Genomic DNA, 253127 nt, shown 5'->3' with positions numbered 1-253127 from the left:
TGACAGGGTCATAAAAATCCCGTCATAATCAATTTTTACTGGTCACTTTAAATGATAATAATGACATATTCAGTTGCATTGTTCATATTGCAGTGGAATATGAACAGTTCACCTGTGGCCTAAACGCACAGTCTCACACCTTCCTCCTGGTCCACATGGACTTAAATCGCGTGCCTGCTTGCGCGTAGTTGCGCGTGGTAGGAAATCCCGCAACATGCGCTCCTTCTGCACCAGTGGATCAGCTGCACCGGTCACAGACGCGCTCCAAAGCCTCCTGTCCATAGCTCTTTAACACGCTGTCAGCACTACAAGGATAGCGAGATGCATTGAGTACGGTGTCCAGGTCAGAAATGATGCTCAGATTCTCCGATGGGAATCTTTATTCTGTCGCACAACATTTTTCTATCCGCCCTCCTCAGCCAGGAGAACACCCGCTCCCACTGAACTCGCCTTACCTCCTTACTGCCGCTTCCTCGCTCCGCTGAGGCCAAGGCCTGAGTTTGTCCTTCATCTGCATCTGCATCTATCCCTCTTTTTTCACCTCTTTTATCAACATAGTTTTTGGGCTTTTTAAAGAAACTTCTGACACTCAACTGCCGTGACATTTTTCTTCTTTTCTACTTTCAACTTACTGTAACATGCTCTTCACCACCAAGTGGTCAGGGGTGTGAATTGCAATCTGTCAAAATGACGGATGGCTCTCAGATTTTTCCGTCACCGTTTTAAAAAAACGGTCAATGACGGAAAATATTCGGTTAACGCGACCCCTGATCCACGTACAGAAGGAGATCGTGCAGGGGAGGTGGTAAGGTAAGAGCTAGGAAAGAAGATGCTCTTGGAAGAGCTGTGTCTTCAAGAGCTTCTTCTAGACAGACCGGGGCCCTCCCCCTGTTCTGCCAGTGCTCGGTAGATCATTCCACCAGCGGGGAACGACACATGAAAAGAGTCTGGATTGTCTTGTGCGAGGTGTTAGCACCGCCAGACGACAATCCTTTAATGAACGGAGTAGTCGAGGGGTAACGTAAGCCTTTAGGAGAGCATTTAAGTTGGTGGGAGAAGACCCATGAAGCACTTTGTAGGCTAGCAGCAGTGATTTGAATTTGATGCGGGCGGCTAAGGGTAGCCAGTGGAGCTCAATGAACAGAGGGGTGACATGATAGATAGATAGATAGATAGATAGATACTTTATTCATCTCACAGAGAAATTCACAAGTGCCCTTTTAGGCTGATTGAAGACCAGGCGTGCTGCCATCTACAGTGGTTTGACAGCACAGGTCGGGGAGGCCTGTTAGCAGAGCGTTGCAGTAGTCGAGGCATATGACCAAAGCCTGTACTAGGAGCTGTGTAGCCTGTTGGGTTAGTTACAGCCTGATCTCTCTTATATTGAATGGTGCAAAGCGACATGACCAGGTGACAGAGGCAACATGATCTGTAAAGGTCAGCTGGTCATCAATCATGAAACCAAGTTTCTTGCTATTTAAAGAGCAATCCGCCAGGCACAAGTGCACCTGGCTTTTTAAGGGAATGACAAGCTCTGACTGGTTTACTGACGTTACACCCAAAACACACCTACAGATAATTAAGACACTGAACAATGAGTACAACCCCTTTGCTCCTCGCAAAATTGAAAATAGGAAATTCCCTAATGTGTCAATTATCTTTCAGGCCAAATACAATTATACTGTGGGCAGGATGTGCAACACAAACATTCTCAGCTGTCTCCTGTTCATTTCAAGTGATTATTGTAAATAAACACTCTGGTAATACACACACACACGTATAGTTTTATTTATGATGAAAGTTAGGTGTAAACATAATCACATTTCCTTTGTTAAACAAGTAAACAAACCATCCTACTCAATGTCGGTACAGCAGCCTTGATAAGTTGTCTTCAACAGTTAATGCTTGTTGAATAATCAATAGGTATTTGGTTTTATTTTGTAGTTGGAGATTTGCTTTCTCTGTTCTAAAACCCAAAGTCATTAACTGGTTTACTTGTTTACTTCAAGTTCAGTATCACCACAGAGTGCGATTTTAAAGTGCAAATGAATACTAGGACACTTTTGTGATTGTACTGCCCTCTAATGTTAAAACAAAACAAGTATTATTAATGCAATTTAAAGTGTTATATTTGTATCTTAATAATATTAGTAAAGCACCTGCTAAACCGAGGTGGTGGGAGGGGGACCCCCAAATCAAATTCAGCTTAGGGCCCCAAAAAGGCTTGGGCCGTCCTGGCTAAGAACCTCATTCAATTTGACTGAAGCCGTACAATGTGGGACACAACAGTGAGCACATTATTTCTTCTCCTGTTTCTGATGACATCTCCTGAACACTTTTCTGACCCTCTATAATGCATTTTTAATCTATTTAAAATATGACAGCATGAAGCATCTTCTACCAAAACAAACACCAGTGGTGCAGCTATGACCATAAAATGAAAGAAATGAACCTACTTCTCATTTTTACGTTGATTAATGGTCTCGTGCTAGTTTCAGGTTTCCTTCAATAGAACATGATGTTGACTTTGTAAATGATGTTCCTGTGAAGAGGAAAATAGATATAATAGACACTAGGGCTGTTACTTTTTCCATAAGCCATGCACACGAACATTATGTGACGTTATTGAAATACATTAGCGTCTGCTCAGGAGGACATTTTTGCTTCATTGTCACTGCAAAACATCATTACTGTTGTCTTCTACTGACGATGGTCACAACAAGCACGGAAACAGGCCAAACTAACAGTGCACTCTACTGGACAACTTGGTACAGGGCTGGCCCTCCACATCTCAGCCATTCACTCACCAACTGCACAGAAAATTACTTTTTAAAATTCAAAAAAGATGTATTATTCATTAATAATATTATTATTTTATACCTCTGTGACCTTTGAGCGTAGGGGCGCCCCCTAGTGGTAGTAGGGCACTAAGCAGCGGCTTATTTTGCTGGCCCTGTCTTGGCAATGACTTTAGACACCAGTCTCTTATGAGCTGTATATTTTGAACTCCAATGTGGTTTTACAGATAAAGTTCAAACTTTCCCACCCCAGTTTGAACTGATATGTGTATTTTGGATAAAAAATGACAGCCCTAGTGGTCAACTATGTGATCGTCAGCTGGAGCCTGGTTGCAGGTAAAAATTTCCTTTAGCAAAATATTAAAAAACGACAAGGTGCTGCCAAAATCTCAAAGATTTCAATGGGAGTTCAGATTCCGATGGGTGATGTCACGACTGGTTGCCACTTGGTTGCAATCTGCTATTGTCTCATTATTGGATGTCACCAATTCTCAGGACAGACCTCCTCCGCTGCGGTAAATATGGTGAAATACGATCAGTTCAGTTTTCTTGTACCTAATATAACCAACAGTCAAAGATTTGACATAAAGCAGAAATGATAAAAAACAAAAAGACAGTTGGTATCTTTGTATGACATTAAAGCAACCTGAGCAAAAAAGGTTTGTTCTCCAGCCACCATTTTACAGTGACTTTCCACTTTAATAAAATAGAGTGAACTTTTTTTTGTCAATTTCAAGCCCTTAAGACATTTAAAATCTTTACACTGGAGCTTTAGTGCTCGGAGAGCTGAAAACAACACAATGAAGTAAAAGAAAACAAACAAATAAATGCCATTTAAACAGATAATAGTACAGTTAGTCAAAGACATCATTTAAAAGGTGACCCAAGCCTGTTCCCCAATGTTTTATACATTAAATGAACTGAATAACCATCAACAAGATCATTTCATCCTTAATGGTGACTGCACACATATAGTATATCAATATAAATAAAGAATTAACAATGACCTCTCATTAATTGAAACATTTATTAAGAGATTTTTTTTTTTATCACGTTTATGAGGTTCTTCTAAGTCCAGGGTCAAAGGTGACGAGACCGAGCCTTCGGAAGGAACAGGAATCCACCTTTTTACACAGAAGGGAGAGAAAAGATTCATTCATTCTGTTCAAAAGTCTTAATGTTCCATTTCATTTAAACAACAGGTAAATACTCACAGGGTCTGCTCTTCAGCCGTCTACTGTCATGCCTCTGACCTCATCCTTTCCCCTCATCTATGACATGGACAAACATGTCAGAGAGAATTAGCCACATGTTCCAGTCATTTATTCCATGTTCCACATTCAGTGATACACCACTGTGATCTTCTCTAACATGAACTCTAATTTCTATGAGACCTTTTTGAGTGAAAAGGGTTTACCTGTGACATCGGTCTTGCATTATATGATAAATTCATATCATTAAAAAAATAAATACCAGTTTTCACCAACCCAACACTACTTGTCAATGAGTGGTGAAGAGTTCAGAGTACAGTGTGTGCTCAGTCACCTCATCCAGCTCCTTTTTTGTGTTCTCCTCTTTTTGTCGTATGTCTTCCATCGTCAGATTGACCCAGTCGTCGATCGTGCAGAACAGCTGTTTGTGGAATTTGTCAAACAAATTCCTCTCCGCCTAAACAGAATGAATGAGTGAAAACAGAAAGCTGCTTTGAAGAACATTTTGAGAGCATACTGCATATTGACCCTTAGAAAGCAACAGGTATCGAACCTTCATTTTCTAATATCTGTAAATATCACCTTCATAATCATATTTTCGACCGTCTTCTGTATCATAGGTGCCCTGGCCTCAAGAGTGACGAGCTTGTAAGCGCACATGTGTGGACATTCAGTGTCTTGGGCGAGTTTTTCCTGCGAAGGCACAGATGAATCAAATGTGTTTAAAACACAGTCTTCAGGGATTTAAATGCATCAGTTTAATTTCTTTTTAATTTCGTTGAGTGAGCCACAGTGAGGAGCAGTAGATAAGAGCTGCAGTACCTTCCAGCCTGGTGTCAAAGGTCCTCGCTTCGTTTTCTCTGACGTGAAGTTGGCTGGATTAAACTCTGTTTTCAGGCCCTAAGAAATGAAAACAACCAGAATGATTATGAGCCAGTGGGCCCCTGGGCACAGACTGGAAAAGTCACATTCTCCCAATTAAGGCCTACCATTAACTAATGGATGGTAGTGCAGAGGCGTACGCTTAGGGCCCCCTGAGCCCCTGGGCCCGGTGGTTGTTCCATGCCAATTGTGGTTAAGCAATTCCAATAAATAATTGCTAATGAAAATAAAAGACGACATGTGCTGCACTCTTTTAAATCTTACCTGTGGAGTTTCTCCGATGTCAATATTGGCAATCACAACTGAATCCCATGTTGTTTGGTCTAGTCCGTGTACCTGCAGAGAGGCAACAACAAAAGCAAGGGTCAGGTGCTCTGTATGAAAATATGATGCTCAAGTCAACAAGTCCATGATCACTTCAGTTATGAGGCTTCAGCATCTGGGAAACCGGACAATTCTGCACAAGTTCTTCAAGTATTTCAAGTTAAAAGGTCCAACATCAGTCCTTCAAAGATTTCATGGCTTGTTTTGTGATGCTGTAATCCAACAATGCTTGAAATGGCCACACCAGATTTAATATATTTGTATGTATTAAAACATATTTTTGAAAGTCAATGATGGCTTTACAGAATCTCAATCTTTCCCGTCTATCCAATATTATCTATGCGATATAAAATAAACACACCCCCGGCCCCTGATCCGAATGGAGTGATTTACTGAGCCATGTGCAGTTTAACTGTTAATTAATGCTAAACATTAATGCTGTCTGATGGCACATGCAGTCTGTCACTCTCTACAAGGTTATTCCTCGTAGATATTGCTATGGTCTGATTCTGCAGGTGAGAGCTACTCAAATGCAGCAGGGTGACATTGTTTCTGAGGTTCTTCACTCCCGTCACCGGGGTGATGTGTCGCCTTCATCTCGTGACACTGTAACGTGTAAGTGTTACAGGTGACTTAAACCATGCTGTAAATTCCGTACACTCGTTTCCTTTTTGCCTTTTAGATTAAAACACAGCTGTTCATGCATGTCAGTCCATATTTAATTTATTTGAATTTTCAGTGCTGCACTCCGAGCACTGACCCTGGTTTATACAGCTGAACAGTATTTCCTCCAAGTACCACCAGAGGAAGCTCACGTACCACTGGTGGTACACGTGCCACAGTTTGAGAATCATGGTTGTAGTGAACATTCTGGGTGTACGCATGTTATTGATAAATAGAAATGATGGTGAAACTGATGTCGTCAACCCAAAATGGTTTGTAGCCTTCATAACAATATTAATGCTGATTAACATTTTTTTCATGGTTAAAATCTTATTTTAATGTTAATAATAATAATGTACTCTTTCACTCCGCTCCTCCTGTGTACTGACACCTGCGTCAGTACACAGACTCTCAGTGTAAGTGTAAGTGAGTAGTTTTACTCACATTCTCCTCCTCCCCCATATCAGCCTTGTGCCATGTCTCGATCGTCATGCTGAATTTGTTTCCCAAATAGGCGTTCTGTGAATAGGACACATACAGTCCATTCATGTCTTTTACCTCAATCATTTTGAACTTTTCACATTATAAAATTCAGCTATTTACACTTACATTCTTATACATCACAGTGTGCAACGTAATTGCTGCATGAACATGGAAACATTAGTGAAAAGAAGAAAAAACGTTTGTATATACACATTATTTTACCTATACATACAGAAATAAACATAGACCAAAGGAAACTTGGAGCAAGAGTGCTTCTCCAAGTTAAAAGAGTGGTTACAGTATGTGTAATACTTCTAACATACACAAAGTACTTAATAAAGTAATTAATAGGTAATTAAGTAAAATACATTTTTCTTTACTTACTGTAATTACTGCAGCAGAGGAGGAAAAGATGGATGGTGATGTGGAGAGGAAGAGGATGGATCAGAAAAAGGAGAGACAAGGTTTCAGATAATACACAGACTCTTGTTGACAGAGTCCTGAGTAACAGCACGTCTTTACTGGACAATGAGACTGACAGAGGATGAGTTGCTCTAACATACACGCAGTGGTGAATTATTTACTATTAACAACCAAAATGTGTGTCTGTATAGTGACTCACCAGTCCGACAGTAAGGATATGCGTTCCAGGCCTTCTCGTGAACCTCTAGAGAACCTTTAGGGGCCAGTTTCTGAATTAGGGATGGCACTTTGCTGCAGAGACACAAACAATTCCTGTAACTACAAAGCCACTTTGAAAATGCAATCAAATCTAAAATCTCTAATCTGTTTATTAACTCGAACCTTTATTGAACCGACAAAGTTCATTTTGCTGACAAACGTGAAGACGTTTGGAAAATGATGCTTGAAAAACACTCAAGTCAATACAAATCTAGATTAATCAATATAACATGTGGGTTACCTGAAGCGTCAGTTTTAGGACCAAAAATGTTTATTATGCATATGAATGACATTTGCAGAGTATTAGATAAATTAAAATGAGTGTTAGTTGCAGATGACACCAATATTTTCTGTTCCGGTGTGGAATTGTTTTTCCAGAGGTTTTTGGACGTGGTCACAGAGGAAATAAATACGTTAAAAAAGTGGTTTGACATGAATAAATTGTCCTTAAATTTAAACAAAATTATAAAACTAAAACTAAGTATTGATAATTTAAACATAGAAAGAGTAAATTCAATTAAATTCCTTGGTGTGACCACAGACCACAGACCACAGAATCTGTTGAACACACACACATTAAATGTGAGTGTTTGAGGGAAGTTGGCACAGAGCACAGAGCATTGCCGTCCTGGGGAAAACACGGCATATTCTCAATCAAAAAGCACTTTATACATGATATTGTTCATTACTGGTAGTTACTGTGTAGAGGTGTGGGGAAACATGTAAGATGTAAAATGCAAGCTCTAACATTTCCAGATCTGATTCAGTTTAAAACAGCACAGATAATGTTCAAAGCAAGAAACAATTGACTTCCACATAAAATAAAGATGTTGTTTTCAGAGAGAGAAGGGGGAAACTAAATTTAAATCAGCTTCTTAATTGATTGCATTGATTGAGCAAATAATCGACAGATTAAAGGGGACATTTTATACCCTATTTCTCCAAGTTAAAATAGTTCCCTGGTGTCCTAATGAACATGTCTGTGTCCTTTTTACTGCACTCACTCGCTCAGCTCCTGTTCCCTCCGCTCCATTCCTCTCCCCCTCCCTCCACTAGTTCTCTGACAATATCAACATAGCAGCGTGCGCGGAAAACAGCGAGAGTGGCGTCACAGGAAGAGACGTTCTACACAAGGATCGAGCCGAACACTGTCCAACTGTAAATCAGTTAAAAAAAGACTTAACACTCCTAAAAACGTGGGTTCATCTCCGACAATTACCAGGGAAATGTCCAAAATCTCAATATTTAAGCATCACACTGCTGCTGTATGTGACTGTATCAGACTGAGTCTGTGCTCCGGTCATGGAGGACGTACTGAACAAATATTTTTAATTAGGACGTGTCAGAATGGTTAGTTATGAGCTCTATTTGACCTTTTCTTAACAATGTGTGTGTTTGTACGTCGGTGAAATACGGTCGCTGACTAAATACGGCGACCGCTGGCCACAGTCTGATGCGAAGTGGTGCGAACACACAAACACACGTTTGCTGACTTTATCCGGCACATTAGCTTCATATATAAAATCCTCTGAGGCTGGAAGTTTGTGTAAAACACTGTGCTCCACTGTGCAGCCACCAACAGCACACTTGTCCCTCCACGTTGACATAATACCGCTCTTCCTCCCTCGCCTGCACTCTCGCATTTTATAGGGACAAGGTGGAGCTAAGGTGGAGCTAAGGTGGAGCTAAGGTGGAGCTAAGGTGGAGCTAAGAAGGAGCTCTCCAAGTAAACTTTCTGGTGGGGTGGTAACATTTGCGGTGAAATGCGCATGCTGCCGTCATAATGCGCAGGATATTCAACATTGTGTGTTTTATCGCCTATACTTACACTAAGGGGGACCACGAAAAAAGGACTGAGTATTCTTTTACCACACTTGGCGACTGGTAGGGCCTCCAGAGTCCCAAATCTAAGTATTGAAATGGTTAAAAAGTTGATTTTGCATAATATGTCCCCTTATAATATAATATGAAAATAAGTTAGTTGCAGCCATTCAGTGTTCACACGATGAAAATGTATGTCCATTTTTATAGCCACACCCTGTGAGAATCTTAGCTCCCAGTCCCTGTGTGAACAACAAAGGTGTGTAAACTGTGAGGCACAAGTTCTAGCAGACATTGCAAAGCAGACGCCGTCGTTAAAAAGGTGAGCAAATTAAATAAAACCTTCAAAATAAATACAATTGTAGTAATACAGTGTAAAATATGCAATGTATTGTGTAGTGAGTATGTCACAGTGCTGAGCAGCCAACCTATTCAGGTAGTAGATCTTGTGAGTGTACTGTCCCTTCTGGCCATCTTTCTCATACGGCTCGTTGATCAACACCTCAACACCGTCTCCTCCGCCAGTCTCATCCTTACTGGCCTCAGCTACTGTATACAGCTGACCCACCTGGTACTGCAGAGAGGAGAGACACGTACATTTAATACAGTAAAGAACGGATCCATTGTTTTTCAATAAATCATAAGGTTTTACAAACATTTTACAAAAATTCAGACTCTGAAATCTGGTATCAGTTTGCATTCATTAGCAAGAAGTGACACCTTTTTAATTCTCATTACAAAAAAAAAACTAAAGGCCTAACACACAAAAAAACAAATACTAAAAGACACACAGCAGAGTTGGGAGACCCACTCAAAGAGCCTTTGTGAGAATCCCTCTGTCTTTACTTCACTTTACATTTCAAATATCACACGTTAACCATTTAGTTTTATCCCGGACACAGACATCAGCATCACAGAGACAAAAATAGCTCTTCTTGTTGCTCCTCCAATCCCTGTCAGCCCTGAGTGAGGCACACGAGCACAGGAACACAGTGAAATGTAGTGACTCACATGACTGGTGCCGTCAACCCTGCTAACACACTCCTACTTAGCACACACACACACACACACACACACACACACACACACAGAGTATGACTAAAATACTCAAACATAGGACGACAAATGTCTAAGCTCTTAAAGGAGAACCTGATACTTTGATATATTCATTTGTATTTCAGATTCTAACTTTTTGAGTTTATTTGGGTGCTGTATAAATATAGTAAATAAAGTGTGATTGTATGATTGTTGGCAGAGACTGGATATACCACCCATACGTACATGTACAAGTGCATAATCGCTTTAAATAAAAATGTCATGTGCACATAACGCCCATGTATTTATAAGGAGGGTGCCATCTTGCACTGCCAGTGGCCTGAAAGGACAAAAGACCGGTTTTGAAGCAAAAAAGAAAAGAAAAAAGAATGACATCTTTTCTGGAATGTAAAGACGAGCGTTCCCTGATATACTTTGAGGTTTGAGTGATTGATGTGTGTTACACTCTGCAGTCTCAGGTCATAGTCTGTGTGGGCGCTGGTGCATCTCCTCACATGACCTCAAACAGTGTCCATGGTTGGACAGGACAGTGTTGTTGCTACAGGGAGCACGTGTCATTGGCTCATTATGGTCTGCGTGGATTCAAACTGTAGGGGGAGTGGCATTTCTCCACAAAAGGTTTGTATGGGCCATCACACAAATGCCAAAATGTATGTTTCATGGACATGTGGATGCAGCAAGCACCACCTCCCCTTTCGTTACAAATTCTGGTCTGCTGCCCTCTGAGGTTCATGTGTGCCGTGTTCCCATCATGCTACAGTTTGGTTTGGTACACTTGCACTATACTAAATCAGGATCCTAACCTGTTCTGTCAGCTGAAGATGTTCAGCCCTGCTCATGCCAGAAAATGTGGCTCGTCATGAAAAACCAGTCTTCTCATTGTCACAGGCAGAAAGACGTAATAACCTAAGAGCTCAGAGGGGTTGGGAGACTGACTTTCATCTGAAAACAGGAAAACAGGCTGGACCTGAGTTGAGATGGTCATAAATACACAAAAACAGGTTGCAGTGACGTTTGTCAGCCGTTTGTCCGTAGAGACAAAATAGTTACTGATGGAAACAAGGTGTGGACTGAACATAAATGATAATGTCACCTTTTATTATTGTGGTTAAAGATAGACACAAGTCACAGGTGAATAACCGTAAAGCATGGCTCAACAGTTCCAGAACATTATCTTCATATGTGCGGGCATGTTGAAACCCGTCTGAGGCCATTGTGTCCACCAGCTTCTCCACACAGGCCTGCACACGACCTACACACTCTGCATTTCCTACGCGGCTGGGTGATACGTCTCAAAAAACTGTTCATGTGGAAGTTTTCAAATCAGAGGATTTTTGAGTGAAAGTTGAAGAAACCAGTTGTTTGTGGTTTTAATCTTCAAGACAAACACTTCTGCTGAAACGGGTAAAACATTCAAAGCATTTAAAAGCATAATATTTGTCTGTCAGTCTTAAGGCCCTGCTATACTTCCTTGCACAGTGCACGCGGACCCAATGCACATCAGAATAAGTACCGCAAAATGACAACCCCCAACCCGTCCATACATACAATAATGAGCATGACGCGATTTGTGCCAACACACAACACGCGTGAAGCCCAGATTTTGGAACCGCAGATAGCAAATAGCGTGTTGGGTGGACAGTGGATGCATGAACTGACGTTGGTCTACCTAGCAGACGCGACTGCACATGAGAATAGTACAAAAATGATCTCACCGCAAATATGACATGAACGGCAAAAATGTGCATTTGGTGTAACTGCACCATTAGGACAGTAATTGACGCTGATTTGGTTCAATGTCACACTGTCCTGACTTACATGAACTGAACAGTGCCTCCCTTAATATTATCAGTAACACCTAATGTGTCACAATGGCTGCGGTGCAAAAGGGCCCACTAGACCTGTTTTAACAATCTGAGACGACCTGTTGGAGAACAGGTCGTCTCAGATTGTCTTGTTTGCACTAGTTTGCACTAGCCCTGTTTGCACTAGTACTTTCACCATACTATGACAACATATGCTGGTTTAACAGCAGTTTTACACACCGAGCACATTTCTATTCCACTCGCATACAATCAAGCCCCGGTAGTTGTGAAACTCAGCTTGCATTTGCACCGCAGGTCTTAAAGCTTGAAGGGTGGGACTGGCTACTGAACTGTAAATGTTAAGCTGTAATGGACGTAAAAGAGGGGGATTTGGTAAATTGGACACTTTAAATGGACCATAGGTGTGAGAGTGTGAGTGGATGGTTGTTTATGTAACCCTGTGATGGACTGGCGATCTGTCCAGGGAGTACCCTGCCTGTACCATCACCCTATGTCAGCTGTGACCCTCATGTGGAGGATAAAGTGGTAGAAAGTGGATGGATGGATGGACGTAAACAAGGCATTTTGTTGAAATTCTGAAAATTGCCCCCAAATGCTTAAAAGTCCTCAGCCTCAGCCAAGTCCACTGGTTTGATGTCTCATCCTCCAGTGCACTGCTCAAAACAGAGTCATAACTATCCACGAGGATAGTGTCCATGTGTGTTTACGTCATTTGCCACCCACAAATTTAAAGGATGTATGAGTTGCATTGACAGAGGAATATCTGATTCTTATTGGATTTATTTCCACACACCAATGAGTCTTGAGACAGATCTGATGATATCTGAATCCATGTGCTTACAGCTTCATGGTCATATCTGACCAACACAAATAAAATGGATAAGAGGAAAAGCCACTTCATCAAACCAAGATTATGCTTCATTCCTGACCACTGCCAATAAGCAAATGGCAAGTACTTAAGACAAGGCTTAAGTACGGGCTCAGTAAGAGAGAAACCACTGATCACTCTACCAAAAAGCATTGTTGGTGTTTATTTGAACATATAACACAACCTTCTAATCCAGGTAAAGAACACTTTACATGGTCAAGGGTTAGGGTTAGAGTTAAATGTTGAAAACGTTTATATAAACAAAAAACCCTCCTTACCTCATCCACTGAAATGGGCAGGACAATTCGGCTGGAAGAATGAGAAAAAAAATTGGTGTTAGAGCACAGGAAATACACTAAATACACTTAAACCCAAATTAAGAACTTATATTCAAATCAGTCATAATTATTGGGTTGACTCTGATGTAAATTTGTCACGAACACCACTGTCTTTAGTCGCTCAGTTAAGGAGTTAACAGGAGTTAAAGGAGTCCACAGGATCAGGAACAAATGTGTTCTTCTCTGGTTGGACTGTATGTTTATATAATGCTGTCTAGTAAGCCCAGTTAGGGTAGTTATGGCATATTCTTTATGAATGATAAAAAGAATCAATACATCTATTCATTTTAGATCAAATAAGTGCTTCTACAATGTCTGTTTTCTACACCAATGACAATTTAAACGTTATATCTTGTCTAATTTGCAAGTATTACAATGACAAGTCCCAATTTATTTATTTTTTGTGTCCATGAAAAAAATACATATAAAACCTTCTTCTGACATGGCTATTTGAAGCAGGGATCTGTGTGATGACCGAGGGACAAGATAAACAACACTGCAGTTTATATGCGCCGCTAATTGGAAATTGGTTGTCACGTCCACCATGAGAATCCACTTTTAAGCCTCTGGATTTAGGTTTTGCAGCAATCAGTCACACTGGTGTGCTGAACTTTACCACTTACTTTCCTCTAAGTAATAATAATAATAATAATACATCAAATTTATATAGCGCTTTTTCGAGACACTCAAAGATGCTGTACAAACACAAGTGGATGCATCATTTACAAAAACGGACATCACGTTCAATCGAAAAGACCTTAAACAAACATTTATGACCATTAACATGCTTGGTAAATATTTACTGACATTATAACTAGTCGAGTCACCCCCTGGTGGAGCTTTCACTATATTTCCTGGTTGGCGTCATCAAGCAAACCAGAAGACTACATCCACCTTTTTATATATGGTCTATGGGCACTGCCAGCAAATAGGTCTTCCTGTCTCCTGCAGGTAAGGAAAAAGTAATTCTTTTTGCTTTGTTAACCACTCATTCTTCAATACCAAAGTCCACAGAGAAAACAAGCAGTTTTACAGCACACCGTAAGTTGTTCAAATGTGTTATTTTGTTATTTCTGTGATTGAAATCCTTCCTTTGGGTTTACCTAAGTGACACACACAAACCAAAAAAAGGGGCACTAGTAGTTTGGCAGCTACCAGGCCGTCTTCATGACGACATAAGGTGGCAAATATACTCTTAAGATATACTAGATATAATTAGGTGGGCCTTTTTTTAAGTGGCTAAAATCAGTTTTTCTTTGTGTTCCAGCTGACGGCCATTTTTCAGTGCATATCTTTAGCTGGTTTGTGGTGCAAGGGTCATGTATAACTCAGTCAGCATGATGTGTCAGTATCTCATACAACCACAATTCAAAACACCTGAACTATCACTTTAAAAGACAAATGTGTGGTGTTGATGTGGTCATATCACTGTTAAGAAAAAGCAGAAATTATAAATGTTATAAACTATGCTTTAAAATATGTAGTTTAACATTTATACTTTGCTATTTGTTGATGGGACAACTGACTGATGTTAATTGAATGTACATTTATAGAATTAATGCTGTTTGATCACAAGGTAATTATTACTAATTGGGTAATTAGACTTAAATGACAGACAAATGAAGGGTGATAATTGATACTCGCACAAACTCAAAGAACACATCTTATAAACTACTTGTCTTGTACTTGAACGCCCTTCAAAATGCTTACTTTAAAGCTGTCTGAGGTTTTTTGCACCAATTTGAAAAACCCCTACAGAGCTGCACACGACGTTACATAGCGGTTTTAGGGGACGCTCAAATCTTGCAGTAAAACTGGAGAGAAAGCATGGACTGAAACAGGAGTTGCCTCTGTAAATCATTTATATGTGACACCAGTAATCTCACAAAACAAACTACTAATTTGTCTCAGCCTTCAGCGCCTGCAGATGCAGCCATAAAGAGATAAGAATATCTGTTCATTCATTTCCCTTTTCAAAGTGACACGATGTAAGATTTGCTCTCTGAAGGATCTGCAGGGTATAAGCTGCGTGATAACACGTGTGTTTGTTGACAAGCCAACAATACAATGGACAAACAACCATGTGTTCAGACCAGGTACACTAGCTGATGTTTAACCATCTTATACAAATATGGCGACATTGTTTCATTTTTACAGACATTAGAAACAAAAACTAGAACTTTTTGCATAGCTGTGATGTATACCGACGCAGACCTGACATTCACCCTGTTGTATGTTGATATACCATCAATAATAATGGTATATAGACTGTGTTGTGGTGTAGAACAGTTATGTTTTCAGCACATTTTTACACTGGGAAGTGAGACAGTTAGTTCCCTAACGTTAATTAATGTCCCACTATTACAGGAACTTAGAAGTGAGGAGGGGGAGAGGAGAACAGGAAATGCAATCAAGCCTCTGTGAGAGAACAAGGCAGACTGGAACTAGCATGGGTGTGTGCCCTTCATAGGTACAGGAAAGTACAGATTTTTGCTCTTTTTACAATCACCATATTAATATTGTGATTTGTAAATAAACTACAGTTTATGGACAAAAGTATCTGGCTACGGAAGTAGGAAAATTGTTGGCCGAAACCAAAAAACATTGTTTTTTTAATCTAATTTTTCTGTTATGGCTGAGAGTATGTGTGTACTTACCTCACTAAAGTCAAGGCATTGCAATAATATAGAGATTAATATTCATAAAAAATATTTAGGAAGATCTCATTGAACATATTAGACTGGTGCAGAAAGACAAGCCTTTTGTTTTTCTGCTTTTTTCTGTGCACTTCTCCGTCTCCTACCAGGCAGCCTGGTTCATTTCTCTAATCGCTGCTTAATCCCCACATCCAAGTCATGATCTTTATGACGAGGATCGAGTACAGTCACAATGAAGTGCACAGGATCCGAGTAGATCTTAGTAAAACGCGTTAACAGACTGCACTTTTCATTGTTTTCACTCCGTGGTCCGTCTCAACCTCTTTGTGTAGAAGACTCTTTAGTGGAATAACTGTCACAGATGCATCAGATGAGCTGATCTCTTTAGTTAACTGCTCAAAAAAACAAAATGTCACTGGTGAGAAGTGAATGTCACAGTGAGTTCAGAAGTTTTGCTTTTGCGCAAAGAGACTTTCCAGCATTTAATAGGTGCTGTTCCATCTTGTTGGAACCATTTTATTAGTGTTCCAAACTGATCTTGGACAGACTCTAAGCGTGAATAGACAGACACGTGCTGGCCACAGCTTTTGCATGAGTCATCACAACATCCTGTTTCGGCAGTGTTGTTTCGCTGTTAAAAGTCTTTTGGCTGAAAACCGAAAACACTTTTTTTGGTGATGTTTTTCAGTGGCCGAATTTTCGGTGCATCTCTACTGATAAGTATTGAATTCAGGTGTTGCAATCAGACTTCTCCAGTGAAGGACAATCTTAAAGCCTCAGCATATCGAAACATCTTGGACAATGCTATGCTTAAAACTTTGTGGCAACAGTTTGAAGAAGGTCCTTTTCTGTTCCAACATGACTGTGCCCCAGTGCACAAAGTGAAATTGATTGACGAGTTTGGTGTGGAAGAACTTGACTGGCCTTGAGTGGCCTCTGCAACTACAGATTATTTTCATAATCGATTAATCTGTGGATTATTTTCTCGATTATAAATGTTGATTGTGTTCGTCAAACCTGGAAAAGATGATGTTCTAAAATGTCTTTTTTTGTCCACAAACCAAAATGATTCACTTTTAATGATTTCTTTGTTATCCAGAGCAAAGAAATTAAGAAAATACTCACATTTAAGAAGCTTAAAAGATGGAAAATCTTGTTTTAATCATGAAAAAAGCTTCAAACCGATTCATCGATTAATAATCGATTCATCGATTAATTGTTTCAGCTCTACTGTATATGTATTTGAATATGTCATTAGTGTAATGGTAAGGCGTCCGAAAACCTTTGTCCATATAGTGTAATTTGGTAAGATAATCAAGACATTAAATATTGTCCTAAGGCTACTTGGCAGTATTCACATTCAAAAATTCATATTTGCTTCAAAAAATAATATAATAATAAGAGTGAGACACTGTGGCAAGACTTCAACATAACATGGATACTGGATACTTTGCCAACTGTCGTGTTCAATATCGGAAGGCTCCTCTTCCACTCTGATCTGTTCTAATGAAATATTCAGGCCCTGCTGGGCTGGCAACAGGTGACAATTAACCAGCTATTGTACAAGCTCACGCAAGACACGATACACAAAGAAGACACTAGTCATAGTCTCATGTGAACATTTCTCATCCCAAATGTTCCGACCTAATGATTGTGATTCATGATGTTATTGCAATAATGGTAAGAATCTGCTTTAAAGTCTTAAAATCTATCTATCTATCTATCTATCTATCTATCTATCTATCTATCGATATTGATATTGATTTTAATTCTGGCTACTTGGGAGCATATCATCATCATTTTCTACCACTCTATCCTCCACACGAGGGTCGCTGACATAGGGCGATAGGCAGGGTACACCCTGGACAGACTTCCAGTCCATCACAGGGCCACATATAGAGACAACCATCCACTCTCACACCTATTGTCAATTTAGAATGTCCAATTCACCTAACCCCTAGATTGCATGTTTTTGGACTGTGGGAGGAAGCCTGGAGAACCCAGAGAGAACCCATGCACACAGGGAGAACATGGAAACTCCATTTTCAATAACTTAGATAATTAAATGAATTTATGTATAATAAGAACTGGCTATGGCAATGCCCCTCTTCATTTTTCCCTGTGGCCACATGTGGTACAGCAACAAAAGGTTTTGAAGCCGTCCAAAAGTGTTTTGTTTTTTTACCATAGACCCTAACAGTGAAATAGATGTCTATAACTGTTGACAGGAGAACTTCAGACATGTACATAGGGTATTATCTTGTCTTTGTATTCTATATTTTTATATATCATGGTGGTTTTATCTTTATCTAAGTCTGAGTGACATCACGGCTGTGTGCCAGCACAGGGAGTCTTGGTAGCGACACTACTCGCTAGGACTATCAGGTAATATTGTACTTCTGTCTTATTTGTTTCACATTAAGTGAATACTCACAGCACTGTTACATTGTTAGCAGTGAACATGCTGCTATGCTATTTGTGTGTGAGCCAAACTTCATGTAGTGCTGTCATAGAACTGGAGGTGTTGTCACTCCCAATTTTGACTCCTTTCATCTGTACTTTGTTTATTTTGTCCGTTGCAACAAACATGGTGCCTGAACTTGGTATTTTGCACTGCCCTCTAGAGGAAGTATCACATAAACATATGTATATTTGTAGGGTAGTGACAGAGATAATATTTAGGACAGACCTGCAGCGTGTGAATGGGTATGAAGCATGAGTGATAAGAAATGCGCTGTATGAAAGTGTGAATGAATGTGTGAATGGCATGACTGTAGTGGAAAGCAGCTTTGAGTGGTCATCAAGACTCGAAAAGTGATTTATAAATACAAACCATTGACCACAAATGGGTCTTTACAGGGTTTCGACATGTGTCGAAGAAATCAGGTTTGCATTTCCATCCACTTTTTATAATACTGTACATCCATGACCTATGTCAATGAACGCATTGAACCTATGACCATGCAGTGGCAGCAGGTGACTCCTACTGTCTCAACCTCTTACTTCAGAAACAATGAAACATCATTAACATAATCTAAAAACGAATGTATCTCATTATATGTGGGCATGTTTGCCTGCAACCACAGACAAAAGTAAGTTGTATAAGAAGTATAAGGAGTTCTAAGAGCAACAATGTCAAAACACATAGTCAGAGGCTGAACATAAAACAAATGCAGTATTAATTACTTTTATCTGTTATGGAGTAAATCACTTTACTAATATAAAAATGGCAAACTTGGCCGTTTCTGACGTAAATTAATAAAAAAGACACCGTTTCAGAGAGTTGTGTTACTTACAATTCGGTTATCAGCATGTTGTCTGTGTCTAAGTCCAAACAGAAGAATACAACACAGTCGAAAGAGCAGAGGAATGTGTTATTAATCACGGTTGTTGTCAGGTACAGCGAAAACACTCACACTGCCTGACGCTGCTGTGGCTCCGGCTTTCCTTCCTGGAAGATACCAGTGTGACCGTGATGGGGCGTGGCCTCGAAAAAGGAGGAGGAGACTTCACCACCTGTAGCTTTAGTTAACTTCATGCTGCGTTCAGGTGCAATTAGTGAACCAGTATCAAGTTTTTCAGCTTTTGAAGATCACCGTAGCGCGACTGACAGTACCAGAGGCGTTTTAAGCAAGTTTGGGGCCCAAGGAAAAAGGGTCCTCAGGGTCACTCTTCATTAATGACATGTTATGATTTAGTGCTTTACATTTATTTTATTTGATCACACTATTAAAAAAAAAATCCAGGATGTTCACACACTAACTGTTGTTAGCATTTTATTTGAAGAGGTTTATCAAGAGTTCCATTGAAGAAAAGTCAAGCTCAACCTCTTCTATAACTCTAGCTGCTACCACTGCTGTGCAATAAATAGTCTTACCACAATATTCCTAACAGGTAATCAAAAGACATGCAGTTAAGTCTAGACATTTTCCTTGAAATTGCCTAAATGCTAATTGTTTTTGCAAAAGTCAGCTTGTTCTTATCTGGAATGTTCCTCTGCCAGCTCTAGGGAGCTTTATTAGATGTTTATACACCTCTGGATATTAACCAACCATTTTACATCAGTTACACTTCAACCATAATAATAGGTGATAGCTGTATATTGTGCAGCAGCTATATCTGTAGAGTGAACTTTACCACATGGTCCCAAAAACATGTGACTGTACGGGGTATCAATCTATTGGGACATTATAGTCATATGGTCGTGATGGCTCTTGTAAAGCTATGGCGTGTCAGTGATTACAGCTGAATGAGCATCAGCTGGTGCACAAAGACAGCACAAGGCTCCTTGAGTTCAGAGAGGGTGGAACAGCCTACGCCCGTGTACGTAAACCATTGCAGGGTGAAACTACCAGCTCTGGTTCAACCAGTTTATGTGAGATGTGTTTCCACCGAGGCAGTTCCTCTGTGGTAACGACAAAACTGAGGCAACTTGTGTAACTGATGTGGTCTCACAGGATTCCTTATAAAACTGTGTCTCAAATCAAAGTCTGCAGCCTCATGACCATTATTGAACAGTATACATAAAACATGGTTAAACATAGTTATCCATTGTCTGGACTACTTGTGACTTTTCTTTGTAAGTTTTATTTTCCACCCCCTTCAAAAAGAACCTTTCTCTAAATCTCTAATTACACTTTTAAGTGTGGTGCTATGATGTCAACCACTGCACAGAGGCCTGAAAAACAGGAAAAACAAAATGTAACGTCAAATAAATGATATATTGTGGAACAAATTTGTTGTATGAATCAGTCTGAAGCTAAGGCAGCTGGTCACTTTGCAACTGAGGCCACAGATAAGGATAATGTCAAGATAATGTCAAGACTTCACTTGAAATTGGTAGATAATAATAATAATAATGATAATAATAATAATGCATTTGCTTGACGAGATATAGCAGGTTTCAACTGCATATTTCAACAAGTTAAACATCTTCACTTGTGTTGAAACAATTTGTATCTAAGACTAAATCTTAGGGGGGACAGAGCCTTTTCAGTTGCAGCTCCAAAGCTCTGGAACGCTCTGCCGCCACATGTTCGGCTGTCCCCCACACTGCCTGTTTTTAAATCAAACCTCAAAACGCACTTTTATTCCTTGGCTTTTGGCTCGGGATGAGAGTTGCCTATTTTAATCCATCTTTCTTTTCCTATTGGTCTTAACACTTTAATTATTTTAATGTCCTGTTGGTTTTAAGTTGGTCTTAGTGTTTTCTTAAGTTGTTTTATGTCTAACTGTACAGCACTTTGGTCAACTTTGTTGTTTTTAAATGTGCTTTATAAATACATTTGGATTGGATTGTGTTGTGTGGGTTTTTAAGGCACATTCATTTAACTTTAATTTCTAAGTTGAGCAACCTAGAAATGTGTTACCTACCATGCCATCTGCAGCCTACATGGCATATGGAGACCACCGCCTCCCACTGCAGCTGACTGGAAATTACATTATTGACAAATGGGACAGCGTAAACTATAAGGTTCTGAGGTGTTTCCACCTTCATCCAATCCTCCCATTTCTGCCTAGAAGGCAGTTAACCAACCTTTGTTGGCCGCATTTGGAGGAGCCTGTGAATTTAAAAAATATATTTATTTTTTGGTACCTTATGAATTCCCATAGGCATATTCCTCTCTGCATTTAACCCATCCTCTACTTCCTAGAATTAGGAGCAGTGGGCAGCCACTGAGCAGCAGGATGTTGGTACCTTGCTCAGGGCTATACCCAAGTATTTTGACCTGGTTGGAATAAAAACTGGCAACCCTCCAGTTACAAACCCAGTTACCTCTCCACTTGGCCATACCACATGTTGTCCCTCCAGATACACTGTAGGAGTGGGAGAGAGTGAAAGGGAAAGTCTGACCCCTGCTGCTCTGTAAAAGTACTGTCTTTGCTGTTACAGGACCACAGATGAGTGGAGGAGGCAAATCTATACAAATGATTGTGTTTATTTGCTTCATATATTGATCTGTCATATTTTTTTTCTTTTTCAGGTGAGACAACATGACTTGAAATGTCAGTGGCAATGGCTATACTAAGGTACAGTAAGACAAAACAGAACCAAATATACAATATAAGACCATGAAGATAACATTCTCATAAACATGAGTGAAAAACAAATAGAATGAAAGAAACTAAACCAAAAGTGGTACATGGGGAAAAAAATACAAAACGTATACAGTTCATGCCAGGAGGGAAAAAAGGCATCAGTGTTCAGGTAAAATTCCCATTTCCTGTCATCACACAAAACCATAAAACTGCAAATCGCAAGCAAACGCTGACACTAGGATTCATCTTCAGAGGATGAACATTTCAACAATACATCAATCAGTAAGTCAAGCTATTGTAACGCAGAGTCTCAACCCAAGGAGGACGGGGTTTAAACGTGGAACGTGATGGCATTGATGACGGTTCACCCACATTAGAATACACTGGATCACACTATATCTCTACTCTACCTGTCTACTATTAGCATGTCATCAGACACTAACGTAAGTTTAAAGTTTCAGGACACATCCCAGACACGCCCATGTGGAGTTAAATTAGTGCCATGACTGCTACGGTGTTGCTAGTTGAGATGCTCTTCCTGCACTTGAGAAAGAAATCATTCATAAGAAATCTGTTGTCATAGGAATCTGGAAAAGGTTGAAAAAGAAGGCTACACTTCATCCCACACCCTCTCCTCAAAGCTCCGCCTTCAAAACACACAACACACACTGCCTAAAGCAGAGTGGAGCAGAGAGTACATTTACACCAGTGAATTAATTAGTTTTGTCCGAACAAAGCAGTTGTTTTTTTTTCCCATTGTTGCAAAGCTACAGACATTGAATCTTCTTTTCTTTTTCTTTCCAGGCGTCATTATTGATGACTGTCAGGACATGGAGAGCATTTCAACAAAGAAACCAATTACAGACTATCGAGACAGTAATCATGTTCACATAATGCAGCCCTCAACCTTCGTTTGGGGCAAATCAGTTCACCTCTTTCTGCGCTCTCCTGCTGACAAATAAACACACATAACACATAAGAAATCATAAAATTACAGAAGAATCTGATGAATTCCTGCTTAATATCTGAGAGTGTTAAATGAACGTTGTTGTGCTGGCATTGTGTGAAGATTCATTGCTTTCTTCCACATGATTTCAGTGACCAAAGCACCTGACAACGATCAGTGTGACATGCATGGATGAATTTACTCTATTACAAATGTAAATCTTAAATCTGCACTAATTTGACTTCATGTGCTTCTCTCTGACGCTTAAGTAATCGGACTCATGTAGAGTTTAGTGGGGTCGATGTGTGTCTGCAGTTGGGATGGGGTGTGTCCATGTTCATCGAACTGAGAGACAAGACTCTGCCGACCCACAGTCCACGCACATAAAAGCAATATAATGTGAAGCAATAGGTTTTTCTGAGTATAAAAAAATAACAGCATCTTTCTGTTGGCATGTTCTGAATAAGTCAACATCTGTAGCTCTAAGTATACATTCTTTTCATCATGCACCACTAGTTAGCAGTCATGCACCTTGTGTGCGTTTACATTGGAGCACAGGCCATTCAGAAATACACTGAGGTCCATTTTAGAGATCTAAAGTGCATCATGTGCCATTCGTTTCAAGTCATTCACCTCGGCCTCTGACGGCAGCAGAGGCTTGTCTCTCAGCTCTGTCTGATGGATGGGTGAAAGAAATGGATGGAGGGAGAGATGGACTGTGTGACATCCTGCCTGAATCTACTCCTTCCAGCTTCTGCACATGTAAAGAGGCACTCTAATAAAGGTCATGGCTGTCTTTGGGCTGTCATGCGCCTCTGTGCCAAGGCCTCTACAAAGACAAAGACTATTTAGTGTCTGTGTTGTCTCATCATGCTCTGGTTCTCTCAGAAGCTGAAGGATTGTGTCGTTGTCAGTCTCAGACCATCAAAACCAATGTCCCTTTATGTGAATTCAAGTCTCCCAGAGATGCTGCTGCTGTGGTTGCACCTATGGTGCAGACTTACCACAGACTCTGTAAGAAACAAAGAACTAAATAGTAAAGAACTAAATAAACTGATTGGTTCAATGGAAATCCACTGCAAGAGCAGATCCTCCTGAATAAATTGATGGCAAGTGGTTGCCTTATGCTAAAAACAACATAAACTGACTCTTAAAGGTCCAGTGTGTAACATTTAGGAAAGGTTATTGGTGGAAATGAAATATTGCAGCCCAGAAATACGTTTGTATAAGTGAATAATTGTGAATAATAAGAAGGTTTGGTTTTTCATAGCCATAAAACAGGCTGTTTTTATACATCAGGTAAGGGCCTTGCTTCACGGAGGCTGCAGTCTTTTGACACCATGTTTCTACTGCAACTCCAACGGACAGACGAGCCAAAATGTGCGTTTCATGTTTTTAAGCAGAAGAACGGCTCCGCCCACATAAACCCGATGCATGAAACAAAAAAGAAGAAAGAGGAGTGGAGAGAGTTTTTGTCCCTTCTGGTCTATGAAGGCCACCGTAGTTCCCTGACATACTTGAGAAAAGGTCGGAGGAGGAGTCTCACCATTAGATGTCATTCATTGTTACACACTGGACCCTAAAAGTGAAATACACACAACACATCTGTATAATTCATTGTAGCACCTTTTGTGATTTAGTGATACAGATCATAAAATGTACGCATATTAGCCTGTCTGTCCGTGTGTGTGTGTGTGTGTGTGAGATTGTGTTAGCGCGTTGCCCAGCACCTCACAGAAGCTCTTATTGCTACAAATCAAAACTCCAAACTTGTGTAGCGAGCAGAACAACGCAAGCTCCGCCTCTGTACGCTACGCCAACCTTTAAAAACACACGACATCTAACGTCTTCATTCGCTCCACACACTCTAAAACGACTTCCTCCTCCACATGTTCAGATCACATACAGGGAGGAAAAAAATCATATCACAATAAATACGATTGAAAAACAAAAACATACATTTTCCAAACATACATAAGGAATTCATGACTGAGAAAAGAAAAAGTAGGCCAACACGGCAATGGATGTGTTTTCCTGCACTGGTGACTGAGTGAAATAGTAACAAAGGTTCATCACTGACGTCATGCAGTGTAGTTTATCAAACTTTGTTTTTACTCATGCTTCTTTCTGCCTAATGTGCTATTAGTCTGAACTGCTACCAATACTGCTGTCTGTGAATTCTGTTAATGCCCTTGGTCATGAGGGGAGGTGGAGACACCGTGTGGGCATGGTGTGTGTGTGTGCACTTTTTCTCTCTATTAGGATAAAAGCTGCAGTCGGAAGGATTTCTAGTTAAATAGTTGAGTGTTAACCCACAGAGTTTTATTATTAAATACTCATGTTTGAGGATCACAGCTCTCTGTCTGCAGCTGCTCTCATCAGATGAGCTCTGTCATACACTCTTTCCTATTTTTGGAGTTTCTTTGCAGGGTAGGAAGTTGTTGTTGCCACTAAAGTAACAATAATTCCATCAATAAATATATATATGGTATAAAGTCCAGAGGAGGAGCTGGAGGAGCCATTCTCTCTCTCAGATCACTTGATTTACATTTTGCAGAAAGGTTATTATGACATTGTTTTTCAATCACTTCAACATAAATCCTGCCAACTGCACTTTTAAGTCCTTACACATAAAAAAGCACCGAGCAGCTCCATGAATGTCCGGCTTGTGCTGTTTAAAAAAGATCCATGATCGGCCAGAAAGCAAAGGTCGCCTTGGTATCCTGCACATTTTCACCAGCTTTTGCAGTGTCATTAAGTTGGGGCGTTGTAAAAGCTTAAACACTGTCACTGAGAATTTATCGCAAAGGGTTCCTCTCTTCCCCCATGAGTGAATGGCAGAGGCTAGTGGAGTCAATCATGAAAATGGAACAGAACAGAAAATTCAAAAAGTCAAGAGTGACAAAGAAGAGTAATTTTGGCAGAACTTAAAAAAAAGGTCCAAAGATGTTTCTTCCGCTTCTTCTTTCTACCATGAGTCTGTTTTCTCCTTATGTCTGAGATGGAGGGAGGGGTGAGGACACACACACACACACACACACACACACACACACATCTCAGGGCTGGGGGCGATGTGCATGTGCTGTCTGTATGTGTACAGTATGTTTGTGTCAGGTTTCCCACAGTGTATAATCAACAGACGTGGGAGGGTGGAAGTGTGTCACAGTGGTGTGCAGTCATGTTTGGCAAAATGACAGTGTGATGGAGAGTGTGTGTAAGTGTGTTTGTTTGTGTGTGCAGCTGGACACTGAGTGTCACCCGGGCAGTGACCGCCACCTCCCTTTCTTCTTTTCTCTTTTTTGGTTTTTAGGAACTCGCCAATTTTCTTTCTCTCCCAGTCTAGACACAGGCCTCGGACTTGTCGCCGTTGTTGATCTTGACGTAGATCTTGGGGTCGTCGTCGCGCTCGTCTCTGAGGCGCCGGAGGTGACGGCTGTGGCACAGCAGATAGAAAGGCAGGCAGAATCCAAGCATGCTCAGCACCAACAAGCCCACGTTCACCTGAAGAGAAAGTACGCATGACGGGGTGAGCATTTGGCCGAAGCTCTCAGTTCAAACATTCAAAGGAGCTGTCACATTTGGGACATCTTACCCAGAGAGGGTCTCCTTCCAGAGGCCCCACCATGGACATGAAGAGAGGCTGCTGGAGCAGGGCGAACAGAGCACTGATCAGAGACTGCATTCCAGTGAGGCTGCCAAACTGAGAAGACGGGTACCTGCAGGGGATAAACAACACATCTCAAACAGTGCTTGAATAATAAATAAAAAAGTATATAATAATATTAGACCCATGTTTTATCAATGTCCTTGTCTATTTATGTATATTATCATTATTATTATTATTATTATTATTATTATTATTATTACTATTATTATTATTATTATTATTGTTGTTATTATTAATATGTTGACTGATTTATCTCCCTGTTAAACAGTCTTTACAACTGAAAGAGCAGAAAGTGTACACAGCCTCATATAAGTACCTCATATAACCACAATTAAGAAAAACCCTATATTATCCCTTTAATGTTTATGGTTTTGCTCCACTGTCATATATATTCCATCCAGTCCATGGTATATTCTATTGTGCTCTGCTTTTACACAGTGTGTGGACTGTGTGCATGTTGATGCAGTTAATCTTACACAGCAGCATAGAGGCCTCCAACTGCAGAGTGGATGAAGCCTCTGACGATCGTGTGCAAGACAAACGACAGAATCTGGAGAGGAAAGAAGAACAGACAGTCACACTTTCCATTAAGCACGAGCTCCCCTCACAGAAAGGACTGCCATCTTTGATAAATGACACTCTGAATGGGTAAATAACATGCTATGACCAAATCTGTCCAGTAGATGTCACTGAAGTATTAAGCAACACGTGAATGTTTCCTGTTAGAACCTTAATAACACCACATTGATACTGTGAGTGTGTGTGTGTGTTCCAGAGGAACTGGTAACTGTTTATGGTTAAGGCGTTCTAAATTAAGTCAATACAGTTTCCTAAGAAAAATAGCTGCACAAAAATGTGTGTGTGTGTGTGTGTGTGTGTACCTGCAGTGGCAGGTTGGGGACAATGCAGGTCATTCCAAAGCCAACAAGGAGCAGGTTGGTGAAAATGAAGGCTCTGGTGGCGTTGACGATCTTCTGGATCTGTTTGTCAGGACGACGAGGCTGACCAGGCTCCCTAAAGCACCGGAGCAGAATAAAAATGAAAATCTGTATACATACACACATTTTATTTTATTTATATTTGTATGTTTAGGTGTGCAGCCTCACCTCTTGGCACTCTTGTCATTCTCATCCTCGCAATCTTTGAGTTTCCAATCCATGACGTAGCCGATCACGGGAGAGGTGACCAGACATAAAAGCTGGAGTACGCCAAAGATGGACGTGTAAACGCTCACTGGGGAACAGACGACAGGAAAAGATGATTGTTGTCATGTGTTCATGCTCCGTTTTCAGCTGTTTCACATGATTTTAATGGAACAAAGAGTTTAGAGGAAAATACAAAAACAAAAAACAGAAAACAAAAAAACAATCCACACATTTCACTCAACCTTCATGCTCTCACAAGACAAGGGAGACACAAAAGCAATATGAAGGTGATTAGATCTCTGTAATTTAGGCCTGAAATCTCTTACCAATTTGCATCACCTCCACTGCAGCAGGAGGAAGCCAGCATGACAGAAGAGGAGGAGGAGGAGGAGCAAAAGAGAAGAAAGGTAAGAAGGAAAGATGGAGCTGCGGTTAACAACAAGAACTTTGAGCAGAGAGCAGCAGAGAGAGGGTTGTTATCTGCGCCACAGAGCAGAGAGAAAAGCAACAAACAGTGTTGAGAGGAAGGAATCGGTCATTGCAGCACAGACTCCACAGAATCCACACATGATTCCATGGCACAACCTGTCAGTTAAAGCTGCGGTGTGTAACATTTGGATGTTACTATTCTGCCTGTTTAAATGATGTCACATTATTTATGTTCAATACTATCAGATCTGACTGAGGGAGCACTTGTGTGTATACAGCAGCAGTGCAGGGATGGGCGGAACAAGTTGTGTTTGTCATATGGAAGTGTTGAAAGCCTTTTTTTAAGCAGTACTATCACTTCTCAAACTTTTCATGGGCACTTCTTTGTGTGTCAGTCAGACTTCAACCTGTTTGCAGCCATCCTGCTTTACTAGTGCAATGTTGGCTCCATTTGTCTTATGTCCATTTGACATAAAATAATTCACTTCCTGAGAAACACAGAGTCACATGGAGCTGAGCTCAGTCCTAATCAGCATTGTGAACTCTGAAAGAAAATAAAGATTTAAAAGTTACGCACTATAGTTCTAAACCCATGGCAACACACACCTTTGCTAAGGTCTCCATCCGTTAAGGACTCCAGGATCGTGTTCATGGCTCCCATGTAGAAGATGAGACGCAGCTGGGTCACACACATGGTGATGAGGCTCAGCATGAAGATGGGACTGAGGATGCTCTTCATGAACGACTGGGCTGCAGAGGAGGTGGGAGAAAGGTCATCAGACAGAAATCCATCATCCATGGTGTGCTATTATACACAGCCATTTATACACATTATCTATTCAATTATAAGTACACATATTTGAGCTTGAGCTTTTTCATAGGCTGTATAGAACAAATGGAAGCAGCAGTTTGACAAGTGAAGTAGGATGGAAGTAGAATTTAGCCACCAGGGGGCGACTCCACTGGTTGCAAAAATAACTCTACAGGAAAATGAGCTTCTCCTTCTCACTTGATTTATAACATCAGTATACATTTGCCCGAGGAAACTTTCCGGTGTTCTTCACATGCATTTTGTCAACTTTGTAAATGATGTTTCCATTTAGAGGGAAACAGCACGTTTGATTGACAGCTAGCACGAGTATAGGTGCCTGGTTCCAGATAAGGTCTATGAATTTCTGGTCTTGCAAATGAATACGTCTCATTAAATCACACATAGCACGTGCCCTATGACCATTTTATATACTGTATAGTCTTTAGCAGAAATGTATCCAAAAGTTTCCCAAAACACTAAGAAATGTGCTCATTCCATGTGACTCCAGCACTCCGTTAAATCTTTCTTGTGTGGGAATTAGAGATGACTGGATTACTGCAGACCAATGTTTCAATATTTCCAAAGTAAGAAGTGTTTTTCTTATTCTGTATAGTAGGCATCTCTCATATTAGGACATTAAATACAACCTGCTAGTAGGAGATTGTCTTTTCCCTCTCAGTTTCTAAAATGGAAAACTCCAGCAACATGCACCAGAGTGCTGTTAGGGTTGGAAGGGGGGCAGATTGACATCTAAATATTCCCACTTGCCCTTGGGTGTCAAGGAAACATGTCTCCATAGTCAGATGGTGATCCAAGGAAAGGTGAATTCTAGGAAAAGTTGATCATTAATCAAAGTTGGGGATACAAATGGAACATGGACACATTTGTCCATGAGGTCACGCACTGGATAAACCAGTTAATGGTGGAGACACATACAGAGCAGATGGGTTTATTACCCAGAACAACAGGTATTCACCCGAGGCTTGATGCGAGGTATTGCTCCGTAAAGAGGTCGTGCTACTGAGGCATTCGCTTCATTATGAGCATGTGCCTCTCTATGATGAAGTAACCATGCTGAAGGCTCACAGTGAAAATGTCAACATGTGTGTAATATTTACAATGAGCTCCATCTTAGCTCAGTGTGACATACGTGCTTTAATATGACGACTGCACCGGTCACATGACTGAAATAAGTAACCTGGTGTCATGGACGAGATATTAAAGGGACATTTTTTTGAATGTGGTTGAATGCGGAACTGAACCATTGTCGCCCTGACTGTGTGAACACGAACAACACGCTGTAGAATCACTTTGTTTGCCACCGTCTCACCATTAGACACACTTTTGTGATTGGAAATTGAAGTTTGTGTTACTTTGTGGACCATTTTGTTTAAAGGTGAGATAATACAGTCAACACGTTCTAGATATCAAAGACTTAATAAGCAGGCATGGATTTTATTCCACGGTTTGTTAAGTGTGTCCTTGTTGACAGCACAGGTGTCAAAAGACTGAAAAACTCTTTTATTTGGACATGAAAATATAAATGATCAATTAGAAAAAAAATGACCGTCCTCAGTTCTGGATCAAATTCTAGTTTTCATACCAAACTCGTTCATTGTTGCTATGCTGAGTGTCAGCAGGTTTATGTGTGTGTCGTCTTGTATATGTTACCTCTTAAGGACTGTTTCTGGCATAAACACTGACCTTGTCAGGACCAGTAGGAGACCAAAACCTGGTCCTAATGACTGAGGAACTGGTTTAGTTAAGGGCTAGGATTTGAATTGTTATTAGGTTAAGGTTAGGCATTAACTGGTTATGGTTAAGGTTAGGGATTTGTTTTGGCTGTCCAAATTAATGCAAGTCAATGCAGAATCTTAGAAAAACCTCTCTGTGTGTGTGTGTGCGTGTGTGTGTGTGTCAACACGGTTATGGTTGGTTTCACAACAGCTGGACATGTTCCATCTGTCAGGAGCCTTAAAGAGGCCCGTATTACGCACACATACAGTGCAGGACAAGGTCAGTGTTTATGCCAGAAAGGTTCCTTAAGAGGTAGGAAATACAAGTACACACACACACACACACACACGGGCGCACACACGCGCACACACACACAAATGTACTTGGACTCACTTGATACTACCCAACATAAAGCTCCCTGCCAGCATACCACACACCAGCTGAGCAGCTTTTCTAAAAATGGGGTCCAAATGGATTCCACGGTCCATTTGGTACTAAAGAAACCAAGAATTGGGCAACCAGAACCCCCGCCGCTGCCAGACCTCATACCCCACCTTTGCACAGTGGGGGCCAGTGACCCCTGCGTGAGAGCCAGGAAGGCCTGAAGAGGCCTGCAGGTGTCGGGGCTAACAGAAGTTAAGTTATGAGTATGAATGTAGGACAGATGCAAATGGGCATATTGGAGACACTGTTATGGTGACAGTGCAAATATGTACAGATGTACGTCAGGACACTGAGGTCTTCAGCAGCTTTTTAAAAAGTCCTTGTGTCCCTGTTCTCCCCCCCCCCCGGCCTGTGGGGAGGAGTCTGTCTGTCATGAACTCCTTTTAGACTAATTTGGCATACAGAGCAGGTCTCCAGTTCATTCACAAGACAGACTTGAGCAGATTGGCTTTTGAGATGCTTGGATGAATATTCATAAGTTGGACAGAGGGACATTACCTATAGTGGTATAGTGCTTTTGGACAGGGCTAAATAACCACTGTGTTCACTATCAGGGAGCTTTTCTCTCACACACACCACCGTGACATTGTTCAGACTTACTTTGCTCTTGGGACTTGCACTTCACCTCCAGGTCGGCAGTGGACAGGCACAGCTTGTTGGCATCCTGTGTGGCCAGGTCTGTGTCCGCCTGGTTTGGTTGCTTGATGGCATTCCCAACACTGAGGCGGCGCCCCACCGTGGTCACCTGCCGATAAAACTGCTTCCCTGTGATCTTGTGGTCAAAGCCCAGCCAGCTGAACTTGATCTTCACCCTGAAGAAGAGTCAACAGTGAAAACAGCACAATCACAATCAAATATCAGCAAAATCCAATACAAAAGGAAAACGACAGCAGACGAAGAGGAAAAGAAACGGTGCAGGTGAATGAGACTAAAGCTACCTGATCATCTGGTTTATGGTCTTTCCTGTCTTTAGGGCCTACTCAGCTTCTGCTACAATACTCTGGATTTACTGGGTATGTGTGTGAGCAAGGATGTCTACCGTGTACAAGCATCTCAGTGGAGAATGCAGGCTGTCTGGACTCAGAATCCACTTACAACTAAACACAGAGTTTAACTAACAACATTACAAAGGCAGCCTAAGAAGGATAGCTGGAGGCTACAGAAATGTTATCCGCCTCTGTGTGTATGGCAGATTGAATGCACGTCTATTTATCTTACGTGAAATCCATGTCCTCTGGGCCAGGAAAGGGCTCCAGGGGCCAGTTGATGAAACAATTGAAGAAGACGAGGCAGGCACAGCCGGCCCAAACCAGCAGAATGGAGATGAAGGGGGCACCAAGATCATAGATCACCTACAGGTGGGAGAAAGGAAACCAAACAAACACCCTCATCATCATCATGGACCGGGTGAGACTACTTGTGACGGTCTTAGAGGGTAAATCAAAAATCAGTGAAGAACTGCGACCCCACCTTAATGCCAGGGAAGGTTACAGCAGAGGAAGCATAGGATCCGATCATCAAGGCGATGAAGGTCGACCTCAGGTCTCCAAACATGTTGGGAAGCTATGAAACGCACAAGGGACAGAAAACACATATTAGTTAGAACTAAAACATGATACACGGCGTCTAATCAATGTTTATCTTGAGAGAAAAAAAGCACTGAGGGTATTTAGTGAAAGATGAAGATCAACTATCACCTGTGAGGTAAAACTACATTACTGTACATTGTGCAATAATTTGTCATCTTTAAAAGAGTTTGTGTTAAGGGTTTAGTTTGATTTTGTGTGTTCTAACATTTACTATTAATCATTAATGCTTCATGACGTCAGTTGTCATCTTTTTCTCAATCCAGTTGCACAAATGCAGACAAATACCTCGAGTGTTCTGCGTTATTGGCTGCTGATAAATCATGTTGTCACCACAAAGTAAACGTGGTGCTGTTTGTAACAGGGTGTTTCTACTGCTGTTTTTGTTCCAGGGTTTTAAGCAGCAGTGCGGTGACAGAAGAACGTCTGACACAGTGACGTTAAACCACCAACTCAAAACTAAGAGAACACACTGTGCAGGAACAGGAAGTGAAAACGTGCACACTGAAACACACTGAAACACACCGAGTGTGGGAGAAACATATGAATTAGAAATGTATGATAATCTGTCAGGGTGATGGTTATGGTCAAAATAGTTCTAAGATGGAGAGGAAGAGGAAGTCAGCCAGGAAGTATGGGATAGGGGCGTTACAAATATTATTGGGTCATAGGCTGCTGAAGTGTTGTGAGACTTTCCTCTCATTGTCCCAATGTGTCTGCCAACCCGTCCATCCAGCCACGATGTTCACAACAGGGTGCAGCTTGTTAGTCAGACGGCTGAACCCTCTCACCCCCCAAACAGTCACGAGGGTAATTGGACCAAAGGTGAACCACTAGAATCCCAACATCTTTGTCATGACGTCCAAAGAAAAAAGGGCCTCTAAATCTGTCGACTTCTCGTTCTCGCCCCGGCTGCAGTGAACCGCAAGAATCTAGTGTGACAAACTCAGCAGAAACGATGTAGTCGTGACAAATAAAGGCCGACTCATAATATCTATGCCATGTCAACAGGTTCATTCCCCCACTGCTGCTTTTTCACTTCCTCATTTTTGGTCTTCACAGATGTTTGTTGTAAGAGCTCTGCGAGTATTTAGGAAATGTGTGAATAACCTTTAGAGTCAGGGACTGTAAGGGAACTAGTATAAGAGAAAGGGATCTTTCTTTTTTTGGGTAAGAATAATAAGTATTTATGTCTGATACAACTGAACAGCTGTTTACTCCAGAGCCTGGGGCCCTCAGTTAAGAGTGGGCCCCTGAAAACAACAGTGCCTTCAGCTGCTTTGAGACCCAGATAATCTCCCTCTGTGTTTTTCAACATGAACAACTGAAAATCAAAAACAGATTTCATCTACAGCTATAGCCAACACCCCCACTTTTAAACAATTGCTCAGTTCAAATGTTATTTGATTTCAGTTGAATTGATCTCTGTCGTTCACGTCCATGTCGCATCTCCCACTAATACACTTTGTCCTGTTTATTTGCTCCAGGAACGAGTTCATTTAGAAGACACACTGTTGCTGCTGGCAAAAACAAATCTGCATGGCAGACAACAACAACATCACATGAGTGAACAAAAAAACAAAAAATAGAAAACCAGAGGATACGAGTGTAATTGCAGTTTACTGATTCACAAACAGCCAAAAAACACCTCATCAACACCTCTTTGTCAAAGACAAACAGCCAACATTAGTTATGGTGTTGTCAGGATGATGTGTGGGCGAGCATGTCGAGGGGAGGAGCTGCTGTCAGGCTTGATGAGTGACGGATAACAGTGTTTTTGTTGCTGAAGTCAATAACACATCAGTCAGACAGACAGACAGACAGACAGGTTTGTGACCGTTAAACACCCTGACGACGAGCAACTGGCTGCACAGCAAGTGTACACAGGCACGAGTAACAAAGTATTACATACAGTATGAATATTTAGATTATAGGCAGATGTTGAAAATAAAATAATAATAATGAAAATATTGAAAATAATTGTTAATAAGTGAACAATCACCTGATAGCGTGAACTATTATTTTCTCCATTTTACTCCATAATGATCCTTTTATGTCGTCAGCTGTCACCATGTCAGCTCCATGAAGCTAAACATCTTTTGAGTTTTGATGCTAACTGAAGACCACATAGGTTCTGCTACACGTGCTTTTCCATATTACACTTCCAACACTACTCGGCTCCATTCAGCTTGACTCTACTCTTTCCATTCGTGATAGAACCCAGTATTTGAACATTTACCAAATGGGTTCAGTGTTTAAGATAAAAAGACAAGAGACAAAAACCCTTGAGTCTGAGGACAAGGCTTTTGTTTGACTAGTATCCAGGTGAGTCAGCTCATCTTGTGACCCACGTCTTTATAAGGAACATATTTGCTTAGTGGTAATATTTCAGGACAGCCCCATGCAAGCTTTATCCTGTTTTAACCTTTGTCTCTTCACTGGGGAAACGTTCTAAATGCAGTGTGTAAGTGTATTCAACACAATAAGACAAGAGTCATACAAACGACCTCCATGAACTCACACTTATCTCAAACGGCTTCAGCTGCTTGCTCAGTTTAAAGATTTCCACTGTGATGACAAATATTATTTTGCCTGCCTTGCTCTTTGTCACAAATGTCGTAAGTCACTTAAGAAAAGACCGTCTGCTGAGTGTGTGTTTTTTTTTGTTTTTTTTAAAAAAGGCAAAGGAAAGGCAGAGTGAAAGATGACGAAGAAGCTGAGCCTGAGGCCGGGCTGGTGAAGGGAGAAGACAGAGGAAACTGGACAGAGAGAGAAATGAAACAAGGAAGAGCGTTTGCTGCAGCAAGTGGAAATTTCAACAGCAGCAGCAGCGGCGGCAGCGGCGGCAGCAGCAGCAGCAGCAGCAGCAGCGGCTGCAGCAGCAGCAGCAGCAGCAGCAGCAGCATAAGAACCAGCTCTGACCGGTGCTGTCCTGACGCACACAGTGGACTCTCGAGGATGTAAGATTAGCAAACACCAGCTAACAAACTCCAGACCGCAGACCTCGGTCCACATGGCGTCACTACTGCTCACACTTATTGTTACAGTTACAGCTCTAAGACTTCAGTCTCATATGTTTGAGACAGAAACCAGTGGACCTTTAAAGGTGCAATACGGGACATTCTACATGAAACAAGTATTATCTATATGAATACATAGTCAAGTCCTAATGTCTGTCAGTTGAAGACGAGTAACATCAGAAACTCCAGACCCTCCCTGCATTCTAATGAAGTTGTTTTTCTGTTCAGGACGTCCTGTAATGATGATGCAAGTAGACTCTCCACATTTACTTTCAAAGGAAGTCTGTTCTTTGGCTGAAAGCGCTTCAAGAAGAGCGATAAGACCTGGTTAATATTGGTCTGACATTTTCACAAAGGACTCCACATTGAGCTAAAGCCCTCTCTTCTCCTACTGGACTTGTAGGAGATCTCTTACAATCTCTTACTGCCATTGTTTTGGTCCAGCTTTGGACCCTGAAAAACAAGAAACATGAGTCTCTGCACCAGAATGAGATTTCTCTGAACAAGTGTTGTAACCCCTCTGTGGCTGGAAGTGTTTTATAAACTAGATCCAGCCAGTACCAGGACCAGCCTGCTGCCAGATCCACGTTAAGGTTCATCCATGTGAGCCCAGTGACATCAGCAAGTGTTGCTGTGTCTGGCCAGTGCCCATCTCGTGTTACTCAGCAACTCTTGACCTTTGGCATTCAGTCGTCAACCCCCCCCGACCATCCAGTCTTTGCTCCCTTCATTTCATGCAGTAAACAGAACATGCACTGTCCTTGCTCTTATCGCCCCCTGCCATCTCCTGCGTGGTAAAAATAGCCTGATCACACTGCCTTGTTGCTCTCATCCCCTCTCCGAGAGTATAGTATAGCTGTGTGTGCACCATGGTCTCCATCTGACAAGAAATGACTCCTTGTTTCTCCTTTAACACATTCATCAAGGGACAAATGACCACAACACTCGAAACTGCCGACACACACACCACTCGGTGACAGCTTCAGTTAGATGATGCATTACGAGACTGTCCAGTGACATCGAGAAGAGGGCAAATCAACATTTTAAAGTAGATTATGGTCGTGATGAGGAAACCAAACCCAGGAAGCAGAGGGGGCTTCTGCACATGCAGCCAACAAGACAAAGAACAGCGGGAGGAGCTCCGTGTGTGTCTGTGGCTGTGGATATATGTTCTGTACATGAGCATATATGTAGAGGACGAGGGTCTGACGTCATATTAACAGGGTTTATTTACATTCTGTCACATAAAGGTGTCTATAAAAACACAATGGGAGGAAATGAAGAGCAGGAAACGGAGAATCAACCACTTTCCCCTCCTCATTTTCTCTCCCTGTTTTCAATCACCAGAGCAGTAAGTGCTGAGCGTGCGTTCACAGGAGAGAAGGAGGAAGTCAAGCAAAGAGATGAAACAAAAGGGGGGAAAGGAGAAGAAAGAGGGGCCAAACAGTGCACTTAATGCAAGAAAAGAGTGGGCAGACGAAATAAAGCTTAATGGTGGAAGAAGAATTACAACACAACTGAACAAGAATCTTGGACGTGAGAACATTTTCAAAAACTCTTCAAGTCCAGTTGCCCCTGAATTGGGTCTTAAAAACACACACACACACACACACACACACACAAACAAATGTACCATGTGACTTGGGTGGGTCAAGTTGACCTGAGGAGTTTCAGTGATACCTGAGTTGCTGCATCAGAATTTCCCTCCTCTGAGATAAAGCAAGAGTTTTCTCAAAATACTTGTTTTTTCCTTTGTGACAACCCTTGACCCAGAGTGTCAGGAAAGGGCCAGGCAGAGGAAAAGTCTGAGGATGTCATCCACACACACACACACACACACACACATGCTCGCCCTCTCTCTGGCGGCATAAATGAAACATTTGTGGAGTCCTGCAGGGCGCAGTAACTGAGCTTCCTGTGGGTTTGAGGTGCCCCACAGCTAAAACAACACACAGTCAAAACACAGCCACACGCTGACGAGCTGTACATGAGCGGTACAGTGGCCCTGCAGCAGCATGTGTGCACATGATACAGTTTCGGCGGATGTGTGCAGGTCCAGTCTCGCCACCGAGCGAGAGCAGCTGACACCAGAGACGACAAAAACAACCTGACTAAAGACAAGGGAAACAGGTTTGGGAGGGTGGGGTGTGTGTGTGTGTGTGTGTGTGTGTGTGTTTCTCAGTAAGGGTCTCAGTAGGGCACCTGAAGAGGAAACTGCAACGCATGGGTGGGGATACACAGCCAAACACAAACACATTAGATTCCCTGTTTGTCTCCTCAGTGACTGTCTCTCCTCTCACTGTGTTTGTGATACAGTAACACACGTCAGAAACTAAGATACACACACACACTGTCTTGTGTAGGGGGAGGCGCAGACACACACTTTCACCCGCAATATACTCGAGTATGAATTGATCTTTTTTTACTGGCTTATCTGCTAAAGAGAGCACAAGTTAGTGAACATCTGTAGTAAATACTGTAAATCCAGCAGTTCCTATACCAACAACTGAGTCAGTATGTATAAGACTTTTGCCCAGGACTGTAAACATGCCAGATTGAAGCAGAAATGCTAATTTACTAAAAAAAAAACCTTTACACGCGTATGAAAGAGGCAACAGAAGAAAAAATTAACTAAATTAAATTAACTGAGCTTTCTGTCCACAGCTGTCGAGGTGCGGCTGTTAAATACTAATCAGGAAGTAAAGTTTCTGCCCTACTACAATAAAATGCAGTTTATACTTAATAATACTTATCATAATAATACATTTTATTTATTTATATGGTGCAGAAGAAGTCAGAAGTTTGTTTCCCGAGCTCTGAAAAGTGTTTGGTCATGAGTAAGGCAGGAGTATCCACGGCCCAATTTCTGCATTTCTAATGAAAACAAAGTAGTGAGGATGAAGCCTTAAATGTCTCATAAGCACAACAATAACAACCCGTCTATGTCTATGTGTATATATAGAGTATATATACAGTGATGCTGTCTGAACTACACATCTGCAGACACACACTGTGGTAATCCATGTGTGCTTGTGAGAATGAAATATTAATGAGGAGAGGTCTTTTTGGAAGAGCAGGATTAAATAATGAATGAATGATACAGATGTTCTCTCTCTCTCTGTCACGTGTCCTCCGCTCTTGTGATGCAGCACTTCATCTGACAGGCGAAGTCATCCTGACACTAGCTTTCACCCTCTCTGCCTCCCTTTGTCCAACTCTCTCTCGCTCCCTGTTGTCTAATCTGCTCAGACACTTTGTCGTTTCCTCTCCTCCAGCCCTTCACGTCCCCTGCCTTTCACCCATTTCCCCCTCACACCACATTTCTGCTCGTCTGCCGACTGTGATTTTATGTCACTTTAAAAACCAACTGCATGGATTTGGTTTTGTGGGAATACAACAAAAACAATATGTGATCAAATATGAACAATAACCATTTTAAACATGAAAATATAATCCTTGGTTGTTTAACAACAGTTGTAATGCAACATAATAGATAGCAACTGTTTAACAATAGTCGGTATCCATTATGTTGCATTACTGCCTTCTTCCAGAAATAGACTTTGATGTGCTCAAGGACGTTTACTGCCACGATATGTAACATTATAGACTCTATTTAAATCAGATTGTTTACCATGTCCATGGGAAGTACACATCTATAAGATCTACAGTTTCTGTAAGCTACGTGTTCAAGATGTCCTGTACATGACCATCAATGTATTAATGACATGAGTCTCACTTGAATGTTGCAATGAGCACCACGATTAATGAGCAGAAAGTAGGTCACAGCGTCCAGCTCAAGGAGACACTAAAGACACTCCAAACTAACTTCATGTGTTCATAATGTTACATGTTTTCATGGTCTGTTTTGTGAGCACACAGTCATGGGCCATTTTGCCCTCTCAAAGCTGTAGTATGTAACTTTTAAACCATTGTGAAGTTTGGTTTTAGTGTCTGTGGAGACACAGAGTGATGCATTTTACATTATGAAGTGAAACGGCAGCAAACTTTAGATTGTGAGGATGTTTCCTCGAGGTTCTCTGAAACATGAGGTGGAACAAATGTTGGAAGGGAACTGTAGGTTAAGAAATAAACCCCTGTTCTCTGAAACATGAGTGAGGAAGATACTGAAAATCAATGTTGAAAGGAATATGGCGCAGGCAATGTAAACAACACAGTGGCAGCAAGACACTCACCGTCAGAGAAGTGAAGGTCATACACATGCCCCCAAACCCATTCATAGCCAAGGTGAAGAAGATCAGTATGGACAGATCTGCAGAAAAGAATATCATTTCAATGACCCACACCGATGCATTCAATCTGTTGACTCAAGACAACTACCACTGATAACATCCAGTTGTGTCCCTCCTGCATGAATACAGTGTATTCTGTCTAATGCCCTGTATGAGACACATGATTTACATGTTACTAAAGTCATCTATAAGGGAAGATGTGGGTAAAAATACATACTGTTGGGATCTGTGGCTCCATAGGCAATGAGGAGGCAGGAAGAGGCAAAGCAAGCACTGAGAACACACAGAGTCACGGGTGTCAACAGGAGGAGGAGGAAAGCGTTCAATCAAACAGACTGACCACAACTGTGTGACACGTGTCAGGCTTTCTAATACATCTCACCTGCCCACAAGTCTCAGCTTGCGTGGTCCATACTTGTCCATGATGATGCCCATGGGCAGAGTTATGGCCGACAGCAAGAAGGAGCCCACGGTGAAGGCCAGGTTCAGCATCTCATCCTGGTCCTTGCAGATGGGCCAGCCATTCATCTCCAGGTACTCATCTGTGCTGGTATTTTTAGAAGTGGATGTGTTGGAGAAGCCGGAGCTGTTGTCTGGGTGGAGAGGGAAAGGACAGCAGAGCAGGGAAGGGGTCAGATCTACAAATCACAATGGACTTTCACTCAAACTACCAAGAAAGATCTCTTTGTAAAATGGGTCACATATCTATCTATCTACCTACCTACCTACCTACCTACCTACCTACCTATCTATCTATCTATCTATCTATCTATCTATCTATCTATCTATCTACCTACCTACCTACCTACCTACCTACCTACCTATCTATCTATCTATCTATCTATCTATCTATCTATCTATCTATCTACCTACCTACTGATCGATATATTTACTTGTAGAAAAAAAAGGAAACGATGATCCTGTCCAGCCATAAAAGGACCTGTTGACTTGTTGACCTCTTTAAGAGGCGAGCGGCTCGTGTAAAAGGCAGCTGACTAATAAAAGGTCAAGTAAATAAACTGGAGGCAAAACAACACAATACAAGGTAAACAGCTCCCAGAAATAGTCTCATGTGAAGCCCAGCACTGTGCAGGCGACTGTAGGAGATTTCACTCTCTTGTCAACACAGTCCACTGAGTTCATGTGGAGTCTATTTTTGTCTATCTGCTTTAATAGACTGTTCCCTGTGAGGAAACTGCTTGTACACAGACAGAGACTCCTCATTCACCTTGACTTGTTTTTGGTTAAACTACCAGGAAAACACTAGATTAGGGGGGCGGCTGTAAAACACTTAGTCATGCAAACAAAACAATGTTTGCTTGATTTCCTTGTTTGCGAGCAGCTAAAATCCCATCTGCATATACTAAACAGGACAAATCTGCTTTCTCTTTGTTCTTAAAGGGCTCTGTGCGGCGATGATGATGTGGGCCTCTGCTGAGCCAGCTTTGGCTAAATAAGGACAACAGGAAGCTATTACTTCATAATAAATGCATCTGTTTACAGAAAACGGTGCCCTTTAAGGATGTAAATAAGTGAAAGGTGGGGAGGCTTAGTGAACATCTGACTGCAGTGCAGGTTCGGTGGTGATACTGAGGGATGTGAGGACACTTGAGCTCCGGAACATTAAAAAAACAAGCAGCTGCTGAACCATGCAGAGCTGTAATGATCTAAGGGGATTTCACTGAAAGGCGCCTGCTTCTAACATGGTGCCTTTTATTCGAGTGCATCCTAATTGTAGAGTAAATCAATAGAATATTTAATGATTTAAAAAAAAACATCTTGCCACGAGATCCATTTAGTAGTTTAGTAGTAGAGCTTTCCACTGTGTCAAATAGTCTTTCTGAGCATTGAAGGTTTGCCTGGTTGTCAACGAAGGAGTGAAACCTTTTCATCCATAAATGCGCAGATCTAATGCCTCTTTACGCAATACTATAGGACAAAAGATGGGGTACAGCCTGGAAAGGTCACCAGTCCATCGCAGAGCCAACATACAGAGACCAACAACCATTCAATCTCACACCTATGGTCAGTTTAAAGTGTCCAACTCATCCAATCACCAAACTGCATGTTTGTGTGAGAGAAAGCCAGAGAACCCAGACAGAACATGCAAACTCCACAGAGAGAGGCTCTTGGTCTAACCAGGGTCTGAACCGGTGACCTTCTTGCTGTGAGGCAACAATGCTAGCCACTGCTCCTTTTTGATTTCACCAAAAAGTTGTCACTCAATTGGATTTGGGTGCACAATTAATTAAAGTCTGGGCCAATTTTCACGGCACATACTCCATCTAATGCTGGAGGAGACAAGGCACCCAAATATGATGTTCCCACAACGGAATTCATTCTCAATTAAAACTATTTCATCCAAGAGTACGTTGGTTTTTGGATGTGCCGGCTGATGGTGACTTGTAACAAAGTGCGGCATGAGACAGACCACAAGTTTACTCTTAAACACCTTTGCAGCGTTGGGAGAACATTACAGTGCGTTTATGGAGGGCAAGACATCTGCCAAACAGTTCTGAACCAGAGACCACTAAACCAAACCATGTTCATGACCAGGAAAAAGTTATCATCAAACACTTTTCCCCAAAACATCACAAGCGGTGAAACCACAATCATTTCTATTTTTAATTACAGCAATTGTAATTATGACTCCAGATTCTGACAGAATTCATCCTCTGGGGACCATGAAACTTCATGCCGGGCCATATGTGTGGAAATATTCAGTCTGGACTAAAGTTGTGTAGCGTTACCACCTGCAGAGCCACTGACATTTATCTTGGCTAAAAAAAATACAAAATAAGGGCCCTGACATCAGATTTTATGCTCTTGGTCAACAGATTGTTCTGCCAATAGGGAGGTTGAGGTTTGTTGAAGTTTGAAGTGCTGGCTGTTAGATTAACGGAATCATCAAATGACCAGCAGCAACCTTAAGTCAACACAGGAAGAGCTGTGACCACACGAGGTAACATGTGGGTATATCGACTGACTTTTAAAGGTCTACATGGAGAAACACAGGGTTTGTTGCATACCTGCTTCCCCTCACAGGTTGTTTCTCAGTCATGTCAACACTGTAAAAACACCTCCTGCTATACAGTCTGTGGTATGTTATCAAACACACCATCATTCATATGGTTCAGTGGTTACAGGCTGGTTTTCTTGACTTCCCTTTATCTGCCTATAGATTTTTACAAAACACACAGGCCTAACCCAACCAATCAGCAGCAAATAAAAAAACAACCATAGTGAGGGCTGCACCCAGACGGGGATGCAAGGAGTTCAAACAGGTTGGATGTAAAAGTGATGTAAAGTGATGCATGCTACACAGTCAGCAAAGTGTGGACACGTTTGTGAAAGGAGTGGCATGTTAACATAAAGTGTAAAACAAATCTACAACAAATACCTCACCCTTGGCTTAACCAGCACAATGCTGGGTGATGAAGAAACACCACCCTGTGCTGTGGGTCTCAGACTCAGAAAGTGTGAAGCAAAACAAGTTAAAGTTGTGTTTTTTTCTTCAAGTGTGGTTGAATGAGGTACTGACTGCGTTATAAATGCCCTCTTCACCAGGAACCAGCTTAAGACATGACCCATAATTGTCACTGAGAGCATGACTGCCAGCAGACATACATGGTACACCCATGACAGAGGGAAATAAGAATCTGTGTGATTATCACTGCTTGTTTTGGGCCAATGTTAAGAGTTGTGATTGATTGGGAAAAAAATGTTCTCACACTGATTAGAGTTGCAGTGTTGAACTCTGAATCATCAGCCTGAAGGTAACAAGCTAATATTTACAGTGGGAGACTCTGGTTAGAACACACCGAGGTTTGTTATGATCTTTCTGACATTATAATCTGGGAGATACCTTATATAATGACACACACCAGCACAGCCTGATAAAACTAACATCATTTTATTTTATCAGATTTTATGATCAGTTTCTGTAAACTTTTGAATAAATAGATAACTAAATCAGCCTGTCTGCAGAGAAGACTCAATACACAGAATCATTCTAACTAACACTTACCTCGGGCGTGTTGTCATCACCAGCCCTAACCTATGGCTTCTGGGGCAAATGCAATGCACTATTACTGATATTATTATTATGTAATTGTGGCTGCATAGCTAAACTATTATGGCTGTTGTTCTTTGTATAATTTAGTGAAAAGATGTCAAGGTAAAATTAGAGGTTTGTATCTACTTTAAACAACTCAAGGACTGAATAAGACTTAAGTGTTTTCTTTCTTTAAGGAAAGCGGGTCATACCATTGACACTGCTGCTCAGCACATACAAGCTATACAAGCTATTTTTCTTCAGTGTAACGGGCAAACACACTGAGACAACCACATCAAGTAAACATGTTTTCCAGGTCTAATGTCATGAGATGTGTGAGTGTATGTGCTGGGGACCACATGTACTCAGAATTTAGAATCCATATTGTGTCTCTTGTACGTGAATGTTGTGTAGTAGCAGGAAAACACCTGGTTCTTATCATGAGAATGTGCTGTTGCTGCTGCAGCGGGTCATGCCACTTGCTGGAAATTCTTGACACACTTGAGGATCATGTTTTTGTTGCTTCAGCCAAACTCTGCACAGACTTAATGTGCTCAAACATTTGTAGTGTGGCTAACTCAGTCCCTGGGTCAGATCCTTTTCAAGCGAGTTAGGACCACCAATCCCTCTAACAAACACTCTCTAGGGGTCACCACAGTGGATGCCCTTCCTGTGGCCGCCCTCCCATTTATCCAGACTTGAGACCATTCCATTCAAGTAGTCAGAACTCAGAATTCCAGGGTTCAGGGACGACCTCTGACCTTGAGCAACCTTACCAACCCTGACATGGGATTTCAAGATGACTGCCACTACTGCTATTTTTACAGTTAATGTTTAACCATACACGTGTTGCTACGCTGCTTGTGTGAGCCACGTCTACAGTAGCATTGTTTTCAACTTGTATTGCTAACAATGGCTAACATTAGCTAGCTCGAAATATGTTTGCGTCCATGTCAGAGTTGACGTCACTCTCAATTCCGACTTCACTGTACATGTGCTTACTCGGACATTAGCCGGTAATCTCATGGGGGAGGTGACAGGAGAATCTCCCGAATGATTTCACATTTGCATTCTCATAGGCAACCTCTCCAGACTATCTCTGGACAATCTCCAGACTCAAGTGCTCGATGGAGACAACAGCAGTTCCTGGGATTGGTCGTGTGATAGTGAGCACTATTGTACGCACTCATTAACCCTGCAGGGACTCATATCACGGCTCCTTTGTGGGATAAAAAGAGGGAAACCACAGACAGAGACATGATCAGAGGATCAGAGACAGAAAACAGCCTGTCTGATGATCACTGTGGGGAATGGACGAATGAAGCGTTATTCACACATACATCGTTTTGCTCCGTGGCAAAAGCACACACACACACATCCATTTACATAATGTAAGAAGAAATGAATTATTGTTGGTCCAGTTAAAACCAGAGTGTTAGTCCGACTGAAAATGTACTTTCTCAGTGTCTCAGAGTTGGACTCACAAGTCGGGAAATGAATAATTCATGCACACATTATACGTTTAATCTGATGCTCTGACTATGGCCCACAGTTCAAGCTTTTGACCAGACTAAGCTGTAACAAAGATGACATGAAGGCAACTGTATTTTTAGACTGACTTTGTTCTGTCAGCTTTAAGAATTGAATATTTTGAGGTAAATAATAGACAGATATTGACTTTTGCTTGACATGCTACCAAGCTTCCATTTGATCAACTGGAAAACGTAACAAAACCCTGACAAGCTGAAAAGGCGGCAGATCACCAACAAGCGTAGCACAATCAGACACTCTAAATCAATTCCCCTCGTGCGTTTGTGTGCCAGGAAAGGACATTAGTCCAATGTATTGCTTAGTTCAGCACGTTTACTATGTTGTCATGTTTTACATGACCTAGTTGCTCCTGTGACAAGAATTTGCGAAATCAGGACTCGGTGGAAGCAAAAGTCTGATTTTTTCCCCCAAAACTGAAGCAATTTTCTGACAAAAACACACACAACAGAACAATGAGTCACTGTGTGCATCAGCTCACTGCACCACCTTTGATCAGAGCAAGTCGAGGACAATAATAAAACCCAATCTGAGCCCTCTGTTGGTCTGTTGTGCAGGCGCACTTCATGGCTGCTTTCAACTCTCATTCAGAGATAGACCTGCTGCCGTCTTCTTATGCTGACTTGTTTTCCACAAGGAAATCACAGCTGTTTGATCAATATGAAGTAAAGTGAGTTGTTAATGCACAAACAGAAGTCTCTACCAAAGGTCACTGTCCTCACTGCACAATAACACCTGTGATGTGGACGAGAGCTGTGGAATGTTTGCCACGGATTGATCTGGACTGATTTCAAAGTGAAACTTGAGCACTTCTTCTGAAAGGGAGAAAAAAAAGCCTCTTTTTTTGTTGTTGATTGTGTGTGTCCTTACATCTCCATAATCCCACCACACCTACACAGTGTTTATTACCATTGAGGGTTCCCGTTAAGTTTCACAACACCTCAGAGATACTCGGGGCGTCGCTGTGCACCGTCTCCCCCTTTAACACTTGGGGGGACAAAGAAAACCTGACTCCAAACTACATGGAGATGTATGAGGCCTCTTTGCATGACAATCACAGTAGAGAAAGAAGTGGCTAATAGTGGTGCTATTACGAGGTGTGATTACAGATGGCTTAGGCAACATATTCTTGTATGGAATTAGATTAGAAAGACTGATTTAGTCATTCATTAAATATTTGATTTTATTGTTTGAAAATACACTCTGCGCTCTCTGATTCGTTCTTTGCACCGTGGTTTTTTGTTTGTGGGCGGGCTTATGAAGCTGCCTGCTGATTGGCCATTGAGTTTTGCTCAATGGACCAAAAGCCGTCACAGGTTTTTGGAGTCGCTGTCCGCCTGGAACTCGTTCCCCTAAGTTTTCTCCGCCGACATCCGACAAAATAATTGTAAATAAAATGTATGTCAGATTATAAACATTGATATTTATAATTATTTTGTCAGATGTCGACGGAGAACGAGTTCCAGACGGACAGCGACTCCAAACCTGTGTTGAATTCTTGTTGAGCTGTCACTCCAACATTCAGAGGCCAATCAGCAAGCAGCTTCCTAAGGCCCGCCCACAAAAAAAAACCATGGCGCAAAGAGCAAGTGAGGATTTTTCAAACCAAAATATACGATATTTTTTTGCTTCTTAAAAAGTGTTGTTTGAAAATACTGACACAAATCTAATTCAATGATAAATATTAAGCATAATGTAAATCAAGTGATCTGAGAGAGGACAAGACTCACATCATCCTCTAGACAATGTTTACAGCCTTGGATTAAACTGAGCCTGGCTGAAGACTTTGACCGTTCAGTGGAAAGTTCACTATTTCAGCATCGGCACCATCTGCTTACTGTGGGAGACGAAACCCAAGAAGAACCTAACACAGAGTCGGACAATAACTCTATGCCATTACGTGCGGATCATTCTAGACATGGGTGGATTTCCTCGAAATATATGAAAGGATTGTGTCGGTCCATGTAGAACTGAGACTCTGTTACCAACTTTTTAATAAGCTTTAATTAGAGTGACAAATACAGTTTGTAACATCGTATTTTTATATTAACACAAGACGTGAATTATTTGGATTAAAAATCAGTGTCTGTTTTCAGGTGTTGGGAGAGAATGATGTATTAAAGCTTCTGTGTCAGCATCAGTTGTATTTATATTGGTTTTAGTTAAACAATGGACACATTCTAGTCCAGTGTTTAAAACTGGACTAGAATGTGTTGAAAACGGCTGTGTTTAAGTCTGGATGAACAGAGACACACTTATCTGTGTCTCATTATCAATCTTACATAACAAATCCATGTTCTTAATTTTCAACATTGGTTTTTCTCGTAATGATTATCTGGACTTTTTTTTTAATCTGAAAAGTTGTTTTCAAATGAAAAGTGTGGACGTGGCCTAACTTTGACAGAGGAACGACATCCACACACACTCATCTGTTTTCGAGCTATGAGAAGTCTAATTTATAAAAAACTTTTATAACAACTAAGGCTGTGTTTGCTGTGCTCAGTACTAATGAGGTGCAGTAAAAGCAGATCCCACCCCCCCCCCCCCCCCCCCCCCACCATCGTATCCTACCCTGAACTCCCCCTCCCCCGACTCACCTGGACCTGAGCACATGTACGAGTAGAAGCCCTCAGATTTGAGCATGATGAGCAGGGATCCCCAGCCGAGCAACACGGCGGAGAAGAGCAGGTTCTCAATGACCGCCGTCACCGCCATCCACCAGCGGCGGGAGAAAGCTGTGGCCAGTGTGGGAGCCATCTCAGCGGCGTGGGGGGGTGGAGACGTACCGGCCTTACTTGAGGTGATGGAGGCTGCTGAAGACAAGAGGAAATCATTTAATATCTAAGTACAAGCTGGTGGTGATGCTCATAATCTGATAACCACATAGACAAACAATAGGATTTCACACTGAAGTTAGTTCTGAATGAATCTGCATACACACATACACTTCTTTGTTCTGCCTGCTGATGGTGAGGATGGTGAGGATGATGAGGATGGTGAGGATGGTGGAGGTTGTTGTTGAGAGACAGACTCTCACAAACAGAAAACAGCTGAGACCTTTGAGGTACACCAGAGCCTCATAAATATGAAACAGCCCCGCCCACTGACACATCTGATTGGCTCAAGGCTTTACTAGCTCCTCCCTGATTGGATGCTGGTGACATATAGCTCATGCAGCAGCTACACGTGAGGGTGATGTTGCGTTCAGAGCCTGTGTGTGTGTGTGTGTGTGTGTGTGTGTGTTTTTCTTAAAGAACCAAAAAAAAACGTTTTAAATTAAAACTGGAGAGAGTCCTGTTTGTGTGTGTGTGTGTGTGTGTGTGTGTTCAATGCCACAAAGCAAGTGTGCAAGTGTTCTGTAACACAAGCTCCAGCTGGTTTGAACCAGTGCAGCATCAGTTCCTCTCTGCTCCTGCACTCTGTGCAGCTACGTTCCTACTGTTTATCACAGTGTTTGTTCATGAATTATAATTGCACGTTAATTAACGGGACATATATCAATAATAATAATGATAATAACAACACTTTTAAAGAGTCTAGCAGGAACATGGTGTGAGGTATAAATACAAATGTCATCTAAACTGAATCATTTGCACACATTTAATTGACACTTGAATAACTAATAAGCAGTTAAAGCCATAGATTTAACACATACAAGAAATGTGACTTTGCATGTTTAATATGAAGGATATGAATCTCCTGCTGTAGTCTGAAACACCTGAGCGGAAAACTTACAGCTGCTTTTTGTTTTTTTATTCCTCTCTTTAAAAAAAATATAACAAATAAATAGTTGTTCTATGTGAGAACAGGAAGTGGATGCAAACAGTAAAAGTGTCAAAGCTGCAGAGGGAGGACATCACTGTGTGAGGACACAGAGACAGAGGACATCATTATGTCTGTCTCTATATGTCCTCACACACACACACACACACACACACTGTCGCACTGAGAACAATAACACTAAAAGGACTATATTGCGGTGAATGAAAAACAGCTCTGGAACTGGTCTGAACTGGACTGAAATCAACCCCCCTCCTCCTCCTCCTCCTCCTCCTCTCTGCTCAGAGTCAAGTCAGTGAGGAGAAAAACGTCACTCTTCCTGTTACAAGGCTTTCAAAATAAAATATCTCGACATTATTTAAGTCCTTGATTAACGTACTAATCATTATTAATCAATTGGTTGTTCTATCCATGAAGAATTACAGAAAATATAATGTAGAAGACACCAACAACACTGGCTTCGATTTTTCTGGCCGATTTTCTCTGAAAACTAAAATGTACAACAAAAAATGTGTTGTCACAGAACCGAAGATCGTCTCTTTTACTGATTGAATAAAAAAACAAATAATACACAATACTGATATTGATATAGTTTTGCTCTAAAACACAACACAAAAGCTTGAATGTGTTCAACCCAAATATTTGCTGTACATGACACACTACATCAAATCAAAACATCTGGATGTAATGACTGTGTTAATATTTTTCAATTATTGTGAATTGTTATAATTGACTAAAATGTATATTTATGGCTTTAGTATTTTATTTATTGTTAACTAATACAAATAATAACTAACTAATAATAATATCTTATATGGAAGCACAGAAGAATCAAAGTGTTTGAGTTAATGTCAGAAAAAGATTTTCTGTTCACATATAAAAACACAGAGAGAGATTTGTGTCCAAAATCACAAAGCGAGCAGGTGGGAGAGCAGAAAACAGTCCACAGTGACTCGTGACACTGCAGCAGACTGCAGTGGAGGGTTCAGCGGGAATCAATGATCAAAGTGCTTTTCATTTGTGCTCGCTTTTATTTTGAAATGCATTTCTGTTCCCGGAAGTGTAGTTCAGAGCAGCTTGACTCTCTCAGTCTGTGAGGGGGCGCTCAGCTGTTCAACATCAACAACAGTGCAGAGGAAATCACCATCTCACTGCTGAAGCCCAAACAAAGACAAGAGGTGTGAAGAAGACGACGAAGAAGATGAAGAAGAAGAAGAAGAAAAGGAGGAAGACTGACAACTGTAAACACGTCCAGGTGAAGGAACCTGGTCTGTTGTGTTGTTGGGTTCACTTCACTATAACAGCTGAACTTTCTCTCTCTCACACACACACACACACACACCTGGACTGACGTCACAGCAACAACATTTACCCACAACAATGAAACCAGTAATGACTTTCAATATTGTGTCTGCACACACACACACACACACACACACACAAACACACACACACACACACACACACACACACACACACACACACACATATACAGTGTGTGTGTGTGTAGGCTGCTACATGAACAAAGACAAACTTAGTCATATAAAGAGTTCAGATCTTTTTCTTTCTTGCTTTGTCTCTGTATCCACTTGTGAAACATTATATGTAGACATTGAATAGGAAGACAGTTGAAACAGTTATTTATACATTGATTGATTGGAGAGTTAAACCAAGTTTGGATTTCATTTACAGAGGTTTAGTGAGATGGAAAACCCAAAAGGAATCAGTTTGTTATAGTGAAGTCACTATTGCAATGAACACGTTATTGCTTGGTAATAACAATGGAAAATGTGAATGGAACAAAGAAAGAGGGACTTTAACTTTGACTTTTTTGCACGTGAAAACAAAAAAACACTGACACTTAATAACAACATGGTGTTATTATTATTATAATAACATAATGTCATTATTGCCTCATTTCTACCACTGTTATTATCAAAGCTATAGCGAGTGCAGTAGAAATCCTATTATTTGTATACATTGTAAACACGCTGTTCATGTGCTCATTGATCATATACATGTCAGATAGGCTGATGACTGACAGTGACATTCAATCAACAAAGGCCCGCGGACAGCGACGTGTTGTCCTTCACTTCACAGCCTCCGATGACTGAATGTCAGCTTCACTGTCACACTGTGACACGTTGTCATGGTGGTTCTCTCCGTGTCCTAAAACATGACTCAGCCTCTCTGCACCTCCACACAGAGGGTGTCATCATCCTCATCATCCTCATCCTCATCATCCTCATCATCATCAGCAGCAGCAGCAGCAGCATCTCTTACCTGTGAGAGCGGAGGCAGCGGGAGAGAGAGGGACGGGGACAGACAGGGACGGGAGTCAGATCCCGGCTGTGCAGCTGCAAACACCGCAGACCAACAGCAGCAGCAGCAGCAGCAGCAGCGGCAGCAGACGTCAGTCAGAGCAGGATTCCTCCTGTGATCTTCTCACTGTCTTAACAATAATTCCACCCTCATCCCTCATCGCCGCTGCTTTTTATAGCAGCGCAGGAGCGACGCACACAAACAACAGCGGCTCCTCATTGGCGCAGAGGCTGAGCGCAGCAGCCAATCACAGAGCTCCTTCTGATATTACAGTACATGTGTGATGTTTCTCAATGTGCAGGAGAAAACACTTGGATCAGCTGATCATTCTTTGAAACAACAACACTGTAAGAACAAGGCACAACAACACACACACGTGGATGACAACATACAGGTGCCAACACACAACATACACTCATACACATACACACAAAAGAGGAACCGCAGTTCACACAGCGAGTCAACATTCAGCTTCTGTCAGCAGTTTTAAACATGGTCATAATGTTTCCTTTATAGTATCATATATATTAGCAGGAGCATGTTTTGTAGTAAAAAATATTTTAGATCCTGATATTAATTTGAATTGTGATGTAACAGAAATAATGTTTATTATACTATGATATTAAAACGGCATCTGGATCCTGCAGAACAAGCACACAGAGGTTAATAATGACGCTTTTCCACAACACAGTTCCAGCACGACTCAACTCTACTCGGTTCGGTATCGTTTTCCATTACGATAGTACCTCCTCAATGTGGGCGGAGTCAACACAGCCCAGCTGCATGAAACTGTCCTGACTTTGTTTTTATACGCGACACAAACACACAGACGAGTGACTTGTAAAGCAGTTGTTTTCAGTGCAACTGAATCGTTCTAAATCACAGACTCCGCCTCTCACAGAACAGGTTGTGATTCAGCAGTGATGTCACAAAATACACCAGACGTTTCCACGTTTTCAGGATTCCTGCTCTACAGTTCGGGATTATTCAGTTTGATTCTTGTGTCAGACGTTGCGCTCATGACTCGTCCAGTGACGACACTCTCTGACCAATCAGTGGCCGGCGTTTTCTATCGGCTCAGCTCACTAGGAAATAAAAAAAGTACCAGCTACTATCACTCATGGAAAAGTAAAACAAACAAACAGTTGAGTCGAGTTGAGCTGGAACTGTGTAGTGGAAAAGGGCCATGACAATACCAGGTCTGGATCTGGATCTGGATCCTGCAGCCCTGCAGAGCGAGGACAGAAAGTTTGATAATAATTTCTAACGCTATTTCCAGCCTGGTAATAACACAATTAATCATGTGGTAATAAAGAGATATTACAGGAATATATACATGTTTATGAATGAAAAATGTTATAAAAGATGAAATAACATGGTATATATCACTTCCCTATTATGAGAGTTATTATTTATTATTAATTTTGATGTTAAATGTCAGCGGTTCTTAAAGAAATGTGTAAAAAGTTTCCGGGAACGCTTTAATATAAAAACTAATATGTTCATCGTGACTCTCCTGCTAATCTTCTAACCTCAAACACAACGCTGTGTCTTTAGGTTAAATTTGCATTTTATAATCTGAAAGAGTTTGTAAATGACTTTCTAATCCAAACATGTGTCAAATCATTACAAACAGAAACACATGAGAAGTTCTCTTGAATATTTGAATATTGTCCTTTGTCTTGTACGTGATGAACAGTGAAAACTACGGTGGCCCTTTAAGGACAGAAACACGTGTTACGATCTTAATCTGGATCCAAACCTATCTTTGTTGTGACTTCACAGATTAATGAAGAAACTTCTCCTCGACTCAGCAACTCTGACTGTGAGGAACGTGCTGTGTGTGTGTGTGTGTGTGTGTGTGTGTGCGTGCGCGTGCATGCGTGTGTGTGTGCGTGTGTGTGTGAGCTACAGCGTCCCATCTGCACGTGCTGTGACTCACTGAATACTTTAACACTTCATGCCAAACCTGTAATTCCTAGAAATACAGGAGAGAGGGAGGAGAGGAGAGGAGAGAGGGAGGAGAGGAGAGGAGAGGAGGAGAGGGTGGAGAGGAGAGGAGAGAGGGAGGAGGAGAGGGTGGAGAGGAGAGGAGAGAGGGAGGAGGAGAGGGTGGAGAGGAGAGGAGAGAGTCTGTGGTTGAGTGAACAAAACAAAGCGCAGCTGAAAATGAAAACCACTGCAGGAATGACCTCAGACCAAGGGCGACACCTGCTGGCTGACTGTGGAACACCTTATATTTGAAAACTGTAAAGCAGGTGATCCTTCAACTCTGGAAAAAACAAAACAGCAGCAAGTGAAACTCAACATAAAAACATATACAACAAGAGTTGTTCACTTTAAACCTGTTTTAAACCTGCCTATGTGCTTCATTGTTTGTTTGTTTGTTTGTTTGTGTGTTTGTTTGTTTGTTTGCTTGCTTACATGTGTTGACTCTGAAATGACTGGAGACAAAGATGTATTTATTTATTATGATTTTTGTTTATTTAGCATTAACATGTTTGACTTTAGCTGGCAGCACACGGCCACGTGGAGGGGAATTGGGCAGGAACTCAACCACCAAGTGCTGCCCAGTGTGTTCACTACTGGTGTGTACAAATGATGGAGGTATGGAGGTGTCAATCTCTTCATGGTGTATAATATTATATTATACATAATATTATAATATAATATTATATTATAATATTATATTGTGTGACTGAAACTTGGCTGCATGTTAGTGAGTCCACTACTTTGTCAGAACTTGCTCACAGCCGCTAATTTGTGCAGCGATATATCAACGAGCTAAATAATGAAGATTTCATTTGATTTAATTTTCAAAAACTGCTCAATACATTGTATACGCGATGTGACATTTGTGTTATAATACTGTAAATAATGCACTGCTAAACTTCACCAAAACAAAATGAGGAAACTTATTTCCACACATTTAGGCATTTGAATATGGAATAAAGCAGCGGAGTCAGTCAGAGAAAAGGGAACATGATGAGATTCTAGTATGCCCCGTGTGGCTAACACAGGTACTGTAGATTATGTATATTATTAACATTCTTATTAGTAAGCTGGGAATTGCATTATACTAAATTATATATATATATATATTATATATATAACTAAATTATTATTACCACACTATTGTAATTTAAAGTGTTGCCCCTTTTCTTTGTTTGCATTTTGCATGAAAACCAAGTAAAATCACTTTGTCTTACAATTTGGTACGCCCTCATGTGGATAAAACGGGTAATGCAGATATAAATCTCAAATTAAAGGCTGGAAAAAACAGATCAGATCAGGTGGTTAAGAAATGAGGGAAAAGTCAAGTAGCTTGATAAAAAGAAATACTTATATATATAAGTATATAAATATAACCTGTATACATTTTTTTCCAGTATCTATATACAATATAGCAGATAAAACACAACAGACACTCCTCATTTTGTATTTACCTTTCAAATTTATTCTTTGAAATCTTTAGTATCTTAGTGTGCTGGCATAATTATACATTGGTTTGGTGTATTACAGTAAGTCAGGACAGAGGAGTGCAACAGTAAATCAACAGATGAACATGGTGTTTGGTTTGAATAAAGCTTATATACACACACACGCACACACACACACACACAGACAGACACACACACACCTGTTGTATTGCTATCCAACAAGAAACGTGAACAACTTAATGAACAATACGAAAAAAAAAGCTTCTTGTCTCCAAACGCGGCTCGATTCTCTCATTCACAACACAAACACACACACACAAACACAGACACACACAAACACACACAAACACCGTCATTCAAATCAAACACAGAATCAGTTTAAATCAACAGGGTCTTTGGCGACTAGAAGTTCTGCCTCAGCATATTGCACCCGCCTCACCACACAGAGAAACCAGGTTTTCACCATCACTCTTTGGTCTCGCCTGCAGGTTTGAGAAAGAGCTTCGAGCCAAGTTAAGACAGTGGAACTGATGAGTTGGACTAAAAGTTATTTTATTGCATTAATATTTTACTCTTGTTGTGTTTTAATGAAGTTTTTTTAGATGTTTTCTTGCCATAATAAAATTGGATCAGAGCAAGCAGTTCTTAAAGGTCCAGTGCGTAAAATTTAGGAGGATTTAATGATAGAAACGACATTTAAAACTCCAAATCATATTTGTGCAAGTTTGTACTGGCTTTAAAGCAGAAGTCCACACTGACTTTTATTTAATCTCATTATATCAAGTTATAATGAGAACTGTCCCACCTCCACCTCCACCTACAGAGTATAGACAGAATATAATACTAAACATGATCGTTAGCTATTGTCTTAAACAGTGAGCAATGTTTTTATAATAATAATAATAATAATATTAGCTCAGGTAATGTCACACTTTTACATGTATTTAACATAAAATGATATATACACATATATATTTATAAGCATGTTTTAATATTATTTAATTTGTGATTTTTGCATCATAAATGCTTTTATTTATTGTCAACTGTGAAGTCTGTAACACTTTTACTTTGAAAGTCTGTGGAATGTCATCATGAATATTGTTATTGCGTTATTGTGATGGAATATTGTGATATCATTTTAAGTTAATTTACCACATAGTTGAACTATTGTCCCCTCATGTCCAGATCGGACACTCGTTGCCCCAGGTGGTTTGAGTATGAGACCCCTGTTTTAAAGGTGCATTACAACACTTATTTTGCCCCCATGAGGAATTCTAAGACACTCCCCCACTCTCTCACACCAACCAGAACTTATTTTTTTGCTTTTTTGAAATGGAAGCTTACGTCGCTAAAAAAGAATGACTCCATCCACATAAACCTGAGAGTGGGAGAGTTGTTTACATCCTTTCTGGTGTGTGAAGGCCACCGTAGTTCCCTGACGTGATTAGGAAATGGAGGGGTGAGTCCTCTGTCTGTTGCATTCTGTTGTCTCACCATTAGATGTCACTAATTCTTACACACTGGACACTTAAACCAAAGCTAATCATCTCCCGACTGGATCTAAAACTATTTCTTTTAAGAAAGGTCGTGACCCATGACTCTTTATCCTCTGCCTTTGCCCTCTTCTAAATCACGTTATGGTCTCAGCTCTGTCTCACTGGCGTACAAATGTAAAAAAACTATTGACATACATGCGATAATAAACAAAGGAAATGATGGTCTCAGGTGAAATTTAATGGAAAACATTGGTCAGAGCCTGGTCAGAGGAAGCTGCACCACCAGTCACCACAGAGACTGAAAGCAGGCAGGTCAGGTTAGAAGCAGCGAGGATGATGGGAAGAGCGGAGGAAACACACAGGGATGCAGCTTTCCTCTCTACATTCACCTCCATTCACTCGTGCATCAGGTGATGAGAAGCTGTTCAGACGTTGTTAGAAGTTAGAAAGAAATCAGTCCAGACAAGACAAAGGCACAAACACCTGGTGTTGAGGCAAATGACGCTGCGTCCATCTTTCTTTGCACAAGTCCTTCTCATGTCCTCTTCCTCTCACACCTCCTCACTTTCTTTGTTCTTTTTTGCAGTGTTTTCAGAGAATACGTTGATTATTTTAAAGGGATATTTTCGGGTTTTTTTTAACGTGTGGCTGTATGAGGTGCCGACACAATATATGCAAACACGCTTGAGCTCTCACTGAAAACTAGATTTTAGCCTCTTATCAAAAGGCTTGACAGTTAAAATCTATGCCTGATTAAAGCTGCAGTAAGTAACGTTACACACTGGAGCTTTAAGACTGTACCTACAAATATGTTTGTTGTTTTATCTCAACATTAGACTTCTTTTCTGACTAAAAACTAACGTTTGTGCACTCTCTCACTCTCTCACACCAGAGTCCACAGAGAAAATCAGTGTTTTTAGCTTACGAGGACACAGGGGCTGCAGGTCTGCTGCTGCTGCTGCTGCCTCTGTTTTATCAGTTTGAAACACCAAACTCATAAAAAACAACACATTTACACTTACCCATGGAGGCAGCAGTGGATCAACAGCTCCAGTGAGCCGTGATAAATGAACTGATTTACTTTACGGGGTTTGGTGTGAGGGACGTGAGCGGTTTACAAAGCAACACAAACTTCACTCTCCAGTCAGGAAACATATTCTTAAGATGTCGCAGATTTAAGAGGACGAGCATTTTATTGCTTTAGTTCTGTGTCCCCGAGCTCAAATACACTTTAAAAAACCTCTCTTTAATGTAGTGAATCACTTTGTGATCTTCTATACAAATCTATCAAATCCATCCAGTAGTACGACCAACTAGTGATGTCCATGTAGTGAGCCAGTCCGACTCCACGTGACCATTGAACTGAAATGTCCTCGTCCCTGAACGTCTCCACAGCTCTACATACTGACACACCTTCACACTTGTGTGACACGTCATTCACCTCACAGTTAGACAAGTACAGCGTGAGCGAGACAATCACGTCTTCTAGTAAAGCAGGAAAAGGAAATGACGACAAACAACAAACAACAATAATCTCCTCCTCATTCGTGTCTCGACTTCAGACTCTTCCCTCGTCATTTTCTTGGTCATGTTCCCACGAAATAAAGCACAAAATACACGCGCGGCGCATGAAAAACGCACCAAAAATATCTGTTATTCCTTGGCCTCACATATAAAAATCAGAATATTCAAACAGCAACAGTATTAATCCCCAAAAATATAATATATAAACATAAATATATTGATTAGTTTTGCTGGATTTTTTTTTTTCTTTTCTTTTTTTTTTTTTAATTGGAAGCATGTGACACCTGTGCAGTGACAGCTGGCATCTGATTGGCTTAGGTAGAGCAGGGTCTGGAGGATGGGAGAGGTCAGGAGTACGACGGTCCTGGTGTGTGTGTGTGTGTGTGTGTGTGTGTGTGGTCAGAGTGGCCATCATCTGGAGTTGAGTCTGGGAGCCGTCTGGAAGAGATCCAGGAGACAAATGTCACGTTAGTGGTCAACACAGTATCTCAAGCATTAGTGGACTAGAGCTGAAACCATTCATCAACAAATCAGTTTTCAGTATTGAAGGATCAGCCTTGCTATTAAAGCAGATGTTCTTATGTGTCATGTGACAGGAAGAGGGCAGCATTACACCTCTCAGCATAGAACCAGGTAAGAAAAACAAGAATTCCATTTTCAAACGAACATGTCGTTGTGTGGATGTTGCCTGAGTCTCAGTAAAGTCTTAACAGACACCCTCACATTAGAATGTATATGCATTCTAATAGAGCAACACTGTTGCATCACAGCTGTGATAGGCAGCATCATTACAGTGTTACTGATAGATGAATCATGATAAGCTTAATCAATCAGCTGATGAAGAAGAGTGAAGCCACTCACCACAGACAAGTGTCCATTCTTTGCCTTGGCCACCAGTAGTTCTGATCCCGGTGTGAAGTCTATGATTCCCTCTTTGCCCTGAGCTGCTGTAAACTTAATACTGGAGAAGCAGCAGAGGGACAGTCAGACACGTTTACTGGACGTCCAGTTAAATACTTCATGTTCTTAAAGACACTTTTTTACAGTGTTGTTGTCCTATCCTCAGTCCATCATGACACCACTAACTGCTCTGCCTCTCACCTGCCCTGGTTGATGTTGATGCTGTTGACTTTCTCGGCGCAGATTGCGATCTTGGTCAAGGTCTCGATCACATGGTCACTCTGCAAAACGACGTCTCCCTGTGAAGAAAAGCCGTGGAAGTGACGCACAGTTAGAACTCAGACACTCATAAACAACGAGTGGAGACGAGCGGAGATGAGTTTTTCCTTCACCTTTTGTTTGTTGTCGTCGCTGGGAACATGCAGAACAAAGAGGCCGTCGCTCAGAGAGCTGACGGAGATCCCTGCAGGAGGAGGACAGTCACAGCTTTACATTTGATGCAGATACATAAACTACATCGTGGTCCTTTACATACTTTTTGTTCACTTTACATGCTACTGAAATATTCCACTCACACAATATAGAGCTACTGAATCTGCATTTTGTAAATAACAGCACATGACTACACTGTAGGAGGTCAGGATTCACTGCCTCTGCACTGCCCCCTACAGTCCATATTAGTACTGCACGTTCAGATTATTCAAATATATTTGTGGATATTAAATTTAAAAATCCAAATCACACACTCTATTTGATAATCACCCACATTTAAACTCCACCTTTAAAGTTATTATGCTATTTATTACCAACCTCACTGTGACCATTACGGTATCAAAAAGAAAACAAGGCAATATCATAGGAGTGACCTTGGTTTTTAGAGCTGATTAATCTGTCGATTATTTTCTCGAGTAATCGATTAATCGTTTGGTCCATGAAATATCAGAAAACCTTAAAAAATGATTCACTTGATTTCTTTGTTATCCAGAGCAAACGAAATGAAAAAAATACTCTGAAAACAATCGGAAATCTTGTTTTAATCATGAAAAAAGCTTCAGACCGATGAATGGATCGAACAAAATAGCTGTCAATTCATTTAGTCATCGATTACTTGATTAATTGTTTCAGCTCTACTTGGTTTTGTTATCCATACACAGAGAGAATACACTGATGTTTATTTTTGCAAATAAAAATGTTTTCTTTTGGTGTGTGTATGTGGACAGGGGTTCGGGTTGGGGGGGTCTGGTTTGTCTTGGAAACAGTGTGTGTGTGTGTGTGTGTGTGTGTGTGGGGGGGGGGCTTCAAAGAAAGACTGCTCTGTGAGGTCATTCACGTACAGAATGTCCACATATAGATGTGCGACCTCCAGGTAAAACTGTGCTAAACACAGCAGCTTAATTACAAGTTAATATCCACTCAATCAAAACAATCTCCGTCTCAGGGAATGTTGACCTCTGACCTTTCAGAGAAGTGTAGTCAACGCGCTGCTTGACTTTGGCCTCCTCTATAACGACGGCACAGTTCCCGGTGAGGACCAGCTGACGGGGCCGAGCTTTGTAGCCTTTCCTGTCGTACTTGGTGACGGGCACCGCGTACTGGGAACAGAGCGCTGAGGGTCAGATGAAGACAAGTCAAACACGGCGTTTTACAAAAGGACTCTTTTCTACTGACCTTCATCTTCTCGCTGCCCAGAGCCTGCAGAGCCTTGGCATTGATGTCCTCTCCATCTGAGGGAATGAAGCAACAAGAGTGTGTTCAACACTGTGAAACACTGAAGGGATACTTCTGTTTGTTCAGGTGTGGTTGCAGGAAGTTTTGGATCAACATCTGCCTCCACCATCTGTGAATCTTACTGAGTCTGGTGCTGACAAAGAGTTTGGGCACACTCTGTGGGTAGTTGTCCTTCTTGTCCTTGAAGATCTCACTGGCAATCATCTTCTGCTCCATCTACACACACACACACACACACACACAATTCATGGCAGAGTTGTTGTTGAGTGACTGAGCAGTTTACAAAGAGCATGTGTAACTGGTGAAGAGGCAACATTCACCTGGTGTTTCCACTCTGGACTGATCTTCTTGCAGTAGCTCCACACCATGTTCTGCATGCACAGCTTACGCAAATGCTCCGATGCCTGGAAACACAACACTTCCCTTTTTAAGGTCATGAGACTTTGACCCTGGAATTAATCAACAAACTTTTCTCATGGTTTCTCATGGTGTCGCTTAAATATCCCTCACTATATTCAACTGCTCTTGCATTGTTGGGAGTTCAGGAAGCTCTTTGGTAAAAGATGACATGGCTGAGAGCAGCTTTAACCTCAGTTAAGACGAGTTATAAGCATTACTGTCATTTCAAATTTTTTGTTTTACAGACAGCAGTTTTTGGCCTTTTGAATTCTGCTTGGTCAAATCCTAATCCAAGTTTCCTCCTGCGTACCTCAGTGAGAGCGGCTGGAGGAACGGGCCAGCTCTTGTCCATCACGTTCTTGGGAAGGTTCCTGTGCAGATTCATGAGGAACGAGTAGCGAACGTAGTCCAGGAAATACTCGTTCTCTGGACAGCGCTCCTTGTGGCGGTAGATGAAGCCCTTGATGAACCTGTGTGTGACAGCGGCTGTGGTATGACGCACCTTCTACATTCCTGGAGTCCTGGCCTGTCTGACTGGATTCATCCTCTTACCTGCGGATGGTATCGGCAGCCTGACGTCTGCGCTTGGCTCTCCTCCTGGCCAGGATTCCCCTCCACCAGGCCTGGATGGCAATAGCTGCAAGGAAGTTCACATTATATTCATTTTAAAGTGCCTGGATTGTGTGCAGACACTGTATTTGTATGTGAGACGCTTCCTCACCTGCAGTTCGGAGCTTCTGGTATTTGGACTTCTGGCTGTAGCCTCTCCATCCTGCCTGTAGCTTGGTGGCTAAGCAGAGACAAAGGGTGCCAGAAAATATTTGAAATCAGGTTTAAAATCTGTTTTTAACAGCAAACACAACACCTTGGGTCACTTCATTGTATTTCTTTAAATCCCTATTCATTCCCTTCTTTATACATGTCATTTATGTTCTTTATTTATCGCATTTTGATGGCTTATTTATTATATTTTGAATTCTGCTAAATTATTAATGCACCCCACAGAGTGGGACTGAAGTATTGTTTTTTGGTGGCTGTGTGTGTGTGTGTGCTTCTGCACTTGCTTGCACTTGCCACTATGACCAACAGAGGGCGCCAGAGTCATGTTGCTATTGTCTTGTTACATTAGCTTTTATTTGAGGGAAAAGTGCAATGTAAAATTATAACTGGTTGATTAATTATACTGATTGTTGCTCGATAAAACCGTGTGTGTGACAGTTGTGTGATTTCTATCATTTCTGCTTTGACAAAAGGTCTCCATGGTAACCACATACCATCCCACAGTTGTCTCTTTTAGTATTGTATCAGCACGATTAATATCTCCCTCTCTGAAGTGATTTTTAATGAACTTACTGAGAGGACAAGAATATTGTTTGAAACAATTAAGAGCGTAAGATTGAGAAGATGATTTGGTCTGTCGATGACAACGTCTACATGGAGACAGAGACCACACCGTGAGCTACTACAAGCGCACAACATGATAGTAAAGTGTTGACAAACACTGTTTTACCCAGACTGTGTTTCCTGGTCTCTAGTGCATCCTCCGTGGAAAACAAGGTCTTTGGGAAGCGGATGAAGATTTTGGATCTGGAAAAAGAAGAAAACATTTTAGCTGTTTTACAAAATGCTTGTGTGTGTGTGTGTTTGTGTGTGTGTGTGTGTGTTGCACACCTGCCCAGTTTGTACTCCTCTGGCTTGTATCCCAGGTGTTTGACCAGGGTGGCCACTCCATCGGCCAGTTTCCCCTGCCAGTTTGGCCACGTGTCCGGACACAGAGACTTGTACCTTCAAAGACACGAGTCCAACAGACACAAGTGAAGACTAGACCAATGGTTTGGGGTTTAGAATTAAAGAAGATCAGGTCTTGATGTTAAATATTATCTAACCAGCTTCACTTGAAGAGGTTTAGAGACAAAACAATGAATATCATCATAAGTAAATGATGGTTGTGTCATTTTTCAAATGCAAATATGAAAAATGGTTCCTACTTCCACCTCTAACATATGAGGATCTTCTTTCTAGTTTATGTGATAGAGACCAGATTATCTTTGAGACTCATTCTTTTGATGTGTGTGTGTGTGTGTGTGTGTGTGCTCACCTCTGCAGGAAAACCTCGTAGCGTCGTCTGTAAGCAAAGCCGGCTCTCCTCACCCTCAGATTCTCCATCAGTCCCAGGTACTTGACCTGGTGACGTATCAGCACCTCATCAAATCGACCTGGGGACAGGGAGGACAGGGAGGACAGGGAGGACAGGGGAGAAGTGGGTGGAGTCAGCCTGAGACAAATGTAACATCTGTTGCACAAAACGAACCAGAGAAAACCAGTAAATGCTAAAGAGCAGGAGTAGGAGTGACAGAGGACAGAGAAACAAAAGACACGCTGTGGAGAGGAACAAAGACCGACGACCACACAGAGCGTCACACTGCAGCCTCTCATGCAGCTGCAAACTAACTAACTGAAAACACAAGACTCGTGCGACCTTTCTGGGAAATGATCAGGTAAGTGAAGCTGAGGAGCTGCTTCTACTGAGTTTAAAAGAACTGTCGCAACAAATCACTCACACAAATATAAACAATGACAACGTGACAATAAATATGTGATTCATTATTTTATACAGTAACGTGTTGGACAAACTAAACTCACGCAGTTCACTGCAAGTTAGAGAACAATAGCAATATTTTAATGCTACAAATTCAGCACTATTGAACTTTAAACTTTAAGCATTTAGTGCTGACCTAATGTAAAACAGGTTCAATATGCAACATCCTGTATATAAAGTACAAATAACTAGAGTGTGTTGTTACCGGGGCCACAATTCAGATTTGGTAGCCATGCCCGCAGTTGCATTTGAGGACCGCAGGAAATACTAGACCCTCATATGAATCTGCTGCGTTCAAATGTTTACAGTGTGAACACGACACACATTCACTACCTGTTGACTCTTACGTTTCCTGAAAACTCAGCATCTGTGATGGTTTGAGTTCCACTTGAGCACAGCGAGAGACACAGTGAGTCACAAGTTATTTCAAGACTTAAGACAAAGGTTAATAACTATGCCTTATTTCCTTATCCTCAGTTACTTCATCAATCATCCATTATTTGACATTTTCACTTTCATATGGTAAACGGCTAGAAAACGTCATGATAGCGCACTAGCTGCTACGATCCCTTTTCTCTGTGTCTGACATTCAAGCTCAACTGCAACAACTACTGGAGTTCAAGTATTGCACAATAAAACTTTAAATTAGGATTTAATCTTCTCATATTATTAGATTAGGGACGGGCCCCTGTTTGAATATTCAATGGTATCATTTGTGAAATATTCTAATATTCTAGTGCAGTGCATGAGAGTGAGTGAAAGTAATGCAGGGTTCACAGCATGTCCACGAGGAGCAGCAAAAGAGATGCATTCACAGACCCTGGGAAATGTAATCACTTCTATGGGATCGACAGCAGGGTGAGTTTAGAGGAGAAGCTTTGAGATGCATTCAATAAATCTCACACATTTCATCACTTCTGCAAACTCCCACATGAAGTCCACTGACTAAATGTGATAATGAATACATTTACACACGAGGAAGTCATTGTACTGTGGTTTTATGAGTGCAATCATTGATACATTAACAATAGTCACAGTAACTCATTGACTCTTTGTAATCAAGCAAATATTGAATAATCAAATACTCATACAAATGATCAGATCTATTATTAAGTCAAGTCTAGTCAACGCTAATTTATATAGAACATTTAAAATAACCACAGCTTAACAATAAAATCAAGGTCTCAACCTCAACTGGAGCTGAAAGCCAGTGAAAAGATCAGTGTCTTCAGTCTATGAAAGAGATTGTTAAAACTAAACGATCCTGTAAATGCTGAGTAATAAACATCAACATAATCATTCACATCACTCCACAGAAAGGCGGCGCTGATAGAATTATGGAAGAGCAAAAATAAACTCAATAAAAACTGAACTTGGATTTCCTCAAAAACAATGATTGAAAACACTAAAGAAAGTACTAAAAATGTTTGTTTATCCTGTAACGTACAAACTCAGTGATTAAACGATCGTGACATGATTTTACATGGCTTTGTTTTCTGCTACAAAAGGGGAAAAAGACGAGACTTCATACCTGCTTGTTTGGCGTCGTTGGGCTTGATGCAGCGGACGTATGACGGCTCCTTGGACATTAGGATCTCCATGAGTTTCGCCAGACTTGCTTTGAACTGGGTGGCTGCCTGGAGAGGCAAACCAAACGCACAGCAGAAAACAGAGAGACGGTGAGGGAGGGATGGATGTGAGGACAGGGGGGGACGTGAGTCACTAACACAGGGACAGATTAAAGAGGAGAGCAGGAAGTGAAGAGGTGAGCGGTGGATGGATGCAAATGGCAGCCTGCAGACAGAGGTGATGAGCTGATGAGGAGCCACATAAACAGAGGAGGGGCCGGCGTGACTGACACTGGGACTCTTTACTGACCAGCCTGTGACAGCACCCTCGACAAGTGTGTGTGTGTGTGTGTGTGTGTGTGAAGGGCATACAAGTGTCAGGGCATTCCTCAGTGAGTGGGAGGCCGCAGAGAATCCCCGCCAGACCGCCCACTCACCACTGCAGAGGGGAAACACACCACTGTTTGTTTATCTGTGGGAAAGTATGTTGGGATGCATGAGAGTCTGATTCATACCAGTGTGGAAAAGAGGCAGGGAAAACACACACACACACACACACACACACACACACACAGAGAGAGAGAGAGAGAGGAATCTCACCGTGTCAGGACGTTTCTTGTCACTGAGCTCCTCTCTGTCGAAACACTGGTTCAGGATCTTGTTCTCTGACATACACATCACCTGCACAGACACACACACAGACACACAAACAGAAGATTTAACCCTGAAATCATTGACATAGTTTTACCCACAATCAAACCATGGAAGTTAAAGCTGTAGTGCGTAACTTTTAAAGTGACACAACGTCGTATATCAGCCTTCAAATAATGTCTCCAAGATTCTTCTGATGCTACATGAACCTCAGTCAAAGCCGGAGCAGGTCTGCATCACCTGCGTTGGCACCTCGGAAATTCAAAAATAACGACAACATTGTCCTTCACGACATAGGTCTGGTCCATCTCAAACATGAGATCATGAGAATATATAATATATAAGCCAGATTGAAAATGCAGCCTATGAAAACTACAGCATGTGCACACACACACACACGTTTTCATACCATTGTGAGGACACACAATGGACATAATCTATTACTTTTATTGGATCTCACAAAGATATAAAGTACACACACACTCACACTCACACACTGTCATCAAATATCCTTAATCTGAAAAAAAACTATTTTCTTTTACTTTCCTATGTTTGGGGTTAGCTGTCTGTTCTACACATACACACACGTGCACGTACACGCGTACATGCAACACACACCCACAAACACGAAATAAAATATCAAGGTAAGGTAAGGGTCAGGCTTTAAGTGGTTGTGGTTAAGGTTAGGGATAAGGCTTTGTTTAGGCTGTCAATGCAGAGTCCTAAGAAGTAGAGCTGCACAAACCTGTGCATGTGTGCAGTTTGTATTTGACATCCTTTCATTGCCTTTTCTGTTATAAATAACACTGACCATGTTAGGACCAGTACTCGTGCTCAAATACTGGTTCCACTGAGGTAGAACTGCATTTTGAGGCACTGGTTAAAGTTAAAGGGGTTTGCAGTAAACATGTTGTGTTTATTTATTCTCCTATTCTTAACTCTGTCTCACCTCCTTTAAGTTCCTGAAGAGCAGATCATTGTTCTTGTCCAAAAATCCTGAGGAGAAAAACATTCAATGAAAGTTTGAAAGAATCACTGAATATTTTACAGTGTTTAATGATTTGATGACACATTTTACACGTGCAGTTTCATTCATTTATCAAATACTTACAGGTGCAGTTATTATTTGGTGAAATAGCATCATTTAAAATAACTATTGATCCACGACAAACCACCAAAGACCTTTTAACTTGAGTTGACTGAAACATACCGTTGACGTTGTAGTTGACCTCTCCAGCATAATGCAGCAGTCTGAATTCATCACGACCCATGATCTTCCTGGTCTTTCCATCGGCCAGTTTGTGACTGCAGAGAAACAGACGTCAGTAAAGGGTTAAAATACCATATTCACAGATAACAGGAGCATCAAAAAGATTCATCAAACTCACGTGACAAAGTGCGCGTGTCCTCCCACAGTGTCCTCCAGCTTCTCCAGGAAGGTGTGGTCACTGGCGTCTCCAGGTCTCAGACACTCCTCATCCTGAGAGAAGGAGCTAGCCGTCAGTCACATGATCTCACACGAGTGTCAGAAATGATCGTTTGACCATTTACATGCATTTGTTACCATCATGGATGAAGAGATCAATAGTACTTTCATGTCCACCAGGTAATATGAAGACACAGTCTGGCTTTGTCTCACCATGATAAAAAAATCTCTAATCTTAATCTAATCAGTCAACACATTCCATTTTATTTGTTTATTAAAGCTGCAGTAGGTAAGATTTCCTCCTAGGGTCGTTACATACGATTGTTTTAAGAACTCCTCCCTCCAGGTGAGCATGAACACACTCATGAACACACTCATGATCCTAATACATGACAAATAAACCAAGGACATCGCGACATGTCTGAAAGGCTCCGCCCACATTCACTCAACTCTCTTTCATTCACGTTGTTTTTACGCTACATCTCAGACGAGGAGCGAGGAGCGAGGAGCCTGTTGTCACAACATTACACTTTGGTTTGAGGTTCACAAAAAGGGAAATACTTCATATTGTGTCACATCTGCACTACATTACAAAAGACTGTGTAAGAAACTGAGTCACACAGACGTGCAGGAAATGGCTGCTGCTGGTAACGTGTGTGTGTGTGTGCTGTGCACAGAGGTTATAGTTTCTCAACAAACTATTCAACTGATAATTAAGATTTTGGATAGAGAAGGAATGGAACTGCAGCGAGCACACGGTCTCAACAGAGGACACAATGCTTTATGGGATTATGCCAAACTGACGCTGTATGGAACTGCAACTAATTGCGGCGTAGATGGAATTAGAACTTAAACGATGAATTGATTATTCATCGATTACTAAATGAATCTAAATTAAGCTTTTTTTCAGCTGATTTCTGATTGTTTTAGCTTCTTAAATGTGAATATATTCTTCATTTCTTTGCTTCATATAACAAAGGAATCATTAAAATGAATCATTTTGGTTTTTGGACAAAACAAGTCATTTGAGAACATCATCATTTCCAGGTTTGACGAACACTGATCAAACCTTTTCTGACATTTTATGGACCAAACGATTCCAACTACGATTAATCGTTAGTTGCAGCTCTAGCCATCACATCATGTGGATGGAGGTATACGCCACAAAAAAACAGTCATAATATTACGTGTTTATTCTAGTAATATTACATCTTTTCTCTCTTAACATTCCTACTTTATTCTCAACAGCTTAGATATTTTGTTTTCTTCAGTACATACAGAAGTCTAGTTCACTCCCAGATTATTTGTTATCACAATGACAGATTATCATGGCGTTATTATTGAATGTTGCTCACTGCAATGTGAAGTTAAAAAAACAAACTGAACCATAATAAGAACATGCTTTAGTTTTATCAGAAAAATGCACAATCTCTTGTGACTTTCCATATAATATACACTTAATGTAATAAATGTATTTGATCTACTGTCTAATGATTTTGCAGATAACTTTGATATAATAATCCCGTGTAAACATGGTCTAATAAGTGGAGATGTGACGTTTCTCTAACTGCTGGACGGCTGTTACACATACACTATGACATATTGTGTTGCACAGGGTAAATGAATTGAAACATTAAATTAAAGACCACTTTCTTTTTATGATCTTGTCTAGAAATCAGAGACAGTGAGAGAAGAGCGTCTCCTCACCAGAATGGAGATGATGCCTTTGAACTTCTCCTCCACCAGGTCACAGATGATCTTGTTGTTGAAGTATTGCACTGGCTCCCACTGAAAACATAAAACCATCCATTTCCTTAGACATCAGGAGAAATTTGACCCAAAATTACTTCACCTTGTGTCTAACAGTCACATTATATTATATTATATATATATTATAATATAATTATTATAATGAAATCCTTTTTTTCTCTTGTTTTTTGGAGCCAGATGTTTGTGTCAATGCCAAAAACTCCATCTGTTCTAAGGTATTTTGTCAATCACCTGCACAATTAAAGGAATCTGGACGTGTGCACGCGCACACACACACACACACACGCACACACACACACACAGCTCTACAGGCTGAGTGCAGCATTATTAGGTTATGTTTTCTGTAACTGCCACATAATTTCCACAGATGGCAGACAGCACGGCCCACAGTGCTGATGTCGGATAATAATGGGCTCTTTGAGAGGTGAATCCAAGTTTCTCCCACAACCTGTTGTTCCCTGACCCGTGCATTTACATTAGACACAAAAACACAGAGAGGCCCTTGTTCCAAAGATGCAAAACAAAACAGTATAAATGCAACGAATAAGAGATGAAGGCGCAGAGACAGGGACGCAGCTGTGGATGAAACATCTGTACAGTACAAACAAATGTCTGTTACAGTGACACTAATCCTGTCAGCTTTATATGACTCACTCACTCGGTTTCCTCTGTTTAATTTTGAACACACATTTAAAGTCTTAAATTTGATATTTTAATGTGAATGAACAAAAAGCCAATTAAGAGGGTTAAGGGATTCATTTCTGATGAGGCAGCATTTAGGAAAAATATGGGCATGTCCGGTAAATGACTTTGAATAAAGGAATTACTTTCAACTTTTCTGTAAGACTTTCTACTTCTGCATTTACCCCATCAGAAAAATCCATAATTCACTGTGCCAGAATTTGAAGGAGGAAAAGAAGTGAGCAAACATCTTGGATTTAATTTCAGGGGGGATTGTGAGTGGGAAAGGAAGCAGACAGTGAAGTGGAGAAGGAAGGAGGTGATGTCTGACCGTGATGCCCTCGGCTTCATACTCCTCCTGCTCTGACTTGAGGGTGAGCTCAATGAAGAGCTGCTGCAGTTTCTCATTACAGTAGTTGATGCAGAACTGCTCAAAGCTGCAGACACACACAAACAAACAAACAAACAAACAAACACACAAACACACATTAGTACACAGAGTAGATCCACGACATCTTTAGATCACCACTCTTCTTAGAGAGCGGAGTGTACACTTCACTAACCTTAACTTTGACTAAATGATTATATTTATATATTATATTTGTATATAAACACTCATCACACTGGTTATACTAGTGCTTGCATACATCTCACATCTCATCTAAATCAATGGCATTGCTTCTTTAGCTCAACACTCAGAGCTAAGTGACACAAAGGTATAAAAATACACGCGTTATTAAGTGAATTCCCTGAGACGTATAGAGACAAATCAAACTGGAAACACTAACATTTATCCATCCATCCATTTTCTACCGCTTTATCCTACTTTGTGAAAACCGATCATGACATCTACTAATGAGGTTATGTTTTTGGGTCTCAGTAAAGGACAGATTTGGATTAAATATGCTAGGGATGTAGGTCGTGGTTTAAAGAGACTATTCTGACATGCACAGAAGTAAAAGCAGGAGAAGAAGCTTCACTTTTCACTTTCTGTCATAAACAAACGCAGCATGTGCCCTCTCATCTCCTCACTGTCCACTCTCCGTCTCATTGTCCTCCTCGTCCATGTGTGTGACTTTCGTGTCTGGTCATTATTGGTTTTTTTTTGTGATGAAAATACAGCAGAAAATACAGCGTTTACGTGGATCAGACACACGATGCGACACCAAACCAGGTGGTCATGATCGGACTGTTTATATGAACATTGGTTCATATTTTTATTACGCTCAGGCTTATTTGTGTCCATGTAAACACAGCTAGTGAGGAAAGTGAGTGTCAGAGTTGCTTTCTCAACTGTACCTGTTGTTCTGGAAGACCTCAAAGCCGTAGATGTCCAGCAGACCAATGACTGAGTAATTCTTGCAGGAGTCGTCCTGTTAAAGAAACACAACAAAACTTGCCTTTAACTCTATTTCAAGGTGATGCTAACATGCACAAAAATAATGCATCAAATGATGTGTATTAATATATCAAGTATATCTCATTCAAACATAATGATGTAGTCTAGTTCTCTCCCAGATTATATGTTATCACAATGAAAGATTATCATGGAGTTATTATTGAATATTGCCACTAACATGTTGCTCACTACAAAACTGTAATAACATATGGAATCAAATAAACACTGTAATTACTGTATAAAATGTCCATGCATAAAAGGGCATATTTCTATTCATTTTCTTAAGTGAGTTAGACTCACTCTGAAACTATACTATAGTAAAATATGCCCAAATTGTAGTATTGAGAATGTCCACAAGATGGAGCTGTGCTGTCAAAGAATAGACATCTGTGCAACTGTGTCAAACTAATGACATTAGATTTGACTTCAAAACAGAATAGTAAACGACTTTGTCTCAGAGGAGTGAATGTGAAAGACGGATGATAAAATGTTGTGAGTGTGTGTGTGTGTGCGTGTTCATGTATAAACCACAGGAAGCCAACCTAATTTCTGAGGAAGTGAACTGTAGTTGCGTTAAGGTCAGGCATTAAGTGGTTCTGGTTAAGGTCAGGGATGACACTTAGTTAAGGCCGTGCAGATGAACAGAAGTCATTACAGAGTCCTGAGAGCAACAGCTGCACTAACCTGTGCACAAGCCAGCGAGGTGTTGATCTTGTTGACCAACCAGGTGAAGGTGCGTCCATACACTGCCTTGGACAGAGCATCTCGGGCAGATGACGCTTGCTCTAGGTTCAGTGGGCTCATCAGCTGATGAAAACACACACACACACACATTAACAAACACCAGATTGAGACAGAGTGGACATGTCCAAAACAGACTGCAGACAGTAAGAATATAATTACACAGACATTAGGAGAGCGCTGGACACAAATACTTATTACACACTGGCTCTACAGTGACGGTGTTTACGTAAACCTACCTCCTCTCCCTTGGCAATTATCTTCCTGTGTGTGAGTGCCTCTGTCAGCACTGAGCCGTTCACTCCTAACAACTGGAGAAGCACAACAACATCAGCACACCACACTACACATGTAACAGTGACAACCACGCACACACAACAGTGGGAGAGACATCGCTCATAGAGACTCATAGAGGCTCATAGAGGCTCATAGAGGTTCATAGAGGCTCATAGAGGCTCATAGAGACTCATAGAGACTCACAGAGACTCATAGAGACTCACAGAGACTCACAGAGACTCACAGAGACTCATAGAGACTCATAGAGGCTCATAGAGACTCACAGAGACTCATAGAGACTCACAGAGACTCATAGAGACTCACAGAGGCTCATAGAGGCTCACAGAGGCTCATAGAGGCTCATAGAGACTCATAGAGGCTCATAGAGACTCATAGAGACTCATAGAGGCTCATAGAGACTCATAGAGACTCATAGAGGCTCATAGAGGCTCATAGAGACTCATAGAGGCTCATAGAGACTCATAGAGACTCATAGAAACTCATAGAGACTCATAGAGGCTCATAGAGGCTCATAGAGGCTCATAGAGACTCATAGAGGCTCATAGAGACTCATAGAGACTCATAGAAACTCATAGAGACTCATAGAGGCTCATAGAGGCTCATAGAGGCTCATAGAGACTCATAGAGGCTCATAGAGACTCATAGAGGCTCATAGAAACTCATAGAGACTCATAGAGACTCATAGAGGCTCATAGAGGCTCATAGAGACTCTTAGAGACTCATACACTGCATATACAGGTACAATAGTTTGACTGTGATTCAGAGGGATAATTGTACAATTATCAGAATTGTTCTCCTGTTTGACAGCATAGTGTATTCAAGAGCTGAAACAATTAATCAGTTAATCGATTATTAATCGATTGCTAAATTAGTCGACAACTATTTTCATAATCGATTAATCGGTTCGAAGCTTTTTTTTATGATTAAAATGAGATTTCTGATAGTTTAAGCTTCTTAAATGTGAGTATTTTCTTCATTTCTTTGCTCTTGATAACAAAGAAATCATTAAAAGTCAATCATTTTAATAACAAATAACAATAACACCACATTTTTTAAGGTTTTCTGACATTTTACAGACCAAACGATTAATCGATTAATCAAGAAAATTGCACACGTGTTGTCGTGTTTGAATAGGAAATGTGATAACGTTAATGTTTTATAATATATATATATATTCATAGTGCATAGTTTTCAGTTCCATTTAACAATGCACTAAACATTTACAGATAAAAATGTTAAAGGCCAGAGTTGTGCCTTCATTTTATTTTATTTATCACATTAAAAATGTCAGAAATGCTGCTACAAGCTGCAAAGTTCATTCAAAGTTGAATGAACTATCATCTTAATTGTCTTTATGTTTATTTTATTTAAACACTTAAAGCTAATGATGGTTATAGACGTGCAGCTGCATGCTGCTGCGAGAAGCTGCTGCATCACTGCAGATCCAGAAGAGATGCAGGCTCCTCCTTTTCCTCCAATTCAACATGAATGATTCGGACTGAAGTCTCTTCTGTGTTATATTAAAGGCATTTTAATAGTGTAAAAGTGAGTGCTTTGGAGTTTTTCTTCAACTACTGAGGTTACTTTATGCTTAAAATTAAAAATGTGTATACAGGCGGATGGAAAACAGCCTACATAACTAAAGGTCGTCCTCCTTTTTTTATCCCTCGCTGTACTGCCAGCAGAGAATAATCTTATTCCCTCGTCTCCTGTTAGCAGTGTTTATGAAGCCAGTTGGTGCATGACATCGTCTTACCCTGGCCAGATACTTGATCTGTGTGTCAGAGGTGATGCAGGCGTTGCCGCCCTCCTCGCTCCCATACTGCACATTTCCCAGGTGGAGCACGCTGGCAATGATGTTCAACAACTCCTACATGGAGAAAGCACAGCGAACCAGGGGGAAAGGGAGAGATGGGAATGAAAGGAGAGGGTGGTGTTGAAGGGAGAGGGGGAGAGTGTCACAAAGAGGATGGAGAGAACAAAGGTAAAGAGATGAGAAACTGCAGTTACAATAACATCTGCCCAATAAAAGTTTGAAATGACTTGGAAGATAAGAACGGTTTCGTTTCAACTTAGTTTAAAAGACTAAAAAACAAAAGCAAACCTTTTAAGAATCGACTGGAGGAACATGGGTTTGTACAAATCCAATAATTTGTGCTTTTACTGGGTCTCAGTTCTGATCACATATAATAAATAATTGAAGGCTGCAATGCTAAGTCAATAAATTGATTATTAATCAATAACTAAATTAATAATTGACTATTGTGACAATTGTTCAAAACAAGTTAACCCTGATTTGTCAGTTTCTGAAATGGGAACAATTTCTGGTTTCTTTGCTCCATATAACAAAGTTAGTTGTTATAAAAAAACAACATCAGAGAGAAAACAAAAACCGAGAACAATTAGTGTCTCGGAAAACATACAAACCTAGTCAAGATCTACTACACATTTGGACATCCCATATAAATTAAACCCCGAACAGGGGGGAGAAAGTACATTCGACAGGCGACGCCCACAAAATGACAAAAACAGTGTGGAAACGAGCTGCTGCTAATATCATAATTGACACCACTTGGCATCAGCCCTCACCTCCACATCGTCCTGGTTAAAGCCAATAACAGTCAAGGCTTTTCTCACCACCTTCCAGTCACTGCGATCATTGATGGAGCTCACTTTGGGACAGTTACCCTAAAAAGAACACACACACACACACACAGAGAGAGAGAGAGAAAACACAGGTTAACGACCTAAAGAGGTTTGAATGAGCTCTTTATTCACCATTTAGTTTAACATGTCCTTGCAAGTTCAATAACATGTAAACACCTATTAACATGTTCAGTAAACACCTATTTAAACACGCACAAGGTGTTCCTGCTCAGTGGTGTGTGTGTGTGTGTGTGTGTGTGTGTACATGGAGGGTAGGTTAGTGCCTTAAGGCAAAGGTTCCCCAGAGAATAGCTCCTCTCTCCTCACTTAGAGTCCCTGACTAAGAGCCTATTAAGCACAACTCCCACAGGGACGTACATGGATGAGACCAGTGACTTCCAGGTCAGGAGGACCAGAGGCAGCCAGAGCAGGACTGAGGGGGACGAACTTCCATCAGTCGCTCTACTGTACACTATCTGCAGGTTTTTATTAAAGGGCCAAAAGTTACTGGCAGTGTTGCAAGTTTCCCTGCTGAAAATAGACATATTTACATAAGTCTATATCTAGGGCTGGGTGGTTTCCACAATTACACAATAATGTTTATACTTTCACTTAAACCCGTGCTCCAGTTTTGGTGTGTGGAGTGTGGAAGAAACAACACGTCGAGCCTCAGTGTCTCACCCAACATCATGTGAAGCATGTGTGAGGCAGGAGAGGAGGATGAAGGAGCACCTGCATCTTCACCACTCTTTATTTTTACATTCAATGAGGAATTCTGGAGGAATGTACCAAGTGCTAATGGGGGTGTTTTCAGAGCACCCCTGTTCCACAGGTAACAGCGTGTCTTCAGAGAACACCCCCCTTGTTTCAGTATTTTGGATTAGCCCAACCCACAGGAGACAGAAAGATTAAAGAACGTCCGGTGGTTTTATTTCATGTTGAGCGACAGTCAGTCGTCCTCTAACATCCACGTCACAGACGTCACAGACGTCACAGACGTCACAGACGTCACAGACGTCACAGACGTCACAGACGTCACAGACGTCACAGACGTCACAGTGTGGCAGCATTTTACAAAAATAGATGGCGATAAAAAAGTCAAATGCAAAGTTTGCCAGCAACAGCTCGACTACAAACACTGACCTAAATTCTCCCTGTGCAGTGAAGAAAGTTCAGGTAAGCCCAAAACATTACATTACAGTGGAGAGCTGACAGGATGCCATGAATAGACAAAATAAAAACTAAATAATAAATTGCAGTGTTTTCCCAACATTCATTCAGCAGTGGCATCACTGCAAGCTCTTTCATCCTCTCATCTCTTTCCACTGGCTCTCATGTGAGGGTGTTACATCACTCAGACACGACTGCACAGAGGGGAGGAGTTAATAAAAATGCATCTACAACATTCAAATGAACTTTTTAAAGTGCTTTGCTGCACCTCTGAGCTGAGTGAGGGAGTGTGAACATGACACATTATAAAGTAAAAAAAGGGTGTCTCACATCCTGTCACTGCTGCTTCAGCTGAAACAGCACTATTATTATATTATATTATATATCGTGTATGAATGAAAACTCCGCTCTGTCCAGTCTGAGTTTTCAAAGAGGAAATCCTCCTTCTGGCTCGAGTTTGTTGTTAAAGTAAATAAACGACGTACAGTGACTACAACTGTAACCAACAACACGTAACCAGGGTAATGAATAATATGCCAACTGGCACAAACACAGGTCTACAGTGTATTTTAGATAACATCTATCACATTATTATATTTATTATACTAAACATTCATCTGTATGCAATTTGAATGAGCTTGATACTGTGCAGCAGTGTTAATTCAGGTAGGTAATAAATATAATACATTAGTAAAGGTAATAATAATATGGTATCATGGCATAAGTATTTTATAAGGTCAGTCCTTCGTTCATAAGGTAAAATCTATTTATTTATCCTATTTTCTTTTTCTTCTCCATCTGATAAAATACACAATATTGTTTAATGATAACAAACAACATAAACTAATGGTCTATCTTTCCAAACTACATTTTATGTGTGCACTGCAGTGTAATCACATACAGTGTTTTCAATAAAACAAATGTATAAACTAAATATTAAACGTGAGAAATAAGTCAAAAATGAAAATAAAAAATAAACTTTGACATATATGACAAACATGATGATGATGATGATGATGATGATGATGAGGAGGAGCCTCTTGATAATATGGTTAATGATCATGTTGCTGTTGTCATGCCATCACAGACACAGACACAGAAGCAGTGGATGAACGTACTTTGACGAGGAACTGGTACTGCTGAGGGTTCCGCTCGAGACCCAAGCCTCTCAGCAGGTCTTCTTCTCCTCCTTCAATCAACTGATAGAAAATGTGGAAGTTTCTTTCTCCGTGGTTCTGGTGGACGACGCGGGACTTCTCCAGCAGGTAGTTGATGATGTGGCCTCCCACTGGGGCGCCCTGCCAACGGGACCAAGGCCAGGGAGAGGGAGAGGAGGAGGAAGAAGAAGAAGAAGAGGAGGACTGGGTGAGGCTAGGGTACTGAGGTACATGCAGGTTCCACAGTATGACCAAGTTTAAATCTTAATATTAAAATAGTAAGTTTGGATTTTCTTTGGAAAGAAACAATATATAGAAAGTAAGACATGGAGGACAGTGTTCACTCATGCCGCTCACCTTGAAGTCAAACTGAATGTCCATGTACTTGCCAAAGCGGCTGGAGTTGTCGTTGCGCAGCGTCTTGGCGTTACCAAAGGCCTGTGTGGGAGCAAAGACACGGAGAATGACTGGCACAGTAAGAGGAGTGGTGTTCAGGGACCACAGTTGTTAGAGTCCCTGCAGTGTTTGTCTCCACGACAGTAGCATGGAGGAAACACATCTGGGAAACATCTGGGTGAAACATGCCAGACATGAACACAAGTAACCACAGAGGCCGTCAAACAGACACAGGAGCAGTCAGTGCTCCGTTCTTTACACTTCACCAGCATATTTCCTGCTCAACCTGATGCTTTCATGTGTGCTCACGTGTATGAAACAACAACAACAACAACAACAACAACAACAACAACAACAACAACATCCGCAGACCTGGACGATCCCTCACCCACACACACACACACACAGACACACACAGACACACACAGACACACACGTCAGGGCCTGCTGCAACCATGACCTACTGTAGGTGCTGGTCGCCTCGACCACACCCTGAACATTTAATAGAATTACAACACCGGTTTTGTTTACTTTTGCCTGTAGGTGGTGCAATGACTGTAATTGTTAGTTGGCATGGAGATGAACAGGAAACAGCCAAATATGGGCAAAGTCAGGACAACTTCCTCCGTCATGGAGGAGGATTCATTTTGCTGCATCTTTGGATGAAAATGACGACATGACTGTGGATTAAATAATGAATGAGCTGTCAATCTGGCCCCTTTTATAAAGTCCTTTATAAAATGAACATCATGTTCTATTGAAGGAGATCTGAAACTAGTGGTTGAGACTATTTTCTCCTCAGGGAAGTGTTCATCACTGATGTCATGAAGTGAGATGTGCGAACAGCAGAATCACCCCGGTGGCTAATCCACATTTGCGTCCTTCAGAGAACTGGAAGACTACGTCTGCTTTTTATATATAATCTGTGGTAAATACGTCTTATGACAAGATTTCAAATGTGTGTGCAGCAGCGTCTCACCTCCAGCACAGGGTTGGACTGCAGCAGCCTGTCTTTGATGGTCTGCACGTGATCACTGATGGGACAGGTCACAGCGTAGTACTGGAGGATCTTCTTGGATGCCTCCGTCTTCCCAGCTCCACTCTCCCCAGAGATCAAGATGCACTGGTCCTTCCTCTCTGTCCTCATGGAGCGGTACGAGTTATCTGCTACAGCATAGCTGGAGGGACGAAGGGAAAGTCACCGTGAGGCAGGGAGACAGGGAGACAGGGAGACAGACGGCAGAGCTGCAGACTCATGTCCAAACACAACATGCGTCTTTGAACCACAAACACAAAACACTCAACATCACAACGTTTTTAACATGTGAAGAATTTTATGGCACACTAAATAACTATTGTTATGGGTTCTGATTAAAAATACAATTTTAAAACACTGAGAACTGTAAAAACCATGTTAGACTGTCATATTAATGTGAAGCATGTCAATCATCTAGTGCAGCTGAATATCCCTCACCTCCATGGTTGAGGAGCGATGTAGCCTTTAGTTACATTACATTACATTACATGTCATTTAGCAGACGCTCAATGACATGTAATGTAATGTAATGTAACTAAAGGCTACATAGTTAACATAAAAACTCAAAAGATATTTTACAGTGGTCTGTGTAGAGCTGACCCACCTCCTGATGTAAATATAGATTCAATTCTGGGATAATGAAAAGCAACAACTAGGTGATTGTGGACTAAAATGTATTATTTTATCTTCAATATCTGCCAAATGACAATGATTTCAAATACATTTTACACACTGGACCATGTTCAATGAAGAAAACTTCAAACACAAAAGCCACTTATGGGTGTAACACGTATCACAACATTGTCACATTATCTCCTTAAAGAGCTGATATCGTTGTTGCTCAGTTGTTCAGGACGTATTTTTAACACAGATTTTGACTAAAGGATTTCATTGACAGCAAAGGTTGCATAGTGTCACTTTAAGCAGCTTGTTGCAGCTCTATATGGGTGTAAAAACTCAATTATGACATATGGATTGTTACAAAACTCCAACGATCAGTTTGAATTTTACGACAAAATATTAGGGTTACATTGACGAAAACAAAATTCACAGGCTTCGAGAATAAAGTCGTAAATTTACAAGATTAAAGTCGTCAGAATAAAGTCTTAATTTACGAGATTAAAGTCGTACATTTACGAGATTAAAGTCGTCAGAATAAAGTCTTAATTTACGAGATTAAAGTTGTAAATTTACGAGATTAAAGTCATACATTTACGAGAACAAAGTCGTAATATTCGAACCTGTTTTTTTAGAAGAGAGCAAGAAAACGCATCTTTTCCACAGAAAGAAAGTCGTAAATTTACGACTTTATTCACGTAAATTTACGACTTTAATCTCATAAATATACGACTTTGTTCACGTAAATTTACGACTTTATTCTCGAAGTCTGTGAATTTCAATGTGGCCCAAACACTCTGTCGTAGAGTTTTCAGTAGTCAGTTGAATAAAAGAAAAACATTATATATCACTCACATGACATATAAATATCAGAAACTTTATGACTAAATGGAATTCAGTAAACTGAGCCACATGATAATAACGACGTGTTGCTCTTGTGTAATCTGTATCCTATGAAAGCGCTGCATAGAAAGACCCTGGATGTTCCCAGCATGAATCACAGAGTCTGACGCTGTATCACTCGTCAGTCCTGTGCTGTTATCAGCACCGCTGTGTTGTTTCAGTCTGTTTGGGCACAAGTTTGACATCAGGCTAAACACTCGCGGAAGAAGTGGAGTAATGTGGCCATCACGGTGTCTTTACTGTACAGTGTGTGTATGTGGTGAGTGAGCGTGATGTTTGGGGAGAGCTTGATGCTGGGGGTCAAGTTGAGGTCAGAGGAATTCCCTCCCTAGGGAGGAAACTTCTTTCTGCTTTCTTTCCTTTCCATCCCACCGTCCCCTTATTTCGAGCCAGCCCTCCTACTCTCTGTGCCAAAGCACATCTTTCTTTCCACTCAGAGGGAGAGAAAATATTGGCCCAACACTCAGGTGCTGAAGTAAATAGAGGACAGCAGAGCGAGAGTGGAGGGAGAGTTTGTGAGAGATTCTCAGATGGTTCGATGAACACTCGTTTGTTTCTGTATCTGACTAATGGGAAGATTTCTCAGGGAATTCCCTGACCATTCCTGTGGCAACCGTTCAAACAAATACACGGGATCATGAGCTCACGTCTGACTGAGAAGAACATTCACATTAACTAGAGCATTTTAAGAAGTCAGTCAGCTCCATGACAATGAAGCATAGGCCTCTATTTACACACACACACACACACACACACTGCGACAACACCTTGAGTACAGGTGTAACACACTTTATGTGGCAGGAAAAGCTTTGTTGTGTGAGCATCCCTAGAGACAGGAGCAGAGGTGGGCCTGTCTATTGCACGTCCGCGTTGTCCACAGAAGACAAACCATTTATTGTAATATAAATAACTATGGTTAAAGATTTATGTGCCTTCTGTTCAGTTGATGCTATACGCCTAATACAGATTTGATAACTCACCTTTAGAAGAAGAAAGAAATACATTTGTTGACATTACACATAGTCAGTCAGTCAGTAATCGCTATTAGGTGGATCGAGTAGAGGTGGGTCCATCACTGTTTTGAATTTGTTTTGGATTTGTGGTATGACTGCGTCCCTACTGCCTGTCTGATTTAATCTGATTTAAATGTCTGTTCCCCGCTGGTATGAAAAGATCAAACATAAATGATGTAAACATGGTCACACTTGTCCTGTGAGTGCTGAAGTTTTAAGTTTGTTCAAATGCAAACATATTACAAAATAAAAAAATAACCTTTTTTTTTTAATCTTTGAGAAGATTTGTTTAGTATTTAACTTTAGGACACGTTCAGGCACTGCTTATGCACTGGTTTTAAAAGTGTCTGTTTAATATCGGTTTAGCACCAACCCTAATATTAACACCAAAAGAGGAAAATAACATATCATATAAATTTATACACAAAAGAACGATGAATTATTATTGACCAAAGATTGTTTACTCACATATGTGGCGAGACCTCGTAGAAGTTGACCCCGCGGTATCGCTCCATGTGGTTCTTGGTGTAGATCTCCAGATCTTTGTATGGGTTAACGGACACCAGCACTGAACCAATGTAAGTCTGATGGAAAGTCAACATATGATCACATTACTCCACCTCTTTACTCTCATAGAGACGTGGACCTCAGAAACCACTACTTACATAGATGAGGTTCTCTTTGAAGCGCTTGCGAAGGTTCTCGATGAAGGCGGCTTCACTAGTGAAGTTCTCCAACAGGACAAAGTCCTGCACGCCCACTCGGTCTCTGGCTGTCAGGGCCGACTCCATCATAGCCCGCAGCCCGTCGCTAGCCACCACCTAGACGAGGATTCAGAGAGTAGGTGGGGTAAGAGACTGAAAACAGTAACATCATCTACTGAGCGTTAAATAAACATCATCAACCAAACTATGCAAGTGTCACGCAAACACAAATTGGAGTAAGTAAGAAAAAGTGAGTCCACTCATAATCAGTCCTCATTACTGAAGAAGGGATGAGGGGACCACAGGGAACCAGGAATCACAACACCTGTGCAAACCGTGTGGTACACAGAGGGGCAACTACAAGGCAAAGAATGGAATTCAATCTTTGTTATAAAATCAGCAAAAATATCACATACTGTTGTTAACTATTTGATCGCATGTTGCAGCTGAACAACGTGGACAAACTTTACAACTGTCACTGTCTCAGTTCTATACGGATTGAATCAGAATCAGAATAGAATGTGTGTACATAATATGTGTTTGGGTGCATTTAAATAGAATAAAATAAAATTAGAAAATAAAACCAAAGATATAAAACATGTATACAGTAACACAAACTCTTTTCATATGGTTTGCAGTGGTTTTTGTATTGTGTAATATTTAAAATGACGAAGCATTACCACATAACGCCATCAAAAATAGTAACTACTATACAAAGATGAGAACTTCTTGATGTGATTTGTTAAGTCAAACATCAACTTGTATAGAGTATATTGAAGCCTGAATATTGTTCTGTATTTAAAACAGACTGCAGAGCACTCAAGACAAAAAGTCCTTTGATGTGGAATTATCACGGAAATGTCTTTTATGTGTTTGAATGAATTCTCTGGGGCCAAATGTCGTTTAGTCAAGGAGGTGGAGGAAGAAAATGAAGATAATAAAACATTATGTGCAACCAGAGTTCTAGGTCAGCTCATCTGCTAAACAACAACAACAACAAAGTTTGCATTACAGACTGTTAATAAGGTGGTTAGGGAGAGTGGAGGCGTGGGCCGACAGCCTCTATACGTGCAGTAGCGATACTTCTACGATATCTGCAGAAGCCTCGTCTGTGTTGATTCACTCGGCAATATATTACTCCTTTCATTTGTTTAGTTTAATAGGAGCTGGGAGAACAATTACAAAAGCAAAAGTCCTGGGGGACACTTCAGAAAAGACAAAATAAGGAAAATGGCCATGATTATGGCGGAGCGCAGGATTGTCTTTAAGCTGAGACAGCAACTTTCTAAATTTTAGATAGATTTGATTATTTAAAATCTAAAGAAAAGCCTGAGGCAACACAATGTCTACTTCAAAAATGTTAATGAAACAACATTTGCAGTTTGCAGGTGGCGCCCCCTACACTGTGCCGTGTAGAAAACATCTCAGGTGGGAGCTCTTTGTCATGCCAGTAACGTTGGAGGCCATCAGGAAAGTCAAGGTTAACTTTCTTCCACCTTTCAATGTCCCATGTTTGGTGCTCTGGTGCAAACTCCAAACGGGCAATTTTTTGCCGTTGAAGGAGACGAGGCCTTTGAATACGTTTTTTGTTCTTAAAACCCTTCTCTCGCAGATGCCGTCTAATGGTTATGGGACTGCAGTTCCACCAGTGGCAAGCTTAATTTGGGCCGAGGATCGTCCCATGTCTTGACGGACAGCCATTTGGATCCTCCGGCTCAGGGCCAGTGACATTGTTTTGGGTCTACCACTAGACCTTTTTGTTCCATAACACTCAGGATCTTTTAAGAAGTTTAAAATGACTGTCTTACTGTGTCCAACCTCAGCAGCAATGGTACGCTGCGAGAGGCCTTGCTGATGCAGCTCAACAATCCGACCACGTTCTTTCTATCGTTTAATGGTTGTTTGCAATAAATTGCTTACTCCAAATTTTTTTTGTCTCACTCCCATTTCTTCATTTTGCATTTGAAGCACTAATTAGAACCTTTTTAAGATACAACAGTGCAAAATAGGAATTCTTGCAATTTTTCAACTGGTCTTAAAATTTGGATCAGGAGTTTATATATGTATATATATATATATATATATACATATACCGTATATATATATACATATATATATACATATATATACTGTATATATATATATACATATATATATATACACATACATATATATATATATATATACACATACATATATACATATATATATACATATATGTATGTTGGATAACTCTTTACTGTCAATTGATCTCTTCTGTTTTTCCCTTTCGGCAGCATTAACATAAGCAGTCTGCACTGATTATGTGAGACAGAAAACAGGCTGCATTATGTGCCTTTGTCTCTCAGTATATTAGTTGCATACATCACATGACCGACCTACTCCCTCCCTCTCTCTGTCTATTTCTGTCCCTCCAGTGCAGAACAGGGAAACAGCACAGAAACATGAGGCGCGTTGAATATGGCGCCTTAATTAATCACTAAATAAAAATAATTGTGAAAATATGTCCGTCACAATTCTCCTGGGCCTAAGAGTCATGTCTTTAGGTGGATTGTTTTAAGGGTCATGTCCACAACTACATTGTGATTGTGAGGTTTAAGGCCCAACAATCAGCTGTAAATAGCTGTAATCCAATAAAGCACAACACTTTTGGGAAGAATTACAATTAGCATACACAAATAATCCTTTTCTGTCCCATATGTTCTCATCACATCTTTTAAGACTGGAAGAACCCCCCCCCCCCCCCCCCCCGACCCTGCAAACTTTTTCATCCCACAATGGAGCACATTCAGGCTGACGCCAAGAAGCACTGTTTGAAGTCTCAAAAGCCCTCCACAGACTTCACATTCATCCAAACACACAACAAAACTGTTTGTACATCATCCAACACTTTCTTTAAAACAGCTTTAAACTCATCTAACCACCTGCAACAACCAAAGACTTAGCCCAACTAATGTCGAGGGGAAAACTAAACCCCCAGTGAAACCCAGCTGAAACATATGATACACAAACACACAGCACAGCTCGTGGAAGGAAGTCTGACTGTGACACTTACATTATGAAGCTCACTGATGCATTTATCCAGGAAGCCGTTTTCTGCAATAGAGGCTTGAGTTTTACGCATAAGATTGCGAATGTCACCCACATCCATGTTTCAGATGCACAGAGCTGGACAGCAGAAGCACAACCAACACAACTTTTACTGGATGGTGTGAGTTAGTGGTTAGTTAGGGACAGTCAGCCCAGACACACACACACACACACACACAAAGTACAGCAGGTGTTGTTGTTGTGTTATGCAGCATAGAAGTCCTCATCCCTCAGGAGGAGATTAGATGGAGGACGATAGAGAGGAGAAATCATGAGGGAGGAGGGCAAATATTAATTAGTGCTGTGTGAGACAAGAGGCAAAAAGGACAGAGGGGGACAACAGTGAAGAAGAGAGAGGAGATGATAGATGGCAGCTTATCATCTTTCTAACCTCAACTGGAAAGTTAACTATACTCCCTAAAATTCCACACAGAAACACCCACAACAAAACAAAACCAAATCCACTCAATCACTATCCACTGCAGAACAAAAACACACACATATGGAATCACATCTTGATCCAATTTTCACCGGTATGCAGAAATATACAGGATGTTATCAAAGATGAGGTGCACTGTTCCATTATGGTGCTTCACAACATCCAATGCACAAGATAGGTGAAGATGAGAGGGCAGGCAGCGTGGAGTGGGTGGAGACAAGTGTCAGGGCTGATGTTTCACAGAAGGACAAAGGGAAGGTCTACACGACACTAGTGAGACCTGCTATGATGAACGGCTTAGAGACAGTGGCACTGGCTAAAAGACAGGAGGTGGAGCTGGAGGTGGCAGAGCTGAAGATGCTGAGATGTTTGTTGGGAGTGACCAGGATGGACACATGAGCATATACGCTGTGTTTCCTTGCTCCACCCTGACCGCACCACACTCTTTTACTCTGGTACCCCAAGGGAAGGGTGCCAAAGAAGATTGTGGCGACCCCTAAAGGGAAAAGCTGAACGAAGAAGCAGAAGTCACATAGGAACACAGCATGGGCCACTGGTGTCTACTTAAGGTTGACTAATTCATTCTTTTAGCAGATTAATCAGCTCCGATATGACCCTTTACATTGTATCGGCATCAGCTATAATAGTTCCCCATGGCTATGCTGGCTGCGTCCGTCATGTGGAGCCACAGATCACTGCTCTGTGTGAATGCTCCACAAGTATTTGCACAAGTCTGCGATAGGTTAGTGCCAAGCCTAACAACAATCCAGAGTCAGTGTCTATATTTACTCATTTAAAATGAGAATGAATAAAAACAAAAATGACTGTTAAAAGAGCAGCTATCAAACTCAAACTGTACTTGACTGTTCATTTGGATCTTCTATACTTTAATTGATGTATAGCTCATGGACTTAAGTGTGTGGTGCAAGGGTGTTTTCTTACACAGCGTGTAATATAGGTGCAAGGCAAAAGAGGGTTGTATTTAGTCTCGGTGTGTTTTGGGGTGAAATATAAATTAAACAAATCAGAGTTTTGCTCGTCATTCCCTTTCAAAGCCAGGTGCGCCTGTTTCTGGCACATTGCTATTTCAAGGGTGAATGCAGGAAACTGGAGAAGGGAACAATACTCTGCTCCAGTGCCTTCACCTTGTGTGGACCCTGCACCTCCACCGTCTACCGATCCTCTGTCCCATCAACAAATCTACTCAAGCTGAGTGTACGTGCACTGCAAACACAAATATACACTATCTAATGCAGCGTTTAAATAAGCATGAAAACACGTCACGTCGTTGAATTTAAACGGTGAAGCATGTGACTAGTACTGTTCTCCCTACGTGTGTGTGTGTGTGGGTTTCCGTCAGGTTCCTCCCACAATGCAAACACATGCAGAGATTAACTGGACATTCTAAATTGACCTTAGGTGTGAATGTGAGAGTGAATGATTGTTCATCTCTATACGTTTGCCCTGCAATGGACTGGCGACCTGACCAGAGTGTACCCTGCCTTTTGCCCTATGTCAGCTGGGATTTGATCCAGCAGCCCCTAGACCATATGCAGGATAAAGTGGTAGACAATGAATGAATGAATGAATGAATGAATGAATGAATGAATGAATGAAAGAAAACCAGGTTATTATTGGTCAATGGTGCAGTGTCGTTCTGCTGCCTTTCCATCCTAGCATCAACCTCCGCCTGTGTTTCTTTGGTCTCAAAAAACAAATGCAGGAAAACAGAACTGACACCAAACACTTAAAACATCAGCAGACACTCACTTATGTTTATGTATGTGCCTTCATTTACTGACCTAAAGACACATGTGGCCTGGTGGCTGACAAGGAAGTTGCTAAAGTTGGCACACACCTTCTTTACTGGTGGAATTCTCTCTTCATCTTTCTCCAGGTCATAAAATGTGTGTTGTTGAGCAATTGTCGTCTCATAAGGAAACAATCATAGCACAAATCCAAAGTCGGGACGCATTTATTTCAGCTCATCAGAGGCCAAGTCTTTTACTGTCAAATTTACACTGCCTGGCCCGGCCTAAAGAAAAGGGTCACATGTTTGGAGCGCCTTTAGCTTTGATTACTCACTCATTCACTGTAGCATTGTTTCCATAAGCTACTGCAATGTCACAAGATTTATTTCCATCCAGTGTTGCATTGATTTTTCACCAAGATCTTGTATTGATGGTGGGAGAGTCGGGCCACTGAGTAAAGCCTTCTCCAGCACATCCCAAAGATTCTCAATGGGGTTAAGGTCTGGACTCTGTGGTGAAAATGATGTCTCATGCTCCCTGAACCACTCCTTCACAATTTGAGCCTGATGAATCCTGGCATTGTCATCTTGGAATATGCCCATGTCATCAGGGAAGAAAAAATGCATTGATGGAATAATCTGGTCATTCATTATATTCAGGTAGTCAGATGACCTCATTCTTTGGGCACATGATGTTGCTGAACCTAGACCTGACCAACTGCAGCAACCCCTTACCTATTTGCTTAGTTAAATCCAGGTGGCCACTTCAGTGTAGTTACATAATACAATATGTACAAGTCCCATATGAAACACAATCACTGAAGTCAGAAGCCCGACACTTATTTCTGCCTCTCCTAAATAAACCAAGAATTAACCTGGAATATCAGCAAGACAAATAAAAACAATCAAAGAAAACTCTCATGTTGCGTCAGTGACTTTCTCATGCTGCACAAAGGAAGTGATTTATTTAAGGTCAAGGACAGATGTAGGCAACTTTGCGCTAGTAAAATGTGAAATGGCTGCAAAAAGGTTGGAGTACGACAACAACACAATGGACAACAGTGGAGGACATGCAGCAGCTCCTTTTTCCTGCTCGGTCAAGCTTTGTATGAGAACAGAAACACCAGCTGACTGTCGTGGGTGGAGCACTTCTAGCTCCTCCCTGACTGTACCCTACCATATAAGGGAAGGATGCCTAAAATGGAATGGATGGGGTTGGTTATTATAGTATCATTTCTAATAGAAAGGCTAATAAATACGTAACCGCAAGGGAAGAGTGCCAAAGAATAGAACGGCTGGGTTATTTTGGTTCCTAATCCTAATGGAAACCCAAAAAAACATGTACCACACTTGCTTGACAGAACCTGTTTTCAGATTAAGGACGCAAAGACCAAACAGGCAAAATAATACAATCATTGGCAAGAGAAAATAAGTATTAAGTTTTGCTTTAAAGCAAGGTACAGTATACATGTGAGAAGAATGTAACGTTAGAAAGAGACCGGAGCAAAATGTTGTGTAATACTGTTGTTATGTGTGGTAACTTTATCCCATACATCCCTGCTCCTCTCACCCTTGGACATCAAGATCTCTGCTGACCTATTGTTTCACACATCTGTTCAGATAGCAAAGAGACTGCAGCTGTGTGTGTGTGTGTGTGTGTGTGTGTTCCTAAGAGTTGAGTGTGTGTTTATAATGTGACATTTTCTTGCTGTACCTGTCATTCAAACAGTGTGAACACTTTTTCTTTCATGGTTACTATCCAGTTCTATTTCTGCTGTCGTTCTACCTGGAAACAAATGACTTCCTCCAAAGAAAATGATTTTTCCTGGGAATGAATGGCCAGAGAGTGGGTGCAGTAAAATAGACTTTCATTTACACTAAAGTGTCATGGTTTATTACTAGACCCCTCCAAATATTATGGTGCTCCACAGGAAAGAAACCAGAGCCTTATTTCCTCACCTCTCCCCTCCTCTTGCCTCACTATACATTCGAGCTCTCGTTGACTTTCCCTCCTCCCTGCCGTATTTCTCCATTACTTCATTGTTTTCCAGGAGTGCTTTCGGTGTTTGGCTTTCCTGTGCAAAACGCCGCACACCGGACCTCCACCCAGTCTCAGGAACACATCGAGTATGTGCCTCCCTGGTTTCTCCCCAGTTCCTACATGTCGTCACGTTTTCCGAATCCTGTGCAGCAAACAAGCCTTTCTGGAGCCAGGTTAGCAGGAGCAGAGCTGAACGGGCAGAACCCACTGCTGAGTATTAACGAGTATTAATGATTATCACTGATGAGTGTATCAGTCCTCTCCCCCACTGCTCCCCATCGCTTCATTGTTTGTTATATATAACTAAAAATATATATTTCATTAACGTACTGGAAGCACGCTACTTAAGGCCAAGCAGGTCCCATCTATCTCCAAAGGTGTATGATCACGTTATTGGAGGTCAGTACAGAGTTAGTGGCCTTAACAACAGATTGTTGGAACTACAGAGCAACATGACTCTCTATGGCTTCTCTCTTCATTTTACACTTCAGTTTCCAATTGACTGGTTATTGTTGAATTCATATTGTTAATAAATGATTTAAATGTGACGGGCCTTAATGTGGTACACTGCAAACAAATGATGGACATTATATCAGTCATGACTAGTAATGATTAGTCGATTAGACGATTTTTAGTCGAAATTTCCAAAACTTCAGACGACCAAGAACGTCTTTGGTTGATTACAGCCCAACTCGAAGGTCTTGTCAAAATTATTCAGTTTTAATGATTTGAAACTTGTTTAAATTATTAAAAAAATACTCAAACCAATGAATCGATTATCAAAATAGTTGACGGTTAATTTAGTAATTAATAATCGATGAATCGAATAATCATTGTGAAGTCTGACAGTCTTACCCTGTCTGAGAAGTGCAGCATTCACATGCACATGCACTCTGACTCAAAACAGAAGCAGGGAAACAAACATGCTGACTTCATGCTCAGTAATAACTTAATTGATCATAGCAAATGTGCATGACAGCATGTGCAAAGGAGAGCACAAGGCAAACAGTGCTGCAAATAGCACTGCACAAGTTGTGATCTTTAATGTTATCATGGAAGGAAGTGTAAAGACATTGTTTTTTTTTGGAAACATGAACTTAATAAACTTAAAAATGTGTGTATACTCAAAGAAGTGCATGAAGTGTATGACGTGGTTTTCGGCTCATTTTGTGGTTTTAAATCTTACTTCCAGTCCTTCACACGTGCATGTTTTTCATTTGTGTGGGCTTTGTCCTCCTTTGTGTCCCTGCATCTGTCAAATGAAATACTGAACTGAGAGACGCAGCTAAAGGGGGAGAAAGTGGAAGGATTTGATCATCCAGCCAGCCTGTGAACAATAGAAGCTCTCTCCTTGACCTTTACATCGCTCCAGGTGCACTTGCACAGCTCAGATGTCACGCTGTTTATGTAAACCTCAGCTAACCTGCTTTCATTGCACGATGGTGGTTAATGATGTTAATGATGACAGTATAAGGACTTCAGACTCATCTAACCTGCACAACCAGAAACCATAACCATGACAGGTGTTTCCGCTTCAGTGGCCGCCTGGTTTTGGGTTTTGTTGCATCACCATTGCAGTTGCATTTCAAACTAGTGTGTTTTCATGAGATCAGTAATTATAAGACAGTTGTAGTAAATCTTTAAGAATATGTCTAATACTGTATCTCTCTCTAATCTAAATCCGAGATTTCAGCTGTGTCACAAAGGATTTCAAACACCAAATGTTTGAACTTCCTGATGCATATTTTATACAGTGAGTATGAGGTGGTTCTGTTTTTCCTTGTGTTTGCAGTGAGAGAGAATGCCCGTGTCTCAGTCAGGACCTCAAACAACCTCACTTCCATAAATCTGAACTATCCCTTTAAGAGCTACACTAATGCAAAGACACTGAATTATAATCGGTACAAAGTCTCGACCTGATGAATGAAATTATTCTTTTCATCTTTCTATGACACAGGCCTCATACAGGCCTCATACAGGCCTATATGCTGTAGGGTCAGGGGTGGTTAACCACTCAGAGACTCAGGTGTTACTGCAAAGAGCCACATCATACACACAGGCACACATGAACATCCCCCCATCCCTTCCTCTCACTCTCTCTCCGTCTCTCTGAGAGAGAAAATCTTTGTATTTTAGTTTTTTCCTGCCATTTTCAGAGCAAACTTGACACAAATTGATTATTCAATCAATATTCTAAGGCGAACATGTGTACACATATACATGAAAAACAAAACAACAAATACATCATTTGATATGAACGCAAGAGCCGCATGAAACTAGGCAAAGAGCCGCATGAGGCTCGGGAGCCACGGGTTGGCCAGGCCTGTGCTTGGTATTTGTGTATGTAAACAATCAAGGTTCAATATGCAAAGAGGAAAACAGAGAACTGTTGCAGCCAGAGGTTTGTCAGAGGAAACACTTTGTGAAACTTCTAGAATGATAACCAAATGAGCATGGCGTGTGCGGTCAAGATGAAAAAAAATGAAAGCTTTGCTATTTGTTTTTCTGCATTTTTTACTTGTACGAATTAGTTGTCTGGCACTAATTTCTGCTCTTCTCTCATTCATTCATTCATTCATTCATTCATTCACTCATTCTCTGCTCTGGCTGGAAGAAATCAGTCACTTCAAGGGTGTTTGTCAATCTCTGATCAGTTAAAAAAGATGCAATGCAAATCCTGAAGGTGGGATGAAACTTGGATACAACTGATACTGAAGATACAATGACCTGATATATATATATATATATATGTATATGTATATATATATTTACATATATATATACATATATATACCAGCTGAGTCTCCTGCAAGCCTCAGAGATGAACCTGCATACCTGACGACATGGGGACCAGAACAACATGAATGTTCTACTTCAGAGTGACCATGAAGTCCTAGCCAAGTAGCTTCTAACTTCCCATGCATTCCACTCAGCTGTGGGTGTGTCACTCTATAGATTATTCATTATGGAGGAGATTCAAAGCCCTTCGAGGCAAATTGTATTTGTGATGTTGGGCTATAGAAATAAAATGGACTTGACTTGACACAAGTACCACACTTTTATTCAGACTTTACTTTACTCAGTATGTTTCCATGCCCAGTTAAATCTATCTATGAAGTACAGACAAAACATGGTTATCATTGGCACCAATGACAACCATGTTTTGAATAACTTCAAAGTATTACATTCTTTAAATTGCACAAATTTGGTCTCCTCGTCCAAAAATGCACCAGGCTGGATTTCACCATGTTTTTCTTTGGGTTGTCTTCTGTGTTCTGGCCTTTTCTATTATTTCCTCATCAAAGCCTGGGGGAGGAAACTGTGGAACATGTGCAGAGCATCTCTGCAAGTTTGGGTCCAGTTCAAAGTACACATGCATCTGTCAGTCAAACTTTGAGCAGACACACTTACATGTTTACGCATATTTTAAAGGTTCAGTTGTAGTCAGACGAACATAATGATTTGATTTAACACCATGTAAACAGAGTCAAAGTCGAAAGCAACGGCTGCTTCTCTAACAAATGATACTGTTCTAACACCTCAACGTACAAAAGGCAGATTTATTCCCAATAACATAATCGCACTCTCATCATCCTCCTCTTCCTCACATATGCTTCAGACATTGGTATAGAGCAAGAGATAAGGTGACTATAATTATTATTATTTAATTTATTATAATTGTTTTGTTATTTGTTTCATTTTCTACACTCCAGTCAAAATTCCTCATACCCTGGGATATACAGTAATATTACAATCTCATTGTGTTCCACAGTTTGAGAACCATGGGTTTAAATGATCTGATTGATGAAATAAACAATATTGAGAATTGTCCCTTATTTCTTAAAAGTAAGGATTGCTACAAACACTATGCTAACAGCTGGAAGACGAACATGTGTGTTGTAGGTAGCAGAAATCTCCAGGAAAATAATAGAGCAGAAGAAGAAGATGAAAGTATCTTCATCTGAGTCTGTGGTTCCCACTGATGCTGAAGCCCATTAACACCTGCATGTGTTGGAAAGTCCTTTGACCTGGGAGTGAGTGCACACTGGTGAAAACCCCATTAAACAGGTAATAAAACAGGTTTGTTGACCAGTGGTAATCAGGTACAAGAGAGACTTTAACCACACAGCTGAATTTGACCTTGGTTTCACTCAGACTTGTTGGTCAACAACACTGAAACTCAGTTAACTCAGCGCTGAATTTCCACTTCACCTTTTATCTATAACCTTCAAACCACATGCATTAACCATAAGACTGTCATGAGTAAGTCAGCCAGTCTGAAATCATTCAGCAACTCTAACTTACCCGGCCCCAACGATACTCCATGGCAAACAATCTTGGAGGTTTTTCAAGCCATTAGGTTTTGTATTCCAGGTACAATAAAGTGATTCACTGAGCCGTTCAGAAGCCGTCTCTCTTGTCACACTTCATCGTGTCTTAGTCCCACTGCAGTCTAGAGAGTGAATGGAGTAGAAAAAGAGGGAGGCGAGCCCTACACAAGCTACCTAATGAAGTCAAGTCAGATGCCTCGCAGGCAGTAATGACAGCTGTGATAGGAATCTCTGAGTGCATTGTACTATCCTGACACGTCTGTCGGTCCGTCCTCCTTCTTCCACACACATGTCCCAACCCTCGCACACACAGTTTCTTAGAGAAGCTTATAAAATTGAGCAGATCTTTATGGACACATAATGTGTAGTTCTCTACAGGTTGTGCTGAACAATGAGTACAGTGTTTACTCTCAGTAAGAGTAAGGGCATGGATGTCATCACTGTCAATGATACTTCAGCACACACTTCACTATTAACATGCTAACTATTAGTCGTGGTGAATGCCAAAGAATGCTGCCCTGCCACACAACACCAGCATGTGTCTGCCTCGCCCTGGGCTGGTGCGCACACGCACACACACACACACACACAACAGTGGGGATCCACCCTCATGCAAATCAAAAAGATAGAAATACAAATAGATCTACCATCAGTGTGACAAATACAGAGTTGAGATGAAGAATGGAGGCTGAGATCCAAAAGGAGACAAAAACAGATCTGTGAAGGAATGCGATGGAGATGAAGAACAAACCTCCCTCCGTTACCTGCCAGTTTTACCTGTGCCCTTGACATTCAAGAGTACACGCTTTTCAATAGCCACACAGTTTATTCCCAATAACAGCTTGTAAAAAAACATCATCTCTCTTTCACACTCTTGAATGCAAACCCCCATGTGGAGACCACATTCCTGACTAACACTAAACCACAACAATACAGTTCTGATTCCCCCCCCCTTCCATGTCCTGACACTGGGTTTTTCTTCACATGTCGCCGTGCGTCTTACCAAAGGTCTGTACTTCATGGTTCCTGCTCCAGTGGCTTGGACAGGGATCTTCGTGTTCCACCACGTCGATAGTGCAACTATAAGAATATGGTCTCCAGCCACGGCCACTATTTAGCCTAGAGTTTGTTTTTAGAAGCTCTCCCCTCTGTTCTAAGAGCCAGCTGCCATAGCTTCTCCTCTTACTGCTGCTCACACACTCGCTTAATACACACCTCAGTCTCTCTCTCTCTCTCCCACTCATTCACCCACTTTTCTTCTCCCCCACCCCCCAGAGGAAACAGTCCCCATGTAGAGTGACATATAACCCACCCTCCTTCCTTCTGTCCCTCTCTCTGTACTTTCATGCTGTCAAGCTCTCCTACATCCAACAGGCACTTAGTGTATGCCTAAAAAAACACAGTTCCTCTTTTCTTGCTCTCCCACAGCCATAAGGAGGGAGAAGGTATAAAAGAAGCTCAGGCATCTCTCGTGCTAACCACACCTGGATAGAAAAAAACTGTGATGTCCAGATACCAGAGCATTATGAGATGTTTTAGCAAGGAAACTCCAACTAGTAAAACTAACAGTGCTTCGATCTAAGTTTATGACATATTTATTCAAACTTTGTTTATATTTCCTAATTCCCAACCCTCCCAGAATGATGACTAAGTTACCAGCATCTGGCATTCATGTGTGATTTTGCATGGTTTACTCTCCAGTCATCATGCCGGGCAGTGAGAAGTGCTTGGAAGTGCAGACTCACGTTGCTAAATTGAACAAAAACTCATCAACTTGTACGTATTAGGGCTGCACAAACTACATGTGAGCTACTTTCTAAATGACAACAATTCTTCTGCAAGGCGAGGACAAACGTTTCTCAAACGCAGCCTTGACGCCGCCTTCGCTCTCTCAACACACGGAGCGCCGTTACATCACGTCATTCAGTGGAGGCAGAAGGTCGTCTGCAGTGGAGTTTACAAGCAGCGGCGCTGAACATAAAAATAAAGAAATAAAGAGAAATAAATACAAAATGGATGGAGATGAAAACCCAGGGGGTGCACCTTGTATCATATCTTTAAAAAAAACATATTTATAGTAAATAGTTTTTCTTTTCAACCTGTAGAGGGCAGTAAAATCACAAAAGTGGCCAAGTATGAATTTGCAAGTGTGGTGATAGTAAACTTGAATGAAAGTAAATGAGTTTAATGACTCTTGGTTTTAAACTTAGAACAGAATAAAATGTCACGTATTTGTTTTGTGCAATAAATGATATAGAAGCAACACGGAGGTGCTTGAGTATTTGATGGTTCCATTATAAAAAATACATCAGTTACTGTGACTATTTGTAATATATTATAAAGACAGAAATCAAATGTTTGATGTCATGATTTATAAAACAAATCTTACTCCTCCAGTTACGACCTCATTTGTGGTGCATGGATCATCCATCACAGAGTGGCAGCAGTAAGTTTTACTCTGGTACCCCCAAAGGCAGGGGGCTGAAAATGGTTGGGGCTGGTTATTTTGTTACTATTCCTAATTGCAAAAAATGCAAAACAATGCATACTGTACCAGACCAAACCAGTTCACTCGGTGAAAACATGGCTTTACACATTTAAACACACCCACAGCTACATGTATACAATCATGCACGCATGTATGCACAAAGACCTGCCGTCATTAGTCCAATATCATTACAGAGAGTATGATTACTCCAGACCAGTGCTGGGCCACGTGCACGCACGCACGCACACACACACACACACACACATACTGGTGTTTGCCCCTCAGGGGGCCCACCAGTTCTTTGGTCATTTATGGGATCCACCCTTTCCAGTGGTTCTACACTGCTGTAAAAAATCAGGTAAGATGAAAAAAAAATCCCAATCACAAAAATCACTTCAATGTACCAAGATTCTAAACTTTTGTCTCCATGCCAGTTTTTTGGTCACTTGTGGGCCCAGTTTCTAACATACAGTACTTGTGAGGTCCAGTGTCACACACACATACACTTCTCTTGTTTTTATATCTTTGTGGGGTGTTAGGTTACTATCTGGGGCCCATTAATGGTTTCTACTGCACATAGACTCTGACTGCATTAAGGATCTATATTTCAAAATTAAATACTCTTCTTCCTTCATTCCATCTCATTTCCCTTTACACGTGCAAATTTAGATGCCTTGTTAGCTCATTAACTACTGCATGTGCTATCATCTTACAACATCAACAGGAAGACAGGGTAGTAGCATGGTAATCAAATAATGATCGTTAGCACCAGCACTTAATAAGACTTGAGACAGATATGCTATATGCTAACAATAAAATAAAATGCTTTCAACAAGTTATCCTGAAGGCACATGTATTTATTTTGCGAACAAGTCAGTCATCTGACTACTTTTTACACAAAACGAAAATAAGTTTTTTTGTCCGTATATAAAAAACATAAAACATGCTTGAGACAAAATTGAGACTCTAATGCTGCAACTAATGATTACAGGAAAACAAAACAATCATTACTGCAAAGTTAACCAGATAAACAAACAAGGTAGAAAAAGGAGTATTCTAATGCTGATTTCATCTCTGTGGTGTTGTGGACTGGAATCAGTGTTTCTAGATTGACATGTTTACATGACATATTTATTCCGATCGGGCTTTTATTCCAATTGCTTGTGTCCATGTAAACATAGTTTATGAAGAACAACATCCTTTGAGTCCTCTTTTTGTTACAATCAGCAGTCTTACTAAGTCCGTTACACTGGACCTTTAAATTTAACAAAAACCAAGGATTGTTTATAGCCAAACTCAAACACGGAAGTCTACAACGTACTGTCATTCATATTTGGTAGAGAAATTTTTAATATGTGCTCAGGATGACCCATCTGCTTGGTGTCCGGTTGCAAACATTCAGGTCTTCAGTGACAATCAATCAAAAAATTAAACCATGAAACTTAAGTCCACACAACATGAAGATGTTTTTAATACTGACCTGTCACAGAGGCTCATCAGTGACCAATACATGCTGCAGCTATGCATTCCTTCACAGGTAAGAGATAGTTCTATGACTCCATCCTCTAAAAATAAGTGCTGTGAAGCATCCTGTCAGTCTTTAGCATGGAATGAATGCAGGTTTGCTGTACCAATAAATAATGTGGACCACAAAGGTCAGTGTATCAAATATGAATAATTTGTGTACACATCTGCCCGTGTATTGTTTCACAAAAAACATAAAACATGCTTGAGACAAAATTGAGACTCTAATGCTGCAACTAATGATTACAGGAAAACAAAACAATCATTACTGCAAAGTTAACCAGATAATCAAACATTTGACTTTGCCAAACATGTACTTGTTTAATGTGTTGTTGACTGCTAAAACCACAGCAGCTACTTTAAACTACAGTACATTTCAAAACATTTAAACAAAGTATAGGACCCAAACTGAAAATGTGTGTCCATACCTCTGATCGTTGAACTGCTTTCATTATAATTTTCTTCTCATGGTAGTTATTCTATTTTTGATGAAATATTTGACTGCTTTCCAGTCTCTATTTTGTAGCGCTTGCGGTTCTGAAGCAATGCAGCGCTCACAGTCCGCTTTACCTGGAACATCTTGCCTCACAATGAACTTCTTCAGATGTTTTTCTACTGCAGCAATTTCCTCTGGTGTCCAACGTCTCACAGGAGCTTGCTTACCTAAGTAGGCAGAAAGAGATCACATTTTGATTAAATTGACAATTTGCAGAGCTGTGATCTGTAGCTCACAAGGCCACTAACTGCGCAAAACTAGCTTCCACTCTTTGTTGAAAGTAAATTCTTCCAAATTTGTTTGCTGATCGTAAACTTTTAAGTGTGACAAATTAACTCAGGAAATCAGAAAGGGGGCAAATACTTTTTCACATATATATTTTCGAACCATTGTCACACATTGGGTCTTATTCCCTTTCTGGGTAGGAAGCTATGTTAGGTGTATTAAGAATTCAGAGACATGCTTTTATTCAATGATATAACCATCAACATTATTTTTTTAAGGCAACCAATAGACCATTTTCACTAAAAACAAGGTAAAAGACGTTAAAAGCAATTGAGTGGCACTGGCCCAAAAGAGGATGCAAGTCCCAAAGCTTACCTCTCTTTCTTGCAGACACACTATGGTTTTGGACTTGCGATGTGGAGGTACATTCTTGCAGGGATGACGTGCTGACCTCATCTTCTGACCCCTGTTGTCCTGGCATAGTGACATCTAGAACAGAAAGAACTTTATTAAAAGACATAAAATATGAAGAAACAGTCAGTACAGTGATTATTTTATCAAATCAAATTCTATTTGTACAGCCCAAATTCACAAATCACATTTTGCCTTGGAGGGCTTTACAATCTGTACTGCCAGTTTGCGTCTGCCTTTAGTTCACTGCAATTTGAAGGCAGAAATACTCAGAAATAAAATGTCACACTTACTTTTCTGCTGATATGTCCTGTAGCATCAGAGAAATGCCACATAAACAACATGAAAAACACAATTTTCATCGGAGGGGGTCTTTAAAGAGGAGTGTTCAAGATCAATCTTCTTTCATTGTTCAAGCTCACCCGTTGGAGACACTCCCTGGTTTTGGACTTGTGATGTTGAGGTACAGATGTTCAGGGATGACATGCTCTCCTCATCTTCTGACCCCTGTTCTCCTGGCAGAGAAATGTAATATTACTACTATACTTTGACAATACAGTGCATCATAGAGTAGATTTCAATCCCAGACCCCTGTCTTGCTGAACCAGACTTGCACCCCCGAGACAATGTACTATATTTTGTATCCTTGCCTTCACATAATGTCAGGAAATAGTGAATCAGGGAAACCTGAAAATAAAATACAAATGCAAAGCTCATAAATCTCCATGACAAATTTAAAAACATTCATCACATACCTTCAATGTCCTCTTCTGAAGGCCCCTCTATGCCAATGGTCTCTAAAATATTAATTGATATAGTATTATTGAGTTGGAAAGCTGAGACTGTGGGCAATCTGGCAATCAAGAGCAGAAAAAAAATACAGTTTGTGTGTGCATGTCTAAGTTTGACACGCATTTTTGCATATGTATGGTCTTACAGAGGAGGATATGATTTTAAACTTGCAAATTACCTGCATACAATTCAATTACTTAAAAAATCCAGTTTAAGTCACTTACTGAATGCTGAAGACTAAATATCATATATTGCACCTTTAAAATATAATAAGTCTTAGTACCATTCACGTCAACTTGAATTTCATCCAGGCTCTTTCCTTTGTATTCTCCTAGGCGTCCCTGTTCCATTGCCAGAAGCACTTTGCTGATTTTGGCCAACTGGAGGGTGCCCTCCGGAAGGCGGTAGTGCTTTCGGTGCACAGCAATATTATGGCCAAGGAAGTCTGCCAACTGATCGAGTTCTGTGGTCTTAAGGTTCAATACAGTAGAGAGGGTGGCGATATGTTTCCTTAGTCTTGTTGATGTTAAGGCTTTAGGATTTTCAAGGTGATCACATTCTTTCACAAACTGCCTTATGCAGTCACAAGCCCTTATGTAATGGACAGAGTGAGGTAATGCAAACAGATATCCATTTTCAGACAGCACTCCACATTCTTCTCTCTTCTCAGTCAGAGCATCAAGTGACTCTCTCATGATTGGGGTTAAAAGAACTGGAACCTTTCTTCCTCTCTTTCCTACAATTGTAATCCTTACAAAATGTTTGCACAGCTTCTGTTCAAGCGGTGTAAGGGCCAAGCTAACGTCACCATGTGTGTCTGATGTGTCCTTTGATAGATACGCAGACAGAAGCATCCTGGACACTTCCCCTCCTCTCCGCCGGTTAAACAGTACAACTTGTGTGAGGGTAACTTTTGCAAGCTCCTTCCAGTTTGATGGTGATGGGTGTTTTTGCAGATCATTCAAATGTTGCTGCTGTTTCTCAGCTAGATGACAATGAAACTTTTGAATATCTTGTGTGAAAGGTAACAGTAGAGGAGCATTCCATTTGGTCTGGTCAAGTTGAGTTAATGCTTGGCTTGCAATGTCAAATCTCCAACTTTCTTGATAAAGCAGCGCAAACTCCTCAGCATCTTGAGTAGCTTGTTTATCTTTCTTTTTCAGGCCTTCGGACTTGATAAACATGGCCAAAGAATACAAGCTGTGTCCAACCTTGCGAGCAAGAGACGGACATTGGTATTTGCCAGTTTGCTCACTGAATCCAGATAGGCTCTTTGCAGCAGTGACCACCTGACTGTACTGTTCAGGTTTTATGAGTTCTTGGATGGTCTTCACATGTGTAACTTGTCTTGCTTTCAATAACAGCCTGCCAAGCTCTCTCAGTTTTTGCCGAATATACTGGTGTTGACTGACCACCTTCTCGTTCTTCCTGAACAGTCTGTAACCATATTCAAGAATACAGCGGTCTTCTTTAATAGCAACTGCAATCCTGTCTTGATTCATAACACTTAAGAACTTCCAATAAGCATCATTAAATCCAGGTGGAGCAGGTTCAGCGAAAGCACACAAAGAAAGAACACGAGTTTTACCGGGTTTACTACTCTCGGGTTTGAAGTTGCAAACCTGAAAATGCCGCCACATTGCTCTTCTTGAGAACAAACCATAGCAGTGAATACAATGTGCAAATTCCTGTCCTTCAGATTTTTTCTGTGGTTGCTTCCATGGGATGAGTTTGCCTTTCTGTGTCTCCAAAACCTCACTATTGTGCTCAAAGTTGCCCTTATTTCGTATGTAGTCCAACTGCAGTTTCCTTTCTTTTGAGTTCTTTGGCAAACTGAATGCTTTTGCAACATCTGTTTCATCTTGGTGTTTACGCCACAAGTGCCTTGACATTTTCTGGACAAACTTTCTGCAATAAAAGCAGAAATGTTTTTTGTTGTAGCTTCTAGACCCATCCATCTTCTTTAAAACTGGATTGATATACATAGACTGCTCTTCTTCCAGGGGCATTGAAACACTCACATCCTTTTTAGAATATGTTGCAACTATTTTCTTTTCATTACCATCAACTCTGCTATTTGGAAATATTTGTGTGGGGTCATGACCTGTTTTAAAGGGTCTCTTCTGGCTAAAATCAAGCTGGCTCTGACTGGAAGACCTGCTTCTTTTCTGCTTGGAGGACTCACTTCCACTCTCCCTGGGCTTAAACTTGCTCCGACTGGAAGACTTTCTTCTGCTCTCACTAGATGCACCTTTGTTCCTTTTTTTATTTTCCAGGGTTAATTCCAAACTGCTATCACTTTCTGTGCTTTCGTCCTTGGGACATGGAATGTACTCATCTTCACTGCCAATGTTAGAGTTATCTGATTCCACAAGAGGCATCTGAATCTTTAAAGAAAGAAAAAAAAATGTAACTCATTTTGTAACATATTAAGTGTAAACAATCTGAGTACACTTTAATTGTATATGCATACAGCGTGAAGATAAATTCTCTATGGAGCCTTCTATACTGAGTATTTTAAGTTCAAGTAAGTGTAAAGAAATAGAAAGACATACTGCTAATTAATGTTAGACTAATACTTTTACTAAAAACTAGGTATTGCCATTTTCATTTACTTTAAATGAAAAGAACCAGGAGGTCTGTCTGACCGTTAACATTGGTTCTGCCAGCGTTTCCAGTCAGACACGATCATATTGCATGTATTGCACGGGTTAGAGTATCAACGGACATGAAAATTAAGGCCCGATCCGACCCGGTTAGAGTACATAAAGTCCAAGCCCCGGTACTACACCATTGTGCATACAGTTGTGAGAAAAAGCAAATATTGCCTATAGCTGGTGAAATCTAAATTGTGCCCATCCCTCATTAAAACCTTGAAACAATTTGAATATGTCATATATACACACAATAAAGCCTCAAAATGATACAAATACAAGAATCAATTAAAGACTTACAGGATGGCGAGAGCTTCTTCTCAGCCTCTGTGAATCCCTTTCAGGCTTAGAAATCAAAGTGCCCTCTGTGCTGTCATCACTTGAATCGTAGAGACAGCCAGCAAAATCTTGTAGTCGATCCATCTGCAAAGGGAAAACATGGAGATATGATTTTCCCTTTTTGTTGACACGATAGAAAAACAAACTGCAGGGAAAAGTGCCCATCAGCTATGTACTCATATTGTTTTAAATAGATTTTAGGAGCTTACCATAATGCTTTTTGTGCGTCTCAGAGGTGGAAGTTCATCATCTGATTGCTCTCTGGAATGGTTGTTTGGAGAAGCCTCATCACAGGTTTCTTTCAGAACAGTTTCATCTGAATCGCACGAATGACGAGAAACCTCTGGTCCACTGTCCATCTGCAAAAAAAAAAAAAAAGTATGTCAAGTAGGGCTGGGCGATATATCGAATATACTTGATATATTGAATATACTCGATATATTGAATATACTCGATATATCGCGGCTTGTTGTCTGTGCGATGTAGAAAATGACTATATCATGAAACTCGAGTGTTGTGACGCATTTGCTTTTAGCCGCTGACTCTCAAATGCTTTCTCGTCTCTCCCTCTCACAGACAGACAAAACAAACGCACCTAGTTACATACGTCAGTCTGATACGTGCAACTTCACACGCCCTTGCCCAGCAGAGGAGGACGAATTAATTCCGAAGAAAAACAGCACAGGATCCATCGTCTGGTGGTGGTTTGGTTTCAACTTAAGGCTAAGGCAAAATATCGAGATATATATCGTGTATTGTGACATGGTCTAAAAATATCGCTGTATTAATAAAAGGCCATATCGCGATTATTAACCTACGATTTTAGGATTGTTAAGTAGTTTTGATCATGACATGATCTGACCAAAAAGCTAAATACAGTAAAGAAATGTAAACAGTGGCCCAGTAGACAGTGGAAGTATAACAGCTTCATACAAGTCACCGCAGATATTGGTGATGGATGCGTCTACAATGTCATTTTACCTGTGCGTTAGTCTCATCTGGCTTTGATTCCATGTGGAACATCTGAGGTAGAGGGTTGGTCTCTGTCTCTGCTGCTGCAGGAGTCTGAGGGTCTTTCACCTGAAATTTAGATAGCAGACAAGAAGACAATTAGAACTGACAGAAATTACAACTGTATGTGGAGACATTTACAGGCTAATAAGGTTACCTAATGGTTAAACTGTTTCTGAAACAGCACAGACCGTCAAACTGAGAGCACAACATAGTCTTTCTAAAAGTAGTAGGCACCTCTCATAACCTATGATAAGGATTTGCAGTGGGTCACATTGTAAAGTTTGCTTTCAAACTCATAACAGCTCAGACAGTGTGCAATTACAAATGTTAAAATCAAACTTGAGATTATGTCAGGTTCTGGACAGTGCCATAGGAACAGTTTGAGTGAGAACCACACGGAAGGGCCCCACATGGGTGAGACTAGAAACATACGAGTGGTGTGTTACAGTATGTTACCTGGTCTCATCGAGGAGAGACGAGAGAACAAGTGTGTTTGTGACATAAAAGGCCCCATAAGGACATGACTGGAAACATGCGTGTGTGTGTGACATTAACTGGCCATTATCACACCACCCAAAAAGTAATTCTGACAATGTGAACATTGGCCCATTTTGAAAGTAGAACAGCTTCATACAAGTCACCACAGATATTGGTGATGGATGCATCTACAATGTCATTTTACCTGTGCGTTAGTCTCATCTGGCTTTGATTCCATGTGGAACATCTGAGGTAGAGGGTTGGTCTCTGTCTCTGCTGCTGCAGGAGTCTGAGGGTCTTTCACCTGAAATTTAGATAGCAGACAAGAAGACAATTAGAACTGACAGAAATCACAACCGTATGTGGAGACATTTACAGGCTAATAAGGTTACCTAATGGTAAAACTGTTTCTGAAACGGCACAGACCTTCAAACTGAGAGCACAACATAGTCTTTCTAAAAGAAGTAGGCACCTCTCATAACCTATGATAAGGATTTGCAGTGGGTCACATTGTAAAGTTTGCTTTCAAACTCATAACAGCTCAGACAGTGTGCAATTACAAATGTTAAAATTGAACTTGAGATTATGTCAGGTTCTGGACAGTGCCATAGGAACAGTTTGAGTGAGAACCACACGGAAGGGCCCCACATGGGTGAGACTAGAAACATACGAGTGGTGTGTTACAGTATGTTACCTGGTCTCATCGAGGAGAGACGAGAGAACAAGTGTGTTTGTGACATAAAAGGCCCCATAAGGACATGACTGGAAACATGCGTGTGTGTGTGTGTGTGACATTAACTGGCCATTATCACACCACCCAAAAAGTACTTCTGAAAATGTGAACATTGGCCCATTTTGAAAGTAGAACAGCTTCATACAAGTCACCACAGATATTGGTGATGGATGCATCTACAATGTCATTTTACCTGTGCGTTAGTCTCATCTGGCTTTGATTCCATGTGGAACATCTGAGGTAGAGGGTTGGTCTCTGTCTCTGCTGCTGCAGGAGTCTGAGGGTCTTTCACCTGAAATTTAGATAGCAGACAAGAAGACAATTAGAACTGACAGAAATCACAACCGTATGTGGAGACATTTACAGGCTAATAAGGTTACCTAATGGTAAAACTGTTTCTGAAACGGCACAGACCGTCAAACACAACATAGTAGAGAGCACAACAAAGTCTTTCTAAAAGAAGTAGGCACCTCTCATAACCTATGATAAGGATTTGCAGTGGGTCACATTGTAAAGTTTGCTTCCAAACTCATAACAGCTCAGACAGTGTGCAATTACAAATGTTAAAATCAAACTTGAGATTATGTCAGGTTCTGGACAGTGCCATAGGAACAGTTTGAGTGAGAACCACACGGAAGGGCCCCACATGGGTGAGACTAGAAACATACGAGTGGTGTGTTACAGTATGTTACCTGGTCTCATCGAGGAGAGACAAGAGAAGAAGTGTGTTTGTGACATAATAGGCCCCATAAGGACATGACTGGAAACATGCGTGTGTGTGTGTGTGACATTAACTGGCCATTATCACACCACCCAAAAAGTACTTCTGACAATGTGAACATTGGCCCATTTTGAAAGTAGAACAGCTTCATACAAGTCACCACAGATATTGGTGATGGATGCATCTACAATGTCATTTTACCTGTGCGTTAGTCTCATCTGGCTTTGATTCCATGTGGAACATCTGAGGTAGAGGGTTGGTCTCTGTCTCTGCTGCTGCAGGAGTCTGAGGGTCTTTCACCTGAAATTTAGATAGCAGACAAGAAGACAATTAGAACTGACAGAAATCACAACTGTATGTGGAGACATTTACAGGCTAATACGGTTACCTAATGGTTAAACTGTTTCTGAAACAGCACAGACCGTCAAACTGAGAGCACAACATAGTCTTTCTAAAAGTAGTAGGCACCTCTCATAACCTATGATAAGGATTTGCAGTGGGTCACATTGTAAAGTTTGCTTTCAAACTCATAACAGCTCAGACAGTGTGCAATTACAAATGTTAAAATCAAACTTGAGATTATGCTAGGTTCTGGACAGTGCCATAGGAACAGTTTGAGTGAGAACCACACGGAAGGGCCCCACATGGGTGAGACTAGAAACATACGAGTGGTGTGTTACAGTATGTTACCTGGTCTCATCGAGGAGAGACGAGAGAACAAGTGTGTTTGTGACATAAAAGGCCCCATAAGGACATGACTGGAAACATGCGTGTGTGTGTGTGTGACATTAACTGGCCATTATCACACCACCCAAAAAGTACTTCTGACAATGTGAACATTGGCCCATTTTGAAAGTAGAACAGCTTCATACAAGTCACCACAGATATTGGTGATGGATGCATCTACAATGTCATTTTACCTGTGCGTTAGTCTCATCTGGCTTTGATTCCATGTGGAACATCTGAGGTAGAGGGCTGGTCTCTGTCTCTGCTGCTGCAGGAGTCTGAGGGTCTTTCACCTGAAATTTAGATAGCAGACAAGAAGACAATTAGAACTGACAGAAATCACAACTGTATGTGGAGACATTTACAGGCTAATAAGGTTACCTAATGGTTAAACTGTTTCTGAAACAGCACAGACCGTCAAACTGAGAGCACAACATAGTCTTTCTAAAAGAAGTAGGCACCTCTCACAACCTATGATAAGGATTTGCATTGGGTCACATTGTAAAGTTTGCTTTCAAACTCATAACAGCTCAGACAGTGTGCAATTACAAATGTTAAAATCAAACTTGAGATTATGCCAGGTTCTGGACAGTGCCATAGGAACAGTTTGAGTGAGAACCACACGTAAGGGCCCCACATGGGTGAGACTAGAAACATACGAGTGGTGTGTTACAGTATGTTACCTGGTCTCATCGAGGAGAGACGAGAGAACAAGTGTGTTTGTGACATAAAAGGCCCCATAAGGACATGACTGGAAACATGCGTGTGTGTGTGTGTGACATTAACTGGCCATTATCACACCACCCAAAAAGTACTTCTGACAATGTGAACATTGGCCCATTTGAAAGTAGAACAGCTTCATACAAGTCACCACAGATATTGGTGATGGATGCATCTACAATGTCATTTTACCTGTGCGTTAGTCTCATCTGGCTTTGATTCCATGTGGAACATCTGAGGTAGAGGGTTGGTCTCTGTCTCTGCTGCTGCAGGAGTCTGAGGGTCTTTCACCTGAAATTTAGATAGCAGACAAGAAGACAATTAGAACTGACAGAAATCACAACTGTATGTGGAGACATTTACAGGCTAATACGGTTACCTAATGGTTAAACTGTTTCTGAAACAGCACAGACCGTCAAACTGAGAGCACAACATAGTCTTTCTAAAAGTAGTAGGCACCTCTCATAACCTATGATAAGGATTTGCAGTGGGTCACATTGTAAAGTTTGCTTTCAAACTCATAACAGCTCAGACAGTGTGCAATTACAAATGTTAAAATAAAACTTGAGATTATGTCAGGTTCTGGACAGTGCCATAGGAACAGTTTGAGTGAGAACCACACGGAAGGGCCCCACATGGGTGAGACTAGAAACATACGAGTGGTGTGTTACAGTATGTTACCTGGTCTCATCGAGGAGAGACGAGAGAACAAGTGTGTTTGTGACATAAAAGGCCCCATAAGGACATGACTGGAAACATGCGTGTGTGTGGGACATTAACTGGCCATTATCACACCACCCAAAAAGTAATTCTGACAATGTGAACATTGGCCCATTTTGAAAGTAGAACAGCTTCATACAAGTCACCACAGATATTGGTGATGGATGCATCTACAATGTCATTTTACCTGTGCGTTAGTCTCATCTGGCTTTGATTCCATGTGGAACATCTGAGGTAGAGGGTTGGTCTCTGTCTCTGCTGCTGCAGGAGTCTGAGGGTCTTTCACCTGAAATTTAGATAGCAGACAAGAAGACAATTAGAACTGACAGAAATCACAACTGTATGTGGAGACATTTACAGGCTAATAAGGTTACCTAATGGTTAAACTGTTTCTGAAACAGCACAGACCGTCAAACTGAGAGCACAACATAGTCTTTCTAAAAGTAGTAGGCACCTCTCACAACCTATGATAAGGATTTGCAGTGGGTCACATTGTAAAGTTTGCTTTCAAACTCATAACAGCTCAGACAGTGTGCAATTACAAATGTTAAAATCAAACTTGAGATTATGCCAGGTTCTGGACAGTGCCATAGGAACAGTTTGAGTGAGAACCACACGGAAGGGCCCCACATGGGTGAGACTAGAAACATACGAGTGGTGTGTTACAGTATGTTACCTGGTCTCATCGAGGAGAGACAAGAGAACAAGTGTGTTTGTGACATAAAAGGCCCCATAAGGACATGACTGGAAACATGCGTGTGTGTGTGTGTGACATTAACTGGCCATTATCACACCACCCAAAAAGTAATTCTGACAATGTGAACATTGGCCCATTTGAAAGTAGAACAGCTTCATACAAGTCACCACAGATATTGGTGATGGATGCGTCTACAATGTCATTTTACCTGTGCGTTAGTCTCATCTGGCTTTGATTCCATGTGGAACATCTGAGGTAGAGGGCTGGTCTCTGTCTCTGTTGCTGCAGGAGTCTTCACCTGGATTTCAATTAAACAAGAATCAAACAAACTGATGTTAAATCATATCACACAGATCAAAGATCACATGCATTCCCATAGATAAACTCATATGGGAAACAATATTGGACAAAATTTGCTTTTACAAGATGGCACATTTTTACACACTCATTTGTCAAAAAAAATATTCATGCTGAATCTAACCAACTCACCATACTGCGCCAAGGCCATTTTGCATCACCATAGCTGTAGTCAATTTCAGATCCTATCTCTATTTTCTTCAGGGCAAAAAGGCACAAGTGCGGCTTGTTGTTTACTATGATTTTTCTCATGACACAATTTGGATTTTTGTGGTTGTCATTGACTAATCTTCCAAGAGATCCATCTTCTTCAGATGCATCAAGGCTGAAAAGTACAAGAAATCAGTTTTGTTGGAAGACATAATTTTAGTACTCGTGCTTTAGTTCAATCATTAACTATTGAAAGTTTATTTCAGGGTTCAAGGTTAATTTCTCTAATCTATAAAAAACATCTCTTTACATGCTCACCACAAGTGACGGTTCTGCCACTCAAAGTCAAAGAGAAATGTGGAGTCAATCTCTGAGTACGGTAGTGACCGGCATTCTTCCTGTGTGAGGAGTTTACCCCTGTACTCCAAAACAAAGTCCCCTGGTTCAATGGGCTGCGTAGCAAACACTCCTCTTCCTAGAAGAATATAACAAAGAAAACGATTCATTTGCTTTTGAAATGCACAAGTTCTGTCAAGGAACCTTCTACAACTTACCTTTGAAACTGTCTATGAGTCTTGACATAAATCCAGACTTGTCAGTGCAAGACAGAATATATGTCTTTGCATCATCTACAGGCTTTATCCTTCTCCTCCTTTTGGACATAATGGCTCTGTGAAAATATTTTTAATTATTACTACACATACGATATAAGAGATTTGTTCAGTGAGTCAAGTTTATATTGTCATGAGTTGCCTAGATTGCTAACTGCTGATATACATAAAACAATTATTGAAAACAAACAGTAGTGTTTCCCCTGGGTTTATGGCATGTTGTCCTCTTCTCTCTCTATCAGGTTATAGGTGTGTGTGATTATGCGTTTGTTTGTGTGTAAAAATGAAATAGCTTTGCTTTAATTAGATCAATAACATCATTATTTTCCCATACTGAATGTCAAGTTAATTTCATTTATCAAAAAACTTCAAAAGATGTAATTTCAGGTCACTTTTCCCATGTTTAATTTGAATTAATAATGATATTAATTATCTAATTTAAGCAAAGATAAAAAAAGAGGTCACTTAATTAGTTAAAGAGTTAATTTATAAAGCTCTTAAGCACTTTTGGATTTCATTTTCAATTTTAGGGAGTTGATATACAGTTTAATTTCATTATAGTAGCATGTAAAGATGGGTATTTTTTTATAAACTTAGACGAAAGGCTAGACCAAATTTATAGATTTATAATTTCATTTATATTTATACATTTCTAGACTATTAGACTTTGTGCCTTATATAATTTGTCTTATATAATTGTCTTAAAAAGATCGCTAGCTGCTAATGTTAGCAGCTAGCGATCGCTAACTGCTAATGTTAGCAGCTAGCGATCGCTAACGTTAGCGCTAATGTTAGCTCGCCCATTATATCGCTAAGTTAGCAGCTAACCGCGAGTAGCTAACGGTAGCAGCAAACAGTTATTGTAATAATCTGTAAAAGAAAATCGCGAGCTGCTAATGTTAGCACGCGTATTATATAGCTTACGCCAGCAGCTAAACACAACTAGTTTACAGTAGCAGCTAACAGTTACTGTAATAAATTAATTAACATAACTAAGATATAAACGATATAAATCCAACAAATTCACACCTACCTGTTGCATGCTGTCGATCTTGAGCTTGATCTTCCTCTTCTTCTTGTTAAAACCCTACCCACTTCCTGAAGTGTGTAAACAAACTTCCGGTGTGTGTGTGTCCGTACCTTCCACCTTACAAGCTCCGGGGGGCGGTAGTGAGCAAAAAGTTTACACACACTTACACACACATTTCCAGTTTTTCTGACCTTGTGGGCCAAGTGAAAAAAAAGCAAGAGGGGCATCAGGGGGGGCTGCAAAGCTCATTTTGAATGAAAACCGGTGTGGGGCCCACCATTTAGGGCCCCATACCGGTTGTGGGCCCCCCGCGGTTGGTGTGCTCCCTGCGGTGGGACCCCATGAAGTAAGAAATGTAAGTGCACACGCACACACACACACACACACACACACACACACACACACACAATGCATCTGCTTGTTAAAATTAACAACAAGCGACATCTTACAGGCATCAGTCGTGTGTTTCTAGGCACAAAGAGGAAGGCAAGTTTGTTCTGCAGTAGCATAGTTTAGCATTATGGTTCCCAACCTGGGGTCCAAGCCAGAGATCACTTGGTGGGGGTGCAGAGGTTTGAAGGATATTAAAATTGTATTTGCCATTAAATGTAGAAAATCCCAGAACTCAATGTCACCCAAATTAACACCCATTTTTTGGTCCACCTTTAAATTTATTCATATAGACAACAACTGCTAAACATTTGTAATTATCCACTTTATTCTTTTGGTGTGTGTGCATGGACGGGGGTTTTTTGGTTGGGGGCTTGTTGTGTCTTGGACACAGGTAAGAGGGACTTCAATGAAAAAGGTCGGGAACTACTGGCTTCACATAAAGACTGGAAGACAGACAGTCGTCTCAAGTCCAATATGTTTATTTTACATAATGTTCACTATTTCATTCATGTACCTACAGGTGCATTAGTCAGTCACATCCCTCCAACATATCCAGTCCCTCTTTCCATCAACAGAGACAGAAATGACAAAGGTTTAAGGACACACAAGGAACACACAAAGGATACTGTATATATTTTAGATCTATGCTTCAAGAGGCAACAAGCTACAGCTTCAAAGAGCAGAGCAACAGCAGGAAAGCCTGGTTTTATAGACCTCCTTAGGATGTCTTACTCCTTCCTGTGGATCTGAGAGAATCGGCCCATAAACTGGATTATACACTGGCTGCTCCTAATCTGTACACATTTTGTGAATGCAAGAGAAACGAGCATTGGAGGGACAGCTCAGGGTGACCGGTTTGGAAATTAAGTAAGAGAGGCAAGGATGACACGGTTTGGTGCAGAGGAGGGATCGTGATTATATTGTACAAAGTGAAGACGATGCTACCAGGTAGGAGGAAAAGAGGAAGACCACAGAGAAGGTCCATGGATGATGTGAAGGAGGACATGTTGGTGTGACAGAAGAGGACACAGGGATGGGTAGGATAAGAAGGAGGCAGATGATCCTACGCATAAAGGGAGAAGCCAAAAGAAGAAGAAGACAACTCTGAATCACAGATACCCAAACTAAGCTCGTCAGACTGGGGAAGAAGCAAAGAAAGAGAAGAAGAACCTGCTTTTTACCAGACATTACGTATTGATGGCCAGTGACATGACATTATACAACATTATCCCTCGTCTTGATAAAAAACACATTTACAACAAGGCAATCAGAGATGGCAGACAAGACGCAACAAGCCTCTGGCGCCCTCTGTTGAAGGGAAATCTTTATGTTGTCCCTATTGATGGCAATGAGGACATAAAGATGATTTTCAACAAATAATAAAAAAGTTATTCATAAACAAATTATAGACCCTGGGTTTAACTGGTCAATAAAACACCCGCACCATGCTGCAGCACAGACCACAAAGTCATAGCACATCATTAAACGTCACATCATAAAAGCATACCGCAGAGAAACTCAGTCACAGAGAGCAGGTGGAACTTCCATCTGTTCCATCCAAGGCAACAACAAGGACAATATAACACACACACACACACACAGGCTGGTGTCCATGACTTCAGATAATATTACATTGACTTACATTCATTTCCTGGAGACTTATTCAAACCTATACCTTAACTACCACTGGCCTAACCTTAACCTTAACCTTAACCTTAACCTGTCCTCATCCTAACCATACAGCATGTCCTCGCCTTAAAATATAATCATTTGGAGACTTGGCTTTTGTCATAATGTGTGTGCGTAAACAGATGTAGGTCCCCACAACACGAGTAATACTGGGAACACACACACACACACACACACACACACACTCTCTACCACAGTGCCCTCTTCTGGTCACCTCAAACAAACTGATACTCAAGAAGCAGCTATTAAATTTTTGCTGAGGCAGAATCAAAATGTCTGAAAATAACTCGAGCTCCTTGTGTGCTCACTGTACCAGACTCAGCGATGCAGAGGCTTTGCACTCTTCTTTGATGCCCCCCTCTCTCATCTCTCTCTCTCTCTCTCTCTGTGTCTCTCCCCCTCTCTCTCTCTTCATTGCCAGTATAATCAGAGCCCCTGCTGCTGGAATCTGAGTAATGTTTTCCAGACACGCTCTCTCTCTCTCTCTCCCCCACTGTGTGTCTCAGTCTTCAGTGTGTGTGTGTCTCTCTCTCGCTCTCTCTCACACACACACTCTCTCACCAGTGTGAGAATACATACTTGTCAGACAGCAGGAAACAGACAAAGATACAGGAGTCAGATAGAGGCTTGCAGTCGTTTAACACCTTACATATCACTTCTTTATCCACATGTGCAAACGTCACTGGCTGAATTGAGCAGACAAAGGGGGTATGTGTGTCCGTGTGTGTGTGTCCGTGTGTGTGTGTGTGTGTGTCTGCAGGTTCGTGCTGAGGCAGCATATTTGTGCTGAGTTGGAGGAAGGAGGGGCTGCATCTGACTAACAGTATCTCCCTCAGCTGTCAAGACTTTAACCCGTTCGTATCCACTTTATAACCCAGACCTGCAGACATGGCAGAGACTGGAGCAGCAGTCACTATAGTACCTGTCTTGGGGAATGACCAGAACTTTCCCACATTGTTGATTTAGAGCCCATACACACAAGAATGAGTTCAGGAGAATCTGAAATGGCATTTTGGGAGCCATGAAATTCTATTTTTGTGTACAGCCAATACGTGACTTTGGGAAAACTGATGATGTCTTAGCCCCGCCTCTCTTGCATTCACTATAGTCTTCTTGTGTTGGGAGATTATTTGGTGTTTTCGTGTTAAGATAACTTGTATTTCCTTTCCTTTGTCGCCCTGAATTGGTTCAATTTGTCTGTTTCTGTGATGTAGCCCTGAAACAATGACTCCATTAATCTATGGTTAATTGATTACAAATGAATTGTCAACTATTTGATAATTACTTAATTGGTTTTTCAGTCTTACAATAAGTTTTCTGATTTTTCAGCTTCTTAAATGTGAATATGTTCTGGTTTCTTTGCTCCATATAACAAGAAATCATCAACAATCGAGAAAATAATCGACAGATTCATCAATTATGAATGAAAAGAATTGTTAGCTGCTGTGATTGTATACAATGTAAGGTTTACTGGTTCAAATAAAGCTTTACATGTGCAAGAAGTTGATACTACAGCATATATATATATATATATATATATATATATATATATATATATATATACATACATACATATATATATATATATACATACATACATATACATGTATATGTATATGTATGTATGTATATATATATATATACAGCCTTAAGTGTGTCATCCATCTCAAGCTAATTAAGTCTGACTTTTAGTACAGGCATGGTGACTGAGACCCTGCTCAAACCTGGAATTAACACCCACCCTGAGTGATGTGATCACTTCCTGAATGCATCCTTCAATCCTTAGCCTAAAACCACATTGGGAGGTGGTTTGGGGACACATGCGTCCACATTACTGAGCATGCACTAATGCAATCTGTCCTCAGGACATATCACAGTCCTTCTCCTCAGTTAACGCCCTGGTCCCACTGCTGTGTCACAGTATTTTTTAACTCTAATCAGCACTCACACATTCATTTGTGCGGTCAGCGCCACAATATTAACACTGAACATCACAATGTTTTGCTTTCTACTGCTTTGCATCTTCTTTCATGTTACAGACATGACGTTAGTCTGGATTTGAATACAGAGCAGGGACATCAGACACTTAACAATGTTAAGAACAATGTCCGTGGTACTTTTCTTCTATAAGTGTCTCGGTTTAAGTTCAGGAGTTATCATTATCTCCCTCCCTGTTTATTATCTTATTATCTAACCAGCGAAGCACCGTCACTCGTATGCAGCTGAAACCCGGCGTCCGGAGTGTACAACAGAAGAAACCAGAGCCTCGGGGTCGCACATGGTAAACAACAAGCCACTGATGTGTTTTGCAGTGCTATTGTCCTGTATCATAATGATTATAGTTTATAATAATAATCACCATTGCTATTTCAGTTTCAGAGCATACTGTATGTGACACGGTAAAATATTATTGCCCTGATACTATCTGCACACACTAAGTAACAGCATACAATCCAATCACAGGGCATATTCCATCTGGCTTTTACATCACAGAGGCAATAAATAATGTGATTTTAAAGCACTATTATGGGCATAAAGCCATGGAAACAATACAAACATTGTTCTACGTCCGTCATTTAGCCAGGAGGTTAAATGTTAATGTTACAGAGTTAAGGGTCACTGAAGTGTCAAAGCTGCAGTGCATAACTTTTGTTGATTTTTCTTTTCATTTATTGTTTCCTGTAACGATGTAACATTATTTGAATGCTGCAACATGCATTTGAAAACAAGCTCTGTCAGGCAATACTATCAGGTGAAGAAAAGAAAGTGTACTGCTCCCAAGAAATACAAAACATATTATTATTGACCACCACCACTTTAGGCAATACAATCGACCTGACAGGGGGAGCATTGGTGTGTATACAGCAGCAGAACAGGGGGGCGGGCAGGGAACAAGAAGCTTTTGTCCCATCAGACTGTTTTTGAGCAGTAGAATTCACTTTGAAACTTTTTGTGGACACTTTTGTGTTTTCTAGTCACTTCCTGTGTGCAGTGCGGGAATTTCTTCAGGCAACATAAGATCTATACTGAGAAAGACGGAGAGAGTCATGTGCAGCTGTGTGTTTACTTTCAAAAGTTATGCACTGCAGTTTCAAAGGTACAAAATCAGAGTATTTTTGGGGAATTATTGATCAATAATTCCATACTAGTGTTTCTATGTTCATAACTTCAAAACTAAAGCTGTAGTGTAACAGGAGGCTTTGACCAATCACAGAGTAGTTCAGAGATTGGCTGTTCATCTACACCTATTCTGCATACAGGTCACTTCAGGTGACACTAATCCAACTCCAGCAACAAGTCCCTTCAGTTGGAACTAAATCATCAACTTCATTTTGCAGCAATCTTGTCCACTGCAGCTTTAATTACCTGCAGTATTACCAATAACTCCATGTGTGTGGTTGATGTTTAAAAGAAACCAAAACATGTATAATAACCTCAATAGACCATTGTTCTTCACTCTCTCTCTCTCACACACACACACACACTCTCTCACACACTTTGGGGGTAAACACCAAATTAAGCATGTTTGTTTTCACAGGGGCGGGACTTAAATCCCACTAACCAATTTCGGAAAATGAATGTGACCTTCACTCCGTGGGAAATCAGGAATGGGAACTTGACTTTCGCCTCTCTGCCTCTCTCCATCTCTACTACTCTCCCTTTAAATCCCCCCTCACCCCCTCCTCTCTCACTTCCTCTCCAGAAAAGTTTGTTCAGAATGATATATATAGCAATTTTCCACTCTCCACTGCATTACCCATGCAGTCCCGAAATAAAGCTTGGGAATGTGTCATCACGCAACATCATACCACTCTAATCACTGATATTTATCAGGAGCTAATTCCACACTGCACTGAAACGTCTCGGCCTGCAGGAGGCTCATCACCATTACTGCCCTTCACTCAGCACAGCAGAAGACCATGTCGTATGGTTGGGTAACATTTCCTTCCTAACATTACCCCACATCCACCTTGTCTTTACTTCATTCATTCATTCATTCATCACATTGAGTTACAACACAAAGTAAAGTGCAACTCCATGTGACGTCTGCAACATCTGCTCCATGAAACTGTTACCACACACGGTGTGTGTCGCCCTCTGTGTTAGCCACCAGGCAGCATCAGCATGAAAGTGCTGAATTTAAATATGTCAAACTCTCATAATAGTGCAGTGACTCATTTGCACCAGACGTTGTTTGATGAAGTTGGGTCATATGACTACTACTGTCAAAAACAGAGGATTTCCCCTTTTGAACATGTGCAACATAGCATGGAACTGGAGCATGGACGCCCAGATGCTAAACACGCTGCATAGACGATGTACATTCTTTAGCAAGTCTCTAGCAAGACTGCTAGAGACAATAGCTGAGTTTTATCCACGGGTTAATAAAATACTCATATTTGGGATCACGGCTCTTTGTTCTGACCTCCTCACACTTTCTATCTGAAATCCTGAGATCTGTTCAAACTCAAAAATCCTTTCAAGTTCAAAATAAGCAGCCTAGAAATGCCTCCGACCATCTGATGTAATTAATGTGTGGTCCAGCAGAGGACGCTCTGCGCACAGCTTAGCCTTAGATCTACTCTGAATGCCCTCGTGGCCCATTAGAAACAGTGATGTTATGACGATAGAATCTGAATATCTTCAATGGAATATCGTGTCACTTTTTTATTTGACCTTCATTTGTGGAAAAAAATGACTGCTTTACTGAACACAGACAGACACTAGTTTCATGTGCAGTAAATGACCTAAGGCTATTTGTCCGTCTCTGTTGACCTGTGCTGTTGCATTTCTTGTCTGACTTTTAGACTCTTATCCATGTTTAGGTTTCTTTAGCAGAGCTGGAGTAGCTATTATGCAGAGTAACTGTAGTGGAACAGCCAACGGGAGCGCCCCCTCCCTCTCTCTGAACTGCCCTGTGATTGGTCAAAGCCTCCTGTGACAATACACAGGAGGCTTTGACCAGAAACCAGAGGAGGTGTGGAAGTGTCGTCCGCTCAGATCACTGTAATTTCATTATTCTGAAAGGTTATTGTTGATGAAATATCGTACACTCGTTTTAAAAATGAGTGAAAGGTTTAAATGAATGGTTAACGTAGGCGTAGCATCACTTAAGTATGCACGACTGTTGTGTCGTACTGAGAACACCTAATCACAAACAAGGTCTCATTTCTATGCTAAAGATTTCATCAGACCATTAAATCCCAAGTGCTAAAGACATTGCCATAAGCTACATGATGAATTCAGTCATACAAAATGCTATGAACGAAAATCCTCCTCGGTATCAGGACGAATCGCTTGGGTGTCGACGTCAAAATGGTCGTTTATGAAAGTTTTCACAGCTGGAACTCACACAAATCTCACGTTGGATTAAACCACTCCTGTGCAATAATATCACATTTCCAACATACATCTGGTCCATGTGATGATCCCCGCCCATCCATAATTACAACACACTGAGCAGTCACCTAAAATGTTACGTGACACTTCATTCCCAATGGGCAGAATTACGTTACAGCTGGTTTTGGACCAAAAAGCAATATGTCTGAGCTGAGTTTAAAAGTTTAAGGAAGGAACACACATGTTGAGGGGGAATTTGTCTCATTAGTCATTTTAGCTGTTTTGTGATGAGTGACTGTCCAATGATCTACCCAGAACTCCCTCTTTCACCAGACGATTGCTGGCTTGAAGGCCTAAATGAAAGCATATGAAATGAATATCCAATGACGCGAGCAGTAAAGGGATAGTGAGCAGTGTCTAGCAATGGGGGGGGGGGGGGGGGGTGGAGCATTAAAGGGATAGTTTCTAGGTTTCTAAGTGTGGTTGCTCAGCCCCTACATGAGACAGCTTAAGACATACACACTAATTCTTACTGAAAAGAGAAGAAAAAATCATCTTTTACCCACTTCACCAAAGGCTCAGTCAATAAAAATCTATGCTTACAAACGTGTACGATAGCAATATGTTCGACTCTTTGCTCTTTGCTTTGTAACCCGATCACTCTCCACACGAGAGTCCATACTGAAAATGTGCGATTTAAGATCACGATACACAGCAGTTACTGTAATAACCCTCTCGTGCTTCCATCAGTAGGTTAAAGTGTGTTCATTTGTGTTTCAGGGGTTTAAAATCCATCTTTTCAATTTACAAGCTTCAGTTTCCAGTTGGAAGAGGCTGTATTATGGTGAGATAAAGCAATAAACATATTCTCAAACATGGCTGGCCATATTTTCTCAAGTTGGTTCCTAGCACAGGGGGCATGTACAGCACAATCAACACTCAGTGCCTCACAGAGCCATGAACATGTTTGAGAATATGAGGAAATAAGAAATGAATAATCTCTCAGGCAAAGCACTTCACACCCAGTTCAAGAGTCTGCAGTTTCCTCCCTGTTTGTGTGCATTGGCCTGACTTTTTTACTGACCCCACATGTTTCTTCAACCACAACAGTCACACTTATAAATCTGTGGCAATACAAGTCATTTTAAACAGCTTTAACAATAAATATTATGTGGAACCTTTGGCATTTCTTTGAGGTGGAGTGCAGCTGTCAATGGAAGGTGTAAGACAAAAGCCAGAAGGCGAGCAAACCTTAACCCTCTGGCTACAACAATCAGAATATAAATTTAAAAAAAACAAGCGCTCCATTGAAGCGTTGAATGCCTGTGTTAAGCCGCAGTAACTCAGCACACGCCTCCTTCAACTTAAACAGAACCTGACATGAGCCAGACTGTCTGTCTGTCATCCCCTCACTATCTCCTTCTCTCACCTTTCACCCCACACACACTTCTTTCAGTTTTCCTTCTCTTTCAATCTCTTCTTTGCATTTTAGTCTCAAAATTTGCACCTGCTGCATAAACTTTATAATAATATATGTTGGTTTTTTTTTATTATGGGGGGTGTTAGGGATAGAAGGGATAGAAGGGGTGGGACAAATCCCAAACTGGCAAATGAGGCAAGAGACCAAAGAAGGGCGAGAACAAAAAAAAAAAAGGGAAAAAGTAAAATGGCAGTGCAGGGCGGCTGTGATGTCAGAGCTAAAGAATGTGAGCCATGTGGGCGGTGAACGAGCCGAGAAACAGAGACGAGAGGGCAGGAGGGAGGGAGGGAGGGAGGGAGGGAGGGAGAGAAATATGATAAAAGGGAAGTATCAAAAAGAGGATGAACGGCAGGATGTTGGTGACAGATGGTGAAAGTGTCAGAGTGAGTGAGGAGATATTAACAGATTAAATAAGGCTCAGTGTGTGTGTGTGTGTGGAACAGTACTACAGTATATTGACACAAGAGGATTCCCAGGGGGCAAATATACTCACTCCAATTCTTCCTGTTTCTCTCAACCTATTTAGTCTCTCCTCACTGCTCTGGCTCGGTGAATCATCAGTGTGTGTGTGTGTGTGTGTTCTTGTCTGTGTTACCTCTTTACTTTAGGACCCTTTTATGGCATAAACAATGACCTTGTCAGGACCAGTTGTCCTCATGGGGACCAAAACCTGGTCCTAACGAGACAGAGCCTCATTTCAGAGGAACTGAGGAAGGGTTTGGTATTAACGAGTTATGGTTATGATTGAGGACAATGCTTCGGTTAAATGAAGAGGACAGCAGCGTGAACGTGTGTGTGTGTGTGTGTGTGTGTGTGTGTGTGTGAGATGTTTCCACTGTGAACATCAAGAGACAAAAATGTAAAGCAGCAGGTTTTGAAATGAAAGGGAAACTGAATTGTAGTTGGGTTTTTTTTTAAGTTCACACACACTCCTACACACCAAATATGGAGGCTCTCCCTCTCACACACACACACACACACACGCACACACATATATACACACACCCACTTTTCCACTGTGGCTACGCTTTGGTCATGCAGGCATTTCCTAAAGAGTCTGGTGTCCTCCATAAAGACTAAATCCTCAGCTGAACTGAGAAAGCGGTTGAAGCAGAGCAGTTTGGACTTGGCTGCATGTTCATTCAAAACATTACTGAAAATGCATTTCAGTGTGACAGTGACTGAGAAGTCACTGGTGTCGGTGCACAGTGGAATCTACGGCTGCAGATCGACTACTGTCAGTATAGAAGAACTAGGTGGAATTGATTAATAGAATTAAGTGTGTGTGACTCCACCACACTAGGTGGCGATATCAGATACCAGCCTCAGTGTTCGGCATTTTGTCACAGACCAAAACAAGTTAAGATGCTGACCATTCAGTCTTTCTATTATCCATGGAAAACAGGATATAAAAAACTGGACTTCTGCATACTTTTCTCATTGTTGTTTTCTTCTGTGTACCAGCTTCTACTTTTATTTCTAGGTCAAATATTGGGGGCGGGGAACTGTGGAACATGAGCTTCTAGACCAGTTTTAGGTCCAGTTGAACTTCTAAATGCAACAGAAATTCAACTCCCAACCACATTATGTTTGCATGTGTTTGCATGTAGGAAAGCACGATATTGTCGGCACATTCTGACTTTCAGAGGATATTGGCTTTACGTTGTATTATCATATATCAGCAGACACGCCATGATCCCCCTGTTAATTTCACTACTGATGTACTGTATATACAGTATATCAGTATCAGTTATAAGTCTGGTTTACACAATAATACAAGCATTTCCTCCATCACAGAAACTTTAAAACAGAACATACCAGAACAGAACATGGGAGCTGGTGCATGAGGTCACACATACATACAACACAAATGTACAGACACGACTTTAGACATTTTCGAACAGAAATGTTCACATGATGAAAACTCCAAAGGCTGAAATTGTCCATTATACATGTTCCTGTGATCAGATGCATCCTGCCAGCCCTCCCTCCCTCTTCTCTTTCCCTCCCACCACTGACAGGCTTGGGGAGGAATTCCACTCGACAGTGAGCCGTCAAAACATCCATGATGTCTTTTAATGGCCCTCACAGGCACAACCACAGACTCCACCCACCAGCTCCTGATAAACAGGCCTCCTGTCACCAGCTTTTAACATCATGATGCTGTGAAGTCTTTCTCCAAGCCAAGAAAGATTGAGAGTGTTTTGCATTTTGCTTTTTTGTGAACGACACCTGAAACATAATCGATGGGCAAACGTCTGGAGTAAACGAAGGGAAATGTCTTGTTGTTTTCATGTGTTCATGTCTGACACACACATACTCCACTCTCCCACAGTCTTCATGTCTCTCCAGTCAACAGGGCAGGTGGTGACATGTTGATGGAAGGAACTCAACAACCCACATTCCCACCTCTGTCTACCTACACTCCATATCTTTTCTTCTGCTGCTGCTCTCGTCTCTCACTTTTCCTTCTATCCATTTTCAACCTTGCCTCACATTTTCTTGCTCTGCGTCTTCCACATCTCCCCTTTTATCTTCTCCACCCTTACAGACAGAGTCTATTGCTCTTCATTTATCTGTGGCAGGCCTTGTATGGAGAAGAGAGTTGGGTCTAGGTTAAAACACTGGGAAGTTTTGGAAGCGCCAACTGACATTTTACAGCGTTTTGATTAAAAAACAAAACAATTAAGAGTGAAAAACCCTCGAGGTTGGCCAAAATGTTTGCATGGCTGATGCCGATCTTTAGAAATAAGTGCAGCAATGATACCAATATTTTTTGTATTTATATATAACTTTTCTTGTCTTGATTAGGGCCGGGGCGATATGGACCAAAACTGATATCTATATTTTTTGTTCGAATGGCGATATGCGATATTATAGCGATATTTTGAACAAAACAGGTGAGCTCGCTAGCTCACTGGTTGGCCGCCTAGCTGACAGCTGATAGCTGAAACAGCTGATAGCTGAAAGCTGGTGTCCGGAGTGTACAACAGAAACCCGGAGACCAGAGCCTCAGTGTCGGACACGGTAAACAACGAACCGCTGATGTGTTTTAAGTCCACTTGGAGCCAAAATCTGCGGCTAACAGCTGGTGCGGCTAAAAACTAGCGACAACAAACAGGCATTACGTCACCTCGTCAACTTTTATTTTGTATTTGTATTGTATTTATTTGTATATTGAGTAATGAAGAGAAAAATGTATAGGAGTAAAAGTAGAAATTTTATTTAGGAAAATAACAGTGCCATTATTCTTTTTCTTAGCCACCAACTGCCCACTCTCCACCTGCACCGCGTCCACCACTTATCCAGCCCACACTTACAGCATTATAACTTCTTCAAAACAGGGAATTTCCTGTTTACACCAAGCACTTCCTCTTTAATTATTAGACATTAGTAACAGTTGAGCCACGGGCGTAATAAAAAAACCAAAACCAAAACCAATAGGAGCCATAAATAAATAAATAAATAAATACATTTAAGAGTCTTCTGCTCCTCATACATACAAACATATCTTTGACTCTTCTCTCTTCCCGTCATTCTCCATCATTTTCCACTGCATTGTGTTGAGACAATATTCAGCTGCTATGTTCTTCACGCAGGAGGAGGGTGTGCTCACTCATGCACTTTACATACAGCTGAGTCATGTAAGTATTCAGTTGTTATCAGAGAGTGGCTGATGAATCATATGGTGTTTTCAGGCATTAACACCTGACATAGGTGGGAATTAACATGTGAACTGCTTGAACCCTGAGAGGAACCTCTGGAGAAAGTAACACAACACAGACCCACAGTCCCAACACAAGCCGATAGCTCAGCAGTTTGGTCTCACACAGGCACACAAACACACACACAGTTACAACATCTCTGGAATCTTCTCTTGAGATTTATTAGCAAGGGTTGGGCTGTCAAGATATACAAAGCAAACACACACACACACACAGTGAGTGCTGTACTGAGCATTTCCATTGGCTTTGCTCATTTCCAAACAATAATTCTACATTTTTACATCATCTCTTACAAGCTTTTACTGACACACACACACTCACACACACACACACAGCTTTTAAGACCCTGCAGCACACCTGTGCTGGGAACTAGCTTGAGACACAGAGCCACCTGAAAACATGGCCGTCAGCAGGAACAAGTAAAAACATGATGTACAGTTGCTGTTCAGCTCACTATTAGAAAGTATGTTCCAAACTGCACTTTGTAGTTTTATATACTTTACTTTGCACACACTTTGCACACACTGTACTTTTATATTTTTACATTTTGTTGTGTCTCATTAAGTGTTAAGTCTCTTGTTGTGTCTTATTTAAATGCCTTTCGTTATGTCTATTTAAATGTTAAGTCCTTCGTTATTTGTGCTATTTTATTGTGTACCTCAAGCCGGGAGTCTCTGCAAAAATTTCATCATGTCCTCATAATGACAATAAAACTTCTTGATTCTTGATTCTTAAAGTCTGTAAACCACTGGACCAAAGTCCATCATGTTGAGGTTGGTAGTACACTGGAGCTGCTGGTGTGCTGCTGCCTCATTTGGTAAGTCTGTGTCACTTAGGTAAATCCAAACAAAGGATATGGAACGCTGAAATCACAAAATAACACATTTAGACTTACTGATGGAGGCAGCAGTAGATCAACTACACATGTGTACCGTGATGTTAAATTGTAGATTTTCTCTAAGGAGTTTGGTGTGAGAAGTGAACTGTTTACAAAGTGACACAAACTATTTCCAGTCAGAAAAGGCTGTGAGATAATGTGGCAAACTTTTATTATTAAGATATCGTAGACTTAATTTGGCATACATTTCATTAGTTGAAGTTTAGTTGAGGCTTAAACTTCAGTTTCCAGTCAGAAAAGGTTGTCTATCTAACAGTGAGGGAAACAAATCCCTTGTGTTGTCACTGGCACACAGGTCTGTTTCTAAAGCTGCTTCTCTTACAGGGGCAACGGCACACTTATCACAGACTATGTGTCTGTACCCCAGCACAAAACAAGATATTCTTATAACGACAGACACACACACACACCACCCTCCCATCCATCCCCATGATGTTGAGGCCTGTACTTAGTGCCATGTCATCATCTAATTACCTGGTATTAAGTGTGTTCAGTGCTAATAACTATTTATGAATAAATGCTCTGATATGGTTTCCATTTTTTTATTGACTGTAAACTGTAAACACAGTCTAGAGTCTACTGACAGGGCGTCCTCTGTGCCACATCCACGACTATTTAATCCCACTGGGAATAGATATGAGCGAACAGCTGGTCCAGCAAAAGATTCCTTAACACGCACACACACACACACAGAGACACATTTAGGGATTTTAAATAGTAAGCTTTGATTGTGTGTGCTTGTAAAGGACGTACATGCCGCTCACAGCTGTGTTGAGAACAAAAATACCTTCATTCAGTCACAACAAAGACTGGGAGTTTGACACATAACGTTCACCATGTAAATGCAAAATGTATTCAAAGTCCAGCTGACCAATGGAGATATACTGTCTGATAAAGCTCTTTTTATTGACTCTAAACCAGATGAAAGAGGTGCACTTTCATTCAGCGGCCGCCTCCTTTGAGACGCTGATTACAATCACACCAGTGCGACTCGGCTGTCCGATTTCAAAAACTCCTCCAAACACAGCAGATAAATGCTTCCTTCCATCCCCAAACAATGCAGAACTCCACCAGTAGATCCAAACCTTTCCCAGGATGAATTGTGCACCAATGCCAAAGCCTGGCAATATGCATTGGGGGAAATTAGCCCCACAAATGTTGCTCTCAAAAGAAGGAAAGCCACACTCAGTGGAAGTCACTGCAACAACTGTTAAGTGTTTCATCACCTGCAGACTAAACAATATCCAGCATAGCTGGGCATGGCAAACTGAGTCATTAAAGTTTAACCATTCATCTGTTGACACAATTTCCTGGTCTTCTCAATTGACAACAGGCTGTTTTTGTGAAATCACTGTTCTTATTCAATTTACAGTGTTCCCTAAATAAATATGGTCAAATATGTATTTGTCTTTAAAGCAGCTTTTTCAAGTCATCACAATATCACTCATCGTTCTTATTTTACACAATCTATCAAACTATCCATGGCTTTGACTCAAATGCTAACATGTTCACAAGAGGTTGGTACAGTACAATGGTCGAGTATAAAGTTTACACGCGTAAAACAAAAGCAAACAATACTTTCACCACAAGACAGTAAAAGCCAAACCTTTGATATTTCATTTATGACTCAACCTCCTTCACTGTATCAAATGTGTTTTTTGACCTTAAGATAAGACTTTCATAACCTGAAGAAGCCTCATAATGTTAGACTTTTACTGCCATAGCAGGACCTGCAGCCATGGTGGAGATAAGTAAACTGGTGAATATGAACCTCCTGACCTGAGACACAGAAGAGCAACCAAAGTAATGAAACATAGGAACATGCACTACAAGGGAGAGTGAGGTCTGGTGAGGATTTCATCCGTCAGGATGAGGAGTGAATGAATATTGTTTGGGAATCAGCATCAGGCATTAACTTCAGTGAAGGCTTTATTTCTACCCACTCCATGTTCTAATCTCATTTATCAGCTGTGTTTGCATTCCTTACAGCTCTGGAGGTGAAAACATTGCAGATACGGACACAAAGAACGAAAGAAAGAAAGAAAGAAAGACTTCTTTCTTTCTTTCTTTCTTTGTGTCCGTATCTGCAATGTTTTCACACCTCATGTGATTTCTTTTATTCTCATCGGCACAACATCAAACCAAGTTATTTGTGCACTTGTTTTTTTTTGCCATGTCTCTACATTGCACTCAACTCTAACGCTAATCCAAGTCCCTCTTTCTCTCTCTCAGTCTGGGTCCAAGGCCACGCCTGCCTGTCCTGTGCAGGTATTATCAAAGCTCCATGGAAAGACTTGGTTAAAGGTTAACAAAAGTTTGTGGGAGTGAGAGAGGAAGCCTTCATACATGGCTGCATTAATACAGCACTGATCTTTAACAGGCGGTCTAAAACATTTATTATATATATATATATATATATATATATATATATATATATATATATATATATATATACACATATATATATATATATATATATATATATATATATATATATATATATATATATATATATTATATTTACCGGCACCATCAGCCATATGAAAAAAGTCAATAACACAGGTAACACAATAACACAGCCTGGTGTGCTGTGTTCGCTGCAGTGAAAGAGGTCAAATCTGAAATCGGGAGCAGCTGAATTTGACTTGCATTTATGCTCAATTTCTGTTAACCTTGTAAATGTGTAAACTCAAAATAAAGCTTGTTGCCTCGCTATGCTGAACATTCACATCTGCCTTCTTATTTTCTAGACAACACATGTTGGTGGCTTTGTGTCCCCATTCAGAGGAAAACAGCACATATGAGTGACTGACAGCTGGTATCATCCAGTTTGCCTATGGTTGTCCATTTCTAAAAGCAGCTGTCAGTTATCTTAAGTTATTTGGTTTATAATACATTATTTAAGGGAGAGTTTTTCTGTCGCCCATGGTTGGGTCGATTATTTACAATACCAAACCGTTCGACTCGGTAGAAACACCGTTTAAGTGCTTCACTTTCAATACGAAAGTGCAAATTAATACGAGGCCACTTTTGTGATTTTACTAACTTTAAGGTAATGTAAGGTAAGGTAAGGTAAGGTACTTTAAGGTTAAACAAACAAGAGCAACACTGGTTTGGTGTAAATAACACGTCTATGATTAATGCAATTTATAGTGCTTTTGTATCAATAATAGTCAAGCACAGGTGACTCCAAGGTGGGGCACCCCAGATTAAGTCGTGCTTAGGGCCCTATAAAGGCTTGTTCCAGCTCTGGTGGACTAATGTTATTTAAATGTCCAGTTAAAATCTTTCAAACAAAAAGGGTTATTTTTCTAATGTCATCTAAATGTATTAAAGATGCTTTTACTTTTGTTCCAGCGACAGAGCAGCACCTGTATCTTTACTGACTGTGCAGGGGTTGTTTTCATTTGTATTCTGTCAAATGTCTGCAAATATCATCATCATCATCATCATCATCATCATCATCATCATCATCATCATCATCATCATCGGTGCAGCAGAAACGCACACAGATTGCCACACACTGTGCACACTCTTGTTTCAGCAAACACTGAGATTTGCCTTTGGTGTGGTATCACAACAAACAGAGAGGGTGGGCGTGTCTAAACTGAGACTTTAGTTGGAAAATCCCAGGTAGGCCTGACATACACGGAAGAAGAGCTGACATACTGATGAGAGTGGTGAGGGAGAACGGACGATCAAAAAATCATAAAATCATCGATCATAAATTTAAAAAAACAGCTCTTATCAAAACAAATGCTGAATTATGTGTTAGGAAGTTACACAACTGAAGCAAAAGAAGAGAGGCGTCTAATCCTCTGACCACCTCCATTCTCCATGTGTGGGAGGCAAAATACTGTGTATATTCAAATAAACCACTATTATTGGACATGGATTATTTTTGTAAGTAGCATGAGACCAAATTCTTGCAGAACATAAATCAAATTTTAGGAAACACTGGGGAGGAGTGGCGCTCTAACATCCCAGTGAAATTTACAAAAACTAAGATGTTCAACAGAATCTCTCTCAAAGTGACCCAAAGCGTACACACACACACACACACACACACACACACACAAGGGTGTGACCTGGTACTATACACAGGAGATGTACAGTAGGTGAAACAGGATTACAAATTATCTTGATAATCTGGTTAATCTGAGTAAAGGTACATGTGAGTGGACGAAGATTAGGAAGTGAGCTGGTCAGCAGCACTGCCACAGGTTAATATGTCTGAGAAGATCCATGCTAGTGTCAAATGAAACCAGCTGCGTCCTCTCAGACTTGGATGTGTACAAAAAACATTTTTCATGGAGTCAGCGCCTCAGATACAAGCAGATTATTGCACCATGATGCATGTTTGAGTTCCGCTACTCCACTGACTAAACACGTACTGTAATAACGGAACAGTGAGTAACTCCCGCTGAAAAGTCGGATGCCAACAGGAACACAAAGAAAAACAATCAAAATCTAAGCCTAAGATCTAAGTCTATAATTATCTTTACAGTATGTGAGTTGCTTTATCATTGTCATTGAGAAATGTGTTCATTTGTGATTTCAGTGTTTGAATCCTTCATTTAGATTTACCTCAGTGACACAAATGAACCAAACAAGGCAGATACAGACCAGCAGCTCCCGTGTCAGTGAGAGGTTTTCTTTATGGACTTTGGTGAGTGAAACAAGTGGTTTTTCAAACTTAAGTTTCCAATCAGAAAAGTCTGTTTAATAGCGCGATAAAGCAGTGAGCATCATCTAAAGATATCTAATATACATTTTATTAGGTGAGCCTTTTTGTCACGTGGCTTAAATCATTTTTTTTAGATTCTCGTGTCCCCACTGGCTGCCATGCTTGACACCAAGCATCCATGTCTCAAGCTGTTTCCCACTGCAGCGCTATGTGTCAGTACCTCATACAACCACACTTCAAAAGACCTGAATGAGGCCCTTTAAACATCACATTACATCTATAATTGAGTCATTGCAGGACTTCCCATCTGCTGCAGCCACACAGCATGCACAAAAATGGCAGTGATGCTGGTGTGGAGGCTTGACTCATTTCCAGGGTGGTTTCCACTCCCACGGCAGTCAGGACTGGAACGACATTTATTTCCAGCAGGGCGGGGCTGGCTCTACCACTGAGCTAGCTTTGGGATGTGGGAAACAAGAATCGTATGGAAAAGCAAAAGCAGCTGCCCACAACAACCGACTTAAACCAAACACGCACATGAAAATGTGTCTGCACACACACATACACACACACACACACACACACACACACACACTGTGGGTCATTCTCTCCAGTCTAGGTCCCATTTTCTCCATAATAAAGTGTTTGCATTTAAAAACTGCAGCTAGTACAGTAAAGCTTACAACTTCAAGATAATGTACATTTATCTTTAATAGGGCTGCAAAACTAATTGATAACTTAATAAATGTGGTTTGTGGAATAAAAACAAGACATTGAAGAACAAAATGTGTTGGTGATTTGGTACGAATGATTATCAATAACTAACTGCATGATCAAGATGATGATCAACTGATTAATAGAAACTTCAACTGCCCTTTGAAATCTCAGCGTTTTAACACTTGGGCGTAAGGATGCACGATACTACCTTTGAAACACCTATCTGAAAATGGATTATTTTTACAGCACAAATTCACCTTTGTCCTCTGCAGCTTTATGTTAAGCGTGCATTTTACACCCATGGTGTTGAATACACCTATAATTCACCCTAACTACAGTAAGTGATTCCCGTCCAAAGACCCAGACACATCTCCAGTATCAGCAATAGTCAGCACACTCAACAACAACATTAAAGCATTTGGGTATCACTTAACCCGACCTCTGTCTCTTTCTTTAGTTTTTACCTCATACCTACATTTTTCTTAAATATTACGACTTATACTTTCAAATACAATACAATGGCTCTAATGCAGTTCAAGGAATAAAGTGTGGATGCAACTGTAGCATCAACCAGTCTTTACAAAAAGACTGAAACTACTAATTCAACCACACTTGTTCTACAGCTTCTTCATAATTATTGTGAAATTGGACCCATCTGAACAGCCATTATCACCAGCCTTATCCTTACATCTAATTCATATGTCAGTCAAACTTTTCCATGTCTTCATAAATGAGCACAGAGGCCACAAAACCACAATAAACCGCCGTCGCACTGGGACCTTATCAGTCCTATTTCTGGCTTAGTCTAGTGAAATATCAGTGTTTATAGTTATGAGAGCAACATGTCCGAAGAGAGTTCAGGTTCTACTGTCTGAGGCACTGACACTTGAGCCAACTTGAGACATGGGAACTCACACCCACTTAACAAAAGGCTCAGCTAATAAAAGCATTGCTGGCTGAAGTCCACAATATCTTAAGAAAATGTTCAATACTTTATTTAACCATTAGTCAGCCTTTTTCGACTGGACATTGAAGTTCATGTCGCTTTGTAAATGACTCACTCATCCCCACCAAAGGCCTAAGAGAAAATCCTTTATTTTTAGTGCCGTCAGTTAAACGTGTTCTTAACGGCGTTAAAGCAAACCCATTTTATTGGCGTCAAATTTTTTATTGGGACATTTAGAATAGATAAAAATGTGCGATTAATTTTATGCAAGTTAGCCATGACATTAATGCGATTAATCGCTATAAAATATTTGAATTGTTTGACAGCACTATTAATTTGAGATCATGGCACAGAGTTGGTCACTTCAGTATTCGTAATACTTTGTTCAGATATACCTAAATCACACAAACTTAGCAAACAAGGCAGCAGTAGACCAGCAGCTCTTGTGTCCCAACAAACTAAAAACACTAATTGTCTCTATGGACTTTGGTGCAGGAGAGTGGGTGGTTCAAAGACTTGAAAAAACTTGAAGTGTGATAGAAATAGCATCATAAATGAGTAGTTTGACAGTTGGGAAATACCCACTACCAACATTACCACTATGTTAATAAAAATGTTAAAACCAACTTTAAAGTGAATGCAGGTGCCAGGTGGCCCAGTGAACGAGGCAGAGTCTGTTGTGCAGTAACAAGGTCATGAGTCCTCGTAGACTTCCCACCCACAAACCTGCCAATGTTTAGCCCACTTCTTTCACTTGTATGTGGTGTAAACTTCCTCCAGCGTGACATTTGACAGGTGCTCACTAAGAGGTGGTGAAAGTGGACAATGAATCTCCCACCGAGTGTACGAGGAGTGTCTGACCGTCTTTCCTGTTGTCGAGGTGATGATGGTGGAAGTCTGGCTACAACAGCCCGGCTGTCAGGTGTATCCTTACTGATCCCTCCCCGGATCCATCTTGTACATGGAACTGAGAGACGAAACCTTCACCCCGTCAACAACACTTCCTGTATCCTACAAAATAAAGTTCTGTGGTGCCCATTGTGAGGGCCAAGGACAGCTAGAGCTCCATGAGTAGGTTCTAGTGGTGCTCCAGTTACTTCCAATTCACTTAATCCACATTATCGACAAGATTATAAAAATGAGTTTATGCTTAATTGCTGTTGACATGACATAAAACCAAATGTAACTGCATTATTTCAGTACTTCACTACTCCAGCATGTGGATACTTGAACTATGATGTTGTATAGATAGGGATCTGCCATAAAGGAATCTACTGTCTATCTAGACAGATTAATAGTCAGCCAACTGAGTTGAGTGATAAACCATCTTTGCTCTAAATCTGTAAAATTATAGAATCTCTTAAATAAAAAAATGAAAGCGTGGGGGAAAATAAGACACTATCGTTGATTATTAAAACACTAATGTTCTCCAAAGGAGGCAGTAAACATTTAGAGCTCATTCTAATCCCAGAAGAAAAAAAGCATCATAAAATCACAGTGGGTCCACATTAACACCAGCCTGAAGCTGAGGGGGGGAAATCTGTTAAACATCAGCTCGATGGAAACAGCAGCTAAATGAATGTCATCGGGGAGTTCAGTTCACACAGCACGAACACATCAACACATCTGCTTTGGAAAAATGTATTGACGACATGACACTGACGTGTGCTGCTGTGTCAAACCCGATAATCGTCAGAATAGTCACCATAATTCTATTCAAATCAGAATGGCAATTTGAAACTATGCAATTAGCAAATTGATTTAATCGTAGTACTTTTGGCTGTTTTATGTATAATCAATTAATGTCTTTAATTCTCATCCTTTCACGTTACAGTACAACTAATATATCGGTGGTGTCCCGTGTTAATGTTCCATCACATCTTAAATCTATTTCACTGTGAATACTAAACTCAACCTTCACTTAAAAATAATTATATCACAGATAAAATTGCACTATCACTAAAGAAAAATCACAATTAGATGTTTCCCAATACTTTGTTTAGCCGCAATATGGATATTAACTACTCTACATTTAGCGTCCTTAAATTGAACAGTCACATTGTATTTGACACTGAGAGTACACAACTTTACATTATCTAACAAGCGTAAATCAAAGGTACAGCAGAGTGACCCTTCAGGTGACCTTCAGGTGACCTTGAGGAAACGGGTCACAAACCTGAAGCTAACAAACTGCTCTCAGTGTGTTCTGATGTTTTGGCACGAACAGACGGCACAGTCTGTGCCAGGTGCTTCCCTTGTGTTTACCCTAATGTACAAACCACACACACACACACACACACACACACACACACAGACACACAAACAGGTGGACTGGCTTGTTGACAAAGCATTCGTATACTACACAGAGATTTTCACAGCTGAAGTCCAGCCAGCTGCCCGGTCTTTTAAAGGTCCAGCATGTTGCATTTAGGAGGTTTTATTGGCAGAAACTGAATATACATCCCTTAAGTATATTTGTATAAGTGTATCATTACTTTGAATTAAATTGTTGTTTGGTTCTCAGATTCAGCTTTTTATACGTACTTTAGACAAAGGTCATACTTTGGTAAAATCCACTATCTTGTGCCCTCGTTGTACAACAGCATAATGTTGCACTTAGAGCAGTTTTTATACTCCAATGTGTAGAAAACTGTCTTAATCTGGTGTCCATAAAAAGACTAATCCCAACCCGAGGGATTTGGAGTAGTAGGTGACTTGGCAAATGCTAAAAGTTAAACACAATGCACGAGGCAGAAGGTGGGTACGTGAACTCACAGGCGCTGATGAGGCTGAACCAAACCTCATTCAAAAATATGCCAAAAAATATGATTTCTGTCTCTCTGCTCGTGTCTTTGACTTTAAACAGCACACAAACTCATTCAGAACACATAGTTTGCATCGACTCGGAAATCGGCATAAACGCAACCCACACACATGCAAGACACGATTACAATGTTGCGGTAAACTTGTTCACACGTTACCACACAGCACGTCCACACTGTGGGAGAGGTAGCTATGAAGGGGCGGTCATAAAGTTACAATTGTCAAAGTAACACAAAATGATAAAGGCTGAGCATACAGAACTTATGAATGACTGTGGCTGGTGTGTTGTCGTCATTAACTGGACGTTTCAGAGACTGCTTTCGTTGCCAAACGTCTGCACATTGGAGGTTTTTTTTAATGGAAATTCGCCATATGTCACCATCAAGATTTGCAGCCGCTTGTCTAACTCACTCAAGTCACACAGGAGAAACTAACAGCGGCTAAAGCGAAGGTTAAAGCAGACTTTAGTGGACCAGGTGTGGAAAACAAACAAACCTACCTTAAAACAGCCGGGGTCAAACACGCAGTCGCGTTTCTTCTGCTTCTAATCGTCCTGCCACAGTGTAACAGCAGCGGCGGCGGCGGCGGCGGTTTGGTTCAGAGTGACTTCAGTCAGTCAGTCAGTCAGTCAGTGACTGGTGTGTGTGTCTGTGTGTGTGAGTGTGTGTCTGTGTGTGTGTGACAGACAGACAGAAGAGAGCTGCGTGGTTTCTCCTCTCCAGACCCTCCCACCACTCCCAGAGCTGCAGCAGGGCTTCAGTTGCCACCACCGCGGGCTCGGTGAGCAGCAGCAGCAGCAGCAGCAGCAGCAGCCACTCCTGCTCCTGTGGCCGCAGCAGAGCTCTTCACCTCCCCTAGTGGTCCACACCGCCACTGTCACAGTGCCACACACCCACCGGAGTCATTTCAGCGCCGGTGAAATCATAGTGTGTCATGGAGGAGGAATCAACACAGTATGGGTCCAGTGGGACTTGTTGTTTCCTTTTAAACCCTCCTGTGGCAGCGGCGTGATCATGTCCACCTTCCCACTCTCTGTCACCTGAGTGACCAGGAAGTTCACCGTGATCCTGCTGTCATTTCTACTCAGGGTTAACTTAAAGCAGATAAAGTGCCTAGAATGACTTTGTCACGTTTTTTAAAAGTCTCAAAGTATATGACACTTGCTGTACTTACTGTCATTTTCTGATATATAATGTAGATACGTTTTAGAAGTAAAAGTATTAAAGAGGTGAAGAGTAAGAATTGAGCAACAGCAGCTCAGTGGTAGCATGTTGTCTTTCAACTGCAAGGTTGTGAGTTTGATTCCCAGCTCCGCTAGTCCATGTGTCCCTGGGCAATGCACTTAACCCTACATCGCTCCTGACGGCTGACAGCATGTATATGGGTATGAAAGATGCAGATAGTAATATGGGTGTGAATGTAAAAACAACTGTAGTGTAAAGTTCTAAAGTGGTCAACAAGACTAGAAAAGCCATTACCGACTCCTCTTCTTCTGAAAGATAGTTAGAGGAAATTAAATAAACAAAATAAAAGTTGCTAGAAATATAAATCAAGTACAGATATGTGAATTTTGTACTTATGTGCAGTGACAAAGTATTTGTACTTCATTACATTACAACACTGACTGAAAGGGATAACTTTTCATGTAGAAGAATAAAAAAAATGTGCAGTCCTTTAATAATCACTCTATTAAAGGTCCAGTGTGTGAGATTTTGGTGAAATTATTTGAATATGGAACCTGATGAATAGTTGTTTTTCCATTACCTTCCATTACCCCATAATGAGCCTTTAATTTTTACACCATAACCCGGTGCGTTCCATTCAGAGGTAACCCAAGGCATAAGCAAACTAAGCAGCCTCTTATGGCGTGTTTGCCCCAGCTCTGCCCGCCTCACATAGTACCTGGTTCCAAGCGTGCTGAGTTGGCTCTATGCATGACGTCGCCATGACGTCGCCATGACGTCGCCACTGATTGATCAGAGTGTCGTCACAGGAAGAGACGTCTGACACAAGAAGTCAAGCCGAACAAAGCCGAACTGTAGATGAGTTAAAACTACTTAACAATCCTAAAAATGTGGGTTAATCTCCAACAATTACCAGGGAAATGTCTAAAATCTCAATATTGAACAGAGGAGTCTGGTGTATTTGGAGTCTGCTGATAGCGACCGGCATCACAGACCCTGCCGCTGTATTTCAGTCCAGTGACTGTGTCACACGGAGTCTGTGCTGCTCACTTTTTTTTGCTAATTGACATTGACTGTACCTATACATTAAAATGTATTCAATACATTTTTTATTATGAAGTATATTTATGATTTTTTAAAATGTTTATAAATGTTTAAAAAAAAAGAAAGAAAATGGTTTAGAACAATATCTGTAAATATTAGTGCTGTCAGTTAAGCGCGTCATTAAAAGCGTTAACGCAAACCCATTTTAACGCTGTCAATTTTTTTATCGCAAGATTAACGTTCTTTTTGGCCGAGCGAACTTTGTCGTTTTTTTAGTTAGAAAAACATACTACATCATATTTATTCTTTTTTACTAATACACATGATTTAATGCTTTTTTGTGTACTTTTGTGTCATCTGTTAAATTGTCTTTTATCTTGTCTATACTATACTACACCTTTGTACATGTAATGTGGATCTGATGTATATCTAACCAGTAAGCTAATTCAATGACTATTTCAAAGTAATGAATAAATGTCTTGCTAGAAAGTGTCAAGGGATAGTGAAGTGGGACAAGGAAAGTGTTGTAATTATTCATGTAAAATGAAACAAATGTTAAAGGGAAAAAATTAAATTTTATTTCACCAGCTGTGGGAGAAAATATGAAAATATACCAAACTCTACTCAAATATACAAACATACACATTTGCTTTTTGATAAAAATCTGTAAATCTGTAGTTAAACCTCCAGATGAACCTACAAGCCATGAGAAACACGAGCACTTAACAATGAAATGATTGAGTTTGAAGAACAGCCAGATTTGATGTGACTCCATCACACAGTGTTGTAATTCAGCAGCAGGCGATTTACGGCACCAGCAGTGACAGTGGTTACAAAGAGTTCTCGTACCCTCTGCTGTCAAACCTGGTGCCACTACAGCGTTCTCTCAAAAGAGATGTGATGATTGTAAACACGAGCTGAGGATACGTTACATAAATAAACACCTTTGTACTGTTTTTAGAAAATAAAATAATAAAACTGTATAATACATGTATAATGCTGCCCTAATGGCATGTGTATGACCATATTCACCTTTTATTATTATGTAACCACATTCACAATGACAGAAAACTGACATCATGAATCCAGGTGTATTTTTAAATGTATAGTGTTTTTAACACTTGAGTGTGGTTGAATGGGGAGTGTGAGGTAATCAGGAATGACTGCACATACACTACGTGCACCATCTTTGCTGAGAACCAGCATCGACGCACAGGAACATGAAGGACGAACTGATTCTCTTAAAAAAAGGGTCTCCTTGTAAAGCTTCACCAACTTAACATTACAATATCTAAATAAAACTACTCACTCCCCGCACCAAAGTCCAGAGAGAAAATCCATTTTACATGACATTGTTTCCATGAGTAAATTCAAACGTTATTAAATGTTACTTTGTGATTGGTGTTTGAGACACATCATTTGCATTCACCTAAGTGTCGCAAACTTAAAAAACATGGCAGCAGTAGAACAGCAGCTCCTGAGTCTCTGTGAGCTAAAAACACAGTTTTACTACTTTGGTATGGGAGAGTGAGCAATTTACAAATGTCACTGTCATGTGAGTAAAGTCTCTCTAATGGTGGGATAAAGCAGAAAACCTGCTGAGTGCATGAGTTTTTGTTTAATGTCTCAAACACATTTTCCCCATTGCACACACACACACACGGGGAGAACATGCACAACAACTGCATAAACATGTATGTTTATGGGATTAGAAAAACACTCCAAAACTAAGCATCTAAGTCATCTCTGTCATTATTGCAAAAAGATGACCTCAGCTGACTGTCAGTGTCCAAGCTGGACTGTACCATGTGTGCAGTGCCAGCAGGGGGGGGGGGGCACACACAGTAGTCTATCACTAAACCTTTCATGAGGTAAGTTTTCTTTAAAATGAATCTCACATTTTAACAGAATTTTCAAAAAAACGTGCATTAACATGTGTTTCAACCACTGCTGTTAACCAAATACTGTGCACAGCATGGACAGCAAATGTAAAGTGACGGTCACTTGAGAAGAAGATGGCAATTAGCTGACAGTCTGTGTTAGTGCACAGTCATGTTTCATTGCTGCTGCCGTCTGTGAATGTCATCACATTTGCTTACATCGTCTGCAGTGACGTATCACTCATGGATTCCTAACTGTTTCCATTGCACTTTGTCACATTAAGCTTTCAACCGATCCACTTCCCTGGAAGAGGAGGTGTGCAGCTCACAGCTGAGTTCAGGACAAACAAAACATTCATTATGATAAGCTTGTATCCTGTTGACAAGAAAAATGTCATACTGTGCTGGAAGGGTCATAGCACTGACCACCACCCCACCCAAAGTCCACTTCCAACTCTGTATCCTTCCCACTCTTCCCACACAACTCAATGCCTGACAATAACCCAAGTCTAAATGCTTGAAAAGCCATTTTAAGGGGTGACAGAATGTGAGGACCAGTCAAAATGTCCTCACTCATCACATTTAATCCACCTGATTTCGATGCTTACAACCTTTCTGTGAATAATGTTATACAGACAATCCAGAAAACAGTTTAATTTCACTGCAGTCCACACTAACCTCGTAAATACATGACATTTGCACTGTTCAGTCGTCAAAAACAATTGCATGACACGATGTTGCAAAACGTATCAGAAATGGAGGCAAAGACGCATTTGCGTGATTTGTATAGCCCCTGCACCAAGGTCAACTTGAAGGTCCACCCCCTGCTTTTAGTCCTGCCCTCTCTCGCCTTAATGTGGTACACTGAAAGCAGATGATGGACTTTATATCACTCATGATATCATGGAGACAATTGAACTGGGACTTTTAAATGAGTTATCGTGACATAAAAGCAATGACTAGACTAAACTAGACCAGTCTAAAAATGGCAGAGGAGGAAAAAAAGATTGAAAATTGGAGAATTGTGACACCCCATATTATTGTTACAAATTGAACACTATAAATTGCATTAATTATAATTGTGTTATTTACACCAAACCAGTTAGGCTATTGTAACAGGGCAGTGAAGTGACAAAAGTGGCCTCGTATTAACTGGAACTTGCAAATATGCATTAAATGAGCAAATCCAACATAAAACTAAACAATACTATTTAAATATGTAGATATATCTTAAGTTATCTAGATAAAATGGGTTTTTCTCTGCACACATTAGCAGCTGCTTAGTTCACTGATGCCTTGGACCAGCTCTGTAGCACACGTTAATGATATAGCATTAGCCTGTTACGTGGTTACAGGGAACAGAAAACGTGTTTTTTAAATATAATTCATTCACATTTATGGGATTGCCCTAAAACCTCGCAGTTAAAGCAGGTTCTGGTGTGCACATCAAGTTTCTAAGTGCATGGCCCTCAAAAGTGCACTCAAAGAATATGTCCAAAAAAAAGAGGAAAGGATGATTAAAAGGATTCGTACCAGTCAGTGCTCGGACCCTAATGAAGTTATTTATAATCTAAACGTGAGGACACATTGTTAGAAGAGAGCCGCAGAATTGTTAGGAATTATCACCTGAGGTGTGACCTGTAAGATGTTGGGTCATATTTAAGATTCCAATTAAACTTCCATTCAACTTCATAATTCACACAGTGTTCATAAAAAACCCTCCATAAAGTATTTCAGATTCAGATATTAAAACAGGATAAGACGCTGGATTGGGGTGAATTATGTTTATCTGCTTGTTAATTAAAATTGTCTCTCTCTATATATATATACCTAAGTATATCTATAATATTTTACACACATCCTGAACAAGCGGGGTCATTTTTGACCTTGGAGGAATGTGGGCAGGAGGGGAAAGTGAAGCCGTGTAGTGGAATGTCTTTGTGGCTTCCTCCCTTCCAGGCTCCAGTACATTCCACACCTCCTCCATCATCACATTAACCACATTCCTCTCAATGTATATCTCCTCATCAGGTGTCAGGTCTGGCTAAACTGTACCAAATGGTACCTCATTCCTGGGCTTAAAGATCCCTTTCATTCCTTAGATGTATGGTTTATAGGACGTCAGCTGTCTGTCTGTATGACTGTCCTCCTACATGAGGATAGTTGTGCAACACGTGTGCAAATGTTTCACAGCAATGAACACACACACACACACACACATTAAGAAGATACTTAGTGACAGGGCAACAAGATTTCCACAGTTAAAGGTACAGTGTGTAAAACTTAGTCAACATGTATTGGGGCAGATTCCTCAACTCACCCTTCCCTACCAAGGCCTTGTTTTGACCGCAGCCCAAATCAGATTTGTAAGCACATCCGATCAGAATCTGATCTTCCTGACCAACTGTTCACATTATATATAGCTAGTGATCAGATCAGATCAGATCAGATCTGCATGTGTCCATATTGACATTGTCTATTCTAGTCTCCCACATGGTTTTCTATAGTCACAGGCCACACCCCAGAACATTTTTTAAATTTTTCATTGTTAAATTTAATATCCATCCCTCTGGATCTACGTCATCGTTGTTGTTGTTGTTGTTGTTGTTGTTGTTGTTGTTGTTGTTGTAGTCACGCTGCCAGTGACACAGAAGACACTTTTCCTATCTTAAAAATCTGATTTGGGTTGTAGTCTAACCAAGGCCCAAGTGTGTTGGAGAACCTACAGTATATCGCCTTCAGTTAGCATGGCCATGTGGATTGTATTGGGGCTGATAATATGGGTCCCAGGTGGGTTCCTTTGTGGTTTCTATGGTGGCCCCACCGGTGTTTGCCTAATCAAACCATACGGGACCTGAATACTTTGCCCACTTCAAGCCCATGTCCCCTTAGTATCCACTCAGTACCATGGAAACACAGGGCAGACCCACTTGGGACCCATCATCCTGAATATAAGACCATATGGGCCCCATAAGGACTCATGCTGGCATCAATACTCCAAAGATGTTTAGTGTGTCCACTGTGGGCTACTGTAAACACATAGTGGTCCAAACTGGCGTCAAACTCCTGATATAAGAAATATAAAAGGCCCATTCTGTGTAATATGTAAGTAATCATGTGATAATAAGTGTGAGTATTTTATTACTTTATTGCTCCACTGATTTAGTGTGAAGTTCAGCATGAAGGTTAACCTGAGATATTAAGATTCAAGATCAAGATACAAAACGCCTTGTTTGAGTCAGGGTTGTATTAAAGGGATAGTTCAAGGTTTTTAAAGTGTGGTTATATCAGGTACTGACAAATACTGGGTTGATGGAAGCAGCAGCAGTAGCAGTAACTCCGGTTTGCTGTGATGTAAAATCGCTGATATTCTCTCTGGACTTTGGTTCAGAGAGTGACACAAACACTGTATAAACTTGGGCATTAAGCTGGGATAGAATGTATTAGCTGATTCTTTTGTTGACTGGCAAAAATATCAAGGTGCCAGTAACACCACCATTCAAATAACTATTACTTTAAAGATAATTTCATACATTTTGATGATTAAATGTGGCATGATTCAGATTTAGTGTTTAAACTGCTTTGCAATGCTGTGATTCTCTCCTTCACCAGCAGGAGGCAGAGTTTCCACATTCAGCTGCAGATCTGTTGCTGACATGGAAACACTGATTATGTCCAACTCATTTTTTATGCAATGAAAATATGTTGCAGTGACGGTAGAGTTATCTAAGGGAATTAAATTCATCATGCATATTTAATTAACATTTATATTTGTACTTCGATCTTTTAAAGAAATTGGTCTCGACGTGGTATATTTTTCTGCAGCAGTGTTGCCTTGCAACAATGGTTTAGGATGTTTTTTTATTCATGAATGGAAAGAATATCATGCTCAAAACATGTAGTTGCATCACAAGTACAAGTCCACAGAGGCCACTCCCTTTGTCCAGGAATAATTAAGTCAGAATAAAGATTCCTATCATTGTTTCATTGTTGGAGAACTGCTCAGGGCTAAAATGAAACTTATTTACAACCACTAATGCTTTGTTAATAATCAATGCAAATCAAATATCTACATGTGTCTCTATCACGTTTAAAATGAAAGGGAAGTGGGTCACATGTGACCACGGTGCGTTCACTGACCTTGCAGTTGTGGCAGTAGTGTTCTCCATTTTTCCCCGGAGACAGGATGATTTCCCCTGTCGGGATGAGCTGGATCGTGAGTTCCATCATTGTATTGTCTTCTTTTGTCTCTCTGTTCCTTCCCCACTTTGTCCGTTGAAGAAAATATATGAGACCTCTTCCCTCAGATCTGAATCCTTGGCTTAAGCAAGTGGAATGTGCTTAGAAGACCATCCCGGAGAGAAACCTGGGGGCGAAAAAAGCCAAAAAACAGCCCTGAGGCATTTGCTGTCATATGCATTTAAAGAAATAGCGGCTTGTCTTTCAATAACAACTCTTACCTGACAGAGAGACAGTGAGTGACGGAGTAGAAACATGGACAGCAGTGGTTGTAGGTTTGTGTTACCTGTTGCAGGGCGGAGAGCGTGTGTGAGGCCAGAGGATGTTGCTTCTCTGGTGGAAGGATCATGGGGAGGATGTGGAGCTTGGCTCGAGATGGATGTCACATGTAGAGGATATGTTTCTTTTGTCTCAGTGGCATGAGTGTGTGTGTGTGTGTGTGGGTACTTGTGTTCCTATAGTTGTGGGGACCATGGATTAAACCATTGTAATGAGGACATTTCTGGCAGGTTCTCAGAATTCAAAGGGCTTTTTGAAGGTAAAAGGTCCCGTGTGTCACGTGGAGGAGGGTTATATACACATATTACCTCAGCAGCATATTACATTTTGCAGAGATTTTTACACCCGATGTCCTTCCTGACGCAACCCTTCCATTCTAGTGCCTTGCTCAGGGGTACCGCAGCCCTTTACCCTCCAGTTACAAGCCTGATTCCCTTCTGCCCGGCCATGGACTGCCCATGTTTGTGTCCGTGTGTAGCACTTAGAATATTGTTTTCATGGAGTTCATAGACATAGAATAAGGCTTCACCGAGGCCGCCATCGTGTCCCACTGTATTTCTGCACCAGCCAGAGCTTGTGTTTTGAAGAGGAAGCTTACAATGCGATTCTGGGATGTAAAGGCCACTAATGCACTGGAGCCCTCTCTGTTTGTTCAAATCTGCACTCTCACCGTTAGATGTCACTCATTGTTACACACTTGAGCTTTAACTGTTGTTTTTAAGGTTAGAGTTCAGCTCTAAGGGTTATAAGGACTGGGATTATGGATTAACTTGTGATGGTTAAAGTCCGAAATAAGATGTGAATTGTGTTTAGGTTTAGATTAAGATTAAGGGCAGCAACTGGTTAGGGTTAGGTATATATCCAGGTGTGTCCAGGTATTACTGATGTTGTGGGGACCTCAACCTGTTTACACAGTCACATTATGGGGACTTGTCTTCAATGTGGGGACAAAAAGCAAGTCCCCATAACATAAATGACTACATTTTAAGGTGAAGATATGTTTTAAGGTTTAGGTTGAGGTCAGGTTAGGATTAGGCCAGTAGTTATTATGGTTAAGGTGAGAGTAAGTTTCCAGGAAATGAATGTAAGTCAATGCAATGTCCCCTCAAGTCATGTATGTCAAACATGTGTGTGTGTGTGTGTGTGTAAGATTGTAACTAGTCCCTTCAAACACATCCTCGTCCTTACCATACAACATGTCTGTACCTTAGGTGGACTTGGTGTCCTAATGAGTTCTGCCTCATTAGGACCAGGTTTTGGTCTCCATGAGGACTACTGGTCCTGACAAGGTCAGTGTTTATGACACAGAAAAGGTCCTGAAGAGATAACAAATACAAGGAAACACACACACACACATAGAGAGAGAGAGCTGTTTCCTCCCAGACAGACGTAGCGTCCTGCCCGCGACATTCCCAGAACCCACCCTGTAGATTAAGTGTGTGTTTGCATGTGTTCATGACACAACCCGCCTGTGCTCACCAGAGGACACACAAGCAAGAGACACGCGTACGCACAACACGCGTCTGAAACACAAACAAGCGGCTTGTGCCTTCTTCCTGTCCCCGGGGACCACGGCCCTGACACTGCTCTCTCCTGCTAAGTGCCAAATGTCTTCAAACTTCCACACTGCTTGTTAGAGGACCTTATCATCATCATCATCATCATCATCATCATCATCATCATCATCATCTGTGGTGTGAAACGTGGACATAGTCTGGAATAACAGAGCAGAGGTTAGCGGTCAGCTGAGAGGTCAGATGATTGACAGGCAGGTTTCACCACCTCCCAAAAAAGGTTGATTTTCAAACTTCCAACTGACTTTATTTGATTATTGATATGATATAAAAATGATTGAACATTAACAAATGTACCTACATTTATCTCTTTTGCTTGGCTTGTAATTTAATAAATGTAACTTTTAGGGTACTTGTGTTTTTATGTTTTTATTACACCTGCTTTTATTTGTTTCAATAAAAGAAAATTCTATTTGTTGTGTGCTTTTATCTGACCATGTGAAACACTTTCTTATTTCTCCAGATATATTCCTTATATTTTCTTAGTATAAATATAAGTACAAGTATGTGCAAAATGTAAAATATGTAATTCTGTTTACAATTGCAAATTTAATTGAAAGGCATTTCTTCCTAATGTGACAGACGGACAGACAGACAGACAGACAGACAGACAGACAGATAGATAGATGCTTTGCACTTATTCTGTGACAGAAGTGTGTGTGTGTGTGTGTGTGGAGGGGGCAGTGGTGAAAGAGGGGAAGTGGCAGTGACACACATCCTTTAACCTTTGACCCAAGCTGGAGGTATTCCTGACAACAGCCTGGCATCAACAGGAAACCTGTGGCCTTAAGACACACACACACACACGCACACACACAGGCAGGCACGCACACACACACACACACACAGACACACACTGCATAGCCTTGGAGCAGTCTCTGCCTGTTGTATTTTAAAATAGAAGTGAGGACTGACCTCGGAGATAAGTTTGTAATTGAGTGCAGAATGAAAGAGAAAGGAGACAGACACTCACATTTAAGTCTTTTTTAAGACTGGATATTGATATTGACCCTGGAGTTGTTCTGTCTCCTTTAATAAGTACAAATGTGTCACTTCACTGTTTGAAATGTGACACAAACTTAGCAAACAAGGCAGCAGTAGAGCAGCAGGCGTGTGGGAAAGTGAACACTTTTTTACAAAGAGTCTCATTATAATATTAATGATGTAAACGCAGACCAGCAGAGACTTTGGAAATAGGAAGTTGGTCTTACTGTAAATCCCTGTCACACAGCGGCCATAAAAGCTCTTCTTTTCCTACCTCCCTGCTCTCATCATGACATCTGTTGACACCGAGGAATCTATGTTTTTCTCTACTTTGACTTCCTGTGGAGGAATCCTGTGAGTCAGAGGTCACAGAGAAGGATGAATGACAAGTACACTTCATTCGTAGGTTACTTTCATGCTGGAGCAACACAATGGTTCCTTCCTTTGACTTTGGAGTGCAAATGTGTGAAGCTCTCTGAAGATCCTAGGAATAACCACACACACACACACGCACACACGCACGCACACGCACACACGCACACACACACGCACACACACGTTCCGTAGCTGGTGTACATGTTAATCATGAGTGGGTCTTCTCTGTAGCTTTAGGCCATGGTGTTGTTTGTACTTTTCCAGCAACAATGTTGCAGTTTCCACGTCGTGATGGTCCAACACTAACTGTACGTCACTGTACATGCAGCACTGATCCATCTATGAGTCGCATTATCCAGGTTTGTTAGTCCCACTAAGACTAATTATTCTCTTAGTCTGACTTTGAACACGTAAACATGTAAATGCACTGAGTGACGTTGACGTGTCCAGAGTGGACTCCGCCTCTCACTCAGTGTCACCTCTGTCCATCACCCTCAGGTGCCGACAGCTAACTCCTGAAGATGCCGCTGACCTGGATGAATGAGAACCTTCAGTGGTTTGCTTACAGGTTGTTGTAAAGCCTGGTTAGTGTTCTGCTTAGGAACTCAGGATGGATCGTGGAGTTTCCTGAGTCATTAAGACATCAATCTCAAGACTGAGAGACAGTGATGTGTACGTCTGTCTCATGGACGAAGGGCACTTGGTTGCTGTAGAACCATTTTAAGAATGAGGGCCAGAACTTAGTGAGCTGTAGTTCACAGGTTCATCCTGCAGCACTGACCTGGAACCAGAATTCTCAGCCCAGATCAGCCCAGATCAGCCCAGCCCAGATCAGGTCAGGGCTGCATGAGCAAATCTCACAAGTGCTGCCTGAAAATAACCGGGCCTATTTATAGCTGTTGTCTCTGCAGCAGAAGAGGAAGTTGATAATATTTCACTGACGTCTGTTCCCCGGTTCACACTCTCTGCGAGCGCCAATCTCACTCTGACAACAGAACGCCGCTGCAGTTTCCACAGGAAGCCGGAGGACGCCAATTAGGCTGCAAGATGTAAAGGAGGAGGCCGCGGAATCACATGAGAACCCTCTGGAGGAGACTCTCTCCAGATTTACAGTATTAAGCTGCTGCTCTGTGTTGTTGCGCCTCACAGCACATCCACTGCCATCTCCTGTGGAGAGTGAAGGCGAGTGTTGCTTCTGCGGTTCACGGTGAGCCTGCCGCCCTCTTCAGGTTTCATGTTACACTGGGCTGTTCATAGGAGGAGAAACTGTGAGGTAACCATGGTAACCTGCCACACATCACAACCCCCCTGAAAACTCACAGGAGACTGTTAGCATGACAGCTTTTTATTTTTAAACCAATGACAGCGAGCACGCTCTGCAGCATGAGCTCAACAAAGTCTGAATGTGAGATAGTTTTGATACACAGTTATCGCTGACTGCACCGTGTGAGTGAAGAAGATATATATATATATATATATATATGATAAACTGCTATAAAGTGTCTGTGCTTAGACACTTTCTTTCTGACTGGAAATCAAAGTGCTCACTCCCCATATTGTGATTTAACATCACAAGAATTCTGGTTTAACAATAATTTACAATGACAAATTGAATTGAAAGGCATTTCTTCCAAATGTGGTTCATAGACGGACACGAGTGTATTACTCCACCTCTGTCCTTCCAAGTTTAAAAATGAAGTTTACAAAGTCCAGTGGAACAATGATAGTATATGACAAGGAGGAGGTCGTGTTTCTGTGCCCTGATGTTCACCTGTGAGGTTAATCTTTTACAACTTTGCTGTTTGTGGTCATTTTGTTTAATACCAAAGGAAAATGAAATGCGACGTATCCCATAATCATGTGACCACAGGGTGATTGTGTGATGCCTGCTGCTCCTCCTCCATATTTACACATCTGTCACCAAATAAACACCTTATGATGCAACAGCTTTGTGGACGTGACTGGTGTGGCCTGCAGAGGGCAGTAGACACGCTGCTGCACACAGATTTAATATACTGGCCACACACTGACCCCTACACGTCCATCTGAATACATGACTGTTCAGTGTAAATGATAACAAGGAACTTTTAACAGTCCACAAAATAACTCCGCCTAGAGGCTGTCAACATTAGGTCCCCACCCCTCCTTCTGGATCTCGGCCTCTGGGGGTCAATTGATCCTGTTGGGTCACAGCATAGTTACCACCCTCTTACAGAGTAGCTCCTTCCATTTTGGGTGCAAAGGAGGAAAAACGATTGTATTCCCTTAAAGGTGCATTGTGTTATGTAAAGTTACGTTGCAGCTGAATATCCTTCACCTCACTCTTCCCTTTCAAGTGTGTTGGAGAGTCTACAGTATGTCGCCTTCAGTTAGCGTCAGTTAGCTTCAGTTAGCATCAAAACTCAAAACATGTTCAGCTATTGTAAAAACAACAACAACAACAACATGGTGGTGCTCAGTAGAGCTGACCTGGCTCTGCGTATAATGATAAAAGGCTCATTCTGGGTTCATGAAAAACAAGTCATACAACCTTGTGATTGTATATAAATACAAATAATAAAACATTATTTTATTTACATTTTATACACCGGACCTAACCTGATAATAATAATGATCTTATCATTTTCTGACTGGAAACTGAAGTTTGTAAACAGACTCTCTCCTACACCAAAGTCCATATAGAAAATCAACTCACACAGAAAGTGTTGGTCTCATACTGTTGTCTCGTTTGCTATATGTGTGTCACTCTGGTGAAATGTCAAATGAAGGTATTTCAATCCACAGAATCCTAAAATGACGCATTTAAACTCAAATCCTGTGTGTTGATGTAAAATTGCTGCTTTTCTCTATGAAACCTCTAACGCTAACCATTCATCCTCTGTGGTGCAATGAGCTGTTTAATAGCAGAGAAGTGTCAAAGGTATAAGCCTTTCCTTTCAGGATATTTAGGGTTAGGGTTAAACTGCAGAACCAAGGTGGTACGCTCCGCTTGACAATTCAGTCTTGGTGCCGAGACTCAGCCTGTTATTATGGCTGAAGTCACAGTAGAAGAGGTGTGGGGAAAGCGCCCGTGTCAAAGTATTACTGATCATCTGTCGTCAAAGGTTGATCTCTACGTGTCACAACTATGTGTGATCCATTTCCTCAGTCTCACACCGCAGCGTTGTCGAGGAGTCAAAGGCTTTTCAGCTCCACGGTCACAGCAGAACAGCACAGAACAGCACAACACAGGCATTAAGATTGCATTTGTCTCCCAAACACTATAAATAGCACGTATAAATTTATGACCGTACACTCACAGCTGCCAACTCAGTTTTCCAGCAGCAGCATCTGCTCGGTTTGGCAACGCATGCGCTTCATTCCCAGAGACGAGGCCAGGATACACAGTTGGGAGATATGAATAGGTTTTCTTTGTCTTTTATGAAATTTTATTTTATTATTATTTATTAATGTCTGGTTTGCCAATTTACAATTACAGAAACCACAGTTTTCACTTAGGAGTTGCATGTTATGCACGTATTTGCCCTTGTCACGATTTATTGATTAAATTGTGTCACAATTGCCATCTTTAGAAAGTGGGTCCCCATAACTTGACCCCTCTCTAACTGTGTTTCCACCCAGTGGAACAGTCCGGTTTGGTACAGTACGGAATGTCTTTTTTTTTTTTTTTACCAAAATAACCAGGCCCAACCATTTCATTCTTTGCTACACTTGTCTTGGGGTACCAGAATCAAATGGTACTGTATGGTCAGTGTGGAGCTAGACTGAGCTAGACCAAGCAAAGGTACTGTCCTCATTCCAAAAGCAATCCTGACTGAGGGCTTTAGTGTACCATGATGGAAACACATCATTGAGAACGGGTACTTTAGAAAGTCCAAACAGATAAAACGCCATCGAAACACGGTTTTTCATGCAGATATGGAGCTGCAGTACCACGCTACAACAATAGGAAGGTTCCTCAGGGCACTTTTATTTCAGTCCTTACCAGGTCTACACAGACCGGTCCACGGATTACATGTTATGACATACAGTATGCAGCAGGGTCAAAATATTATATAAATAAAGACAACAACCCAATGTGTAATGTTTAATTTAGTTTAATGTTAATTCCATGCTGTGTTTCAGTAAGAACAATACAGATTCCCTGTCTGTGGCTCCAGTCAGATATCCAGTGGTACAAATCAGCTCAAAGATACACATAGGCTGCATTTATACTGCAGGTCTTTGGATGACCTGCTTTCATTGTCTTTCAAAAGTGACCCATATATGAACTCTGCATTTACACTGGTTAACTCTGGGGGGGACAGCCCACAGGGTGGGCGTGACAACTGAAACTGCAGTGAAAGTGGTGTTACTAGGAATTTTAGAAATCCTTGCTCGACAGGCTTAAAAGGCATGAAACCTCAGTATGAGTCCACTGGTTTGAGCTCTTGTATTTGGTTGCGCAGGTTTAAAGAGTCATGATTGTAGAGTGTACGAGTATATCTGCATCATTCGCCACATCCTGTTTTTAAGGGATGTCTGCTTACACTGTAGTCGCAAATGATCTGATGATCGCTGAATCCTGCTTACACTGTCACTGCCTGATTTTTAATGTCAGAATTGGGTCACTTTCACCATGCAGTGTAAATGCAGCTAGAATGAAGTCAATTGAGAAGAGAAACAAGAAAATGACAAAAAAAAAAAAAAAAAAAAAGAAGAAACAAACAAAAATAACCTCTGGACCAAGAGGAGATTTTCTTAAGAGCAGGTGAACAAAGCAGCAGATGTGTGAAGTCATGCAAAGCACTGCATTATTTTTGAATGCAGGGCTCTGTGCCGAGGAGTGGAGCCAAAACCGAGACTTTCCTTTTACAGGAGTGAGAAATCTTCCAAGTTAAAGCAACAAAACAAAAACCACCAGCTAACCGTGAGTTGACTTTCAGCATGTGTGCACAGTTACAGTATTTCAGCACAAAGGTACAGTCCGAGGACAACTACAAAAGCGTGACGACAGAATCACTACGGTGTTAAAGTTCTGCACTTCTTTGGCCCACTTGGATATCGCAAATTTTGCCAACTTCCTTTGAAAAACCTATGTTAACAAAAAGGGCACTTGCACATTTTTCAAATTGCCCATAAAAAAGATAGAATGATTTTTGTATATGAAATTCCACTAAAAACAGACTGAAAGATAAAACAGCTCCCATAACTAATAGTCAACATTGTCAGTAATAAAAGTTAATTTCTGTAATTACATTAAGAAAAAAAAATCTCAATACACCCAGCAACTGATAAAAATATTGAGGGGAAAAAAAAATACAACAGTGAAAACAAAGACAACATCTCAGAAACAGCTTGTACCAGCACCCAAAAAAAGAAAGGGAAATCCAGGGAGTCTTTAATTATCTTTGTCTTTCTAACATTGTATTTCCTGTCTCAAGTGGTTTTGAATGAATGATGTAAAAAGAAAAAAAAGAAGAGAACATTAACTTTGTCACTCCATGGCCCTGCTGGGTCCTGGAGATGTGGAGGTGGAAGAAAGGAAAATCTGTGTGTGTGTGTGTGTATGTGTGTGTTGGAGGGGGAGGGAGGGGTGAGGAGAACAGAGAACAGGAGTGTGAGGGTCTCAAGTTGATAGCTGTTGTTGGCATAGTCTCACTTGGCCTCTTCAGGGTCGTCTGGCTGTGCATCATTCCCTTCATCACCTGGTGGAAGGAAAAAAGAAATAAGTTAAAAAAACAGGGTTGTCAATAAATTCAAGGACTTTTCAAAAACTTTACAAGACCAATTCCCAGAAATTCAAGGACCGAATGTGCCGACACGTTAGCTGCTTTCTATTCTGCATGGAATCTCGCGTCAATGGAGAGAGACAGTGGATTTGAATTGTCCTTGTATGTGGAGGTGGAGGAACGGGTGATGATGGGGAGGAGGTGGGTTTCATTTTCTTTTCTTGAAAGCAGTGTGGATGCTTGTGTAGGGGCTGTGAAGGACAGGGTAGGGGTGCTGGGTAATGGGCAGTCTTTGTCTACAGTAGCTGAGCTGTCAAACCAGTTAACAGGTTGAGCTGGTTTTCGTCCACAGCCTCCCCCTCTCTTGTCTCTTGTGTTACAGCCGGTGATGTTTTGAATGCCTTCCCCGCATTGTTGTTCTGCAACTTCTGTTCAACTCTCCTTCTGAAGTCCTTTGCCTTCTTTAGTTGGACCTAGAGTTCTACTCCAAACACTTAAACTCTGCCCAATTACACTGAATTACATTCAGTTCGGTAGTTTCAGGTCATTTACGATCTTAACTTGAAGATTAGGTATAGAGGAAGACCAATGAGAGATAGAGATATATATACACACACATGTATATATATATATATATATATATATATATATAGATATATAGAATGCCAAGAGTGTGCAAAGCAGTAATCTAATCAAAGGGTGGCTATTTTGAAGAATCTAAAATAGAAAAACACGTTTTGAGTTATTTCACATTTTTTGTTTACTACATAATTCCATGTGTTCAAATCTTAAAAGTTCTTTTAAAGAACAACTGAAATATCACATGGCCATAAGTATTCAGACCCTTTGCTCAGTATTGAGTAGAAGCACCTTTTTGCTTTGAGTCTTCTTGGGAATGATGCAAGTATTTCACACATTTTCACACCTGGAGACCTTGGGGATCTTCTGCCATTCCTCCTTGCAGATCCTCTCCAGTTCTGTCAGGTTGGATGGTGAACTTTTATGGACAACCATTTTCAAGTCTCTCCAGAGATGCTCAATTGAGTCATGGCTCTGGCTGGGCCATTCAAGAGTCGTTCATTTCAAGAGAGAGTTGTTCCTAAACCATTCCTTTATAATTTCAGCTGTGTGCTCAAGGTCATTGTCTTGAACCGTCAGCCCAGTCTGAGGTCCTGAACACTCTGGAAAAGGTCTTCTTCCAAGTCATCTTTGTACTTGGCCGCATTCATCTTACCTTCAATTGCAACCAGTCATCCTCTCCCTGCAGGTGATAAACACCCCCACAGCATGATGCTGCCACCACCATGCACCACTGTTGGGCAGGTGCTGAGAGGTGCCTGGTTTTCTCCACACATACCACTTAGAATTAAGGCCAAAAAGTTAAATCTTGGTCTCTATTATTTCTCATAGTCTGGGAGTGTTTCGTGTGTTTTTTGGCAAACTCTATGTAGGCTTTCATGTGTTGTGCACTGAGGAGAGGTTTCCGTTGGGGCACTCTGCCATAACGCCCTAGTTGGTGGAGGGCTGCAGTGATGGTTGACTTTTGGCGTATTTCCACCGGCTCTACTCGACTCGCCACAGCACGGTTTAGGTTGCATCTCAACTACAATAAAAAGTCATCAATGCACAGCTGCGTGAAACTGCATTGACTTTGTTTGATACGTGACGCGACACATACATACCCCGGGTAGTTGTTGGAGGTTAACCCACGTTTTTAGGATTTTTAAATAGTTTTAACTGATCTACAGTTCGGCACTGTTCGACTTGATTTCTGTCCACACGTCTCCGGAGCTCAGCCACAGTGATCTTGGGGTTCTTCACCTCTCTCAACAAGGCTCTTCTCCCCCGATTGCTCAGTTTAAATTGATTAATACTTTCACCCTCTGTTGGCGACACATTTGCTTAACCCTCTATCTTTCACGTAGATTTACATACGCAGACCGCTGCTGGATATGTACATGAGGACTGTTCAACAAACCACATGAATTGTATTACTTCTTACTTGCTACTATTACCTTGTGGGAATAGATACACAACTAAACTAATTGTTTAGGCTTTATGTCATTGAGGAAAAATGGAAATACACAGAATTTGCTCATTTTTAAAATCTTTTTAATATTACAATGACATCTTATTGGAATGTCATGACTTTCTAATTTCTGATTGGTGGCTATCGGTGTAGAAAGTATTTAGGTTTAAGACAGAAGTAGGGAGATTTGTCGCTTTTTGAAAAAGGGGGAAAAATGTCACTGGAGTCTGTAAAGTCGTTAAATGTTCACACGGAAAAGGCAGTCCACCTCTAAAACAGTATTACAGGACGCTGTTTAACCACAGAATTTATTTAACTTATGGTGGAAGCAGGGCTGCACACAACTTGTTTGCACAATCGGGCTGGAAAGACAGGTTCACCAATTGCAGTTTAAGAAAAGTTCTGCATAAGAGAGAGAGAGAAGTGTACTGAATGCCACTCAGATTCACACATGCAGCAGAAACTCTGGAGCAGGGGTCGCGTTAACCGAGAATTCTCTGTCATTGACAGATAGAACACAGAGATCAATCTAACGTAACTTGAAATTATTCACACACATCACCGTCAATAACCACTTGACAAAACAAAAACTTACCGTACCAAACCTTTCTACTTGGTGCTATCCTGTCACACATCACTACTGACATTCGTCTCCACCCACTATACCCTGCCAGCACCCTCCTCTTCACCTCCCTTTGTCCACTGTCCATTGCTTTGGATGGTTGACCCCATTGAAACTCATCCTTTTTTGCTACCTCTACTCCTTGCATCTTTACAGTACCACCGGTCTCACTGTCATTCACACACAGATATTCCTCTTCTCTCCAGTGCAGTCTTCCACCTGTGCCCTACTCTCACAACCGATTACAATATCATCTGTAAACAACATAGTCCATGGAGACTGCTTGACCATGTCTGTCAACCTGTCCATCACCAATGCAAACAAGAAGGGGCTCACAGCTGATCCCTGATGTAATCCCACCTTCACCTTGAACCCATCTGTCACTCCAACTGCACACCTCACCTCTGTCCTGCACCACCCTCACATACTTCTATGCCAGTCCCGACTTCCTTATACATTACCAGAGTTCCTCTGTTGGAACCAGATCATCAGCTTTCTCAAAATGCACAATTTTTTTGACAGTTTCTGTTCCCGGGCTAAGCAAGTCATCCTATAGCAGTGTTTCCAACAAAAATGAGAGACCTTTTAAAAATCACTACTCTTGAAGCAACTGAAAATTGCATAGACTTCCAGACTTCCTAGATACCATTGCAAAAAGCATCAATATCCCAAGATTAACACAAAAACAGGTTAAAGTATAAATATATGCACATTCTTAGGGAAGCTTGCATTGAAACTGTGGGAAGACACCACCACAGAAATGGTATATTGCCATTCATTTGCCAATCAGAACGACATGCGTCTAATAAGGTAAGTTATGATATGTAACTGTTCTGTGTAACTGTTCATGACTGAGTACAAAACAGACGGCATGAGGATTGATTGCGACACAAAGTACAGTTAACATGAGGTTTGTTTACGACCCTACAGCAGAGAGAATGAGAGGGCAAGAGATGATGAGTCACCGAGAGATGAAAAGCTGCCAGTGGACACTGCACCAAAGAAAATGCAAACTAATATAATGAAAGAGTAGAGAAAGAAAATTAATCAAACAGGCCTCAACAGCATTAAAAAAAAAAGCTCATGCTTTTAGTAGTGACAGGTATGAGCTATAAATCATGATGTACAGTAGAATTACTCAACTGTTTATTCAGTACGTTGGTGATAATAGCATGTTTTCATGCACAGTTACGTAAAGCTGTGGTTGTAGCTCGACTACACTGTTCAGTTGAACTAGTGTCCTTGTCCCAATACACAAGCACATGTGAGGATTCGATTGAACCATAGTCTGGTAGGGGTAAAAGACACCCTTTCAGCTGCTTAGTGGTAGGTGTAATTTTGTTTGACATGCAGCAAGTTGTTGAAAAATGTACTTAATATGTCAAAAATTTAATTTTTAAGTCATTGACTAAAATCAATGATTACATCAATATTGCTGTACATCTTTTGATTATTGAAATGTCGATTTTCATTTGCATTAAGCAATTCATTTTAATTTCTATTTCCAAGGTGTTTCACCTGAACACCTACTTAACACTGTAAGCCATCAACTGAAATTAAAGGAGGATGAAGAAGTGTTTGAGTGGAATCCAGTTATTCTTTGGGTAGAAAACCAATACCTTTCAAGTGGGGACATTGTACAGTCACAAAGAACCTGACAGTATATGCTGACAAAAGTTTTAAAGTGTTACAGAACATGAGGTAGTTGAGAGTAAATGACAGAGGAAAAATAGGTAGACAAACCAAGTGCAGACAAAATGTCAGTTTTTACATTGTGCCACATTAACATTATGTAAAGACACCCTGGTATAATAAATAAGCTTCTTACCGTCTCCCTGTGCATCTGAAGCCCATAGTGTCAGGTTGTCGCGTAACAACTGCAGGATAAGTGTGGAGTCCTTGTAGCTGTCTTCACTCAATGTGTCCAGTTTTGCGATGGCATTATCAAATGCACTCTTTGCCAACCTGAGTAAACATATTCAGAACTTGATATTAAATCAAAGTCTAAGAGACTGGGTAATACTTATTAGACACTGTTCAATTAAAATCATGTCAGATGCCAATGATGGTCATCATCATTGGCATAAGACCCATTTTAAAATTTCATGAACATTCACAAAAATTATTGTCTATAATCTATCAAGCTAAACAATGTTTATAAAAAATAAATTCACTTCAATGATTGCTTATTATCTGCTTGTGAGAGGCTTTTGCTATACACTCATTTCCTAGCTGCACCCAGTGCAAAATGTGAACAAAGTAGATCAAGGGGTTAAAAATAACAATGTCTGGATTTATAGAAACAATCATTTCATGTTATTAACTGCTTTTACATCAATATGTAAATATGTTGATCTTTAAATTAAGCTGTGTCCAACATTAGCTATGATCGAATGAAGTAATACTACATAACATAAAAAGCTCATCAAGGTTAATATTCTACTACTCTAAGGTAATAATAGCATACACAGTCTTTCCCTAGAATATTTTTTGTGAGCAGTGCCATGACAACGGCCAACATTCACTCAGGTCAAAGTAGTTCTAAATAAATGGCCCTTTAATCTTGTAGAGTTATCATTTTTGTCTTCTGGATTAAAATTTGCTCACTTGTGCACATTACAAGTGATAATCATTGGTGGCACATTGATATTAATGATCATATGAAATTTTGCTCCACAATCTAACAGGGGTGGCAACACCACTGCTGAATGAATGTTGGGGAAGTACTGCTACACAGGTTATTAAACAGAAAACAACGAATGAAGGAAACTGACTTGCACGCGGAATCAGGCGAATTGTGAATCTCATAGTAGAAGACGGAGAAATTGAGGGCAAGGCCAAGGCGAATGGGGTGTGTGGGAGGCAGTTTTTCGGCAAGTGTGTTAGCGTTATTGTACGCCAACAGGCTGTTCTGCGATGCTTCACCTTTCCTGTCACCAGTCTCAAACTCTGCCATATACCTGTAGTAGTCCCCCTTCCTGGAAATGAGGGGAAAAGTTACTTTAAATGGTGTACATCAGTATTAAAAATAAAGAGTTGCATTAGTATGGTCTAGCTGCGTCAACAGATTCCTGGCAAGACACTCATTTTTAACGTTTCTATCATGACTTTTGACCTTTCATTTTGCTGCCTATTTAATTTTCAACTGCATGACATGTGTCAAATAAATATAAAACCAATGGACTGATGACATTCAGTCTATGGCATAGAGTTCTCACAGCTTTTACATTTTGTTGTAGAAGACCTTAGACTCGTCAGAGACAGCAGATGGGAGTAGGTGTTCGTCCAATGTTTTCAGAATATCATCACAGATACGCCTCAGCTCCTCTTCAACCTGTCAAATATAAACAAAACGCCAATTATCACATCAATTTAAGATTCCCACCGAAGCGCCCTAAAGTCCCTGTAAAGTGTTGGAAATGTCACTTCTGACTTAATGGTACCTTTGGAGGTAGCTTTAACAACATATTGCACATAAACAGATCTAGTTAAGCAGCAGTCCTCCATCCTCTCTGTCCCTCTTCCTCTTTATCAGTGGTACCTGCAGCTTCACAGCAAGAGGCTGCTCCTCTTTCTGTTCTTCTCTACTTCACTTCCTCATCTTAAAAGGAATTTTAGATAAATTGTCAGAGCTTAAATGTGTTTTTACGTCCAGGCTGGACACATTTGTGGGGCAAAGACACCTCAGCTAGCTAGTAAAACAAAAGCAGTAGTGTAGGAGCAGGTGCAGTAACTCACAACTGAATGGGAGACCACCGTTTTTACAGTTGCAATCAAAATGATTCAACCCCCATTGCATTTTAGGTTTATTGGCAGCATTGCACAAACAAGGAAAAGCATACAAAAAGATAGCAAAGACAATGAATGTTCCAAGAGATACAGTTGTAAGTTTAAAGTTAATGGAACAGTTGCTACACTACCTAGTCATGGCAAAATGAGGAAGCTATTAACGCTTGCCACGAGTCAGGTGGTCAAAAACCCTCCACTGACTGCAAAAGACCTGCAGCAGGACCTGAGGTTTCAGTTTCCACAGTAAGGCACACTAAGCGCTTAAGGGCTCCATACCGGAGCTCTTGACACAACTTCTGACCCTAAAGCACATGAAAAGTTGGCTCCATTTTGCTTAAATACATAAGAGGTTTTGGGATTGTTTTGTGGAGCAATGAAAACAAAACTGCAATGAAGCATGGCAGTGGCACAGTGATGCTCTGGGGCTGTTTCGCTTATTCTGGCACTGGAAATCTGCAGCTTGTGAAGAAGTCGCCCGACATCCCGGCCATCAGAGTCGCCCGACATCATTCCCATTGAAAATCTCCTCAGGAATTGCTGCCAGAAGCTGGTGTTTGGCTATGCATCACTTTTGCAGCAGGTCATAACAACAAAAGGGTGCGCTACTAAATACTAAAGATGCTCGTCATGAAGGGGTTGAATAATTTTGAGACCGCGGTAGTCATTAAAATTGTGTTGAATTTGGAGAAACTACTTGTGGGGTAGATCAGTGGTTAAGACCGGTACCCTGTGTGCAAAAGACATCATGGTCACAAGTTCAACTCCACCCCTGGCAGTTTGTACTCAATTCCCTTGTAAGTCGCTTTGGATGAAAGCGTCTGCTAAATGCCATGTGATGTAATGTAATATTAGTTGTTTTGCAAACAGCAGTTAATTTGACCATTGCCATTAAACCTAATTTGCAGTTGAATCATTTTGAATGCAACTGTATATTGACACCGTATTTGAGGGTCCATGTGCGTCAAGTCATATTTTTGAGACATGCCTAACATTTTTGAAAAGACTTCTGGAGAGACATTATTTTCAAGCCACATGCATTAAGAAAAGAGAAAATTAACCAAATTAACGACGGAAAGCTGCAAAAAGCCCATTGGATTGCATTATGTATGTATATGTAGAGAGATATTGATTTATGCAAATACATTGATTTAGGCTACATGAATGTAATACTCATTATTTCACTTAGATTAATCAATGTGTTAAACTGGTTGAATTTTATTTAATCATAACATTTCATAATTTGACTATTAACACCACCAGATAACGGAATTGGATCAAAGAGCTTCTGAGCTAGACACCAAGTGCAAATGGTCTCTTGCAAATCCACTGGAAAGGTTCAATTACTTAAATATATGTGAGGCAAAGTCTGAACAGATAAAACACCATACGTAAGATGTTTAACAACACACCGGAGATTACAGAAATGATTATCAAAATGAATGCACTTCTAGCTGACTCATATACAGACAAAAAGCTGTGTGTTAAATAGGATGTTAAATTAATGATTCCCTGATTAGCTGGTGTTGTTGATTGCTGGTTGCTGTGGTAGTGACAGGCGAAAAGTAAAAATGACATTGCAATAATTGTTATCGAATTGTTGCCCAGCCATAAGAGAACTACTAACAACATGGAAATGTGATAGCAATAACTAATTTACGAGTCCCATTAGGACAATGACTGTGGTACAACTGCCTCTCCTGTCTATCGACACATTCTAGCCTCTCCCAAAATGATTAATATACTTAATATACAAATACGTCGAGATTTAGAGATGCAAAATGCTTTGAAACGAGAAACATAGTTGGAACAAGAGAACATGGTAACTCAGGCACTGTGTGAATACTGAGTGGTTTACCTTTTCCTTGTATAGTTTGATCATTGCTGATTTTGGACCTACGGACTCCTTTACTTCAAGGCTACTAATTATCCTCCAGGAGGCTCTCCGAGCTCCGATCACATTCTTGTAAGCCACTGATAGTAGGTTCCTCTCTTCCACAGTCAGCTCTTCACCCATGCCTGCCACACACTTCATCCAGTCCACCATCTCTGTTAAGGAAACATGCAAGTGTCACTTAGGCAGGTCATTTGCATTTCAACATTTTATCTTCACTATTTGCAATCTGTCATAATTGTAAAAAATATGCTCCTAAAATGACTCTTAAACACTGAAATAACTTAACCTTGCATTTATGGGGTACATTTTTAATTAACATTTTAATACAAAGTGAGTTTTAATAAAATAATCCCATCTTTAGGTAAAAGATCATCACACCATGTAAAACATGTCATTGAAAGCTAATATTTAAAATGCAAGAAATAATTTTCCATTTCCAGAATATACCAGGCATATTTTCACATTGTTTTACATGATGGTGGTGTTAATACATGTTGTGTTGGCTTCCTTGACGGTGCCAAACCAGTTTCATCAATCCTAACACATCTTTATAAACCACTAACTTGCACTCTGAACTTCGCCAGTTAGGTTGTGCTGAACTGCATGCAATTTATCACAGCTAGCAGGATTTAAATTAGTACCAATAATAAATAATTTCAGGGTTCAAAGTGTGAAAATATGCAGAGGACATTTCCGTGTGTGAGACTGTGTGGTTGGTGTTATTGTATAAGTTTTCACTTTTAAAGAGGCATCCAAAAATTCGAACACAGCCCATGCTAAGAAATGGAAAACATAAGAGATTACTATATGAATATTACCCACCAGCAAGATACAATATTTTTTAACAAAACTTTATTTATACAACACAATGTACAAAAAAAGCATAGAAAATACAGATCCAATTTACGAGCACATGTAATGGTGCAAAACATTCTTATAATCCATTGTGTTGCAGAATAACAAATGTAAATGAAAAAAGAGGATTTTATGGTAGAATCAATCACAAAGTGCTTTAGTTTTTACAGTGTTAGAGTTTGTGCAAGTATTTAGTGTGTCCGCGAAAGATGGAAGGTAGGCTAGGAAGACTTTTGGATCGGGTTTCTGATTCATGTATTTGCTAGCATGGATACAAAGCTGCATAAAAATGTTGCTTTTAGGGAGATTAAATTAAGAAAATATATATATATATATATATATATATATATATATATATATATATATTTTTTTTTTTTTTTTTTTATTAGGTCAATATGTATTCTAAATGTCACCAAAAAAGCATAGCCACTGTGCAGAAATTTAAATTTATAAAGTCACAAACCTTATTTGAGACACAAAATGAGCCATACATTTATTATTATTATTGTGCTCAAACGAGGCAGAGTTCCCTATGTATAGATATTGTGTATTGTAATATTATACATAACATTATAGATCGTAGACGAACATTACGACTGCTCTAAACAATATATATCATCTAGTAAATACACTGGATACGAATCCCGCAAATGTGTCCTGGCATTCACTTAACGTTTTATTGTCAACCAGTGGCAAATGCAGCGATCTAAAATCAACCTCCACAGAGCCAGTACTGGTGTGAAAGCCTGACTGAAGCACAGCAAGTTGAGGTGAGTCGTAATGGACACACCTCAAACAGCCAGGTTTCATGGGAACACCCAACCAAGTATACAGCTGCCGTCCCACTCCTTCGCACCGCTAGCACAAGCGTCAACTAGCTACCCTTGCATTTAAGCAAACGCATCGCTCACCTTACTGGTTTGTTAGCAGCGGTAACAGAATGTGAACGGACACATTATTGTGGTTGCAAACACAGTAATAGCACATCGATTTTGCTCTAGGCACCTAACTGAACCGGTAACCCAAGCGTTAAGTTGTAGATGTAGCATGGTGCAGGGGAGGCAACTACTGACAGCTCACGCTCCACTGATCCGCCATTTTGTTGTAGCCCCTTTGCTAACGTTAGCCATTTTTAGTCACATACGAATAATTTTATCGTAACATAAGCAGACACTGGAGGTAGCCGTTGGGCTAGTACTAAAGTATCTTATCGGTGGGACGAGTCTCTTATCATGCCAATGAATGATAAGTAGCACGGCGGCGGACATAACCACATTAGCTCTCTTGTTAGCCACAGCTAATGCTGCGCTACCATGGTTAACATTAGCTAGAACAGGAAAACCATAGCGGCGAACATGTCCTACTCAGAGCCAGCTAAAGTGTGACTTACCGTCATATCGCTCAGCCTGCTCGGCAAGTTTTGCCTTAAAAACTGAATTATTTCGGTCTGCCATTGTGTACAGAGTAGCGAACTAATTAAAGAACCAGGTTTTCAGTGAAAAACACGACTGTGTACCAGGTTCCTACAGTCCAACAGGGTCAAGGAGTAGTGCTGTTGTGCTCAGCCCCACCGGTAGCGCTGCGCTGGGATGGAGTAAAGATGGCGTTCAGCCTCATCCGGGTACTGACAGAGCAAACATACATGAATCACCATTTCTGACCACTGACACGCCCATCACTACTTTTTATTTATTAAGAGGAATCACGAAGCAACATTTCGGTGCGTTGTGCGAGCTTGGATTAGATTTATTTTTGGTTGCACAGGGTTGGGGTGGTTTCTCAGCTTGGGGCCCCACTTATTGGCTGATTTGCGAACCCTGTTGCAATAGCCTTGGTTGTCCAATTCAACAGCCAATTGGTTGTGATGTTAGAGCACTAAAGAGAATAGACTACCATCCTGTGCTGACATGTTTCTACAGCAGCCCCAACAGACACACATAACATTGGGGGACATCTCTCTCTCTCTCTGTGTAAATATAAATATTACTCAATTCACTGGTCATGGGTTTGACTTTATTTACTAGTATATTACCACATTACATGCTACAGAAAAAATAAAAATGTAATTTCCGTTGTCTTGAAAGAATATAGTGTTATAATAATAAAATGGCACATTTTGATATTAACAAAATTTCCACTGGAATTTTGACACCCCTTCCTTTTCATCAAAGGAAATGAATGGCTTCATGCAGGGCTAATAAAAAAATACTTCTTGGTGGTTTCATTGGCAACACAAAACGTACAAGATGATTCTTCAATACACTTGCCATGTGCAGCGTGAGTGACAAAGAAGCTTGATTTGATCACAACTATGCAGATTAAAAAAAATTAGTTCCCTAGAGTGCAGATTTTTCCAAGATGTCAGCCAAATAGATAAAAACTGGAGAAAAAAATGTGAAGCAATGAAGGCTAACTGAAAACCATAATGTATAATCAATGCAAATTCAGTGTAAACGCAGTTAAGTGCATATTGTTAATCAAATTTCACATTCTTTAATCTCATAATTACTAGTAGAATATGATTTCCTGACGGAGCCCATCTTTCTGAACGTTGCTACAGTGCCACCTACAGGTGGAACAACGCCACAGGCCAGAAGTAGAGGAGCAGGTTCTCTCAGGCAAATGACTAAGCTGTTCATGTCTATGCAGTCTGCTTCATTCATGTTGTTTATGGGTGATGATTGTCAGGTGTCAACTAGATGATTGATTCAACATAAATACACACAAAATAGCTTTTTTTGGAGGGGGGGGGGGGGGGGGGCAATCTGCACTGCAACACAATTTTCCTAATGGCTTGGCAAAACAGAAATAAAAACAAATAACAGTAAAAGAAAGTCCACAATGGTGTGTGCATTAAATAAAAGGTCAGAGGGTTAACAAGAGAGATGGACAAGGCGAATACAAAAGCTGAGGCATAAAAGAAGAAAATAGTGCAACGTGGCAATTGAAAACAAAGGACATGTACCAAATAAAACAACTTTCTCTTTTCTTGGACATATTTGACATGATGTGAACACAGAAGAATCTCTTTTGCTAAGGAGAGAGATGTCATCCCACACCCCTTCAATCCCAACTGCGAGTCAGTTTCATCAATGTTTGCATGAACAAATCACTTTGCTTTTGACAAAGGCCCTGGTGATACTTTCTGTATTCTGTGTCCACACTTTGCATTTCTGCATGCCCCCTAAACAGCTGTGGTCTTATTCAGACTAAAATGAGGGTTAACTTCAGTCTGGCGCTCCACGCAAGCATAGTGATTTCTTTCAAGGAGTTTTCCTAATATCCTTCTTTTATTTGTGCGATTGGTTTGGGATCTGTGCGTCCAGGGTTATTATCATTGTCATTGCTTCTTTTGACCAAGACCACAGGGTGTGTGAAGATTTAAACTAGGGCCAGTTTAGTCAGTTTAACTAGGGTTTTCTTCTCATCTGCAAAGGATCTGCACTGACCACAGCGGCAATCGCCAGGATTATGAAATTTGTCATGGGGACCCTGGTGAACGTCAGCAGACACGGATAGTATGACCTGGGCCTAAAGCGTTTTCCCACAGTCAAACCCAGCTATGAAAAAAACGACAAAAAAAGAAAACTAATATTTTAGCATGTAATGATAATCACAGAGTACATCATTTCATATTAATGTTTGTTTTTCTTACAAAAAGACTACTTGGTGGTTGTAGGTAATGGTGGATAGGGGCTGAGGTAAGTAAAAAGTGGGAGGTGAAGAGAGATTAAATGTAGTGTTGCCTTTATCTCCACCTCGACTGGAACTTCTCAGGTTCATTGCTTGGGCCCTTCTCTATCGCAAAGACTACATCAAGTCACTACTAGCTGCTGACTTCATCCCATCTTGAACTTTGGTGTTAAGGATTGGATGCTGGACTGTTCACTTCCATTTGATGTCACCTTTTTTTGCTTCACTCCGAACCTTGACAAAATATGTTCTCTTAAAATTGTCCCCGGTGGTAAAATGTGCTCAATCTTAACTTGTGCCAAAGATAATGCTGCATTCATTCCTAGTGAAGACCATAAGTAGATGTAAACTTTAAAAGACACCATCCTCTCCACATTGGTAACCTTGTCAAACATGGATTAAATTTCTTGCCCTGCAAAAATACAGAAATATTAGTTGATGAAAACATTTTCAACATTGTTCAGGAGGCTTATTCCTCAATTAAGTTATCACCACTTTGGTGATACCAGTCTGGAAAAACATTATGGTACAGTAGGCAGGGATTTTTCTTGACATTGTTGATTAATAGTTGAATGATTGATTTCAGCATAATGTAAAGCAAGAGAGAACACTACTGCACCTCCTCTGAGCCTTATAAATAAATGTATAGTGTCATTGTACACTCTGATCAATCACAGAGCACTTCAGAAAGATTTCTCCTATTGGCTGGTCCACTACACCTTCTCTGCATAAGGTCCCCAATTGTTTCCTACGCTAGTAAATAAGTAATGTAAAAAAGTTAAGCTCAAGGAAAGAGCTGAAATGACAGTCTGACAATGAACACAACATGATTCCAAAACATCAACTATTTTCTTCAGGGATCCTGCCTACTGCAACTTTAAGGGCAAATGAAGAAAGAAAGAAAAACAAACACTGCCATGGCATGTAGGGGAGATTAACTGCATCTGCTCTTTGTGTGGACACATTGCAAATTTGATTTTGTGGAAGATTCAACACTCACTAGGCAAGCACTGCAAAGTCAAAGTAAAATCACAATGAAATGTTATAGAAGCACGAGAAGCACACTTACAATCTTTCGGAGCGTTCGATGGTAGATTGATAACACTCTCTTATTTGCACGATTATTAACAGCAAGTGGTTAGCTTAGATTAGCAGAAACACTGCTAGTGAGGCGGATTAGGTAGCCTGGTTCCGCTCAAAGATAAAAGAATGTGCTAGTTATATCCTAGTTTCAGTTATTTGAGGTTTTACAGGTACATATTTTTTTTGCAGGGCAGAGTGGTTTAGGATTACCTGGTTGCTCAGCAACTACTCCCAGCAAAAAAAAAAAAAAAAGGTAAAAAGGTACATAACGGTGAACTGCCCAATTCATTTTCATGTTGCTTAAACAATGAGACGTTGCCTATTAATTGGCAATTTTGATAGCTTTACAAAGAGCTAAGCAGCCATGTCTGCTGCCTCCAGTCTTTATGTTGGGATAATTAGCTGCAGGTGGTAGCTTCATATTCACTGTTCAGACCCCTGGTTAAAAAAAAAAAAAAAAAAAAGAGAATACATTTATTTCTCAAACTATTCCTTTAAATGAATTGTAAAAACTTAAATAACGGCAGCATAAAGCCTAGTTTATACTTCATCACTTAACACTTTTGATCGCACAATATTTTCATTTAATGCTCCTGGCTAAGTTGTCTCCATGGGAACAAACTGTACATCATCCTCCAGCCATCTCTGTACCATCCTGTTCAATTTATCCTTCAATTCACTTGTTTATTTACATCTATATTTGTTTCCTTGTTTTGTGATGGATGGATTTAATGAACTTGTGTATATAATTCAGGAGGAAGAGATTTTGCATTTACATTTACTGACAGTAGTGCATTGGTTGAAAAAAATAATAATAATCAAGAGAGCAACTTGGAGAACATGTTTTGGTCTGACATTCGGAGATGAAACATCTTCTTGGAGACATGGATGACTAATCATGTTGCAGGTCAAAATATGATTGTGTCTATGACACAAGAAAATTCCACAGGTCACGTCAGGAGACCAAAGCGTTGAGTGACACTTTGTTTAAAAGTGTCAAACGCCAGTGTATAAATCGGGCTTCAAAACTTCAAACGAGACAAAAACACACGTGGAAAATGTGCTACTCCTGATCTTACTTTTGTATTCCATCTGACATGAATGCAGTGTGAGTGATCCTACAGTGGCGTAAACATGGTGATGATGGATGAGGATGAAAAATGACACAGTGCTGACTGAGTGTCATTATCTACTGGCTCCAACACAGGAAGAGGAAGTGGCCGAATTCTGTGGCGAGGAGTCTCCTGAGGAGTGAGTGTTGATAAGGTGTCCACGGCGGGGACATGACGAGGACTAAAACAGTGTTGCCACATCCGCAGAACAGAACACTGAGTAGATGATCTTTTTCCACTGTAGATCATGACCCATTCTGAAGTCAGCCAGCCAGTCAGAGCAGGGGTTGGAGGACAGCAGGCATAACTATTCAGAGGGGTAGAACAGGAGTGTGTTCATGACGAGGGCTTTTTGTTTTGCTCTCTGCGATTCTCTGAAAATGTACTTGGTGCAGGTAAAAGCTGGAGTAGATGTGAGGAAGGTGAAGTGTGTGGTAAAGGATGACAGGTGGGGGAGCAGGAGTGAGGAAGGGTCTAATACTAGTGTCCAGGTTGTGGCCCAGCTGACCGCTCTCAGCTCAGTTCATCCTCAGCATTGTGCTGGTCCAGCAGTTTGACGTGTGTGAAGGGAAAGTGGCCACGTTTGCCTTTACATTCCCCCTCCCACTGGCCATTCACGTTAATTTTGGTCACCTTCACCATGTCACCCACCTGGAGAAGGAGAAAAGGGTGTGAATGCACAGGAAAGTCTACAGGAAAGGACACTTTGTTGATAATAAAGTAGGCACTGCCGAAAAAAAAAAAAAAAAAATCTGCAATTATTAATCATTTCAACTATCTAGCAAGTCAAAGTGCCAAGATCCCACCTGGTCTTGCTCCACAAATGATGGATGAATCAATGAGGATTCACCATTTTTATCTGGTTTGTTTTATTGTTCATTAAACAAGCTGTCTTAAAACTTAATATCAGCATCGACTGGTCAGCATTACTTTTCTTCTCTAATTTTCTTGATTAATGATTGGTTTGTGAACAGTCAGTTTGAAACCTTTGAAAATTTAGTTTGGCCAATGCCATGTTTTGTTTTTGAAAACGGAATAAACCATTTATGGATGAAAGGGGGAAGAAGAGAGGGCTGGATTTTAAAGACAATGCTTTGACTGGTAGGTCACTGTGCGCGACATCCACCGGTGAACACACCATAGCAAGACACTTCTTTAAATAGACAGCTTCACTTATCCCAAAACTGGGAATTTTGTGTGTTACAGCAGCATGGTCAGACATACACCGCAGCCTTAATGACAATAAGGGACCATCATTTACAAATGGACGCCATGCTGTATTGAAGACCTGAAACTACATAAAGTGAAAAGTAGCCTCATTTTGTCAGACTAGCACACACGGTGCCAAATAAACGTGCGAGTGACCCTGTGCACACAGATGTATAATTATCATGCAGTGCTGGGGAAAAACACCAACAGATCTCTCATCATATTAAACATTTTTTGACTCATGAGACTGTGGCAGGACAAATAAGGATATGGCAGACCGCCACAGTCTAGATAATTAGTCAAAATAGACTAAAACAACAAAAATACACACTCCTCCAGTCTGACGAGGAGTCTGTTGTGCTCAAAACGTCACATTCCCCAACATTCCCTTTTATGTCAAATTAACAGTCCAAGTTTCACAGATATTAATTCTAATGTCATACGGGGAAAAAGGCATGACATTTTGTCATCTAACAGGCAAAACCCAGAGAATATGTGACTTCCTCTGATTTCAAGGATACGTGGTAACCCTGTAGTTGGGTAACTAAACCACAGAGTCCACTTAAAGTTGGAGTGGACTGTTTGCCTGGAGGATATGAGAAACCTTAAGCCATCACCTTAAGTAAAAACGTATGCCAGGCATTCCTCAGTGTTATCTGTTTTATCAACAGTTTAAAAACAGATAGATTGGCATAAAAATGCAGTGTAAGTTGCAATCTGGCTGTCAGGGGAAGGCGTGAATGATTACAGTTGACCTGCAAAGGCAGAGGAGTGGCTGTTCCTGTGTCATTAAGCCTGTGCAAATAAGGACCAAAGAGTCCGTTCCAAAGTTCAAATCTCAGCGAATGACGACTGAATACTCGGGGGGGTTTAAAGCTCTTCCATGGATCACTTTATCAGTTTGATAACCTGGGACTAGTTCTGACGATTGGGTTTAATGTGTAACTGAAGGCATTTCTACCACTGCGCTCTGCAGAGGCACGGTGTGTACATAAAGTAAAATAAAGGGAAGCAATTACATATTTTATACAGGTGAATACGTCTGCTTCTCCTGCAGTGCTTTCCTGTTTTTTTCCCAGTCAGTGTAGGGTCCTAAATTTATTTTTATGGTGTGAAGGGTCAGCATGATTCTGCTCACATGCCTTGCTGCTGCTGCTTGTGGATTTCACTAATTACAACTGCTTGCTTCTGTTTTGTGTTATGTGGGTCACTCTTTTGCAACAATAGAGCATTAGGGAACAGTTCCAGTTTAAACAAAAGACAAAATTGTGTTTTGTTTGTGTTCTTGAACTGAGTTGGGTTATACCGTGTACAATGAGCTACAGATTAGAAATGCAGGAGGTACTAATGCAATTAGTTACGACTTCTTTCTAATGCATGCCAGTCCGAAGGAATGGCACAGGACATGCCTGTCCTTACACCCAGTCTACAAACCCCGTCGTTATTATGTCACAAGCCACAGCCATTTAACGCATACTGATCACAGCTGCTAGTTATTGTACTGGATCATAAAATACTGTCATGTGCGTTGGCTACTTTGGCTGCCTTTACACAGTGTTTGGGGAGACAACAAACACAATAACGCAATCCAGTAAAGCACCACCACAAGTTATGGCCTTAAATTAACCACAAAGCACATCCAACATCTCTCTCTGGCCCAGCTACAATGACAAACTCAACACTAAAATCTTTACAGAGCTAGTTGTAATATTTTTGCTTCATCAATTAGCAGAGAATTCATTTGGAAAGCTATTTTTCACACTAAAATAGCAAATAATACCTCATTCCAGCTAATCAAATTTGGTTAGTTGCTGTACATAAAGATCATGCCAACCTTCTCAGATCTGAATTAGAATTTAAGGCCAAACTTGTTTGTATGTATGGCCACATGACACAGGGATGACACTAAATCATGATGATGAAGAGAGTTTCAGACACTGGCGAGGAGAGATCATCACAATCAGGGGGCATTTTTAAGACGACACAAGGAAACTCAAGCTAATTATTAACTGCCTAGTAATGTAGTGCTGAGTCACCATTGGCAAACTAAAGCAGATCAAACAAGGAGCCTCTCATCAGTCAAAGCCTGAAAAGTCTGGCTCAGGTGGGGAGTGGTAGAAACCAGCTCGTACTGCACAAAGGACCTTCCCAGTGTCAAGTGTAGGCAAGCAAACTTCAAACAGCAGTAGATGAGTTGTTGGACTCAATAAAAAGAGGTGAAAACACAAAGATGGAATCTATGTTGGTATCTTTACCGTTAGTGTCCACCAAGGAAGGCGAGAGAGGCAGCAACTAGTCTGCATCTCAGCTGGACTCCTGGCTTCGTAGAGACTAAAGGAAATGGTCCTGTTCCCGAACACAAACTATTTCCTTCCCCCAACGACCTGCTCCGTGGGAGCCTTGCTCTTGCTTCCGGACAGTGTTAACAGCCCAGCTACTGTGAGCTGGGAGCAGAGCTTAATGGCAATTTTCATACATGGGTGCCTTTTCATCTTTTTACTGTTGGATTAAAAAAAAAGGGCCCTCAACTCAAGTACTAGACACTAATGATGTAAACTTAACAGACACAGTTGCCAGACTTTTAACAGGTCAAACTGAATTCAGCATTAAACTGATCTTTATACAATTTTGCAATTTAAAAAATGTAATTATTGACTTTTAAATGTTCAGGAACATGGTGAAAATGATCAGCCAACATTCAATTATTACCCCAATAATATCACAAACAAGTATTTTGTCAGGACAACTGTGATTGCGTATTAGCAACAGAAGCTACATTATGACTAAATGTAATAATTTTTGGTAGTGCAAGTTATCTTATAGTTTTCAAAAGATGAATTTGTGAACCTGTTTTGAAAGCAAAAAGTGATTTCAGTGCATTTTAGTGCTATTCTTTAAGTTTAAAACAGGTGGTCAGGATTATCCTGACAGGAAATTCTCATATCGTATATAATTATGTCTCCCTAGATTTAGAAAACTGAAGAGACCTACATTAGCACCTTTGTGCTTGATTCCTGCTCAAAAATTTAGTTAAATAAATAAATAAATAAATAAATAAATAAATAAATAAAATGACAGTGCTGGTCCCACATTCTTATGTTAAATTTTCGAAGAAAAACACCACATATTTCCACATTTACCTCTAAAGCCAGGGCTGTCTTGTCATAGGCATTAGGCACCCTCTTCTGTATGGCCCTGGCATGGACAGGTCCATTCTGGAGATTAGGGAGAGGAGTGGGCTGTGCATACTGGCTGGGGTCACCCAGAAGTGGAGTGCCAGACTGAGCCACAGAGCTGTCAGAGTTCCCCAACATTCCCATCCCTCCCAGCGGTCCCCCAGGAATGCCAGTCCCCACCACCGAACTTGGAGACGCCGGCCGGTACTTCTCTACATACGGCACTGGGATCATCCCTGCCCGGCCTTCTGAGTTCTGGGCGTTCCACCACTGCTCCTCTGGCTTCTCGAGAACTCGGAGAATATCGCCTTTCTTGAAAGGGAGATCCTCCTCATCGTTGCCAGGGAAATCGAAAAGTGCCCGGACATACTCATCTTCCAGGCGTGGTGGGGGGCAACCTCCGGCGCCAACATTGATGAAGGAGGTGTGTTTGGACTTGTTGATAGGTTCTATCAAGGTGGTGGTGTCCAAGTAGTGGATTTTATAGAATTCTAGTAAAGCGGGGAGTGCCTCAAACTCCTGGTCACCAATTCGGAACCTTGGATGGACCAAACCTGGGGAGATAAGAGAGGTGTCAGCGAGACTAGTGAAATGTCTTTCTTTTAAAAAAAATAAAAGAAAGAAAAAAGTGTGCTGGGCAGGATTGACAAAATGATAAAAAGCAGAAATTGTCCGACACCAGCTGCTGCTCAAAAAAAACAAACAAACAGTAAAAGCCTTACTGCTTATTTCCAAACAAGCCCAAAACATCTGAGGAAGGGCTTGGTCTATTTTTCTGGAAAGTCTGTAATAAAGAGGTTTATTCGGAGCAATTACTTATACCTAGCAAGGCTTTGCTAAAAAAGTGATAAAATAGAATCTCAGGGACTAAACTTTGCCAATTCGTGTATCGGTTCAGATGTTGGCAACAAATGTTGTGATGGTAGTCCTGAGACATGAAAATCACCTGCATTGCAATGTGAAATAAAGCCAGCAGTGGTCAATTGACACGATGTAGCACATACTAGTTAATTGCTCTGCTCTTAAAGGCGAATAAAGCAGCTATTATAGTGCATTCTATGTAGGATATGGTCATTATTAAATAAACAACTGTATTGCAACGTCTTTTGAATTGAGGTCTCTGATACATATTATAATGTGAGATTGCATGAAATACCTATCCGTTATGTGAAGTCTCTTCTGCTTTATTCCTACATACTTTTGCATGTTCATAAAAATCTGATACAAAGTCTATTTTTTCATGTAACGATGCATTATGGTGATTTCCAGAGTGACAAAGAAGGATTTCTGTTTCCTTATTTTGCACTTTGTTCCCTCTAAAGTAAGTCTGTATTTTTATGAGGAAATACGTGCAGATGCGGAAAAAGCCAGGATATTCAAAGTCCATTAAATCCTGGACATTTACACATTAAAACTGAGGTCACCAGCAGGTAAATGATGCTCGTTAGATACAAGTCACATTATAACTATGTGCTCTTGAAAAAGTCCCACCGCCCATCACAGGAAACGTGCATCTGAATGATGTTCTGGATCGGTGTGTTGTGCATCAGTGTGTTTCCTACGTGTGAGAAAGCCAACATGAAACTGGCACGTGTTTAGCGGTGTCTGGCCTGCACACAGGACGGGAGGCAAACAGGACTACTGCGCATCGCCTTTGGTGCAAGTCATGCAAGAATGGTCACATCAACATTTCCTCACACGGAGCCGCTCCAGCCCCGCTGTTAGCTTACCTGGACCAGACTGTCTGTTGTTGCTGATGCTGTTAATTATGTAATGCGAGACTTTGGAGTTCTCTGATACCGAGAGCACGTAGTCGCCGGGGCTGGTGATGGAGTCCCGCACCAGAAACACGCCGTGCCGCTGCCCTTGCAACAGAGACACAGCCTCCTGCCTGTTCAGCCGACTCCAGTACCAACTGCCGCGGTCGTCCGCGTCAAAATTTCCGGCCATGATAACCACTCCAAAGCCGAGGCTTCACCGGGCCTTCCCTGCTCTCCCTCCCGTTATCCGCAAGCAAAGCCTTCAACTCATACAAAAACTTTAGCGCTTAGAGCACGTTTAGTAAACAGGCGACATCCGCAGCCTGCCGTTTGGACATAAATTCGCCGACACAGGAACTCAACCGCGAGATAATAGGACTCTTATTTGGTTTGTGGTTAGAATTCAGCTCTTTTTGTCATTCAAGGCGTTTTAACAGCAAAACTGCAGCTACAATACGGCGGCCGATGACAACTAACTTCAAAAACTGAAATGGCGGATACGGGAAAACAAAAAAAGACCAATCTCACCGGATGTGACGCAGTAATTATGTGCGCCCGACGCTCATGTGTCAAGCTGAAGTGTAGTAACATGAAACTTCCGTTCCGAGAGGAACCACATAATAATCATTACGCATAATACTGCAATTATCAGTTCAAGTCTGAATATAATAACTACATTTATTAAATCTTCCAATATAAAATGTGTGCCCACAAATCTGTATATCTTATCATCTTCTTTACTTACTCTAATTCCAAGGCTTTTATTTTGGAGAAAACAATGGTACACAATGTTCCTGTTCAGGCTAAAACCTAGTGCATCTGTCATGTTAGTGGTTGTGAAATGTAATGTAAAGTTTGCCCTATTGTTGCGCCACACAGACTGCACTGCTGCAGTCACAATGTGGACAGTTCACACGCATATTGAAGCTCTCTCCATTAAATACAGTTAACCTAGTTAACTAGAGAAAGTACTGACAGAACACAAACGTCTACCAAGGCCACTTAGTTTCTCACACTGTCTTTACGCTCCCCTATTTCACTAGGTCATAATTATTTTTGATTTAATTGTATTGCAATTAAGTGTGGTTTTGGTCTGAAACAGCGCGGCTGACGAGAGCGTCAGTGAGGAGATATTTTGATCGGCTCATTTGCAGCGATTAGGAGGTTTTTAACCATGAAAACAAGTTAGTAGACCTCCATAACTAACATATATGTGCGATACAAGCATTCGATGTCACCTTTAATCTGTATCTATATATAGGTCATCACCAAAATATAATAATCTCCCACTTTTACTAATTGAGTTATGAAGCTCGCACTGTGTCCACCATTACTGCACTTTGTCCAACATAAAAGATCATTAAACTTGTCTGAGAGCTCTGTTTGTGGGCCACCAAAGAGTGTGAGATGGCTATAAATGATTGATGCCCACCATCAGCAACTTTGTCCACATAATCCAGTGACTGTCAGACACAGTCTATACTGCAGTCATCTGCCTCGACCGGTTGGGGTGAAAGGAATATGGGGGACAGCGGAGAGGTGGGTGATAGAAAGGGGGGAGAGAAAGGACAAGAAGGAGATGAGGTAGCGACAGAAGAGAGAGAGAGACCAGGAGCAGATACACAACAACTGTATCAAGTTACAAATTTATACAGTCAATGATATCGACTTTTAATTATAGCACAATAATAATGGTGATGATATGTATGATATGGATAGCCTCGAAAACTGGATCTGGATCCTGCAACCTGCAACATGAGAATACAGAGGGAGAGAGGGAAGGAAGGAAAGACACAAACTAGGGAGAGAAAGAGACAAGGTTAATGACATATAAAAAGTCATATTCATACCCTGAGTGTGAGAGAGTGAATGTTTGTGCACCACAGGAAAATCCCCCAGCAGTCTAGGTATATAGCAGCAGAACTAAGAGCTGGTCCAGGTTTCCCTGAACCAGCTCTAACTATAAACTTTATCAAAAAGGAAAGTTTTCAGTCTAACTTTAAACACAGAGAGAGGCTCCGCTGTCATTGGAAGCTGGTTCCACAGGAGAGGAGGAGCCCGGTAACTAAAGGCTCTGCCTCCAATTCTACTCTTACGGACTCTGGGAACCACAAGTAAACCTGTATTTTGTGACCTAAGTGGTCTGTTAGGGTGATAAGGTAAGACTAGGAGGATTTTAAATGGAATTCTAAACTGTGGGTGGAGCCAGTGTAGAGAAGCTAACACTGGAGTTATATGGTCTCTCTTTCTAGTTCCTGTCAGAACTCGTGCTGCAGCATTTTGAATGAACTGAAGGGTTCTAACAGACTTGTTGGAACATCCTGATAATAAGGAGTGACAGTAATCTAATCTAGATGTAACAAAAGCATGAACTAGTTTTTCAGCGTCCTGTAAAGACAGAATGTTTCTAATTTTCATAATGTTCCGCAGGTGGAAGAAGGCTGTTCTGGAAATTAGTTTTATGTGTGAATCAAATGACATTTCCTGGTCAAAAGTAACTCCAAGGTTCCTCACAGTGGAACTGGAAGCCATGGTGATGTCATCTAAAGTGACAATGTGATCAGAAAGTTTTTCTCTGAGGTGTTTAGGGCCGAGTATAAAAGTTTAAAAGAAGAAAGTTACAGGTCATCCAGGACTTAATGTCTCTGAGACATTCCTGAAGTTGAACAACCTGATTTATTTCATCCGGCCTCATTGATAAATATAGCTGTATGTCATCTGCATAACAATGACAGTGTATGTTGTGCTTCCTAATAATGTTCCCTAGAGGAAGCATATATAAGGTAAAAAGTATAGCCCCAAGCACTGAGCCTTGTGGAACTCCACAATTAACTTTTGTTTGTAGTGAAGCTTTATCATTAACATGAACAAACTGGAATCTATCAAATAAGTATGATTTAAACCAGCAGAGGGCAGCACCTGTGATCCCAAGAGTCTGCTCCAATCTCTGCAGTAGAATATTATGATCAATGGTGTCAAATGCAGCACTAAGATCTAACAGGACAAGTAAAGAGACTAGACCATTATCTGAAGCCAAGAGAAAGTCGTTACTAACTTTAACTAGTGCTGTTTCTGTGCTATGGTTTAATCTAAAACCTGACTGAAAATCTTCAAAGAGGCCATTAATGCGCAAATATTCACATAATTGATTAGCAACTGCCTTTTCTAAGATTTTAGAAACAAAGGGAAGATTAGATATAGGTCGGTAATTAGCTAAAATATCTGGATCAAGGTGAAAGATGAACTAGAACTGAAGTTATGTGTGTAACTACGGTTCTATGAATCCTGGATGACCACCATATCACCATCTCACAATCCAGTGCTTGAAGCACCAGGTATGATGAAATAAAACCTGTCCTACTTGACTCGTAAAATCAGTATGAAATTAAATGATATTAGCACCAGTGTTGTAACAGAGTAGGCAAAGCAGGTTTACTAGAGCAGGCATGGTCGATGGCTGGAAACATGGTCAGATGCCACTATAACTGTCTGCTTTGTAATGTCAGAATGACAATGTATGAACCACCAGGAGCACCTTTGTCTAAAAAGTCAGCAAACTTTAGATGCAGTAAAAAAAAATTAGACTGAGTTTGTTCAATATAAGATAAGGAGATAATGCTTTATTCGTCCCACAATGGGGACATTTACAATAAATTGTTATTCCCACATACAGGTGTTAGCGTAATAAATGACAATAAAGAAGGCAGCATTTCAATAAATTCTTAAAAGACCCGGGGCTACAGGGAGCCAAACTCCACAAGGCCACTAAAATTGTCAGATGACGCAGAGATTTCAAGTTTCTGCATCTGAGAAGACGCAACCACTCTTGGGTTAGGGTGGAAAGGAGAAGAGGCGAAACATCAAGGTGCGGTGGTCCCTTTCTGATGACCCTGCAGCTACCAACTTTGACATGCAGTCTGGCTTAGGCCTGACTCAGGGCAACAGATGTCCCTGCCATGCATAGTCCTCCATGGGCACTGGTGGAGGTGACAGGCCAAGAGCCCAGCAGGAATACCATTGTCACTGTACAGCCTAAATTATATTTGATCTGCATGTCATCCACTTTTTAATTTTCCATACTTTGACCACACTTCATTCATCAGACAAGGATTAAGTTCCACTGCACACCTACGCACGCAATCAATCAACAGGTATTGCTCGCTTTGTGAATTAGAATGATTCAACTTCTTCCCACTACAGCCCTTCAGCCTGTCCTGACGACAACACCATTCATGCTGGGTCTATTACAAAGGGGGAAGAGAGCAGATTAAAATATATGAAAAGACAAACAAAACACAAAAAGAAGCACTTCCCATATGTTTTTGCCCACTACTGGCACAATTTTCTGGGCAAAGGAATAAACAAAAGGGCCACTGATGCTCTGCATAAAAACAGTCAAAGGTTTTAAAACACTTTGTTTGACACACATTGAAATAGATAATAAACCAATTTATTGAAATTACTTGACATTAAAATACCTGGTAAGCTGATTTACTTTCCTTACTGACTACCAGCCATCTTCAACCCTGCAGGAATACAGGTTTGAAATGTATAAAAATAATAAACATCACACCATTACCCAAACACATAAAACACTACACAGATTTAAAGAAAAAAAAAAACCCATTAGTAGCTCTATATAAACAATGACTGCACACACTGCATAGCGGTTTTTAACCTTTACATCCACAGACTAATAGTATGAAAAATGTAGCTTCAGATGATTCACTAACTCCTTCAGTAATGACACACAGTGACTTGGCTAATAATAACAGATTTGATATATGGCTTCCTCTTTGTACAATACAGATTCAGGTTGCATTTCCTAATGCAGTGGTGGACTGTGTCAGATGACAGTGATTTTCCAGAGTACTGAGCTCATGGTCATCCATATGTCCGTCACAACAGCATGACAGTTTTTCGTACAATACAATCGGTGACTCTTGATCCACGCTTGTTTAGCAAAGACTAAACCTTTGGTGGATGCTCCTTTTATACCCAATTTTTTATACTCTCACGTGCGTCCAGGTAACCTGCTCATAGTAGTTAGCATGGCGATTTATTCTTAGCAGTTAGCCTGGTCCCTACGTGTTTTATTAGAAGGATACCCAATGTATCCAACCTCAGTTTATAGTACAGAAGAGTATAGAACAGTACAGAACAGTATAGAACAGTACATAACAGTACAGAACAGTACATAACAGTACAGAACAGTATAGAACAGTAAATAACAGTACAGAACAGTATAGAACAGTACAGAACAGTACAGAACAGTATAGAACAGTATAGAACAGTACAGAACAGTACAGAACAGTATAGAACAGTATAAAACAGTACAGAACAGTATAGAACAGTACAGAACAGTATAGAACAGTATAGAACAGTATACAACAGTACAGAACAGTACATAACAGTACAGTACAGAACAGTATAGAACAGTACAGAACAGTATAGAACAGTACAGAACAGAACAGAACAGTACATAACAGTACAGAACAGTATAGAACAGTACAGAACAGTACAGAACAGTATAGAACAGTATAAAACAGTACAGAACAGTATAGAACAGTACAGAACAGTACAGAACAGTATAGAACAGTATAAAACAGTACAGAACAGTATAGAACAGTACAGAACAGCATAGAACAGTACAGAACAGTATAGAACAGTACAGAACAGTATAGAACAGTACAGAACAGCACAGAACAGTATAGAACAGTATAGAACAGTATAGAACAGTACAAAACAGCATAGAACAGTACAGAACAGTATAGAACAGTATAGAACAGTACAGAACCGTATAGAACAGTATAGAACAGTATAGAACAGTACAAAACAGCATAGAACAGTACAGAACAGTATAGAACAGTATAGAACATTACAGAACAGTATAGACAGTATAAAACAGTACAGAACAGTATAAAACAGTATAGAACAGTACAGAACGGTACAGAACAATATAGAACATTACAGAACAGTATAGACAGTATAAAACAGTACAGAACAGTATAAAACAGTATAGAACAGTACAGAACGGTACAGAACAGTATAGAACATTACAGAACAGCATAGAACAGTACAGAACAGTATAGAACAGTATAGAACAGTACAGAACAGAACAGTATAGAACAGTATAAAACAGTACAGAACAGTATAAAACAGTATAGAACAGTACAGAACGGTACAGAACAGTATAGAACATTACAGAACAGTATAGAACTGTATAAAAATGGTTACTTTGCTCAAATAATCTCTGTAAGTATTTATATTGGGTTACTTATACATTGAGTCGTCCACAGTTCAGCCACACCTTTCTGTATGATCTTATTAAAAGCTACTGTGTTGTTTTGTTTACGTATGTGTCAGGTGTTTAATCTCTTCATAAGTTTCCATTATAAGCTGTTTTCTGCTTGATGACACACATCTCCTCCATTTCTGCATCAGTAAATCGGTCTTCTTCAAAGGGACGCGAACGCGCACTTACCAGGATAAATTACACCTGACTTGAGCCAGGTCTAATTTAAGCCTTCTTGCAACAGACTAAGCCAGGATGAACTTAGTAGCATAAGTCAAGACTCGCTTTTTCAGAAATCCTGGATATCTTAATTCTACTTTCGTGCAACAGGCCCCAGTTGTATTTGTGTGATTGTTGTGTTTTCAATTGCTGACATCGAGACATCAATGTCAAAGACAGCTCCTATATTGTTGTAAAATACCCCTTTTTGCTGTAATGAACCTGTTCTAACTTGACAATGGATAGCATTTACAATTTTGTACCGTAATGTTTTAGCTTCTTAATTCTATATCTTCATATGTCAAAAGGATGACTATGTGATAACAATACCTCACCACATAGGTGACATATGTGGCAATATCACTCTATAGCAACATACAGTATATTTGACATATTAAATGTCCATATGAGTTATAGTCTATAGAAATAATTGATTGCTTATGTTCAGACTCCATCTTCAGTGGACTCACCTCATGAGCCTTTAACTGACAACGCTCCATCCTCTGATGACACGTGGAACATCTCACCTGCAAACACACACTCTGTGAACTGTGAACATCTTCTCCTTCTTGTTCTTCACACTGATCATATGGTTTTATGGTATGTGGGAATCACTAATGTTTCCTGTATTCTGAAGACTTCATCATGTGATTGGGAACTTTGAACAGTGGAGGGCAGCATTGCACCTCTCAGTGTGCAGCCTGCTGGGAATCTTCAGAAGAGTCTTTTTGAATGACGATCTTTCATACTATACTTGTAATGGCACACATTTATTTCATCACTGGAACTACCAGTGGATCAGTGGTCGTTTTTCAAATGGATGGTCTAGGTTCGAGGGTGTGATTCCCAGCTGATGATGTTGACGTGTGCGTTACGAATCTGTGAATGAACGGCAAAACTGCCGTGTAAAGCAGGCACCACTGCTGTGAAAGATTACATTTTGTTGGTGACAGTGAACGTAAGTAACAAAAAGTGAATGTCATTGCAAGGCTAATAGGATCAGGATTTGTGTGACATGATGTAATTCTGCAATTCAGATTGATTTTCTTTTCTTCTTATTAGATGAGGGCATATTGTGGGGGAAGAAACTGTTATAAACAACTTCAACTGAAAAAGAATGCACATCCAAACTGACCCAGACGCAGCACATGTAACTAACAGTGCTTTCATTCATGCATTCACACTCTATTCAACATATTTGAGCAGCCTGCAGATTGAATCCCAACCTTCCAGTTAGAAGACCACCCGCCCTGCCTCTGATCCACAGCCATGCTGTTTATTTCACATTAATAACAGAACATCTGCCTCCAGATTTTTAATATAAACTCACACTGAGATGAAACAGCAGCCATACATTAGATCATAATCAGCTGGATCTCTCTCTCTTTTTCCATCTTTATTCACAGTCTCATAAAAGATGAGCTCATGTCCATGGGGAGGAGAAACTATTAACATTTGAAAACAGTACGATCAGACAGATATATTGGTTTACACTGTCTCAGACTGATGCTTGATTAAAAATCACATTCAGTGCCTGCCATGATCCATCTCTCAGAGGATAAGATTTTACTTTTACATTATTGAACTGTCTCACTGGACTCACTGGACACTCCTGCTAAGTGTTAGCGGCTTCAGTGGCTCAGTATAATAACAACAGAATTTATGCTCCATATTATTTTACTTTGACACTAAAGAAATGGCACTTAACTTGGAGAGTTCGGGGCTTTTCTTTTTATGTTGCACTGTCTATTGACTTAAAACATACAAAGTCTGACTTTCATCTGATAACATAAAATGTTTTTTTCTCCGAAAATCAACACCAGGGTTGGTTGCTCCTTCTTTGCCTGTATGTTGCTGATTGGTTTGTTATACCCACATCTTACAAACTCTGGGTAATTCCCTCAGACAAAGTCTGCCTCGACTTATTGAAATTGGCCATAAAGTGCTCAAAATGTCTGCCAGAGCGCCCTCATGCTTGATTTCACTGTGGGACGGCCCTAAGCCCTCAGTGAATGACAGTAAATGAGCTTCAGAGTCTGAGAAAACATGGCTGGCAGCAAAGGGAAAAACTCAATTTAGCCACTTAACAAAATGCTCACCGAATAAACACGTATGCCCGTTTAAGTGTGTGGTCGCTTGATAAAATGCTTAACAACTTTATATTTTTATCGTTTTTATCTTTATTATGTTAGATAGTCTTTTTCCAACAGCTCCTGTGTCCTTGTGAGATAAAAACAATGATTTTCTCTATGGACTTTGATGCAGGAGATAAATCTGTTTACAAAACTCCAAACTTAGACTTTTATATGTTTGATACAGACCAAGAAACCATATCAAGTGTGCATTCCTGTGGTTGTATGCAACACACAGTTCAGCATCAGGCCTAAGTTATGTAACCACAGGCAGGGATCAGCATAACAGGACTAACCTGACAGTGTCATGGAGCTGAAGCCATTTTTAAAGCCAGTTAATTGAACATGAGTAGCAGCTTGTTGGTCAAAACACACACATGCACACACACGCACAGACACACACACACACAGCCCTGAGGTTGGATCACAGTCAGTAAGGGATTAGGTTTGTCCCAATATGAAATCATCAATTATGTAATGTATTACATAAAATGACCATCATGTGTCATCCTAGATTAAGGAAACATATTAAAGTGTATCTGTAATGACAATGGAGCAGCCAGTATACATTCACATAATACATTGTAATTTGGGGCCATAGACTGTGTTAAAGTTCATTCTAGCTCAGAGATATGGAATAATATCAGACCTAGGTCAGCCCGTGGCCAAGTGGAAAGGAACTTGGCTTATAACTGGGGGGGTCACCAGTTCAAATCCCCACCAGGTCAAAAGGGCTGAGGTAGCCTTGAGCACTCAGTGTGGCAGCCCACTGCTCCTTATTCTAGGATGGGTCAAATGCAGAGAAACAATTTAATTAATGACACATATAAGTCATTCTTTAATGGTGTGTTATGGTGGTAATTTATTTAATTCTATTTAATTCCTAATGGATCATGATTGGTCATTTCTCATGTGACAACAGTTCCCATGATCCCATGCTGCCTCCCTATGTCAAACTAGGTCTTTAATTACTGATTTAATGAGGCCCCAAGCAACAAAGATTACTTACTGTGCTTTTGGTGAATAGACAGTGAAAAACCTAAAAAAAAGGTCACAAACTTGCCAAACTAAGCAACATGTTTTCATATGGTGAAGGTAGCGCAGTTTAGTGGTCATGTTCATATTTGGATCATTTCAAGCCCCCAAAGCTTCTCCCACTGAAGCACTTGATGTCAACGTCTGGGAGGGTTCAAGGCTTTAGTTTTGAGGGGGGAACTGGAATAAACATCTGCATCTCCTCTGGACTGTTTCCAGCCTTGACCCCTAACCCCTAAACGATAGTCAGACAATAAACACAATAAAGTTAAAGGTTACACAAGCTGGAAGTGAGATTCATTCATCTGATGTTTTCTCTTTAAAAAAAGAAAGAAAAGAAGAAGACTCATCTGTCCACAGAGTGAACTGTGGTGGTAAAGATGTATTTGATTTATGATCTGTAGCATACAGGACTGAAAACACAGTGATACTGATAATGAGCTGTACATACAGTATATGAGTGACGTATAGCACACACACACACCTGAGCACAGTGATCCTTTGTATTTATTCAAACATTACACAGTGACAGAAGAGATAGCAGCAGCTGTGTGTGTGTGTGTGTATCCTCCATGTATATATCGCTCAGCTGTTTTAATGTTTGTAAGAGAGGAGACATGCACTCTCATCCAAACAAACTGTACAATCTGATATACTTCTTCACTATACAAAGATTCTTAATCTTTTCATACCAACAGATTCTTTATACAAAAGTATCTCTTTTAATAACACTGTGTACAAATGTATGATTCTCCATCTACGGTAGTTGCACTTCTTTTTTATGTAGACAGTTCTGTGAATGAGCTGTGAATGCATGGACTTCACGCTGTCCCCCCCCCCCCCCCCCCTCATGTCTTTAGAGCATGCAGATTTGGAAACACGAGATGTGAATGATCCAATAACAGCAGAGGTTCTTCCATTACGAACATAAGTCGTCTCTCACATCACTTTGTCCCTCCCCGTGAGGACAGAACTGTCCTCCCATCTTCATAAATATACCCGCTCCTTTGTGACTGCACTGTAAACTCGGGTTGAATGTAGATAGAGACGCACAGAATCCCCTGTTTGTCGCTGCACTTTGCTGCAAATCCTGAGAAAAACGTCCACCTTCTGCTTCCTCTTCACCAAAAAGTTGTTCAATCTTGTACAAACACTAGGAACAAGAGGCAAGTGAAGGCGAATGACACCACGGCCGTGACACTGCGCCACAAGAGGGCAGCATTGCAAAACAAATCATAAACTCCAGGACCAAACTGAAACGACAAGGTTGGCGCAGGGATTTTAAGTTTGTCCTCAAAAACAGAAGGATTATGAGTTTCACACATAATGATACAAATGCTTAACTATAAAACCAGGGATGATTAGAAAATAAATGCATAATAGAAAAATATATATAATTAAATAACATTTATGTACATTATAGGTGAGCATGTGAAACCAAAGTTGAGTTAAGCTTGATTTGAACTCTGTCGCTTCACACTTTCAACGACTGTCACTCGACAAAACTTTGAAATGATGTGAAAAATGTGACATTTTACATTTACTGAGGAAAACAGGAGCGCGAGAAACGAGAGCTTCAGTCGATACAATCCAGAGAGAAACAGAGAGAAGGTGTTTTGGTCCCACATTTGAAGATGAAATGTTTGTGCCAGAACTATATATATATATATATGTATAGCTAACATATCTAAAGCCTAACATCACTGTTTACAAAAACTCAAATGTCTATCAGTAGGTTACAGGTAAACAAAGAATGCACAAGAAGTGACGTTAAAGTATTGCACCATGCAGCTTCTGACCTTCTTGTTTCACTTCACTGAAATCCTTCAGTTCCAGAGTGATGGTGAAGAACACTGTGCACTGACGTGAAAAAGAGACTATATGGAAAACATCTTTCTACAGCGACACATTCTGTGTGAGGCGGAGAACATTCATGAATGAAGTGACTTCATAGCATGGTTTGAATTACAGGGGAGCGAAAGGGGGAGCTCGGGAGCACGGGAAAGTTCCTCTGAAAGTCTACTCTGAGACACCGAGGCAGAGCTCAGTCCAGACACCTGAACGATCACAAGTTACAGACTTGATTTTCTGTGCAATGAGGTCCTTGAAATAAATAACGTAATCATAGTTATAAATCACCTACATTTGCATGTAACGTTCCCTCTTGAGTGAGTTATTTGAATGGTTAAGGTGTCCGCTTGCTTGTCGTCATAACCATAGTAGCAAAGATATCAGGATACTACCGCGGGAGCTTGGCCCCCCATGGGCCCCTGGTAGGTTTGTCACTTTTTGTACAAAATTAAAATTTATTTCAAACATGGGATTAAAAGTAGAGATATTTGCAGGGCGTGTGTACCGTATCAAATGAAAGCGTCAGCTGCAGCATGCAGCAGCGAGGACGACATGCAAGCCTACTGTACACCAGGGAGACAGCTGCAGATCTATGGTTCTCATTAACACCTGTGTACAAAAACACAGGCGTTCTCCTCTGTGGGTAATGTCAATAAAAGAGAGCCACACTCGATCCTTGTGTGTCTATAAAGTAACATTAGAAATCAAGCTGACAAATAATGAAACTATAGTAATAATAATAATGGGGTTCACATGAATTATGGGTTCAAACTTCATTTCTGGAAAAAGAGAGCGTTAGGGCCCTGGCTTGGTAGACCAGTTCAGTAATCCAGCCTTGTTTGTCGTGGTTGTAAAGACACTGTGAGTGATGTGTGACGCGTCTAGATGATAACGATGATAACGCTACACTACAGTGACATGTTCAGTCGTGGTGCCACCTGAAAATAGGGCTCTCCCAAATGTCAAGGTGTCGTTAAAACAGTGTTTCATAGTTCAAAGTTCAGAGTTTGAAAAATGGACTAGTTCATGTTTCCTGTTCGTAATCATTTTCAATAATTAACTTTCAAATTTGACATAGCTGCTGCTGCTGATGTCCACTCTTGATTTTTCCGACTTCTTCTTTTAAATAAAGTGTTAAAATGCTCAGACTAACTGGCTTGAGTGTTAGAGGTGATATCTGTACCTCGAACACCGAGCCATGCTGCACCATGTCACAAAAAGTTCATGCACAACACTGAAAACCTACATGGATACTACGACTTCTAATCACAGTGCGCGACAAAATATGTTAGTGTTTTAGTATCGAGACGAAGAAAATCCTGCAGGTGCACGACTTCACAGGACGTGAGTGACATGAGTTCATGTAAAAGTGTTGAAACACAGAGTCAAAATCAGGCTTAAGCTTGAAAACACGTTTTTGTCATGATCAAAAGATACTTGTGATGCAAAACACGGGCTTCGTGAGCTTTGTAGCATCCTTTTGGCACTGATGAATGTGTGATGAATGACACGTTGTGTCTGTGTGTGTGTGTGTGTGTGTATGTGAAGACTAAGGTCGTCCCAAGGTCAACAGGACAGGCAGAGAGGTCACCAGACAGAGCATTTGTCTGCAGGATTCATCGGGGAACCCTTTGGACAGTGGAACACACGCGCAAACTCATCAAACTGGGAGACACTGCCGATCACTCTGCAGGGGGAAAAACACACAATATGAATATTTATACTCGTTTATCTACAATATACTTGATCATCTATGTGATAATGCCTGTTTTTTAGGTGCATTAAGACTTATTGTAAAAGGTGCATCAATTCTGTTGTAGTGCACTGAAAAAACGAATCATTTCATGGCTAAGCAGTAGATGCTCATCCTTCAGACACTGTCAGAGCATTTACACAAACGATATTCACTCTTTAAACTCCTCTCTCAATATTCTGCAGCAGTTCGCTGTGGGTGACTGGACTTGCTTGAGCCCACAGCTGATAACTAACGACTGAAGAAGATCACGTCCATGTCCACGACTGAGAACCTTCACCGACATACTGTCTCAACACAACATCAGGACAGTGTTTACCGTTTGTACCCTCACATTTAACAGCTGTGGAGTCGTTGTGATGATTAAAAATCTCGTTGCAGGGAGATTGGAGGCTGAAAACCAGCAAGACCAGGGCCGCTGACCTGGAGTCCTCAGAATCAGGAAGACTCGCGAAGTCTCGGGTCTTGCACGAAAGCAGAGAACCCAGAGAAAGTCTACGCACACACATGCTTTAGAACATGCAGACTCCATTCAGAAAGGACCTCATTCCAACCAACTTGGGTCTTTTTGTTGCAAGGCAACAGTTTGAGCCACTATTCCACCGTGTGTTCCAACATTATTACATCATTATTATTATTATCATCATCATTAATGCAATCAATCCACAGTGTCCATGCATTCCGTCCTGTGAGGGACAGATCACAGATCAGTCACTAATGCTGTTTAAATGTGTCCACAGCTCCAGTTTGAGTCTACACTACCTGTGTGCACCAACTGCGCTTGTAGTGGGTAACCATGGAAACTTGCCAGTACCCACACATATACAACTCAGTACTTATACAATACAAGAAAATACAAATGAGGCCGATTTCCTGGTGCAAGTGGATTGGAATATGAGACCGAGTATAAAAAAGCATGAATGAACGTAGTATTATGAAGTTAATTACCCGGTCTTAACACAGATGTTAGATGTTAGTGTCTTTATTATACCTGTAGTGCTCTGGTGCATGTTTGTCAGTCAGCAGCTGCAAGTAAATAGACTGAGATCTCCTCTTCATACACCAGTTCTGAAATGACAGCATGAATCCAGCAGTGACATCATTAGGTTCCTCAACATGTCTGTCTGTCGTGCTGTGCAGTGGTTGAACAAGTGCCTCGGAGCTGAAAACGATGCTTTCCTCTCATTTGCAATTTTGAAATGAACTTAAATACATTAATGAACTTCAGTGAAACCATTGGATTTCAATAATGAGCAGTGACAGTTATGCAGAGCTGTGGTGCTCTGTGTGGTGCGTGGAGTCACTTCTGATCTCTCCAGCGGTGAATGCATCCGTCACTCCTACCTGCTCCATGTGATCGGAGCCTCCAGCTGAGATGAGGCACTGAAATGACTTCACATACAAATGTAATGTGAGACAGTGTGAATTAGTCGGGCTTTGGCTTCCGTACCTGTGCGAAGGCGATGAAGAGCAGCTGCTCATGAGTGTATTTAAGGCCAGGCAGCGGCCGCTCTGGACCATGTTCCCTCACCCACTTCTGGTACGCCTGTACACACAGAACGAGAGATACTTACAGGGCTTCAGGTTCAGTGATGTTCCCCACACACATGGATGATCTTTAGTCACTACTACTGCAATATCTTAATAATATGTTCACGACAGGTTCTTTCAACTGTAAACCACTCATTCTCCTGCCCTAAAGTCCATAAAGGAGGAACATCTGTGTTTTCAGCTCATGAGGACACAGGAACTTCTGGTCTACTGCTGCATCTTCTGCAGGTTTTTATCACTTTTTGTTCATCTGAACAAAAGAATTCAAACACAGAAAGTCACAAAAAAAACCAACACATTTTAGTGCACTGGTGGAGGCAGCAGTGTGTCATAATGATATCCTCTGAGGCTAAGGTTCTCAAACTGTGGTACACAAGCTTCCTCTGGTGGTACTTGGAGGACAATCAGAAATACTATTCTACTGTATATCCCAGGGTATGTGATCAAAGTGGAGCGTAGAAAATGAAACAAATAACGAAAATATACACATTTATTGAATAATAATAATTAGAGTCATCTTATCTCTGGCTCCCTCTTAATCTAAATTCACTATACCAGTGTGTGAAATATATGTGAGGAAGAGGAGGATGACGAGAGAGCAAATGATCTTATTGGGAATAAATCTGCCTCCTCTGAAAAGTGTGTCGCTGACTTTGCTCGACCTATTTACGCCACTGTAGTAATGTTGGTGATAATGGTGTTACTTTGAGAGCTCCATATTTTCTCAGGTGGTACTTGGTATAAAAACTTCTCAGGACCTTTGAGCTTTCCACAAAGCAACATAAATTCCACTGTTTGTACTCTACGCAGGTGACCTTATGAAGATGGACGACATGGAGCAATACCACCAGGAACTGTGGGGGCAGTAGAGAGGCAGTAGTGCAATCAGGTAGGAAAACAACGAAGAAGAGACTATATGGGCATTTAACAATGACAGAAAGTTTCTGTGAACAGTGCTGGTGGACACGGTAAATGGTCAGTATTTACATTGCACTTTCCTCATCTTGGTGACCAATCAAAGCTCTCCATTGGTCGCCATGTTCGCCGATACCTGCAACTTGGCACTCGACACTGTCCTCTAGAGGAAGCGTTGTGTAACGTTCAACACAAAAGACGTACAAAGGTATGTGGGATCGTGACAGAGATAACATTTGGGACAGATGAAGTATATATACTGTATGTGGCTTAATGGCAGGATAACACAGTCCAGTAAGTGTCAACAGTGTCGGTGCCTCATCAATAATACGCTGAAAAAAACCTTTAAACTTATGTGTCGTTGTCATTATCCCTGGAAATAATGAACTAGGATTAAAAGTCACTTGTTATACTTACTGCAGCCAATTTAACTGACTGGCATGAGCATTTTGATGCTTGACGTTTTTTCAAAATTCACTTAATTAATTCCCTTTGTACTATTGTTTCCACTGCTCTCCTCAATATAGACCACTGACACAGTCAATATGGAATTTAATTATGTCCAGACACACGCACAAACACAAACACACCAACTGATGCAAGCGCAGAATGTTAATTGTAAATAACACGGAGGATTTTTGAAACGGACAGTGTATGTAAACGTTGATGGAACCATTACTTACAAAGTATGACAGCTTGAGTCCTCCCATGTCTGCGATGTTTTCCCCCAGTGTCAGACGACCGTTCACCTAGGAGAGACGGAGAGAAAACATTTGAAACACTGAAGGGTCTGAATAGCTCTATGCTTGTGCTTTTGCACTGGTGTTTAGCTACTCTATTCTATATCATCTCTACAAGTTATTAAAGGGTTACATATCTTTGTAAGTGTCATCATACTGTGCCATATGGAGACTGTCTCTGAAAATATGGCTGCCAGCGGAGATACAGGTAAAACATATCAAATCTTCTGCAGTGAACTCCGCCAAATGCCTGATTTTGAACAAATTTCAAAAAAGGGGGCTGAGACTTGAGTGAGGGAGATGCAGAGCAGTGAGGGGGCGTGGTCTGGTAGTGAACTCTGACACCGAGTTGCAGCTGTCTAATGCCGCGTTTGGTGTAAAGTCACTAGTCACTCGTTTGTGTGTGTGTGTCACTGCAGCCGTGCAGTGATGACTGCGCCCATGTTAAGTTGTTACTTATTTTGCAGTGGAGATGCAACCTATTCACGATGGTCACGATGTCAGTTTATCAATCACAGCGGCACGGATTCTTGCTCGGGGGACCACGACCAACCATGACCTATGAACTCGCACAGTGTTGGTAGATCACGGTCGGGGGAGGCAGTGAGAATCCGATCGGTCGACATCCAGGACCACGTCGTTGCAGGCGATGTCAAAAAACGATTCTAACATCGTAGACTTCTCGTAGACTTCTCGTCGGGGTGTCACGGAGCATCCCAGACGCCGGATCTCTGTTACACTACATGTCTGTTCTTTATTCCCAAAGTTAATAATTGGGTCTGACACTGGAAATGTGTCGGTCATCAATGAATTCCCATAATGCCAAGCATGGGACTATTTCACTGCGTTATTTCCCTGTGCTCATTGTCAGCATATGAAACTCCCACATGACTGGAGGTCAAGTGTACTTCAGTTATTTAGCACTTGTTGAGCTTGTCAGTCTTGGGAGATGCAGATTAAAAACAGAATGTAATTGTAACATGAACACAATTCACAATGGAGCTATGAATTAATGTCACTTGTTACAGGGTTCCTCATGTGAGATGTTATAACATCTGTTTCACGAGTCGAACTCATGAATAATGATGAGACCATTTAGGATTTTATCACATATTCCAAAATAAAACCAAAAACCTTGCAATAAGTTGTTCCATAAGCAACATAATTGGGAATGAAGGAGCAAAATGTTGATATTTCATGTGGAACGACTTGAATCTGCTCTCATTCATAAACATAGTGCTGCGAGGCTGAGATTCAGCACCTGATGATTTATAATTGTCTTAGGTCTGCCTCACACGAGAGGATGGTAAGAGTTCAGTCCTGATCTGGTGAAAATTGGGAGTGGGTTTTTAGGCTGATTTGAACAGATTATCTGGCTTGACAATTCTGTCCACTCTTTAAATCTCTTTTATGAAAACACTCATACAAACGTACTTATGGGAAGTGTCAATAAACCCTCTTAAATGTGACAAAAAAGACCGGTAAATACATGTTTACAATTATCTCAATAATATCATTCTGTTTATTTTGGGCAGGCTAAACATGATGTGACATGTTCACTCTAATGTATAAACTGATCTTTGTTGATACGCACCTTTAAATAAACACATTTAATTATACAGCTGTTGTCTTCCAGAGCAGGATTGATCTCTATGGGCAAGTGAAGGACTTGAGACCTGGTTTGAGGCCCCCGGGTGAGGGTTAAAGTTCAGGTAAGGGGCCAGGGAATGCATTATTTCTCTGACGTGAAATAAAAAGAAGTTTGTGTGAGTGTGTGTGTGCAAACCAACCCTCTGATTATAAACAGAGAAGTTGTCGTAAAGCTTGACGATGCACTCCGCTTTCTTCTGAAACTTCCTGTAGGACTCCTCTGTCCACCACTGTTTGAGGTTGCCATGGTGATCGTACTGGCCCCCTATGGACATGAACCATTGCATCACTAAGATGAGGGGCAAAAGGGCAGGGATGTTAGCATGGAGACAACACAACCTGCAACTTTGTCTTCACAGTCCAAAGAGCTGCCCGGCAGGTCATATATGACACTTTTTCTACTTAAATGACTATATTGAGTATAAATGACTTGGATGTTGGTATTTAGATTTTGACTCAATAGCACAAATAAACTGGTCATTGTCTTTGGTTGTTAAAGGGCAGCACTTTTGACTGGAGAGGAAAGTTAGAGATTGTGGCTCAAAACAGACTGCTGGCATCCGACAAACAACAGGAAATGACACAAATCACCAGGGAAAACTGCACTTTCTATTCAATGACACAATGAGGGGGATGACATTTTGTATGTAGAAGTTAATGATGGATAACGGCTGAGAATGAAGTTGTGATTCTTACCCCAGTCGTCATATCCATGGGTTAACTCGTGGCCAATGATGGCTCCAATTCCACCGTAGTTGAGAGACCTGGCAGCAGGAAAGAAACACACGGAACAGACAAAAACACAAAAACAAAACTGGGTTCATACGAACAGGTGCACAACATCTTATCTCTAATACGTTCACCTTTTGTTCTTCACTGTTAGACAGCCTTTTGAGTTTATAACCGCATGCATACTTACACACTGCAATTTAATATGCACCTGTTATTTATTCCATTCTTCCTTTCTCATGTTATAATTACACAAGATTAATGTAAAGTTTCATGTTGACATGGCCTGTGTCTCGCCCTCACCTTTCCCTTCTGATGTTGTCACATGTTCGTGTTTCACATTCATTCCTGTGGCTCATTCTTCACAATGCAGACCATATACAACTACACCAGTTACACTCACTTATCATGAAGGTTGAGTAGTAAAACTACTTGGCAGTACTTCCTCTTTAGTACACAGGATTAGCTCCGTATATCCACTAAGAACCCGAAACAATATGCCTTTAAAGTGACTTGAGTTATCTAATGACATTACTTTGACTTCCTTCCCTCTGTTTGGTTGATGCACGCTCATTGCTGATTCTGCTCAGCAAAGCCAGATGAAATATCATCCGTGTAGTTCAGATTGGTACGGAGTCAGGAGGAACCTCAATGTTCCCCGTGTTCTCCGTCTTTGCTCTCCTCGCTCGGCGTCTCCCTGACCACAGGCCGATTCAAAGTGCCGCCTCTGTCGCTCATGCAGATACAGAGAACGACGAGAGGGCTGGCTCGGGGCTGTTCACATGGCTTCGTCTGAAAATGACTTTCTGACAGCAAGTCGATACACCGCCTCACACTGGGCCCCCGACTCTCTCGCTGAGCTAACTGGCTGATTGAAGCTTCATTAAAGTCGACGTGATAGTGGAGGTGTGAGTGTGAGAGGGAGCCGGAGACGGAGACTTTATGGGAGGTTAAAGCCACTGCAGTGATAACTTAAAAGGCCACACACACACACACACACACTACACACACACACTACACAAAACCGAAATTAGTATTGATTAACATGCACGGCAGTGGAAACTGGAAGTCGTGGTGATCACGCACTAATGAAGGCACAGACGTTTACAAGCAGCTCATATTTGTGAGGAGCATGTGTACACGTTTGTGTGTATTTGTTGCTATGACGATATCGTCTGAAAAGAATTCCGTGCGACGCAGAAGCAGCAGGTTTGCTCCTCTTTGCTCCTCAGTGAATAAACTAGGTGAACAAAAGGTTGTGTTGTTTACCTGCACACTCACTTTCACAGACTATCTTCCAAACCAGAGGGGGTTGAAACGTACTTACTCTTAAAGTTTTTCCTGCTGGTGTTTTCAACTCTGACATATGAAAAATATCATATTTTGTTGTCTTCTGATTTTATAGTTTTACTTTTTTTATCTTGAAATTAGATCTAAATGCATGTACTGTATATATATACATATATATATATATATATATACAGTATATATGTATATACTGTATATAAACACACATACATATATGTTGAATGTTATGCTTCATTAACTTCTGACCAGTGATCCGGCTCAAATTTAGTTCTAAAAATGTGAATTCAGTTTGTTATTTGCCAAATAATTAACAACACAATGTTAAGTTTTAAATTGAGTTTTTTTTGTTTTTTGAAAGATCTCTAAAATAATGATGTTTTCTTGTTTTTATTATTAGACAGGTGGTCTAATACTGTACATGTGTTAAGAACTGTATATATCTGACCCTGCGTCTCGTACCTTTTATGAATTTGAACACATTTCATCAATTCCAAATAAATCTATGCTGGGGACACACACGTGTCTTCATTTGCAGGGACTTTAAGGTCTGGAGTGTCTTGGTCCAGCATCTCTGGACAAACAGGGAAGCCATTTCTTTCATGCCTCATCAAATAAATCAGTGCAGTTTGTTTTTAGACGGACGCCCTCTCAGTGACACCTGTTTCATTAACGGGACCTTGTTCACTAATTGAGCTCTTGGTGGGTAGTTAAATTGGTTTAATCAGGTGTGTTTGGACTTAAGGGAGGCAGCAGCTTGCCAGAGTAATGAAGCCTGTAATGACCTTTGTTGTTGTTGTTGTGGCTGTGGAGAAGCTGTTTCCTCCCTGTAGACAGCAACAGGGAGAAAAAGGGCAGGGATGGGAGGAGGGCTACTTACTGTGGGAACTCAGGGTTGTAGAGTGTGGGCTGAAGGATGCCAGCAGGAAAGACTGGAAAAGAGATGAAGAATCAGCATGAGAGGAGTGGAAATGTTCAGCAACTCCCACAGCTTATACAAATACAACACACTCTGGTTTCAGTATGAACAGGAAAAGTTCTTTTCTTGTTTTATATTAAAGTCAGTACACACGATGATTGAATCTCCTGCACAGAGAGAAAACAAATGAGAGTTTGGAGAAAATGGAAAACTGTTGCCAGATCAAACCACTCCCACTCAAACCTGAATGAGACTTTTTGGACTGCAGAGCTACAGAGGACATTAAACCTGACATTATACAACCGCAAATCTTGGGGAAACGTGGCCTATAGAGCCCTAGAAGCCATCAGGTAACAATCTCAGGCAGGAAACGATGCTGTACACCTCTAAAGATGTATACACTAGACAACACATACTGTAAATCGGGCAATATGTCAAAACAGACAGAGAAAGACAAACAGGAGAAGACTTTACCGGATCCCCGAGGATTCAGAGAGACGGAGCAACAGAAACAAACATATTTTGTGGTTAACTTTTGTGGTTAGCTATACTTTTTACATTATATTATAAGGATCAGATATATTCAGTCAATCTCTGTGGATCTGTCATGTGACGTCTGGACCTCTATGACAGGGAGACTTTGACCAATCACTGAGCAGTCCAGAAAGAGAGGGAGGGCTCCTCCTATTGGCTGTTCTGCTACGTAACTGCGGGTAAACGTCCCTTTAGTGGAAAAGCTGCTATTTCAGCTTTGGCAACAAGTGATTATGCAGCAAAGCAACATGAAAAACAAGGAGCAAAGTGTGTTGTGTCGTGTTGTAAAACAAAGCAATAAAACGTGTTAATAGGGTCAGAATGTTTTAGAGACGAGAGATTGTCTCTGTGATGTCAGTATTTAACCTGGGGATGAAACTCAACAACTATTTTTCAAGTGATCCTGCCTTCGACAGCCTTAAGTGCATATGTTACCTTGATTTAAGAACACAGAATAAATACACTTGGGAGACAAAAGAGGTGAGAACTGACATGGCTGGGTTAAGTGAGAGAAATACAAATGACCCAAGGGGCAATGATGACTGTGTTTGTCTGACTCCTCTTGTCCTCTAGCATCAGCTCGCGAGCACACCATTGATTTTTCTGTGAGAGATTTAATCCAGCAGGCAGGCAGACACAGACAGCGAGGGGAAGCCTGGGAGAAGATGAGGAGAGGAGGGAGGGGAGGAGGAGGAGGAGGAGGAGGAGGAGGGTTGACATCGCAAGGCTAGATTTGTAAAAAGTCAGGAAAGTGTCACTGCTTGTTTTTCCTCCAGGGGGGTATTAAGTATGTGAGGTGGAGATGGAAGGAGAAAGTGAGTGATGACAGGGAATATAATACGAGGGAGTGGACGCTCTGCTCTCTAAGCGGCTGTCATGTTTGCTCTGTGGAAAACAGGTGGTAACATGGTGTAATTGTGTGTAACTAATGTGAGATTCATGTCATGGTGCACAATGGGAATAGGGAAGGAGAGTGTGTGTTTGTATTTGGTTACCTCTTCTCTGGTATAAACAATGACCTTGTCAGGTACAGAAGTCCTCATAGAGACCAAAACCTGGTCCTAATGAGGCAGAACCTCATTGATAGGGAACTGGTTATACGTTTAGGGCTACGACTTGAGTTGTGGTCAGGATAAAGTTGGGGTTTCGGCAACGCTTTGTTTCGGCTGCAATGGTAGTCCTTAAAAGGATAGCAACGTGAACCTGTGTGTGTGTGTGTTTGTGTGTGTGTGTGGATGAAGACAGACAAATACCAGTGTGTACAATGAAGACGAGCACTGACCCATTTGGTTCTTGTTAGGGAGGTAGTAGGCATTGAGGGCCTGAGGGGGTATAAGCCACCTGAGGAGAAAAACAGTGTCAAACAAAGATAGTATACACACAAACAAAGTACAAACACACACACACACACACACCAATCTACCGACTGAAAACACATTCAGACCCTGAACAGAATCCCAAACAGCTGCGTCTATCTCTTTCTCTCTCTGAACTCCTTGGTGAGAAGCACTGAGTGTGTGTGTGTGTGGTCCCGCAGTCACACATATGAAACCATGGACAGTTCCTTTATGCTAATCCACTTAAAGCCAGACTAATCGATTGGCACAAAATCCCCCAAATGGCCAAGTGTGAGTGTGCGACATGCCCTTGTTCCCGTGGAGAAAGAGTGATGGCTCTGTGTGGACTGCACATCCAGAGATGGATTCTTCACTTATTTCCCAGCCGTGAGACGGAGTGAATGATGAACGTTCACTTTTGGGTGATATAGGAGGAGGATGCCATTTAACTCTCCGGGTCACTGAGATTGTGCCGTAATGATACAGTTGTTTTGAACACCGTGGAATACTAATCTGTAATGTGTTGTCATAGCAGAGAGGCACTCAGTCCAGGAGTACAGGCCTCTGATTTCTAAAGTAAATCTAATGGATTTTCTTCAGCCGTTCATGTCGATATGTATGTGTTAATGTGTTCATTTAGAGTGGCATCAAAACATATGTCAAACTATGAAGGGATTGAGGGGGACACATGTTAGGTGTGTCAGACATGTTAGCGTGAAGGAACTGCAGGTTCTGCTGTGTGTGTGTGTGTCTCAGCTGCATGAGCTCAGGCTACATTACAGATGTATTAACCTTACTGAATTGCTTTGCCCCGCATGTCAGCGAGTAAAGAACGGCGGCCTACTGCAGCTGGTGTAGTGCGAGGAGATGACTCACGCTGTCTTGTCCACTTCCTCATGGATCTTCTTGACCGTCAGCTTAATGTTGAACTTGATGCTGTTGAGGATGTTCTTGAAATAGGTCTTCTCGTCCACATCAAACTGTAACGACAGTGCCAAGTCTTTTACTGGGTTACACCTGGCATTCTAATGGGTTTTCTGTGGTGTGTACAGGTGTAAATACATCCGAGACGCACTGGCCGTTTCTCAATACCCATACTTGTGTGTGTACTCCCGTACTTATGAAAACAGTCCAAGTTCTGTTCCAATTCTCAAGTAAGCGAACAGTGAGGACGGTTCTCAAACCCGGAAGTGTTCTCGCTCCGCCCATTTTTACCAAGCATGCATCAGAGGTGAAATAAACGTACTTGGGATGGCCATGTATCCCAGAATACATTTCGGCGGAACATAGCAGCAGATAATACAAATATAAATCTGAAATAAATATTTTCAGTTTTAACATCATTTGAGGCGAGAAATCAGTCATTTAGAATTCAAACATGTGGTTTATGTATTAAGATATGACGTATTTATAGTTTGGCAGCGACTTTTGTCGGAGGTGATAAGCTCCGCCTCTGCGGACGCTCGCTGCTCACTGTTACCTCGGCCTGTCCTGATGAAATGATCATTCATACATGCTCGGTGTGATCCATAGATTTGTTGTTGATGTGTTTGAAACGTTTTGACCTGACAGTTTGAGAGTTTGTATATTATTAATGTTATATTTATTTTAAGGAGGACTGGGATCAGATGTGGACACCAGAGACGCATGTTAACACCAGGTGTGAATGCATGTGGTGAAATCACACTCACATGCCAGGTGTAAAGAAGGCCTGTGGTGTGGTTTAAAGGGATATTCAAGGTTTTTTGAAATGTGGTTGTATGAGGTGATGTTACTTCAGTCAGAACTGATTGCAATGAGTTCCCCCCTTGTGCTAAGAACCAGCTTAAGACACACACACACACCCACGCACGCACACACATACACACACACACACACATGCTCTAACAGAAACATAGCTCCCAACTGGTATAATAGGAAAAATACTTGATCCACAGCTGTTGAAGTCTACAATATCTTAAGAGACATCTTTAGCTCACTGTCAGACACCCTTTTACAAATGGAGACTGAAGTTTGTAAACCACTCACTCCCTGCACCAAAGTCTTTGAAGAAAATATAAATAAGATCAAATGTGTCACATATCTTTTAATATCTTTAATATCTTTACTCAGTTGTACCTAATTGACGCAGACATACAAACGTGGCAGCAGCAGACCAGCAGTTGCACTGTACCCAAAAGCTAAAAATGCTGATTTTCTCTATGGATTTTGGTGTTTTACAAGCTTCAGTTTTCGTAGATTTCAAAAAAGTACAATATTCCTCAGACATTGTAGACTGAAAGAGATTTTCTAAAGTGAGCTTTTTAGTAAGCAACTTTTTACTTTTCTTTTAACTTTTCAAATGTAACTTTAAATTGACTTAATTAATGTAGGTGTCCCCAAATGAAGTAATTAGTTTCTTTTTTGGAGTATGTGTCATAGCTAGCAGCTATGTTTTCATACAAAGTATGTCAGTATGCTAAATTTAAAAGCTACCACAAGCAGGTTAACTTCAGAGAGGGAAAATGAAATGAGGGAAATGGTGGTTTTAGTGACAAATTCTCTTTAACCTCTCGTATATCAAACCATACCTATTTAAATCCATACAAATATAATAGGTAACCAGTTAAGACCTTGGTGTGTTAATGAAATGAGGGAAATGGTGGTTTTAGTGACAAGTTCTCTTAAACCTCTCGTATATCATACCATACCATTTTTATAAAACTGTCACATATTGTTAGGCAGGTTTAGCTCCTACTGGAGCCAGGTTATCTAATCACTGGATTTCTTACTAATTAATAAGAACGCCAGTGTACATATTTCTTGAAATGAAGTGTCTCTTTAACTGGATCTTTTTCGTGGTGTGAACTGAACCATTAAATTAGCAGCTAATTAAGTCTGAATCATGATAATCTGTGGTGAGCGTGGCAGAAGTTATTTATGATTGAATTCCCCTGTTCTGATGCTGGTCCCTCACATGAAAATGCACCCACAGTCGTTAATTGTACGCAGTTGAGCACTAGTTTGTTCTCTTGCCAGAGGAATTTAATGTTTGTAACATCTCCATCCTTTAAACTGACAGTAAACACATAATCTTAAAAAAACATAACGCTTGTTTCGTCTCACAGGGCCAGATGTGCTTCTGCTAGTGTACGACAAAAATACACACATCACACAAAGCTGCAACTGCAGCAGATGGAGAGGAAACCAAGTTGGAGACAAAGCTTCTACAACAAGCTGCCCAATTCGAATCTTAAGCCTGGTTCACACTGTATGCCCAGCATCATCTCTCTCTTGTGTGTGTGTGTGTGTGTGTTCACACCAGCTGTGATTGTGCTGCATCTCCCCACAGCAATATGGTGCAAACGTCACATGATACTTGTTTACTCACATCTCAACATACAGCTGCTAAAATAGTTTTAAAATTATAATGTTATTCTTATTATTATTATTATTGTTATTTCTATGGATTCAAATTTAGCCTTGACAGAATGTCAGTATCATTATCAACATATATTTTCTATTATCGCCGGTAACATGAAAAACTGACGAGATGCCAAAGATCTTTTGGCCAAAGCGGCCTGAGACGAGGAGAAGGATGAAACCGTGGCAGATATCAGTCTGACATTTCTGCAGTGGAGACTTCTACAAGTAGCAAAGGACTCAAAAATGACTGCCCTCCCACTTAGTTTGAATCCACTTCAAATCTGATTCCTTGCAGATCAGACTTAGTGGTTTATATTCATAACTAACACAAGTGTCTTTCAACTGAATCTGACTGTGCTTGCAAACAATAACAAGATCAAATCAGAGAGTAAAGTTTAGAGCACACGGCACACATCGACGCAAAAAGCCCCATGGATTGGACACATGGAAAGATATATATCTGATCTAGATTCACAGACTGGAATGAATCTGAATTGGCTGTCGGACTTCTGCGTCCACACAGACCTGAAAAAATCCAACACATTCTCATCCATGAGCGTCATACACAGACACATTGTGTCAAAGTGTTGCCTCATAGACACACGAGACATCCTTCCGGGTCTGAAAGAGATACACCAAAGGTCAAATAAAAGAATAATAATTAAAAAGTGTTTGTCCGTATCATGTTTCTCCAGATGTTAAGAATAAACACTTACGGTATATTTGAACAATCTCTTTAGTGACTATTTAGTGATCATTTATGGATTATTGCTTCACTTGAATACAACCACCCAAACTGCACAGTCATGAGTGATGGAAATGATTCCAGCCACACAGAGAGAGGAAAGAGGAGGTGGCTTTGCTGCTAAATGGGATTTGTGTAAATGATGAGGATCAGTACTTGTGTATGGCGATGACTGGACAGAGCAGAGGGGAACAGGAAGCGTGTGACTCACCCCATATTCTCGATCTATGAGCTCAGGTTTGAGCAGGGAGTCTGGGTATCCTGTCATCACCATCATGTGCTTCAACTGTGAGGAAGGAGAGAGAGAGATGATGATGATGAGAGAAAGGAGGAGAGAGAGTAGGTCCCACATCCCCTCACATCCACTTGCAATAACAAATAATCACTCCTACACACTCACTTTTGCACAAAGGTACACACGCGCACACATGCGTCAACTAATCAAGCAAACCCAACGTAATAGGATTACAGGGAACCTCTTTATATTCAGCATGGGCCTGTAAAAGGATTATAACTTCAGATTGTAAAAGTATTAGAGGGGATATCTTGCAGTGCAGATCCTAAAGCAGCACCACAGAGAGATCCGGATTAGGAGATCCTCACTCCTCAATGTCAAACCCTAGATGTATTCTATCACGCACGTCCATCTAACCAAGCAATCCGTCAAACCGCCGGAAAGAAAGAACCACAAAGAAATAATCAAATCCTTTTCAAACACTACTGGCACGTGACAGGCACTTGTGTTCCTAATTGTCCGAGCTGACGTTAGGCTCTGAACCTTTGCTCTGGCTGCCTCCTTGGTGGTTTCATCCATCCAGTCCAGTTCCTGCAGGCGGAGGTCCAGGGAGTGTTTTATGTCTTCCACCAGCTCCTGTACCTGCAGGGAAAGTGCATCATGATAGAAGATGGTCAAAAGCCTTAACACAACTTCCATTACAAATGACAATATATGGTTCTATTTAAACACAATGTTTTCTTTTAACTTTGCAAAATGTATGTATGCAATGTTCCTTTCTTCTTGCTTGGAGCAGGTGGTGGTGATAAATGTATATTGTTTCCTCTTAGTATTGTTATCAAGTGTTATTGCTATAAACTCATTAACCAACCATTCATCTTCATTTCTGTTGCATTAGATTGTGTGCAGTGGTGGCTTTTCTTCCTCTATTACACGGATTGGCTCCATTCTGATTGGTCCGTTATAACAGTCATAGGTCATTCTGAATGGCAGACTGCTACTATGTAAACCAGATCATAGCTAGAAACACTGTTCTGATCGTACATTGGACCATGAATGAATCTCACAGATGAGATGTCAAATCGCTGTCAGTATGAGACAACAAAAAAAGAAGGGAGGTAGATAGGCAAGAGGGTAGGAAAGTAGGGGTTAGGTAGGTAGGCAAGAGGGTAGGTAGATACTACGTACAAAAACAAACTATTGAACAAAGTAAATACAGTCAGTGGGTAATAAATATGTTGTCAACACAGCAGCCCCAACTCACAGCCACAGAAAATACAGATATATTGCTATGGAAGCATGGACGGACTATTTAATTGAGTGGAAGCAGTAGAATATCCCATTTAATGAAACATGTGATTGTGAAGAAAAACAAAAGCGACCAGCTCACAGTGAGCGTATATAAACTTTATGTTCAGCTGAAACACACCACAAACCACAAGCGCTCAGCTGTTGATGAGTTTTTATTCTGTTAAAAGGTAACTGAATAAATGAATAAAGGAGTGTAACACGGCACAGACAGAATGACATGTAACTGCTACATGCAGGTAGCATGATAACTGCTGCATATCGTACAACATGATTGATTTAGTGTAAATGTCTTGATGTGACGAATAAACAAATGAAATTGTGAAATACTTCTTCATCCCAGCAATGATAGGAAAGTGAAGCATATTTGTTTTATAAAAAGTTTGCATACATTTGTGACAGCTCATTCCTTCCGTATCATCCAGTGATCATTAAGTTATCCTTATCCACCCAGTCAAAAAAAATGTATTTTATTTGATCTATTTTACATTCTCCCATAGGCAGCTCTGGATTCTTCCCCCATGTTTTATTGATTGGTGCATGAGAGACCCTGCAGCCAATTAATCCACCTGTGTGTGTGTGTGTGTGTGTGTGTGTGTGTAAGGAGTTGCACCTCTGACGGTGTGTGAGTGAAAAGCTGCCTGTTTCAATTCTTCTCTGACCTTACATCACAGGTCACATCTAGGATGTTCAGATTCTGGCAATAAAAAAAGAAATACTTGATCTAATTTGCTCTGGAAATCCTTTATTTAGTTTTCCTCTTGACCATGGTACTATATTCTATTCTTTTGTCTGCTTATATATTTATATATGTGTACTAACCGTGCTCTGGTTAGTATTGTGTTCAAGATGCAGTGCAGTATTTGATATTGATGATATTATTGATATTATTTAACATGCTCAATCAAAACTATCAGACCTGAATGAGGGAGGTTTGTGTGTATGCAGCAGGAGAGCAGGAGCGGGTGGGTTTACAAAGTTCAATCAAACTGCTGAAGACCAGGGTCTTTAGAACAGAATAATTCACGTCTGATATGTTTCATGGATGCTTCTTGGTGTTATTAGTCAAACTGTCTTTGACCTAAATCAAAGAATCAAGAGCCAGAATGCTACTTCCTCAGAGCAGCATCAGCCACTTTGTCAGAGGTAAGACGTTACATAACATAGCAGCTATGTAACAAACAGTATGTTAAACCATCAGACCAATTATAGTGCACAGGGATCAGCTGATTGAGTCTTTATTTGAAACACTCCTGCCCTCTGTGATATTTGCCTTTCGTGTGAAGGCAAAAGTAATAAAAACTAAGCAAAATTACAACAATCACTGCAGAACTAAGTCACTTTTATGATGAAGACATGTCTTTTGTCTGCCTTGATGTGGTTATTTTGGTTATATAGTGTCCTCCCGAGGTTTAAAAGTCGCCACACACCTCGATATAATTGTCCAACTCATTATGGCAGTTCTTGTAATTATAAAAATCAATGATGCATATCTGAACAATCAAAGGTTCTTCTTCTTTCTTGTCAAACACCTGCCACCTGGGTGCAAACAGTTCAGCTGGAGATGCATATTTGTTATGCTTGAAGCGACTTATTATGCCTCGAGCCATGAATCTCAAGCAGGGATGAGCAGCGGGCCACAGAGGCCTGATGAGCTTCTCTAACACCTCTCCAACTACACCCAGATTTTACAAAAACACTTTCTAACTTGATGTCGTCAGACTGCGATGTCTGATTCAAGTGACAACTTGAGGAAATGTGTCAGGAATAGTGATGCAATGATTAGTCGACAGTGTCAAAATGTGTAACTGACAAATGTATTTGTTGATAACTATGGTATGTTATTGTATATCTTTTTCATGCTGAGGAGCTGAAAAATATGTTTTTACAGCGTGAGTCATCTAACTTTCTACTCATCTATGCACATGCGCTATAGCATGAGACAACCACATGCCTAAACCTAACCCTTACTTTAACCCTAACCCTAAAACCAAGTCAGGACCAGCCAAACATTTCCTCACTTTCACTCCATATGGTTTATACATTTGTGACCAGACAAGAGAAAACCAGCAACAAGTTGGCCCAGCACAAGTCAAGAAAACAAAGAACAATTTCAAAAAAATCTGATATTTTCTTTTTGTTTTACAGAATATGCAAGTTGAAATTTCGAGAGAAGCCACTCAGTGCTTCAATTCACAGGATTGGGGGTCTTAAAACCATAAAGTTTGTCTTTGAATTTGGGTTTTGAACGCTGTGGACCGTTTTTAAGTTGGGTGTGGTGATACCACATTCCAGTGCTTTTGTTGTTGTTTTTTGAATGAAGATGGACAAGGAAAAAAGGCCATTGTACAGTACACGTACAGTAAATACTTCCCCAAACCTCTTATTAACCTCCTCATCTTCTTATGAGTTTTCTTTGACGTCGTTAATCAACGTTACGTTAGTGTTGATTCAAACTCACATACAGGGATTAAAAAAATGTTTTTCATGCTAGACGCTGTCTTTTAATAATCCACTGTGTGTTTCAGAACGTTATATATGGTCCCGTTAAAAAGCAAATTATAAACTTCTATTCGATCAGATGAAGCTGTAACGGGAGCATGTGATCATCTGCTATTAATATGAATAACAAACCAACCTGATTAGCTTGAATATGTGTGAATAACACAGCTTTGGGTAAAAGGTATTGACTGTGATGCTAATGATTTAGCAACAGTCTGAGAGTTAGCACATCAGCTACAGAAGCTCATTCAGCTCATTCAGTAACACACTGATCCATCCACATTACACCACAGAGCCACTTAATTTATTTTATTTGATATTAGAAATATGTTATATATTCTTACTGTTAAGTATATTACCTTTCTTGTTTTTCATTTTTATGAAATGTATATTCATTTTCATATTTTTATTTTTCTCTGGGAACCCTCGAGGTCCTGCGACCTTCTATTGAGAACCATTGTTCAAACTACTACAATAGTGTCTGTCCTGTGGGCTAACAGATATGAGATGTCACTGACAGCTAGACTGTGAGGGGGTTGGACTATGTAAATGTGATGATACAGTCACCTGGCTCCCAGAGGGTGTGAATGTTTTGGCCCTTTTCAACTATGGTCCCAGCTCGACTCACCACTGCACGGGCAGAGTCACCACTGCACGCTGCATGAAACCTGCAGTCTCACCATTGGATGTCACAAAGTCTCACACACTGTCCCTGTAAAACGCTGTAAACATTGTCCTAATGGTCACTTTCCCAATAATCAATAATGACGTGACACACAAATCCTTCAAAGATATTTGATTTCACAGCAAAACAACAATCTAATGCCAAGCTGAGCTCATTGTGCCCTTTGCTGGATCACAGAGGAATTACTTCAGATAGTCTGATGCACTTCTAGGCTTAATATTTTGAAAGAAACTGTTTTTTAAGGGTTTGAATTGGAACTTTTTCCCCAAACTTCAAATAGATATTTTTCTTTTTGGATAATAAGTGACAGCCCTTATGGACTGACGCTTCTGTCTGTTTTGTATTCTCAAAGGCAGCACAGTTTACTCATATGAGATGCAACGTGTCTCATGTTAATTACACCTAATTACACCTAATCCATAGCATATTGGCCACGGCTGTGACGTCGAACAAACCTAAGCTATGCTTTAGTTGCCACACAGAAAACTGTTGCCTCTTCACTCTGTTTGTGGGTTTGCATACTTGCCCGCTATCACTAGTGTCAAAATAACTTTTAAAGCATCGCACTGGTGCGTTCTAAAACTATTGTAAGCACAAATTCTACTCCTGAATGGATAGGGGGCATGTTGTGTCCCTTGACGGTCCCTCCACATTGGCAATTCAGAATAACAACAAAGCTTGTCTTCCCCACTCTGTCTGCTGTCAGACTCGCGGCTCCTGATGCTCATTAATTCCTGGTCGTGCTGAGGCAAGCAGCATCAGTGAGTCAGTCAAGGCTCCACACATCGCCACTAGCCCCAGGTCTGGTCCCTCTGGTTTTCCTAATGAGCTCTCCAACCACTGTGGACATGCCAACATTCTAGCGACTGTTGTCTATGAGCTGTGTGAGGATGGGGACACTATCAAAATGTAATGAGTATGAGACGGACTCTGCAGACCACATTTGACACTGAACTCTACTCACAAAAAAGTGGTGTTAATGGTTTGAGTGATATTTAGGCGCTTAAGGGATTAACACCCAATTTATTGTGTAAAACCAGATGTGTAGGAGTTGGGGACCTGAATGGCCACATGTAGGAGAGGTTATTGGTAGAAATAAATATACTACCCGTGTTGTGTATTATTATTATTCAAAACTTCCAAAAATGTATTTTTTAAAATAGCTTCGGGTTTGAGTTTATCTTAAATACATGTAAAAAAAATAATCTTGGATTTGCTTGTGTTTACGTTGCCTTTTTCTAAATTTACACAACAGCAGAGTTGACCCTCAAATTAGTGGAATCAAAAATGAATTTGAATGTGCTTGGGGAAGGGAAGAGCGAGAGGAAGAGTCCACAGATGTCACTAAGTCTTACAAACTGGAACTTTTAAATGTCAATGAATGCACAGCACAATGACATTGGTTATCAGTGTAAATTTGCGTCAGATTAGATTTTTGCATTATAGGTCTGAGCTTTGGCAGAAATTGAAAAAGTTTGCATGAGGACAAGAAAGTAATAAAGTGTGTATAGGTGAACAGTGAGAGCATTAGAAGAAGAAGAAGAAGAAGAAGGTGGAGGGGAGATGATCGAGGGTTTAAAGAAAAGGTCTGAGCTTACAGAGGTTAGAAATCCCATTGGGAACCACATCCCCATGTCCTAGAACTGACATGGCACTAGATAAGAATACATATGGGGGAGGATTAGAGTGTATGAGAAGGAGACCAAATGGCAGAAGTGGGGGATTAGAGGATACTGACCTCGGCAGAGAGCAAAATAGAAACAAAAAAGGGCAGTGAGAGGCAGAGGCTGTACAGAGAGGTGTGAATCACATGTTCCACATGTCAGTTCAGCATCAAAATCATATCACAGAAAAAATAATGCAAAAATGTAAAGAATCCTGTCACAGTCTTGGAAAATGTGTACAAACCTTTGGCATTTGAATGTTATTTATGCAAGTGTTTCAAAAGACTGTGAAATATTGTTGAGATTCAGAATGTTTACAGAGATGTAATTAAAATCCAAGGTCAGTCATGTGGGTTTTCCTCTTGCTGCCTTTGAATGTTGTATTTCTTTTATATGCCGCCGATCGGGACTGCAGGCAAACTGCTAATTACAGCATACATTTGAGTCCGAGTGGTGGAAACACTTTCATTTAGCAGTAATGATCATTATCAGGCAGTTACGGCTTGACAAAGGGTTCAAGCTCAAAACTACACTATCTGCTCCACTACCACCTCCACAGTGTTGTGTGTTCTGTTTTATGCAAGTGCAAGTGTGTGAGTTTAACACAACAATGGCTCTACTCACATCATCTCCAAGACATGTATTTAAAACTTTGCTTCCCAGTCACAACTCAACAGCGTGAGAGAAAGTACTGGATGCATGTGGGCACTTTTCTTTGTAGAAATCCTTCAGCAGCGTGTTGTTCAGCTTTTTCCACATGAAACTAATTCCTACATTTCTTTTGTTGTCTCTGAATACAAAAGACAAGTTTCCATGTACTGCAGGTACACACTCAGTAACAGAAGTACCACTGTGGAGCTCAAATGCTTGTTGTATGTATGCATGTTTTTGTACCCGTAAATAAGAGTCCATTTCTGCACCTTATCACCGTACCTGTACCAGTTTAAGTGCAGTTTAATACACTACAGCCATGGTTCTCAAAAGTGTGGTAGGTGTACCACCAGAGGAAGCTCATGTTCCACTGGCTGAAATACATGAATAAATTCATAGACAATGAAACAAATAACACAAATGTAATAATAAATGAAATCATAATAATAATAATTAAAGTCACCTTCTCTCTCGCTCCATCTTAATCTAATGTCACTATACCAGTGTGTGAAGTGTATGTGAGGAAGAGGAGGATGATGATGAGAGAACAAATGATCTCATTGGGAATTAATCTGCCTCCTGTGATAATGGTGTTACTGTAAGAGCTCATTATTTTCTCAGTTTGAGAACCACTGCACTAAAGGACATCGATGTACCTTTACAATACTGTGGTAAGTTCTCTTCTATATGTAAAGACACTAAATGCTAATTTATGGGGTAAACATTGCAATCATATGCATGTAATGTCCAGTGGTAATAATAGTGGTAAATGACTTTTGAAGAGTAGTGACAGAAAGAACAATCATGTTATCCCAGTCTCATCCAACATATCAAATGCATATAGAAGAATGTGGGTAATAATATGATACCAAAGTTTCCCATGGTTTCTAAAAATAGCCACGTATCAGTTTGATGAGTAAAAAAAAAATGCTGAACATTGTGAATATATTGGAGCCTTATATAATATTAAACACTATATATCATTATATTAAACCTTTTTTTTAAATGCCTAAATAAAGAGTATTCAATCAATACATCTGTCTGTGCCACTGAGTTTTCTTGAATGTTGGGAGGTGACACTTACTAAAGTTTATGATGCTACATGAGGAGATGTTACATTACCACTTCTGGGTTGTATACAAAAATCATTGTTAACAGAACAAAGACATTGTTGCTGCCTTTGTTACTTGTTGTTATTTTTCATTTATTTTATTATACATTTATTACTGTTTAATTTCACAATGTAAATTTAATTTAGATATACCCTCATTTGATACGTGTCACACTCCTCAAATGAATATAAACCATACTTTGTCACATCTCTACAAACATACCTTGGCTTTGCTCTGCGAGGAGAAGTGCTGCTGGACAAACAGGGCTCCCAGGGCCATGCCAAAGTGTTTGTTGGCCTGGGTGAGGCAGAGTCTGCCCAGCTCCAGCTGCTGCTCCGTGCCATCAATCTCCCGGGAAAACTCGTGGATGGTGCTGCGGAAGGCGGTGGACAGGTGTTCACTCAGCGCTGCCACGATGCGCCACAGCATGTAATTATGGACAACCCTAAGATGGAAGACACAATAAGAGTGGCTAAGTTAGTGCTGTGCAAAAGCTCCAGGACACCATTAGATCTGTTGTCTTAGCAAAGCTGCAATATAATGACCAGACAGTCTCATTGTTTTTCAATCACTTCATTGGAGCACATCCAGAATATACAGGAAACATGTAGAACCATATGCAGGATTTTTGCCTTAACTTCTAGCACTACTCGACTCTACTCTGCTGTTTTCCACGTCGTCGTAGCGTGGCATGCAAACTAGTGACGAGCAAAGCAGTTGTTTACGGTGTACTGAATCATCAGGACATTTGACACTCTACATTGACCGTCGGTGTGGAGAATAAAGCGGTTGAAGATGGATGAGTCGAGGGATGAATCATTAGAATCGGTTCATTAAAAAGATTTCTTCACTGAATTTTTCAATAGTGAGACACTTTTTTAAGGCATTTCCTTGCTAAATGTTGGAGATTAAGGCACGTTTTCAGGATTTTTAACTCTTTTTAACTGATCTACAGCTACATTGTTCGGTATTGGGGGCTGTCTCCGCTTCCCTCTACTGTCTGTTAGTAGAAAACCAACCTTGCAAGACCAAGACCATCGACCGGCTCTCTAAGTCTCTGTTCTCGCGAGAAACACATAGTGATTTACAGCACCACACACACACACACACACACACAGGTACCGGCTGTAAAATCAAGCCAGTGATTTCGTTATTTTAGACGTTCATCATGGCAGAGCCGGCGAAAAAGAAGCAGAGAAAAATGTTGTCGGAGGCGGCGAGGAAGAGGAAATGACTGAAAATGAGAACTGAAAAACAGATGGTGGCCTGGACATGGCTCTGCAGCTTGTGTTTGCTGTTTCCATTGAAAACAAATGCACATGGATGTGGATGGATGGATGTTCACGGTGGTGTATGTCAAGTACTCTAATAACCCTAATTAATGTTACTGGTAAAAGCTGTATTTCATGTGGACAAATGTCTGCTGTGAAAAAGGTTTATTCAACACGTGCTTGATCATTACACACACAGGTGAGTTAAACTCATTGCTAAGATAGAAGACCAACTTTTAATCACATCAGTCTAATCCTGATGCCAAAGATGACAGAAGTGGACTCTGCCAGCTGTCACGTGACATCTGGAGCTCTATAAACACACCAGTGATGTCAGAGCAAGTACAGCTATAGCGGTGGAGTTTGTTAAGTTTCCCTCCTCTGAATTCATCTTTCCTTGTAAGAGGAAAATGTCTTTTTTTTCCCTTTTGAAAAGTTCCACTGCTTTGCTTTAGGGAGAGACTGCAGCACAGACTTGTCTTTGTAAAGTGACATGTGCTGTGTCAAACTGTAATCTATCATGTGGCCAAAAGCTCGTGTTTTTCCATCTGCCCTCTGAGCCACTGAGAGTCAGAGAAGTTAGAGAGAAAACAAGCGGGAGACAGTGATGGAGAGTGAACGCTGAGCAGTCAACAGTTCACAAACAGCTCCCTCTGTAAAGAATGTGTAGAGTGGATCCTTCATTTACGTATTCAAGTTGTGTCGACCAGAGTCGAGCGCTTGTGTGTCCTCATAACGCCACTGAGTGCACACACATTTAATCTGCCCTGCGGGGACAATTGCCCCCACTTTGCTCCTGCTGTGAAATCTCTACACGAGCCTTAAGGCAAGTTGTTGTTGTTTTCTCCCTGTTTTTTTTTTTCCCATGCAGCAACAGATATTAAATCAAAAGCATCTTGGCAACAGCAGCCTGAGGTTCTGCCAACAAAGCACTTGTGAAGTGAATTTAATTGACGGGAAAAGCAAGTGAGGGGAGGATGAATAAATGAACGTGAGCCTCAGGTGGTGTCCTTGATCATCAGCATGTGTTACAGGTGTTGCTGCTTTGCTTGATTAGCTGCTTGTTGTAACATTGTCATCACCTGTTAGTGGCAGATTATGTGTGTGTGTCTGTGTGTGATGATGGTTGAACTCCCTGAGCCCTGATGCAGAGAACAGTAGCATTATACTCGTGGCATCTTTGAACAAAAGGGAAGACATTAATCTCAGAGAGTAAGAATAATCCACAATGGGAGGCATGCGTATAATGAAACAATGAGAATATTAGTGAGTATAGTGGAACTGTTTGGGTGTAACTAAACCACTGTTACCACTCTATGGAATTAGATTTATTTTCAAACAACACTTTTTAAGAAGCAAACTACTGTTTATGAATTGAGCAAACAAAAAGGAAACTCAAAATCAAAATACAAAATATTGATTTATTTCAAAATAATAAAATAATTTTTTTTATTATTTGTATGAAAATAAACTTTTTGTTTGCAATGATGGGAATTTTGCCGACTCTTTTGCGCTTCTTCACTTGTTCTTTGCGCTGCTGTTTTTGTTTACTATTCTGACCATGGGCAGGCCTTAGGAAGCTGCCTGCTGATTGGCTACTGAGTTTTGGAGCGACAGTTCAATGGACCGGAAGTCGTCACAGGCTTGGAGTCGCTGTCCGTCTGGACTCCGAGCCCGTGACTTCTCCTGGTCCACTGAGCTGACACAAACGCAAACGAGTCGGAGCAAAGAACATTTCCATCTCTACAGACAAAAAGTGTATTTTCAAACAAATAAAGCACAATATTTTGTAATGATTAAATCAAATATTTTATTTGTAATTGTGTATTTTGATTTTGTGGTTGATTTTTGTTTGCTGAATTCATAAAGTGTTGCTTTCGTGAAATGTGTTGTTAAAATATTGAAACAAATCTAATTCCATATTGATCCGGGTGTGACTGGACACATATGGTTTTATCTGGAAATATCGTTGTCACATGACAACGGCGTCCACAGTCCAGGAAGTGCTTCAACCCTAATAGTTTAGAGTTATATGAAGTTAGAACAGTGTTGTGTTCAGAGAGTGCGGTGGTGACGTGTATTTTTCTAATTTGTAATGTTAATCAGGTCATTGTGAAACACTGGAAATCATCAGGTTATTAAAAGTGATTTTCATCACCCAACAATTTACAGCTAAGGTCATGTTGGAGCACTTTGACTTCCTACTGGACAAACTTGTAATTATCAGGTTTTGGCAGTGATGTATTATTTTGATGGATGGATGAAATCAATCTTGTGTTCAGGGAGACAGACCGCTCAGCGATGTCTCACACTGGTGCAGAGGGTAGATTTGTGTAGATTTGTGTAGATTTGTGTAGATTTGCGAATTGTGCGTTTGTAAGTGTGTTGTAGTTTTTAATGATACTGTAGTGCCTAACAAGAGTAATGTACACTCACTTACTCATCTTTTACCACTTTAGCCTCCACATGAGGTTCATTTCATTGACAGCAAAAACTATTCGTTAAGGACCAACATGGCTGCGGCCAAATGTCAATTCTGGAGGTTTTTAAAATGCAAATTCACATTCTTATGATTTACATGGAGGACTGAAAGTGCCAAATTAAGTAAATAAATACACCATTAAATAATTACTCATATGTGTCATTAATTAATTAAAATTGCCCATCAAAGACAGATAGAATAAATTCATGATGCACTGCAACACAGGACCTTAATGAATTAATGACACATTTGTGTATTTAATTCCAATTTTAATTAATTAATGACACACTAAAGTAGTTATTTAATGGTGGATTTATTTTTTTTAATTTTGGCGCTTTCAGTCCTCCGTATGATAGACACACAGGGTATAATTGATTTGAATTCATAACCTCAGATGTGTGAAATGTTGTTTAATCTCCATCAAACACGTTTGTTTTGTGCTAATGAAAAAGTTTAAATGCACAAAAAAGTGCCCTCTTCAACTTTTACTTCAGTGCAAAAATCAATCTTTAATTTATCACGACAATTACAGATATCAACTGATGTGAGAGTTGTTATGGCGATAACTGGAGCTGTCAGAGTATTGATCTTTAAGCCATTGATACTGCTGTGATCATGCAGGGAAGAGCAGCTGCACTCAGGTTTTTGCATGATCACTGCTCGTTTTTCCCACTTCCAGAAATTCATTCATTCATTTTCTAACACTTTATACTCCACATGAGAGTCGTGGGGTATTTAGTGTCTAAATTATTCATAGGTGTGTTTAGGGCATAACATCGGTTAAAACAACCAGGACTTGTCATTCCCTTTAAAAGCCAGGTGTGCTTGTGCCTGGTGCTTTGCCACTGGTCAGAGATCGTCGGCACTGGAAGAGGCATGAGTGCGATGTCCGCCACAGGAATCAAACTGAACAATGCTGAACTCGAGATCACTTAAAAAAGACTTCAAAATCATGAAAACATGCCTCAAACTCTAACATCTAGCAAGGACATTTCTACAATCTCAATATTTATCAGAGGAGTCTGGTGTATTTAGCGTCAGCACTGCTGAAAGCTGGTGATCGTGAGCGGCACGCCACAGCACAACCCCTTCCTCAGTGGAAAAGAAAAGTGCCATTTGCTTCTTCGTGTTATGATTCTCAGCTGAATCGGCAGCATAACAGTTTACTCATGAGGGGGAGGCAGAGACAGAGGTACAGTAGCAGGATGTGTCCATGTGTCTGTGTGCTTTTACACGCTGCCACAAACTGAAAGCTGTGTCGTGGAATTCACATTCATATTTTGACAAAACAAAAAAAACAAGGTAGGAGCGCAGATCACTTTTTTGACACCTGAAATACTGTTCTGCACGTTACTGTTTGCATTAGCCGTTTACAGGTATTACAACAGGAAAAGGGAGGCGTTGGCACTGAACTGCACTGTGTAAATGAACATTAATACTTCATTATTTTTTGCATACATATACATCATAAAGTTAAGAACAATGAGATTTCAGTCAGTACAGAAAACATCTGACAGCTCAATGTGACTGGAGCTGCACTTAGTGGTCACCAGTGAACTAACCCCTGCACAGAAGTGACAACAGTGACTGACTGGGCAATAAAAAAAAGAAGAAAAAGGAATCTGTGTTGCCAGGCGGGGACAATGATTTATCGGCCAAAAGCTGTTAAAAAACTGCCAGAGTACACACCAAACCACCCAGGATGTTTCCCCAATATTTACTTCAGTACTTCAGTATTAAAATCAGTGCACACTGACAGATGAAGCAACAGCATCAGTCAAGCACAGCAGATTACACAAGGCTGACGCGTCGTCATATAAGGTTAGTCAAAGAAGTCTATGACAGGAGGATATACTGGATGCTGCTCTGGTCACCTCTTTCACAAATCATGTATGAGTGGTGACATTTGTGAAATGGAGAGCGAGATGAAGAGAAACATCTTTAAAGAGTTGAACAACCTCTCTCCACTCCTGAGGTTGATGTCACCCACTCTAGCTCTGAACCTTCCACACAATACACACCATGCAGTGTCAAACTCTGGAATAGGCTGAAAGTTCCATGCCATTTTAACAATAACTGTGAAAACTCTGTGACGGTCATGAAAGAGCTGAATTGAGGGATGGAGCTTTTGAAGTTTGAATGAACTTTCAACGTTGAAGTGTGTGGAAGCAGTGGTGTGTCTGAAGAGGATTCCTGTAACTCACAGAAAGAGCAGTAGAAATAGTCAGAAACGTTATATTATGTGCACATTCGCTCGTGATACAGTTTGTCTTCTTCAAAGAGTTCATATATGATAGTAAATGAAGAGTCTGTCGTTTCTGAAACAATGGTTTGTCACAAGTTAGGCTCAAACTGATTTTTCTAAGTGTGAAGTTATATTTTTATGCAAAAGCAATATTAGCACTTTTATTATACAGTTCTAGCTTGCCCCCACTTTCTCAGTTTTGGTTTTCCATGACTTCATAGTACCTCCTCGTCATAGAACGGCTGCACAAAACTGCTGTGACGTTGTTTTATATGCGACACATAAACTAGGGCGAGTGTACTGGATCATTAGAATCAGCTGATTAAAGATTGAGTAGTTTGAGTATTTCCTGCAGCAGAAGTTTGTCAGACGACGCGCTTCCATCATGGCTCTTCCACTCTCTGCCGATCAGGGGTCGACAGTGTGTTGACGTCACATTTTAGCATCGGCTCAGTTTGCTTGGAACCTTGCCAGAGCAGGTACCAAAACAAAGTCAAGTATTTAAACTCCAGTAACTACGATAAGGAGGTATTTCCACCAGCAGGTTCATGAACGCCTTTGGTACATATTGTGTTGCGTGTCCATTAGTACCAAAATCAGTGGCCCCAACCATATCATCTTTGGCTCCCTTCCCTTAGTGTACCAGAGTAAAAAGCTATGCTCAGTCTGTTGAAACACTACTGAAATGTAATATTTGGGAACCTTCCTTGAACACACTTTAGAGCAATACAGCTCATCTGAAGGCCGCATTCATATGATGATAAGGACATTTTAGAAACTGTTTATACACAGTAAGTCTTTATTGGATCAAAGACCAAAAACAGATTGGTCATCATAAACACTAGTGCACCAACCAAGAACACTAATACGTCTTTCATACCAGATGCAATAAACTTTCTAAAACTATAACCATGCTATTATTGATGTGTGATGTCATTATTTTGTGTATTGTTTTTTTTAGAATGTAACTTTCATGGTTAATATTATTATCATCATCATCTGAAGACTGACTTTCACAAACTGCGTCCCCTCTAAAGAAAATAATTGCGTGAGCCACCACTGCCACCTGCCCAAACTACATTTGACAATGAGAATCAAATCCACCAAACAAGGCGTGAAGAAAAATGATTATTTACAATTACAGTCTCTCCCAGCCCTTCTTTCACATCACCATCAATTTGTCTTTAGTTGGCTTCAGTCTTCCACACAGGATGGCCTCACCCCACTCTCCCTGTGTCAGTGTGGGCTTCCCCCAGTAATGGAGTCAAAGCTGAGCTAAAAGAATGCAGAGAGTGCCTGTCGTCTGGTGAGAGCCCCATACAGATCAGCAAGTAGGTCTTAATCACTCAAGGACTGAGTGAAAGCTCATTAGCTGGATGTTTTTTAATGGGGCTGGTTAAAGAGATGAAAAGATACTGTCACTGTGGACTGAATCAACACATTAGCACAGGTAATGACCCTGCAGTCAATGGAGGGGGGGGGGGGGGGGGGGATAACTCAAACAGTGTCTAAGGTGAGATTTCTATAGTTTGTCAAACAAAAGTGTAATAATGATATGTACAAAAACAACATCGGACAACCATGCAGTAGTCTTTAGAGTTCCTTTTGTGATTTTAACAATGCTTTTGTAATGTTGGACTCATGTAACATGCTTGTTAAATTCATCGTTGAGTCCAAAAAGGTTTGTTAGGTCACAGAGACCCTAATCAAAAAAACATGATGCTGCCCTCACATACACATCACTTTAAGGCTGGACTGTGTGTGTTCATGTGGCAGTCAAACTTTTCAAGCATGGACACAAGCACCAGCCAATCAGATATGTATGTGTTTAAACTCAAACAATACACCATCCAGTCAAATCTCTCCAACTCTCCAAGGTTATCTCAATGATGTCAGTGTTTTTGTCAAACAGGGTGCAACCCACAATGGTGTGCACCATGTCGCCATCGCTTTAGCAACATGAGCAACTCTTGCAAGTGGTCAATAACAGACACTGCTCTGGTCACTTCCTCCAACTTCCTCCAGCTCCAGGCATCAGACACACGCATTGTTATGTGTTAATGTGACATGAAAATGCAGCTTAAGGGCCAGGTCCTACTTTCAGCATTACATGTCTACAATGAAGAGTTCCAAGCATGTGCACTCCAGTCCAGTAGCAGCAATTTCTCACCAGGTTTTCCCCAACAATTGTGGCCTTTCAGTGCTGAGTTGTACATGTTTGGGTACCAGTGGACTTCCTGTTACCATTTACTTAGTTGATTCTTTTGACCAAAGCAAGAGCATGCATCACCTGTAACCAGGTACCTGCTGGTGTCCTTTCTTTCATATGTACTTTATCGTCTATTTCCCTATAAATGGAACATCCATCCATCCATCCATTTTCTACTGCTTTATTTGCCACTTGAGGGTCATGGGGGAAGCTGCTGGAGCAGATCCCAGCTGACACAAGCAAAAAGGCATTTTCATGGGGTTCACCCTGGCAGGTCGTTAATCCATCGCCAACATACAGCCATCACACACATTCATTCCAATGAACCAAACCAGCAATTAGCATGTTTTTGGACTGTGGGATGTACTGAGAAAGAGAACCCATGAAGGAAGAACATGTAAACCTTGGCAGAACTGGGATTGGAACCGGTGAACCCTCTTATTGGGAGGCAAAAATACGAACCACTTTACAAAATGTACATCAGGTTCTATTGACTCCACTGTAATATATTTACTGACATCATAAATGAAGTGAAAAGTTCCCATAGACTGTTATTCAAACAAACTTCTTTGTGCAGCCAGTGGAGTCACCCCCTGCTGAAATTCTCCTCAGCCAACAAACCAGAGGACTATGTCCATATTTTTATTTAGAGTCTATGTCTAAACCCCACATGTAAAATGTGTTATGCTTTCAAGTCTATTTATCTCTATCTTTTATCTGAGTCTTTTATCTATATCATGATACATTCTCAGCTCAGAAGACCCAGCTGGGAATCAGACCTTGACTGGTAAAAGTTACAGAGAACATGAAATCCACCGTTAGGTGAAGAACTTCACCCACTATGGGTGTTTTTTTTTAAGTAGAGAAGCCAGTGGGGAGCCAACCCTCCACTGTGGCTGTATCTGCTCTTTGGATGACTAGTAAAAACACAAATATGTTGTAAACACGTACATGAAAATATGGACTTTCCCGCAATGGCCTTCAAAGGCAGTCTGAAAACTGTAAGGAAAAACAACACAAGCCAAGTACCCAAGCGCACACACACACACACACACACACACACACAGCCTGGAGAGTGACGGATGAACAGAGGGAGCAGACGGAGAGAAAGAAAGAGAGGGGGGTTGGTGCTTTCCCCTTCATTGGAGACCTGCTCATCTGGCTAATGGGATTGGCTGCAGTCACTCCCAGTGCACGGGGACCGCGCACACACACACACATTGTAAAAAAATGAAGGAAATGAAAGATGGATGGAGGATGAAGAGAAGGAGGTGTGACTCCTCTTGTCAGCCTTGTATGATGGGAAAGCCATCAGTTGTGAGAGCATGGGAGGGAGGGGTGGATACAGAGAACAATGGAGAGGAGGATTCAGTCAATAGATGCCTGTGAGGGTGGAGAAAGAGAGAGGAAAAGGAATGGATAGAGGAGAAAATGGAAGTCCAATGGATGGATGGAGATGTCAATAGCATCCCCAAACCAAGTTGAAGAAAATTAAGACAAAAGAGTGGAAAAGAAATAATGCATGGCAGGAAAATGATGGGTAGGACGAGGAAAAGATTAAGATGGAGTTTGAAAGAGGGCACAGAGGGATGAAGAAAAACGCCTCCAGGTTTTAACGAGAAAGATGGTAAAAAATGGGTAAAAAACAAAAAGGGAAAGAAACAATACAGTGATAGGAAGTACGAGAGGAAAGAGATAAAGACGACAGGGTGAGGGAGAGACAAATACTGTACATGTAACAGGAAGAAGGGAAGAATAAAGAAGGGGAATAAAACTGAAAAAAAGAAAATTAAATAAGAAAGAAAGAAGGAAAGTAAAAAGTTTTGAATGTTTTGAAATTGTGGAAGTCTGATCCATTCATTTTTAACCATCTTTCCTGTCATGCTGACACTCACACCTGTCTGCCTGTCTGCCTGTCTGTGTGTACTTGTCCAACTCCTCTTCACCTCTGAGTGCAACTTCAGACTCAACCTCCAATTTGCCAGAATCCAAACTTTCCTCTCATTTTCCTCCATTCATATGTCTGTCAGTCTGCAGCTGTTACACTGTATCTTCAAGTGCACTATTCAACTCTTGTCTCTCTCTCTGTGTGTGTGTGTGTGTGTGTGTCTGCGTGTGTGTGTGTGTGTGTGGGGGGGGGGGGGGTACAAGTGAGTGACAAGAGTTGAGAGCAGAGTATTCAAAGACTACAAAAGAGTGTTCCTGTGGACAACACCACCATGTGGTCTACTGGACTCTGACATGATGGACCAACACCTCTGCCACGACCTCTGACTCGAGCCACACGAGGCTAAATAATGGAGCTGTGCATGTGTGTGTGTGTGTGTGTTCTTCTATGCCTTTTGAGGACTGAAGACTTATCAACTAAAGGCATTGAGGACATTTGGGTTGGGACAGTGTGACTGTTCACACCTGGCATTTAAATACATCTGATTGGGATCTCATTTCCCTTGACCTTTATTCAAATGCACATTGACAATCATGACTGCACGAGCAAAATGATGTACTGCTCTCAGTGTGAGTGCTGGTGTGTGTGAGCTCAAGGTTTCTCAATCCTGGTCCTTGGGAGCTCCATGACGAGCTGAACACTTTAACCCATTTTAATCCATACGATAAGAAAATAACTTTGCCTTTCATCAGAAGAGACAGGCGATGCAGGTGCACGCTCGTCAGTACACCTGAGACGCACACTGGCATCTTCTTCCTCCCTCTTCCTCCCTCCCCAGCTTCCACAACACAATCAATAACAGTAATGAATGATTACATTGAGTAACTCAGTGAGCTCTGTCCGCTTATTTTCAAATGCCTTTCAGTATGAAAGCTGCACACTCTTTTATACATGATTGAGAACGCCTACATTAGCATGCATAAATAACAGAAAGAGAGTTTTTCTACTTATTGGGTAATAAATGTACAATATCATTTCTTTCCATGAGAATCAGAATCAGAACGCAGAAATCCGAGAACAATGCAGTCTTAACTTCTTGCACTCATAGCCATAAATTGGCACAAGAACAAACAGCCAGAAAGCAGAATATTTACTGCAAAAAAATACATATATCAAATAAATAAATCTGCATCATATCAAGTATGTGCATAGTTGAGTGTCTATCTGCAACATTCCTGCTCTTTCCTGGCAGCATCCAGGAGTTTGTTGTTGCCAAGAAACATCTGGTACATGTTTTCATGTTTATCTGTGGAAACCTGTCATTCAATGGTGCTTTTTCCTTTTTTTAATGATAAAGCCAAACTCTTTTGACCATTTGAAATGAAAAGAAGTTTCAGCAGCAGCACCGCCTTGTTTATGTTTTTTACCGATGATATATTAGACATATTTGATCCATGCTTCCAGTGCAATTCCAAAAGGGAAGACAAATGGCTGGAGACTGCGCTGGACAGGATATTTGAAATCAGGACTGTCCGGCCTAAATACGGTTATAAAGTCGCTTATAAAGTTGCTTATAAAGTCGGTAAATACACCTGAGGTCGCTTTGGGTCCAGTTGAACGACGACATCACATGACCACATTATTTCTGTGTTAGACCAACTTTAAAGAATTCAAAATAGAACAATTTAAGTCGCACTATTGTGTTTATTAAAAGTCTGATTTTAGTTGGTCTATAATCAATGTCCTCTCTTCAGTCATATATTGCATTGTCAAATTAATTTCAAAGAACAATAAACATGTTGCATGTTTCTCCGGCTTCTATCCATAGTTCAAAAGCGTGCAATATGGGGATTAGGTAAATTGATGGTAGGTGTTTTTTTTTGTTTGACAGGATTTGACACTTCTATAGTCAAATCAGAAAACCCCTCCTGGTGTTATCTCTGTGTGAGTGTTCACTTCAGTTTCCTGTTGTTTGTATTCAATATTTGTGCATGTGTGTTTCTTTGTTTCTTCTGGCCACAAGCTGAGTGACTCGCTAATAACTAGCAGGAAGTGAAAGGACCCCTTGATGTGAGGAACCAGGGCATTGGTAAGCTATGCTAATGAGCAACACCTATAGTGCTGCTCCTCTATTTGTATGTGGATGACTGTGTGTGTGTGTGTGTGTGTGTGTGCTCATGCCAACCTTTGTTTAAAGCCTAAAAAAAGAGCTTCCTGGGAAACAGAACCTGGAGACAGACTGGAGGCGGAGAAAGAGGAGAGTGATTAAAAAAGAGAGCGGACAGCAACAGAGAAGACGTGAGAGTGAAGGACCAGTAGAGGAGGAGGAGGATGACAGGAGTGTAGCTTAGATAATTGATTGACGGAGGAATGGATGGGAAACAATGGTGGATGAGCAGATGGAGAGATGGGAATTAGAGGGTGGTCACACAAATTTGAAGAAAGGTGTAGTGAGACAGGTGGAGAGGAGGCTGGAGAAAAACAGTTTGGTGAGAGAGAGAAAGAACGTTTTGACTGTCACTGTATACAAGCTCATCCCATCAAGATGATATTGCCTTGTTTTAACTATGGTTTTATAAGGTGGGTTTTCGTCAGCCTGTTTTTATGCATGTTTTCGATTTGTGCATAAAAATCCTGCATGAAAACAGAGACCGTTCAAAGAAGTCTGTTGTGACACTTGAGGGAGGCGGAAACGTTTGTGATAATAAATAAATAAATGCAAAGTAAATAGATTTGGAGAATAAAGAATGGCATAGAGAAATCCATCCATCCATCCGTCCATCCAGACAGACAGACTTGATATTTGACAGTATCAATGATATTATTGCTTCCCTCTTGACTGGAAATAAGAAGTGAGACCAGATCCCAACTGAGTTGTGCTCCTTCCACTAGCTTCCTGTTAGTTGTAGGACTCAATTTAAAATGTTACTTTCTTAATGGACTGACACCATCTTACCTCAGGGAGATCCTCCATCTTCCTACCCATCGGGAGCTCCGAGGTCAACTCACTAGTTGCTTTAGAGGTGCCTGTAAGACCCAGCTCTCTGTAGCTGCCCCAAACTATGGAATGACTTACCCATTGGAATTAAATCTGCCCCAACTGTCCAACATTTTAAATTACTTTTAAAGACCCACCTCCTCTCTAAGGCCTTCACATAGGGATAAGAATATTGTACCCATATGTATAAAATTAGATCTTTTTACCATTTTAATTATATTCCTATTTTAAAGTTATTTGATTATATTATATTATGTTTTATTATGTTATTGTTTTATGTTTTTTACCTTGTTGTTGTTGTTGTACCTTTTTGCTTTGGTCAACCCTGGTTGTTTTTAAATGTGCTATACAAATAAAGTTAAGTTGACACTTGGAAGGCAAGAGTGAGGTGATGGATATTCAGCTTCAATATGCAACTCCAACAATGAATGTTGCTAAAGTGTTCACACTATACCTTTAAACACGCAGTATGTAATCTCCATCAAACACTGACATTGTGAAGCAGTGTGGACTCATGGGAACTAACATACAGGGAGAGCTTTAGTGGTAGAACACACAGCAAATTGCAGTGAGCAGTGCGTCATATTCTCACAACCAAATTTAAAATGTTTTATTTTATTAAAACCCCAGTGCTGCTGGACCTGCTGTCGTCCCCTTCTTTCCCTCTCTCACATTGACCCGTATGACTGACTGACTGTTGACAACACCAGCAAAACCCCCGACATGTCCGTTGGCCAGATCAAGTAAATCCATAAAGATGTTTGCAGCCTCAGCAGATGGTGAAGACTTGGCCTCGCACTCTGTACTTTGTATTTGTCACAGTATATGTATGAAAGTGTTCTGTGTAATTATTAACCATTAATTCACCCTTCCTGCCCGACCCAGAACTCTTGTTCTTGTTGCATTGTGGGAAATGCACGTTAAGGTTGACATACAGTAAGTCAAGAGCTGATGTTATTCTAAAAATGTCTCATCTCCAACTATTGTAAATGCAAAGTCAAGTGCTTATTGCTCTGTTGACTGCCCACTCAACCATACACTACACCAAAGTCCACAGAGAAAATCACCAATTTTACATCATTGCTGCCTTAATCTGTAAGTTCAGACACTTATTTTGTGATTTTGAATTTCTTTATTTGGAATAACCTTAGTGACACAAACTTAGCAAATGAGGCAGCAGTAGAGCAGCAGTCCATGCCAGGTAAAAACAGGGATATTTTCTGTGGGCGTTGGTGTGAGAGAAAGCAATTTACAAACTTCAGTTTCCAGGTTGGAGAACGTTGTCCTAACAGCAAAATAAAGCAGCAAATGCATTCATTTCCACCGGCTCTACTCACCTCGCCTCGCCACGGTTTAAGTAGCATTTCCACTAGCATAGTACCAGGTATTATTTTTAGTACCTGCTCCGGCGAGGTTGCAAAAGCGTGTTGAGCAGGTACTTACTATGCGATGATTGGTCAGACTGCCGGTCACTGACTGGCCAGAGTGGCCAAACAGGAAGAGACGCCCCACACACAAATCAAGCCAAACAGAGCCGGACTGTGGATCAGTTAAAACTACTCAACAATCCTAAAAACATGGGTTAATCCAACAACTACAGGAGTCTGGTGTAAAGTCACTAGTCACTCGCGTATAAAACGAAGTCACTGCAGTTTCACGTGCAGTGATGACTCCGCCCACGTTGAGTAGGTACTTGGAGATGCAAGCTAAACCGTGCGCTGTCATGCCGTGCCGAGGCGTGTAGAGCCAAATACACCATTAGAGTACACTTTAGGTGATCCTTTTGATAAGTAGCAAAAATAAAATGCTCATTGTGAGTGTGAGACACAACGGCATGTTTACAGTGGGAGTGTCTCAGTCAGGTTCCCAGGACATTCAGTGCTGTTGACCACGTGCCAGTTCCTCAACAAAACAAAACAACAACTCACTTTCATACAAAAGCTACATTTTGTGGCTGTGGCTCGTGTTCATTTCTGAGGACGTGCACAATCATTAAGGGCTAGTGCAATTTTGACTGATGGAGGGTGAAGGGAAACACATTCACTGAGATAATCACTAAGAAACCATGGCCAGCATTTGAGTTAAGTGAATAAAAGTCACTATATAAAGCTTCACATTGATCCACCACAAAAAGAAGCCAACTGAGTGGACGAGCGATAAAGGGAAGAGAAGACAGGTTGTCATACAGACAGGTGGAGGGACAAAAGGACAGGCAGAGAGAATGATTGAAGCATGGTGTAGTCTATTACCAAAGCCATCAGGGAGAATGGATGGACAGACAACTCAAAGAGAAGATTGGTAAACAAGAACAGAAGAGACAGAGCATCAAACCAGGCTTCTGCAACCTGTGGAGGAGTGAAGCTGTGCTAATGGTTAAGACAGTGGTGCAGGTTTGGTTGTATATGTTGTATTTTGTCAGGAACTGAAGTTGGTGTCTGTAAAACCACTCACTCTCTGCACCAAGTTCCATAGAGAAAATACGAGTAGTTGATTATCTGCTGCCTCCATGACTAAGTTCAAATGTGTTCTTTTTTAATCCTTGGTTCCAATTGGCATTAAATGACACACACTTAAAACTAATAAAACAGCAGTAGATGAGCAGCTCCTGTGTCCCTGTGACCTACACAAGAGAGACTTTGTGTAGGGAAGTGAGCAGTTTACAAACTTCCATTTCCAGTAAGAAAAGGCAAATTTTCTTAATCTAATTAGGGGATAAAGCAGTGGAGACATGGTTAAAATAGAGTAGACTTTCTGCAGGTGTACATCTTCTTTGGTGGGTCTTTTTGTTAAGGTGCTAGAATGTGTTTTTCCTTGCTGAGTGTGTCCCTGCATGAAGTCAGAGCTGCCTGCGTGTCAGTACCACGTACAAACCACGCTTCAACGTCAATCCTTTAAAGCAGTAAGGATAGTTGATGTAATATTTGTCATTAAGAATGAAGGAAAAAAAGAGAAATTGAGTCATTTTCTGCAAAGGCTGATGTTATATAGAAGAAAACACTCAGTTTACAGGAGTTCCATGTGGTGCCCAGTGCTGCTGTTCAGGCACAGGTATCCTTCAGTTTGCTGTGTTCAGCACAGTCGTTGCACTTTTGATAAAAGCTCTGCCCTGTGTTGTCAGAATAACATGCTCATAACTGGGAGACGCTGAGATACAGAGAGCTGCAGAGAGGATGTTGGTTTGTGGTTTCTCCGCTTGGGTATTTAGTTCTGATTTGTTTGACTTGAAGGACTGAGGGAGGGTCACACAGACCTGGGTCAATGTTGAGCACTGTTGAGGGAGTTGCTGTTTTGGTGATCTGCTAGTCACAAGTATGTTGGTACGGTAGGACACCTCATCGTGTTCAAATTATTCAAGCCTACTTTGCTGCATAGAAATTCTTCCTCAGCAAGATAAACCTGAAAATGATTTTCTTCATTACATAATAGTGAACACTGCGGGATCGCTAAAGAAAGAGAACATCTCTGAAACACTTCACACACATACAGTAGAGCTCCAGTAGCTGACGTCACACAGGTAAAGCCCTCTGTCAGGTAACGACACCGTTCACCTCCATACAATATATACTAGACATAAACACACACATCAGGCAATAAGTCGGTCAACTCGTCTCTTTGCTGGCTGTTTTCATCCTTATAATGAAGACGGTGGATAGATGTTCAAAGACAGGCTAACAGGAGAACACTTTACAGACCCCCACAGATCCACAGAGACAGTGGAGGTGAATCACTGCTATAAAACATGCTCAAAGTGAGCAGAAGACAGAGCAATGGGAACCCACAAGCAACAGATAGTTAACTCTTAAAAAAATCATGATTTACCAAGAGCTAGTCTGCACAGCAACATTAAAACAACAATTATTTCCATTACACTGCCTGTTGTTAACAACAATGCTATTATTAGACTTTAATCGAGCTAAGACTATAGTCCGACTAAGACAGGCAATCAGACAACTTACAGAGTCTGAGTGTTCATGCAGAGAACAACATCAATTTATTGGCTGTGTATGCCTGACTCCGCCTCTATTATATAGTGTGTATTGAATCAGTTTCCTGTTGACCTTGACAAACAGTGAACGTTGAGATGGATGGTGCTGTGGTTCTGTATGTTTCGTACCTGCTGTTCATGTTAATCGTGATTCAAATTAGATGGAGCATATGTGAAGAAAGCTGCAGCGCCACATGAGCTCCAGCAACACTACTGCAGTTTATATGTCGTCTCCTTCTGCTTCTGAGTCAACGATCGGGAGGAAAATGTTGGTGAATGAGCAGAACACCAAGTTTGACTCCAGTCCGACTAAGTGTATACATGCAGGAGTAATCAGACTATGAATCACATTATCCAGGTATGTACGTGTACAAAATGATTGTCTTAGACTGACTAAAATCTGACTTTTCACATGCACGTAAACACACAGAGTGACTCTCTGGAGTAAGATGAAGGGAAGTTAATGAAGAAGATGAAGATGTCAGGATACTACAGGTCTGGCAGTTTTTACCATGCCGGTGCTTTATAAGGATCAACTATATTCAGTCTGTCAAGTTTTGCGATATATCGGTTGATTTCTGTGGATTTAAAGTGTGACAGGTTGGATCCAGAACCTGCCCCATTCATTTGTTTGGCACCTTTGCCTGCACATGTGACTAGAACTGTGACGCTCTCTCACTTCTTCGCTCCTCATCAGTTTTGAAATGCGTCCACAATCAATGGAGACAAATGTGTATGCACAGCATGGTGTTTAAATTTCAAAGAAGGCGAGTAACATGAAGTAGCAGCATGATTGTCATAATGACATGAACTGGTGAATCGTGAAATGTCTGAGTAGGTTATGATGCAGACAGACAGATGCACGCACACACACACACACACACATAACTGACAAGCACATAATCCAGCCGCCAGTCATCCAAGCGGTGAACCATCCACGAGGACTGACTCAGAGCTGTTGTGTATGTGTGTGGAGCGCTGTGTCACTATTGGACACCTGTCAATGGTTGGAACACACATCCTGATGTGCATCAGCCCTCTGAAGGCCTCCACCAGAGTCTGTCAACAAGAGGAAGGGAAGTGTGTGTGTGTGTGTGTGCGTGCGTGTGTCTGCGTGTGTGGTAAACAGGTGTCGGTGAAAGATCAATAATAATCAGCTGCAGCAGAAGTGGAAGTTCACCCAACAGTGACTCACACACACACACACACACACACATAGCAATGCTCAAAATCCAATCCATACACCTTGTGACACTGCTTTGTAGCAAAAATGATAGTGACACCCCAAAATACAAGGCAACACACACACACACACACACACACGCACACACACACACAACCTCAAACAAAAGCGCTTACTCGCACTCAAAAAGTAAAGACTCAAAAATGCAGGCTTCTAATTTCATTGATTTTCCGTACACCTCAGCGTACGCATCATTCTCAATCAACTCCGAGCTCACGACCATCATCCCTTCACCACCCGGACACCCGCTCCCTTTCTCTCTCTTACTTTTACCTCTTAGAAGTGGTCTTGATGATGTCGGACACTTTCTGTATGTAGTCAGTGGCGAGCACCACGATCTCCTCGTCTTCTGAGTGGTTGTCATGGAAGATCCTGTCGAGCAGGCGTTTCCAGTGAAGCTGTGGTAAAAGAAAGAAATAACGTTTTTCTTGTAAAATTGTTCATTTGTTCATTTTGTGTGGTTTAATACAGTTGTTGTGTTTCATGTGCAAAATGCTCTTTGAAATGCTTGAGTCCTGATCTAAGGTTTCCAAATCACAATAATAATAATTAGGTTTTGGGACATAAATCGATACAGTGAAATATTGCAATATTTTGCGTGGCAATATTATAACACTTTTGAGACACCAAGTATCCAAATAAACAAATAAACATTCAACTTTTTGTTGACTAGCACAAAGAAATGATTGAAATTTTAGTCCAAGTGCTCACTCTCACTAAAGCTGTTGTGTGAGTACATCGCAGTATGAGTTTGCAAATACACAGTACAATATCGTGATAATATTGTATTGTGACTTAAATATCACGACAATATTGTATTGTGGTGTCTCTGGTAATTCCCACTCCTAATAATAATATTAGTATTTCAGATTTGTTTATATAGCAACTGGCGATTTTAAGATGATTTGCTTATCTTCACTTAAATTACAATTTCATCAAGAATTCAAAACCTTTATTCTGAAAAAATATGAATTGAAAGAGAAGTCAAAGTGATTCTGTTGCTAGGATTGACTGATATTGTTGAAAAATAAAAATGAAACACTGCTGTTTCTTTAAACCAATACATTTATTAATTCGGTGCAAGATTGTAGAAAAAAGTTTAGGACAAAACCAAAAAAGGGCCGATATTCAATGAACTTAGAAAACAACTGGCCAACCCCTGATATAGCACTTTTAAATACACAGTTAAAGAGTGCTGTCACTTTTTATTCAAAATGTAATATTATTGGAAGTGTGGGGAAAAAAGTGGCACATTTTTTACATGCAATATGGGAATGTTCTAAGATCTTCCCCCGTGGGAAAATGTTTTAGATTATATAGGCAAATGGCTGAATTATGAACTTCCCAGATCGGCAAGACTATGTCTCCTAGGAGACCAAACAATGGTACCACACTTAAACAAACATATTTTTGGAATCTTAAAAAACTGGCCTAATGACTTGTGCACGGACAATTTTAAGGTGTTGGAAGGAGCCTCAAGCTCCCACACTGAATATGTGGAGAACTCAGATGATGGAAACGGCTGCATGTGAGAAAATGTTGGGGAGATTAAACGGTGAAAATGATATGATAAACAAACAGTGGGACAGTTTTGGTAAATGTATATCTAGAGAGAACAGCTAAATCATGTATAGATATTCTTAATTGTTTTGTATTGATATGTTTTACATTAAGGCCATACACTTTGCCTGAATAATGGATCGCCCCTCACATCCAAATGTATATTATTGATTGAACTGCTTACCTACCTGCCAGTTTTATTCTTTTTGTTTGTTTGTCATTTTCGTTTTCGTTATCCTTCATTTTGTCTGTTTTACTCGTTCATATGTATGGTTGTTTGTTTGTTTCATGTTCATAATTGTGTAAAATAATGAAAAATTCTAAATTAAGAAAAAAAAAAAAAAAGTAATATTATTTTGAATGTGGGATGTAAAGTACACTCCTATAATTACCTGCTCAAAATGTTTTCTGCAAATCTCGGGCTTGTCAACTCGCAGATAACGACCCATAGTTATGTTTTTAAAATAGGCGCTCCCTAGTGGTCGCATTAATAAAGGCACTCTGATACCCTGGGTGTGTCGTCATCCTCGTAACTGCCTCGTCTTTTTTAACCCTAACCTCACTAACACAGATACAACAGTATCTATACATTCACTTTAAATGAAGATGCAGAGGTGGAGGATAATAACTGAGACAGCAGAGACTCAGGCAGATTAGCTGAGCATTTAAAAGAATGGTACAGGGCTAATATCTCTGAGCTGTTATATATAATTAATTAGAAAAAAAAGAAATCTTTCATGTAAACCCCACAGCTGCTCATGAACCTCCATTAAAAATGTGCCCTTGCTACAGGTGCCTGTGACCCGGTCTGTAATCAGACAAGCTGAGAATGTGCTGCAGGCAGTGGACCCACGGAGCGTTCAGTGATATTAGGACAGGTGAATAGGTGAATAGGTGAATATTTAGCGTAAATGTAAAAAAACTGAATTAATTGTCTTTGGCGCTAAGCAGACTCACATTAAAACCCAAAAGCCAAGCAAGAAGTCTTGGCATTTATTTTCATGTACGCTGACCTGACTTTAAAAAGCCACATTAAACCAGTCACAAGGTCTGCATACTATTATCTAATGAATACATTATTGTGCAGCAGGATCTGGAAAAACTGGTCTTTATCTTTAGTCCATTAGACTACTGCAGTTCTGTTCTCATCGGCAGCTGCAGCTGATTCAGAATGCTGCTGCTCGTGTAACTCACTTTGCTGTTAGTCTGTAAAGCGCTGAATAGTTTATTTCTGAGCTGCTGGTTCACTATGAACCATCCAGACCACTGAGGGGATCTGGGTCAGGTTTGCTCTGTGTCCCGAGAACCAGGACAAATATCTAGAACAAACTTCCAGAAGAGTGCCGGTCTGCTAAATCAATTCATCCTTTTAAACCTGTTTGCCACTATGATTATTACTGCTGCACCTCAACCTTAACTCCAACTTTCAATGTCTTTCTTATGTGTGAATTTGTCTTTCCTTTTATAGTAAAGCACTTTCAAATGCCTTGTTGTTGAAATAAACTTCCATCCATCCACTTTCGACCGCTTTATCCTCCACAAGAGGGTCACTGTGTCATCTCAGCTGACATAGGGCGATAGGCGTGGACAGTTCATCAGTCCATCACAGGGCCACACATCGAGACAAACAACACGTTGCATGTTTTTGGACTGTAGGAGGAACCCGGAGAACCCATAGAAAACCCACGCACACACGGGGAGAACATGCAAACTCCATGCAGAGAGGCCCTTGTTCCAACCGGGGATTAAACCCGGGTCTGCTTGCTGCACAGACAAGAGCTAACCAGAAATAAACTTGCCTTGCCTTTCTACTTACAGGAGTCACAGAATTTTCCCTTAATGCTGAGACTTTTCATTTAAACTTAAGCGGTCTCAACTGTAATATATTTAATACATTCAACATTAAATTATATATAAACATGTGTAGTGTTAATTAGAATTGTCTGCATGTTATTGATTAAATTTAAATTCTTATAATAAAAATGTTGTTTCTATCGTAATTTTTTCTATGTTTGCATCATAAATATGTTTTATTATGTAACCTATATATATTTCCATATCAAAACAAACACTTTTATTTTGAAGTGCTTAATCATCATGAATATTTTTTGCTGCAATATCCTGATGGAATATTGAGATCTAATTTAAAGCTCAAATCACCCACCATTACTGTACAATTGTTTTTTAAACATGAATATCCCCCTCCTGAAGTTTACTTGAGTTTGAGGCCCCTGGCTTAAACTCATGATGATGTCAAAACTGTGCAGGGTTGTAAAAGTCTTGCTTTTACATTTTTTAGGACAGAGGCAGGATCAACTCTGTCCTCATCCTGCTGGTGGTGGCTGCAGGATCCAGATCCAGTTGTGAATCTATTATTTCTTATCATTAGCAGTCGTAGTATTGTCATCACTATCATGCTATGATTAAAATTGATATCATTATAATTTAGTATCAACAATCTCTGCTGCTGCTTGTATAAATGACAGTGTAGCACTATAAACATGTCATTACTGATTTAGAGCTGTCCTGTCTAAACCTAATGCAACTGTTATATATCTGCTCCTGGTCTCTTTCTTCTGTCTCTACCTCACCTCGCTCTTTCCCTTTCCCTCCCCCACCTCTCCTCTGTCCCCCATTTTTCCTTTCACCCCAACCGGTCGAGGCAGATGCTGCACATCATTGAGTCTGAGTTTTCTTCTTGTTAAAAGAGTTTTTTTTTCTCTCCCCTGATGTTTAGTGTTTAATGCTTAGAAAAGTAATGCTTAGAATGTTTGACGCTTAGAAATCACAATTTCATTGTGTGAATTGTTGGGTTTCTCTGCTCTCTACAATATCGTAAAGGTTTCTGCTTTACTATGTACAGTGCCTTGTGATTTTGCGCTATGCAAATAAAATTGAATTTAATTGTAGTGAATTCGGGTTATGGCACAAAAGAAAGTGCCTTATTCGGTATGCAGTAAAGAGTATATATGCTGTAAACAGTAAAGAGAAGAAGCCTCACCCCGTACTTATTAAGACTCAACACAGCACTAGCTCTAAAGAGAAGTACCTGTCTCCTTACCGGCATCAAAACACACAAGTTGACACAAAAGTTGTCTGTTGCCCTTTTAGGTACTTTGCACACCCCCACTTCAAAATACACACATTATGCCTTTAAACCCTATGAGACAGAAAGTGTTTTTAATTTGAGTTCTATTCAGTTTTATTCAGTCACCATTAAGAGATCAAAATATATCCCCTCTTTAGTTAACAAGCCAACAAGACATTGGTCTAACTGCCTTAGATAATCAACTGTACATACTTTCGTTTTATTTATTATTTTTCTTCTTAATTCTCCTTTTATTTTTGGAAATCATGCTTTCTGTTGTTAATTAATTGCACGGCAGCATCCCTGTAACTGGTCATTTTCTTCTAGACCCGAGGAAAAGCAAATAAACAGCATGAACACACTGAAGCCATGTTGAAGCAGCATCTTTGCTGAACCTTCAGCTCTATACTATTCCTGGCAGCTTGACTTTGGTGTTTAATTGGACCGCTGTCCTTGTCCCAGTATACAAGCACAAGCTAGGAATTCAATTATTTAATGAAGTGTTTCTAACTACACAAGAAATTCAGACCAATACAATTTCAGTCGAACTAACATATTAACTTAAAAGTCTGGTTTTAATCGAACTAACACAATACATTTCTCCGAACATCATGTAAATATACTGTGTGTGCATTAGGGGCGGGTCAAAATATGGCTTTAGTGATATATCGTTAAGGTGTTCTGAACTAAACAGTCTCTGCCAGTTTCACTCGCTGGCCGTTGCTCCTTGATGTCTCCTCGCGGTGGCACTGGAGTTTACAGCGGGATAATGGCAGAGAAAACAACACATAGACTGCATGCACCTTGTTCTCTATGTTGTGAATAAATAGAGAAATCCTGCGCTTTAAACTTTTCATGGACATTTTGTTTTCTTCAGTTAGACAGATGTATCTCTATATGTCTGTCTTGCAATACATTGGTAATCACAGAATCGTAGTATCGTGATATTATTGGTATCGTGGACCATGTCGTGAGGTGCCCTGTGATTCCCACGCCTAACATGCATGTGTGCAGCACTCACACTAGGGGCGATGCGCTGCAGCTGCTTCAGGGTGATGCGGTTGTACATGGTGTTGATGTCCTTTCTTTGGTCATCATAGTCCGACATAGTGATCTACAGAGAGAGAGACAGACAGAGAAAGACAGTAGTGATAAGTCAATGTCGCTACCAAATTGATTGAGATCACATTGTAAATTAATACACGTAAACAAGGAAGTTGAAAAGGCAATATAATGTTTAAACTTCTCAAACTATTTCATAAATAATATGTAGATTGATCACAAATCTAGTCTCAGCTGACACAGGATGAAAAGTGGGGTCATATCCTGGACTGGTTAACCGATGCATGCTTTTGGACTGTGGGAGGAAAGCGGACAAAGTGGGGACAACATGCAAACCCCATACAGAAAGGCCGTCAATCAAACCAGGATTCAAACCAATGACCTTCTTGCTGTGAGGCAACAATGTTAGCCACTGGATCACCGTGTGCCCCCTAAAAATATAGCAATCAAGGGACTAAATTGAATAGTTTCCATATTTTTTTTACAACTTTGATGATAACAACTATATCTTATAAATACATATGAAACTATTTGATGAGTTTGCTGATTTTGCTCAATTTTTCTTAATGATGGGCATTTTTTTTTCTTTTTTTTTCACATTATCACCATGAAAGTGACATCATTAATGTTAAAGTTTGACCTCAAGACGTCAGTGTCTCAACGTATAGCAGCAACTACAGCCCATCAATCACAATGATCGGTAACTGGAAACATGTACATGACATGGACAGACCTACTGCACCTCAACTGCAAACCCTGAACTATGAAGGAAACTCAGTGACATCATTTTCACATGATCATTATTTTTATCCAGGAAAAACTGTGACTACCTAATTTGGTTTTGCCTGGACCAATAGGGTGACACTGATGTATGATTCAGGGACCACTGCAACATCTATGTACTGCACAGCGTCCTCTGTGTGTATATGCTTTACTTGACACTACATAAACAAACACAACTCACATTGGCCAGACGCGTCTCCAGCTCTATAATCTCCTTGGACTTCTGCGTGGCGTTCTGAGCTCCCAGCATGCTCAGCAAGCGCTCCATCAGGGCCTTATACGCCACCAGGATCTGAGAAGCACAGGGACATCAGTGCTAATAGACGAGGGGAGACACAACACCATCAGTATCGGCCAGTGATGGTGCTGACATGTGGCTAAGTGGACAAGGTAAGAAAAGCACAGCGGGTGACAGAGGAAAACAGGTGGATTGATGAGGAGGAGAGAGAGGGGCACAGATGGAGGGGGAGAGGAGTGAGGGAAGTTAAGGAGAAGAGAAAGAATCAAAGGGAGGTCAAGTATAAGGTGAAGTGGGAGGGGGTGACGTGGAGGAGAGAAAAACATACGTAGAAAATGAGGTGATGGGAAGGAGGGCTACACAGGGAGGAGTTCGATAAATACAGTCCAGACCTCGAGTATTTACACAGTTACTTCTGAGCTTCAGTGCATTAAAATTGAAATTAAATGACCTGCTTTCAATTTCCAAGTGTCAGTTTCCATTTGAGTGGGTTTATGTCAATGTAGGAGAAGAAGCCTGAGTGAGATAAAGCACTTTAAACAGATGTTTCCCAAATTTAAAAAAAAAAGGTTTAAAAGTAATTGGACACTCAGCTATTTAACATTTCTCAGGTCGCTGTGTGTGTTTCAACAAAATTCACTGAGGGGTTGTAACGGGGGAGAGATAATATGTGTATAATTAAATGAATGATGGCTCTGAGTTGTATTTAGCTATCCCAGTTTCAGGGTGCATGCTGGTTCACTGTCAGACTGTCCTGACTTACATGAATCGACACAGCCGTTGCTAATGTGATCACTGTAACACCTGTGCTTTTCCTGCTGATACATGTCAAAATGGCTGCTGTGCAAAATTACCATTGTAAAAGTCACCTGACACGATGAGGTGAAACGCACCTCATTCACACTGAGTGAGGCTGATGTGTTAAATGTTGCATTAAGTGCAATGTGGGTTTTGCTGATTAGTCTTTTTTGCTCTGCATGTTTTCAACAACCACTGACATGGTGGACATCACATAGCCATCGGCTTAGCAACGTTAGCGACTCTTGCCAAGATGTCAATCATGACCAAAGACATGTAAGAAATGGACATGACCTCCATGTTTGACAAGTGAAGCATGTGAATATCACGCAACATACTTACTATTTCCTCACATGAATCAGCTAACATTTTCATTATGAATATAATGGATATATATATATATATATATATATATATATATATATATATATAATCTGAGAAGTTAATGGTCTCACTCACTAGATTGAGGTCTTCTTGTCCATTTTGTAAAAACATGCAACCATTTTGAGGAAAATAGATGATACAGCATGGCACGTATAAGTGGACACCAGAGTGATTGACAGGTGGTATCACTAGGTCAGGCAAGTTCTGCCCGTGGGCCGTCACATATTATACAACCCACAGCATTGGTTTTATAATGTATTATTTACGGTCAGGGACAAACTGGGCCAGAAAATCTGCCCTAGCATTTTGGCCCAGACCAACCCACTATACAGTCACACGTACACACTTTAAATACCACTGTGACGTGAAACTCACACTGTCCCTATCAGCTCAGCTGGTACGGAGTTGTCCAGGGTTTGCATACTTGCTGTGACACAGAGATACTGTACATGCATACACCACTGACTTTATTGGCTGCAGTGTATCCTGGTTTTTACACTTTTCCAGAAACCTACTGCACTGGATATTTTCTTCATTTTCCCCAGACACCTTCATTCATTGCTGGCTATCAAGACATGAAGAGGATTTTAAGAAATTGTTTTAAAAGAATAAGTACAAATCAGGAAGAGAATGCAGGTATCTGCGTCACACTGAAAAGTCTTCATTTCTGCCCCTCCAGACTAAAACCCAGCTCAGGAGTTTTCAAATTAAAATGGAGCCAGCAGCATTTTCAAACTTCTCTGTTATGTTGGCTCCAAAACTCCAGAGTTGTGTGGAGTGCAGGCTTGAACAGAGCAGAGAAAGAAGAACATGAAAACAGTGTCTGCAATGTTCTGCTGAAGTCCAGACAAAAGGCAGAGAACAGAGCTGGAGGAGGATGTAGTGAAACTCAGCCTTGGAGGCCATTCAGACAAATGTACATGATTGTTTCAGTCCAACTAAAAACACTATATAATGCAGTTGTGAGCTGAATTACTACTGTATGTGTTCAACTGAATCCAAACCGGCCTCAAGGCTTTGCTGCTCCACAGTTCCTGCCCCCGGGGTTTGACACAGAAATAATAGAAGAAGTCAACAGAGAGCAAACTATGACAAGATACGGAGACTGAATGTATGCATTTATTGTGTTAGCTCTTTCAGCTTAAAGAATTTAAAATCTTCAACTTTATAGATTAGCCTTTATAAACTAGCCACCAGCTGAAATAGTTTGGCTCTCTGACATAATAAGAAAACCAGTCAGACACACTTTCATTCAACAAATCGATTCCTCTCCAGTGTTTGTATCTTGGGAAGTAGTGCAACTAAACTGTAGATCAATTTACCTGTACATGGAAAAACCCTGATTGACACTACAAAACACAACAATCTTGTTTAAAACCATGTGTATCTGTAACCTTGGACACTATATCGTGTGTCAAAACAAAGTCAAATAAAACCTGAGACTTGGTAAAGTAATGCAGCACAGATACTGTTTTAGAAGTGACAGTTGCGGAAGCACAACGCCTTAAGAGAACATGTAATCGGTCAAAAAGACATGGTCTGGACTGGAGGTGCACAGATGTGGAGAGAAAAGAAGGGAGAAGGAAGGAGACACATCTACCTTTACGCTGTCTTCGTCCTGTCCCAGATAGAGGCTTCTCTCAGGGAGCGTGAGCCCCTCCTGATCAATCTACACACACACACACACACAAGTAAGACATTTTCAAAGACGAGTGGTTAATACTTACATGATCTATCACAGTGTATGATTGGGCAGAGATTCCTGACCTGACCCTTGGGGCCGGCACTTGGAGGACACTGGATGAGCCACTCCAATGGTTGGTTGAATTTAGCAAGTCCAGTTAGGAACGAGCAAAGGGGATTGGGTACACCAGCCTTTGAGGATTCAAATTGGCAACCCTGCGGTTACTAAATGACGTAAAATATTGAACAAACTATTTTTACATCATGTAAAGTAGTGTTAAATTTCCCAGGTGGTCTCACACAACTTTAGTTAAATCTACAGTTACAGCACATACCAGATTGACACGTACAGATCAGACCAGGGATCTGTGTTTTACTGCTGCTATGAGGACATTTAATCTACTAGTGTGGTTTTTATGGATGTTGGTGCTATATGAGCAAAAGTCATGTTCTTTGCTCTATTCCAGGTGCTTTTTGTGCCTAAACCTGAACACAAATGACTATAATCACCTCAGTTTCAAATGATGTATCTGTAGATAGAGCTGGTAGACTTGTTTTTAAGAAACATTTGATATATCATCTTTAAAGCTTTAAAGGTTTGGAAGCTTGTCAAGTGTTTATTTCAACTGTGCATCAGACAGAGCAGGTGTTACACAACTTCAAAGTATCACAGAATCTGACCATAGTTTTGTTCACTATCTCTGAGCTGATGATGCACCTTAAAGAAAGTCATTACTGTTCATGTGTGTGCAGAAATAACACAATGTGAGATATTCCCAAGAAAACACTGACACCAGGGCAGCACAGCGGCAGTAGGATGTGTGTGTGTGTAGCTACTGCATCTCACACACTATTGTTCACACAGGATTGATTTTTGAGTGTGTGATATTCTAACTTGTATAATCTGTGTTTTTTTGGGTGTGGTTTTCATATAAGCCACAAACATGTTTCTAGATTCTTCACTCGTATTACTTTTACTAATTTTTGTTCTTGTAGTTTTGTGTAGAAAATAATATCTATATATATATATGTTGTTATATTGTTATATTTCACAGTAACAGCCTAGTTGAAATAAATAAATGGATTCATTTACTTTGAAACTGGGACAGAAAGTGTTGTTTTTGTGACACCTTTGGTGGATGAAACTGTGTAAATGACTATTTTCACTTTCCTCAAGAGCAGCAGCATGGCTCACTCAAAGTGAAAAGCAACATGATCATGATTGTGTGGCCCCGGCCTGACCTCTTAACATGTGACCACAGGGATTACATAACATGCTGGTCAGCAGTGGACAATGGACACCAAGGCGCTAACATTTAAAGCGAGCTCTTAAGTTGCTCTTTAGAGAAACAACGCTTCTCTAACTGCAGCCGATAAATCCTCAGTGAAAATCAATAGGTAATCAATAAGCCGAGACCTCTGACACGTCAGGATCACGCCACTGTTACAGAGACCAGAAGCAGAAGCTTCTTAGATCTCCTAGACTGTGATGACGCATAATGAAAACATGGAAAACAGATTTTAGCCACTTAGTATGCGGCAAGGAGTGGAGTTAGTGAAAGTGGATTAGTTTAAATACCTGGGGTCAATCATCCAAAGTAATGGACACAGGACAACAGAGGTGAAGATGAGAGTACAGGCAGGGTGGAGTGGGTGGAGACACGTGTCAGGGGTGATGTGGGACAGAAGGAAAGCAGCAAAAATGAAAGGGAAGGTCGACAAGACGGCAGTGACACCTGCTGTGATGTATGGTTTGGAGAAAGTGGGAGTGTCTAAAAGACAGGAGGCGGAGCTGGAGGTGGCAGAGCTGAAGATGCTGAGATTTTCACTGGGTATGACCAGGATGGACAGGATTAGAAATTAGCATATTCAAGAGACAGCTCGGGTTGAACGGTTTGAAAAATGGTTGAGATGGTTTGGTCCCATGAGGAGGAGGAGAGATAGTGATTATATTGGACAAAGGATGATGATGAGCTGCTGGACAAGAGGAAAAGAGGAAAACACATCTCTTTCCACTCTACCCCGACTAAGACGAAAAAAAAAAAGCACTTACTTAGGTACATCGCACTTATGAGGAGCACTTTATAGTTTGGCTTCCTTCAAGCACGTACTTACTTCTAGCTCTTATTTGTACCCAAATGTTGAAATGCACTTATTGTAAGTTGCTTTGTATAAAAGCGTCTGCTAAATGTAATGTAATGTGATGTAATGTAATGTAATGTAATGTAATGTAAAAGACCACAGAGAAGCTTCCTGGATGCTGTTAGGGAGGACATGAGACCATTATTCGTTGTTAAGTGACAAAAGTCTGCATCCATGTCTGATTACACTGACACTGTTTCCAGTGTCTCATACAACCACACTTCAAAATAATGTCCTGAAACACACACAAAAACATGCTCCTCACCCTGATTGCGTTCCTGGAGGAGTTTTTGTCGTCCACGTTGACAGTGAGGGAGAAGAAGACGGGGGTGCTGTACACGCCCTGCGTCCTGTACAGCAGCTCGTTGAAGTCCGGCCTCTGTGGTGCACCTTCTTGCTCCCACCCAGCAGCACCGGAGGGAGCCCCCACCAGGTCCCACCCCCCGCAGCTGTCGATCACCTCCGTCATGGGGTCAGAGCCCAGCTTGTCGATTTCCTGGATGTTGATGCAGGACTTGTAGAACTCTTTGACCTTGCGCTCGGCTGAGTCGGGCCCACGCCTCCGTATGGGCTCTATCAGGAGGTGCTGGAGTTTCTCCTCATTGTGTTCCCCTATAGCGGTGATGATGCCGTAGCTGAGCTTGTCCTCGGGGATGCCGTGGCGCCTCAACCAGCCGCCACAGGCGAAGGAATAGAAGTCCTGGCAGGGCTGGATGGTTGGGTCAATATTGGCCTGGACCATGCGAGCCGTGCGCAGTAGCGAGCGCTTGCGCTGGCAGTCTTGGCGGCACTGCGGGTCCTGTTGTGCATCCAGGGAAATGTACTTAAGTGCCAGCATGCTCCCCAGAATGACACACATGCCCGCTGCAAACACCAAAGCCGAGAGTAGACAGATCTCTCTGCGGCTCCAGCGAGGAAGCCCTCCATTGCTGCTGGCGTTGCTTACATCTTTGTTTCGCCCGTTTGACCAGGTCCCTCCTCTGCTCCGCCCCACATGGCGGTCCAGACTGCCCCCCAGGTGAAGGGTCATGCCGTTGCTGAGGATATCACTGCTGTAGCGACCACCGTATTTTACTTCCTGGAACTCATCGTAGTGTGCAGTTAATGAGTATGTTTTCTCCATGGCAAAGAATTGTTTTAGGTGAAAAGCTGCAGACAGGCTTAGGGCGAAGGGGATGAAAAAGAAGTTATTTCTCTGTTCAGAGTGCTGTCATGACTAGTTCTCTCACTACAGGCCAAAGCACTAAAGTGAAGTCGAAATCCTGTCGGGCTTCTTTAGGAAAAGTCTCCTTTATTCTTTTTGAAATCAAATGTGTGCAGAGCCAGAGGCTCCCATTGTGTAAAATGAATCTCTTGGGTCCAGCTTTCTCTTACTCATCCTCTTCTCTGTTCCAGTTGCTCTTCTCTCTCTTCCCTCGCTCCAACCGGTTACAGGTCAGCTGTGGATAAAAACAGGAATGAGACAGGGAAAGGCTGTGAGTGAGAGAGAGATGGGAAATTCAATCTACAATTACAGCGACAGAGAGTGACAAAGTTTTGGCGCATTCCTACGGCTAACAGTTTCCCTCTGTTGTTTGTTTGAATAGATTGGTGATAGTCGTCCCTGGAGTGGAAGATGCCCCAGAGGTGACACTTTAGCTTTAAATGATCAATGGTGAAACGAGAAAAGAGCTGAGTATCAGCTGGACAACGAGAGGCGTGGCACTCACCATAACTTAGCATGTGTCAGTTCAAATTGATGTTAAACTTTTTATTATTACAGAGCGACAGGGAGGATTTATGTCCTCCATCTCACTGAGCTGAAGGCACGCACACACACACACACACGCACACACAATCTGGTTTCCATGACTTCATATTGACTTACATTCATTTCCTGGAGACTGCTCTAGTCTAAAACGTCCTCACTCGCGTTGGTTTAAAGAGACACATAGAGTAGAATAACGCACACATGCACAGAAACAGATCCACAGTACACTAACACATTACAAGCAGTTGTCAAAGTGTAAATCATATGTACATACAATACACCTAAAGTATTTGTATTTACACTGGTGTGACTGAAGTGCATTTTAGGCTCAATGACATTTCTTACATTTGTCCCTTTCCCCCTTGAAACTGAGTTACAACAGGTACTTTTATTTATTTATTTATTTATTTATTCATTAATTTTTACAAATGTATGATTTTTTTTCTTTGTCTTTGATCTACTCCCTGGTGTTTTTGATTTAATATCAGTGGTGGATAGTAACGTGCTTCATTTACTCCTTGTAACGGAGAAATACTTACCTGTAAATACGAGTCACTCTTTGTATAAACTGTAGTAGTTTTATTGCAACATACTTGAACTTTTACTTGAGTATATACTTGAAGAAAGAACTGTACTTTTACGCTGTTTTTTTTATATAACATGTTCTCTCCCTGTTGGCTATGGCTGACAAAATCTGCAGCCAGTTGAGTCACATGACAAGTGTTGTCATGTGACTCCGTGCGGCAGCACCAGATGTTAGCCGCTCAGCTGTTAGCCGCAGATTTCGGCTCCAAGTGGACTTAAAACACACCAGTGGTTCGTTGTTTACTGTGTTCGACACTGAGGCTCTGGTCTCTGGTCTCTGGTCTCTGGTTTCTGGTCTCTGGTCTCCTGTCTCCAGGTTTCTGTTGTACACTCTGGACGCCGGGTCTCACCTCTCAGATGTTTCACCTCTCAGATGTTTCACCTCTGTCAGCTGAGAGGCCAACCAATACTTTTACCATGCCAATGTATCTGAATTGGATAATCCTAATTTATTGTACTTTCAGTTAAAGGGTGATGTATTTAATTTCCTAAAGAATTAATGTATTATTGTTTTAGTTCAAGGGTTATTTATTTTATTATAAAGGCCATATTTATTGTTTCATTTAAAATATTATTATTTAACATTATCTTAATTTGAACATTGCTGTTTTATAATATGTTGTGTCTATTTTGTACCATTTGTGTTGCTCAAAAATAAATCCAGAGAAACTCTACTTGAGTACTTGAGTAGTTTTTCACTGCATACTTTTTTACTCTTACTTGAATAATTATTTTCATGAGTACTTTTACTTCTAGTAATCTTAAAGTAACAGTACTTTTACTTGAGTAATTTTTAGGCTACTCTCCTGTGGCGATGGATTAAGAGTGCAGACTTTTTCTGCTCTGCACCTTCAGAATAAAATGTTGTTTTCTCTATTGATCATCTGACCCTCTTGTTTCCTTCAGAAAAACTCAGTTTGAAGAGCCAGAGTTTCACTCCTCTACCTCAACGAGGATCAGAGCAGCAGACGAGGTAAGGGTTAAATGGTCCCAGTGCGAGGAGTGAAATGGCATTGAGCCCTGCAAGACTCTGGATTCACTGCATTGTCCATGAGCTGAGGTATAATACAGCACAAACAGACACATGAAAACACTTTTAATCCGCTCGCCTCTGCTGATGCTTTCTACTTGTAGCCTGTAGGCAAGATCACAAGCCTTCAGACAGCGAGACTGACAGACTAATTGTTTTTCTGGATGCTATTCCATCGAGTTTGTCTTTGTGTGTGTGTGTGTGTGTGTGTGTCTATAGACACAGTGAACTCACTGAATGCTGGGAAGCAATGTGTGGAAATTGATCCGTTATCTCTTTTGAAGAAAAGCAAACTTCACAACTTAACAAGCTTTTCCCGGCCTAATGCTGGAGTGCATTATAAAAGGCAGATAAAGGAGAAGAAGGAAGAGAAAATTAGAGACAGATATAAGAAATTCGGTCTTTGCAGGTGAACAGTGATGAGCAGCAGTTATCTCATCCTGTGTGAGGCGGTGGAGGACAGATGTTTAATGGTGTGTGAGTTAAAGCTATAATCCGTAACTGGTTTCTTAAACACTTATCTTATTTGTTGGAATTCTCCTCAGAGCCTCGTAGCCCTCAATAGATAAAGTTGTCTCTGTAAATAAAAGTATTTGTAGCTCTCATAATACTGTTATCAACATGAGCTGTCTTTTTCATTTCCTCTGCATACCTAACAATAATCTTTAGTGTTTTCTTTTCAGGTGATTCCGACATGATGTGTTCGGTATCAATAAAGAGTTCCTCACAGTGCTCTCTCCTCCAGTCTGTGTTCTGGGGGCGTGGCTTTGACAGGTGGGGGGGGGGAGATGTATGAGTTGAATTGGTTGCGATTGAAACCTATCATAATCATAATCTATCATAATTCTTTCATTCATTCATCTGCAACCGCTTTATCCTCCACATGAGGGTCGCGGGTCGTGCTTGTGCCAAACCCAGCTGACAGGTTTGCTCTTTTTACGCAGTCACTACATCACATCTACTTTACACTGCAGCTGTATTTTGAATTAGTTCAATAATTGCAGGCTTCCACTGGCTTTCCCACTAAAGGAACCATGTGGTGTTATCTTGTAAATAACCTTGTGCTGCACAATTTATCAAATCATAATTGCAATGGGAGCCCGTACAATTATATCACAGAGAAGAGACACAATTCAATTAAATACAAAATGTGTGTGTGTGTGTGGGGGGGGGAGGGGGGGGGGGGGGTGTCCGGCATCACATTGTTTATCTCTCATTAAAAGTTCCCTCGCTGCAAACCAAAATGCAGACGACACAGGAGCTCGTTGTGCTCTGAAGTGTTCCACGGTTGTTGTTGACTCACTGTACTGCACACAAACATAAACCCGTGTCACTCTAACATCTTATGATGGATAAGAAATCATCATTTACAGATTTAATCTTTAATATGTGTATTAACTCCACATCACATTTAGTTTTAGCCCTGCACAATCACTTTTTGATTGCTTTTGGGTTTTTGACAGAAATGTAACTACCCATTAGTATGTTTGTATAAGGGTAGATTTTAAATAAAAATAAAGTATCCTTAGAATAAACCTTTTATATGTACTGTAGGCAAGGGCTTTAAAGAGGCTCTTTTTTTACACGTTTATTTTTCAGCAGCTCCAACTGACAAATGAGCGTGGATTTCACATTTTGAAGTGAAAGTTTACTACGTGAAAGAAACATGTCATCGAACGTCATCCTTTCTGGTATGTGAAGGCCACCAGAGTTCCCTGACACACTTGGGTTGGACTCCTCCACTCACTGTCACTCCTGAATAAGAAGAATATATATTACAGCTTTTCCAGGGTAAAGCTGTAATATTACAAGAATAAAGTCACATTATTATGAGACAAAGGTTGTAATATTATTCCTTCATCCAGCCGATGTGACAGCTAATTCTGTTCATGCCCCAGAGGAACAAGTATTTCCTCACTTGTTTAACCCTAAACAACGTATTACTATACAGAAATATTACAAATTTATTCTTGCAAAATTCTGCACTTTTATTCATCAAAGCTTCCTTTTTTTCTTCAGTGAGGCCCTAATACTCCATCCTACTGTGTGGATGTAACAGTGATGTATATACATGACTTTTAGTTCGGGATATAAACTGATTAATAGGATTGCTCGTTGGTGAGAGTTCACACTACATGAGTGAGCGGCGAAAAGCTTTAATGAGGAGGAGCTCGACCAGTTACTAAAACACGTGTGGTTTCATAAGCTTGGTTGCAGGTCTACAGGAGTCGTCACAGACTCGCAGACAAATCGAAGGCTTAATATCAGTCTTTAATATTTCACAATTAGTGTCAGACAACTGTTGATTATGTGCCAATCAGGAGTTATTAACCATGAATATAATCACAGAGTGTTTGTTTGTTGCTTGTTCTTCATGTTTTATGACAGTGGGCATCTGTAATGTTGTAATACGGCCTCTTTCTTCTAATCAAGACCAGTGTCCTGTTTTGTTCCTGGTCTAGTGCCCTCTGCTGGTTGTCTGGGTTGCTTGCACATAAACAAAGAGGATAGTGACTAGAGTCCCGCCTGTTAGCTGGTACCGGAGGACCCAGATGACGCGAGCCAGGAGACGGGTGCTTCGTCAACAGCAGCAACAGCACCATGAAAACACCACGCTTCGATCAATGGGAAAATGTATTCGGAGAGACAGAGACGGGCCGGGTCGGGTTCAGGCGGACAATTCATGCTGGTGTGTCGGGCTGCGTCGGGTCGGGTTTTTTCAGGCCCATCGAGAACGCTAATAGTGACTGTGTGTTTACATCAAAGGAGATACAACAATCTGTCACATGACCAAACTGCATGCAAAGTTAGGCATTAGGCAGCAATAAACACATTGTTATGTCAAACGTGTCATCAGACGTGTTGTCTCATCAGACGTGTTGTCTCATCGAACGTGTTGTCTCATCAAACGTGTTGTCTCATCAAATGTGTTGTCTCATCAGACGTGTTGTCTCATCAGACGTGTTGTCTCATCAGACGTGTTCTTTCATCGAACGTGTTGTCTCATCAGACGTGTTGTCTCATCGAACGTGTTGCCTCATAGAACGTGTTGTCTCATCAGACGTGTTGTCTCATCGAACGTGTTGTCTCATCAAAAGTGTTGTCTCATCGAACGTGTTGTCTCATCGAACGTGTTGTCTCATCAAACGTGTTGTCTCATCAAACGTGTTGTCTCATCAAAAGTCGTGTCTCATCGAACATGTTGTCTCATCGAACGTGTTGTCTCATCAAACGTGTTGTCTCATCAGACGTGTTGTCTCATCAAACATGTTGTCTCATCAGACGTGTTGTCTCATCAAAAGTGTTGTCTCGTCAAAAGTGTTGTCTCATCGAATGTGTTGTCTCAACGAACGTGTTGTCTCATCAAAAGTGTTGTCTCATTAAACGTGTTGTCTCATCAAAAGTGTTGTCTCATCAAACGTGTTGTCTCATCAGACGTGTTGTCTCATCGTCTCATAACACGTGTTGTCTCATCTAACACGTTGTCTCATCAGACGTGTTGTCTCATCAGACGTGTTGTCTCATCTAACGCGTTGTCTGATCAGACGTGTTGTCTCATCAGATGTGTTGTCTCATCGAACGTGTTGTCTCATCAAAAGTGTTGTCTCATCGAACGTGTTGTCTCATCGAACGTGTTGTCTCATCAAAAGTGTTGTCTCATCGAACGTGTTGTCTCATCAGACGTGTTGTCTCATCAGACGTCTTGTCTCATCAGACGTCTTGTCTCATCAAAAGTGTTGTCTCATCGAACGTGTTGTCTCATCAAAAGTGTTGTCTCATCGAACGTGTTGTCTCATCGAACGTGTTGTCTCATCAAACGTGTTGTCTCATCGGACGTGTTGTCTCATCAGACGTGTTGTCTCATCAGACGTGTTGTCTCATCAAACGTGTTGTCTCATCGAACGTGTTGTCTCATCGAACGTGTTGTCTCATCAAAAGTGTTGTCTCATCAGACGTGTTGTCTCATCGAACGTGTTGTCTCATCAGACGTGTTGTCTCATCGAACGTGTTGTCTCATCAAAAGTGTTGTCTCATCAAACGTGTTGTCTCATCAAACGTGTTGTCTCATCAAACGTGTTGTCTCATCAGACGTGTCGTCTCATCACATGTCTCATCACACGTGTTGTCTCATCAGACGCGTCGTCTCATCGGACGCGTCGTCTCATCGACCGTGTTGTCTCATCGAATGTGTTGTCTCATCAGACGCGTTGTCTCATCAGACGTGTTGTCTCATCAGACGTGTCGTCTCATCACACGTCTCATCACACGTGTTGTCTCATCAGACGCGTCGTCTCATCGGACGCGTCGTCTCATCGACCGTGTTGTCTCATCGAATGTGTTGTCTCATCAGACGCGTTGTCTCATCAGACGTGTTGTCTCATCAGACGTGTCGTCTCATCACACGTCTCATCACACGTGTTGTCTCATCAGACGCGTCGTCTCATCGGACGCGTCGTCTCATCGACCGTGTTGTCTCATCGAATGTGTTGTCTCATCAGACGCGTTGTCTCATCAGACGTGTTGTCTCATCAGACGTGTTGTCTCATGCAAGTTACAATATTTCAGCTTGCATGCCTAAATTGAGTGACATGTTTTGCAATAACCAAACAATGTGAAGAGTTTACAGATGTCAGTGATGTCCAAATGCCAAGACGTTGTTTCAGAAATGGAGGACAGAATTGTAGTTGCACCAAGATCTCTATGACACTTCTACCTTCATGTAAAAAAGACATGATGTCAATCACACCATAGACGCAAATGACACAAAAATGATGTCGTGGCACTTAACACGCGTTGTGTGTTGGTGAGACTGAGCTGTTAGAGTCACACACACATTCCCAGTGCAGCTCATGGCTGTGGCTGGTGTCTGTCTTTACTCTCGATATGACAACAGCAGACGTAAGTGACAGGATTGTTTGGTGCATCGAAGAAGGAAGGTTGTTCATAAGTGTGTGTGTGTGTGTGTGTGTGTGTGGGTGTGTGCGGGGGGGGGGAGTCAAGGATATAGTGTTTCTGTGCAGTGTCATTATCAAGGTTTGTTTAACATACCATCCATCAATCTTCTGCCTTGTTACACACACACGTCTGCTTTCCATGACTTCTGAGGACATTATATTGGCTTACATTCATTTGCTGGAGACTAAGTGTATCTATAACTACTAGAGGCCTAACCCTAACCCTAACCTTAAACTAAACCTCACCTTATCCATACAACATAATTATTGTTAGAATATACCTTGAGATGTAATAATTCACATTATGGGGACTTGCTTTTTGTCCCCCCCCCCCACACACACACACGTTCTCCGTGAGGACCATTGGTGACTACAGTGTTTAGGCACGCACGCACACACACACACACGCACACACAACACACACACACCCACACAGTCAGAAACACGCTGTATCTATGAAATTAAATTTGGTCACCAATATCATAACAACATTGAATTACTGCTCAAAATAAATGCGTTCCCTCCTTCTCTCTTTCAAATGCACATGCACTTTTGGTGGTGTCAGAGCTCCTGAGGCATTATAATAAATTACACACACGCACCCTCTCTCTCATCCACACACACACACACACACACACACACACACACTGAGAGTCGACGCCCAGCCCACTAATGGATTGGGTCTTGTGTGGGTACCATCACAGAGAGGCATGCATGATGAATGGCTATTTACCAAACACGACAGGGCCTAATATCTTTAAGTTATACTAATACTTCTGGTCTCGCTCTCTAACAAACACACACACACACACACACACAAGTATACATGAGAACGTATACATGAGAACTGAAATTGCACCAGAGACACACACACACACACTCACACCCACTCACCCGGTCATGCATAAACCACCTTGTCAGTTGCCAAGAATTTCCCTTAGATATTTTTTTTCCACCCAGTGACTTTGACTTATAGCAAAGGTTCTGAAAGTGTGGTCCAGGAACCTCCAGGGAGGCAAACTCTCAGAACCTTTTTAAGGGTAACTGCTCTCAAACTAAGTACATTATTTTAGTGGAAAATTGAGCCTGGTCCCATTTTACAGTCTTTATTACAGTGGAACTTATTAAGCTTCCAGTAATTCTGCCTTTTAACATAAAACATGTCTCTTCCAGCTGAATCTGTCACTAACTTGCTCAGATAACTGTAAGTTAGAACTAGTATGGGTTAAGTAGCCGTTTATTAGAGGGTTGTCTATGGCCTGTGACATTAAAAAGAATATATAAACTAAATATGAAATAAATGTCATAAACAAATTAACTTTGACAAACGTTTGGATGGAAAAATAAAGTTTTAGTGACTGAGCAGCATTTATCAAGATTCTGAGAACAAAAACACATAATAATAAGTAACACTCCCAGTTAATCCGCCTACTTCTACCGCTAACTGCCATTAGGAATGAGCACAATACATTAATTAACATAACATTTAATGTTAATTTGTGTTTCATTTCTTTTGACTTCACATGGTGTGTAGTTAGGTTTTACACCAGCAGAGGTTGCACATCAGACAAAGCACTGACTCTGTTACGCAAGAAGTCAAAGTTTAGGTTTACATCTTTGGAAACACCTCCTGCTGTGAGGATCATCATCATCATCATCATCATCATCATCATCATCATCACTACCAAGAGAAGCAGTGCAAGACATCACATTAGAGAAGTTAGTGTGATGTATGTGTTTAATAATTCCGGGTGTTAAAGGTTTAAAATGGCCCCGGTACAGACTTTTAAACAAGAGTTACTTACATTATTATGGTTCTATGAATTCTTTATGAATATCAAATGTTATACATAGGCGTTAAAAACATCTGAGAACACCAACAACAGTGTTGCTTTAGGCTGAGGGAGATACAGAGGAACAGTGAGGCGCTGATCTGACAGTGCTGTGACAGAGATGACCACAGTCTCAGGGAATTCATTTATTGAATTTGATAAAGCAGCACATATTGGAGCTGGGTAAGAGTAAAAAAATAAGTTCCTCTTTCAGGAAACAACAGACTTTAAAGGCTGGGGACTTTTATCTGAGCTCTCTAAGTGCTGCCTATAAATCCTCACTGAAGATCAACCTCTAACAGGTCAGGTTCATGTCACTGTCACAGAGACTCCATAGATGCATTCTACTGTAGTTCTCTGAGACGTAAAGAGTGTTTGTATGAGGAACTGAAACGTGTGAAAAACAGATTTTAGCCACTTAACAAAAGACTCACTTAATAAAATCCACACCCTTGTAAGTCTATAGTCATGTTTGGTCCAGTCATCGCTTCTAAACCCTTCTCTTGAGGAACCAGAGTTAATGGCGTGGACGCGGGTGCCACGACAGTCAGCTGATTGGGCGACAGAAAAACGTAAATCCCTTGCGACCGGTGTTTCTTCACTGCTCTCAGTCTGACATGTTGTTGAGACAAACAGCCACAAACTGAGCAGGAAAAGAAAGAGCGGCTGGATGTCCTCCATTGTTGTCTGTTGTGTCGCGTTCAATGTCGTCGCACTGGTACGATCTCGCTGACGCAGCCCACACTCGGCCTATACCAAGTGAAGGTACTGTTCTCAGTCTAAACGCAAGCCTGAGCCAGGGCTTTACCGTTCCAAACCATACCCATAACTGCTTTGTCTTGTTTCCTACAGGAAACTGAAGCTAATGTCGCTTTGTAAACTTTGTAAACACATCAAAGTCCACTGATCCACTGCCGCACCAATCAGAACATTCACATTTGTTATATTGCAACTTCGGTGATTGAGATCCTTTGAAATGTCTGTCTAATGTCCCGATAAAGCAGCAAACATGTGTTTAAGATGCTGAGGTAAAACATTCAATTAGAATTTGTCATTTTTGCACACACGCCAATTAGTAACAGTGAATTCAACCTCTGCATTTAACCCATCCTTTTTACACACCAGTAGTGAACACACATAAACCAAGCACAAGAGCAGTGGGTGGCACCTATCTGCACCGGGGGAGTAATGGGGGGACGAACCATCCCACGATTTGAACTGGCAACCCTCCAGTTACAAGTCCAATTCCTCTTGGCAACGAGCTGATTACATGTGTTATACCTCCCGGTGTTTTTGTGCAGGGGCATAAATATCCATACATACTGTATATTGAAGCTCCGTTACATGATGACTGAGGAAAGTTATATTTATTATTATTATTGAATTATTGCCCAGCGATCTGTGTGAGCTGATTGAGTCATCAATTTTGCAAGAAAGTGGATGTTTTTCTGTTGTAGATTTGTGAGCAAATCAAATACTAATGTAAGCATGTGTGCATCAGCCTGAGCTGAGTTATCTCCACAGACTTGCAGGGAGAGCTTCAGGAGCCGACAGGCTTCAGTGCTGCGGAAGTTAACACATCAACTACACATAGAAATTGTTCCCCCGGGATGACAAAAGCAGCCAGATTTGTTGCTACTGAGGAGTGAAGTCACCTGGGGGCAACATTGTCTGGCAACAGATTTACAAAGCTGCCAGCAGGCGTGTTACAAGGACCATAAAATGTACTGTATCTGTTAATCCTAACTGTGTCAGTATTATTTACTGCTGAATTGAGAGTAACAAAAACATAGTTGCACAGTGTATTCTGTGACCAAACACCAAACCTGTTAATTCATATCTCCTGCAATATAAGCCTCAGGCAACTGATGTTTGCCACCTCCCTCACAACTTCTCACCAACATTATTACACTTTTACTTTCTGCTTTCCACGCGACCAAACTTAACACCTCAACATAAATTTGCTGAGTTCTACTATATTTGTTGGTGCCTGGAAATAAGAGCTTAGCAGGAGGAACTCTCTGCTTTTATCTCCTCTCTGCTTCATTACGTCACCTGAAAGCTTCTTATAAATGGCTTTATTATCCTTTAATCAAAGTGGTCACAGAGCCTGACCCACAAGCTCCACGACTCCTCTATGAGGGGGTTCAGTGTTGGGGCTCACCCCCCTGACGCCTTATCACCAGTCGCCAGAGGCTGCAGTAGAGTGCTACGGTGTGTTTGTATGAGGCTACAGCTTTGGACACACAGCTCAAGGGTCCTGTATATAGCACCAGGAGATACAAGACTTCTTAAGACTGGGACTTGAGGAGAAAACGCCTTTTGTGGTGCTGTTAAAAAAAAAAAACTACCAACCTGCTCAGCGTCCCACATGAGCAGGATTAAATACCCTTTTCAGGGGGTTCTTTATATTTAATATGAGTCATTCTGAAGATTAATTACATACGCATAACACAAACACACATAGAATGACTGGCAGGTATAAAGCACTTACATGCTGTAACACTATTAACCTTAATGACTCCCATGAGTCTTTTTCTGGCTACAGCAGTAAATCATGTCAAATATTTCCATCTAAATGTACAGTGAGACACAAACTACACTCTCTACCCAACCACACATTAGAATGACCTTAGATGTGACCCACTTGGTGTATTTCTACAGAAGTTCTAGAAGTTTATATTCTATCATAACGGCCAAGTTTGAGCTGAACAATATTTATTTTTTGCATGCAATATAAACAAGACTGATTAAGTAACTGGCTCGACTAAAAGAACAAAACAAAAAAACAACAAAAAGGCATTTGGCTAAAGCCAAAATGATGAACATGAAAAGTCAAAGCATGCATAATTACTATGGTGAATGCAAAACATTGACAAAAGGTTGGCAGATATAAAAATGTACAGGGACAATAATGGGTTGTTTGAATTATGTGAATTAAAACAATGCGAGAATCAGTCGCTTTAATTGTGTATTCTCCTTATTATGACAAATGAAGAATACTGGTGCCATTAAAGTTTAATTTCTACAAGTTGGTAAATACATGATGTGTCTAAAGCTTGTTAAAAGCAACAGGAAGGTTCGTTTGTTTGGTATTATTTGTCATTAATGTTCTACTTAAGTCTTGTAAGCCTGTTTGGGCTGGGCATATGGCACAATCATACACATCAATAAGTACATCAAATAATTGTTCCATCAAAAGGATAATGCGCGTCTGTAAAGATGCACAGAGCAGAGAAACTGAAAGAAGGTTGGAGTCACTTTCGACTGTCAATGCAGGAAGGAAAAGTTTTGGGGCGATGCGTAAAAGGCTCAGATGTATTGATGCCGTGCGCACAAAGAAAACGTGGACCTATCAGTTATAATCCACACTTTTACGCACGCGTAAATATAGCCAATGTGTATGAGATGCCGTTGTATTACTGAGCAGCAAAACTTCTACACACGTCCATGTGGAGACTGAAAACAAAATCAAACGAGGCACCAAGTGCGTAAAAAGACTGAGTGGACATCTGCGTGTCGGCTGCTATCGAGACGTGACTCCCAAGTTAAATCTTGATCCTCATCCTCAACATAACTTAAGAAAAGGTATATCTTAGTCTATTCCTGTGCAACAACGTGTCACAAATACGCTGTAAACGCCCGTTTCGTAGGATGGAAACTTGTGCAAAAAAAAGATGACAGAGCTTAAGCTTACCTGTGGTGAGTGAATGTGAATCCACGTTGAGAAAGGGAAAAGTGTCCGTGGATGCGGGAGATCCACACCACCAAAGGTCCGACCAGATTATCCTCGCCCTCCTCCTCCTCCTCATCCAGAGATCCTCAGACACACGCACACACACGGCGATCCGCACCGATGTCTGCCGCCGCTGCAGCTCGCAGCCTCCAATGTATGTAGGAGAGAGAGGGAGGGAGGGGGAGGGGGAGGGGGGAAGGGTGGGGGATGACTGATAGAAGGCAGGAGAGAGAGGGGTGGTCGAGAGTCGGGGGTCCTTCATTAACAAGGTATGGCACAGAGTGATAACTAGCCACCCACCCACACAAACACACGCGCGCACACTCAGGTTTGCGCAGTTCTTGTTTGGACTCGGCATTGGTTTTTCATGTGGACAGCCGAGACAAAGACCTTACCACAACCCTTAACCAACTAGTTCATTCCCCACCCTAACCTGAACCTATAGCAGGAGTTCTGCCTCAGTCGGACCAGGGTTTGATCTGCATGAGGACGACTAGTCCTGAATAAGTCAGGGTTTATACCAGAGAAGGTCCTGAAGAGGTAAGAAAAACAAATACACACATTCCTACTGAGGACACTCAAGACATAATGCATCCCCCTTACCTTAACCTTAACCATCACAACTAAATGTATAACTTTAACCCTTAACCTAAACCCAAGTCTAGAACCCTAACACTAAAACCAGGTCTTAATCCCCGGAAAATCATTTAAAGTTGTGAGAATGTCCCTATATGTTTTTTTTGTTCCTCACACACACACACACACATGCGCGCACACACGCTCACACACGCTCAGTGCTTTGTGTTTGCTTGCTCTTGGCAACTACCAGTAGGTGTTTGTGTGACTGATTATGTTTAATATTTTAAGTAATTTGACTTATTAATGTGTTGTTGTTCAGGTTGGGGTGACTTTTTTATGTGAATGTGTTCAATGCAAATATACATATGTAAATATATATAATATAAATATATATATATACACACACACACACACACACACAAGAGCAGGGAAACCAAAACAACCATCAATCACTGACGGGACAGATAGAGGGAGGACAGGCAGTTTTCAAACTAAAAGCTTAAAAAAAAGCAAAGTGCAAAAAAGATGACTTAAAACCACCAAAAAACATCCGGATAAAATTCACAATTAGCGCAAATAAAATTATAATAATACTAGTAATACAAGAAATGACAGGGACATGATAGTAGCCTTTATGGCAGGGGTGCTCACACTTTTTCAGCATGCGAGCTACTTATAAAATGACCAAGTCTAAATGATCTACCTACTACAAAAATGCAAAACATATATTTATTTATAAATATATTGAGAATTCTTTATATGTACAATGTATGTTGATGTACCTTGCATAACCACATGAGCCCATATTGCACAACACAACACAATTAACTATGTCCATTTTTTGTCATTACCTGACTTTACTCTGATGACTTGCACTGAATGGAATCAGCACAGTAGCTGCTGACAGCCAGCCTCAAGCACACTAACAAATGATCATCAAACGCACTTCGAAAATGTCATCGTGAACAAAAGCCATCCTCCCATTCTGTATGAAAGTGACACTCATTTTTATACCCTTTCTTAAGTTTAAGAGAAAAATTGGAGGTAACTCGCTAGCTATCTTGTTAGTTTTGCTGCTGCACTTAGCGCCGTTGTTTGCACATGCGCAGTGACCTAAGTGTCAGAAAAAGTCAGATGTCAGCTGACTGGCTGCCCTGTATATCAATCAAGTGACAGGATGGATGATAGGCTGAAGTCTATTTTTTTTTAACGTTATGCGATCTACCCACGCTACCTTTGCGATCGACTGGTAGATCGCGATCGACGTACTGAGCACCCCTGCTTTATGGGGTCCTAATTTGAGGTGGGGGCCCCCTCCCACCACCATTCAATGCTGATTTAGCCTCAGCCCCTCAGTATAGCAGTGTTTGGATCACATGTCGCCCGGTGACATTCCCGTGCTGCACGCAAGCAGTGATTTGTTTTATATCAAGACAGATAGAGGCTATACCAACATTGTGCAGATAAACTGGCTGAAACAGAAATCTGCAGATCCAGGGAAAGTTTCAGATGTGAATTATTTTCCGTTCAGCAGTTTGATGAAATAAATTCTTCTTGTCCCCGCCCGCCCCGTACTGCTGCTGTATACACACAAATATTACGTGACAGAGCTTATTTTCAGATAAAGCATCCAATATATTTTCATTAAATTAATTTAATTCACTTTAATATTTCTGTTCACAAAAAAACAATCAGAGGCAAAATAACAACATCAACAACAACAAAAATCACAAAAACTTAGGTACTGAAGCAGCTGAGGACACATAAACAGGGAGGATGTGACTCAAAAGCAGGAAGCGTAAGGAAGGTAAACCCATTCAAAACATCAGAATAATAGGAGAACAGTAGAAATAAGTGAAATAAAAGCGGAATAAGACAATTATGCCAAGGGCTTATCTGAAAGAATGATTGCAGGTGGGATGAAGCTGTTCCTGTAGCTGTTCATTTTGCACCTT

General features: G+C 40.8%; 6 protein-coding genes across 14 annotated transcripts; all 6 read right to left on the bottom strand.

The window, feature by feature from the left end:
* Positions 1 to 3806: 3806 nt before the first annotated feature.
* On the bottom strand, positions 3807 to 19058 carry LOC131462869 (phosphatidylinositol transfer protein alpha isoform-like). Its single transcript, XM_058634402.1, has 11 exons — positions 18905 to 19058; positions 12892 to 12922; positions 9292 to 9437; positions 6925 to 7075; positions 6323 to 6451; positions 5156 to 5227; positions 4832 to 4909; positions 4592 to 4702; positions 4344 to 4466; positions 4013 to 4069; positions 3807 to 3922 (listed from the first exon to the last, which is right to left on the bottom strand). The coding sequence occupies exons 1-10, from the start codon at positions 18919 to 18921 to the stop codon at positions 4025 to 4027; spliced, it is 903 nt and encodes a 300-aa protein (XP_058490385.1). The 5' UTR covers positions 18922 to 19058; the 3' UTR covers positions 3807 to 3922; positions 4013 to 4024.
* Positions 19059 to 21529: 2471 nt separating this feature from the next.
* Positions 21530 to 51536, bottom strand: LOC131462476 (large neutral amino acids transporter small subunit 4-like). 5 transcript variants are annotated; one of them, XM_058633724.1, is made up of 15 exons: positions 51348 to 51536; positions 47882 to 48097; positions 40065 to 40275; positions 39900 to 39955; positions 39626 to 39702; positions 32297 to 32389; positions 32045 to 32178; positions 31427 to 31638; positions 28441 to 28584; positions 27732 to 27749; positions 27367 to 27493; positions 27142 to 27274; positions 26737 to 26810; positions 26186 to 26309; positions 21530 to 26094 (listed from the first exon to the last, which is right to left on the bottom strand). In XM_058633724.1, exons 2-15 carry the CDS (start codon positions 48039 to 48041, stop codon positions 25933 to 25935), a joined length of 1725 nt encoding a protein of 574 aa, XP_058489707.1. In that variant the 5' UTR covers positions 48042 to 48097; positions 51348 to 51536; the 3' UTR covers positions 21530 to 25932. The 5 variants fall into 5 exon arrangements, with proteins under 5 accessions (XP_058489707.1, XP_058489708.1, XP_058489709.1 ...); XM_058633725.1 differs by having other exon boundaries at positions 47882 to 48094; XM_058633726.1 differs by lacking the exon at positions 51348 to 51536 and adding an exon at positions 48230 to 48334 and having other exon boundaries at positions 47882 to 48094.
* Positions 51537 to 55722: 4186 nt separating this feature from the next.
* On the bottom strand, positions 55723 to 141543 carry LOC131462323 (unconventional myosin-Ic-like). 4 transcript variants are annotated; one of them, XM_058633407.1, is made up of 33 exons: positions 141451 to 141543; positions 141131 to 141356; positions 81610 to 81765; positions 81413 to 81528; positions 78354 to 78552; positions 77336 to 77416; positions 76940 to 77119; positions 74595 to 74693; positions 73762 to 73875; positions 71948 to 72019; positions 71652 to 71774; positions 70868 to 70941; positions 69900 to 70005; positions 68825 to 68905; positions 67080 to 67171; positions 66902 to 66996; positions 66641 to 66687; positions 65641 to 65721; positions 65004 to 65109; positions 62972 to 63089; positions 62545 to 62658; positions 62384 to 62460; positions 61595 to 61663; positions 61426 to 61510; positions 61184 to 61343; positions 60795 to 60878; positions 60597 to 60690; positions 60415 to 60470; positions 60203 to 60338; positions 59139 to 59209; positions 58948 to 59045; positions 58708 to 58807; positions 55723 to 58284 (listed from the first exon to the last, which is right to left on the bottom strand). In XM_058633407.1, the coding sequence occupies exons 2-33, from the start codon at positions 141218 to 141220 to the stop codon at positions 58258 to 58260; spliced, it is 3201 nt and encodes a 1066-aa protein (XP_058489390.1). In that variant the 5' UTR covers positions 141221 to 141356; positions 141451 to 141543; the 3' UTR covers positions 55723 to 58257. The 4 variants fall into 4 exon arrangements, with proteins under 4 accessions (XP_058489390.1, XP_058489393.1, XP_058489392.1 ...); XM_058633410.1 differs by lacking the exons at positions 141131 to 141356; positions 141451 to 141543 and adding an exon at positions 133382 to 133570; XM_058633409.1 differs by lacking the exons at positions 141131 to 141356; positions 141451 to 141543 and adding an exon at positions 94303 to 94499.
* A 6979-nt stretch (positions 141544 to 148522) lies between these two features.
* ywhae1 (tyrosine 3-monooxygenase/tryptophan 5-monooxygenase activation protein, epsilon polypeptide 1) lies at positions 148523 to 160942 on the bottom strand. The gene is made up of 6 exons (XM_058633415.1): positions 160732 to 160942; positions 158448 to 158638; positions 156031 to 156137; positions 155578 to 155781; positions 154632 to 154768; positions 148523 to 150128 (listed from the first exon to the last, which is right to left on the bottom strand). The coding sequence occupies exons 1-6, from the start codon at positions 160793 to 160795 to the stop codon at positions 150079 to 150081; spliced, it is 753 nt and encodes a 250-aa protein (XP_058489398.1). The 5' UTR covers positions 160796 to 160942; the 3' UTR covers positions 148523 to 150078.
* Positions 160943 to 161066: 124 nt separating this feature from the next.
* On the bottom strand, positions 161067 to 171894 carry crk (v-crk avian sarcoma virus CT10 oncogene homolog). The gene is made up of 3 exons (XM_058633413.1): positions 171345 to 171894; positions 169579 to 170168; positions 161067 to 165880 (listed from the first exon to the last, which is right to left on the bottom strand). Exons 1-3 carry the CDS (start codon positions 171562 to 171564, stop codon positions 165743 to 165745), a joined length of 948 nt encoding a protein of 315 aa, XP_058489396.1. The 5' UTR covers positions 171565 to 171894; the 3' UTR covers positions 161067 to 165742.
* Positions 171895 to 183414: 11520 nt separating this feature from the next.
* LOC131462324 (endothelin-converting enzyme-like 1) lies at positions 183415 to 250721 on the bottom strand. Of its 2 annotated transcripts, none has more exons than XM_058633411.1 (18): positions 250555 to 250721; positions 236971 to 238144; positions 234481 to 234549; positions 231642 to 231752; positions 230637 to 230729; positions 225241 to 225365; positions 206869 to 207091; positions 199268 to 199366; positions 198701 to 198775; positions 195216 to 195319; positions 194285 to 194343; positions 192430 to 192481; positions 190212 to 190279; positions 189656 to 189804; positions 187809 to 187874; positions 186110 to 186205; positions 185651 to 185727; positions 183415 to 184593 (listed from the first exon to the last, which is right to left on the bottom strand). In XM_058633411.1, exons 2-18 carry the CDS (start codon positions 237826 to 237828, stop codon positions 184494 to 184496), a joined length of 2424 nt encoding a protein of 807 aa, XP_058489394.1. In that variant the 5' UTR covers positions 237829 to 238144; positions 250555 to 250721; the 3' UTR covers positions 183415 to 184493. The 2 variants fall into 2 exon arrangements, with proteins under 2 accessions (XP_058489394.1, XP_058489395.1); XM_058633412.1 differs by having other exon boundaries at positions 189656 to 189780.
* Between the last annotated feature and the right edge of the window lie 2406 nt (positions 250722 to 253127).

Source organism: Solea solea, chromosome 7 (genome assembly GCF_958295425.1).
Source record: "Solea solea chromosome 7, fSolSol10.1, whole genome shotgun sequence".
Classification (NCBI taxonomy): domain Eukaryota; kingdom Metazoa; phylum Chordata; class Actinopteri; order Pleuronectiformes; family Soleidae; genus Solea; species Solea solea.
The sequence above is the reverse complement of the archived record's forward strand: the minus strand, read 5'-3'. Positions and strand labels throughout refer to the sequence as shown.

What these genes read in the sequence shown, in the direction of transcription:
- LOC131462869 (XM_058634402.1), bottom strand. An exon ending in AAGATCTACTACCTGAATAG is followed by an intron (nt 7,076 to 9,291) that starts GTTGGCTGCTCA and finishes GTGTCTCTGCAG; the next exon opens with CAAAGTGCCATCCCTAATTC. An exon ending in ACATCGGAGAAACTCCACAG is followed by an intron (nt 4,910 to 5,155) that starts GTAAGATTTAAA and finishes TTCATTTCTTAG; the next exon opens with GGCCTGAAAACAGAGTTTAA.
- LOC131462476 (XM_058633724.1), bottom strand. Translation starts at nt 48,041, where the DNA reads ATGGCTCCCACACTGGCCACAGCTTTCTCCCGCCGCTGGTGGATGGCG. An exon ending in GTGCAAGTCCCAAGAGCAAA is followed by an intron (nt 28,585 to 31,426) that starts GTAAGTCTGAAC and finishes CCTCCTCTGCAG; the next exon opens with CCCAGTCGTTCATGAAGAGC. An exon ending in TCCCCAACCTGCCACTGCAG is followed by an intron (nt 26,811 to 27,141) that starts GTACACACACAC and finishes TTTCCTCTCCAG; the next exon opens with ATTCTGTCGTTTGTCTTGCA.
- LOC131462323 (XM_058633407.1), bottom strand. Translation starts at nt 141,220, where the DNA reads ATGATGGAACTCACGATCCAGCTCATCCCGACAGGGGAAATCATCCTG. An exon ending in CTTTGTCAGCACCAGACTCA is followed by an intron (nt 60,471 to 60,596) that starts GTAAGATTCACA and finishes TCATTCCCTCAG; the next exon opens with ATGGAGAGGACATCAATGCC. An exon ending in ATCAACATCAACCAGGGCAG is followed by an intron (nt 58,808 to 58,947) that starts GTGAGAGGCAGA and finishes CTGCTTCTCCAG; the next exon opens with TATTAAGTTTACAGCAGCTC.
- ywhae1 (XM_058633415.1), bottom strand. Translation starts at nt 160,795, where the DNA reads ATGGCAGACCGAAATAATTCAGTTTTTAAGGCAAAACTTGCCGAGCAG. An exon ending in TCAAACTATACAAGGAAAAG is followed by an intron (nt 156,138 to 158,447) that starts GTAAACCACTCA and finishes TATATTTGACAG; the next exon opens with GTTGAAGAGGAGCTGAGGCG. An exon ending in AAGGTCTTCTACAACAAAAT is followed by an intron (nt 155,782 to 156,030) that starts GTAAAAGCTGTG and finishes CCTCATTTCCAG; the next exon opens with GAAGGGGGACTACTACAGGT.
- crk (XM_058633413.1), bottom strand. Translation starts at nt 171,564, where the DNA reads ATGGCCGGAAATTTTGACGCGGACGACCGCGGCAGTTGGTACTGGAGT. An exon ending in CAACAGACAGTCTGGTCCAG is followed by an intron (nt 170,169 to 171,344) that starts GTAAGCTAACAG and finishes TTATCTCCCCAG; the next exon opens with GTTTGGTCCATCCAAGGTTC. An exon ending in AGACAGCCCTGGCTTTAGAG is followed by an intron (nt 165,881 to 169,578) that starts GTAAATGTGGAA and finishes CTCCTTCTCCAG; the next exon opens with GTGGGTGACATGGTGAAGGT.
- LOC131462324 (XM_058633411.1), bottom strand. Translation starts at nt 237,828, where the DNA reads ATGGAGAAAACATACTCATTAACTGCACACTACGATGAGTTCCAGGAA. An exon ending in TGGAGACGCGTCTGGCCAAT is followed by an intron (nt 230,730 to 231,641) that starts GTGAGTTGTGTT and finishes CTCTCTCTGTAG; the next exon opens with ATCACTATGTCGGACTATGA. An exon ending in TGCAGCGCATCGCCCCTAGT is followed by an intron (nt 225,366 to 230,636) that starts GTGAGTGCTGCA and finishes CTTTTACCACAG; the next exon opens with CTTCACTGGAAACGCCTGCT.